Raw genomic sequence first — 247,753 nt, forward strand, 5'->3', positions numbered from 1 at the left:
TGATTTACTCAGTGCAAGACCTCATGAAACTTTTTAAATTCTTCTGAGTAGAAACCAATACAATATTGTAAAGTAATTAACCTCCAATTAAAATAAATTAAAAAAAAAAAAAAGAAATGTCCTTCTCTGTAAAACGGATATTGTCTGTATCAGTTAAGATTGTGTTCATATACATCTGAATACTTGACAATGGCTGAAACAGGTAAAGGATGTATTTGTCTCATAAACAGGAACTTTGAGTTTAGGCTGTCCAGAGCTAGCATGGAGGATTGGTGATGTTATTGGGGAGCTAAGATCATTTGGGAAAGACTAGATATCTCTTCAAGAACATTAGAGATACCAGGGGAACATTTCATGAAAAGATAGACACAATAAAGGACAGAAATGGTATGGACCTAACAAAAGCAGAAGATATTAAGAAGAGGTGGCAAGAATACAGAGAACTACACAAAAAAGGTCAAGAAGCAACAGTTAGAACCAGACATGAAACAACAGACTGGTTCCAAATTGGGAAAGGAGTACGTCAAGGCTGTATATTGTCACCCTGTTTATTTAACTTCTATACAGAATATATCATGCTGGGCTGGATGAAGCCCATACAGAAATGCTGGGCTGGATGAAGCACAAGTTGGAATCAAGATTGCTGGGAGAAATATCAGTAACCTCAGATAGACAGATGACACCACCCTTATGGCAGAAAGTGAAGAAGAACTAAAGAGCCTCTTGAATAAAGTGAAAGAGGAGAGTGAAAAAGTTGGCTTAAAACTCAACATTCAAAAAAACAAAGATCATGGCATCCGGTCTCATCACTTCATGGTAAATAGATGGGGAAACAATGGAAACAGGGACAGATTTTATTTTTTTTGGCTCCAAAATCACTGCAGATGGTGACTGCAGCCATGAAATTAATAGACGCTTACCCCTTGGAAGGAAAGTTATGACCAACCTAGACAGCATATTAAAAAGCAGAGACATTACTTTGCCAACAAAGGTCTATCTAGCCAAAGCTGTAGTTTTTCCAGTGGTCATGTATGGATGTGTGAATTGGACCATAAAGAAAGGTGAGTGCCAAAGAATTGGCACTTTCAGACTGTGGTGTTGGAAAAGACTCTTGAAAGTCCCTTGTGCTACAGGAGATCAAATCCTGAATCACTCCTAAGGAAATCAATCCTGAATATTAATTGAAAGACCTGATGCTGAAGCTGAAGCTCCAATACTTTGGCCACCTGATGCAAAGAACTGACTCACTGGAAAGACCCTGATGCTGGGAAAGATTGAAGGCAGGAGGAGAAGGGGATGACTGAGAATGAGATGGTTGGATGGCATCAGGAACTCAGTGGATATAAGTTTGAGCAAACTCTGGGAGATGATGAAGGACAGGGAAGCCTGGCATGCTGTAATCCATGGGGTCATAAAGAGTCAGACACCACCGAGTGACTGAACAGTAACAACAAAGGTTATTTTACTGTCCTTCATGATGTCTGCCATTTCTCAGGTACCTTGTGTCCTAGCAGGGAGAGGGAAGGGGCAGAGACACCACCTGCTGACTTCCCCACATCTTCATTGGCCACAGTGAGTTGCTTAGCTGTCCTTAGCTGAAAAGGGGCCTGGGAAGGCAACTTTTTATTCTCTAGCCTCTATAGCACAGAAATTAAAGCAATAAGGGTTTGAATTGTGTGTTGAAGGAGACAGACTACAGCATCTAACCCCAGGTACACTACGAGTAACTAGCCCAAATTGTCTGTGAGAAGATTTAAGCATACAAGGATAAAATTGGAGCTAAGACTCCAACTTCCCTGGTGGTTCAGTGGCTAAGATGCCATGCTTCCAATGCAAGGGGGCCTGGGTTAAATTCCTGGTCAGGGAACTAAATCCCACTGGCAGCAACTAAGACTCATGCAGCCAAATAAATTAAAATAAATAAATATTTTAAAATTTTTGTTTGAAAATTATAACATTGCAGAAAAAAATCATGTTGCTATTTGCTTCCTAATATTCTGAAGGCCTAATCTGGCCAGAGTTTGTAATCCTCTCAAATTAATGCCAAGACTATTCATGGCACCATAATAAATCCTTAGCTATGGGATTTTGCTGTGCTAAATTATGCACTGCAGTGAAAAGTGGGTTTATAAACTCTATTGGCTGCCTCAAGTCAATTTCATCTGTTGAACTAATAAGCTTGGAGGCAGATCTCCTACATAGAAATGTTGAACCCCACAGGAAGTATTTCTCACTAGTGATAACTTAATAGCAGGATTCCTAGGAAAACACTTCTCAGATCCCCTGGGAGGTCAAGAAGTCCTCAGATCAGGACATTGGATTAAAATATGATAGTAATACGTATGTAACCACAAGAGGCTCAGTGTCAGTATACAGGCCTTTCTTAACCATCCAATCTAAGGTACCCCTTCACCCTAGCTAGTCATGCTCTTTACCATTAGCACATTTAATTTTCTTAAACACTACTAAAATGATTTGTTTATTGTCTGTCTCTTCCCCTGGCTTTAGAAACTTAATTCCCTATGAGCAAGGACATTTTATGTCTTATTTACATCTACAAATGTAGCATCTTGAACATGATAGATGTTCTAAATGAACCTCTTTGGTACCTTTTTATCCACTTATATATTTTTATTACTTTAATGTCATAGGGATCACATAGTACCCACTTCTTGCTCTGTCTCTCAAATATCTTTGACTAAAAGAGTAATTTTTACCTAGGTCCTGGGGATGGATTTAGGGAGAATTGTTGAAGTCTGGGTAAAAGAAAATTAGATTCTAAAGAAACAATATTCTAGGCATGTTTCAGTCATATCAAAGCTAATATTTTAGATGTAGAATGCATTGTCTTAGCAAGGCTAAGTGACCAAAATGTTGATTTGATTTTAAATTTGCACTTAATGCTATTTAAATCGACATATTTCCCATTGTTGTACAGGTTTTTGTTTTTGTTTTAATATGTTCAGATATTAAACCAAAAAGAGACAGGATTGTGCTGTGTCATTCACGGGAAAGATATGGGTACCTAAAGCTCAACTGGAAACATGAGAACTCTTAAAGCAGTTTTCTGCAACCAACGAACTGTTGCCACACACACCCAGCTTCATTATTACTGGGAAAGTTTTTTTTTTTTTTTTAATCTAAAATATTTTGGCACCTTTTATGCTCAGATAGCTATATTTAGTTATTTTTTGTGATGTGACTCTTCCTGTCATCTGGTATTAGCACACATCAAGGTCATTGTGTTCTGGCATTGGATTGGTTGAAATGGTCCAATAGGAAGAAGACAGACCCACTGCCAGAACACTCGAGGGATCCACTAGAGCACAGCAAAATAGAAACCAAATTTGCCCCTAGAAAGACTGATGTCCTCACAAAAATGAGCTCTAAATAAGATTCCTTAAATGCAAAAAAATTCACATTAGATCAGTCTTAAAATAATTTATGCACAAGTATTTTTCCTTTCTTGGAAACACTGGTCCAAGAGCAAAATGAAGACAGAACTGTGTGAATAGCTCTTTTACTAATTGTATAATATGGGGCAATCGACAATTTGCCTCTCTGGTCCTCTTCTATGATACACAGATTTGTACAAAATGATTCTCAGCATTCTTCTCAGCTCTAACATTACATGGTTTTATGATTAATGATTCTATTTAAGTCATTTAAAATCTTTTTGATTAGGCTATTATATTATTTAATGAACTGTGACTTAACATTAATGGAGATTCTGTTTGGGTATTCCCAAACTGTTATTTCATGGAAAACTTAGGTCCCTGATTTGCACCGATTTACCTTCTTAATAAAATTACACTTCTGTCCCCAAATTGTTACTTGTATATAATCTAGTGTCAATCATGGTTATAGTGTTTTCTGGAATAAATTGTATGATTTGAGCCATCAGTGCAATCTGTTTGTATTTTAAAAAAAATAAAAACATGATGGTATTGTAAATACCCAGGTTGTTCTCAATTTCCATTTATTAATATTTTCCTTTTAAAGTACTGCATATGTGAACTCAGTCACTGTACCAATTCTAAATTCTAATGATTAAATTCTAAATGATTAAGAAGGTTTTATATATATTATACCTGAGTCTCCTTCATTGCAGGTGAATTCTTCACTGTCTGAGCCACCAAGGAAGCCATATATATATATATATATATATATATTTTTTTTTTAAAGCATTGGTTTGAAGACCAAGGAAACAGTGACTGTGAGTAGATAAAAGAACGTGTTAAAGATATGAACTACCATGATGTCATCAATCATTTAGTCAATCAATCACTTTGAACTTCCATATGTGACTGATTTTGACAGTCAATGAATTCACACTCTTCACATTTGTTCAGTGAATTTCATTATAAATATCTATCATAATAACCCATCTTCAGTTTATGCCTGGGCTATTATTAAAACTGAAACTCTTTTCTAAATAGCATTTTTCATGAGCACCAATGGATAAAACTGTCAGCAGCTTAGTAAAAGCAGAAACCATTTCCAAACCCAGACTGATAATGTAGTCATATTTAACAGTACACCACATGTTTAAATATTTTCAGCCCTCATTTAGGATACATTTTCCTCCTATATGCATAAGAAAGGAAGTAATATGGCTGGCTGGCAATGAATTTGAGAGATGAAGGAAAATCATCCTTTAAAAGATAGTAAACCTATTATTGGGCTTCCCTGGTGGCTCAGTGGTAAAGAATCTGCCCATAATGCCAGAGATGTGGGTTCTGTCCCTGGGTTGGGGAGGTCCCTTGGAGAAAGAAGTGGCAATCCACTCCAATATTCTTGCCTGGAAAATTTCATGGACAGAGGAGATTGGTGGGCTACAGTCCATGGGGTTCCAAGAGTCAGACACAACTTAGTGACTTAAAAAAAAAAAGTGAAGTTCTCTCAGTCATGTCCAACTCCTTGTGACCCCATGGCCTACACTATCCATGGAATTCACCAGGCCAAACTACTGGAGTGGGTAACCATTTCCTTCTCTAAGGGATCCTCCCAACTCAGGGATGGAGCCCAGGTCTCCCACATTGCAGGTGGATTCTTTTATCAGCTGAGCCACCAGGGAAGCCCAACTGACTAAACCACCACACAAACCTATTATTACCATCAGAAGCCAGAGGAGGAAGAATACCATTATAGGTACTCTTGACTCTGCCCTAGCACATTAGCTCACCTGGTGCCAATAAGACTGGTACCCCTTTTATCTATGACTCCGAGGTCCTTAGTTTCCACCTCAGTCAATTGTAGACCCAGCTCATCTCAATGCCTGATGTCAGCAGCTTGAGATGATAAATCACTCATTTTAATGTATTTGCTTTTCTACTGGAGGGTGAGAAATGTGAGGAGACCTCAGCCTCAGAGTCAACAATTTCAGATATAAGTTGCAGTTTCACAACGCTAGTAAGATAAGCTTTTCAGACATTGTAGTATTACTTACACAGCTTTATGAGGAAAATACTGATCACTTAGGTGCAAATCCTTCTTGTCTTTATTCTGTACCTCCATACTCTCATCTGTAAAATGGGGATATAGTCATACCAGTTTTTAAGGTTGTTTTAAGAATTAAATAAGTTGATTTTTGTAAAACTATTACAATTATTATTTAAGCTCAGAATATTAAAATGGTTTCAATTCTTCCTACGTTTTTCCAAGATGTAGCCAAGAGTACGAGATTGGAGTTCCTACTAACAGTTCACTGTTGACCTTTAACAAGTCAGTTTCTCTCTCTCCATCTCATTTTCTCGATCAAGGTCTGAAACAATGCTTCAAAAGTAGTTCATGTTCTAAGATGGTTTCAATGCATGTTGTGGAATGAACAAACTTCAAAATGAGGATATTGGAGCAAACAGACCATCAGGAAACCCTCTAACTTTAATACTTCTTATGATTCATTATCTCTCAATAAGACCCTGGGTAACACAGGAAATGCCATTGGTTATCCACATTGGGAAACACCACTGCAAAACTCCATACTGTTTACTGAAAAATAATGTTGACAGTATATACACAAAATATCCACAAAGACAAGTGTGTGTGTGTTAGTCACAGTTGTGTCTGACTCTGCAACCCCTTGGACTGTAGCCTGCAGGCTCTTTGGTCTGTGGAATTCCCCAGGCAAGGATACTGGGGGGTGCCATTGCCTTCTTCAGGCAATGAAGAACTAGTAAGATAAGCTAAGTAAGTAAGATCAGGGGATCTTCCTGATCCATTGCAGGCAGATTCTTTACAGTCTGAGCTACCAGGGAAGCCCCCTCATAGCCAAAGCTATGGTTTTTCCAATAGTCATGTATGGATGTGAGAGTTGGATCATAAAGGCTGAGCGCCAAAAAGTTGAGGCTTTTGAATGGTGGTGCTGGAGAAGACTCTTAAGAGTCCCTTGGACAGCAAGGAGATCAAACCAGTCAATCTCGAAGGAAATCAACCCTGAATATTCATTTAAAGCACCAATGCTGAAGCTGAAACTCTAATACTTTGGCCACTTGATGCAAAGAGCCGACTCAGTGGGAAAGACCCTGGTGTTGTGAAAGATTGAGGGCAGAATGAGAAGGGGCTGACAGAGGATGAAGATGGCTGAATGGCATCATTAACTCAATGGACATGAGTTTGAGCAAACTCCGGAAGATAATGAAGGACAGGGAAGCCTGGAGTGCTACAGTCCGTGAGGTCTCAAAGACTGCGACACTATTTAGCGACTGAATAACGCAAAATATAGCATCCTTTATCATGGTAATTAATCCAACATCATCTCTGCCAATACTGGACCTGAGTAAACAAAGACCTGAGGAGAAGAATGAAAACACATTTATTTTGTACAAAGCGGCTGTCAATGTCCGAGAGGCCCCGCGGCAGAGCGCGCCCTCAGAGGAGCAGGAGAGGGCCCAGCAGCAGTTCGCCCTGGCCCAGCAGGCGGCCCCGCTGCAGCCCGCGGCCCGGGTTCTCCGCCTTGACGCGCACGGCCAGGCGGCGCACCTCGTCCTCCGAGAGCCCGTCCAAGCACAAGTCCTGCTCCAAGACTGCCCTGCGGCTCCGCCGGACCACGGCGCCCCGCGGCTTCAGGATGAAGCTGACTCTGCAGCCTACGGGGGCGCGGGGCTCGGCTGCTCCTCCAGCCGGGCCCTCGGCACGGAGCAACCGGACACGGAGGCGCCCGCTGGCTCTACTGTACTCAGCGGCCAGGCGCAGGGCGCCACCGGCACGGCCCAGAGTTACGGTGCCCTCGGCCTCCAAGCGCTCGGGAAGCGGGCTGGGAGTTGGCGAGGGGGACGCGCCCGGGGCCCGCGCCGAGGATCCGGAGCCGGAGGGGCCCTCGTCCTCGTCCTCGTCGTCTCCGTCCCCGCTGGAAACAGAGCAGGCGCGGGCCAGGTCTCGGTTCCTCTGGGCCCGCAGCACGCGGCGCAGCAGCTCCTCGGAAGCGCGCAGGAAGCGGCGGCAGCGGGGCCCGGGGCCGAGCGCGTCCAGGAGGGAGCCACTGCGGGCCTTGGGGGGCGCAATGGGCGCTCTCGCCCGGGGCGGGAGGGAGTCGTTTCCGCCGCCGCCCCCGTAGGTGTGGGCCCGGGGACGGGGCGCGGGCGGGAGCGCGGCTGCGCCCGTGCCCCCGAGGAAGAGCGACTCCCTGCGGCGGGTGTGCGGGCTTTCGAGCAGCGCGCAGAAGCCGTAGGCAGTGCGCGCCCGGGGCAGGTGCTGCAGCGAGAGTGCGGCCTGCGAGCGCGGGTCCCAGTCCGTGTGGCCAGCGCCGTCGTCAGTCCCTGCTTGTTCGTCCCAGGAGTCTCGGACTGCAGTCAGAGTCGGGCAGGGCACGAGTCGCGGGGGGATGCAGAACTCGGGGATGCGGTCCGGGGTGAGCACGTTTGGGCACCCGGCGGGCGTGAGGGCCGTGGCTCGGCGGGCTCCATCCTGGTAAAGCCGGTTTCTGCCCCGCAGGAGGCGCTCGGGTCCCAAGAGGAGCCGCTCCAGGCACCACATTAGGCAGCAGGTGCCGGTTCCTGAGGAAGCTCTGCTGGAGCTGGTCATCCTGCAACGCACAAGCACACACGGATCTCAGAGTGAGCTCTGCAGGGCACAGGAGCTCCGGTCTCCGGTCTCTTCTACTTACGGGGTGCCTCCTCCTGCCTCCCTTGGAACCAGGCAAACTGCCCCTCACGCTGCTATTGCAGATGTTTCAGTGTTTCTCTGATGTCTTTGGGTTTGTGCCTTAATCTAGACCTGCCCTCGCTGTTCTAAGGCAGAGCTTTTCAACATGTTTGCCTCGCGTTGTCCTTGGTGCCAAGAGGCACTATGCTTGTGCAATGGTTTCCTGAATCCTTGGATTATTGCATTCTAATCCTCAGAGAGATTTAAAATATTTATTATCCTTTCTAGGATATTTGGCTTGTTCCCCGCTTTTAAGCTCAAAGAGCCTCAGACAAGTCCCTGGGAGAGTTAAGCAAGGCTATGGCCTCTTCTAATATACCCGGGGTCCAGCGTCATATAGGTCTCCGCATCGTTGTGCCTGGGGCACCAAACTGTAGAAGTGCACGGCCTCTGGGGAGATCAAAGTTCCTGCTGCAGGGTTCAGTAAAGTTTAAAGGCAGTCGTCCTGAACCTTTATACCTGAGGCCTGGGAAGCCCGCCAATGGGCGGGCCGAATTGGCACTGCTAGGTAACCTGACGCCAAGCCTTCCAACTTTGGCTCTGCCACGTGGCTGGATCCGCAGTGCAAATTCTAGACATTCACTTCTAAATGGGGGGTGCTTTTGTTTACTTATGTGCAAAAGAGGGCTCAGCCTTTACTATATGGCAAAGTCATTGTGAGGATCAATCGGCATACTGAATTGAATCGCAGAAGCTCTCTATACCCACCGTGAAGAGGATACAAACCTCGAGTTTGTTTCATTCTTAGTTAATATCCCCCCCACCCTCCAAATCCAGCCTTTACTCTGCCCAGGTTTCAAAGTTCCCTACCTGCCTTCTGGCTTTCTGCTCTGATTTTAAATCATTTTTCTTTGTTGATTACAAACCACTGTGTGTACAGGGAACCTTATAGGTTGCTGGAAATATTCTGCATCTTGATCTGAGTGGGGTTACTGGGTTGTATTCATATGTAAAAAGATAATCTAGCATGCATTTAAGATTAGATATAAGATTATGTATCTTATACCTCAGTTTAAAAAATAACAACCCACTTCTTAAACCTTGTGTGCTGATTTTTAAATTGGGAAATTATATTCCTGCACACATCTGGGCTGTTGGACCCATCCTTTGGAGGCACCCTAACCACATCTGGCCTTTCTAGACTGTGCTCACCTGAGAGATCTTTTCCTTCCTTTGAAAACTGACCTAAATTTACTTTCTAAGTGACCTTCTTCCAGCTAGCTTAGGTTGAAAGAGATCTGAGGCATTTTGTTTGGGTTATGTTATTTCTGGGCTTCCTTGGTGGCTCAGTGGTAAAGAATCTGCCTGCGAAGCAGGAGATGCATGTACCATCCTTAGGTCAGAAAGGTTTCCCGGAGAAGGAAATGGCAACCCACTCCAGTATTCTTGCCTGGAAATCCCATGGACAGAGAAGTCTGATGAGCTACAGTTCATGGGGTCTCAAAAGAGTCAGACAACTAAACTGAGTTAGTTGTCTAAGACAACTAAGAAAATCAGACAACTCACAAAAGAGTCAGACAAAGCAAAAGAGTCAGACTTAACAACTAAACAGCAACATGCTATTTATGCTTAAGATTGAGTTCAGTCTTTCAGTCATGTCTGACTCTTTGTGACCCCATGGACTGCAGCATGCCAGGCTTCCCTGTCCATCACCAGCTCCCAGAGCTTACTCAAACTCATGTCCATCGAGTCGGTCATGCCATTCAACCATCTCATCCTCTGTCATCCCCTTCTCCTCCCGCCTTCAATCTTTCCCAGCATCAGGGTCTTTTCAAATGAGTTGGTTCTTCACATCAGGTGGCCAAAGTATTGGAGTTTCAGCTTCAGCATAAGTCCTTCCAATGAATATTCAGGACTGATTTCCTTCAGGATTGACTGGTTGGATCTCCTTGCAGTCCAAGGGACTCTCAAGAGTCTTCTCCAACACCACAGTTCAAAAGCATCAATTCTTCAGTGCTCAGTTTTCTTTATAGTCCAACTCTCACATCCATACATGACTACTGGAAAAACCAGAGCTTTGACTAGATGGACCTTTGTTGGTAAAGTAATGTCTCTGCTTTTTAATATGCTCTCTAGGTTGGTCATAACTTTTCTTCCAAAGAGCAAGCATCTTTCAATTTCATGGCTACAGTCACCATCTGCAGTGATTTTGGAGCCCCCCAAATAAAGTCTGTCACTCTTTCCACTGTTTCCCCATCTATTTGCCATGAAGTGATGGGACCAGATGCCATGATCTTAGTTTTATGAATGTTGAATTTTAAGCCAACTTTTTCACACTCTTCTTTCACTTTCATCAAGAGGCTGTTTAGTTCTTCACTTTCTACTCTGAGTGGTGTCATCTGCGTATCTGAGGTTATTGATATTTCTCCCAGCAATCTTGATTCCAGCTTCTGCTTCATCCAGTCCAGCATTTCTCATGATGAACTCTGCATATAAGTTAAATAAGCAGGGTGACAGTATACTCCCTTGATGTACTCCTTTCCCGATTTGCAACCAGTCTGCTGTTCCATGTCCAGTTCTAACTGTTGCTTCCTGACCTGCATACAGATATCTCAGGAGACAGGTCAGGTGGTCTGATATTTCCATTTCTTTAAGAATTTTCCACAGTTTGTTGCGATCCACAAAGTCAAAGGCTTTGGCATAGTCAAAATGCAGAAATAGATGTTTTCCCGGAACTCTCTTGCTTTTTTGATGATACACTGGATGTTGGCAATTTGATTTCTGGTTCCTCTGCCTTTTCTAAATCCAGCTTGAATATCTGGAAGTTCTCAGTTCACATACTATTGAAGCCTGGCTTGGAGAATTTTGAGCATTACTTTGCTAGTGTGTGAGATGAGTGTAATTGTGCAGTAGTTTGAGCATTCTTTGGCCTTGCCTTTCTTTGAGATTGGAATGAAAACTGACCTTTTTCAGTCCTGTGGCCACTGCTGAATTTTCCAAATTTGCTGGCATATTGAATGTAGCATTTTCACAGCATCATCTTTTAGGATTTGAAATAGCTCAACTGGAATTCCATCACCTCCACTAGCTTTGTTCGTAGTGATGCTTCCTAAGGCCCACTTGACTTCACATTCCAGGATGTCTGGCTCTAGGTGAGTGATCACACATCGTGATTATCTGGGTTATGAACATCTTTTTTGTATAGTCCTTCTGTGTATTCTTGCCACCTCTTCTTAATGTCTTCTGCTTCTATTAAGTCCATACCATTTCTGTCATTTAGTATGCCCATCTTTGCAAGAAATTTTCCCTTGGTATCTCTAATTTTCTTGAAGAGATCTCTTCAAGAGAGATCTTTCCCATTCTATTATTTTCTTTTATTTCTTTGCACTGATCACGGAGGAAGGCTTTCTTATGTCTCCTTGCTATTCTTTGGAACTCTGCATTCAAATGGGTATATCTTTCTTTTTCTCCTGCCTTTCACTTCTCTTCTTTTCATAGCTATTTGTAAGCCCTCCTCAGACAACCATTTTGCCTTTTTTTGTTTCTTTTTCTTGCAGATGGTCTTGATCACTGCCTCCTGTACAATATCACAATCTCCATCCATAGTTCTTCAGGCACTCTATCAGATCTAGTCCCTTGAATCTATTTCTCATTTCCATTGTATAATTATAAGGGATTTGATTTAGGTCATACCTGAATGGTCTAGTGGTTTTCCCTAGTTTCTTTTATTTTAAGTCTGAATTTGGCAATAAGGAGTTCATGATCTGAGCCACAGTCAGCTCCTGGTCTTGTTTTTCCTGACTTAGATCTTCTCCATCTTCAGCTGCAAGGAATATAATCAGTCTGATTTCCATATTGAGCATCTGGTGATGACCATGGGTAGAGTCATCTCTTGTGTTGTTGGGAGAGGGTGTTTGCTATGACCAGTGCATTCTGTTGGCAAAACTCTGCCGGTGCCAGCCAGCAAAGCCGATCAGGTCCCGAGAACGTGCACGGCGGGGCTAAGAAAGAAACTAAAGCAAGAGACTACAAAGATGGGGTCGAGAGGTTCAGACACGTCTCCACGAAGGGACGCAGTCTGACACCAACTTTATTCAGCATCTTATATTTATACAAAAAAGCGTGAGAAAGACAAGACAGTTGACATTTTTTCTTGGTTGGCCTATACATCTTACAAACAGTCACAAGAAATCTTGAGAGCATGGGAATGGCTCCCTGTTATTATTTCTTACACCAGATAACATTTCTCTGTGCGTGAGAAGTTTGCACAGAACTTCAGGTGCCTGCAGTAAATAAGCGCCTAATCTCTGGGGTGGCGGGACAGAGAGCTATGTTTGCAAGCAAACCCTCAAGGACTGAGGCAGCTCCCAGAGCTGTGTCCTTTGGACAAAGGACCCTGTTCTCACGGGCAGCTCCCTGCAAAACTCTATTAGCCTTTGCCCTACTTCATGCTGTACTCCAAGGCCAAATTTGCCTGTTACTCCAGGTGTTTCTTGACTTCCTACTTTTGTATTCCAGTCCCCTATAATGAAAAGGACATCTTTTGGGGGTGTTAGTTCTAGAAGGTCTTGTAGGTCTTCATAGAACCATTCAACTTCAACTTCTTCAGCATTACTGGTTGGGGCATAGACTTGGATTATCGTGCTATTGAATGGTTTGCCTTGGAAACAAACAGAGATCATCCTGTCATTTTTGAGATTGCATCCAAGCTTTGCATTTCAGACTCTTTTGTTGATTATAATGGCTACTCCATTTCTTCTAAGGGATTCTTGCCCACAGTAGTAGATATACTGGTCATCTGAGTTAAATTCACCCTTTCCAGTCCATTTTAGTTTGCTGATTCCTAAAATGTTGATGTTCACTCTTGCCATCTCCTGTTTGACCACTTCCAATTTGCCTTGATTCATGGACCTAACATTCCAGGTTCCTATGCAATATTGCTCTTTACAGCATTGGACCTTGCTTCTATCACCAGTCACATCCACAGCTAGGTGTTGTTTTTGCTTTGGCTCCTTCTCTTCATACTTTCTAGAGTTATTTCTCCACTGATCTCCAGTAGCATATTGGGGAGTTCATCTTTCAGTGTCCTTTCTTTTTGCCTTTTCATACTGTTCATGGGGTTCTCAAGGCAAGAATACTGAAGTGGCTTGCCATTCCCTTCTCCAGTGGACCACATTTTTTCAGAATGCTCCACCATGACCTGTCCATCTTGGGTGGCCCTCAACAGCATGGCTCATAGTTTCACTGAGTTAGACAAGGTGGCTGTGTGGCACTGGAGTAACTTTGAGGAGATACCCCACATCCAAGGGCAAAGGAGAAGCCCCAGCAAGACAGTAGGAGGGGCAAAATAGCATTTAGAATCAAACCCCATACCCACCAGAGGCACTCAGAGGGCTCAAACAAACCATGTGTGCACCAGGACCCAGAGACCCTACAGAGACTGAGACAGAACTGTGTTTGAGTGTCTCCTGCAGAGGTATGGGTCAGCATTGGATTGCAGGGGCAGGGACTCTGGGTGCAGTAAACCTTGGTATATCATAAGCCCTCTTGGAAGAGGTCACCAAATACCCTACCATAGAGCCACCAGAACTTACACAGGACTGGAAAACAGACTCTTGGGGGGCACAAATAAAATCTTATGCACACCAGGACCCAGGAGAAAGGAGCAGTGACCCCACAAGAGACTGACCCAGACTTGCCCGTGAGTGTCCAGGAGTCTCCAGTGGAGGTGTGGGTCGGTGGTGGCTTGCTGCAGGGTTGGGTGCACTGAGTGTAGCATGAGACCTTTCAACAGAGGTCACCATTATCTTTATTACTTCCACCATAGATTGGCCTCAGGTCAAATAACAGGGAGGGAATATAGCCCCGCCCATTGACAGAAAATTAAGGATTTACTGAGCATGGTCCCGCCCATCAGAACAAGACCCAGTTTCCCTCTCAGTCAGTCTCTCCCATCAGGAAGCTTCCATAAGCCTCTTATTCTTCTCCATCAGAGGGTAATGGGATTAGTGACCTAAAGACCCAGGAGAACTGCCTCGCCACTATCTATCTATTTTTCTTGTTTATTCGCTAAGTTGTGGCCAACTTTCTGCAACGCCATGGACACTAACCTCCAAGGCTCCTCTGTCCGTGGGATTTCCCAGGCAAGAATACTGGAGTGAGTTGCCATTTCCTTCTCCCAGGGAACTTCCCTACCCAGGGATCAAACCAGCGTCTCCTGTGTCTCCTGCATTGCAGGAGGACTCTTTACCACTGAGCCACCAGGGAAGCCCATACAATAAGATAATGCAGATGAAAAGTTTAGCATACAGCCTGATATACACAATGTCAGATATTTATTGTTAGTACAGAGGAGAGTAAATGTTCATTAGTCCACTTATTCATTCAAAGTGATATTTACTGGATGCATCCTGGCTTCCAGCCACTATGCTAGGCAGGTAGATCCTGCTGTACAAGATCATATTAGCTATGCACTTCTGTCAGAAGAGGAATGAAATAATGAGGATGGCGTATTTGAACTTTGCTTGGCTGAGGCAGAAATGAGAAGAGACTGTTGAACACGGTTTATATATCTAGCCTGGGGGCAGGGTGGGTACGTCCTTGAGTTTGCCATGCCCTTGACTACCTACTTCTTTGTCTTCACTTGAGCTCCACTCCTGGCCAAATTTCTTGTTGTTGTTGTTCAGTTGCTAGGTCATGTCTGACTCTTTGCGACCCCATAGACTGCAGCACGCCAGGCTTCCCTGTCCTTCACTATTTCCCTGAGTTTGCTCAAACTCATATCCACTGAATCAGTGATGCCATCCAACCATCTCATCCTCTGTTGTCCCCTTCTCCTCCTGCCTTCAATCTTTCCCAGCAGCAGGGTCTTATCCAATGAGTTGGGTCTTCACATCATGTGGCCAAAGTAAGGTCACTTGACTTCACACTCCAAGACGTCTGGCTCTAGGTGAGTGACCATACCATCATGGTTATTTGGATCATTAAGACCTTTCTTGTATAATTCTTTTGTGTATTCTTGCCACATCTTCTTAATCTCTTATGCTTCTGTTAGGTCCTTACCATTTCTGTCCTTTATTGTGCTCATCTTTGCACTAAATGTTCCCTTGGTATCTTTAATTTTCTTGAAGAGATCTCTAGTCTTTCCTCCATTTTGTTCCTCTATTTCTTTACATTGTTCACTTAAGAAGGCTTTCTTATCTCTCCTTGCTATTCTTTGGAACTCTGCATTCAAACGGGTGTATCTATCCTTTTCTCCTTTGCTTTTGGCTTCTCTTCTTTTCTCAGCTATTTGTAAGGCCTCCTCAGACAGCCATTCTGCCTTGTTGCATTTCTTTTTCTTGGGAATGATTTTGACCACCACCTCCTATAGGATGTTATGAACCTCCATCCACTGTTGTTGATCACTCACTCAGTAATGTCTGACTCTTTGCGACCCCATGGACTGCAGCATGCCAGGCTTCCCTGTCCTTCACTATCTCCCAGAGCTTGCTCAAACTCATGTTTATTGAGTTGTTGATGCCATCCAACCATCTCATCCTCTGTCATCCCCTTTTGCTCCTGACCTCAATCTTTCCCAGCATCAGGGTCTTTTTTAATGAGTCAGCCCTTCACATCAGGTGGCCAAAGAATTGAAGCTTCAGCTCAGCATCAGTTCTTTCAATGAATATTCAGGACTGATTTCCTTCAGGATTGACTGGTTGGATCTCCTTGCAGTCCAAGGGACTCTCAAGAGTCCTCTCCAACACCACAGTTCAAAAGCATCAATTCTTCAGTGCTCAGCCTTCTTTATGGTCCAACTCTCATATCCATACATGACTACTGGAAAAATCATGGCTTTGACTATATAGACCTTTGTTGGCAAAATAATGTCTCTACTTTTTAATGTGCTGTCTAGGTTTGTCATAGTTTTTCTTCCAAGGAGCAACTGCCTTTTAATTTCATGGCTATAGTCACCATCTGCAGTGATTTTGGAGCCCAAGAAAACAAAGTCTGTCACTGTTTCCATTGTTTCCCCATCTATTTGACATGAAGTGATGGGATCAGATGCCATGATCTTAGTTTTTTGAATGTTGAGTTTTAAGCCAGGTTTTTCATTCTCCTGTTTTACCTTCATCAAGAGACTCTTTAGTTCCTCTTCATTTTCTGCCATAAGGGTGATGTCATCTGCATATCTGACATTATAGATATTTCTCCGAGCAATCTTGATTCCAGCTTCTGCTTCATCCAGCACGGCATTTCTCATGATGTACTCTGCACGTAAGTTAAATAAGCAGGGTGACAATATACTCCCTTGACATATTCTTTTCCGAATTTGAACAGGTCTGTTGTCCCATGTCCAGTTCTGACTTGCTTCTTGACCTGCATACAGGTTTTGCAGGAGGCAGATAAGGTGGTCTGGAATTCCCATCTCTTGAATTTTCTACAGTGGGTTGTGATCCACACAGTCAAAGGCTTTAGCATAGTCAATGAAGCAGAAGTAGATGTTTTTCTGGAATTCTCTTGCTTTTTCTATGATGCAGCAGATGTTGGCAATTTGATTTCTGGTTCCTCTGCCTTTTCTAAATCCAGCTTGAATATCTGGAAGTTCTCAGTTCACGTACTATTGAAGCCTGGCTTGGAGAATTTTGAGCATTACTTTGCTACCGTATGAAATGAGTGCAATTGTGCGGTAGTTTGAACATCCTTTGGCATTGCCCTTCTTAGGAACTGGAATGAAAACTGACCTTTTTCAGTCCTGTGGCCACTGTTGAGTTTTCCAAATTTGCTGGCATATTGAGTGTAGCACTTTCACAGCATCATCTTTGAGGATTTGAAACAGCTCAGCTGGAATTCCATCACCTCCACTAGCTTTGTTCGTAGCAATGCTTGACTTTGCTTGACTTCGCGCTCCAGGATGACAGGCTCTAGGTGAGTGATCACACCATAGTGGTTATCTGGGTCGTTAAGATCTTTTTTTGCATAGTTCTTCTGTTCTTGAATCTATTTGTCACTTCCACTGTTAATTACAAGGGATTTGATGTAGGTCATACCTGAATGGTCTAGTGGTTTTCCCTACTTTCTTCAATTTAAGTCTGAATTTGGCAATAAGAAGCTCATGATCTGAGCCACAGTCTGCTCCCAGTCTTGTTTTTGCTGACTGTATAGAGTTCTCCATATTTGACTTCAAAGACTATAATCAGTCTGATTTCAGTATTGACCATCTGGTGATGTCCATGTGTAGATTCCCTTTTTGTGTTGTTGGAAGTGGGTGTTTGCTATGACCAGTGTTCTCTTGGGAAAAGTCTGTTAGCCTTTGCCCTGCTTCATTTTGTACTCCAAGGCCAAACTTACCCGTTACCCCAGGAATTTCTTGACTTTCTACTTTTGCATTCCAGTGCCCTATAATGAAAAGGACACCTCTTTTGGGTGTTAGTTTTAGAAGGTCTTGTAGTTCTTCATAGAACTGTTGGACTTCAGCTTCTTCAGCATCAGTGGTTGGGGCATAGCCTTGGATTACTGTGATATTGAATAGTTTGCTTTGGAAAAGAACAGAGATCATCCTGTCATTTTTGAGATTGCACTCAAGTACTGCATTTCAGATTCTTTTGTTGAGTATGAGGGCTACTCCATTCCTTCTAAGTGATTCTTGCCCACAGTAGTAGATACAGTGGTCATCTGAGTTAAATTCGCCCATTCCGTCTATTTTAGTTCACTGATTCCTAAAATGTAGGTATTCACTTGTGCCATTTCCTGTTGACCACATCCAATTTACCTTAATTCATGGACCTAACATTCCAGGTTCCTATGCAATATTGTTCTTTACAGCATCAGAATATACTTTCACCACCAGTGAAAGTGAAAGTCTCTCCGTCATGTCTGACTCTTTGCGACCCCATGGACTGTACAGTCCATGGAATTCTCCAGGCTAGAGTATTGGAGTGGGTAGCCTTTCCCTTCTCCAGGGGATCTTCCGAACCCAGGGGTGGAACCCAGGTGTCCTGCACTACAGGCAGATTCTTTACCAACTGAGCTATCAGGGAAGCCCTTCACCACCAGACAAATCCACAACTGGGTGTCCTTTCCACTTTGGCTCAGCCTCTTCTTTCTTTTTGGATCTGTTTCTCCACTCTTTCCCATTACCACACTGGGTACCTACTGACCTGGTGGGCTCATCTTTCAGTTTCATTATCTTTTTGCTTTTTCATACTGTTCATGGGGTTCTCAAGGCAAGAATTCTGAAGTGGTTTGCCATTCCCTTCCAATGGACCACGTTTTGTCAGAACTCTCCACCATGTCCCATCTGTCTTGGGTGACCCTGCACAGTGTGACTCACACTCACAGCTTCACTGAGTTACACAAGGCTGTGATCCATGTGATCATTTTGATTAGTTTTCCTTGATTGTGGTTTTCACTCTGGAGGTCATTCGATTGTAGCTCTTGCTTCTTCTGTCTGCCCTCTGATAAATGAGAATAAGAGGCTAATGCAAGCTTCCTGATGGGAGAGATTGGCTGGGGAAAACTGGATCTTGCTCTGGTAGACAAGGCCATTCTCAGTAAATCTTTAATCCAACTTTCTGCTGATGGGTGGGGTGGCACTGTGCTCCCTCACTGTAGTCTGTCCTGAGGTGGCCCAGAACTTGAGCATGCAGTCTCTGTGTGCTTAGTCGCTCAGTTGTGTCCAACTCTCTTTGACCCCATGGCCAGGCTCCTCTGTCCATGGGTATTATGCAGGCAAGAATATTGGAGTGGGTTACTATGCCCTACTCCAGGGGATCTTCCCAACCCAGGGATTGAACCCAGGTCTCCCACATTGCATGCAGTCTCTATGGTAGGGCTAATGACGACCTCCTCCAAGAGGACTTAGGCCATGCCTCTTAGGCCTTCTGTGCTTCTGGCCCTGTGGCAGGCCATTGTTGACCCACACTTCTGCAGGAGACCCTCCAACACTCAAAATCTCTTGTGGGGGTCACTGCTCCTTTCTCCTGTTTCCTGGTGCACACCAGGTTTTGCTTGTGCACTCCAAGCGTCTCTGGAGGGTATGAGGTTTGATTTTAACATGATTGCTCCCATTCTGGAGAAGGCAATGGCAACCCACTCCAGTGTTCTTGCCTGGAGAATCCCAGGGACGGTGGAGCCTGGTGGGCTGCCGTCTGTGGGGTCGCACAGAGTTGGACACGACTGAAGTGACTTAGCAGCAGCAACAGCTCCCCTTCTAATGTCACGTTACAGCTTTTCCTTTGTCCTTGGATGTGGGGTATCTTTTTTTTTTTTGCCTTGGGTCACTGTTAAACCTGTGGGAGAATGTTTACCAATTATACACTCAAGGGTCACGTGATTGTGTTTTGACTCATCTTTTCTCAGGAGGCAAGATGCTGTTAACTCTGCAAATGAGAGCCCAGAGAGCCCTGGATTACAATAGTGAGGCTCACAATCTGAGAAGCTGTCTGAGAAGTGGTTAAGCAAAGCTGTGCTGTGGAGGGAGAGATGAATTAGTGGTAAAGAAACATAGTTGGAGTTATCCATCCTCGGTTCAAATATTATGCAGCTTTTTAACTATGGAACTGTGGCCAAGGAAATTAACTTCTCTGAGTTGAAGTATAATGGCGGTTACAAGGCCTACCACACATAATCACTGTGAGGGTTGAGGGTTAAATGCATGAAACGCCTGGTACATAGTAAGTGTTGGCTATCACTTAGCAGTTATTATTATATGAGTCTGCTTGATTAAGGATTAGGTGATTCACACATGGATTCCCTTAAAAACATTTCTCTTTCTGGCCAAGCCAAGTAGATTTGCTTTGTTTTTATTAATAAATCACCTTCTTCAATAACACTTTGGAAACATTTCCTATATAAGATGTCTTGAAAACAGCAGAAACATGCCCTTGCATGGCTGGTCCCCTGTGACCACATTAAGCCTAATGTTTTACTTACCTCGGAAGCATGATCCATGCAGTACTCGGATGGTTTGTCTAACAGGATGAGGCTCTGTTCATGGAACACCCAAATCTATTCAGAGGAAGACTGTCATTATCCGAGCTCACAGCTATGGGAACATTCAGTGATGGAGCTGGAAAACAATTCTGCAAAGCAAGCATAAATAGGTCACTCACCATCGAGGTCAGAGGTGCTCTTGGAGTAGAAGAAGACACACCATTTAAAGCAGACCTTGAACTTCCCTGGTGGTCCAGTGACTAAGATTCTGTGCTCCCAGTACAGGGGGCCCAGGTTCAATCCCTGGTCAGGGAACTAGATTCTGCATGCCGCAGCTAAATATCCCACATGTTGCCACGAAAATTAACGATTCTGTTGCCACAGTTAAGACCCGGTTCAGCCAAATACATAAATAAATATTAAAAGATAAAGCAGACCTGCAAGATAACATATAGATGTCAAGGAAAGCAAGAAGAGGAAAGTTTATAACCAAATAAAATACTGGTGTTCTGACTTACTCATCTCGTTCAACAGAATTAGAGTGTGAAGTAATGCAAAGTACACAGACCAGGGAATTGGGACACTTGGATTTTAGCTCTGATAGTAACTTCCTGAGGGACTTTGGCTAGTCCCTTAATTCTCTCTCGCACTCAGTGTCTCCATTTGCCAAAGGAGGGGGTTGGATTAACCAGATATTTGATCTCTTCTCTGACATTCTGCAATCCTCTCACAAGCCTTCTCCCAGTTAAACTTCCAAACTTTTCTGAAAAACCACAGTAGCATTCTTATTCTCTAGCTTTCTCCTCCATTTCCTTTCCGCCAAATCCCTTTGTTTTTCTAAACAAAGTTGAGGACTAGGAGGAATGGGGTGTGGGTAGGAGGTAGTAGTGTGACACTACAATTTCTTATTTTTCAGTCTTAAAGCAAAAGTCATCAATTTCTAAAGTGTCCCTAATTTTGACTTAAAAAAAAAATAGAAAAATATTTTGCTAATCAGTTTTTATTGCTCAATCCCTCCCTAGCTTTTGATCGCCTTTGTTAAACTTCTCATTGTTCTGAAGCCAGAATGAATATAAGAGCTATAATTAATAGAATGCTTATGTTTTTTAGTTAACCTGTATGTCCAAATTCCTTTTGGTGTAGTGTGTTACAGGGCAAATGATGCTTCTTTCATTAGTTATGGTTTGTTTTGGATTAGGATTTTTTCAAGAAGTATATGAAATTTGGAGCATTACTCTGTGCACATAATAACCAATTCCTCAAAATATACTTAAAAAGTAAAATATTAAAACTTAAAAAGCTTTTTATCCTATATGGTAATAGCATTATTTGTACTGACAATTTTGAGCTGAATTTTTCTACTCTGAGATTTTCCATTCTGTCAGTACCCTTTCAAAATAAGATCTCTGAGAATTATTACTAGCCTAGTGGTGATTTGACTCTACTTATTAAAAGAGAAAAAGTGGCAGTGCTCAGGGAGCTAAGGGAAAGAAATACTTGCTGTGTAGTTTTATGTAAATCATTTAATTTTACGTAAATCACTGACTTTAATTTTCTTATAAATGAAGATAGTACTATTATCTGCATTACTTGTCTCGCAGATCTTTTGTGAGGATTACTTGAAAATGTATACCTTGGCATAATACTGAAATGATAGCTCATGAGGTACAGCTGCAGAAGTATTAATAAAATGGAATCATGCTTATGAAGGTAGGCATATGCATTATGTTACATTCCTTCAAAAGTGTAAAGTACCATAAAAGTATAAGAAGTTATTGTTACGCGAGGATTAGTATTTCCCACTTCTCCCAGCAAATTTCCCCTTCTGTTCCATTTCCTTGACCACACTCTTCGGCTTGTGACATCTCTTTTATCCTCTTGTACAGTTATTCATATATCCTTGCATTTTTTGGTTTCTCAACTTTTTCTGGTGCACGCCTATTTCAGTAACAATGTATGGATATCTGTATGGATCTATCTATACATCTTTTTTTTCTTTCTGTCTAGTGCATAGTTGGTGTGTATGTACAAGGGGAGAGGGGTGGTTGGGAGCAGATTAAAAACAAGTTTGGCACAGGTTAGCGGGTGATTGCATAGTTTGGATGATATATAAAGAGAATTTAGGAAATATGCAAAAGCAGAAGAGACATGTTTGGCTGTTAATTGGTTGTGGGTGGTAAAGGAATGAAGTATGAAGTGCTTCAAAATACATCCTAGGTATTTTGTCAGGGTGACTAAGCTAGGAAAAACAAATGGTTAATGTTTTATTTTCTGTGGGCTGGAGTGAGGGATGAAGGTGGTTATTGATAGCATTAGTACTGCTTAGTGTGGATTCTTTTACATCCATTTTATATAACACCAATTCTAGATATTTTGACTTTTTTCTCCAGTGAACTTTGTATTTAAGGAATGATTTTTCTTTTCGATCCTCTTATTAGCCTGTTCAGGCTGCTATTACAGAATACAACAGGCTGAGTGGTTTAAAAATAATACAATTTTCACAGTTCTTGAAGTTAGGAAGTTCAAGATCAAGGTGCCAGTTGATTCAGTCTAGTGAGGCCCTACTTCCTGGTTCATAGATGTCAGTCTTCTTGCTGTATCTTCACATGGCAGAAGGGGTGAGGGAACTCTCTGGGTTCTCTTTCATAGGGGTACTAATCCCATCCATGAGGGCTCTACTTAATTACCTAATGATCTAGTTACCTCCCAAAGGCCCCACTTCCTAATACTCTGACAGTAGAGGTTAGAATTTCAACATTTGCATGTTGACGTCTGACAGAAAACAACAAAATTCTGTAAAGCAATTCTCCTTCAATTAAATAAAAAGAATTTCAACATTTGAATCTGAGGGTTACACAATGTCCATAGAAGTTGTTTAAGAGCAATTCACACACAGTTTTTCAGACATATGCAGCGAAGCATTTAATAAACATGTGACCACAAATAATCTCATTATCCTCAGGTTTATGTTTGCAAACTATCTCAACAGTATTTTCTTTTTCATAAATTTTAAAAAATGTCCTGTTCTCTTAAGAGAATTGGCTTGTCAACGAGTGGCTAAATTTTACTAAAAGTCCTTGAATTATAAAAATCTCACTTTCAAAAAGTCTTGGCACACCAGAAATAGTTCAATGATTAAAAGAGATGAAGTTAACAGCTAACCTACAATTAAAGGGAAAAAAAAGCAAGTACTACGTCGTTTTGTTCTTTATTTCCTTAACTTAGTATGTAATTAAGAAGTGACTCCTGAATTAACTAAGAGCCAATCAGGCACAGAAGGGAGTAAAAGAACGAGTTAACGAAATGCATACTGAGCTCCCATTCTGCCATCTTATGATGCAGTTCTGTTTCCCCTCCTCTCACTTGCAAATTACTGAAGTGTGTTTTGCCTCAGAGAGCTGGTGCCAGGTGCGGCTGATGTGTAGCAGAACTAGGGTGCAGGGTCTCCTATTTTCCCCTCCTGAACGGATGGTTACTTATGAGGCTGCTCAGTGTGGACTGGAGGCCTGGGAAGCGCCGGGTAGCCATTCGGTCGGCTCCGGCGCCGATGCTTCCCACCCGGACGACGGAGCCTTACGGTCCTCAAGGCAAAAGAAAGAGACTCAGAGGAAGCAGAGAGACGGTCAAAGATGTACCCGTGCTCAGCAACTCCTGCCTCCCTTTTCTTTCTCTAACAACTCTTTCCTCTGGTGCTGGCCGCTGAGGCAAGCCACAAAGCAGCTTCTCCGCCGCTCCGCCCGCTGTCAGGTGCCCTGGCGGCCTGCGGCCAGGGGGTCACGAGTTTGCGACGCGCCCCCGAAGCTCCAGCTCCGGGAGGCGGGAGGAGCAGAACCAGCAGCAGCAACAACAGCAGCAGCATCGGCGGCGGCGCTGTGGCGCGCCTGCGCACAGCCCAATCACGCGCGGTGCAGCGCGGCGCGGGGGCGGGTCGGCGCCCGGGGGGGCTGTCATTCGCAGCGCTGGTCGCCGCCCTCAGCTGCGCCGGTCGGTTCCGGCTCCTCCCTCTCCTGTGCCTGGGTCCCACCATGGTGCTGGAGTCGGTGGTCGCGGACCTGCTGAACCGCTTCCTGGGGGACTATGTGGAGAACCTGAACAAGTCCCAGCTGAAGCTGGGGATCTGGGGCGGTAAGCGAGAGGGCGCGGCCGCGGGTTGCTGGGGGTTGCAGACGCTGGCCATGGGGCCCCAGCCGCAGGCTGCTCCCCTCCCGGCTCCAGCCCCGGCCGAGTTCCTTTTGCCGTCTGAGGCTCCGCCTCCGGGGAGGGCACTCGGTGGGGCCCCCTCCCTGGGCCGCAGGTGCAGGGCGTGGGGAGGCCTGTGCCCGCCTCCACCGCCACGGGGTCCTGGGTGCTCGCAGGGTCTGGAGAGGGGCGGTTGGATCAAGCCCGTCCCGCGGAGATTCCCAGCTTTCGTGTCCCTGAGTCCGAAGTCCCTGCCCGGTCACATCTGCCCACCTGGGGGGACCTCTGCCTGCCCTCGGCCTGGCCCCTTCGACTCCACAGAACCCTTCCTGTTCTCACTCCAGGTGGAGCGAGGCTGGCTGCGTGGTCACACACGCCCAAGTGGCATCAAGGAAGGAGAAACAGGAAATTGTGTTTCTCAGTTATCTTTTCTGGCAGTTGATAGCTGTCAGGAACTGGCTTTTCCCTAAAGGGTTTGGGAAACGATTGGCAAGTAGGGGAAGATCATTAGGAAAGGCTCTTCGGTAGAAATTCTTAACTTATAATACTCTCAGCTACTGAGAAAGTGACTACTTCCCTTAGGATTGATTTTCCTCTTAAGAAGAGGAGTTTCAGTTTTGTTTTGGAGCAACAGAGAGAAATTCAAGCCACGAGCTACATCATCATTAATTAGGTGACTCCGGGAGTTGGTGATGGATAGGGAGGCCTGGTGCGCTGCGGTTCCATGGGGTCGCAAAGAGTCGGACACGACTGAGCGACTGAACTGAACTGGTTGCACACTGAAGAATTGACACCAACGCTTCTATCCTAGAGGCTGTGTATAGAAGTAGACCGTAGTGTGCTTCTCCATCTTCAGAAAGCTTATTTGCACCATTTACCTGAAAAGCTCTGGGGACACTGGGGATACTTCCTCACTCTACAGAAGAGTTTTGGGAATTTTGTCAGCTTTGAAGGGAAATCTGTAGTAGTACTCAAATGGATGTTCGGTTCATGGCCACTGTAAGAACATTTCCAGTGTAGTTAGTGCAAAATAAATTGTGCTAGATGTATAAAGTACACAGCAAGTTTTGAAAATACTCAATAGGAGAAAGTGTAATATCTCAGCAGTTTTTTATATTGATCATGTGGTAAAATAATATTTGAATATATTGGGTTAAATAAAATATACCATTAGAATTTATTCCATTTCTTTTTGAGCTTCCATGGTGGCTCAGATGGTAAAGAGTTGGCCTATGATGTGGGAGACCCAGGTTTCATCCCTGGGTGGGAAAGATCCCTTGGAGAAAGGAATGGCTATCCACTCCAGTATTCTTGCCTGGAGAACCCCGTGGACAGAGGAGCCTTGCAGGCTACAGCCCATAGAGTCACACAGAGTCAGACACAACTGAAGTGACTTGGTACTTGTGCGTTATGCCCATGGCCAGCATCAACTTTATAACAGGCCCTGAGCAAATAAACCCATTTCTTTTAGGAAATGCCTCTGATGGAAGTCCATTCAGGTTTATCAGACCACAGCTAAACTCGTATAAAGTTTTGCTGCCTTTTGTTTTTGTGATAAGCATAAAGAAAGCAATAAGTTATGAGCTTTTACAGCTATTGCTTAAATATTTTGTTTATAATACTAATTCTCTCATTAAAATAGGCAAAACTGTGAGCTGGTGATTTCTGTTCTTTGAATAAATTTATCTTACACTTTTTATAGTAAAACAAATGAGATTATTAAGTTATTATTAAGAAAACAGCTGATATTTATGAGATCTTTAACATTGACAAGCTTTATAAAGAATTTAAAATTTTATATAATAATTACTTGAAAACTGGTTTAGCAGATAAGATTTATGAGTCACAGAGTTTGACCTTTTAGTTTTTTTCTTAAATTTTCATATGTTGAGAAAGGGAAGAATTCCATCTGCAAACATTTCGCACAGCTGATCTACTATTCTTTCCAAACAAGGGATAAATTGATACTTCTTTGACTAATCTATGGCAATGGTTTTCAAGCAGGAATGACTTTGCTTCCAAGAGAACATTTGCATATCTGAGACACTTTTGATTGTCCTGCTGTGGGGAGATGTGTGCTTTTGGTATTTCCTGGGTGAACCCCTAAAGACTGTTATGTTCTAAATGCTCAGGACAGCTCCCCACAGCAAAAAGTTGTTGTTGTTTAGTCACTAAGTCATATCCGACACTTTGTGACCCCCATGGACTGTAGTACTCAGCCCAAAATGTTGGTTGAGAAACCCTAGTCTAAGGGGAATATTGAAATTGTATTTTGCATTTATAGTAGACCTTCTGGTGCTGAATAGGTTGTAGTAGAAAATTAAAAGGTACTTAGAGGAATTATATGCTTCATGAAATTTTTAACTTAAGAAAGAAACAGAAGTTTTAAGAAGTGACTTGGTAGCATGTCAGTAAAAATGCATAATCTTTGCTTGGATGGTATCAGGAAGGAGTTTTAGAAATCAAAATGGTGTGTTGATATAATTTGAAAAATTTTCTGTGCAAATATTCATACATATACAGGCATTCCCAATGAAATCCACAAGAAACAAAAAATTAGAGTGAGAAAGATGGGGAGAATTATTGGAAGGCCTAGAATCTGAAAGTTTATTGTGAATATTGCCTTAAATTGCAACACACACACACATAAAGGCTTTGTCATCTCCGTTTTTATTCTTATAAAGATTTTTTTTAAATGCCCAGCAGTTCCTCTGTAATTTTAAAAGTGATTTACACATAATGATTTTTAAAAAATTCTTGCTGTGGTGGAGAAATGAAAACTTATTTACTAGCTGTGGGATATAGGAGAAACATTTAAATTCTTTAAGCCTTAGTTTACTTATCTCCCTTTTAAAATGCGGAAATAACACTATTTGTAAGGTAAATCATGTGAAAAGTTTTTGTGATTCTAATTGGTAAATTGTTAATACTGATAGTAATGGTGATGATACACAAACCTAGTTGAATGATGGAAACCAGCCTGCTTGTTTTATTTTATACGAATACCTTGAGAAATATTGAGAGTTTGGTTCCAGACCACTGCAATAAAGTGAATATCAAAATAAAGCAAATCACATGAACTTTCTGGTTTTCTAGTGCTTATTAACGTTAATTTGGAACATACCTTAGTAGTCTTTCAAGTGTACAATAGCATTATGTCAAAAAATGTACATACTTAATTTAAAATACTTTATTGCTAAAAAATGCTACCCATTATCTGAGCCTTTAGTGAGTCATGATCTTTTTTGCAGTAGGTACATCAAAAATCACTGATCACTATAGCAAATATAATAATAATGAAAAATTTGATAGATTGCAAGAATTACCAAAATGTGACACAGAGACATGAAGTGAGTAAATACTGTTGGAAAAATGGCACCAGTAGGCTTGCTTGACAGGGTTGCCACAGACCTTCAATGTGTAAAAAATTTGTAAAAAAACAGTATCTGTGAAGCTCAGTAAAGTGAAGTGCAGTAAAATGAGCTATGCCTATATTTTCATAAGTATGACCTTTAAGGTTTTCACATTCTTCAGTGTAATAATTTTGTGTAGAGAGCTAATACCACATTTCCAAAGATTGTTCTTAAAAGAAAAAAAACTATTTCCATTTGAGTTTACACTTAGAGAACTTATACCACCTGCCAGGTATTTTGTAAGTCCGATTTTCAAAGGTTCAGAAAAGTGCCTGGTGGGCATGTTGCTGCCTATGTAGGTGGGAAGGTTTGTCTAGGTTTTGTTACCCATAAACTGGTACCAGGAGATAAGTTGCACAGCCTTTAGCTATTTGAGGCATGTCCAGAATTTAATTGTTTTAAGAGTAACATATTTGAAAAGGTATGTTGAAACACCAGATCTTTTGCAATTTGGTTTAGGCGAGATTGTGGCAATGTAGAACCTTTTTCAGTTTGATTTTTCAAGGTGACTTGCCATGAAAAGTCATCAGAAAATCTCCATTCAGAATTCTGCTGCTCTTGCTTCCATTTGATAGGTAGAATATACACAGAGGCTGTGAAGAGTTGGATGTAGGAGATGGCTGTGGTGACCTGCTGGCCACCAGTAGGAGTAGGAGCCAGGTGGAGTACCCTCAGAGTTTTAACTCTGATTACTCTATTGTCCTTCACTCTGCCCTTGACACTTTCCTGTCAGCTGCCAGATGTTCTGAGCTGAGCAGCATAAGGGAGGAGGAAACATGGGATCTAATTACATGTCCAGTACTGCCTGGTTCACTGGTTTTTAGCAAGTCACTGCCCAGTGACTACTAGCTTTGTATCTGTAAATGAGAAGGCAAGGCAAGGTCGTTTCTTCCGGCTTTGAACTTTAGTGACTTGAACAAGGCCAGATCCATGTGTACTCATTCATTAAGTACTCCCACTTGCCCTGCATTCATGGAGAGAAATGATAGTCAAATCATGTTTACCTTTTTGTTCTTCACTCACTACTGGTGAGCAGATTCACAGTCATGAAGTATGACAGGAAGAATGAAGTTCCAGCCTCATGCTGATATTTGCAAATCCAAATCTATATATTACATTGTCTTAACAGGTAGCTGAAAGGCAGCTTGAAAAAACAGGCCTCTTTGCTTCTTTCTAACCTTAATCCATAAAACATAGCAATATTTAAGCATTTCTAAACCTGTTGAGGAATTTTATTTCTCTCCTCCCAGCCAACACTTAGCCTAGTGAAAGCCACACTTCTCATTAGCTTGTCCTGTCACATGTAAACAAAAAAGTTCAATATCGTAACATACTTAGGTATTTAAATATCATTATTTAAAACAATGCTTTAAAATTTTATTAAAAACAACTTTCCACAAATTTGAATAGTATGATAAATTAAAACCACCCCTTTCTACAAATAGAGCTGGAAGTTGGTACTTGGGTAACCATTCTGCAAAGGGGCTCTGCCACACTACTTACTCTTACGAGAGCCCTGAAATGTATTTGAAAAGGAGAAAGTTCAGTGGTGACGTGGCAGCTTTCCAGCTTTCTTTGCTGAGACTTCCTGTTTCCATAGGGAAATGGAAGAGTGAGAGTCAGTTGTTTCTTCTCCTTCCCCCAGCTTCCCCTCCCAAGACAAAGTTACTGTGAACTCCTATTAAAAGGACTCTAGATGAGATAATTTGGGTTAAATAGCTGGATTCAACTGAAATGAGTTGATATAATATTTTATTAAGTATTTTTACTAAAGCAATAGTTATCAAAATAATTTGACTTATTTTAGAAATGTTCATTCATTTACTTTAGCTTAGGGCTTCCCTGGTGGCTCAGATGGTAAAGAATCTACCTGCAATGCAGAAGACCCAAGTTTGATCCCTGGGTTGGGAAGATCTCCTCGAGAAGGGAATGGCTACCCATTCCAGTATTCCTGCCTGGAGAATTCCATGGATAGAGGAGCCATGTGATCGTAAAGAGTTGGACACGAATGAGTGACTAACACTTTCGCTTACTTTAGCTCACGTCCTTGGGAAATGAATGTGTTTGAATATTTATATATACTTTCAAATAAATAATGAGTTTATGTTACAGATAAGCAAAGGAAATCTTAAATAAAAAGTGCATAGCACCACATATTCTTTTTTCACCATTTTATAATATGCAAAGCTAGTTCCCTGGATGAGGGCATTTTTGTTTATTGGTTGATTTTTTGTTTTTAATCCCAGTTTTGTATTTGTCTGTGTGTTTTATATCAAGAACATTGACCAGGGAGTCGGGAGACATAGATTCTATTCTAAGCACTACTGCTGTTGCTGTTTAGTTACTAAGTCATGTGACTCTTTGCCACCCCTTGGACTGTAGCCTGCCAGGCTCCTCTGTCCATGGTATTTCCCAGGCAAGAATATTGGAGTGGGTTGCCATTTCCTTTTCAGGGGATCTTCCTGACCCAGGGATCGAACCTGCAGTTCCTGCTTGGCAGGCATCGCCTGCATTGGTGGGCAGGTTATTTACCTCTGAGCCACCTGGGAAGCTGCTGCTGCTGCTAAGTCGCTTTAGTCGTGTCCGACTCTGTGCGACCCCATAGTGGCAGCCCACTAGGCTCTCCCGTCCCTGGGGTTCTCCAGGCAAGAACACTGGAGTGGGTTGCCATTTCCTTCTCCAATGCATGAAAGTGAAAATTGAAAGTGAAGTCACTCAGTTGTGTCCGACTCTTTGCGACCCCATGGACTGCAGCCTCCCGGGCTCCTCTGTCCATGGGATTTTCCAGGCAAGAGTACTGGAGTGGGGTGCCATTGCCTTCTCCGCCTGGGAAGCTACTACATATTAATTGTATAACCTTGCATAAACCACCCAGTCTCTTTAAAAGATTTCCTCATGTATAAAGTGAAAGCAGATTAGGTTTTAAGGTCTTCATGATCCTAAAACGTTCTAAATCATAACTTATGAGTTTCTTTTGTTTTTAGAAAAATGTAGATTTTTAAAAAGTACTAAAATGACCCTTTGCAATGCTATCTCCTGCTTCTGCGTTTCCCACGGAGACACATTTCTTTTTCTTAACATAAAGCTTGACTTTCCTTTCCTTTCTGGTTATATCTTTGCTAGTAATACTGATTTTAGTTACCCTTTTTGGTTTTGGGTTTCTAAAGAAATTCTTTTAAAAAGCAAAAACCAAAAATGGCTCACCAGCTATCCAGACCTCTCAGTGCGGGGTCCAGTTCTTACATGGCTTTTTTTTTTTTCCCCAAGGAGGACAGAATTATCAGATTCTCTAAGCTATCTGTGCTCTTTGGAAGATCGTGTAATGTTTTTAATACAGCCTGGGGCATCAGGAGATTTGAGCCCTGGCTGCACCACTTACTATGTTCACATAGTGTTCTTAGGCCAATCATTTAACCTCTAAACCCTGATTTGTTTTTACATCCTGCCTCCTTTTACACCCAGGAGGCTGTGAGGATCAAGTAATGTAGTAGATCTGAGAGTGTTTTCTATCAATAACATAGAAAGATTTATGTTCTTAATGTAGTCATTTCTATTTCAGTACAAATGGCAACCCACTCCAGTGTTCTTGCCTGGGAAATCCCATGGACCGAGGAGCCTGGTGGGCTACAGTCCATGGGGTTGCAAAGGTTGGACACAACTGCGCGACTAAAACACACACAGGCATTCTAATTAACTGAGTCAGTGTTTTCTGAGTGCCTTCTATGAGGAGAATCAATGAGTTTGAAGTTAGGTGGGGGATTTATATACCTGAGTGTTAAGTGCCATAAGAATAGTGTAGTGAAACTTCTGTGAAAATTCAGATTATTTCAGACTGGAGGTATTTAGCATCAGCAATGAATTTCTTACATTTATTCTGTAGGCCATTATGTGTTTTAAAAGCTATTCTTGGACTGAGGCAGACTTGCTCCACATTATATCAGTGGCATTTGATTTTTATTCACAAATGTACCAACTTTGTTATTTTGTATAATTTAGCAGTCTTTTCTTTTTCTTTTGAAATTTTTCTGAGCTGGCTCCAACTCTGCCTCCTTGGTTTCATTTGCTAATTTAATGGATTTACTTTCATTTCCCTCCTCTGGTTCATTCATAAAGATTAAATTAAATTTTGATTGAGGATTTACTCTTTTAAGATGCTTCTTTAAAATATCCTTCAAGATTAGCTTTGAAAGTTTATATGTGACACTCTGGTCACATACATTTGTTTCTTCATGATTTACTTTCATTTCTTTCATCATATAGTGCATTGAGAGGCCTGGGTAGCTTGTGGGCCATCATTTACTTTCATCATATAGGATCAAAATCAGAAACCTTGTCTTCTGAAGCCAGACTAACTTTTGCTGTCATCCTTCAGACTTGGCAGTCCATCATAGAAGGCAATCACTTCACAGAGCCTCTTTTCTTCTTTCTCACCTTGGTCTCCTTAGAAATTTGTGGGCTTAGACACACTTGATTGTGGGATTGGCTTTAGTGCCTTCCTCGCTGGCAGAGTTAAGTTTATCCATCTCCAATTATTAGTCTTTCTTTCCTCCCTTTTTTTTGGGGGGGGGGTTGTTAAAGATTAGACACAAATATTTATCCTTCCTCTAGGTTTTCAGGAACTTCCTATGACCTCTGTGCTCTTAGCCCTGGGTGATCTGATTATAGCTATTAAAGTTCCTTGCATGTATATAGAATTATATTATCTTGAATAGAGATGGAAAACTAAATCTTAACTTTTGCCTCAGCAGTCAGTTAAGTACAAAGAGGCTGATATTCTGTATCTGCAGAAAAGCATGCATTTTAGTGGGAGAGTACACTAAGAGCACAGTGCCTTACTTAGATAAGGCACTCATCTACCGGTTGAATAAATGAATGCACTTTCACCCTGGTGTTAATCAGAAATACGCTGCTGTTCCTCCCCTTTTCTTTGTGTTAGGAGTAGTGACTCCTCCTTCAGTGCAAATAATTTATAGAATATATCATTCTTATTATCACTGTTATGGTTACTATTTGTTAGATAACATTTACATTTTTTCCAGAGAGGAAATATGCATTTGATTGCTAGACTCTTAAGTAGTAGAAATAGATCTTTTTTTTTAATGTTTCTGTAGATAGTAAATAGTAAATATAGGAGGAATTTAGATAAAACATATTAAGGTCATATTGACATTGACATTAGAGTTTACCTTGTTTCCCCATTTCATATTATAATTTAATAATATTAACATAAAAGTAATATCTGTTTATTGAAAAAACTAGAAAATACTGAGGAACATGAATTAATAAATCCTTAATTCTGCCTCCCAGAAATAAACACTATTACCTTTCTCTCATATGCCTTTCTAAATGTACTTGTTTAGCTCTGTTAGCCATGTTGGTAGCTTTACTATTTCACATCTTAAATAGCATCTATCACTTCATTAAAGAACCACAGTGCCACTGTGGTAGAAAGTGTGCTTTTTATGAGAGCACTTATATTTTTACATATGTTAGTGCTTTAACAATTGTTAGAAAATGCTTCATATCTACTGCAGGTTACTTGAGAACATTCCTGGTGACCCTTGACCCTCTAGTTGAAAATCAAGGGGAAGAACAAGCAAAATTCATGAGCAAGTTTACAAGCCTCCCTAGAGGTGTTGCTGCTGCTGCTAAGTCACTTCGGTCGTGTCCAACTCTGTGCGACCCCATAGACAGCAGCCCACCAGGCTCCCCCGTCCCTGGGATTCTCCAGGCAAGAACACTGGAGTGGGTTGCCATTTCCTTCTCCAATGCATGAAAGTGAAAAGTGAAAGTGGAGTCGCTCAGTCGTGTCCGACTTTGTGCGACCCCATGGTGTTAGGTCTTGTTAAACTGGTGTGTATGGCTTCACATGTGCACTGGCTTCTGTGCGCATTACTTCTTTTGACTCACATAGAATTCCCAATTGTAATTTTTTGTAATTCGTCATCTGACAGAATTAAGTCCAGGAATGTTCTCCCACTTTATGTAATTTTTATTCATATAATACTTTTTTTAAAGATTTTTTTTTCTTAATTCTCAAAATACATGTCAGTTTTCCATGACTACTATATTATTCATATGTTTGGTCAGTGATGACATCTTGTCAGTTCTAGCCCCAGAATAACTTTTTCATCTGTCTCTTTGACCCTGAAGTTATTGCCTACTTCAGGTTTTAATTTTTCTTCAGTATATTGTAGAAATTTTCCTCCTGTTATTATGCTGTAGTATTTTCTTCCCATTTGCGAGGCTTCTACCTCCTACTTTCCTTTTCTTGCAGCTTTTAAGTTTTATTATAGGAAATTTACAATATGCATATATAAAGAAGATGAACTTTATTATATGGTAATAACAGCTGTGATTATTATGGTGTCTAGTGTTAGAGTTGTTTGTTATCTATGTATATGTGCATATATGTAATTTTAATATATAGATCAAGCTGGGCATTCCTTACCATTGTTTTAAACCTCACTGCTTTATGAGTGTGTTTCCCATGTCTGTCTATATTTTGTTGCTCTGTTATAGGTTATTATGATGTTTGCTGTCTTTTTGGACTTGGAGTTCTTTAGGTCTTCCCCCCCCCCCCCCCCCCCCCCATCAGTCCTTTCTGCTTTGTAACCAATATTGCTGTATCTTTAGGTAAATTATTTGGACAGATCCATTTCTTAGAACAATAGAATAATGGTTCTAGCTCAGATTTTGTCATCCTCGTTGTACATATTTCATCTCTCTCTTGTAACCAGTCTGAACTTTTCAGTCCGAAGACTCTTGGTTAGCCTAACTCCTGTCAACCTTTCTGGCTTTATCTCCCATCCTCACATCCACCTGCAAAAAACCACATGTGCATTCTAAAATACATTGTACTCCGAGATGTCTGTTGCCTTCTTTTCTTGGTGGTGGTGGTTTAGTTTTAAGTCGTGTCTGTCTGACTCATGCGGCCTGGTGGACTGTAGCCCACCAGGCTTCTCTGTCCATGGTATTTCCCAGGCAAGTATACTGGAATGGATTGCTCTTTCCTACTCTGGGGGATCTTCCTGACCCAGGAATCAAACCTGTGTCTCCTGCATTGGCAGGCAGATTCTTTACTGCGGAGCCACCAGGGAAGCCCTTTGCTCTCTTTTCTTATCCACCCAATAAATATTCCTTCAGTCTTCTAGCTTGAACTTTTGTGTGAAGTTCTTAGTCTCCCTTGGCAGAACTAGGTGGTTCCTCCCTTGCGTCTTATGTACTATTCTGTTGGCATGTCAATAGAGTATTAACCAAATTTTAGAAATTTGCTTTCCTCAACCAGCAGGCTTGTTCTCTCTCTTTCCAGTACATGACTTGGAGTAAGTGCTTAATAAATGTTTGCTTGAATAAATCTGAGATCTGGGGAAAAGCGAATCTCTTAACAGTGGCATAATAGAGGAATATACTTTTTAGAATACCACCAGAAAGAAACTGCTTGATTGAGAAATGTTTTGAGAGAGCATAGGAAGCATAGTATTTTTTGAAAAAGCAAAACAAAAACAGAAATGTGTCATGAGTGATTAAGAAAATGCATGATTGAATAATTTATACTTGTATTTCATGTTGGAACTTGCATTTTAGTAATCTTTAGAGAATTTACATGAAATGAAAACTTTTTTTGGTTTATATTTTTATGTAAACAATATTTACTTATTCTGTATGAACATATAGGTGCAGTGTTTAAAATTTGAGTCATGCAATAGTGTCATTATGGCTTTTGTTTTTATAACTTAATATCTGAATAAACTTTTAAAAAGTTGGACTAATGAGAGAATAGTAGAAGCATAAACAATTACTGGGGAATAGGATCTTTGAAGTTTTAAAAGACCAGCACTGTATTCTTATAGAAATTATTCACTGACCCTATGATTAAGGAAAAGATTCTGGGTTACAGGATAATTGATCTGTTCTAATAGTAACCTCTTTATTTCCTTCTTTTAAGATTTTGGCTTCATCATTCAAAATGATGGATATATAGATATTTTCAGTTCTAGAGTTCTTTAGTCTGAAAGGCATCAGTTTCTTTCTCATTGTCTATTTAAATGTTAGCCAGTTTAAATATTTTATGATTTCTTTTGCATTGGGCTCACCTAAAGTATGCCATAACTAATACTTCTTGTGTATATAGAACAACTCTTTTGTGCCTTAGCTTCTTAAATTCTTGAAGTTTGCTTTGCTTACTTCTTAGCATTCAGCATAGTGTTGGTGCTGCATTAAGATGGGGTATACTAATACTAATTGGTGTATTAACTTTATAATTTTTGTCTTTTTTTTTTAAAGGTAATGTGGCCTTGGATAATCTACAGATCAAAGAAAATGCTCTGGTAAGTTTTTTTTTTTTTTTTTTTAATATAAACTATGTTGAAAGTAAAAATGTTAGTTGCTCAGTCCTGTCTGACTCTTTGCAACACCATGAACTGTAGCCCACCAGGCTCTTCTGTCCATGGAATTCTCCAGGCCAGGATACTGGAATGGGTAGCCATTCCCTTCTCCAGGGGATCTTCCCAAACCAGGGATTGAACCCGGAATCTCCTGTATTCCAGGCAGATTCTTTACTATGTTGACTACCCAGTTAATTTGATAAGCTCTTTGAAACCCTGGTTGCTGGGTACTTGGTACCAGGTACCAGATGAAGTGATTATTTGTTTAATGATTTATTCTAGGAAAATCTGAGATTGAAGATTTAGAAAAAGAATTTTTTTCCTTATGATGGAAATAGTATCTTTTGGAAAATGAAATGTTCTTTAACTATAAACTCTTTTTCTATCATCCTTGTTTATATTTTGCTTCTCTTATGAATTCTTTCTTAAAAGTCAATTGTAAGTTAATAAAAACATTTTTTCACCTATGAAACATATCCTTTATGAGTTGCTCAGATGTAAAAATTTTATTTTTCCTTAGAGATGATCGTGTATTTAAATAATTACTACAGAGATGATTTGGGGGCACTTAATAGTTTAAGATGTTGTTTAATTTTTTTTTTCTTTCTTCTGAAGAGTGAATTGGATGTTCCTTTTAAAGTCAAGGCTGGCCAAATTGGTAAGTACTTCACTCTTCATTTGAATTATTCTTCATCCTTTTAGTTTTTTATTTTTCCTGTTGTTTAATCTCAGACATCTTTCTTAGCTTGAACAAAATGTGATAGGTTTTTGGCTTATGTTGATTAGAGCTTTCGGAGTTCTGAGCCTAATGTATACTGTACCTAGTATATGTATGGAAGTTTTTGAGCAAAGTGTAGAAAATTACCTTTTAAATTAGAAGGATATTTGAACTGCAGTGATATTTTTCAGGCTTTGGTTCCACCACAGAAAAGTATCTTCATTTTCAAAGTTGATATGCAGATTTTTTTTTAAAATTTCAAAGCAGTATAATTTGCAGACTCTAGTAAAGAGAATTTGTTGTTGTTCAGTTGCTGAAAGTGAAAAGTGAAAGTGAACGGTCAGTCGTGTCCTACTCTTTGTGACCTGTGGACTGTAGCCTACCAGGCTCCTCTGTCCATGGGATTCTCCAGGCAAGAATACTGGAGTGGGTTGCCATTTCCTTCTCCAGGGGATCTTCCCGACCCAGGAATCAAACCCAGGTCTCCGGTATTGGTGGCAGACACTTTAACCTCTGAGCCACCAGGGAAGCCTTACTCAGAACTCAGTTGCTGAGTTGTGTCCAATTCTTTGCAACCCCATGGACTGCAGGACCCCAAACTTCCCTTGCTTCATTATCTGTTAGAGTGTGCTCAGATTCATGGCTGTTGAGTTGGTGATGCTGTCTAACCATCTCATCCTCTGCCGCCCTCTTCTCCTTTTGCCTTCAATTTTTCCCAGGATCAGGGTCTTTTCTAACAAGTCGGCTCTTTGCATCAGGTGGCCAAAGTATCGGAGCTTCAGCTTCAGCATCAGTCCTTTCAGTGAATAGTCAGGGTTGATTTTCTTTAGGATTGACTAAAGAGAATTTAAGTATAGCTAATTTCCCTTATGTTTTATTCAGCCATTTCACTTGATATATTGTGCAGCAATGTGGTATAAAAGATATGTTCTGTTAAGTTGAAAGTCTGTGTAGCTAAACTCTCACACTAAGATCATCCATAACTAAGCATACATCTTTGTTGGAGAAATTTTTCAATAGGAATTTTAATATTGCTGCTGCTGCTAAGTCGCTTCAGTCATGTCTGACTCTGTGCGACCCGGTAGATGGCAGCCCAACAGGCTCCCCCGTCCCTGGTATTCTCCAGGCAAGAACGCTGGAGTGGGTTGCCATTTCCTTCTCCAATTCATTAAAGTGAAAAGTGAAAGTGAAGTCGCTGAGTCGTGTCCGACTCTTAGTGACCCCATGGACTGCAGCCTACAAGGCTCCTCCGTCCATGGGATTTTCCAGGCAAGAATACTGGAGTGGGGTGCCATTGCCTTCTCCATTTAATATAGCAGGTCTTTTCAACTCTCCATGCTGCCTGGTTTTTACTTTTTAAAAGCTATAAATTACAACCCTAGATGAGTTACTCTTACTTTAGAATTTTCACTTATGCCACCAATCCTTCCTTTCATCCCTGTCACCCTGCTACTTCACCACATCGCTTTCCTTCTTCATTCATTATTTTGTATTCAGGGAAGGCTTTGTCTTTTACTGTCGTAGCATCTTTTTAGTAATTACTTGAATACTTCTGTGAATCTGCATTACTTCATAAATATGTGTTCCTTTTATATAAGTTAAAACATTTTAATGTAAATTCTTTTTTTTTTTCCTCTTGAAACAGGAGATACTCCTTTAGATTGAAAATATTGCTAGGGCAAAAAATTATATTTTTTGTTTGTCTATTACACAGAGCCTTGTTTAGCAGTGTTGTGGATGTATTGTAGCCCTGCATGCTTAATTGAAATCCTCCAGTGAAGTTATAGTTATTAACTCAATCTTTTACCTTTAAGATACATAGCTGTGGGAGAAGCAAGGGTAACTATGGTATCTTTGTCCTCAAAGATACTAGGGAGATCTATAATTAGGACAAAATATTGCAGCTTCATATCCAGGTTAATGGGTGAGTTATATTTGCCTAAATAACTTATATGTTATTCATTGTATTATTACAAGAAAATTTATATTTTGGAAGAGGTTTTCTATGGTTCTGAATTTATTTTCTTTGCTTTTAAAGTATTATAAGAATTTAATGGCTTTCTTCCAGGTTACTCACTGAGTTAGGAGAGACACTTTGCATGTAAGGATGCAAAGCATATTTTCTTTATACTTATCTCTGTTTTGAGGTTTATCAGGCACTTACATTACTGTTAGCTTAAAATTAACAGTTTTTAAATTACTGTTAGCTTAAATATTATACCTAACCTGTCGAGTTAGTGTGGCTAAGTACACCAAGGATGTTTTGATTTTCTAAGAGCTAGATATGTTTGTGGATACTGCTTTTACTTAAAAATTTAAAAAATTTTCCTGATTTATAAAAGGAAGGCAGTGGAACTTAATTTCAGTGGAATACAGAATAGTCAAGGACGGGAGGATAATGAGTTATGGTAAAAGGAGAGAAAAAAGGCTTAGAGAACAGATAATTTATTTTTGGTATATTAAAGAAGCATTTCCCACTTTTTCAATCTCATGCTCACCAAGAAGGCAATTAAATCTATTTTTAGGAGTTGATGAGATAATTACAAATAAAACACTATCTGTTATAAATATAGGTGGTGCTCACTATAAAATCAACAGACTTAGAAATGACCCAGAAGTGTACTGCCCTTACCTCTAGGCTCCTCTGATGTAGGAACCATTTAAGGATCTCATCAGGGTTACAAGCTAGAGAAAAGTAAAAATCTAGATGGAGAAATAATTCTGGATTTTAACCTCGGTAAGAGATTCCCAGCCAAAACTGGCTTGCCTCCATAGCCATCCAGGTGAAGCAAAATATCCTCCCTTACATTACATTATTTTATTTCTTCTTCAGCTTTTTATCCAGGTCAACAATTCTTTGAGCTTTCAGCATCTTGATTTAAAAGTGCCAGTGATTCTGATGGTGTAAGTAGTTTAGTCACTCACATATTAGCATGACTTAGTTGAATCAGATTCTTTTGTCTTAAGAATCTGATCGGCAGTACTGAGAGAACTATAGCTTTTATAGGGTCATTATTTTTTAAATTGTGATGAGAGAAGGTATCTAATTTTGGAACATGGAAAACTGTAGGGGTGAAAAGGTTTGGGTAGAATTGCTCTGATACAGTTGAGGGCAGATTGGGACATTGTGCTGCCTGGAGACCTGAAAAGAGGGCATACTAGTGATTGGGAAGAGCATAAAGAAATAATAGTGTGGAAAGATACCAAAGACAGATTTTTGCCCATTTCAAAATTTAGCTGAAAATATGCCCTTTTTATCTTCTCTCTCCTGCTTTGCATAGCTTTTTCCCATAAAACTCCAAACTTGGCTTAGTGACACTTAGGGTAGTTCATCTACATTATGGGTGAGAAAGTTTCTGTAGGCCAGTCTCTGAAGGACTTGATATTAATACCATTATTTCTAACAGAGAAGATGTGTTCTTCCTTTCATGTAATATTTGGAATATAACTAGTCTGACCTGCCTGTCACTTTATAATACTGGTAATCATAAAACAGTATACCTTGCCTTCAGGGTTGGCCTCTTCTAGTTGTAGCAATTTAGCATACTGTCAAAGGTCTTTTCCTTTGGTGCTCTAATCTGTGTTGCTGGTTCAATTCCTGGGATCTTGAACAGATACTCTTTTACACTGATGCTGTAGAGATGAGGTTGCAGGTGTGACTAGAACAGCATGTACCATATTTAGATCATCAGTTCTGGTTCCATTGATGACTTGAGTGGACTTAAGCAAATAATTAAACCTGCCTGGGACCGAGTTTTCTTTTTTTCCAAACCAAAGCAATAGTTGCCTCATTTTTCTTATAGTTTGGGAATATTAAATGAAATAATAGTTATCAAAAAGTTTAAAAAATATAAAGCACAATGTGAATAGTTATTTCTAATAGTAATATAAAAAGATGTTTTAAACTGTGTTAGTTTCTTTTTTTCTGAGCAATGTTCATACTCTATATCTGAAGGGTTTTGTATACTTTTTCTCTTAATGGAAAGCGAGAAATGTATATCTTCTTGAGCATCCAAATAAGAAAGTTGAAATCATGTTTGTTTAGATAAATTAACTTTGAAGATTCCTTGGAAGAACCTTTATGGCGAAGCTGTTGTTGCAACTCTAGAGGGATTATACCTGCTTGTTGTCCCAGGAGCAAGTAAGTTATTTTAGGTTATAACCATTCAGTAAAGTCATAGTAAAATTAAATTGTTACTTTGGTTAAATATTTTAATATGTTTAGTAAAACAGAACATAATTTAAATAAACTAATCATACTCATATATATACACACATACATGCATTTTACATATACATACATAGCCACATTTTATATAAAGTATTTTATATTGTTGTTGGAAAGAGTAATTTCAACCATTTGTGAAATTTATTATATTCTCTGTGAATAATTATTTTACAACTAAGTCTTCTGTTGAGATGCATTAGACAGATTTACTTTTGAGAATGAAAGTAAATAAATTTTAAAAAATGTACTGTCATGTTAATCTACAGATTGGAAATTTTTTTCCCATTTTGTTGCTTCTGATTTTGAGTGAATGTTCTTTCAAAAGCATGTATAAAGTAGGTAATTTTCTCATTATACATTATAGTATTTTAATTTTCAATGAATGTTTTAAAGTAGTGATGTTTTTCAAAGTAATATCTTTCACTATTAATTTTATTAATTTTTTTTCAGTTTGAGATCAATATAATGTTAAGAAAAGTTCAGATATTTTAGGGAAAAGTTACTTGTTTTATAAACCATAAAAGACAGTTTGTATTTTTATAACTTGTTTTCCAGTCTTTACTGTATACATGCTTGATTTAACATAGCATTTATCACATTATATATGTAACATGGATCCAGCTTCTTTGCTTAGTATGTGTATATATATTTTTTCCAAACTTAACTTATTTTTAATTGAAGGAAAATTGCTTCACAATGTTGTGTTGGCCACTGCCATACATCAGCATGAGTCAGCCATAGGTATACATGTGTCCCCTTCCTTTTTAACCTCTCTCCTACCTCCCACCCCTCTAGGTTACAGAGTGCTGGTTTGAGTTCCCTGAGTCACACAGCAAATTCCCACTGGTTATCTATTTTGCACATGGTAGTGTATCTGCTTCCATGTTGCTCTCTCTGTTCATCCCACCCTCTGCTTTCCCCCACCCATGTCTGTAGGTCTGTTTTCTATGTTGGCATGTCCACTGTTGCTCCGAATAGGTTCATCAGTACCATCTTTCTAGATTCCATGTACATGTATTAATATAAGGTATTTGTTTTTCTCTTTCTGACTTAAGTTCCCTCTGTATAATAGGCTCTAGGTTCATCCATCTCATTAGAACTAACTCAAATGTGTTCCTTTTTATGGCTGGGTAATATTCCACTGTATTTATATACCATGACTTCTTTATCCATTCATCTGATGATGGACATCTAGGTTGCTTCCCTGTCCTAGCTAAATAGGGCTGTAGTGAACATTGGGGTACGTGTGCCTTTTTCAATTTTGGTTTCCTCAGGGTGTATGCCAAGCAGTGGGGTTTGCTGGGTTATGTTGTAGTTCTACTCCCAGTTTTTTTGAGGCATCTCCATAGTGTCTTCCATAGTGCCTGCATCAGTTTACATTCCCACCAACAGTGCAAAAGGGCTATTTTTGATGAAATATGAAAACCACAGTTTCCATGGTGATAGTGACAATTTTGAAAGGCTATATGATATTTTATTATGGACTGCCAACTGGTTTTTGCTGTTACAGTGAACATTATAACTCATCCTCCTTATAGATATCTTTCTCATTTTGTGTTTTTTCCTTAGGTACGTGATCAGAAATGAGATTACTAAATTAAAAGGATATGATTTTGTGTATTTTATGATTGTTGATACATGTTCTTGAATTACTTTCTCAAAGTCTTTTTTTAAATCAATCTTACACTGATACCAGCTGATATTGGATTTTACATGTTTTTGTAGTTACTCAAAATTTTACCACTCAGATCTAATAACTGGAAATTTTTGGATGTTTTTTCTGCCTTCTCTTTGTTTTTCCCTTTTACCTTCCTACTCACCCTTTCCCCCAATCATCCTTTTTCCTGTATTCTTTCTCCCTTTAATTCCTTTCCTTCCTTCCTTTTCCTTTTGATGTGAACTTTGTAAGTAGATAGGAATCATTTATGTAAACTTTTTGTAAAGCCAATCTAAAGAATATAAATGTTTTTTGCTTACAAAGATTACCTGTTACACATACACACAATATTATAATGAGGCTGAACTTTGCTTATTTATTTATTATTGCCTTTCTTGATATGTGAATTAACTATATACATATTTTAGGTATTAAATATGATGCTGAAAAGGAAGAAAAATCCTTGCAAGATATTAAACAGAGAGAGTTATCCCGAATTGAAGAAGCCCTTCAAAAAGCAGCAGAGAAAGGTACAATATGTTTATGTTTTAGAAAAATGTACATATACCTATGTTTTAGATACATTTAATATTCTGTAAAGAGGATTCTTTCATAAGCCTTCATAAGCTATTGTTCCAAAGAATCTTTTAATATCATATCTCATAATATTGATTGTAAAGATTTTAATGACACATTTAGGAATCATTGCCTTTGTGATTATTTTATCTCACTGCCAGTTAAATTTTCTTACTTTTCTTAACCAGTCATATCTACTATGCTACTTTATGGAGACTTCCCAAATTCTTTGAGTTCTTGTAGTCCTGTTTGTTTTTGCCAAAGGTTAATGGTTTCTTTGTCTATATTTTCACCTGTGTTGTTGAAAGATAATAAAGTTCAGCATATTAATATAGTGAAGTAATGTTTAGAGGAAATGGTGCTGTAATTCTTTTCCTTGCTATATCTTTTCATATTATACAGGATAATTGTTAAAAATTGGTTTTTCAGATTTCAACATTTTAACATCTTAAGTTTTAATATTTTGTTTTTATCTAAAAATAAATCTGGTGACTGTTTTAATTTGGTTTATGGAGCAAGAATAAGGATAGGATAAAACCGAGTAGTCTGTAGGATGGTGAGTTGAAGGCATTTCCAAGCCTTTCCAAGTTTGTTTTTCTCTTTCAAGGCAAATCATACTCTGATTGCTGGTTGGCGTATGAAAATTAATGGCATTTTACATCATTTTTGCATCATTTGGTAGCATGTTTATATATTTCTATGATGGAAGAAGATGGTACTAGAAATGCCTAAGGCATTTCTCTTTGGTCTCTCTTTAAAGATATGGCCAATGTTAGAAATGATAGAAATTATTTTTAGATACTATAATAAGATGCTTAAGCTGCTGATGTTTAATTAAATCAAGAGAAATCTCTCTTAAAAATAGCTTGTTTATTAAAATTCTTTGTCAAAGATTCTAATTCTTTTTTCCCTGGCTGTTTTTCCCTTATTCAGAATTACTGATTCTTTTACAGAAAAGTACTAAAATATTTCAGATACAGAGGCTGTTTTTAATGGTAGAAAAATTTAAAAGTCTAAACATTTTTTTCCTTTCTCTTTTCATATTTAACTGTATCTTATATTTCCGCTGAAACTTAAGGATCTGTATTTCCATGAAAATGGTTTTGTTAATTTCTGTCACTTTTATCTGCCAAACAAAGCAAAGTGGTCATGGTTTTGTTTTATGCCAATTCAGTGTGAATATTTCTTTTTACTTAATATTGGTTAATTAGAAATAGTTTTATTAATTTTAATATGAGGAAAAAGGCTTAGAGAGCACTAGAATTTAATTTCTTCCTTAAATCAGTTCAGATTAAATCTGTTTGTTAATACACATACATATAATTGTATGTAGTCATCAATTGGTATATGTATGGTTGGATATATTGCTGTTACATGTAATTATATACTTTTAATTTATAATATATATAATTTATATTTTCCCTCTTGAGAAACAAACCCCAAACTCATTTTTTTCTTTTTTTTGGAATAGAAATAACTGTGATTGCTTTCAAAATATTTTAGTGTTTCCAGTGAACTATAAGAGAAAGCATGGTATATACTCTCTCCGTTTTAGTAGTTGACAGCTTAATCAGCAAAATGATAGTTTGCTATACATTTTGTATTAAGTGCTTGTGAATTTTGACTACTGCTACTGCTAAGTCACTGGGTTGTTAATACTTTGGAAACTTATTTTTGGGTCTGGCAGAGAGATTGTTAAGGATGATTTGATAAATCTATAGAGCATCAACATCTGTAGTACTAAGCTTGTGTAAATGGGGCTGTTAAGCTTATAAATAATCATTATATTGTAGCTTCTTGGATGATAAGTTTAATTTTTGTTAGTATAGAACTAAGATTCAGAAATTGAAACTCAGTTTCATTAACATTATTAGATTTGTCAACAAAATGCTCCAAGTATAAAAGAGATAAATTCAGAAGTTGGGAAATATGTTGATAGAGATTTTTTTTCTCAATTATTAAGAAATACATTTAGTCATTTTGACTGCATTTAAGTACTTTCTCTAGTTTATATGAATATAGACCCTATCTTCATATAATGTTGTTCATGTGAATGATTAAAGACAACCCTGGCCTTTATATGCTTTCCATTTCATCATTTTTAATTAACAGTTTTGACTTGATTACTATACTTTATTTTTTTTTACTTATTATTTTCCCACTTATTTCTTGAGTTTGAAAGCACAAAAGTACTATTGCTTATATATGGAGACTCAGAGATAAGGAGAGAAAATGATTTAACTATAAGCAGCAGTTGATAAAAATGAAAATAGAGTTTTTAGTCTGATCTGCTTTAAAGATGTACTTTTACTCAGTTTGTTTCATTTGATAAAATAGAGTGCCTGCCCACTATTATGTGGGAAAAAAAGAAAATTGAAATACAAGTTCATTTCTAGAGAGCTTGCTTAACTGTCAAAATAAATTTCTTGATATTTTTCTTCTTTTATTTCATTGTACTAAATTTATTTTTTTGGAAAGGCTATTGTAAAGTAAAGGGTAATATTAAATTCCTAGTAAAATCAAAAGATTTTCAAATGCTATATAGATTCTATATTTTAAAATATTAATTTATCAAAACTCTTAAAATTTTAGAGTTAACGTTAACTCTGAAATCAAATAGTTTTTCCAAAAAGATTTATGAAAAATGTCAGTTTCTTGTTTCACCCTTCTCTACCCTTTCAACTCACTCCTTAGAGGGAGCCATCATTTTAGAAATAGTAACATTCTGTGGTTATCTAATTTATTAATGTAAGGCACTATCTTGTATTTCCTTCCACAGTAGTCAAGGAATTTACCTCTCTTACCATCTTCCTTCATCCTCAGTTCCTCTTTCTATCTTCTCATAATATGGTCGTATCATAATTTTTGGCCAATTATGAGTCAAAATTTATATTACTGTGACAAAATAATTACTGTTCACTGGATGGGTCAGATAATATACTGTGATTATATTTCCTCTGCACCAGCCTTTTGTTTTTCTTTCTTAAATTTGTAAATGCTTCTTTCCTTCTGTTTAAATTTACCTTAAATTCTTTTGTGTGCTACATGAAATCTATCAATCATATGGCTCTCAGTGTTATTTTGCAGTTGTCCAAACACATCTGTTGTCCTCTCCCTGTCCCCCTTGCCCTCTTGAAGAGCAGTTTTTTTGGTTGTGTTTTGTTTGTTTGTTTTAGTTCTGCTATATAATTGTCATCCTAGAACTGATCTTCACTGCTCTTCTGTTTTTAATTCATTGAGTCCCTTGCCTTTTGTTCTTAGTTTTGTTCCTTTGTTTAGCTGAAGCATTTCTGATAGCTTTTAAGAAAGGATGCACTGGATATAATTTTTAAGATCCTTTCAAGTCTGAAAGTTTTGTAATTTATTTCCACACTTGTTTGATTTGGCTGGGGATAGAATATTGAGTTTAACATTAGAATTTTAAGGGTAAAAATCTTTTAACTTCCAGGTACTTTTGAGAAGTCTGCTGCCAGTCTGTTGAACACATTGTTGTAAACACAAAAATTAGAAAATTCCTGTAGCCTACTGTCAGAGACCTCATGTATGGTAATAGACAGGAGAGGGTGTTGAGTCTCATTAATGAGATGCAGTTAGAGTATTACAGAAGTTCCTAAAGGGCTTATCATGTTCAGCCAGAGATCGGGGTGGACACTCTGAAGGTCTGTATTTCAGCTGAGTATGCAGAAGGGAGAGAGGGCGTTCTAGGTTAAGGCGATAGTGAAATGAAAAAGTGTAGAGCATGTATGGGGAACTGCTAAGAATTTGGGACTTTGATAGTGTAGCTGGAGGGGAGTTGGAAAACTAAGTTTATATCGGTTTTGAGAAATTTGAATACCATGATGGTGATGATGATAATGATAGCAGCTAACATTTATTGAGAATTTACTGTTTGCGGGTCACTCTTCAAAGTGGTTAATATCAGCTGACTCATTTAATAGTCATAATTCTATGCTTTAATGGCTTTTATTGTTCCCATTTTATAGTTGAGGAAGCTGGAAGTTAAATAGCTTGTTCTAGGTTATGCTGTTAGAAAATGATAGAGCTAGAATTTGAACTCAGTCTGGCTCTTGACTGCGTTATAATGGACTTTGATCGATAGTCAGTGAGACAGTCAGGAAGTTACTTTTTCTTTAAAAATCTGGAGAGTGATTTGATCATGGCTGTGTTTGGGTAGTGGTATATAAGCTGGATTTGGGGAGCAAAATGGAAGATGGTGTTACCTAACCATCACTAACAAGAATGAATAGAAAGGATTCAGATAGTGTGTCTTTGAAGGGAACATGATACTAAAGTAAGATGAATTCATTTCAGTTAACCCTAAAATTAGCATAAATATTGCAGCAGTGTTTCCTTCTGAAAATGAACAAATGGTGGGCAGAAAGGGAACCAAATTAGCAGATTTTTACTCTCTTTGAAAATTGGGTAAATCAATGAGACATTAGCCATAATTGATATTTGTCTGTTTTGGTTAACTTGAAATTATTAATTGTTATAATTTTAATTATTAAGAGTTTTTGTTTTAATATATGAAAACAGAGCCTGTCTGTTGAAAGAATGGAAATGGTGTCACTTGAGAATATTTCCGTAGAAGTAAGTTGTTTTAGTGTCACTGGATTTTACTTGTTCTGTTATCTGATGTCTAATTCTTTGAACTGAGTTCAGATGTATTTTACATGTGAAATTAAAGATGTCTTAAAATGCTTTGCATTTTGGTTATTGCTGCCGTGCGGATGCAGGCGCACATTCAGGGGAGTTCATATATGGCTTGGAAAACTTTGTTTACAAGGACATAAAGCCTGGTGGGTATGCACGGTTAATTATACTGAGCTACATACAAAATTATATTCTTATCCATGCTTGTGCTTTTAATGGAGTTTATATGGCATGTCATCCTTTTAGAAAATATGGAAATGTAATTCATGTTTTTCCCCTTCACTGTCATTTCGTTTCTCCATCTTCTGCAGCCATTTATTCACTCACCAAATGCTTAATGTCTTCTAGTAGGAAGACTATGCTGGATGCTCAGTGTTCGTGGGGTGAAACAGACCCAGCCCACTGCCTTATGCAGTTTACAGTTTGATCTGTGGATAACTTCCAAATCTGGACTGCCTTTTTGACTTCGTTCAATAGTATAGTAGTTTTTCAATTAAACGATTTCTCTTCTGTAGCAGTGGTTCTCAAACTTGTAAAAAGCAGTAAAATGGAACCTTTATTTTTTGGAGTGAGACTTTATTTAGGACCTTGATAAAAGATGTTTCCCTGACTTTCTTCTCCTGTCCTCCCTGATTTGCTTCATCTGTGTAGCAGCTTTGCAGCACATGTAGACTACTGTCCTGGACAGTCTCACAAAAAAGGCAGATTTGAAGGCTGACTGTTTTAGGATTTACAGTAGGATTTTTTTGTATCTTAGGAAGTTTACCAAGCACATTAAAATAATAATTTCTAATATTTTAAACAATATTTAAATACTAAAATATTTTAAATATATTTATCTATAACTTCTCAGGAACTTGTTATATTAACTTAGTCACACTTAAAATTTGTTTCGATTAAGTGGCAGGCAATTGGCATCTCTATTTCAAGATATAAACCACAATAAGCATTATGATAGAATTACTTTTGCTGCTAGAAACTTCTTTCATTTTTAGGTTCATTATGACAAATGGAAGGATGAGTTGCATGGCAAATTTCATAGCATGAATGAAATTATCCTGAAAGGAGTTTCTCTTTGAACAAATCTGCCCCTTGAGTAAGAGTGACTGACTCTTGTCTTAGAGTCACTTTGTTTAATATAAAAGATAACTCATGGTTCACTGTCCAATTTTGTGGGTTATAATGGAACCAACTTCTGTAGACTGCCAGGGGCAATGTTTTCTGATCTTACTAAGTGCAGCCTGCCTCCAGGATACAAATGAGTTCTAGTGGCCTATTTAAATATGTAAAAAAAATCACTGGGCAGCAAGCAGTGCTTAAAAAACAAAACAAAACAGACAGAGGTCACTCTAAAGTAAAACTTCATGATTCAGAGTTTCTTTTTATTCCAAAAATGTGTATTAGCCTGGATTAAAAAAACAAAACCAAAAAACTAAACTTGGCCTAGAATTTGATGATTCTGAAATGAGAACAGTTAATTTTGTTGAAGATGTCTTTTGTTTAGTTGCCCTGGACTTCATGTGTTCTTTACAATGCTTTCATTTTTTCAGTTCCTGAGTGTATATTTGTTGTTGTTCAGTCGCTCAGTTGTGTCTGATTCTTTGAGAGTGTATATTTACTCATTAAAAATTTTTTTTCTGGAGCAATGATTTTCAAAAAGTCAAAACTATTTTCATAATAATTCTAAGACGTTATTTTTTTTCCCCACTGTATTGACATTGGTACTGATGGTGCAAAAGCAATGTTGTGTAAGATTGCTGGCTGCCTTCCCATGATTTAAGGCAGTGGCACCAAACTCTACTGCCAGGAGCTATTGTATTGTTCCCTGCCAGTCACGCACAGTAAAAACCAAAATAGAATGGAAGAAGCAGCAATTTTGCTTAAGAAAACCATTGATGAAATAGAAACCATTTAATTTTAATAGATTACAGCTCTTGAGTATATGTGTCTTTGTCATTTTGTGACAAAAGAGGAAGCATACATGTTGCACTTCTGTAGACTGAAGGAGGATAATTGTCTCAAGGGAACATACTTGTGCAGTTGTTTGGGTTTTCTGATCTTACTAGTTGAACTAGTGGAACTAGTTGCTTTTTTCATGGAAAGCCATTTTACTTCAAAGAATGGCTGACAGACGATTATTACTCAGATTTGGGTGTTTGGTAGACATTTCAACAACACAGCTTTAAGAAAAAAGAACTGACACTGTTTGTTACCAGCAATAAGATTTGAGCTTTTGAACAAAAATTAGAATTTTGGGGAATTTGTATTTGCTACTTTGAGCTTCACAGCTTCCCATACTCAAAAACTTTTCTGATGAGATTTTTGGTGGTATTAACAATGTGATTTTTCATATTAAAAAATAAAATGACTCCGCATTTATAAGATCTGTATAATTCAATGAAGCAGTATTTCTGTATTATAAAAGTGTGGTAAAAGATTATGAATGTATTAAAGTGCACAGTAGACCGGCTTTAATTTAGACGAAAAATTGACGGATAGTTTCAGATTCCAAGGTACAGCTTTAAGAAGCTATCACTGGTTGAGTTTGATGTAGTATCCATAATTACATGAAAAGATGGTCATATGCAAAAGATGAAGATGTTCCTCCTGTTTCCTATTACATTTCTGTAATTAGGTCAGATTTTCCTCACATACTCCAACCTAAACAATAGATCCTAAAAGAGCAAAGGCAAAAGCAGGTATTTGTATCCAGCAGTCTCCTACTAAACCAGACATTAAGGAGATTTGTGACTGTAAAACCGTATCAGTCTTCTCATTACAAGTTTTTGTTCAGAAAACATAGTTATTTTTTATAAATACACGTTACCTGTGCTATTGCATAATGGGTTATTTAATAAGTTAATAACTATTAAAAAGCTTTTCAGTGTTGATTTCCAACGTGGTAAATATCAGTATCTGTAACCCACCCTAATGAAAAGCTGGTTAAGGTTCTTAAATTTTAAGTGTATTAAAGGGACCCTAAGACCAAAACATTTGAGAACTGCTTTAGAAAGTGACTATCCATCAGATTAAATGAAGACTCTGTAGTACTCAGATTAGAGTTTGAAACCATTTGGAACATGGTGCATCTAACATTGAGATCAAAGACAGAACAAGGTTCTAGGACAAATGTGAACCCAGAAGGATAATAGGAGGTCAGATGAGAAGGGTGAGTTACTCCAGACTCTACACCCAGGCAGCTGAATCCTGTCTCCGAAAACTTTCTCCCTAAGTGGGATGGTTTTCAGGGCTTCTCTGGCTTTCTTAGCTATTTCTTTTCAAATAGTATTTCTCTGAGAACGTCGCTGAATGTTTTATTTGTAAATGAAAAAGATTTAGGGGACCATCACTGTGACAAGAACTCCTGGTAATAGCAAAGTCCTGTTTGTTACAGGTTTAGTAAATATTTTCTTCTTGAAACTTAGGGTCTTATGCTTAAAATCCAGGACTTGATAATTTGATTCTTAGTTCTTGTAGTGGCAGGATAATTTGCTTTAAAATATCAAGGAAGAACAAATTTAAAATTTCGAGCTAAATATCAATGTATTCTCTATAACATTAATTGAGCTTATATATTTTATTTTAATATCCAAATGTAGATAACTTTGATTCAGTTGAATAGATACATATCATGTGCTTTGTGCCTAGATATTATAATTCTTGTCCTAATGAAGGACTCCTCCTGACTAGAAACAAACCAGTTGTGCAGATACTTCAAATACAGTGTATTCATTGCTTAGTGGAAGTCTGCATAAGGTACTAGAGTGGATGGCCTTGGAGATCCTTGGAAAAGTTGAAGAAGGCATTGCACATGCAGTTGTGCTGGACCTGAGATTTGAAAGCCTCCTAGGAATTTGCCTGAAGAACTTGAGGGAGAGCAAACTAAGTTCAGGGAATCTACTATGTGTAGAGGCAGTAAGGCATTAGAAAGTTATAGCTTGTACTCATGGAACTCTGCTCAGTGTTATGTGGCATCCAGGATGGGAGGGGAATTTAGGGGAGAATGGACACATGTGCATATATGGCTGAGTCCCTTCTCTGTTCACCTGAAACAGTCACAACATTGTTAATCAGCTATACACTAGGACAAAATAAAAAGTGTTTTTTTTTTTTTTTTTTTAAAGTTATAGCTTGTTTTGGAAAGTAGCAGTAGTCTTCTTGAAGTGTCCAGTGCAAGGATGAGTGGCAGAAGATAGAACAGGACAGAGAGATAGGGACTGGATCATAAAAGGACCTCTGTGTCATGCAAACACTTTCTCATTTTATTTGGCAGGCTACAAAGAGCCTTTAAAATAATTTTGAGCAGGGATTAACAGGCTGTGAATAGTATTTTGGAAGACGTGAATCTGGTCGTATTAGGTCAGAGGAGGTTAGATCAGAGAAAAGAGTGGAGATTGGAGACAGGGGAGACCATACAGAGGCTGCCCCAAGAGTGAGGACTGGATTTGATGTGTAGCAGGCAGTTGAATGTAAAGATTTATAAGTTGGGTAAGATAGGTTTGGGTTAATGCCATGAAACAAGGCAGTGCCAAATAAAAGAGATACTAAAGGAATTATTAAGCTAAATGTAAAATTCTGTGTGCAGTTTTTTTCCCTTTTTGTATTCTTTATATCCTCGAGACTGCAAAGGATCCTGTTTTTGTGAGGTGTATCATTCAGAGGAAGTCATCTGTCAGCAACCTACCCATTCATTTCGTTTGTGCTCCTACCATACATATTCTGTCATTATTACATTTCCAATATTTTGGCAATGTTGAAATTAAAAATTAAAGTTTATATTATAAGCAGTTGTAAATATTCTAATGGGCACTGTGTACAGATATTTTACTCAATTTTTGTGTAATTGCATCTGCCAAGTTACTTTCTTTATTACAGAAGGTTATTCTAGACTAAAAAAGGTTTGTGAATTTCTGCCTGTATTGAAGTAACAGGTCAGTTTAGAATATAATACGGTGAATTGTACTAAATTTGCTGTCAGGAAGAAGTCTCTTGTTGTTCTCTTCTGTCCTCTAGTCTGCTAACTTGAATTTTATCCTTTTCTCACTAAAATGCTTCCACTGAGAAGGACGTAAACGTAAAAAGCACAAAAAACATTTTAAGAAACCTTTTAAAGGTCTTGATCGCTCAAAAGGTAGGTAAAAGTGGTTTTTATGCCATGTGTTATTTATACACATTGCCACTTGATTTCTGTCTTCAAAGGTAAAATAAATGTTAGATTATGATGTAACTTCAAAATAAGTTTTAGGGATTTCCCTGTTGATATAGTGGCTGAAAAATAAGTTTTAAGTTGGAAATGCATATTAAAATCTAAAATAAAGCAAGGAATAGGTTGTAATTCCCGTTGAGTAGTACTTTAGCTATCCTTGATCATTGATTATGAATTATGTGATAATTTCAGCTCTTGAACTTGTATTTTTGTATTTTTTATAGATAAAGCAAAAGAAGCCAAAAAGGATACATTTTTGGAAAAATTGGCAACTCAAGTAATTAAAAATGTACAAGTAAAAATCACAGACATTCACATTAAATATGAAGATGATGTAAGTAGTTTACTTGGTGTAAGTAATTGTGTGTTTTATGACATTAATTATTGATTAATTATTATTATTAATTATTGATTATTGATTTGCCCATACATGGCAGTTTTAAATCCAAGATTAAGTTTTTCCTGATTAGTACACTACCGTATCTCCTTATTAGCATTAAGCTTTTTACATTAAATGTGTAAATATATCATAAACCACCATATGTTTCTTTCTAAAGCTAATTTAAGAGATTTTTGGATTTCCTTTATTATTTATTTTGAATTTTGTTTAAAGACTTAGACTAATAAAGCTTTAAGGAACTAATTTTTTTATTTTTTACAAAGACAAAAAATTTGGTTCCCAGAGGTAATGAAGTAATTGGTTACAATGGTGGTTGTTAGAAAGGGGACTAAAACCTAGGTCACTTGGCTGGTAGTCTCATGTACTTTACATTCTACCACACAGGATTTTAGCACACACAGCTACTCACATACATGTGGAGCAATGTTTAGAAACCACTTTACTGATAACTAAAAGCTTAACGTTAGTTGATTAAGAACTATTTGATTAATTTCAATTAAAACATAATCAATATTTTAAACTTAATGTGCATTGCTTTGTCTTAAAGTTTGAAGCATAATTGAAAAGCCTTGAATTTTTTCATTTATGTAACCAATTGGAAATGCTTTTTCATCTTTTCCAAAAATGAGTTGCTTTCTTTTTTGTTTTTAGTTTGCTCTAAGTTTAGATTACATTTAAAGTCATACTGCCATATAGAGAATTTATTTTACTTTCCTGATAAGTCCCTTTTTTCAGTTCATATTCAGTAAGATACACTTGTAGTTTTTCAAGATATACCATCTCCGTCTTATACCAACTTTATGTTTTGGTTTTCTATAGTCATTAGACTGAATTTTGCTAACAAATGTCTGAAAAACCTAGCTCATCATTAGACTGAAATGTTTTTTTTTGGCTCTGCTGAGTCTTCATTGCTGTGGGCTTTTCTCTAGGTGTGGTGAGCAGAGCCTGCCCTCTAGTTGCGGGCCTGGGCTTCTCACTGCAGTGGCGTCTGTTGTTGTGGAGCGTGGGCTCTGCGTGTCCCGGCTTCAGTAGTTGCAGCACATGAGCTCAGTACTTACGGCTCCTGGCTCTAGACCACAGGCTCAGTAGTTGTGGCTTAGTTGCTCCGTAGCACGTGGGATCTTCCTGGGTCAGGGATCGAACTCACGTCTCCTGCATTGGCAGGTGGATTCTTTACTGCTGAGGCACCTGGAAAGTCCAGTAGACAGAATTTTACAAACAAATGTCTAAAAAGCCTAATTCATAAATTGCCTTGTTTAAAACAAACTTAGAACTCAACTTGTCATGGAAGTAAAAGAATTATTCTTAAAGCCAGTGTGGTATGTTGATGAATAATAATCTCAGCTTTTAAAACTTTTTTTACTTTTAATTGAAGGATAATTGCTTTACAGTATTGTGTTAGCTTCTGCCAAACATAAACTTGAATCAGCCATAGGTATACCTATGTCCCTTCTCTCTTGACCGTCCCTCCCACTTTCAGTTTAAACTTGAACTAAGCTTTTCTACTGAGCAAGTACAGTTTGAAAGGTACGTTATTTCTTTCTCTTTAATGAAAAAATACAGAGATGCACAGGAGTGGGACAAGTAACATCAATTACAGTTAAGTTGGTGTCAGTGACAAAATATATTAAAATAATCTACAGAAAAAATTAAAAGCGCAAAGGGATCTTCCTTGTATCTTGCCTCTTTCAGTGTGATTACCTTAATTATTGTGTGTGGAAGGATAGTTAAAAATATAGAAATGAGGGTAGGGGGAGTATAATTTATCATAAAGATGCTCTTTGTATGACAGCAGTAATTTATGGGTAGTGCATTAGCAGCTGAGGAGTTGTGCTTTATTAAAGTTCCTACTGAAATAGCTGCAAGCTATTTTGAGCTCGATATCCATAGGCCTAAAAAGATGAATATGAGAATGAAGCAAATATATTTTGCCACAAACCATAATATATCTGATATTAAAAACAAAGCTCACAAAGCTCCTTCTTTACAGCTATACCAGATCATGGTTTTCCTGTTTGAGAAGGGTGTATGTGACTCAAGTCCCTGATGGATGATTTAGAACATTATATGATTTTTCTCTTGTCTCTAGTTTCCCTATTTTCTTTCATGACCAAAAAACACTAATTTTTGTACATCTCTGAGATGTCAAAAACAAAGTCATCATACACACAATAGCACAGTTTAAGCACTGTGTATAAATATTATTAGATATTGAAGATGAGAACTAGATCAGTTTAATAATGGCAGATTTTGGGTTAAGGGATTGAGGAAATTAAATATTAGGGATCTTGAGCATCTTCTAACAAACATTCTTTTTTAAGTGTCATTGGAAATTAAAGGTGTAGAGAGACAGTTCACGTTTCTAAATGTGAAAATCTTTGTAAATAATTTAGTGGCACTGTTTTATCTGCAACTCCTTGTTTTATTTATCTATGAAGAACATCTTTAGTGGTATACATAAAGAAACTATCTCTTTTAAACTATCTGGGCAAGAATCTGTTTAGTGAGTGTTCTCACTTCTAGTAAAAAAAATAGTTCCACTGGGAAAGTATCATGTTAGTGTCATGCCTACAAAATATGGAAAATCTCAGCCATGTTAGTGTCTTCCTTCCCTTTCTTCTCCACAAATCCATTTCTGTTGTGTAACTTCCTTGTAAATTCTTTGTCCTGTGTTGCCTGTTGTAGAGTGTAAAGTGGATTTATCCTCACTATGAGTGTATTTTAATGTCACTTTTTTTCTTTGACAGGTATCAGATCCAACGCGGCCTCTTTCATTTGGTGTCACACTGGGAGAACTTAGTCTATTGGTAAAGTTGACCTTATTTAAAATTTCTGTGGAATCTGTAAAATATTATTCTCAGGGTGAATTTCCTAAAATCAGCTATTGCTGCAAATAGCTATTTTATTTTTTTGTGTAACCTTTCTACAGCTTTTCTAGAAATTTTATTATTTTTAGTGATACTTTTATTATATTCTGTAATTATTTTATCTTTGAGTTTAACAAATATAGAAATATTAAGAACAAGTGTTTTGAAGGTCTTAAAAGCTGTATCTTAAATGTGTAGTAAATTAGGGGAAGATAGATTTCCAGAGTCAAGTTCTTTCTTATCCACAGTATAATTTCCAAATAGCTTGTACATGTGTATCTGTTTATATGTATGTATATGTGTGTTTATTATATTGAAATATACATAATTTATTTTGATTAAGTATTTTACAATGCAGTTTGTTTTTTCTTTTAAAATATAGAGTGGGTATATCCTGATTGGACTTTTTTTTTTTTTTTCTATTATGGACAACTAAGTGGTAGGAACATGTTTTAAAGTTAAGGACAGTGAGTGGTAAATCACATTGGGTATATTTTTGCCTTTTGATTAGTTATGTGAAGAGGGCCTTAGGAAGGAAAGAAGACGAAGGAAAAGGAAAGAGAAGTAGTCTATTAAACAGAAAAAGGTCTTTGTTCCATGGATTCCTTAAGAATGATACATACATACAGAGAAGTAGAGATATACATCAGTTGAAGATCAAAGCAAAAAAAAAAAATTAACAGGTATTGGAGAAATAAAGGAAAGGGAGTCAAGGAAGCTAGTGTTTAATACACCGTTTATCCTTTGCTTGTCTCCAAAATAAATTTGAAATAGCTTTCAATAAAAAAGAAATAATCCTATAATACTTTCGAAGAACCAGAATCTGTGTTCTGAAAGGTAGAGACATAATCGTTTCAGAAAAATGAGACTAACAATATTAGTCATAAGAAAGGTCAGTATTTAATATTGAGCTTCTAGCAGACCAAATGAAAAACACAACATAGTCATGTGACTTAGTTTGCATTGACTGATGGCAGGAGTACTAGGGTGTAAGGATGATGTAGTTTCTTGTTGTTTGATCCTCTGTATCTTTCCTCAGATTTTTCATATGGTTTTCTTTGCCTGTGTTACTCTTTTCCCTTAAACTTCCTGGTGATTTATTCAGGTTTTAATATTTCCTTGAGATATTACTGTTTCTCATTTTTTTTTTTTTTTTTTACTTCACTCTTAGAATTTACTATTTCTTTTTTAAAAATACTCCCCTTCACATTTTATCAAAGCACCTGTGACACCTTACTGTATGGTTACCATGTTGGTTTCCTTCTATCCAACCTCCATTCATTACTACAGTATTAGCTGTATTTTAGTGTTTTTGTGATGATTTATTAAATAGTTTGAATAAAGTATTTGCCACATTGGCTCAATTTCTGCTTCAACTACTACATTGACTATTATAACAACAATAATAGCAGACTCACCTCTTTCTGTATCTGTACCATTCCTTTTTTCCATCTTTTCAAATGCAGACTAACTCTTAAATCTTAGATAATCTCCCCACCTCTGATTGGATCCCATCCTCGCCCATGTCCTTAGGAGCCTTTCCCCGACTTTCTCTCATTCTCTTCTACCTTTTGTCCTTTCTTCCTTATTTCTGTCAATTTCCTTTTCTTTCCTAAATCTTCAACTCTTCTTCCCTGCCCACCTCTGTCTTCTAACCATTTAAGCACATTTAAGTCTCTCCTTTATATTAAAATTGAAAAGCCTCTCCTTAACCTCCTCTGACTCCACTCAGCCACATCTAACTACTGCCTAGCTAGCTCTTTGTTTTTTTTTTTTATTCATACCCACTCTCAGACACACAATAGCTCAGTAATTATTTTCTGGATGAATGAACTCAATTAAATTAGAACCTCCTCAATTCTCTTTTTCACTGTTCCTTTGATTTTGTAATATGAAAAACAGGTAACTCACATTAGCCAGTGTTAACTGGATGTCTTGTTATTTCTAAGTTATTTTGTTACAGTTATTAGAGCACTGTTTTGTGATACATATACTTCATTTCACAGTTACTCTTTTTTTCTGTTTTAGACTGCAAACAAACACTGGACACCATGCATATTAAATGAAGCAGAAAAAATTATATACAAGGTATTAGACTAGACTTTTAAATCTAGTTATTTTCCTAAGTACAAACATTTAATGTATTTTCTTCAAGAAATCTTGATAGAACAGAATATTCCATTGAATGGGAGTTGAAAGTTTAGGGTTTAGTTTTGGCTCAGCTAGTTACTATGTTACCTTCTAAAATCACTTACCTTTCTTCACCTAGAATATAAAGAAGCTGGATAAAATTAATATTTCCCAAATTGTATTTGATGGGGCATTAGATAATTGAGATAATATTAGATTTGTTGAAAAAATATTCTCTGGTCAAATAAGATTACTGACTAAAACAGAAAGGTGTTCATAGTTAGACAGGTATATTTTGTTTTGTTTTAAACTCCAGGATTTCACAATACTTTAAATATGCTAATAAACACTTTGAATCTTCCAAAGGGATATTTTGTATGTACTTTTCTCCACCTTGTTGATCATAGAATCCTCTTCCCTTCACCCTTCCTTTGAAACAGCCATTTGTATTCATTGGAGAAATCATGTCTTTCTTATTCATTGAAATACAGAGTCTGTTATATACTGAATTCGCAATAAATATTTGATTATTGAATGAGTAAATCCCCTGGGGAACACTGTTCCTGCAAGCACAATTCAGCAAATGCTAGATTAATAAGTGTTAGTTACTCAGTCATATCCGACTCTCTAGGATGCTATGGATTGTAGCCCGCCAGGCTCCTCTGTCCATGGAATTCTCCAGGCAAGAATACTGGAGTGGATAGCCATTTTCTTCTCCAGGGGATCTTCCTGACCCTCAGATTGAACCCAGGTCTCCTGTGTTGCAGTTAGTTTTTTTCACCATCTGAGCCACTAAGGAAGCCCAGATTAATAATAAAGTCTCTGAAGAACATACATACATTTTCCTCCACTTTTGCATTATCTTCTTCCCTTTAAAAGTTCAAAATGACAGTTGGATGATTTTGGTATAGTGAACATGAGAATATTCTTTTAATATTGATACATAACTTCGGTTTGTTAGTTGCCTGATCTTTTCCAACTTTTCTTTTATAGCTGATACGACTTGATAGTCTCAGTGCCTACTGGAATGTGAACTGCAGCATGTCTTACCAGGGGTCAAGGGAACAGATCTTGGTAATTTCAGTTTGTCCCCTGAATAGCTGACTATACTCCTGGGATTTACTTTACATACGCGGTCTCTCTCTAATGAGGACAAGATACTGGTCTTTTGCTTAAGTTGTAACTAAGTCAGAAGTGTGCAACACAGTTTTTGAATTGACTCCGTGTTAAAAATAGCACTTTTGTTTTTGAAGATCTTTGTGACATCTTTCACTTGACAGTGAGATGAGAACCTATACTATCAAATTAAAACTGGATTTATGGTTTTTCACACTCTCATTTTGATGGCATTCTGGTTGCATTGTGGAGTTTCATATGAGAATGATTACTTGAAAAGGATTGTAAAGAAAGATGATACCTGTCAGATTTTTAAAAAATGTATCCGTAGCATATATTTTAAGCATTTACAGTGATGCATCACAGTGAATGATTGATTCAAAACTAAGCATGCTAAGTCATGTCTTAAAGCTAAGCAGTCTTAGTCATATTTACCTAGAAAAGAACAGTTGAATTTTCTGAACTGAATTAATTCCAAGATTCTGTCTTTTATTTCTCAGAAAGATATTGTAATGATTAATTTGCCTTTGTCTAGAAAGTGATTGAGATCCTAATTTATGAATGTGTGTGTGTGTACACATTATATACCTTTTAAGTCAGAGTGGAACAGTCTTATGTTGTTTCTAGGTATTTAGAATTTATAAAAATTACCTACTGAAGTAATATTCTAAAGAAATATATCTGTAAATAGTGCTCAGTGTGTTTTTCTTATGGACTAATAATTACAAAGTTGGGAATAAAGATACTGATTTAGAACCAAATTTCATGTGTGTGTGTGTGTGTGTGTGTCAGGGGTGCTGAGAATATATGCATTTTCTTTTTCATTCTCATATCATTCAAATTTTTTTTATAGGATCAGCTGAAAAGTGAAATTCTTACAAGTAACAATATACCCCCAAACCATCAATACAGTAAGTAATGGTAAAAGTTTATTTTATGTTATAGGAAGCGTGGAATTAAATACTGTATTTTAATATACTTTTTCTGATAAAGTTATTTTGACAAAGAGAAAGTATTAATTTTATATGTTAGTGTCATGATAACAGCATATTCAGTATATATTTTAGTATTTAGAAATTGATTGTAACACTTACACCACTGGAGAGTGAGAGAGAAGGGCTCTGTGGGTATAGTTCACTCCCAACAGCTAACCCCCTTGACCTCCATGTTTTTTCCCTATCTTGTTAATGTCTACTTTCTTTTAAGAATTAGATTTTCTTTTTTTTTCTTTGTTTAATAATGAAATCTCTGGGGTCTTGATATTCAGGTTACTTTGAACATGTCAGTATTGTAGTGTTAAGACAAAGTACTCCAGAGATTTTAAAAAAAAGAAGTATAGATGATTATAGCATAGCCTCCCAGGTGGCACAGTAGTAAAAAATCTGCCTGCCAATGCAAGAGATGCAGGAGTTGCACGCATGCACATAGTTGATTTATAGTATTATGTGAATTTCAGGTATACAAAGTACAGATAATGTGTTTTTACAGATTATACTTCATTATGGATTATTATAAGATACTGGGTCCAATTCCCTGTGCTATACAGTAAATCCTTATTGCTTATCTGTTTTATGTGTTGTAGGTTGTACATGGTAATCACATACCCTAATTTGTCCCTTCTCCTTCCCTCTCCTCTTTGGTAGCTACATGTTTCTTTTCTACATCTGTGAGTCTGTGTCTGTTTTGCATATTCAGTCATTTGTGTTTTCTTTAGATTCCATATATAAATGATATAATGTAATATTTGTCTTTGTCTTATTTCACTAAGCATAATATTCTCTAAGTTCATCCATATTGCTACATATAGCAGTATTTAATTCTTTTTTATCGCTGAGTAATATTCCATTGTATATACGTACCATATTTTAATCTGTTCCTCTTTTGATGGGCATATGGGTAGCTGAAATAGCTTGGCTGTTGTAAATAGTGCTGCTGTGAACATTTGGGTGCACCTGTCTTTTCAAATTAGTGTTTTTATTTTTTCAGGATATATGCCCAGAAGTGGAATTGCTGGGTCATACGGTAGTTCTATTTTTAGTTTTTTGAGGAACCTCCATACTGTTTTCAGTAGTGACTGCACCAGTTTACATTTCCCACTGACAATGCACAGAGGTTCCCTTTTCTTCATATTCTCTCCCAGCATTGGTTATTTGTAAACTTTTTGATGGTAGCCATTCTGACAGATGTAGGGGGTAAACTCACTGTTGTTTTGATTTGAATTTCTCCAGATCTCTTTTCTGTTTCTTGGCAGCCTTACCTTTATTTATTTTTGAGTAGATCTCTAACAAAGCTGCCTGTATATTATTTATCCCATACATTTTCTCTGCTATTCTTTTTTTTAGTATAAATTTATTTATTTTAATTGGAGGCTAGTTACTGTACAATATTGTATTGGTTTTACCGTACATCAACATGAATCCGCCATGTGTGTACACGTGTTCCCCGTCCTGAACCCCCCTCCCACCTCTCTCCCCATACCATCCCTCTGGGTCATCCCAGTGCACCAGTCCCGAGCATCCTGTATCATGCATCGAACCTGGACTGGCAATTCGTTTCATGTATGATATTATACATGTTTCAATGCCATTCTCCCAAATCATCCCCCTCTCCCTCTCCCACAGAGTCCATAAGACTATTCTATACCTCTGTGTTTCTTTTGCTGTCTCGCATACAGTGTTATCGTTACCATCTTTCTAAATTCCATATATATGTGTTAGTATACTGTATTAGTGTTTTTCTTTCTGGCTTACTTCACTCTGTATAATAGGCTCCAGATTCATCCACCTCGTTAGAACTGATTCAAACGTATTCTTTTTAATGGCTGAGTAATACTCCATTGTGTATATGTACCACAGCTTTCTTATCCATTCATCTGCTGATGGATGTCTAGGTTGGTTCCATGTCCTGGCTATTATAAACAGTGCTGTGATGAACATTGGTGTACACGTGTTTCTTTCAATTCTGGTTTCCTCAGTGTGTATGCCCAGCAGTGGGATTGCTGGGTCGTATGGCAGTTCTATTTCCAGTTTTTTAAGGAATCTCCACACTGTTCTCCATAGTGGCTGTACTAGTTTGCATTCCCACCAACAGTGTAAGAGGGTTCCCTTTTCTGCACACCCTCTCCAGCATTTATTGCTTGTAGACTTTTAGATAGCAGCCATTCTGACTGGTGTGAAATGGTACCTCATTGTGGTTTTGATTTGCATTTCTCTGATAATGAGTGATGTTGAGCATCTTTTCATGTGTTTGTTAGCCATCTGTATGTCTTCTTTGGAGAAATGTCTGTTTAGTTCTTTGGCCCATTTTTTTTTGATTGGGTTGTTTATTTTTCTGGAATTGAGCTGCAGGAGTTACTTGTATATTTTTGAGAGTAATTCTTCGTCAGTTGCTTCATTTGCTATTATTTTCTCCCATTCTGAAGGCTGTCTTTTCACCTTGCTTATAGTTTCCTTTGTTGTGCAGAAGCTTTCAATTTTAATTAGGTCCCATTTGTTTATTTTTGCTTTTATTTCCAGTATTCTGGGAGGTGGGTCATAGAGGATCCTGCTGTGATTTATGTTGGAGAGTGTTTTGCCTACATTCTCTTCTAGGAGTTTTATGTTTCTGGTCTTAGGTTTAGATCTTTGATCCATTTTGAGTTTATTTTTGTGTATGGTGTTAGAAAGTGTTCTAGTTTCATTTTTTACAAGTGGTTGACCAGTTTACCCAGCACCACTTGTTAAAGAGATTGCCTTTTCTCCATTGTATATTCTTGCCTCCTTTGTCAAAGATAAGATATCCATGAAAGAAAGAAAGAAAGAAAGAAAGAAAGTGAAGTCGCTCAGTCGTGTCCGACTCTTTGTGACCCCATAGACTGTAGCCTACCAGGCTCCTCCGTCCATGGGATTTTCCAGGCGAGTACTGGAGTGGTTTGCCATTTCCTTCTCCAGAGGATCTTCCTGACTCAGGGATCGAACCCGGGTCTCCTGCATTGTAGGCAGACGCTTTACTGTCTGAGCCATCAGGGAAACCTATCTCTGGCTTTATCTCTGGGCTTTCTATCTTCTTCCATTGATTTATATTTCTGTCTTTGTACCAGTACCCTACTGTCTTGATGACTGTGGCTTTGTAGTAGAGCCTGAAGTCAGGCAGGTTGATTCCTCCAGTTCCCTTCTTCTTTCCCAAGATTGCTTTGGCTATTTGAGGTTTTTTGTATTTCCATACAAATTGTGAAATTATTTATTGTAGCTCTGTGAAAAATACCATTGGTAGCTTGATAGGGATTGCATTGAATCTATAGTTTGCTTTGGGTAGTATACTCATTTTCACTATATTGATTCTTCTGATCCATGAACACGGTATATTTCTCCATCTATTAGTGTCCTCTTTGGTTTCTTTCACCAGTGTTTTATAGTTTTCTATATATAGGTCTTTAGTTTCTTTAGGTAGATATATTCCTGAGTATTTTATTCTTTTCAGTGCAATGGTGAATGGAATTGTTCCCTTAATTTCTCTTTATATTTTCTCATTATTAGTGTATAGGAATGCAAGGGATTTCTGTGTGTTGATTTTATATCCTGCCACTTTACTATATTCACTGATTAGCTCCAGTAATTTTCTGGTGGAGTCTTTAGGGTTTTCTATGTAGAGGATCATGTCATCTGCAAACAGTGAGAGTTTTACTTCTTTTCCAATTTGGATTCCTTTTATTTCTTTCTCTGCTCTGACTGCTGTAGCCAAAACTTCCAAAACTATGTTGAATAGTAGTGGTGAAAGTGGGCACCCTTGTCTTGTTCCTGACTTTAGGGGAAATGCTTTCAATTTTTCACCATTGAGGATAATGTTTGCTGTGGGTTTGTCATATATAGCTTTTATTATGTTGAGGTATGTTCCTTCTATCCCTGCTTTCTGGAGAGTTTTTGTCATAAATGGATGTTGAATTTTGTCAAAGGCTTTCTCTGCATCTATTGAGATAATCATTTGGCTTTTATTTTTCAATTTGTTTATGTGGTGTATTACATTGATTAATTTGCGGATATTGAAGAATCCTTGCATCCCTGGGATAAAGCCCACTTGGTCATGATGTATGATCTTTTTAATGTGTTGTTGGATTGTGTTTGCTAGAATTTTGTTAAGGATTTTTGGATCTATGTTCATCAGTGATATTGTCCTGTAGTTTTCTTTTTTTGTGGCATCTTTGTCTGGTTTTGGTATTAGGGTGATGGTTGCCTCATAGAATAAGTTTGCAAGTTTACCTTCCTCTGGAGTTTTCTGGAAGAGTTTGAGTAGGATAGGTGTTCGCTCTTCTCTAAATTTTTGGTAGAATTCAGCTGTGAAGCCGTCTGGTCCTGGGCTTTTGTTTGCTGGAAGATTTCTGGTTAGTTTCAATTTCCGTGCTTGTGATGGGTCTGTTAAGATTTTCTATTTCTTTCTGATTCAGTTTTGGAAAGTTGTACTTTTCTAAGCATTTGTCCATTTCTTCCATGTTGTCCATTTTATTGGCATATAATTGCTGATAGTAGTCTCTTATGAACCTTTGTATTTCTCTGTTGTCTGTTGTGGTCTCTCCATTTTCATTTCTAATTTTATTGATTTGATTTTTCTCCCTTTGTTTCTTGATGAGTCTGGCTAATGGTTTGTCAATTTTATTTATCTTCTCAAAGAACCAGCTTTTGGCTTTGTTGATTTTTGCTATGGTCTCTTTTGTTTCTTTTGCATTTATTTCTGCCCTAATTTTTAAGATTTTTTTCCTTCTACTAACCCTGGGGTTCTTCATTTCTTCCTTTTCTAGTTGCTTTAGGTGTAGAGTTAGGTTATTTATTTGACTTTTTTCTTGTTTCTTGAGGTATGCCTGTATTGCTATGAACCTTCCCCTTAGCACTGCTTTTACAGTGTCCCACAGGTTTGGGGTTGTTGTGTTTTCATTTTCATTTGTTTCTATGCATATTTTGATTTCTTCTGTGATTTGTTGGTTATTCAGCAGCATGTTGTTCAGCCTCCATATGTTGGAATTTTTAATAGTTTTTCTCCTGTAACTGAGATCTAATCTTACTGCATTGTGGTCAGAAAAGATGCTTGGAATGATTTCAATTTTTTTGAATTTACCAAGGCTAGATTTATGGCCCAGTATGTGATCTATCCTGGAGAAAGTTCTGTGCACTTGAGAAAAAGGTGAAATTCATTGTTTTGGGGTGAAATGTCCTATAGATATCAATTAGGACTAACTGGTCTATTGTATCGTTTAAAGTTTGTATTTCCTTGTTAATTTTCTGTTTAGTTGATCTATCCATAGGTGTGAGTGTGGTATTAAAGTCTCCCACTTATTGTGTTATTGTTAATTTCTCCTTTCATACTTGTTAGCATTTGTCTTACATATTGCGGTTCTCCTATGTTGGGTGCATATATATTTATAATTGTTATATCTTCTTCTTGGATTGATCCTTTGATCATTATGTAGTGTCCTTCTTTGTGTCTTTTCACAGGCTTTGTTTTATTTATTTTTTTAATTTAATTTTATTTTTAAACTTTACAATATTGTATTAGTTTTTTTGTCTGATATGAGTATTGCTACTCTTGCTTTCTTTTGGTCTCTATTTGTGTGGAATATCTTTTTCTAGCCCTTCACTTTCAGTCTGTATGTATCCCCTGTTTTGAGGCAGGTCTCTTGTAGACAACGTATATAGGGGTCTTGTTTTTGTATCCATTCAGCCAGTCTTTGTCTTTTGGTTGGGGCATTCAACCCATTACATTTAAGGTAATTATCGATAAGTATGACCCCATTGCCATTTACTTTATTGTTTTGGGTTCGAGTTTATACACCCTTTCTGTGTTTCCTGCCTAGAGAATATCCTTTACATTTGTTGGAGAGCTGGTTTGGTGGTGCTGAATTCTCTCAGCTTTTGCTTGTCTGTAAAGCTTTTGATGTCTCCTTCATATTTGAATGAGATCCTTGCTGGGTCCAGTAATCTGGGCTGTAGGTTATTTTGTTTCATCACTTTAAGTATGTCCTGGCGTTCCCTCCTGGCCTGAAGAGTTTCTATTGAAAGATAACTGTTATCCTTATGGGAATCCCCTTGTGTGTTATTTATTGTTTTTCCCTTGTTGCTTTTAATATTTGTTCTTTGTTAATTTGATTAATATGTGTCTTGGGGTGTTTCGCCTTGGGTTTATCCTGTTTGGGACTCTCTGGGTTCTTGGACTTGGGTGATTATTTCCTTCCCCATTTTAGGGAAGTTTTCAAGTATTATCTCCTCAAGTATTTTCTTATGGTCTTTCTTTTTGTCTTCTTCTTCTGGGACTCCTATGATTCAAATGTTGGGGCGCTTAACATTGTCCCAGAAGTCTCTGAGATTGTCCTCATTTCTGTTAATTCACTTTTCTTTTTTCCTCTCTGTTTCATTTATTTCTACCATTCTATCTTCTACCTCCCTTATCCTGTCTTCTGCCTCCCTTATTCTACTGTTGGTTCCCTCCAAAGTGTTTTTTTAATTTCATTTATTGCATTATTCCTTATATATTGTCTCTTTTTTATTTCTTCTAGGTCCTTGTTAAACCTTTCTTGCATCTTCTCAATCCTTGTCTTCAGGCTATTTATCTGTGATTCCACATTGTTTTCAAGATTTTGGATCATTTTCTCTATCATTATTCAGAATTCTTTATCAGGTAGATTCCCTATCTCTTCCTCTCTTGTTTGGTTTGGTGGGCATTTATCTTGTTCCTTTACCTGCTGGTTATTCCTCTTTCTCATCTTCTCGTTTATATTGCTGTGTTTGGGGTAGCCTTTCTGTATTCTGGCAGTTTGTGGAGTTTTCTTTTTTTTTTTTTATGGTTTTACACACTTTATGAGAACTATTAACATGTGTTTTCTTTTTTTTTTTTTACTTTACAATATTGCATTGGTTTTGCCATACATCAACATAAATCCACCACGGGTGTACACGTATTCCCCATCCTGAACCCCTCTCCCACCTCCCTCCCCATACCATCCCTCTGGGTCATCCCAGTGCACTAACCCCAAGCTTCCTGTATCCTGCATCAAACCTGGACTGGCAATTCGTTTCTTATATGATATTATACATGTTTTAATGCCAGTCTCCCAAATCATCCCCCCCCCTCCCTCTCCCACAGAGTCCAAAAGACTGTTCTATACATCTGTGTCTCTTTTGCTGTCTCGCATACAGGGTTGTTGTTACCATCTTTCTAAATTCCATTGTGGAGTTTCCTCGTTGTGGGTGGGGTTGTAAGGGTGGCTTTTCAAGGTGTCCTGGTTAGGAAAGCTTGTGTTCTGGTGGGTGAGGCTGGACTTCTCTCTGGCGTGTAATGAATTGTCCAGTAATGAGTTATGAGATGTCAGTAGGTTTTGAGTGACTTTGGGCAGCCTGCATATTGAAGCTCAGGGCTATGTTCCTGTGTTGCTGGAGAATTTGTGTGGTATGTCTTGCTCTGGAACTTGTTGGCTTTTGGGTGGTGCTTGGTTTCATTGTAGGTATGGAGGCATTTAATGAGCTCCTGTCGATTAAATGTTCCCTGGAGTCAGGATTTCTCTGGTGTTCTTAGGATTTGGACTTATGCCTCCTGCTTCTGGTTTTCAGTCTTATTTTTACAGTAGCCTCAAGACATCTCCATCTATACAGCACCATCGATAAAACATCTAGGTTAAAGATGAAAAGTTTCTCCACAGTGAGGGCCACCCAGAGAGGTTCACAGAGTTACATAGACAAGAAAAGAGGGAGGAGGGAGATAGAGGTGACCAGGAGGAGAAGAGGGGAAATCAAAAGAGGAGAGAGCAAGCTAGCTAGTAATCACTTCCTTGTGTGTGCTCCACAGTCTGGACTGCTCAGAGATGTTCACGGAGTTATACAGAGAAGAGAAGAGGGAGGAAGGAGAGAGAGGTGGCCAGGGGGATGAAGGGGGGAATCAAAAGGAGAGAGACAGATCCAGCCAGTAATTAGTTCCCTAAGTGTTCTCCACCGTCCAGAACACACAAAGAGATTCATAGGGTTGGGTAGAGAAGAGAAGGGCGAGGGAGGAGATAGAGGCAACTTGGTGGAGAAAAAGGAGAGTCCAATGGGGGAGAGAGCAGTCAAGCCAGCAATTTCGCTCCCAAGTAAAAATGGGTATTGAAGATTGGGTCCTTAAAGGTACAAAATTGATAACAAATACCAAAAAGCAAAGATTAAAAATCTAGAGTAGAGGTTGGATTTTCAAAAACACAATATTAAAGAAAAGGAGAAAAAAAAAAGTCACAAAAATTATAAAATATATATATATGAAGTTTGCTTTAAAAATAGGGTCTCTTTTTTTTGGGGGGGGCAAAGTAGTGGTAGGTTATAAAAATGAAAATTAGAGGAGTAATAGAGGACTTAAAAATAAAAAATAAAAAAAATTGAATGATAGTAAAAATAGTAAAAATATATCTAGGACTTTCTGTGGTGGTGTTGTGGGCAGTGTGGGTTCAGTTCATTTTTGGATAGTTCCTTGATCCGGCTTATATTTCTCAAGATCTATAGGCCTCTTCCTATGTAGTCGGTACTATCTACAGGGTTTTAATCTACTGCACCTGTCACTTCCAAGGAGGTTCCTTCTGTTTTAGCTTCTTCTGTTTGCTGGTCTCTTTAATGTCTAATTTCCGCCCTGGCACCAGGGGACGGTGGTAGGCACTTTTTAGGCTCACTTGTTCAGTCGTGCTATGAGGAGGGAGGGACATGGCAAACAAATAACACTGGCGTGTGCTCGCAGTGTCTCAGCCACACTGGCTTGCTCCCGCTCACGACATGTGTGCTTTCCCTGTCTACACTGCTTAGGCTCTAGGTTGCTGTGTCGGGAACTGTCTGAGGCCAGCCCTGGGCTGTGTGCACTTCCCAGGTCTAAGCCGCTCAGGTTCAGGTACACGGTAGTTCTCAGAGGCGCAGACTTGGTTGGGCCTGTGTTTTGTGCCCTTCCCAGGTTGGAGCAGCTCAGGTGACCAGGTGTTGGGCGAGCGTGGTGGCTGCAACTTATCGCCTCCCCCGTCCCTGCTGCTCAGTTTTCTGGGTGTACAACTGGCGCACCTTCTGCGGCAGATGTTGACTATCCAGAATCCCAAGAAGTCTTGGTTAGCATGAAGCCTGCTTGCAGTTCGGTAGATAATGCCTCTCTGGGGCTGCGATTGCCTCCTTCCGGCTCTGGCTGCCCTCGCCTGCCTGTTTCCGGAGGGGGATGGGCCGGCCTGCAGCCAGCTAGCTTTGCTCAGTCCTTTGTTCTGTGAGTGAGCCTGGTGGTGTCTTAGCTTAGGGCTTTTTGAGTGGTAGCTATCCCATAATCTGGTTTGCTATCTCAAGTTAGTTCCCTCAGATTGCCCTCGGGGCATTCAGGCCTGGTCCTTACTCTAAGCAATGCAAACCACGGGGCCTCCCTGCCCAGCCCCTGCTTGCTAGTGGCAGATGCGGGTGTCTGCGCTGCTTATCCGCTCGGGGAGTTATAGTTGGGCTCATAATCTGTGGGTTTTAATTATTTATTTATTTTTCCTCCGGGTTATGTTGCCCTCTGTGGTTCCAAGGCTCGCCACAGACTTGGCAGTGAGAGTATTTCCTGGTGTTTGGAAACTTCTCTCTTTTTAAAGACTCCCTTCCTGGGATGGAGCTCCGTCCTTACCTCTTTTGTCTCTGTTTTTATCTTTTATATTTTTTCCTACTTCCTTTCGAAGACAATGGGCTGCTTTTCTGGGTGCCTGATGTCCTCTGCCAGCATTCAGAAGTTGTTTTGTGGAATTTACTCAGCGTTCAAATGTTCTTTTGATGAATTTGTGAGGGAGAAATTGGTCTCCCTGTCCTATTCCTCCACCATTTTAGGACCGCCTCTAATATTCTTTTGTATATATTTAGTGTACCTCGTTATGTTTCAGTTTTTATGCCCATGTTCTTCTGTATTCCATACTACTATGGTTCACTGTTGTTTTCTTTTTATTCTTTTATAGCCAACTGCCTTTATATGAGAGTTGGCACTTTTTCTTTATGTCCACAAGCATGCCTGTTTAATGATGGTAAAGCTTTCAGATGCTGTTAGTTTGTGAGAGCATTTAGTTTCATTCATGAAATAACTTGTTTAGAAAAATCTGCAACTTTATTCTTGGGCATGTTTCAATTATAAATAACCTCTAAATAAGTTAAAAAATTTTATATGATCTTTCGTATATTATAAATACTATAAGATATCACAATTTATATAATTTTAATACTATTCACAATTATAATTTAATACATTACTTTTTGTTCTGTCATATTCCCTGATACTCTTTTTTTATACTACTTAACTTCAAGAATATTGTCTTCTTTTGAGTCTAAAACTATATATGTAATAGTCATTTGAAAATTATAAAGTAGTAGGTAATTTTTTCTGGGTAATATGAATTTCATTCATGATTCTGTTCCTAAATTCTAACTATGATTAAATAAGATGAAAATTAATCAAGTTTTATTTCCTGTCTTGTATTGTTATTTTTTGTGGGGGCATCTCAGGCAATAATGACTATTTAAAAAAAAAATTTTATTGGAGTATAGTTGATTTACAGTGTTTTGTTAGTTTCATGTGTGCACCAAAGTAAATCAGTTATCTATCTATCTATCTATCTATATATATATATATATCCACTTTTTTTAGATTCTTTTCCCATATAAGCCATTACAGAGTATTGAGCAGAGCTCCCTGTGCTATACAGTAGGTCCTTATTAGTTATCTGTTTTATATATTATAGTAATGTGTATATGTCAGTCCCAATGTCCCAATTTATCCATACCCCTGTATTAGTACTTTTAATGAATAATAAAATCATTAAATATCTTGCAGCAAGGAAGAGAAACATAGTTTTACATAGACTGTAAATAATCAAGATTAGATTGTGTATATTTTGTGCATTTCTTACTTAGAGGCATAGAACACAATCTTCCTCCTTGGAGATTCTACTTTTACCATTGAGTTGGGAATTCTTATTATGTAGATATGCTATGCTATGCTAAGTCACTTCAGTCGTGTCCGACTCTGTGTGACTCCATAGACAGCAGCCTACCAGGCTCCCCTGTCCCTGGGATTCTCTAGGCAAGAACACTGGGGTGGGTTGCCATTTCCTTCTTCAATGCATGAAAGTGAAAAGTGAAAGGGAAGTCGCTCAGTCACGTCCGACTCTTAGCGACCCCATGGACTGCAGCCTACCAGGCTCCTCCATCCATGGGATTTTCCAGGTAAGAGTACTGGAGTGGGGTGCCACTGCCTTCTCCGATTATGTAGATAAATAGGTGCTTAAGTAGTTTTTGGTGATGATTTTTTTTTAATATTTTTAAAAATATATTTTTGATGATTTTTCTTTACTTTCAAGGTAACAGTGTTCTCATAATTATTTACAGTTTTTCATAGGTAAGGGCATATAAACATATCTTATGTCTTCCCATCTTGTGTAAGTTTTTCAGCCAATATCAGCCTCTGCAAAACTTTACATGAATCCTTATGCAGAAACAGAGCTCAAAACACCTAAACTTGATTGGAACATAGAAGTACAAAATATTGCAATTGAACTGACCAAACCTCAGGTAAGATTCATTTAAGGACTTCCAGCTTTGAGTAGCCTTGAATCTCAACAGCTTTTGTCCTCTGTGACTGTTCTTTCTTCACTGCTCTGGTGGTTCTTTTGGTTTGTTATTGTTGAGTTTTGATTCCTCAAAATAGATTGTATGTATTATTTTAAAATAAATACCAAATATAAGAAATAGTTTTCTTTCATTTTTTATGATTTTCATCTTATTGGTAGAGAATCCTGCCAAATTATAGTATATGGCATGGTTCCATTTAATTCCCAGTTCTTGATGAAAAATTTTAATGGTTTTATTTTCCTTCCTCAGATTTTAATAGCAGACACTCTTACATTAAATATTGTTTACTTAATTTTTAGAACAGCTGTGTTGGCAGTTTTTTTTCCTTTACTTGTTTCTCAAGTTTGGTTATGTACCTAAGGAGTTTCAATAACTAATTTGGAGAACTGGAAGTGAAAGGAGGATGAGGGCTTTATAGTTAATTGAACTTTTGGCTCAGTGCAGTCCAGTACACATATAATGCAAGTTATATGTGGAATTTTAAATTTTCTAGTAACTACATTAGCAAAGTAAGAAAAGAGGAAATTAATTACTAAAATTAATAACATTTTATTTAACTTAACCTACCCAAATATTATCATTTCAACATGTGAAAAGTGAAGTCACTCAGTTGTGTCCAGCTCTTTGCATCCCCACGGACTGTAGTCTACCAGGCTCCTCTGTCCATGGGATTTTCCAGGCAAGAGAACTGGAGTTGGGTGCCATTTCCTTCTCCATAGGATCTTCCTGACCCATGAATCAAACCCGTGTCTCCTGCATCGTAGGCTTTACCATCTGAGCCACCAGGGAAGTGGTGATTACATTTCAACATGTAATCAAAATTAGAAATTGTTACAATATTTTATATCCTTTTATCTTTTAAGTCTTCAAAATTTGGAGTATGTTTTACACTTACAAATACATTTAAGTTCATGCTATCCACATGATAATTACTGGTTACTCTTAGGTTAGACCTCTCCTTTCTTTATCTTCTCATTGTGTGTGTGTGTGTTTTCCTCCATGTGAGTTGTTTGTATTGGTGGTTAAATAATTTTATCTTGCTTTAGTTATGCAATAATTCCCTGGAGCAATTTGGAAACTTAGCTTATAGGTTGCCACTACTTGAAATGATGGTCCAGAGGAAAGTATGTTTGGTTTTAGCACTAAGCGAGTTTCATGTCAGTAGTAACAGATACCGTATTTCATTGGTTCTAAGATTTACATTTATATCACACTTTAATATATCTGAAAATGGCATGTATATTATTATTAGTGGTATGATGTTTAATCAGCAGTGCTTAATATTATCTTACAATTGGTGGTTTCTTAACTTTGATGAAATATATTATTGAATTACCAAGCAGCTATGGTATTCATTGTTCAGATAATTTGAAATCTCACTAGGCAGAAAATATAATAAAATTTGGTATTTATCCATGTTGTGATGTAACAGATGTAACTTGGTTTTTGTTTTTATAGTACTTAAGTATGATCGACCTTTTGGAGTCAGTGGATTACATGGTTAGAAATGCTCCTTACAGAAAATATAAGCCTTATTTACCACTTCATACCAATGGTCGACAATGGTAAGTTAGAATTTTTAAAAAAATATTTTATGTAATCATATGATTAGGAACTCTCAGAGCTAACAGACCTTGAAAGACATGTAACAAAGCCACTTTTTTTTTTAATAGACATTAGAGGGCTTTTATATTATGTCCTTGTTACTTTTTTTATAAACACATTCTCCTGTACTCTTGCTCCTAGATTAAATTCTTAACTCAGCATTCAAGACTTTCAACATTTTTTTGATCATATTGCCCTTCAGTCATGCATGTGAACTCAGTGTCACAAATATATTGGGATATTATTAATTTCACACAGCATGTCATTTTGTGTCTCTATTATTTTGCTTTGACACACCCTCTTCCTCGAATGGTTTGCTTATTTCATAATGTATTTAAGTCAGAGAATTGAAGTATTGGGGAACTGAAATATTATGGCTGAACCTTTGTAAGAATACAGTTAATAAGAACAAAATAAGTAACAGTGTAGCTGTAAAATGTCAGTGCTGTTTTCCTGCTTTTTAAACCTTCATATTCCAATGTGCATTAACAAAATTTGGTTTACAGGTGGAAATATGCAATCGATTCTGTTCTTGAAGTTCATATAAGAAGGTATACACGGATGTGGTCATGGAGTAACATAAAAAAACACAGGCAATTGCTCAAGAATTATAAAAGTGCCTATAAAAATAAGCTAACCCAGACTAAAGTCCCAGAAGAAATACAGAAACAAATTCAGGTATATCTTGCATGTATTGGGAAGGTGTTATTTGTTAAATCATCCTTAAGTATTAATTTTTCTAGATATAAATTTAAAGACAATTTTAGGAAGAACAATACTGAGTTCTTTTTGAGAGAACTGTATGGAAAATGCAAAGTGTTTTTACCTGTTTTTTCCCTTTAAAAATACCTTGCTAATATCAGCCTACTATAAACTATTTGGAGAAACGTGTTTAGTTTTTATAATAATAATATTTAAAAAATCAGTATCAGAGCTGTTTGAGTATGTAATTATTATTAGCTAAATATGTATTGTTTGTTTTGTTAGTGGCTTTTTTTTAAGAGTTCAGAGTATTTGTAAAAAAATAGTTCTTATTCCTTAAGATAGGAGTCTTATTTACCCTCTTTTGAAATACAGAAAAACACTGTACTAAATATATAATTTATTTGTAAAAAAAATAGTTCTTATTCCTTAAGATAGGGGTCTTATTTACCCGCTTTTGAAATACAGAAAAACACTGTACTAAATATTTAATTTGCTGAATATCATCTGGTCTTGATTATATCACTATTTTTGCCATAAATTCATAATGTAAAGAATTAATTGTTATTCTGAAATATATGACAATCACTAGTATTATATATTAGGAAAAGCATCAATTTTCTCAACATCTTAGATCTGTTATTTTCATGTATAAAATGGAGATAGTATGTATCTTACACTCTTGTGGGAATTGCATGAAATAACAGATAGAACATCTGACAAATAGGTCATCCAGTACATGTTAGATTCCCCTTACATAAATTCCCCAAGTCAGTTTCTGCTTTGGCATACTTGACTTGAAGAATTTTACATTCTTAAATTTTGTATTTTATTAAGGTGACTTTAGTATAATGATTGTAAAATAGCATGGAGAAGAGGGAGTCCAAAGTAACAACCATAAGGCCAATACCTAAAACAGGTCCCCCTCTTAAATATTTTTGTTTCCATTTGCATGTATGGCTGTCTCTATATTGTTTTGGTTTCATTAAAATTCTTACTTTCATATTTAATGAGGATTTACTTTTTTGCAAAACTATTTTCACATTGCAAAATGTAAAAATGTAAAAGCCAAATATCTGTTCAAATTTATACTTACACTTTCATTAGATCACAGATACTGTTTGTTCATGGACTGGAATAAGCCTAGAAATATATATGAAAAAAATTTAATGACCATTTTCTTTGTTTACAAATTTGTTTACAAATGTCCCTTTGTTTTATAGGACTTGGAGAAGATACTAGATGTTTTTAACATAATTTTAGCAAGGCAACAAGCACAAGTTGAGGTAATCATTTTTATTAGCTGATTTTATGTTTTAAATGGGTTAATACTACTCCTTTAAACCTGGAATCAAGAATTTAAGTTGCTTAGAAAGTTGTTTAAATTTACTCAATTGATAATAAAGGTTGAATTTTCATGGCTCAGTCTCAGAAAAAATAAAATTGGAATATTGTGGGGGAAAAAACCTCAGTAGTATGAAGGGGGAAAATTCCTAATTTTATAACAAAATTTTTGCTGGTCCCCCAAAAGAAAGTAAGTAAAAGTCAAACAGTTCTAGCAACACAGAATGCAGGTGTTACCATTTTGATATGTAGGCTTCCAGTTGTTCTCTCATGCATATGTCCCTAGTTACTTATGCTTCGTAGCCCCTATTTCTTTCCCTTTATTTCCTCTTCCTTCCCTTCCTTCACCCATCTTCTTTTTTCCCTCCTTCTCTCTTCTCTTCCTTCCTTCCTTTTCTTTTTTTCTAAAATTGAATTCAGTCTCTTTGTAATACTTTCAGTACTTACAATCTTTTTGTAGTAATAATTACTGACTTACCTTACTTGGTAACTTCTCCTCTTTGTTTCTTGTCATTTCTATTATTCTGTAACATAACTTTTCTGGTAATTAAGATACAGTTAGGGAGATGGTGATGAACATGCACACACTACTGTATTTAACGTGGATCACCCATAAGGACCCACTGTATAGCAGATGGAATTCTGCTCAGTGTTATGTAGCAGCCTGGATGCGAGGCGAGTTTGGGGGAGAATGTATACATATGTATGTGTGGCTGAGTCCCTTGCTGTTCACCTGAAACTGTCACAGCATTGTTCATCGGCTTTGTTGTTGTTCAGTCGCCCAGTCGTGTTTGGCTCTTTGCGACCCCATGTACTGCAGCATACCAGGGCTCCCTTTCCCTCACCACCTCCCAGAGTTTGTCCAGTCCATGTCTGATTTTCACTGGTGATGCCATCCAACCATCTCACCCTCTGTCACCGCCTTCTCCTCCTGCCTTCAATCTTTCTCAGCATCAGGGGCTTTTCCAATGAGTTTGGCTCTCTTAAGGTGCATTTCAGCAGAGCACTGAAGAACATGAGGGAGTCAACCAGAAAGATACCTGAGGAAAAAGTATACCAGGAATAAGTAGTAGAGCAAGCTGAAAGGTTTTGGGCTAGGAGCACATCTGACTCATTCAGGGTTCTAAGTAGAGTGGTGAAAGAGAGGAGACACCGGTGGCTGTGGTTAGTGAGGTCAGAGAAGTGAGGTGCTAGAGGAGGGGAGAGGTGCTTGTCAGTATTGAGGAGGATGTCAGATTGTGGAAAGTGTTATAAGCAGTTGTGTGGATTTGGGCTTATATTCTGAGTTGAGGAGCTATTTTGAGAACAGAATGATATAATCCAATGTAGATTTTTAAACATTACTCTGGCTGCTCCTTTGAAAACAAAAGCCCATAGAGGGACAACAAGGATGAAAGCAGGGAGGACAATTAGGATGCTATTGAAATATTTGAGGTGAGAGATAATAGAAGTTTGGCTGAGAGTAGTGGCAGTGGAGGTGATGAGAAAGGCTCAAACCCTGGAAATATTTTGAAGATAGAGCCAATATTTCCCATCTAATTAGATATGGGTTTTATGAAAGAGAGGTTGAAAGTGACTATAGGGATTTAGGCTTGGAGCAGTTGGGAAGGATGGAGTTGCCGTGAAATGGGATGGGGAAGACTAGATGGAACATGCTTGGGTGAGATGGGAGAAGATCAGGAGTTCTTTCTGGGACTGATGATTTAAGCTATCATATATTAACTTGGAGATAGGGAGTATGCAGTTGGATGCATGAATGTGGAGTTTGGAAGAGAGGTCTGTGCTGGATATATATGCACATTTAGAAGGGGTCAGAACATAGATGTTATTTAAAAAGCCATGGCATTGGATGAGATCACCTAAGTTAGAGTACCTGGAGCTTAGAGTACCTGGAGTCCAAAGACCCAAAGTCTATGTATTGTTTATAGGTCAAAGAAGTGAGAGCCGTGGTTACCATGGAGGAGTTGCCAGAGAGGTAGGCTGAAAGCGCTATGACTGTAATAACCTCAAAGTCAAGTGAAGAAAAGATGTCAGGGAACAGGAAGTGATCAGCTGTGACAGATGCATCTCATTGGGCAACTGAAATAAGGACTGAGGATTTATCAAATTTGGGATGTTTCAGCCATTATTTCTTCAAATAATTTTTTAGTTCCTATTTCTTCCTTCTTTCCTTCTTGGTCGCCAAATTTCAAATGTGTATATGTGTGTATATATATATATATATAATATACACACATACACACATATATGTGTGTGTGTATATATGTATATATACACACAACACAAACATGTATGTGACCATAGGTTCTTGAGGTCTTGTTCATTTTTTTCCTTTAATCTTTTTTTCCTCTCTGTTCTTTTGATTGGATAGTTTCTCTTAATCTCTTTTCAAGCTTACTTTTCCCTCTGTTATCTCCATTTTACCATTGAACCCATCTTCATTTTTTTATTTCAGATATTGTATCTTCCAGGTCTAGAATTCTTACTGAATTCCTTTTTATAGTTTCCATTTCTCTACCGAAAATTTCAGTCTTTTTAGTAATTTCTAAAAGCAGAGACATTACTTTGCCAACAAAGGTCCATCTAGTCAAGGCTATGGTTTTTCCTGTGGTCATGTATGGATGTGAAAGTTGGACTGTGGAGAAAGCTGAGCACGGAAGAATTGATGCTTTTGAACTGTGGTGTTGGAGAAGACTCTTGAGAGTCCCTTAGACTGCAAGGAGATCCAACCAGTCCATTTTAAAGGAGATCAGTCCTGGGTGTTCTTTGGAAGGACTGATGCTAAAGCTGAAACTCCAGTACTTTGGCCACCTCATGCGAAGAGTTGACTCATTGGAAAAGACTGATGCTGGGAGGGATTGGGGGCAGGAGGAGAAGGGGACGACAGAGGATGAGATGGCTGGATTGCATCACCGACTTGATGGACATGAGTTTGGGTGAACTCTGGGAGTTGGTGATGGACAGGGAGGCCTGGTGTGCTGCAATTCATGAGGTTGCAAAGAGTCGGACACCACTGAGCGACTGAACTGAATGTATTTCTGTTTATCTCATGTAACATGGATACAGTGACCCTGTGATAGTTTAAACATCTTGATTATATGAGTATTGGCATCTGTAGACTTTTCCCCTTGAGAAATGGTCACATTTTTCTTTTTTTCTTTGTCTGTTTTGTTTTTGTATGTCAGGTAATTTTGGATTGTATTCTGGATGATGTGACTGTTATATTATGTGTCCTTTGGAAAATGTTTGATATTTTGTATTAACACACAGTCTGGTTTGGTTTTGATTTTAAGTTGGGTTTTGCCTTCTGTGGATAGTGGTTTAAATCTCAGTTCAGTTCTTTCAGCCTTTGGTGTGATGGTTTGAGTCTGTTTTGCACATGAGTAATACAGGAGTTTGAGACTTGTGCAGATGATTTATATCCTGCTTCAGGTCTCTAAACTTTCGCTGCTTTCATTTAGATCAGTTTCATACTGAACTGAAAGTTCATCATTGGAGTTAGCCATGAAGAAATCATTTAAAGAGCAAATTTTATGGGATATTATAGGTAGAAATTTGATAGGAATGAGAGAAGGTGGAAGATGAGGAATTGGAGAGAGTAAGCACAGGCAGTCCTGATACTTCATTGTAAGTGGAAAACAAGATAAAGGGTGGCAACTGGTGGGCATTGTGAAGTCAAGGAAAGGTTTTCTAAGTTACTTTTGTGGCTCAGACGGTAAAGAAACTGTCTGCAATGCAGGAGACCCGGGTTCAATCCCTGGGTAGGGAAGATCCCTTGAAGAAGGGAATGGCAACCCACTCCAGTATTCTTGCCTAGAGAATTTCATGGACAGAGGAGCCTGATGAGCTACAGTCTATGGAATTGCAGAGAATCGGACATGACTGAGTAACTAACACTTTTGTTTCTTTAAAAAAAAATACTGTGTTCTGTTTTATGTAGTATTCCATAGAATTGTTTATCCAACATAATTTTGAATAACTGACTCATATTCCATTCTGTTCGTGCACTGGAATTTGCTTCACAATTTCCTCCTGGTTATATTTAATTATAAATGACACTACAGTGAATAGCCTTGTCGTCACATTTTCCGAAGCATTTCTAATTTTTTTAAGGACAAATTCCCCAAGGTGGGTCGGAGAGTGTCTGAGTATTTTAAAAGGTATTTGCTACTGCTGTGGATTGTTCCTATGAATTAGAGGAGTAGTTTTCCAGAAGAAACAGTTAATTCCAATCCTCCTTAAATTAAGTGGCTTCAATTTAATTGGTATTCTTAATAACACTTACCAGTTGCTTGAAAATTGAAGGAAGAAGATAAATTAGTTGTTGTAGCTAAAGAAGGGCGGGATGTAGATAAAGAGATGACAATTAGATTCATCCCAAATTGATGCTTTTTCATTATAATAGAAAATCTGCAGGGCCAGAGAGTTTAGAATGTGGGCTGAGGATTGGCTAAAGTTATTTACCTTGGCCCCTTAGCTAGATAAGGAAGGGAAGTGAAGGCAACAGAGGTGGTATTTAGGAAAAAGTGAAAGGGATCTGCATCCCTCTTCATATTAGGTTTTATACACATTGTAAAAGTTCTTTTTGGTCTCATATAGATATATTTTACTGTGGAAAATAAAAATGCATACTAATCTATGCTAGGAGAACAAAGAAATTAATTATTATTTCATATAGAATACAAACCAGCCAGCTATATATTTTTTTTACCCATTGCATTTCTAACTCTTGAAGATGGATAAAGCTTGACAAAAGATAGTTACAACTGAGATATAATGGAAAACATTAATGATTTTGTGGACAGATACAAACCTGTTTCCCTATATAATATCTACTTGTCAAAGATAGCTTAGTTTAAATTGAGTTGTTAATCAAACTATTCTCTTTACTATATAATTCAGCTCTTTTCTTTAACTTTGCTTTTGGATTATTTCACTTTTTGGTATACACTGAAGCTTGCAGTATGTTACCAATTCACTACCAATTTAAAATATTTTAAATTTAAAGTGGCAAAATTATTTACTTATTCAGGGAATGAGAAGAGTCTAAATTACTTAACCCCTTCATTCTTTTTATCCTTTCGTTTTCCACTCTTGAGTTATTCATCTGTATTTTACTAAAAAGGGGTGAAGACAAGGAGCAGCAGATAAGCCAAGATTTGTTGAGAAAGAGGATGAAATGAGATTTGAGCACTTTTTAATTTTATTTATATTCTGTCCCCAAACTATGTTCATAGTTAGCAAGTCAACAGTGTGTATGGATTATGAAATGGGATTGTTAAATTTTATTTTTGAGATCACGTATCTTCCTTTCAGGGAACTTTTCATTTTAAAAACCTGCTTTCCTCTTGACTTCTTACCTTATAAATTTAGAAAACACATTGCTCAGAAGAATTTTACTTGAAACTTTATCTGAATCACTCACAAAATGCAGCTTCATCAGAAAGCTGTCAGTACGTGTGGAAAGTAATTAATAGTGAGATTGTATTAACCAGATAATGCTGAGAATCAGTTCAGAAGGAACTAGCTGTATTGACTGCTTTTAACTTTATGTAGTGTTAAAAAAAATGTAACCACTGTTCTTACCTGCCTGGACCTGAAAGTGAAGAGGGCATTTATTCTTTAATTAAATTTTTTGATTTTTAATTTTTAGGTGATTCGATCAGGGCAAAAATTGAAGAAAAAGTCTACTGACACAGCTGAGAAACGTGGAGGCTGGTTTAGTGGGTTTTGGAGTAAGAAGGAATCTAAGAAAAAAGATGAAGAATCTTTGATTCCTGAAAGTAAGTTCCAAGTCTTATGACTTATTGCACACTGGTAAGGAAAAAATATATAAATTCTGCTTTAGCTAGTTAGTTGAATTTTATTCTGTAATAATTTTGAAGTAAAAGTAGCTCAGTATAGTAAACATATAAGCAGATATATCAGGATGAAACGTTTCCATGTTTATTTAAAAGGAAGCTTTGAATTTTTGAGAAAAGTCATTTGTGTAAAAATTTGAAAATTGAAATTCAAAAATCTCACATGTGGCATTCTTTATTGTTACTTTTTACATGGATATTTAATTAGATATTTCACTTAATTTTTAAAATACTTAGGAAATTGTAAAATTTCTATGTGACACATGAATTGCCTTAATGTTATGTCTGCATTTTCTTGACCTAAATAAGCAAAATACATGATCTTTAACAAGTCAACATAGTATACTAGAGGAAATTACTTTGCTGCTTTTGCTTCAGCATTTGTGTCTATAAATTTAGGCCACCTGTTAATTTGTTTTGATTTTATTCACAGTCTCTGTAAAACTGAAGCAGTTGATTTCTTAAAATATTGTCTTTTTATAGCTATTGATGACCTTATGACACCAGAGGAAAAAGATAAGCTCTTCACGGCTATTGGTTATAGTGAGAGCACCCACAACCTAACTTTACCCAAGCAGGTAATTATTTAGGTGGTAATTATTCAGGTGGTTTCATTTTTCTGTACTATCTTGAATTGGATTAAACAAGTATTGATTTTTAGAGTAGCTAATAAAAACATGTTGCAATTTGTTTCTGCTTTGTTCTTGTTCAGTCGCTAAGTCATGTCCGACTCTTTGCCACCTCATGGTCTGCAGCACACCAGGCTCCTCTGCCCTCCTCGACTTCCCAGAATTTGCTCAAATTCATGTCCATTGAGTTGGTGATGCTAATCCAGGACCACAGTGTGAAAGTTTTGCTTTACTGTTTGTTAAATGTTTCAGTCAGACCTTACCATTTAAAACTGTCTCCAACTTTCGGTATACTTGCTTTAATGAGTGTGAGAATAACCTGATAAAAAGTACTTATTGCAGAGGTAATTAAGTCTTTTAAAATTTTATCTTTCTTGTGTATGTGAAATAGAACTCCTGTATGAAAGAGTGAGCAAAATCAAAATGTGTTGCTCATTGGATTTGTCATAAAGCACAACTGTGTAATTACCATCAAGGTTAATTTATGGACCTTGGCAATAGATAGGGCATTATTTTGAGATCCATCTCTGTTCTTTGACTAGTTGTATTTTGCTCATTTTCATTGCTGTGTAGGTATTTTCATTTGGAAATACCACTTTATTCATACTTTTGTTGATTGGTATTTGGGTTGTTCCTGTTTTTTGGTTGTTATGCTATTAACAGCTTGTAAATGTCTTTTACTGGGTATATGAGGTTTTCTGCTCATTAAATCCTTTGTAATGGAATTGCTGTATCGTAGGATATGAGTATATTTAACTTTAATAGATTCTGCTAAATACTTTTCCAATGTGGAAAACATTTCTATCAATAGTATATGAGGATTCTCATTATTCCATGTCTTTACCAACTCTTATCATTATCAGTCCTTTAAATTTATCCATTCTAAATGGTGAGTATGTAGTATTTCATTGTGGTTTTAATTTGTATTTCTTGGATAACTGAAGAGGTTTTTCACTTTTTTGTATATCTTCTTTTGTGAAGTGACTTTTGAGTCTCTTGTTTCTTATTGGGTTGTCTTTTTCTTGATGATTTGTAGAAGCCTTTTATGTATTTGTTACATTAAATTACATGACATCCCTAGAAATTATTCATCTGATAACTGGAAGTTTGTAGCTTTGACTGCCTCCATGTATTTCCCCCAAACCCTGCTCCCTGTTCCTAGTAACCAACAGCCTATTCTCTGTTTTTGTGAGTCTTTTCTTTTTAGGTTCCACATGTAAATGACTTACTTCACTTAGCATAATGTCCTCAAGCTACATGCATGTTGTTGCAGGATTTCCTTCCTTTTTATGGCTAAATAATATACCATCATGTATATCCATACCACATTTTCTTTATTTTTTCATCTGTCCTTGGAAAGTTAGGCTGTTGCAGTGTCTTGGCTGTTGTGAATAATGCTGCGGTGAACGTGGGGGTGCACATATCTCTTTGGGATATTGATTTTATTTCCTTCAGGTAAATATCCAGATGTGGAATTGCTGGATCATATAGTATGTCTCTATTTAATTTTTGAGAAACCTCCTCATTGGTTTTTATACTGATGATACTAATTTGTGGGCTTCCCAGGTGGCTCAGTGGTAAGGAATCCTCCTACCAGTGCAGGAGACTCAGATTTAATCCTTGGGTTGGGAAGATCCCTTGGAGAGGGAAATGGCAACCCACTCTAGTGCTCTTGCCTGGGAAATTCCATGGACAGAGGAGCCTGGTGGGCTACCTTTTGTGAGGTCACAAAAGAGTTGGACAGGACTTAGTGACTAAACAACAACAGTACCAGTTTACATTCCCACCCACAGTGTACAAGGGTGGGAATGTAAATTGGCATAGAATGATAGCCATTCTAAGAGGTATGAAGGGATACCTCATTGTGTTTTTTTTTCCTAAAGTACATTGACTGTATTTTCCTCCATATAAAGCTATTGCTTAATCTTTTTAAGTTGAAGTATAGTTGATTTACACTATTATGTTAGTTTCAGGTGTACATCATAGTGATTTAATATTTTTATAGATTAGCCTCCATTTAAAGTTCTTAGGAAATAATGACTATATTTCCCTGTGACATATAATGTATCTCTGTTGCTTATTATTTTATATATAATAATTTGTACCTTTAACTGGATTATTTGTTCTTTTGCTGTTGAGTTATATGAGTTTCTTTTGTATTTTTCTTATTAACCCCTTATCAGGTATGTGGTATACAAATATTTTCTCCCATTCTGTTGATTGCATTTTCATTTTGTGATTTTTTTTTTTTCTGTGCAGAAGCTTTTTAGTTTGATGTTGTCCTGCTTGTTTATTTTTGCTTCTCTTCCTTCTGCTCAGTGTCATATCCATTGAATCATTGTCAAGATTGCCACCAAGGAGCTTTTTCTCTATGTTTTCTTCTAAGAGTTATAGTTTCAGGTCTTATATTTAAGTCATTAATCCGTTTCTAGTTATTTTTTTGTGAGCGGTGTAAGACAGGTGACCAATTTCATTCTTTTGCACATGAATATCCAGGTTTTTTAAGCACCATTTAATAAAGAATATCTTTGGCCTGTTGAATATTCTTGATTATTTTGTCAAATATTAATAGACCATATGTGTATGAATTTATGTCTGTGCTCTTGATTAAGTACTATTGGTCTGTGTGCCTATTCTAATGCTAGCACCATACTGTTCTGATTTCTGTAGCTTTGTAATATAGTTTGAAATTAGGACATGTTGTGCCTCTAGCTTTGGTTTTCTTTCCCCTCAAGATTGCTTTTGCTATTCATGGTCTCTTGTAGTTCCATGCAAAATGCCATTGAAGTCTCGTAGGGATTTCATTGAATCTATAGATTACTTTGGGTAGTATGTACATTTTAAGAATCCATAAATAAGACATAGCTTTTCTGTTTATGTTTTCTTTAGTTTCGTTCATGACTATCTTTTAGTTTTCAGTGTAGAGATCTTTCAGCTCTTTGGTTAAGTTTATTCCTAAGTATTTTATTGTTTTGTTTTTTTTTTGCTGTTATAAATGGGATCACTTAAATTTTTTTTCTCAAATAACTCAAGAAACACAACTGACTTTCATTTGTTAATTTTGTATCCTGCAACTTTACTGAATTTTTTCATTAGTTCTTTTTTTGATGGAATCAAGGGTTTTCTCTATGTAAGAGGATACCATGTGCAAAGACAGGAATTTTTCCTTCTTTCTTTCTAATTTGGATACATTTTGTTTCTTTTTCTTGCCTGATTGCTCTTGCTATCATATCAGATACTATGTTTAATAGTAGTAGTGAGAGTGGGCACCCTTGTTTTGTTCATAATCTTAGAGCAAGAACTTTTTTACCTTTCAACATTGAGTATGATATTAGCTGTGGGCTTGTCATGCTGAGGTTGATTCTTTCTATACCATATTCCTCGAGAGTTGTTATTTTGAATGGGTGTAGACTTGTGTCAAATGGTGTTTTTTTTTTTTTTTAACCTATTGAAATAGTCATGTGATTTTTATCCTTTTATTCATGTGATGTGTTACATAAGTTATTTTCATTTGTTGAACCAACCTCACATCCTTGAGAGGAATCCTAATTGATTATGGTGTATGGTCTTTTTATCCACTCCTGCACTCTTGCCTGGAAAATTTCATGGACAGAGGAGCCTGGTAGGCTACAGTCCATGGGGTCGCAAAGTCAGACATGACTGAGCGACTTCACTTCCTTTCTTTCTTTGATTATTCATTCAATCTCCTTCATCATTGGTTTATTCAGATTTTCTGTTTCTTCATGATTCATTCTTGGTAGATTATATGTTTCTCAGTATTTATCAATTTCTTCTAGATTTTCCAATTTGTTGGTGGATAGCTGTTCATAGTAATCACTTATGATCTTTGGTATTTTTATGGTATCAGTTGTTATGTCTCTTCTTTAATTTATCATTTTATTTATGTGTTGTCTTTTTTTGTTGTTAGTCTATCTAAAGTTTGTCAGTTCTGTTTTTCTTTCCAAAGAACAAATTCTTAGTTTTGTTAATCTCCATCGTGTTTTTATTTTTCTATTGTATCCTCTATTTCATTTATTTCTGCTGTAATCTTTATGATTTCCTTTATTCTTCTAACTTTGGGCCTAGTTTGTTCTTTCATAATTCTTTAAGGTGTGAAGCTAGGTTGTTTACTTGAGATCTTTCTTTTTTCTTGATGTAGGCATTCATCACTATAAATTTTCCTCTTAAAACTGCTTTTGCTGCACCCAGTAAGTTTGGTATGTTGTATTCCCATTTTTGTTGTCTCATAATAGTTTTTGTTTTCCATTTTGATTTCTTTCTTGATCCAGGAGTATATCCAGGAGTGTGTTGTTTAATTTCCATGTATTTGTGAGTTTTGTACTGTTCTTATTATTGATTTTTAGTTTCATTTCATTGTGGTTGAAAGATACTTGATATAATGTGTACTTTCTTGAATATTTTGAATTTTTTTTTTTTTTTTTATGGTTGAGTGTATGATCTATCCTAGAAAATATTCTGTGTATTCCAGAAGAATATTCTGTTGCTATTCGGTGGAACATTCTATGTATGTCTGAGAAATCCACTTGGCTTGTAGTGTTATTCATATCCACTGTTTCCTCATTGTTTCTGTCTGGATGGTCTCTCCCTTGTTGAGAATGGAGTATTGAAGTCCCCAGTTAATATTATATTGCTGTCTATTTCTTTTGGTTCTGTTAGTATATGATTTATATATTTAGGTGCTCCAGTGGATACATGATATATTTATAATTGTTATCTCTTCTTGATAGTTTGACCCCTTTATCTTTATATAATGACCTTCTTTGTCTTTTCTGACCATTTTTAATTTAAAGTGTTTTTTATGGTGTAGGTATAGCTATCCTGTTTTTTGGTTAATGTTTGCTTGAAATATCTTTCTCCATCTCTTCACTCTTAGTCTGTGTGTGGCTTTAAAGCTAAAGTGAGTCTCTTGTAGGCAGCATACCATTGTATCTTTTTTTTAAATTCATTTTGCCAGTTTCTGTCTTTTGATTGGAAAATTTAATTCATTTACTTTTAAAGTAACTACTGATAGATAAAGATTTATTATTTACATTTTGTCAGTTGCTTTCTGACTTTTTTATAGATTCTGTGTTCCTCCTTTTCTTCTTGTGTTGTTTGATGAGAATCATCTTTCTGGTTATCTGTCCTACCTTTAGTCTTGACCTGTCAATTTTGGGAGCAGGATTTATTTTTCTCCATGTCTTATTAACTCTCCAAAGTCATTAAGCAGATGTTCTTTGAATGTTGTTCAGTTTTTGAGCTAGATGATTGATCTGAATTAATTTACTTTATTGAAAGCTACTGAATTGAATATTTAGGCCACAAAATATTTTATCATTTCATTTTTTATTACCTTAAAAACTAAGAGAAGTTAATTTTGAATCTTTTGCAATTTTGTATTATTGGGTTTTCTAATGTCCTTTTTTTTTTTTATGGTGAACATAGTGATGCAAAGACCAACCATGTTGTTTTTTAGATCATTTTATAATTTAACAATTTTAAATATGAAGAAATTATTAAAGTAATTTCTTAAAATTTAACCATTTTCATTCATTTTTTTCATTTAGTATGTTGCTTATATAGTGGCACTGAAGTTAGTAAGCACCTCAATTACAATAAGAGAAAATAGAAATATTCCAGAAATACTGAAAATTCAGATAATTGGTCTTGGAACTCAAGTATCTCAGCGACCAGGAGCACAAGCACTTAAGTAAGTTTTAAAAACATATTATTTCAATTTTTATTTCTAGGTGTGACTTCAAGCCAAAAAAATATAGTATAGTTAGCATAAAAAATTGATTAATAGTAATTCCTCTCTGTTTTTTTTCGTTTAGCATGTGAGTATGGTCATTTTATTTGAGTTTGTTTTGTTATGAAACTATGTGAGAAGCTCATTATTTGTTCTCTTGCTTCTTTCCTTCACAAATATTTCTTGTATACTATTCAGTTCATGGATTTGTTACTATGAAGGCTATGCATAAGAATAGTAACTTTTTGTTTTCAAGGTGTTTATGGTATAGATGATAAGAGAAGGAATACAGAAAGTTAACGTAAAATCTGTATAATAATTGGATTGGCCAAAAAGTTTGTTTGGGTTTTTCCTTAAGATATTTTGTGCTTCCCAGGTGGTGCTGGGAAAAGTGGTAAAGAGCCTGCCTGCCAGTGCAGCAGACATAAGAGATATGGGTTTGATCCCTGGGTGGGGAAGATCCCCTGGAAGAGGGCAAGGCAACCCAGTCCAGTATTCTTGCCTGGAGAATCCCATGGACAGAGGAGCCTGTCAGGCTGCTGTCCACAGGGTTGCATAGAGTTGGACATGACTGAAGTGACTTAGCATGCATGCATTATGGAAAACTCCAAATGAACTTTTTGGCCAGCTCGGTATTTCAGAGCTCAGAAGTAATAAGGAGCTGCAGTTTTAAATACCTTAGGATTAATGCTGTACAAACTCAGCTGTGGAAGGGAATAACTGGTCTCAAAGAACGGGGACTTAGCTTAACTGATTGGAAGGGCCAGCAGGAGCAGGGATGAGGGAGAACAGCTTTAGGGTCATGTGAAACCGGGAGAAACCGGGAGATGAATCCCATGAATTAAGTGCAGCATGTATTCGTGTGACAGTTCTGCAGTGTTTTGAAGCTAGCCAAAGCGGGTTTTCATGAGGATTAGGAGAACAAAAAAATAAACCAAATCAGGGAAAAAAAAAAATCCCAGACTCCGTGGGTAGTTAAATGCCAGGCTAAGGAGTTTGGACTTCAACTCTGGATGATAGACATGGTCCTGATTCTCAAAGGAGTTTTTTTTAAAGGGAAATTTGTACTTCAAACTGTTATATTGCAAAGGATCTTATTTGTAATACTTCTTTTTTCCTCATTGGATTGTAGAGTGGAAGCAAAATTAGAACACTGGTATATAACAGGTCTGAGACAACAAGATATTATACCATCACTTGTGGCTTCAATTGGCGATACTGCATCATCCTTGCTTAAAATTGAATTTGAAACCAATCCAGAGAGTAGTACTGCTGACCAGACTCTGGTTGTTCAGTCTCAGCCTGTGGAGGTCATCTACGATGCTGTGAGTACAAGGAGAAAGTGAATCTTAATCAAACACATCTTAAGCTTCTGACATACGGTTTCTTGTTTTTCCATTTTCATATTTAATCTTTATTTACCTAGCAGCTCCGTTTAGTGATACTTTTTTCTTGTTTAAAGGGCAGTACGTATTTAGTTTTTTATATTTATTTATTTGGCTGCATTGGGTCTTAGTTGCGGCATGTGGAATCTTGGTTGTGACGTGTGAGCCTGTCTGCTCCGTGGCATGTAGGACCTTAGTTCCCTGACCAGGGATCAAACCAGAGTCCCTGCTATGGAAGGTGGAGTCTTAACCTCTGGACCACCAGGGAAGTCCCAGCAGTTAATTTTGATTTTTAATATACTACAGATTTTTTTTTTTCCCTACTGTAAGGTATACTACCTATGCTTGTGTTACATTTTTAAAAAATGGTAATATATTCTTAAAGAAGTCTATGCTTTTATACCAACTAACTACTCACAAATAATTATATACTGACTTTCTACTCCAGTTTCTTTTGGCTTATTCTCCCTTTCTCCTCAGTGTTTGTAACCAATTTAAGGAACTTTAGGAGCAAATAAAAGAATTTTAGATACTGATCATGTGAGAAAAAAGTGTTGTCATTTCTGTGTTATTGAAACAGCTGGCTCCAGTTCTGTATCTGTAGCTCCGTCTTTATCCAGACTCTCTTAATTCATCCTGAGCTAGCCAAGACGTGGAAGGCTGTGGTTCATTATTCCATCACTGGTTGGTTGGCCCACTTTGTGTTTTAAGGTCTCTGACTTATTTTTACTGTACAGTTATGGAAATAATTTCACAGTGTGGGTCAGAGGCAGAACTTACTGTTTTCTCTGATTTTTAAAAAAAATTTAAATTGTGGTAAAATACATATAATTTACCATCTTAGTCATTTTTTAAGTGTATAGTTCAGAAGTGTTAAGTACATTTGCACTGTTGTACATCCAGTCCCCAGTACTCATTCTTTCTTGCAAAATGTCTGATTTTTAAGTTGAAGTTTTAGATGTAGGTAAGGGCAGAACAGTTTTCTTATTTCCTTTCTAAACTTTAGAGCACAGGGGAATCCAATTGCGGTATACATTCTGCTGGCTAAGACTAGAAGTAATACCCCATTGCTACATGGACATGATACCACCAAACATAGTCAAGGTCACCTTAATGATATGCACACCTTTGTTGCCTTCTCAATAAGCTTAACTGGCCTATTACCTTTTTTCAGGTTCTCTTTCCCTCCAGAAGAAGATGTAGGAGGGTAGCTTATCTTTGGAAGTGCCGTCTCAGTTCAGAGCCAGATTTGATTAGAATTAAACTGTAACTTTAAAATTTATAATATGGAAAATACTGTGTATAACTTGCTTATATTTTCAATGATTTTACAGAAAACCATCAATGCAGTGGTTGAATTCTTTCAGTCAAATAGGGGATTGGATCTTGAGCAAATAACATCAGCTACATTAATGAAGCTGGAGGAAATTAAAGAGAGAACTGCTACAGGTAAAGAATTTGATGCAGAAGCAACATCTCAACTCTCAAAAATTTTTTTCTCTTCTAATGTAAACACTACATTTGAAATAGTGTAGGTAGCTTTTTCTTGAATATACCTGCCAGACTGGGTGAGAAAGAGAATGATGTGGGGCATAGGTGATTCTGTCAGCTGTTCAATTTAGGAACCTGTGCTGCAGAGTAAATTTGAAATGTAAAAGTTCCCTGTCTCAGTTCTTAAGGGACTGTTCACCATGCTGTGTGTGAATCGAGTTTTAAAGATAACATACTTTTGTGCATCATGGCCTCTAAGTTCAAGTTACCCACTATATCTGGTTACTTAACTAAAGTGAAAAGTGAAAGTTGCTTAGTCGTATCTCACTCTTTGTGACCCTGTGAACTATACAGTCCATGGAATTCTCCAGTCCAGAATACTGCACTGGGTAGCCTTTTCCTTCTCCAAGAGATCCTCCCAACCTAGGGATTGAACCCAGGTCTCTTGCATTGCAGGCAGATTCTTTACCAGCTGAGCCACAAGGGAAGCCCAAGAATACTGGAGTGGGTAGCCTATCCCTTCTCCAGGAGTGGGTAGCCTATCCCTTCTCCAGCGGATCTTCCCGATCCAGCAATTGAACCCGGGTCTCCTGCATTGCAGTCGGATTCTTTACCAAGTGAGCTATCAGGGAAGCCCACTTAACTAAAGAAATAATGAATTTTTCAATCTCTGACTGAAATACTAGGTGTGTCAGGTTTATTGTATTATGCAGTGTGATTGTTTCCCATTGATCACATGTAATTTAAACTTACATGCCCAGTGGAGGACCTAATCTGTGAAAAGAACGTCACCAACATACTATTCAAGTGATATTCTTTTTCTCATTAATGATACGATTATATTAATGTATTTAAATTTGGCTGTTTTTCATCATTTCCTTTTCTTCTTGTAGGACTTACACATATTATTGAAACCCGAAAAGTTCTTGATTTAAGGATAAATCTGAAGCCTTCTTATCTAATAGTTCCACAGACCGGTTTCCACCATGAAAAGTCAGATCTTCTCATCTTAGATTTTGGTACCTTTCGGGTAGGTGTGTATACATTTCTGCCTGCCCGTGTTTGCTCAGCTTAGTAGCTAGCTGTCTGACAGTTCGCTGTTTTTCTCTCAAAGTTCACTTAAACTAAACCCAGACTTATTTCTTGTTAAGCATTTTGTCATGCTTAACACAGATTGTGTAGTTTCTATGTATTTTGTGGCTATTCAAAAAAAAAATACCTTACATTTTCTGAAATGGTGGATGATTTGATATTGAAGGCTGGATTAGTGCTGTCTTTTCCTAATTAGAAAGATGCACTTCTAGTTTTCAAGCGTTCCTAGGTTTCTAAAATCCAATTACATAGTTTTCTTTGTTCATTTATATATCTTGAGAATAGAAAATTATGCAAACATGATTATATATTTGTTAAATCACTGACAACAACTATTAGAATAAGAGAACTCCAAGGGCGTGCATGTTGAACCTCCCAGCATTCCAATCTTCTGAGAAAAAGTGAAGATTTCAAAAACTGTTGTCCTGAATTGATCCTTGATTCCTTTCGGCAGAGGGAAAAGGAAGTTGAGATTGGAGCTGAATTCTAATGGCCTAATTATGCATTTATGTAGTGGGGAAAGGAAGGAATAAAACCTTCTTTTTTATGGTGGAGAGTTTAAGATGAATTGTAGGGGAACTTGATCCACAAGTAGTGACGATTCCTGAGAGCCAGGATTTGTTGCATGTTTAGACAGATTGAGAGAGAGTTCTTGTAACTCATCTTGTAATTAATGTCAGCATGCTGAGTCCCTGTTATCCAAACATAATAGAGACGTATGCTCATATGGTATATTCCAAATAAAGTATTTGCTAATAACTATCAGAAACTGGAGCAAAATGTGAATTCATTAAGAGCAATATTTTAATTTTATTTAGGCTTCAAGAAAACAACTTATGTTGATATATAGATTTTTCTGTTAAAAAATTAAGCTTTCTCTCCATTTTAGCTTAACAGTAAAGATCAAGGTTTGCAGAAGACCAGTAATTCATCTCTGGAAGAAATAATGGATAAGGCATATGACAAGTTTGATGTTGAAATAAAAAGTGTGCAGCTACTCTTTGCAAGAGCAGGTAAACTGTTGCTCAGTTTTCAGGACCTTGAAATTATGTTGAATAGCTTTGGTAAATGGATATGTATGTTCGCATGTATATCATCCCTGATGACGTTTTGAACATGTATGCTGCTGGTCACTTAAGAGAACCAAATAGGAGCCCCTCAGTGAAAATCTTTGTCACAATTCCAAATAGAGATGGTGGCTGTTCATCTTCAGGTACTTAGTACTGTTGGTATCTAAGTCCAGTCACTGCCTATTTTTTTTTTAAATATGACGTAAAACTCCCGTAAAACACAAAATAGAAGTTGCATTTAGCTCACGTTCCTCTATCCCAGTGTGTTTGGGATGTCTCAGTGTTGTTTCTCCTTGCTGCCTTCATTTTTAAAATATTTTACTATCAGCCTAGTTTTTATTTTGAGTAGTATTACATTTGATACTTGAGAAGTATGGATATAATCTTTAAAGGTAGTGAACTTATTTTCCAAAAGCTTTGGTGTTTTCTGCTTAAATGAAGATCACTGGTTCTCTATACTTCTTTAGTATCTAGAAGCAATAAATATTTGCAAAATATCCTTGAGTATATATCACTCTGTGGAAGGTCATTGGAGGAAAGGACGTGGCTTCTATGTGCAGAGTATATACAATAGTGGGAGTGCTGAGATTTATTAAAATATAAATACATAATGCTGTACTTAGTCTTATAGATAGAGCCTGAATATTAATTTCTTGAAGAGAAGTACCTGTACAGACCATTAAAGCTGCCTTTTCTTTTGTATATACTTAATAGTAATTGTTTGAATTATAAGCAATAAAAGAAGTTTATTTATTGCCATCAATTAAGATATGTGTAGGGTTCTGTTAATCATTGGAAGTTTGTCTTTACAACCTTCTTATTTGGAAGAGAAGTGACTATTGTTCTTTTCTTGTCGTAAAATCTTGCTTGATAAAACTCATTTTTCCTTTAGAATAATTGCCAGAAACTTCTTTGTTCTTCCCCCTACCCCATTTTCTCCTTTTTCTTTTCCTGCAGCTCCCCAGCCTTGATCTCTAATTCTGGAATCAAAGGCAGTAAATTCCTAGATTGTTTTCTCTGTTAGCTTTAAAATGTAAGATGTTATAAAAAAAATTCTTCAAATAAATATTTAGAATTATTTGTATATCATAGTCTTTGACTTTTGTCAATTAAAAAATATAGGTCATTTAGCTTGTATGTTGAAAGAAGTAAAAGTCAGTATTATTGAATATATTTCTAAATTATTTCTGATCAGTTTTCCATAGAACATCTGATAATCTAAAATAATTATTTAATAAATAAAAATAGTGATTTAAGTAAACATTTTTTTAAGATGAAAACTGGAAGGAGTGTCGATTTCAGCATCCATCTACTATGCATATATTGCAACCCATGGATATTCACGTTGAGTTGGCCAAAGCAATGGTGGAAAAAGACATTAGAATGGCAAGGTAATGTATGAGTTTCCTTTATATTATAAAATCAACAAGGTGAAATAATTCTGCATCAGTTACTGAATTTTAAGAAACCACAGCTAGGTTTCTAAAGGGCACAAAAAATAATGATTATCTTATAGCAGAAATACATTTTTAAGAAAATGTTTATTGGAATTATATATCACCTCTCTTGTTTCAGAAGCATTTGGACTTTCACATCCTGTAAAAGTTGGTTATCCATTTTTTATTTTATTAATTTTTATTGGAGTATGGTTGCTTTACAATGTTGTGTTAGTTTCTACTGTGCAGCAAAGTGAATCAACAGTATGTATACCATGTGTTTTTGGATGGATCAAATTCAAGGTTCTATATTAAAAAAGAATATCTTTAAAAATTACAAGCTGTTTTGATTATGAAGCCATAGAAATCTTGAGAATAAGGGAATGGAAAGTAGAAACTGAATTTTGAATTTAAGTAAATAATTATGATATATTTTTGTTGCGTTTTTAAGAACGGTCTTATTGAAGTCTCATCGACATTCAATAAGCTGCATCTGTTTGAAACGTACTTTTTGATAAGTTTTGATGTAAGTATTTTTCTATGGAACCGTCTCCATGGTCAAGATCATGAACACGCCCATCATCCTCAGAAGTCTTTGTGCTGCTTTGAATTCGCTCCCTCACATCCCTTCCTGCTAGCTTCTCTCCCCTCGGTCTCCAGGAAACATTGATCTGCTTTCTGACACTCCCAGTTTGTTGGAGTTTTCTAGACTTTTATATAAATAAAATCATACAATTTCAGTTCTTTTTTTGACTTCTTTCATTATAATTGATTTGAGATTTATTTGTGTTGGGTGTATCAGTAGTTCATTGGTACTCTTTATCAGTTGGATGTTAAACCAGCCATTCATTACTAGATAAACCTGTTTTAGTAATGTATTATTCTTTTAAAATGTTGGAATTGCTTGCTAAAATTTTGTCATGAAGTTTTAAAACCTTACATCTCTGTTTATGAGGGCTGTTGACCTGTGCCTTAGTTTCTTGTTTTGGCATCAGTGTATCAGGCCTCAGGGAGGGAAGTTGTGTAGAATTGGTGTTTTTTTCCTCCTTAAACATTTGGTAGAATTTGCCAGTGAAACCTCTTGGGCCTGGAGTTTTCTTTCTGGGGGAAGTTTAATACTATGTCAGGTGCTGACAAATGCTATAAAATTAATTAAAGGGAGGTAAGAAGGTAGAGAATGATGGGGTGGGTACTCTTTGATGTTTAGAATGACATATCTTTAACACCAGCAAATAAGTTATATACAGTGTTTTAGGTTTTAAAACATAGACAATTTGTGTTTACAATATCTTCCTAAAAAATAAGTTTTGCTTAAGATAGTTTAGCTGCTTAAGAAGGATACAAAACTTGGCTTACATAGAACTTCCTATTCCCTGACAGTGTTGAGACATTAATGTAATTATATTAAAACATATCCAAGGTAACTTTGACCCCACAAGGTAATCTCCTCTCCACTCCCTTCCCTCTTCCATAGTATAGAGAAGCTGGACCTTGAAACCTTAGAGTTTAATTATGTTTTTAGATTTAAAGTATCCGGAGGGCTTCCTTTGATGCATGTGAGAATTTCTGACCAGAAGATGAAAGATGTGCTATGTTTGATTAACAGTATACCCTTGCCACAGAAATCATCTGCACAGTCTCCAGAGAAACAGGTAAATAGAGATAATAAAAATTCTAAATATCTTTACATCTTTATATATGGTGAGTTTTTTTCATCTTTTTGTGAGCTGTTTTGTTTTTCAGTATTGTTTACAGCCAGTTTCATTTATGTGATATTTTTGGGGGGTTTATTGTAGTTGATTCTGTACACTGAGTAAATAAATAAAGACTAGCCTTTGGTTGCTACTGTTTTGGAGTGATGGTATAAAGTCTCTTGTAGGGAATAACGGAAACAAAGATACATAGATGAAAAGAAAAATGTTCTTCACTTTTAGGAAATGTGTTTTAAGTAAAAGTAGACGTAGAAACCAGACATGGTTGTCTGAGGCCTTACAAATTGCTGAGAAAAGAAAAGACGTGAAAGGCAAAGGAGAAAAGGAAAGATATACCCATTTGAATGCAGCGTTCCAAAGAATAGCAAGAAAGATAAGAAAGCCTTCCTCAGTGATCAGTGCAAAGAAATAGAGGAAACCAATAGAATGGGAAAGACTAGAGATCACTTCAGGAAAATTAGAGATATCAAGGGAAAATTTCATGCAAAATTGGGTGCAATAAAGCACAGAAATGGTATGGACCTAAGAGAAGCAGATCATAAGAAGAAGTGGCAACAATACATAGAAGAACAATATAAAAAAGATCTTCATGACCCAGATAACCACGATGGTGTGATCACTCACCTAGAGCCAGACATCTTGGAAGGTGAAGTCAAGTGGGCCTTAGGAAGCATCACTAGGAACAAAGCTGGTGGAGGTGATGAAATTCCTGTTCAGCTATTTTAAATTGTAAAAGATGATGTTGTGAAAGTGCTGCACTCAGCATGCCAGCAAATTTGGAAAACTCCGCACTGGCCACAGGACTGGAAAAGGTCAGTTTTCATTTCAATCCCAAAGAAAGGTAATGCCAAAGAATGCTCAGACTACTGCACAATTGCACTCATCTCACACTCTAGCAAAGTAATGCTCAAAATTCTCCAAGCCACGCTTCAACAGTACGTGAACCATGAACTTCCAGATGTTCAAGCTAGATTTAGAAAAGGCAGAGGAGCCAGAGATCAAATTGCCAGCATCCATTGGGTCATCAAAAAAGCAAGAGAATTCCAGAAAAACATCTACTTCTGCTTTATTGACTATGCCAGCCTTTGACCGTGCAGATCACAACAAACTGGAAAATTCTGAAAGAGATGGGAATACCATACCACCTGACCTGCCTCCTGAGAAATCTGTATGTAGGTCAAGAAGCAACAGTTAGAACTGGACATGGAACAACAGACTGTTTCCAAATTGGGAAAGGAGTACGTCGAGGCTGTATATTGTCACCCTGCTTGTTTAACTTATATGCAGAGCACATCATGAGAAATGCTAGGCTGGATGAAGCAGAAGCTGGAATCAAGATTTCTGGGAGAAATATCAATAACCTCAGATATGCAGATGACACCACCTTTATGGCAGAAAGTGAAGAAAAACTAAAGAGCCTCTTGATGAAAGTGAAAGAGGAGAGTGAAGAAGTTGGCTTAAAACTCAACATTCAGAAAACTAATATCGTGGCATCTGGTCCCATCACTTCATGGCAAATAGATGAGGAAACAGTGGAAACAGTGACAGACTTTATCTTTTTGCGCTCCAAAATCACTGCAGATGATTGATTGCAGCCATAAAATTAAAAAAAGCTTGCTCCTTGGAAGAAAAGTTACGACCAACCTAGACAGCATATTAAAAAGCAGAGACATTAGTTTACCAACAAAGGTCCAGCTAGTCAAAGCTGTGGTTTTTACAGTAGTCATGAATGTATGTGAGAGTTGGACTATAAAGAAAGCTGAGCACTGAAGAATTGATGCTTTTGAACTGTGGTGTTGGAGAAGACTCTTGAGAGTCCCTTGGACAGCAAGGCGATCCAACCAGTCAATCCTAAAGGAAATGAGTCCTGAATATTCAGTGGAAGGACTGATGGTGAAGCTGAAACTCCAATACTTTGACCACCTGATGAGAACTGACTCATTTGAATAGACCCTGATTCTGGGAAAGATTGAAGGCAGGAGGAGAAGGGGATGACAGAGGATAAGATGGTTGGATGGCATCACCGACTCGATGGACATGAGTTTGAATAAGCTCCAGGAGTTGGTGATGGATAGGGAAGCCTGGTGTACTGCAGTCCACGGGGTCACAAAGAGTTGGACACAACTGAAAGACTGAAGTGAACTGGAGACATAGAAATCTTTAAAATATTGCCAAACATAATGATCATTATAAAGTGTTCATATGTGTTAGACTTAAAAGTCCTAGATCACTTTACTTGGAATTGATCTTTATAACATAAAATATATGTTGGGCTTCCATGTATTTTGAAATGAAGTTTGAGATAGCCAACTAATATTGATACTATTTTCCAGAAACCTTGGAGAAGATGTAGGGTTACTATTGTAACAGACAGCAACTGAATGACACAATAATAAGCAAACTTACCTACTAGTTATACATGATTTTGCCCTTTTAAATGCAAGTGATAGTCTTAATAATAAGTAAACTCCAGCCAACCATTAGTTAGTTGATTGTGAAGTGTGCTTTGTTGGAAGATTTGTGTGCTGTATATGTGTCTTTGCAGCTCTCACTCACTATTACTTTTTAAGTATTTATCTCATTTATGTACATTGGCAAATTAGTATGTTTAGAAAACTTTTTGTATTATTTTCTAGGTATCCTCAATTCCTATTATATCAACTAGAACAAAAGGCCTACTTGGTACGCCTTTGTTGCTGGATGGCATTGAATCAGGTAAGGAGAGTAAAATGTTCTTTATTAAACAAAACCTATCAATTAGTATATTGAAATACAGTTTTGACAAAAGAATTGTGAAAGTGTTGTAGTATTTGACTGGTTTTATTTCTAGTTGTGCTACTAACCAACAGTGAGACTTTAAATCATTTATTTTTATTTATGGCTGAGTTTCTTTGTTTGTATGAAAGTGTTTTTGTGATTGACAGTGTTTAAGATTCTAAATAAGCTCCTTTTTTTTGGCCCTGATCTCTACTTGAGTCTTTTCTTTATCTCTGGTCTAACTGATCTTTTTTGATTTAGAACTGGAATGTAAACTTGATGAAGGCAAGGATAATGTCTGTCCTGGTCACTCTAGTATCCTTAGTGGCTAGAACAGACTGATATGTGATAGATGATATCCAATAAATATTTTATTGAAAAGTGAATGAATAAGCTGAAGTGAAAAGCAATCAGAAATGTTGAAGAAGGAAATAGAAAGGCAATTTGATTTTATATATGATTATCTCATGCCAGGTTGAGTTACTTTGTGGGACTTAGAAAGAAGCTGTATTATGATTCTGAATATGAAGGCTTTGTCTAATAAATGAAGTTTACTTCTGAGCTATTTCGGTTTGAGTGTTTTACGCAGTTTTCGATGGACATTCTCTCAAGTCAGTTTTCTTCCTTTAGAATCTGATGATGAGTATTTTGATGCTGAGGATGGAGACATACAGCCTAGTAAAAGTACGAAAGCGTCAGATGTGAAAAAAGCTCCTGAGGCCCCAAATGAGGAGCTCATTAATCTTCTACTAAAGTTTGAAGTTAAAGAGGTATGTGTATTTGTTTGTCCATAAATATATTCTTGTTACTGCTGTCCTTATAAACAAGTCTCTTGCTAGACCCAAACATTAAATATATTTAAAATATGGTATTCTATCTTCCCTACTGCCACAAACGCATGCATGTGTGTATACACACACATAGACACATAGTTCTAAGGAAATAAAATGTTATTTTGTAAAAACTGATATGTGTGATCTACAGTATATCTGATCTAGGAAAAGCTTGAGACTCTCAATTAGGATTTTCTTTTCTGTAGAAAATTTCTGTGACATATTTACTTCAGTTTTTTCAATTTTTAATCTAAAGAATATAGTTTATTTTCATGCTTATAATTTAGAAAAATGCAAGCAACCTAAAATTGCAGCTGGCTCAGACAGTAAAGCATCTGCCTACAATGCGGGAGACCTGGGTTCAATCCCTGGGTCAGGAAGATCTCCTGGAGAAGGAAATGGCAACCCACTCCGGTATTCTTGCCTGGAAAATTCCATGGATGGAGGAGCCTGGTAGGCTACAGTTCACGGGGTCGCAAAGAGTCAGACATGACTGAGCGACTTCACTCACTCTAAATTTGCAGCATTGTCTTTACAGTCATTAAGTCATGTAATGATAAAAGGAAACATTGACATGGAGCGATGTTCACAGCATATTTTTATTTGGGGGAAAAAAAAGAGGTTACAGTTCCAAGGATATAATTCCATTTAGAAATTAAACACGTGCAAACACACCTTTTTAAAATAAATGATAGTGTTCCTCTTTGCATGGTGAGATTATAGTTTTTCATTTTCGTTTTTGCCTCTTTGCTTTTTATGTACTAAGGAATTTTAAATGAAAATCTGTTGCTTTGGAATAAAACAGAAAAGGTATAAAAAGGAGGTGTTTCTTAGTGACTGTTGTATACCTATTATTGGGATTTGTTTAAAGAAAGATGTATTCTCCATGTTCAGCCTTTGAATTACCTGTCTCTCATATTTCCATCTAACATATTAGAAAACCCCTTGACTTTACCTTCATAAGATTCTCAAATGATTTCCCTTCTGTTCCATTGGACTATTGCAGAAGGCTCTTAACTGTCTCCCTGCTTCTATCGTGTACTCTGTTCTCTGCACAGTACCTGGAGTGATCCTTTGATAGGGAAAGTCAGATCATGCTTTGCTTATACCCCGATAGAGGCTTTCCATCTCACTCACAGTAAAGGGCTAAATTCTTCCCATGGCTACAGTGTTTTACATGATCTACAATCACACCATGTGACTTCTTTGGCTTCATCTGCAGTTTTCTTCTGCCTTGTTCATTCTGCTCCAGCCACATTTCATTCATTCCTTCAATAAATATTTATCAATGTCAACAAATACCAGGCATCATTTTAAATAATAGAGCTACAGCAGTGAGCAGATTTCTTGCCATGTGGAGCTTATGTGTGCTTTTTTTGTTTCTTATATGCACCAGCACATATTCTTTGTGCTTGCTGTTTCCTTTGCCTGGAAAACTCTTCCTGTATGACTTGATTCTTTACTTCCTTCAGAAATGGTAACTTACTAGAAAGGCCTGACCACCCAACATAGGAGAGTAACCTTTGCTTTCCCCTAACGTCCCTAGCAGAGAAGGCAGTGGACCCCACTCCAGTACTCTTGCCTGGAAAATCCCATGAATGGAGGAGCCTGGTAGGCTCCAGTCCATGGGGTCGCTAAGAGTTGGACACGACTGAGCGACTTCACTTTCACTTTCATGCATTGGAGAAGGAAATGGCAACAACCCACTCCAGTGTTCTTGCCTAGAGAATCCCAGGGACTGGGGAGCCTGGTGGGCTGCCATCTGTGTGGTCGCACAGAGTCGGACATGACTGAAGTGACTTAGCAGCAGCAATGTCCCTAGAGTGTAAGCTTCATGAAGACAAGGACCTTGTCTCTCCTGGTTATTTTGATGTTCTAATTGGCTGACACTCTTATACATGGAAGATGAAGCTCAATAAATATTTTTTAAAGTATTAAATTAATGAACTAAAGTGATAAACAATCAAAATCATCTAAGAAAAAATAGTAGTGTCATTTGAAATATTTTTCCCAGTTTGACCTTTTTTTTATGCCATTCCAAATTTTTAAATATTTATATAGTGAAATTTATATAATTTTTTTCTTTATATTCTAGTTCTAGGGTGTGTTTAGCATTTTAGTCCCAAAGAAGGGCAATGCCAAAGAATGTCCAAACTACCGCACAGTTGTGCTTGTTTCACATGCTAGTAGGGTAATGCTCAAAACCCTTCAAGCTAGGCTTCAATAGTGTGTGAACCAAGAACTTCCAGATGTACAAGCTAGATATAGAAAAGGCAGAGGAACCAGAGATCAAATTGCCAAAATTTGTTGGATCATAGAAAAAGCAAGGGAATTCCATAAAAATATCTGTTTCTGCTTCATTGACTATGCTAAAGCCTTTGACTGTGTGGATCACAACAAACTGGAAAATTCTTCAGGAGATGGGAATACCAGACCACCTTACCTGGTTCCTGAGAAACCTGTATTCAGGTCAAGAAGCAACATGAACATGGAACAATGGACTGGTTCCAAATCGGGAAAGGAGTACGTCAAGGCTATATATTGTCACCCTGCTTATTTAACTTATATGCAGAGTACATCATGAGAAATGCTGGGCTGGATGAAGCACAAGCTGGAATCAAGATTGCTGGGAGAAATATTAATAACCTCAGACATGCAGATGACATCACCCTAATGACAGAAAGTAAAGACGAACTAAAGACCTTCTTGATGAAGGTGAAAGAAGAAAGTTAAACACCTGGCTTAAAACTCAGCATTCAGAAAGCTAAGATCATGGCATCTGGTCCCATCACTTCATGGCAAATGGATGGTGGAACAATGGAATCAGCCCATGTTCCTAGGCTCCAAAATCAGTGTGGACAGTAAATGTAGCTATGAAATTAAAAGACGCTTGCTTCTTGGAAGAAAAGCTATGACAAACCTTAACAGTGTATTAAACAAGCAGAAATATCACTTTGCTGACAAAGGTCCATCTAGTCAAAGCTGTGGTTTTTCCAGTAGCCATGTATGGGTGTGAGAGTTGGACCATAAGGAAGGCTAAGCGCCACAGAATTGATGCTTTTGAACTGTGGTGCTGGAGAAGACTCTTGAGAGTCCTTTGGACAGCAAGGAGAACAAACCAGTGAATCCTAAAAGGAATACTCATTTCCTGAATATTCACTGGAATATTCATTTGAAGGACTGATGCTGAAACTGGAGCTCCAGTACTTTGGCCACTTGTTGTGAAGAGCTGACTCATTGGAAAAGACCCTGATGCTGTAAAAATTTAGTGCAGAAGGAAAAGGGGGAGACAGGATGAGATGGTTGGATGGCATCATTGCCTCAATAGACATGAGTTTGAGCAAACTCTGGGAGGTAGTGTAGGAAGGGGAAGCCTGGTGTGTTGCAGTCCATGGAGTACAAAGAATTGGATACTACTGAGCAGCTGAACAATAACAAAAATATTTACCCATGATTTTATTTATTATTATATGATTTGAATGCTTTCATTTATTTTTTTATTTTAATTTTATTTCTTTTTTTTTCTTTTATTTTTTAACTTTACAATATTGTATTGGTTTTGCCATATATCAAAATGAATCCACCACAATGCTTTCATTTAAATTACTGATTTATTTGACATTTTTGGATCTCAGTTGTGTATTGAATTATCTTACAGGACTGTTTTACTGTTTCTGTTTTTCAGTTGACACTCTGATTTTCTTAGATATATTAGCTTTTGCTTTTTCCCTGGCATTTGTATTATTCTAGTTACTATGGCTGGCTTATAGGTTTTCCCAACATGTAGTAGTCCAAAACAATTATTTTATCTTGCTAATAGTTTTGTGGGTTGGGAATTCTGGAAGAGCCCATTTAGTAATTTTTGCATGTGGTCTTTCATGTGCTCTTGGTCAGATTTGACTGGAGTAGCAGTGACCCGAATGAACACTCAGAGGGCTTCCAGAGACGGCTCAGTCATGAGGCTGGCAGTGGGTACTGGACCTTGACTGGGGCTCAGCTGGGATTGTTGACCACAGCGCCAACTCTTGGCCTCCTGAGCATGGCAGCTTCAGGGTAGTTGAACTTTTTATCTGGCAACTAGCTTCCCCCAGAATGAGAAAGCCTAGGTTGACGTTTCATGGCCCTTTGACTTTGGAAATCCTTATGGAACTCTGTACTCTATTGATTGAAGCAGTTATAACCCTGCCCAAATTCTAAGGGAGGGGACAAAGACCTCCATCTTTTGATGGATATCAAAGAGCTTGCATGTTTTTAAAAACATACATGTTTTATTTTGTTGGCTAAATATACTGACTGTCATTTCTGCAGTAAATCTGAATAGTAGTGTAATAGTAAACATCCTTGTCTTACTTTTTACATTAATGGTGATGATTCTTTTATCACCAAACATGACTTTTAGTTTTGAGGTATAGGTTTTAGAAAATCGTATTAAGGAAGAATTCATGTAGTTCCATGTTTACTAAATTAAAAGAGTAAATCAATAAGGTTATAAAATTTCATCACAATTTCTAGATAGATGTAGTTATATTCTCATAGAGTTTAAGATGATAACATGCAATCATGGTAAATAGCTTGATTGTAATAGAAGAGTATAAGCAAAATTTCTATTATTGTCTTGATGATATATATGAAGAAGGATTTTGTGTTTTTAAGTATGATTCAGAGTACTCTCTTTGGCTATCCTGATTGTTTTAGGTGATTCTGGAATTTACCAAACAACAGAAGGAAGAAGATACAATTCTAGTGTTTAATGTTACTCAGTTAGGAACAGAGGCTACAATGAGAACATTTGATTTAACTGCAGTGTCTTATTTAAAGAAAATCAGCTTGGATTACCATGAAATTCAAGGTAATAACCATGAAAGTAGAAATAATAGACAATAACAGCTTTATTATCACTTTTGAGTATATGAAACACTTATATTTATTTAGTAATAATTTATAATAAATAATAGCTAGAAGTGTTCTAAGCATCTTATAAATAGTAACTCATTTAACTCTTATAACAATGCTATGAGATAGGCAATGGTATTATCTCTAGCTTTCACAAGAGGAAATGAAGTTGTAAATTGGTTACATAATTTACCCAAGATCACACTGCTAGGTAGTGGCTGAACCATGATTAAAACCCTAGAAATCTGGCCCTAGGGTCTATATTCTTAACTACTACTATGATCTTCTGCCTCAGAGAGTCTGTATAAATCCCCATTATATAGGGCGTATTACTCCCATTTAACAAAGGAAGGTTAAATAGAGAGAGATTAAGTGGCTTATTTAAGATTATGCATTTTATGAATGGCAAAATTTAGAATTTATCTCTGGTCTTATAATATTGAAATCCTTTTTCTTTCAATTCAGTAGTGTTTGTATATCAGAAACAGCATCAGGTTATAAAAATTAAAACAATGGGACATAAAATTAATTCTCTCAGTAGCTTTTATGGTTTATTCATTCCAGGGTACATCTTGTGTACTCACTGGATGTTTGAGGAATGAAGGAATGAATCCACAGTAATTTCCTAGGCTATTATTTCCCTTAGAGAAGATTATTCCAGTGGAAAATTCTAAGCTATCTCATAAACAGGAGTTATAAGACTGCAAATAATAAAAGGTGGATAAAACAGTGGATAAATCACGTCTCCCTCCCTGGCTTCCGGAGGCAGTGACTGGTATATCTTCATGAGGTTATAGAGGATATCTGGTAGTACCTGTTAGCAGTTTATTTGAAATACTTTTTTTTTTCTTTTTCTTTAATCCAGGATCTAAAAAGAAGCCACTTCACTTGATTAGCTCTTCTGACAAACCTGGGTTAGATCTTTTAAAAGTGGAGTACATTAAGGTAAGGGTCATAGAATGTTTATGTATTTATTTTAATACTCTAAGCTGTCCTCTGGGAGGGAAAAGATGAGAGTAGATTATTAAAGGCAGTTGTTTTGTGCCATGGCTTTGAATCACAGGGATATCTACTGTTTCTCTTTCCATTTGTACACCTTCTTTCTCTTTCACTCAAGTACAGGACTAGGATTTTACAAAGCCAGACTTCTTGTCTACAAAGATGGAAGCCTGGATGAAATAAATCCTCCTGTCTTCTGGGGGACATTCGTCCACCTGCGTTCATTGCTTGTGTAGGTGATATTTGGCTGGGTATCCTACCTCAGAAGGGATGCAGTCAAATTGGATTTGATTGAGTAGAGAACTGCCAGGGTTTGGAAGTGACTCAAAAGTATGTTATATGAAGAATGCTGCAGGAACTGATGGCATTTGGTTTCATTCAAGATTAGTTGATTTGTTTGATCATTCAATAACTATTTATTGAATGTCTTTTGTGTCAGATTCTGTTACGCATTTGGGATACAGAGATGAAAACATTCTCTATTCTTAAGGAATATGTAGACCAGTAGGGAGATAGGTAAGCAATAATTAAAATATAATGTGTTTGATTCTTTAATAAGGAAGAACACAAAGTGCTGTGGGAGTGGGGAGGCAGAGATACTGATCTAGCCAGAAGGCTTCTCACGGGAGGTAAAACTTTGAACTTATGTATTCCTGAGGGACAGAACTTGAAGCAGTTGGTAATTATGATGGGAGATGGGTTTTTGATTCAGTGTGAAGACCTCATTAAATCAAAGTTCTCTAAAGTTTGGAGTTCTAAGGAAATGAGATTTCTTTTCCTGGAGATATCCTAAAATTGAAGACTTTCTAATGGGATTTAAACATTAGGTAATAGATGTGCTGGGCTTCCCTTGTGACTCAGCTGGTAAAGAATCCTCCTGCAATGCAGGAGACCTCGGTTCAGTCCCTGGGTTGGGGATATCCCCTGGAGAAGAGAGAGGCTACACACTCCAGTATTCTTGGGCTTCCCTTGTGGCTTAACTGGTAAAGAATCCACCTGCAATGCGGGAGACCTGGGTTCAATCCCTGGGTTGGGAGGATCCCCTGGAGAAGGGAAAGGCTACCCACTCCAGTATTCTGTCCTGGAGAATTCAGTGGACTGTATAGACCATAGGGTTGCAAAGAGTCGGACACCACTGAGTGACTTTCCCTTTCTTTCACCTTCTAATAGATGGGCTAGACCACCTTGAAACCTTCTAGCCTTCATAGTTTATCCTTCTGATCCCTAGCCATTTCCCAAAAGTGAGTGATGCCATGCTCTCCTCTGTTTAAAGGAGGAGGACAAATTTGTACTCTTCTAATAAATGGATTTGGATGTAACTTTAAAATAATGATAAAATTAAATATATAATGTATTTAAAAATACAGTTGTAACTGAATATAAATAAATTAATGACTATAAGTAAATGATTTGTTTACTTTGGTCTTAATTCCTTCCTTAGAACATTTTTTTTTTTTTAGGCTGATAAGAATGGACCCAGTTTTCAAACTACCTTTGAAAAAACTGAACAAACATTTAAGGTAAGAAATTCTATCAAAAGACTACATCCTATTTGGAAATAACCTACTCTGGAAGTCTAAGTATCCTTTGAGGAACCATTACAAGTTATAAATTAACCTCATAAATGTCTTTTCATACTCAGTGTTTATGATTCAGGATAATAATGCTCTTATTTTAACTTACTGTATCACATCCAGATTATTTCTAAAGGAGGGAATGCTGTAGATGAGGGAACTTTAATTGACGAAGAACCAACAGGATTCTGAACAAACCAGACAATATCATTTAATGCAGGGCTCAGAAAGAATGTGAAATATAAGGAGAGATGCTGAGTACTCTGAAGCCACACTAAGGTAGTCAAATAGAGGAAGAATTTTGTTTTAGGAAACAATAAAAAGAAAATGAGAGAAATGAGTTTCAGATTTTATCTTGGAGACGTGGGAGAATCTATTAAATATTGATTCTTCCTTTTAATAATTTTTATGTCCACTTAGTGTTTTGAAGGAGAAGGCAATGGCAACCCACTCCAGTACTCTTGCCTGGGAAATCCCATGGACGGAGGAGCCTGGTAGGCTGTAGTTCATGGGGTCGCTAAGAGTCGGACACGACTGAGCGACTTCACTTTCACTTTTCACTTTCATGCATTGGAGAAGGAAATGGCAACCCACTCCAGTGTTCTTGCCTGGAGAATCCCAAGGGCGGTGGAGCCTGGTAGGCTGCCGTCTATGGGGTCACACAGAGTCGGGCACGACTAAAGTGACTTAGCAGCAGTAGCAGTGTTTTGAAGCAATGAAAACAAATTCTTTTGAATAAAAAGTGAGTTTTTTTAAAAAAATTTCACTTTGGGATTTCCCTGATGGTCCAGTGGTTAAGACTCCCTGCTCCCAATGCAGGGGGTTGGGTTTGATCCCTGGTCAGGGAGCTAGATATCCTGCATGCTGCAACTAAGACCTGGTAGAGCCAAATAGATTAAAAAACAATCAATTTGCTTTTAGAAAATCATATATTCTTTAAAGCAGTTTGTTTTCTATTTTAGCTTTTTGGAGTTACTGTTTTAAAAAATATATTTTTTCCTATGAGTTATGTATTCTTTTTTTAATGATAAGATCATAATTGTGGTAGAAGATCAGTGACTGAGTCACTCTTAATTGCATTTTTTATATTTAAATCTCATGCATATCACATTTGAAATAATTTATTGACATAAGGGTAACACATGATGATTCTGGAGTTTCATGCTCTAATATATATTTTATATAATCATAATAGTCAGTCATTGAAGATTGAGAAAAGCCATGTATATGTGGAATGTTAGAATGACCATTACTGGCAGATTATATACTCTATGATAATTAGGCTTGGGGAGTGGAGTAATTAGGTTATCTTGATCCCCAAAATATACTAAGTGTAATTTATTCTGCATATAGTCCCTATTTAAGGATTGTGGGTTATAAGTCTTCCTTTCCTCTTCCTTCCTTCCAAGCAGTATAAGGCAGTGATGCAAACCTAGTTAGGAGCCTTTTGCATTCATCATATGGAGACTACTGGTACAGCTGGCCTGGGAAAGTAATTTTCTTTCTAAAATATTTCTAGGTGGCTTTTTCATCTTTAAACCTGTTGCTGCATACACAAGCTCTTCTCTCTTCTATTAACTACCTGACAACCATTATTCCATCAGATGGCCAAAACATGAGTGATACCAAGGACATACAGGTTTCTACTGAAAAACAGCAAAAAAATTCAGCTCTGCAGAAGGGTATGAAAAACATGGTTGTTTCTTGTTAGAAAGGGTTTTAGAATTGTAGAGCCAAATGGGGAATCTTAGAGACCATCTAGTTAGTCATTTACATGCCATTTCCCCTCCTTTTGTTCTTTTCTTCAAACTAAGTCATACGTGGGTGCCTGATATCTTAGATAAATGTGATTAATACTGTTTTTTTTTTTTTTTTAATGTCTGTTTTTGTTCTTATTTTGTTGTTGATGGGCGATTCCTTTATCAAGGTACTAAGGGAAGAAGACCTGTATTGATTTTGAGCTCTTCCTCCTTTCTTAGTGGCTCCTGAATGGGCTCCATAGAAGACTAATCATATCTAACATTTTGCAGATAAGGAAATCAAGACCCACAGACATGAGGGCCAGGATGCAAGGTTATCATTGAATTGGAAAAGAGCCCAGCTTTTGAACCAGAAAGAACTCAGTTTAGATCCTGACTCTGCTACTTAAACTGTGGGACCATTGGCACATTATTTAGCTTCCTTGAGTTTCAGTGTCCTTATATTTATTTAAATGTTTTCTTGCTTTTACATTATAAAAGTAACACCTCACTATTGCAAATGCAAACTACAGAATATATAAAGCAAAAAAGTGTTTGAAATCTTTAAGAACTTGAGACTTCTGTAATTATTTTAAGCCGAACACTTAATATAGGGAAGAAACCTTCATAGAATATGTAACCCTAGAATCCCACTGTGATAGAATTGCTTTGTTTATTTGCAGTGGTTGTATCCTCTAAAGACAGTGACATGATTCACTTCAGGCTGTTTGCCAAATTGAATGCTTTCTGTGTTGTTGTTTGCGATGAGAAGAACAATATTGCTGAAATCAAGATTCAAGGTAAAAGTTCTCATGATCTTAAAATTCATTGAAAAGATAAGGTTTCTTTTGCAATGCTAAAGCATATTCACAAATGGAAGCCTCTGAGCTTTGAAAACTGGCTTATTTTATGACATAATTGGACTACATACTTTCTTTTTAACTCTTCAAGAGCTGAACCACATATACTGGTGAATTGGACCTTTTTGAGAGTTGTCTCTGGAGAAGGAAATGGCAGCCCTCTCCAGTATTCTAGCCTGGAGAATCTCATGGACAGAGGAGCCTGATGCACTGCAGTCCATGGGGTCACAAAGAGTCAGACACTGCTGAGTAACTGAGCACGCACACACAAGTGTCTCAGAGGTGAAAGGAATACTAATGTCTTTGTAGGGATGCTCCTGATGAGCTGAGCTAAGTGTCAACCCAGAATTCAGTTTAAGGTCTGTGAATATGCTTTAGCTTGGTACAAATACAAAGCAACCTTATGAAGAACAAATCCTAAGAGCCCATTATGTTCTTTTAGGCAAAAGCTGCTAAAATGAGTCTAGATTTTTTCTCTGACTCTATAAGTTCATTGTGATCTGGTAAAGGTAAAGAATGTGTGTAATACAATTCTTGTAGAACTTAAAACCCAGAAAACCAGGCTTTTTCTGTGTTCTTTCTGAACTGGAGTGTATCTACTAATCTGAAGTTGATTCATGAAACTTTTATAGTCTCCATGTAAATGACTGGATATAAGTATAAAGAATTTACTAAAATTCTAAGATAATCTGTTTGTACTAGATGTAGTTTCTTCACAAGGTTGAAAGTTCAAATAATTATTTTTTAATGAATTTATATGCTTCATTGTTTACAAAACCAAAAATATCTAATATTGCACTTATCAATTGGGAGTTCAGACATTGCTAAATTTATGAAAATATCACCTACAAAATAAAGTTATGCAATAGAAGAAAAATCTTAAGATCCTATTATGGTATCTATAGAAATTAAAATAATATGCTTCTTTTCAGGACTTGATTCTTCCCTTTCTCTTCAGTCAAGAAAGCAGTCACTATTTGCCAGATTGGAAAATATTATTGTCACAGATGTTGATCCTAAGACAGTTCATAAAAAAGTAGGTGACAGTAAATCATTAATATTTTTTGGTGAATGAGAGATTTTATTTTAATATATATTTTATTTTTTAAAATGGTAATGAAATATATTTTGATAGAAGATGTTTCTATAATGATTATAAACACTTTTCAATAGGGATTTTATTTTGTCATTGTCATTGTTCATCCACATTTCTGCTTTTCAGGCTGTGTCAATAATGGGAAATGAAGTCTTTCATTTTAACTTGGATTTGTATCCAGATGCTACTGAGGGGGATTCCTATACTGACATGTCCAAGGTGGATGGTGTGGTATCACTCAATGTTGGCTGTATTCAGATTGTCTATCTCCATAAATTCCTCATGTCACTTCTGGTAAAATCACCATTTATATATAGATTTTTTTGACTTAGAAGTACTTAAGCAAGTCTGATAATTATGATTGCAATCTTAAAACTTTGAATTTAGGATGTGCATTGATTTGATTATTGATATTATTTATGGATTAATGTAGAGGTCAAAACCTCTCTTTAACAGTTGAAATCATTTAATGATTTTTGTCTAGCATTGTCTACAATGGAATTGTTTTTTCTGGAACATAGTGAATCTAAATTCTCAAGTGTAAAAACTATTATAATTTTTTTTCTCTGTTTCTCAGCCATATAACTCTATTTATAATTAGCCATTGTCAGGTAGCTCATGCATATGGATGGATAGTCAGTAATTCTTTCCTAACTTTAGAAAAATAGAACTCAACTGAAAGTTACTTATTGGGAAAACATTAGCACATAAATAAAAAGAAGATGGTGTTAGAAATGATGTGCTTATCCTCCTGTTTGAATTTGTCCTTTTACTTTGTGTCTCCAGAACTTCCTGAACAATTTCCAGACAGCGAAAGAGGCTCTGAGTGCAGCTACTGCTCAGGCTGCAGAAAAGGCCGCCACAAGTGTGAAAGATTTTGCCCAGAGGAGCTTTCGTGTTTCCATCAATATTGATTTGAAAGCACCAGTTATAGTCATCCCACAGTCTTCCATTTCCACCAATGCAGTAGTGGTTGATCTTGGGTTAATCAGAGTTCAGAATCAGTTCAGTCTGGTATCTGGTGAAAACTACTCAGACCCTCCAGTGATTGATAGAATGGATGTGCAACTAACAGAACTGAAGCTTTCTAGGTAATGCTCTTTCAATAATTACGTATTCAAGTGTTGTTTAATATTGTCTATGAAGTTTTATGACTGTTGAAATTCACACTCAACATATTTCTGTTGCACAGAACAGTATCTTAAATCAGTTATCTTAAAATATTTATTAATTTTTTTGGCTGTGTTGGGTCTTGGTTGCATCATGCGGGTTCTTTGTTACGTCATGCGGGATTTTCTTTGGAGTGCGTAGGCTCTCTGATTACGGTGCATGGGCTTAGTTGCTCCAAGGCCTGTGGGATCCTGGTTCCCTGACCAGGGATTGACCCGTGTCCCATTGCATGGGTTCATGCAGTGAATCTGTGTTCTTAACCACTGGACCACGAGGGAAGTCCTTTAAATCAACTTTTTATTTTGAAAAATCTCAAGCCTGCAGACAAATTGCAAAAATAGTAGTACTGTGAGTTCACATATAATCCTTCACCTGGATTCACCAATTGTTTGCCTTTGCTTTAATTCTGTATATATACTTAATATTTTAAATTAAAAATTTTATTTTTATTGAGATATAATTGACAGATTATACTAGTTTCAGATATGCAGCTTAGCAATTTGATATTTGTATGTATTGCAAAATGGTCACCACAGTAAGTCTAGTTAACATTTGTCAACACACATATTCCAGAAATTTTTTGTTGTTATTATGAGAACTTTCAAGATCTACTCTCTTAGCAACTTTCAAATATACGATATAGTGATATTAACTATAGTCACCATCCTATACATTACGTCCCCAAGGTTTATTTCATAACTGGAAGTTAAAACATTTTTTGCTAAACTATTTGAGAATAGATATCTTATCCTTTGCCCCTATATGCTTTAGCATGTGTCTCCAAAGAGCAAGGACTTTAATCCTCTTACATAATCACCACAGTTACCAAATTTAACATTGGTATAATATATTATCCAGTATGGGTTCTATAGGGCTTCCCCGCTGTCTCAGTGGTAAAGAATCCGCCTGCCATGCAGGAGTTGCAGATTCAATCCCTGGGTCAGGAAGATCCCCTGGAGGAGGGCATGACAGCCCACTCCAGTATTCTTGCCTGGGAAATCCCATGGGCAGAGCACATAGCACATGCAATCAATATTCAGATTTTACCAGTTGGTCCAAGAATTTCCCCTTTAGTCCATGGTAACATGTGGCATTAAATTGTATTTTGTACTAGGGAGGGGGATTTCTATACTGATAGACTATTCTGTAATAGTTCTTTAGCCCTCTTTGTTTTTCATGATGATGACAGTTTTGAAGAGTGTAGTCTAGTTGTTTCATGGAATGAGTCTCAGTTTTGTCTGAGTGATTCCTCATGATTTAATTGAGCTTATACATTTTTGGCAGGAGTGCTGTGTAAGTTATGATGTGTCTCTTGGGCTCACACCAGAGGACATTTGAAAGTGTGTCCATTCATTTTAAAATCATTTTCTACCCCATCCAAGGATATTTAATTATCTTGAGTAAAAAAGGAATGATTATAAGGCATGTCAAGAAAAGAATCCTGGTGAAGAGCTTTATAAACTTAGAGCTTGCTTTTCAAATGCCGCTTTTTTCTCTAATCTCTGTACCAGCGTATGTATGAATCCTTGAACAACTGTACAGATAATTCCTCCATATTGTCAGTGATATCAGTTTCTTTTTAAAAATTGTTGTCATCTATCTTCTGTTTAAAGAAAAAAATTTTTTAAAGGTTAATTGTGTATCATATACAGTTGACCCTTGAACAACATGGGTTTGAACTGCATGATTCTGCTTATAAGCAGATTTTTTCCCATTGGTAAATAATGCAGTGTTAACAGCCCATGGTTGTTTGGAGCCATAGTTGTGGAGGAACTGCATATACAGAGGAACCAAAATATGGAGGGCAAAGTAAAAGTTACATGATTGAGTGGAAGGTTGTCACCACTAGCGCCCACCCCCCCCCCACCCCCGCCCCATGAAGTTCAAAGATCAGCTGTATTTTAATCTGTTCATGCTGGTGCATTGTAGATTAAATTAACTATAAATCAAGTTTAGAAAACACTAAAACAGCATTGTGTTTCAAATCAGCATTTAGAGCAACAACTTTGGACTTTCTGTTTTTTTTTCAATGATATATTGCATTTACCCCTATGTTTATGCGTATATATCAATTATATTTCCCATAAGGACAGTGATCCAGCCAGGAATCTCCCATCCTGATATTCAGCTGTTGCACCCAATTAACTTGGAGTTTTTTGTAAATCGGAATCTAGCTGCATCTTGGTACCACAAGGTGCCTGTTGTGGAAATTAAAGGACATCTTGAGTCAATGAATGTGAGTAGATGAGTGGAGAAAACCTTGTTATTGAAAGTTGAGACTCTGAAGATTTTCTCATTATAAATCCAAATGAAATGTGGACTTTTTTTTTCACTGATTGTTGTAAGAAAAATTTCAGTGTGATATTGTCCAACAGTATCTTCATTGTTTTTAGTAGAATTTAATCTTTAGTTAAGTGTTCTTTAGCTTTTAAATTTGTTATATGTACACATTAGCAAAGATCTACTTGTAAATTATTAGTATCAGTATATTATAATTCTATTTCTTCTATATATTATATATACAACCTTTTATTTTAGGGATATCTAAGTACCCATAAGATAATTATAGCATTGAATGAACCCTATTTTTTATATTGAAGATGGCCTTTCTATTACATTGAAATTGTTATTATTTAAAAAATAGCACTTATATGTGCATAGTAGCACTTCTGTTCCAAAATTAATTTCTTTAAAAAAAGGTGATCTGATTTCTTTAATCATTATTAACTTTCACTGAGAATCATATTGATTAAGTAGATGAAACTAATACTGACTCATAAATCATACTGTTTTTCTCAGACACTGTCTTCACTTTGACATGAAATAAGTAGTGAAATACTTGAGTGTATAGTGATTATATAATTTTTTAGTCATCATTAAGATTATTCGGTCCTTAGTGTTTTGTTACTAAGGATTTATTTTCTGTGTTAGAATTGTTTCATTAAAAATGAAATTATCTTTTCTTGGAACATTGTATTTCACAGGTTAATCTAAATCAAGAAGATCTTAATCTTTTATTTAGAATACTAGCAGAAAATCTTGGTGAGGCTCCTGAAGATTTGAATAAAGTAAAACCGAGAATACAGGAGACAGGTAAGAGGCTAACAATAGGCGGCATAATATAAGTTATTTACAATTTAGTAGGAGAAGGCAATGGCACCCCACTCCAGTACTTTTGCCTGGAAAATCCCATGGGTGGAGGAGCCTGGTGGGCTGCAGTCCATGGGGTCGCAAAGAGTCGGACACGACTGAGCGACTTCACTTTCACTTTTCACTTTCATGCATTGGAGACGGAAATGGCAACCCACTCCAGTGTTCTTGCCTGGAGAATCCCAGGGATCGGGGAGCCTGGTGGGCTGCCTTCCATGGGGTCACACAGAATCGGACACGACTGAAGCGACTTAGCAGCAGCAGCAGCAGCACAATTTAGTAGGGGTGATAGACAATAAAAATGAAATAAATGAATACATATTTACAACTGTGATTTGTATTACCGAGAAAGTAAATAAGATACTATTGAATAAAACGACAGTTTGCTTTTAAGTTAAGCAAACTGTCAGTTATTTCTAAGTTGCATGAGTTAGGAGGAAGCCAGAAAGAAGGGTTTCAGATCAGTGGTGAATTCCTGGAATAAGTTTTAAATTTGCACATATAGGAAAGAAGAAAATTTAAGTTGACAGTATGCTATGTAGCCTACTCAATCTGACTTTAAAATAAGATTTAGTAGTAATATACCTGGGGCTTCCCTGGAGGCTCAGTGATAAAGAATCCACCTGACAATGCAGGAGATGTAGGTTTGATCCCTGGGTTGGGAAGATCCCCTGGAGAAGGAAATGGCAACCCAATCCAGTATTCATGCCTGGAAAATCCCATGGACAGAGGAACCTCATAGGCTGTAGTCCATGGAGTCTCAAAGAGTCGAACATAACTGAGCATGCACACACTAGTAATATAGATGTAAAAACTGAGGTGGTTGATAAACAAAGATACGGAACTAAACAAAGATACGGAAAAAATTGTACTGCAATATAAATGCAAGAGGATTTAAATTATTAGATACATTGGCCCTTTAACTTGAGGCAAAGTAACTACCAGACTTATTTTCTAAGCTGTTTTATATGTATGTATATACACATAGCCTAAAAGAGGGCATGGTAACCCACTCCAATATTCATGCCTTGAGAATCCCATGGACAGAGGAGCCTGACAGGCTACAGTTCATGGGGGTGCAAAGAGTAGGACACAACTGACATGACTTAGCAGCATGTACACATACACAGTGTATCTTGGTGTTCATTCCATATCTGTATATATGCTGTGTATAGATCTAACTCATTCTTTTTAATGGATGCTTGGTATTCTATTGAAGTATCATAATTTATAAAGTCCCTATTAATGGACATGTCAGGTTTATTTCAGTCTTTCACTTTTATTATGTTGCATTAATTATTCTAGTGCATACACTTTTACAAGTACATGTTTATCTGTTGGAAAAATACCAGGACTACTGGATAAAAGAGTATTTAGTTTTTGTTAAAATAATAATTTAATTAGTACATGTAATAAAATTTAATTTCACTTATTGTTTTGACAGTTGAACCTCATAGAGCTTATACGCAAAATGAGCATGAGTGTTTTGTACTCCCATCAGGTTGTTTTTCTGTGCCTTTTCTAACACAGCATATTATCAGATTTAAAAATTTTTGCCAATTTGCTGAGTGAAAAAATGGTATACCACTGTATTTTTTTTCGATTTTAAAGAGCTGTTCTTTTTTTTTTTTTTTTTACCTAAAACTAATACAATATTTTAAAATTTTAATTGGAGGATAGTTACTTTACAATATTGTGATGGTTATTGCCATACATCAACATGAATTGGCCGTAGGCATACATGTGTCCCCTCCCTCCTGCACCCCCTCCCACCTTCCTTCCCACCCTGTCCCCTCCAGGTTGTCAGGGAGCACCAGCTTTGGATTTGCGTTCAATAATTTAAGTCAGTTGTATCTCAAAAACAACAATAACAACAACACAGACACACACACACACACCAAAAAAACTAGGGAGGGGTGTCTTATTTTTTTACAATATGTTAACACATATAGTAAAGTGTAAATTCAGTGAACTTATTTATATATGGCTACACTGGTGTAATCACCAAGATTAAGATATAAAACATTTCCAGCACTGCACACTAGAGCCCTCCCTATGCCCTTTCCTGGTCAGTACCAAACTCCCACCCTCCCCTAAGATCTACCCAGAATTTACTGCCATTCTAGTTTGTAATACCGTAGATAGAGTAGTTTTCCCTGTTTTTGAATTTCATATAAATGGAATCATACAAAAATTTTTTCTTGTTTGGCTTCTTTCATTAAACATTTTGTTTGTGGGATTCATCCGTTGGAGTATCTAGTACTAGTTTGTTCCTTTTATTCCTGTTTCCAGTTTTTGACTATCATGAGTAAAGTTTTTATGAAAGTTATTGCACAATCTTTTGGTACAGTTATATTACTTTTTTTGTTCTGAACATACAACTCAGAGTAGAATTACTGGCTTATATGTTAGCTTACATTTAGCTTCAGTAACTTACGCCAGGTTATACTGATCAGTTTTCCACGTGGTTGAATCAATTTACTTTGCTACCAGCTGGGTATGAGAGTTCCAGTTTTTTCACATTCTCACCAAGAAGACCATTGTCAGTCTTTGGTTTTTATTTATTCCTTGGTAACTAATGAAATTGAGGATCTTTTCATATGCTTATTGGTTATTTGGATATTCTCTTTTTCGACATGGTCATTCAAGTTTTCTCAGCCTTTTGACTAAGATCAAGTGTAGTATGGGGCTTCCTAGGTGCTCAGTGGTAAAGAATCCACCTGCGAGTGCAGGAGACGAAAGAGATGCAGGTTCGATCCCTGGGTCGGGAAGATTCCTCTAGAGAAGGAAATGGCAAACCCACTCCAGAATTGTTGCCTGGAAAATTCTGTGGACAGGGGAGCCTGGCAGGCTGCAGTCCATGGGGTTGCAAAGAGTCAAATACGACTGAGCAACTACTCACACATTCGAGTCTATTGACCATTTTTATTAAGGTGTGGTCTTTTTTTATAATTGGTGTATGGGAATTATTTATTCATTCTGGATAGGAGCCCTTTGCTGGTTACGTTTGCTATATGTATACATGTTAGTATGTGTGTAGAAATGTCTTCTCTCTATCTGTGGTTTACCTTTTCACTCTTAATGGGCCTTCTGTTTATAGAATTAGTTACTTTTAATGAACTCTAATACATATTTTTTAAATGATGAGGGCTTTTTATTTTCTATTTAAGAAATCTTTGCCTATTCTAGGAATTGTTTCCTAAAAGCAAAACATTTGCTAGAATTATTTCCCCTGGATCACAGTATGCCTGAAACAGTGCTAAAATAAGGGGATAGTTAAGAAGCCTTGCCCTGTTTATCGCTTTCTCAAAGGTAGTAATTAACAGCAGTGGTTTTCCACATGGAAAACACTAAGCAAGGCACTGAGTCTGTTGGGACCTCAGTTTGCTCATCTGGGAAGTGAGAACAATAAAGTTTTTACATCAAAGTATTGTTAGGAGAGTTAACTGAGCTAGTCCATGTACATCTGTTACCACACATCCTACACAGAGGTGAGTACTTAGCAAGTGATAGCTGTTATTAGTGTTGTGTATTACAGTTTGGAAAGCAAATTTTGTTGTGTTTCAGGGTATGAATTTCAGGACACCAAGCCCATAGTCATTTGGTTTTACTTTTGGTTTTTGGTATGGCATAAGAAGCTTCAACTTTCCCCTGCTTTTTTTCTTATCAAACCTTCGTTCTTGTTATTCTCCTCATGATTTAACCATTTCAAACTCCTTTCTGTTTGCAAAACCTGTCCTGATGTGTTCTTTCTCTGTGATTTTCTGCTGCCTCTTATTTTATTCCTATCTGTCTCTTCTGAGGAGATCCTCCAGTTCCACTTGAAGATAACTGTCCTGTTAAGACTTTCTTGATCTCCTTATGGCAGTGTCTTGCCTAGTTACGTGGTTTCTATCCACTTACATAGAGTCTGTCAACGTTTGTCTATTTAATAAGCAGTTGAAGCCTGATTATTTTGTCTGTACTATATATGATGTGTGTGTGTGTCTATGTATCTTCTACTAAACTGAGCTCTCTAAGGGCTGGGGCTGTATAATTCTGATGTGTAGATTTTGAATGCTTGCACCAAGTCTGGAGTACTTGTCTAAGTCCTCATTGAGTATTCATGTAGGAAATGTGTGAATAGAGGTAAATCAATTTCTTTTAAACCTCTTTAGGTGAAATTAAAGAGCCACTTGAAATCTCTACATTAAAACAAGATGTGCATGTTTCTCAAGATACTTCAACAGCTGGAGTAGAAGAAATAAAATCTGTAGACATCATTAATATGCTGTTGAATTTTGAAATTAAAGAGGTGTGTAATTTTCATCTGTTTTTATAAAATGAGGTGAATAGATAATGGATATTTGGAATTACTAAAAAAATCTTACATAGGCTATTTGTAATTTGTATGTAGATGTAATATTTATAAATTTGAGCATTAAAGATGAGTTATTTTTTGAGGTTATAATATTTCATAGAAAAAATGGTAGTATGCCCTCTAACACACTTTTCACATGATTTTAGGACAAATGGAATGTGGCTTGCTTTGGATTTTGTATAGGAAAGACAGGAAAAGGACTGAGAAAATTCTTTGAAAATGATAGTAACCATTAATACAATAGAATAAAATGTGTATAAATTTAAAAGATGTTATCTTATTTTTAGTCTGCTGTCCAGCTTCAGATTCTTAAGGAAAGAGTAAATGAGTTTTCCTCTTCTGTATTCACACATGTAACAAATACTCATTGCATGTGCTGAGTGCTAAGGAAACAAAGGTAAAAGGCATAGACTCAACTCAAACAAGAAAACTATTAACATTTTTGTAATATTCCCATTAAATTACATTCTGTCATGTGGTTCCCAGTCTGTGGTTCATGGTAATGGGGTTGGTTGCCAGGTTATCTCTGGCCAGTCATCTTGCTCACCAAATACGTTTGGTGACTCAGGGTCTTCCTGATGGTGCACGTGTGACTCGGCCAATGTCGATAGCAGTGTGAGGGCTTCTGGGAGGTTGGCTGGACATATTGTCTCCTCCCTCCTCCTTTTGGCCCTGTCTGAATTCTTCTGGGTTTGTTCGCTGGCATCTCCTCCCTCCTATTATCCGCTTTTATCCCGAATTCTGTCCATTAGTTTTCAGGGGAAGCTCTGTTTTCCTTATGGACCTTCTGCTGTGAGACAGTTCAGGCAAGCGGTTATCATCATGCCCGGCCAAGGCAGGTGGTTTCCGTCCTTGGTGCCCTCACAGTAGGAAGAGGGCATCTAAGCAGTCTGAGAGGATCAGGGAAGATTTCCTGGAGGAAGTGAGATTTGGGTTGCATTTTTAAAGAGTAATAAAATGGAGTCTGAGAAACAGGATTCAGGAAGGGGACTGGGACAGGGTAGAGAGAGGAACCAGACATAAACATGTTTATATGAGGGAAAGCGTCACACAGAGGGACTTGGAAGAAAAAAATTTCCCCTAAAAATCCCTTCATCGTTAAATAGTTGTGTAGAGGTTATATTCTGTCTCTGAGTTAAGCATAATAAATTTTTAAACAATTGAATGCTACTTTTAAAATCTGAAATATATGCTTTGAAACAAACTTCCTTAATGTTAAACCTCTGCTGTTTTTCTGGTGATATTAAGAGTTATTGAAGATTTTTAAGCTTTGATAATTGAAACGTTGATAGATGAATCATTCTATTTGCACATGGGCTTCATTAACATATGTACATAGAAAAACCCATAAGTCCTTTTTAATATCATTTGTGATACATGTAATTACAGTTGTCTTTGTGAGGACAGTGATTAGGGTGGGAGGAAGCAGTTTGCTGATAATAGGCATCATCTGGAGAGAGTTTTGGTTTTTGCCATCCAGAGAGAGGGTCTACTGGCAGCCAATGGGTAGAGGCCGGTGATGCCACTGAACAGCCTGTAGTGCTTGGGACTGCTCCTCCCTGGAAAGGATGACCCAGCCCCAGATGTCATTGGTGCCAAGGTTGAGAAACCTTGCCTTAAGTGTAGTTGAAAAATTGACTGTATATCTCAGACTTTGAGATTTAGTCTGACACCATCCATCAGACTAGGACTTCTGAGAATTAGGTAGAACCACTTTTTTTTTTTTTCCTAGCTGTCTTGAAATCCACTAGAATATATTGGCTGTGCTTTAAAAATCTGAACAGGTAAGTGTGCCTCCAAAGTAAATAACCCTAGGCAATTTCCAGACACAAATAGAAGTGCACATCTTTACATTGGGTGAATTTTTTATTATATCACTCTGGATGGTTATTAAATTGTTAACATATCTTCATTGTTTATTAGTGAAATAGTTTGTGGTAATACTGGTATCTTTTTCTAGGTTGTGATTACTTTGATGGAAAAAGCAGAAAAGAAAGGAAGGCCTTTACATGAACTAAATGTCCTGCAGCTTGGACTGGAAGCTAGAGTTAAAGCCTATGACCTGACTGCTGAAGCTTATCTAAAAAAGATTAGTATGCGATGCTTTGAGTTCACTGGTAAGTATGAAGTGTAGTCTTTGTAAATTGTGCATGTAATAGGCAGAAGTCCCTACCTTTTTATAAACTTTAAGCATATCTTTTAGTGTCACTGTAATTATTTAATTAGTTTAAATTTATTACATTTAGTAGAAAGTAATTTGATATTTAAAAATTAAAAATTCATTATCTATGTAGTAATTGATCATAAAGTAATCTATATCTAAATATTTAGCACAAAGTAGAATATATCTAAAAGAAGAATGAGGCCTATGTCTCATTCACTTCAGAACTTGTAAAAGGCAACATTATAACTATTCTCTGTGAACTGACATATTAGGAAATCACAACCCAAGTACAATACTCAGGTAGAGAGCCCAGGGACCCTTTTTGAAAGGTGAGTTAGTTTACTAGAAAGTAAATTTTTTGTTTGATTTTTAAATTTATTTTTAAATTACAGCAGTGTTTTTTTGTTATATTAATATATTAATAATATTAATATATACTTGTAAAAAATAACAAGCAATATGAAAATATATAGAGGAAAAAGTTTAGCATTCTTCTGTAGTCTCTTCAACCTTTCAAATTCACTTTCTAAATTGCACCAAAGTAACTTTTAAAGTTAATACGGGTATTTAAAGTTCATTGGAATTCTATGGGGTCACTTTAAGTAAAGCAGACTTGTATTGAGAATAATCCCCAGTTTAAGTATTTTTTAGCTTTGTCCTTTAATATATTCTTATTTGTTGAAATAAGTAATACCAGTAGTACCAAATATTATATCATTTGTAATTGGCTAGTGCTGGTTTTTTGTCTTTGTGGAGTATCTTGGATTTTATTTCAAAGCCAGTTTTACTGAGATATGATACATATAGTAAAAGTCACCATTTTTAGCATACAACTCTTGAATTCTTTAAAAATGTATTTTCATGGTTTATTTTTGCCTGTGCTGGGTCTGCGTTGCTTTGCATGTGCTTTCTCTAGTTGGGGTGAGTTTGGGTGGCTCTTTGTTCTGGTGCAGGGGACTTCTTGCTGTGGTGGCTTCTCTTGTTGCAGAGCACTGCCTCTAGGTTCAAGGGCTTCAGTAACTACAGCCTGCAGGCTCCGTAGTTGTGGAATGCGGGCTCTTGGGCACTCAGGCTTTAGTAGTTGCAGCACATAGGCTCAGTAGTTGTAGCTCAAGTGCCCTAGGGCACACAGGCTTTAGTTGCTCCACAGCATTATGAAATCTTCCCGGACCAGGGATGGAACCTGTTTCCTCTACACTGGCAGGTGGATTCTTATCCACTGCACCACCCAACTGTTGAGGTTTGGGAAATGTATATGTTGTGTATCTGGCTGATCTGTTTTTAATATATTTGAAATATCTGAAAGACTTCATGATCTCTCTTTCTCTTTTAGACTTTAAAGGAGGACCTCTTCACATTATTAACTCTTCCAATGTAACAGATGAACCCCTTCTGAAAATGTTATTGACAAAGGTACCTAGTTTTAGTTCTAAAATTCTTTAATATTTGAATGTATGAAGTTACGTAGTTCCCCCATATTCAATGTCTCAGTTTTTTCCCCTAAAATTTTTTATTCTAAAACTGGTTGATTATAGTGCATTATGCAAGCATCTGACAGTCCTGGATCATTTCAGTAACCTTCAGAGTTAATTGTATGTTTTTGAATAAGTGGAAATATGCAAAGTTCCATTGTAACTTGAAGCAAAATATAATCTACATGCACTAGCATTTTCCCTACCTTTAGCATTTCCTCCTAGTTTGGGATTTTGCTTTTACAGAATGTGAGAATTACTTATGTGGTTGTGTTTTTGGCATATTCTTCTTTGCTTTAAAAAATATATTTATAGTGTTTTCATAGCATGCTTTGAAAAGTAAAGACTATATGTATATATATTTTGCACTGTGTGAATTTTTATTGTTTCCAACCTGGTGATTTAATCCTCCATTATTTGTAGGCAGACACTGATGGACCAGAATTTAAAACCACTCATGACAATACCAAAAAAACACTTGAGGTATGTCTTTTCTAACTCACTGTAAGGCTAGGGTATATGTTAATGATTAAATATAGCTTCAAAGCCATCTTTAGCTGTGAGATTGTGAGTTCTAAAATTAGAGTAAGAGTGGTAATGATAATAGATCTAATCTTGTAGATGGAAGAAATGAATATAGAGCTGAGATAAAATTATTACAAAAGTTTATTTGATTTCCTAAAAGACTATTTGTTTCCCACGTACAAATTAATGATTCCTTGTTGAGGACAAAATAATACATTTTTAAGGGAATTTTATTTACAACTCTTATTTGACATCCTATTAATGGAAGCATTAAGCACTTGAATTGTTAACTGACTTTAGGATTAGAAAAAAAATCAGGCAGAAAGTATGGCTCAGTACAGACATTGCCTGGAACCTTCTATAAGGGGACTGAGCTAAGGCTGATAATACTTCTAAATCTTTACTTAAAAGCTATCAAGTTCTGTTGAAGTTAGAAGTATGGTCATGTGTGGAAGTTGGCAGTGTTAGTTTATTGTCTGATAAAGGATTAACAGAGTAATAGTGAATTCTTTCTCAAATAAAAAAGGTCCTTGGTTGAACTATTCTTGGGCTACTTGTATATGTTGAAGTTTGACATAAAAATGTTTCCATATCTGAAATTTGCCTCTCTAATTGTTCATTATCTTAGGTTTCATTTTCATCTTTAGACTTAGTTCTTCATTTGGAAGCTTTACTGTCCTTCATGGATTTTTTGTCCTCTGCTGTTCCATCCTCTGAACCTTCTAAGAAGGACTCGGAGCTGAAACCACTTATGGGGGAGTCCAGAAGTATCATTGCCAAAACTGGTATTAACTTTTGAGTCATGGTCTCATACTTTCTACCTGAACTTTAATAATCATATGTAATAACTGAACTGAACAGAATAACTTGTATTTTTAAGCTAAGATAACCATTTAGCACCTTAATGTTTCCAGTGCTTTAACAGATTATGTTGGTTTCAAAAGAAAGCGGATTTTACTCTTATGGTATTGATATAAATTTAGTGAGAGATTTTAAATATGTGTTTAATATTAACCATGTATTTATATTTGATTCCACTGCCTTGCTTTTTCATGAAATAAAGTCGTATATACTTTGCATTGATGTGCCCATAGCCTTCACTCTAGTGAAAGTGAGAAAGGAAGAAATTAAAGTATGATCACAGTCATGCATAGTAACAAAGGCCCATTTCAGTCAGTTAAAACTACCTGGTACTCAACAGATTTAAGCTTTGCAAGACACAAAAGGAATAATCTCATGGAAGAGACAGACTCACTTTGATTTCAAACCAAAACTGGATTTAAGTCACATAGAGATATGGGCACATGCCATGACTTGTGCCCTGAAAATATTAGATGTAGTATAGCCTGAGTGAATATGTGCCTATTTTTAAGTCAAATATTACTTTAATTATTTTTCTTTCATATCATATGGTGTGAGTATCTAAATATCTGGTCATTTAATTTTCAGACCATAATTGGTTGCAGTATCTATATTACTGGCATCTTTAAAGTATAAAGCTGTTAGTAATATTAGATCTGATACAGGGAGTATTTAAGCTCACAATAAACTATAAAAAAATCCTAATCCAAAGAAGCAATATTCTAGTTATGCTGTGTAGCTGTTCTTTTATGGTTTGATTATGCTACTTTAAATTTTAAGGGAAAACAAACAAACTCTTTTATCATCTTGGTGATTAAGGACTGATGTCCCCATACTTTTACAGTTTTATAAGAAACATTGTTTCCTTCAGTCAAGACACATCTCTAGGAAATTATATCTTATATTTATCAATCCAGACTTGAACTAAAATAGATTAAGGGAATCCATTTGATTGTGATTCTTAGACATGTACACAGACACAAATACATATTATAAAGTAGCTTTTTGTTCCTTAACTTTAGCTCTTTATGTTCATTTCTTATAGACTTTATCTTAGGATTCTTCATGGAGAAACAGAATACAGTCTAGAGAAATTGGCTGTATAGTTATTAACATGTATTGTATGTGTCATAGTTAATAATACATATTTTTACTAATTTACCATTTCAGTTTTTCATGAAATACTTTTCTTTGATCTAATATATGATGTGAAAAGAAGTTCCAAATCAAAATTTATCTCTATTAGAACCCTAGAATTCTATTATAGGGATTTTTCTTTTTTTTCTAGGAGAAAAGTTATAGTAAAGTTTTCCATCTAACAAAATTGTACTTACCAGGTGCTAATAAAGGTTGCCTTTATTTTTAATTTGGATGGAAAAATACTAGTTTTTGTCTGATTGGCATTTGAAAATTGATTTAAAAATAATATTATGTATAATCTTAATGGAGACCTTTTTGGTTCTTCACAGTTCATATTGTACTTCTAGTGAATTTGAGATTATTTTATGTGCTATATCTTCTTTACATTTTGCTGATCACAAGGATTTTGTTACTTTTCAGTATCCAGCAACTCTTCTCAAGACGATGTGTTTGATTTAAAGGTCACCGCTAAATTAAATGCATTTAATGTTTTTGTCTGTGATCAGAAGTGTAACATTGCAGATATTAGAATACATGGTAAGTACTTATTCCTTGGTGTAGGTACTTTTGGTTTTACATAGACCTTCAGGAAGAATGAGCTTGTTGCATGGTAGATTTCTCATGGCTTGTCTTTTTTTTTCCCCCAAGATTTCAGTAACAGTTAGTAAAATTATATTTTTTCCCTCATCTGATTGGCTATTCCACATTCTTTGCATTTCCGTGTAAATTTTACCATTAGCTTTCCAACTTCACAGTTGTGAGAGTTGGACCATGAAGAAAGCTGAATACCGAAGAATTGATGCTTTTGAATTGTGGTGTTGAAGAAGACTCTTGGTTCCTTGGATTGCAAGATCAAACCAGTCCATTCTAAAGGAAATCAACCTTGAATATTCATTGGAAGGAACAATGCTGAAACTGAAGCTCCAATATTTTGACAACCTGATGTGAAGCGCCGACTCTTGGAAAAGACCCTGATGCTGGGAAAGATTGAAGGCAGAAAGAATAGGAGACGGGAGAGGATGAGATGGTTAGATAGCATCACAGACTCAATGGACATGAATTTGAGCAAACTCCAGGAGATAGTGTAGGACAGAGGAGTCTGGTGTGCAATGGTCTGTGGGGTCACAAAGAGTTGAACATGACTTAGCGACTTCAAGGACAACAGCCAATTTCAACAAAAAGCTTTGTAGCATTTTTTTTTTCTTAGCCTTGTAGTATTTTAATTGGAATTGCATTGCATCTGTAGACCAATTTAGGGAGAATTGATATCTTAATGATATTGAGTTTTCTCATTCATTAACAAGATACAACTTTCCATTTTTTAATTTTCTAAATGGTAAACTTTATTATGTATTTGTTGTTTAGTTGCTAAGTTGCATCTGACTCTTTAGGGACCTCATGGACTGTAGCCCGCCAGGCTCCTCTGTCCATGGGATTACCCAGGCAAGAATACTAGAGTGGGTTGCCATTTCTTTCTCTAGGAGATCTTCCCGAACCAGGGATCAAACCCGTGTTTCTTGGACGCATCTCCTGCATTGCAGGCAGATTCTTTACTGCTGAACCACCAGGGAAGCCCTATTTATTTATTTTTGAAATATTTTATTGGAGTATAGTTGCTTTATAATGTTATGTTAGTTTCTGCTGTATAAAAAAGTGAATCGGTAGGCTTCCCTGGTGACTCAGTGGTAAAGAATTAGCCTGCTAGTGCAAGAGACATGGGTTCAACCCCTGTTCCAGGAAGATACCACAGGCTGTGGAGTGACTAAGCCATGCACCACAACTGTTGAGCCTGTACTCTGGAGCCCGGGAACCACAACTACGGAGCCCTTGCACCAGAACTACTGAAGCCTACGCACGTCCATGCTTCACAACAAGAGAAGCCACCACAATGAGAAGCCCTAGCATTGCAAAGAAGGGTAGCCCCTGGTCAACGTAACTAGGAAAAAGCCTGGGTGCAGCAGTGAAGACCCAGCACAGTCATTAAAAAAAAAAAAAAGTGAATGAGCTATAAAAAGTGAGTGTGTTAGTTGCTTAGTTACATCAGACTCTTTGCGACCTTCTGGACTGTAGCCTGCCAGGCTCCTGTGTCCATGGGATTTCCCAGGCAAGAATACTGGAGTGGGTTGCCATTTCCTTCTCCAGAGAATCTTTCCAACTCATGGATTGAACCTGGGTCTCTTGCATTGGCAGGCAGATTCTTTACCATCTGAGCCATATGTGTACATATATCCCCTCCCTCTGGAACCTCCCCCCCCACCATCCCACCCCTTTAGATCATCATGAGTCATCTTTGGGTTTATTTATATTGAAGACTCCTGCAAACTTTTCAGAGATATGCTTTGAAATGTTAGAAGTAAATTTGTTATGATTCATGACTGATATAAGACATTTGTTATATTTTAAAATTTTTTTCAGAATAAGTCTAAGATTTAGTCTCATGTTCTGTTTGCATTTTCAAAATAATATGAGTTTAAACTGAGAAATGAATAGCAGAGCATCTCACTGAGTAAAGAAAATGTCATTGTCCTATGGCCCTTGCCTTTTGTGCGTATATAACATCAGTAAAAGAGGTTTCTAAAAGAAATTTTATAAGCTTTACTTATCATCAGCCTGATAGAAAGATGAGTTCAGATTATACCATGGATTCTGGAACAGCCTGTCAAGGTTCAAATTTTGGCTCTAAAACTTACTGGTTGACCTTGAGCACGTTAATTTATGTTTCCATGCCTGAGTTTCCTCATCTATAAAATGGACATTGTTATAATAATTATTCATGGGATTGTTGTGAGGATTAAGTTTGCATATTTGCATATATTAAGAAAAATGCCTGTCATGTACATAATAAGCAGTTAACAGGGGTTAGAAAATCAGTTCCATTCAGCAGATACTACTAAGGATCTGTTTATGGGTAACGTGGTAATGATCTAGGTTCATTTTTGGGGTTGAGCTATAGCCATTCTCCGATTCACTCTGAGAAGTGTTTTTAAAAATCATGCCTTTAGAAATCATGAAAATGACAAACATTTTTTGGAGAGAAATTGTGTTTTGGATAAAGTTTATTGTAGAAAGAATAGTATTTATTCATCAAATTATATTTATTCATAGTTTTCAGATTAATAGTTTTCATTATATAATGTTTATAAAATGACTGTTCAACGTATGTTAGGTGTTGTCCTAAATGACTGATTTTGATCATGCTAATGCCCAGGATACTTGTTTTTGGAGACCTGTGATTAATTGTCTTTGAAATTTGATTACTTTTGTTTTGAAATTTCCACAGATTTTATGGGTGAGATGCTTCTAGCACTTGAAGATATTGTAATATTTAATAAGTATCTCATACATAGTAGTTGCTACCTTTGGAGCTTCCCTGGCGGTCCAGTGGTTAAGATTCTGTGCTTCTAGTGCAGGGGGAGCTGGTTTGATCCCTGGCTGGGGAACTGAGATCTGACATGCCACATGGCACAGCCAAAACATTTTTAAAAAACTATTAAAAACTAAGTTGTTACTTCACATATGTCTAATAGTAATTTTATCTGTTCTCTATCTTGGTAGTATATTATTGAATTTAAATAACACTGAATTAGTTCACTTGGATTAGATTAAAAGTGTTGTATTTCCCACAGGAATGGATGCCTCTGTCTCTGTGCGGCCAAAGCAGACCGACATGTTTGCCAGACTTAAGGATATCATAGTTACGAATGTTGATTTAACATCCATTCACAAAAAGGTAATTAAAAAAATGTGTTTCAGTATTGAAATTTATTTTTGTTTTTTTGTGTCTGGAGATGTCTTTAATCATTTGTTCAGTGTATATGTAGTATCTGTCATGTGTCAGGCAGTTTGTTGGGAATTGGCCGTGAATATGGTCATTGTCTGCTTTCACATTGTATATGGACTGCTGCTGCTGCTAAGTCGCTTCAGTCACGTCTGAATCTGTGCGACCCCATAGAAGGCAGCCCACCAGGCTGCCCCGTCCCTGGGATTCTCCAGGCAAGAACACTGGAGTGGGTTGCCATTTCCTTTTCCAATGCATGAAAGTGAAAAGTGAAAGTGAAGTTGCTCAGTCGTGCCTGACTCTTAGCGACCCCATGGACTGCAGCCTCCCAGGCTCCTCTGTCCATGGGATTTTCCAGGCAAGAACTACTGGAGTGGGGTGCCATTGCCTTCTCCAGTATGTAGACTAGATGATGTGTTAAAGTAATTTTTGACCAATTAAGTGATTGATATCTCCATTGATAAACCTTTTTCTTAGAGATTTAGGAAAATGTTATTGTCAAGTTAAATGCTTTTAACTAGTATTTTGTTGAAGCTTGGATATAAATGATGCTTCTTTGTATGTCAAGGACTCTGTAATAAGAAACTGTGTAATACAATGATACAATTCTTTTGATGTAATAACGAGTTAATTTAATACTTTTAGGCTGTCTCTATTTTGGGAGATGAAGTCTTTAGGTTTGAAATGACTCTTTATCCAGATGCCACAGAAGGAAAGGCCTATTCTGATATGTCTAAAGTAGATGGCAAACTTAGTCTCAAAGTGGGTTGTATTCAGATTGTGTATGTTCATAAATTCTTCATGTCTCTTTTGGTAAGTTTATTTTAAAAATATATTTATTTCTCATTGAAGCCTAAATATCTTTGTCTGTGTATCTGAATCTAGATAGTCAAAATCTTTACTAAATAGGGTTGTGTGATAAACTCCTAAATGCTAAATAGATTATTACAGTTATTATTGGTTTGAACCAACTATGAAGGATCATTCTTTAACATAGTTACATAGTTTGAAAATACTTTCTGATGTTTGTTATGGCTTTTCAGTTTTAGTTGTTTTGAGAGATACCCTTAAAATATGGTTAGCTAAAAGAATCCTTTAAGGAGACCATTAGGCATTGGAAGGGCTAATACTGGAACTTACAGCTTTGATTATAATTATAATAAAGAAAGCCATAAAATTCTTTTAATTATTTATTTCCATGTAAGTTTCATGGAGTAATGAGTTTAATTTGCCTATACCTTTCTTTTAGCAGGACTGTTAATCAAAGCTTTCAAATCACACATTTCTATGTAAACCATGATGTTTTATTTTTCTGAAAAGTAATTTATTTGGAGGGGGGTTAGTTAAATAAACAACTGAATAAGCCATCTGTGTTATTAATGGATGTGCATCAAGAATATCGCTTCTAGTTCTTTTCTCTTTTGGGAAAAGACTTTCTGTGTTTAGTTGAATTTGAGATGAATGGTATCTTACTCTAAATAAATAATTTTTGACTCTTGTTAGTGATAGCAAGATTGTAAAACTTAAGCACCTTTGCTCATGTTGAAGTACACTTAAGAAAAGAATCTTCAGAAATAAGCAGGCAAAACCTTAGTTTCTAAAACTAGACTTTATTACTATGACCTAGAGGTACAGATTCAAAGCTACTTTGGGAGCCGTAAAGCTTTCTCCTCCACCTCTTTATGTAAATTTGGGTTAAAATGGCCAACATTCATGAGTAAAAGGGAGGTTTTAAATGAGTGAAAGGGAGGTTTCATGTCCATGTATGGCAGAAACCACCACAATTGTGTAAAGTAATTAGCCTCCAATTTAAATAAATAAACTTAAAAAATATGAAACAAAGAAAAACATGTAAAGCATTTAGCAAGTCGTCAATAAACATTGTGATTTTCATACACACAAAAAAGAATTGCTACCAAAATTTGTCAATAAACAAATAATTCTGAAATACATAAAGTGAAGGGACTCTTGTTCATGTTAATATATCAGAGTGTATCTTTCTAAATTTTATTTCATGTACACAGTCATAAATAACATCTCTTTTATATCACCTCTTTTATTTAGCTTCACTTTTTAAAAGTTTTTCCTTTAAAAAATAAATCCCTGTTTTGGGGGGAACTCTAAATACCAGTATTTTCCCACAGAACTTCCTCAACAATTTTCAAACTGCCAAAGAAGCTTTGAGCTCAGCTACGGCCCAGGCTGCAGAAAGAGCTGCTTCCAGCATGAAAGACTTGGCCGAAAAGAGTTTCCGCCTTTTGATGGATATCAACTTGAAAGCACCAGTTATTATCATTCCTCAGTCTTCAGTATCACCTAATGCTATTATAGCAGATCTGGGTTTAATCACAGTTGAAAACCGGTTTAATGTAGTTTCTAGGGGACATCATTCTCTACCCCCCATCATTGATAAAATGGACATCCAACTCACTCAGCTAAAGCTGTCCAGGTATAAATATATAATCCAATTGCATACTGTTTAGTTGCTAAGTTGTGTCTGACTCTTTTTCCATCCTGTGGCTATAGCCCGCCAGGCTCCTCTCTCCATGGGATTTCCCAGGCAAGAATACTGGAGTGGGTTGCCATTTCTTTCTCCAGGGAATCTTCCCTACCCAGGAGTTACCTGCATCTCCTGCATTTTAGGTGGATTCTTTACCACTGAGCCACCAGGGAAGCCCCAACTATGTATTACTTACTAGAAATAGAATTTTTATAGAATCATTGCCAGGGTAAAACACTCTAGTGGTTCATGGTTCATATTCCTTATTTCTTCTAATCATGAAACTTTGACCATTGATTTTTGGTTAGTGGTTGATAGTGATGGACCTCATAGAATCTATACTTTGTCTTACTAAATTTATGATGTGTTTTTTTACTCTATAAAAATTTCCTATTATAAGATTATTGTTAATACTCAATTTAGATATTTATTTATTTGCTTTGCACAGAGCTATACATGGACAAAGCCTTCTTAAAAATATAATAAAATTTAAGATTTATTTCTCGTTTCCAAAGCATGTCACATCTAGGAATTCTCAGTAAGCTATCTAATGGATTATCAAATCAAAATGGGAAGGTGTTGGCTCTGTTGGATGACAAGAGCAAATTATTTGGTGGTTCAAATATGTGTTAGATGGCAGGCTAGAAATGACTATTACAATATGCTTGTTTAACTTCTAGGTTTGGTGAGCTTTTCCCTTTGAGTTTGGAGAAGTACTAATAGCATAAACCTAAGGGCCTAGTACAGCACCACTTTCTTTGTCCTTCAGAGATGTTTTAGGAGGATGTAACATTTGTTTGTATGACATTGGTTAGTAGCTATTATTAGTCTTTGGGAAAGATAGTAAATAGCGCAATAGTCATACTCATGCAGTTTGTTTCTTTGAAATCAGCATTGCATGGGCTTTGTTTTATGTAGCTCTGTTTTCTAAACTTACTCTGATTGATTTTTGAAAAGACGCATGTTCTAAAAGAATTCTGATAGCAGTCTTTAGTGTTTGGAAAAATGCTGTGTGGAAACTGGTACACATATGATGATAGTCTTCATTTTAAAATGTACATTTTAGAAATATAAAATAAATTTTTAATTATCTTTCAGAACAATTTTGCAGGCTGACTTACCACAACATGACATTGAAATTTTAAAACCAGTCAACATGCTTTTATACATACAGCGAAATTTAGCAGCATCATGGTATGTGCAAATTCCAGGAGTGGAGGTAAAAGGAAGACTAAAACCTATGCAGGTAAGTATATGTATAAAATAATTGCTCGCTAGCTAGTCTTTTGTCATTGATCACAGTGTAGTTCTAGTGTACATCGGAAAGTAATAAAACATTTAAAAGGGAATGCTTTGTTAACTGAAAATGAAGGTGTCGTAGTTTTTCACACTTTTCTTTATTTCTTATTAGTTGGATATTTGGTGAAGCCAGCAAGAACTCTGAGGTTGAAAGCTAGGGAGTCTACTGAGATTATTATTAGTAATTTTAGAAGATTCTGTTCAAGTTTTAAGACAAATAATAAAAGAAAAGTGATATTTTAAATTTTATGTAAAAAATTTTTTTGACCATGCTATATGGTGTGCGGGATCCTAGTTCCCCAGCCAAGGACTGCATCTGTGCCCCCTGCATTGGAAGGATAGAATCTTAAGTATAGACCCTCCAGGCAAGTCCCTGTAAAGTGATACTTAGATACCACATCCAAAGCACCTTAAATAGTGTTTTTAATGTATAGAAACACGCTTTTAATTAGAAGAGCATTTTCAGTAGGTGAATATGTTTCATTGGTAAGCATATAAGCAGCAGTATTTTTAGTATTGTAGTTAGCAGGTCGTAGGTAGGCTCACAGGAAGAGATGATACTGGTCAAAGATGGTCACCCTAGTGTAGGAACCTTGGGATTCTTGTGTGCCTGTGTGTGAAACTGCTGAAGCCAAGCAGTAGGGGATAGGGAAGGAGGGAGTGACTAAACAGAATGTGTGGAAGATGAGTGAAAATTCGGCAGTGTAATGGGTTTTGATATCTGTGACTATTTCAGAGTTAGTTCTAAGATATATCAAGAAGGGTCAAAGGAGCCGAGTTCTACTAGTGAGGATATTAAAATTGAGGCTTGTTATAGGAATGAGAGATCCCTGTCTGTGGTATGGATAAATATATAAAGAAGAGCATGTGTTTATTCAGAGTATTGACTTTTCTATTCTAGGATATAGTACTGTTCTCTTAAATTCTCCCTTGCTCAGATTAGATCACAGAACTAACATTGGATCCTTTTCAGATACTAGGAGGTGGTGAAGTTAGCTGTTCTTCGGGAGGCTATGCTATCTCAGTTGGTAGCACAAGTGGGAATGAATATAGAAAGAAGTTCTGGGAAGTTAAAGTGATGTCTATTTTCTAAGGACTGGGACTTGGAGCAAATAAGAAATCCCTGGTCATCATCTCATGCTAAAATATGTCCACACTTTCATTTAGGCTGGGAATCAGGTGTTGTCCTTGGGGATAGGGGCACAATTTGAGGGGCTCAGGGTACTGCAGGGTTCAGAAGAAAAGGTGCTGTGAATGCACCTGTTTGGATTTGGGTTGGAAGGAATGATGCTAAAGCTGAAGCTCCAGTACTTTGGCCACCTCATGCGAAGAGTTGACTCATGGAAAAGACTCTGATGCTGGGAGGGATTGGGGGCAGGAGGAGAAGGGGACCACAGAGGATGAGATGGCTGGATGGCATCACTGACTCGATGGACGTGAGTCTGAGTGACTCCAGGAGTTGTGATGGACAGGGAGGCCTGGTGTGCTGTGATTCATGGGGTCGCAAAGAGTCGGACACGACTGAATGACTGAACTGAACTCAACTGAACTTCAAAAAGACCTTTTGGATCACTATTACTAGGTGTAGGTTATTACTGTTATTTAGTTGCTAAGTCGTGTTTGACTCCTGCAACCCTATGGATTGTAGCCCACCTGGCTCCTCTGTCCATGGGATTTCCCAGGCAAGAATACTGGATTGGGTTGCCATTTCCTTCTCCAGGGGATCTTCCTGACCCAGGGATCGAACCTGAATCTCCTGTATTGGCAGGCAAATTCTTTATCTCTGAGCCACTAGGGATGCCTCAGTATGTGTAGGGGAAATGCACAAACGATGGAAGGATGAAAAGGTTTAATGGGTCTTAGCAGCCAGTAGCATCTTTCTTTATTCTAGCAGCTTCATGTTGTTCTGCAGCCACTGATGAGGAAGATATTATTTCTCATGAGTTAAGGAGGCTAAGAAACTTAGCCAACAGCACAGCTTGAGAGTGGTATAGTTGACACATATCTACTTGACTCAAAATCTCTTGCCTTTTTTTTTTCTTTTCGTCACATATCCCCTTTTTATAAAGGTTGGAGATTAGCAAGATGCTCATCTTGGCCTGTGTTTTGGCTTTTAACAGTTCTGTGCAGATGGATTTATTACTGTTCTAGGAGGCATCATCTTGATAGGTTAAATGATTTAAGTATATGCAGACACGCATGTACTGAGAATAAGACTACATTGCAGGAGCGCATCTTTTTCCTTCTTGATGGAGACTGGAAACTGAACAGCATTCTTCCTATTTTGAGTTTAGGGGAGAGCAGACAATGTGGAGGAGGATGCCGGTACTGGATGAGAAGAGAGAGAAGCAGAATGGAGATGAGCTAGGAAGAGGGGAGAGGAACACAGGTCCAGACAGAATGAGTTACAGTAACAGTAACAGTTAAGGCAGCAGGAGGGGCGTACCGGAAGCAGGGGCTTGGATATGAGTGGAGGCAAAAATCTGTCTACACACAGGAGTAATGTCTAATACTATACAAGATAAAATACTTTTCATCCTGCTATTTATGGTCTCAACTCGCTTATTTTTTTTAGTTAGATGAACAGTTTATTTGACAGACCATAAGTTAAGACATAGATATTTTGCATCATTTATTGTTTTGTATTAACAGTAACCTATTGTGGTTTCTAGGTTGCTCTCAGTAGAGATGACTTAACAGTTTTAATGAAAATTTTGCTAGAGAATCTTGGAGAAGCTTCTTCACAGCCAAGCCCTACACAGTCTACCCAGGAGGCTGTGAGAGTCAGACAAGACGTTTCCAGTAGACCTGAGCACTTCATAGGTATAAATTGATGGAGATTTTTGCTTTGATTGTTGAAAAGAATTAGATGTTAATGTCATATTTACATTTAGTGGGTTTTTTAATTGTCCAGTGTAATGTGGTGTGAACTGATCCAATGCTGTATTATTTACTGTGGAAGATCAGAAGGGGCTGAGACTGCCTTGAAGTTCCCAGGGGAAAGAACTGGGCTCATTGCTCTAAAGGGAGGGCCCACCTCTTGTTGCCTGCATGATGCATGCTTGCCCTTTATTTGTGAAAGTTGAATTTGCCCAATTCAAGGGGCATTGAGGTAGTATTATTACGAACAAAGCTAGTGGAGGTAATGGAATTCCATTTGAGCTATTTCAAATCCTAAAAATGATGCTGTGAAAGTGCTGCACTCAATATGTCAGCAAATTTGGAAAACTCAGTAGTGGCCACAGGACTGGAAAAGGTCAGCTTTCATTCCAATCCCAAAGAATGGCAATGCCAAAGAATGCTCAAACTACCACACAGTTACACTCATCTTACAGGCTAGTAAAGTAATGCTCAAAATTTTCCAAGCCAGTCTTCAGCAATACGTGAACCACGAACTCCCAGATGTTCAAGCTGATTTTAGAAAAGGCAGAGGAACCAGAGATCAAATTGCCAACATCCACTGGGTCATCGAAAAAGCAAGAGAGTTCCAGAAAAACATCTATTTCTGCTTTATTGACTATGCCAAAGCCTTTGACTGTGTGGATCACGATAAACTGTGGAAAATTCTGAAAGAGATAGAAATACCAGACCACCTGACCTGCCTCTTGAGAAACCTGTATGCAGGTCAGGAAACAACAGTTAGAACTGGACATGGAACAACAGACTGGTTCCAAGTAGGAAAAGGAGTACGTCAAGGCTGTATATTGTCACCCTGCTTATTTAACTTATATGCAGAGTACATCATGAGAAATGCTGTGCTGGAAGAAGCACAGGCTGGAATCAAGATTGCTGGGAGAAATATCAATAACCTCAGATATGCAGATGACACCACCCTTAGGGCAGAAACTGAAGAACTAAAGAGCCTCTTGATGAAAGTGAAAGAGGAGAGTGGAAAAGTTGGCTTAAAGCTCAACATTCAGAAAACGAAGATCATGGCATCCGGTCCCATCACTTCATGGCAAATAGATGGGGAAACAGTGGCTGACTTTAATTTTTTGGGCTCCAGAATCACTGCAGATGGTGATTGCAGCCAGGAAATTAAAAAACGCTTACTCCTTGAAAGGAAAATTATGACCAACCTAGATAGCATGTTAAAAAGCAGAGACATTACTTTATCAACAAAGATATTGTCCATCTAGTCAAGGCTATAGTTTTTCCAGTGATCATGTATGGATGTGAGAGTTGGGCTATAAAGAAAGCTGAGTGCAGAAGAATTGATGCTTTTGAACCGTGGTGTTGGAGAAGACACTTGAAAGTCCCTTGGACTGCAAGGAGATCCAACCAGTCCATCCTAAAGGAAATCAGTCCTGGGTGTTCATTGGAAGGACTGATGTTGAAGCGGAAACTCCAGTACTTTGGCCATGCTGGGAAAGATTGAGGGCAGGGCACGACAGAGGATGAGATAGTTGGATGGCATCATGGACTCGATGGAGATGGGTTTGGGTGGACTCTGGGAGTTGGTGATGGACGGGGAGGCCTGGTGTGCTGCGGTTCATCAGGTCACAAAGAGTCGGACACAACTGAGTGACTGCACTGAACTGCACTGAACTGAAGTAGTATACTTTGAGAGAAAAAGCAAAGTAGGGATGCAGTAACAGCTTTGCTTATCTGTCTTCACTGGGGAGTGATACAGTCAGATACAGAAGGGAATTTTCCAGATTATTAAAATTGTTATCTTTCAAAGGCACTGAACCTTTTAAATTCAGCTATTTTTAAAAGACAATCTTTCTAACATACAAGGTTCCTTTCTGCTGTCTTGGCCAAGTATATAGAATAGTTTTATAATTTCACTGTTTTTCATCACTTAAAATTGTTATGTGAATATCATGTTTTGTTTTAGACTGTGAATAAGTTAGTATTTTCATGGCTAAAGTGAGATGGAGTGTTCCTTGTCCATTTAATAAATGACCCCAGACTGTTGTGCTTTTATCACATTTAAGTCATTGACTGTTAGTTATGGCAGCAGTCAGTCAAGCTGCCAGTAACTATACTAAGCCAGCAGTGCTTCTCCTATAGTTAGGTCTGGTGTGTTTTGAAGTCATAAAACAAATGCCTGGAGCAGTGAGCAAAATAAGGTTTTTGGTTGAGGATAGTTATGAGCACTATATGAATTTAGTGAGGCCTCCCTGCATCTCTCCCCAGGCTGAGTTCATGCTGCCGTGCGGACAAGTGATAGATACGTAGGCTGTTGCTGTAGTCAGACAGGAATAGTGTACTGTATGGACGAATAAACTGCAGCAGGCAAGCTTTATGTGGTTAACAATCTCACTATATTCACCTGTGGTCAGTCTGTGTCCCTGGTTCAAGCTGTATAGTTAATGTGGCACTTGGGAAAACAAAACAAGTTCTGATGGAAAAACTACGTGGGAATGTAGCTTATTTTTGGGAAAGGTAAAGGGAAAAAGCCTGGCGTTTTCCAACTTGGAGAAGCCTTAATGTAGTTAAAGCTATGCTGTGCTTGCTCTTGCAGTAACATGTAAGAATAGACTTTCCTATAAATGACCAAAATAATAGAATCCATCTCCAAAAGAGACTGCAGAATCACTTTGTAAGCAGGATTGAAAGCATTATGTATTCTTTGTCTAAAAAGTTTCTGTCTAAAGATGAGGGATAAGACTGCATTACTTCTTGAAGTCTCTTTCACCTCAGAATTCCAGAGACTCCCTGTGCCACATTATATTTGAGGTCTCTTCAACTCTGCTTTTGAGTTATCAAAGGTAACTCTGCTTTTATCTATCAAAGGTAATGGATTGGATGTCATAGGTAATTAAAGATAGTGAGACATGAACTACACTAGCAGAGGATCTTTTACTGACTAGCTGTCTGCTCTTGGACAAATTATTTTACTTTTCTCTGCCTCCAATTTCATAATCTCTTGAGAATAGCCTGTAACCAGTTAAGTGAAATGCTTTAATAATTATAAACTACAATTAAGTAGACTTGCGTTTGTAGGGCTTTTTAAAAAAAGTTGTCTTAATAGTCTTTGCCAGGCCGTCTTTTTATTTTTAATATAGATAGTCTGTGTACATTTTGCCCAGTACTAAATATTTATGAAATATATTGCTATTTTTGTTCATTGTTTCATCATGATTTAAATAATTCTTGAAAGTATCATATAAATTTAGAATCATACATTATTATCCTAGCTTTATGTATACAAAATATGTATAAAGTCATATACATACTTAAAAGCTTACTAATTTTCATATTTATGTTTGAACCATTAGAACAAGAAGATGTGACAGACCCCAAGCTTGCTTTGGACCAGAGTGTCACTCTCCAGTTTGATTTTCACTTTGAATCTCTTTCTATTGTACTGTATAACAATGATACCAGCCAGGTATGTAGTTAATGTCTATATCTAGGAGAAAGTCCTTAGCTCTTGATATTCAGTTTTAGAATATTGTCATTTTTTTGATGTGATTCTTCTTCTCAAGGTTGATCTCTGTTAAATTCTATTTGGCCTACAGAGTATGCATTGGTCTTGCTCTCTGTTTGCACTTTGTTAGTGTTTTTAATCTTTCTAGGCTTAGGAAAACTTTTTACTTTTTTCCAAGTAATATCAGTGCTAAAATATTTAGACCTAGCTCTAGGAGAAATATTTTATATGTGGATAATTAGCTATATGTACAGTTTTACTACAGAGCTATATATACATGCATATTTAACTATTTAAGGAAAATAATTTAGTGGCTTTGGAACCTTAGAGGGTTATTTTAAAATTTATGATTATCTATGATATATAAGCATTAATTATGTTTTCCTTGAATAAACTTTTTATTTATTAGATGATATGTTAAGGATACTGATGAGTGAATTGAAGAACCAAGGTCTAGTGTCATTATGATTTGAACCACATAATATGTCATTGATTTTTTTTAGGAAGCTTTTTTATATAGTGTCTTCTAATAAATGTTTTTTATTATATCAGTTGATTAGTATCATCATAATACTCATGCATATAATATAATAATACCCATAATAAGCACTTATTGTAAGTATTATATCTATTGTTTATGTCCATGTATATGTTTTGTTATGTTTCATATTATAAGAGTTATACAGTATTCATATATTATTACCGTTGGACCTTGAGCCAGGTATCTGTCATTTGTGCAGTTCAGTTCAGTTCAGTTCAGTCGCTGAGTCGTGTCCGATTCTTTGCGACCCCATGAATCGCAGCACGCCAGGCCTCCCTGTCCATCACCACCAACTCTCAGAGTTCACTCAGACTCACGTCCATCGAGTCAGTGATGCCATCCAGACATCTCATCCTCTATCGTCCCCTTCTCCTCCTGCCCCCAATCCCTCCCAGCATCAGAGTCTTTTCCAATGAGTCAACTCTTCTCATGAGGTGGCCAAAGTACTGGAGTTTCAGCTTCAGGACCATTCCCTCCAAAGAAATCCCAGGCTGATCTCCTTCAGAATGGACTGGTTGGATCTCCTTGCAGTCCAAGGGACTCTCAAGAGTCTTTTCCAACACCACAGCTCAAAAGCATCAATTCTTCGGCACTCAGCCTTCTTCACAGTCCAACTCTCACATCTATACATGACCACAGGAAAAACCATAGCCTTGACTAGACGGACCTTTGTTGGCAAAGTAATGTCTCTGCTTTTCAATATGCTATCTAGGTTGGACATAACTTTCCTTCCAAGGAGTAAGTGTCTTTTAATTTCATGGCTGCAGTCACCATCTGCAGTGATTTTGGAGCCCAAAAAAATAAAGTCTGACACTGTTTCCACTGTTTCCCCATCTATTTCCCATGAAGTGATGGGACCGGATGCCATGATCTTCGTTTTCTGAATGTTGAGCTTTAAGCCAACTTTTTCACTCTCCACTTTCACTTTCATCAAGAGGCTCTTTAGTTCCCCTTCACTTTCTGCCATAAGGGTGGTGTCATCTGCATATCTGAGGTGATTGATATTTCTCCCGGCAATCTTGATTCCAGCTTGTGCTTCTTCCAGTCCAGCGTTTCTCATGATGTACTCTGCATATAAGTTAAATAAGCAGGGTGATAATATACAGCCTTGATGTACTCCTTTTCCTATTTGGAACCAGTCTGTTGTTCCATGTCCTTTACCGTGTTGTATTCATTTCTGCTATATAGCATAGTGATTCAGTTATACATATATATATATATATTCATTTTTTACATTCTTTTCCTTTATGGTGTATTATAAGATATTGAATATGGTTCCCTGTGATAGACAGTAGGACCTTGTTGTTTATCCATCCTATGTATAACAGTTTGCATCTACTCCTCCCATACTCCCCATCCTTGGCAGCTACAAGTCTGCTCTCTATGTCTGTGAGTCTGTTTTTGTTTTGTAGATACGTTCATTTGTGTCACATTTTAAGATTCCACATATAAGTGATATTATACGGTATTTGTCTTTCTGACTTACTTCACTTAGTATGATAACCTCTAGTTCCATCCATGTTGCTGCAGATGGCATTGTTTCATCCTTTTTGTGGCTGAATCATATTCCGTTGTATTTATGTACCATGTCTTCTTTATCCATTCAATGGTTGTTTCCTTATCTTGGCTATTGTGAATAGTGCTATATGAATATAGGGGTGCTTGTATCTTTTCAAATGTATTTCTGTCTGGCTATATGGGCATGTGATTGCTAGATCATGTGGTAACTCTATTTTTAAATTTCTAAGGAACTTCCACACTATTTTCCATAGTGGTTGCGCCAGTTTATATTCCCACAAACAGTGCAGAAGGGTTTCCTTTTCTCCGTACCCTCTCCAGCAGTTTGTTATTTGTAGACATTTTAATGATGGCCATTCTGACTGGTATGAGGTGACAGCCTTAATTTCTAATGTTTAACGTTAATGTTAATAAAAGGTCAGAAAATGATGTAATGCAAAATGAACAGTTAAATATATTCTTCATTTCGATTAAGGTACTATTATTCTACTGGCTGCCCAGCCTTACAATCCTGTTGTTTTCTTTTACTTCCTTCTTTGTTGACATTCTTTATTCATTTGGACACCAAGTACTGTCAGTTTCAGTGAATTTCTGTTCTTTCCTGGAAGTTCTCACTGCTGCATCATTTGACGCTTCTTAGCTCACACAGTACTGCAGTGGCTTCCTTGTTTGTTGTCATTCAACTTACACATTGGCACAAGTTCAGGTTCCTCAATGTCATGTAGCCATTTACAGATTCCCATTTTATTTTTTTTTTATTTTTAAATTTTATTTTATTTTTAAACTTTAAGATTCCCATTTTACTTAGAAAACAGTCAGTGTTACATTATGTGAATTTTAACTTATTAAAAAAGAACATTCAGTTCAGTTCAGTTCAGTCACTCAGTCCTGTCCGACTCTTTGCGACCCCATGAACCGCAACACGCCAGGCCTCCCTGTCCATCACCAACTCCCGGAGTCCACCCAAACCCATCTCCATTGAGTTGGTGATGCCATCCAACCATCTCATCCTCTGTCGTCCCCTTCTCCTCCTGCCCTCAATCTTTCCCAGCATCAGGGTCTTTTCAAATGAGTCATCTCTTCACATCAGGTGGCCAAAAGTATTGGTTTCAGCTTCAACATCAGTCCTTCCAATGAATACCCAGGACTGACTTCCTTTAGGATGGACTGGTTGGATCTTCTTGCAGCCCAAGGGACTCTCAAGAGTCTTCTCCAACACCACAGTTCAAAAGCATCAATTCTGCACGTAGCTTTCTTTATAGTCCAACTCTCACATCCATACATGATCACTGGAAAAACCATTGCCTTGACTAGACAGACCTTTGTTGACAAAGTAATGTCTCTGCTTTTTAACATGCTGTCTAGGTTGGTCATAACTTTCCTTCCAAGGAGTAAGCGTCTTTTAATTTCATGGCTGCGATCACCATCTGCAGTGATTTTGGAGCCCCAAAAAATAAATCCAGCCACTGTTTCCACTGTTTCCCCATTGTTTGCCATGAAATGATGGGACCAGATGCCATGATCTTTGCTTTCTGAATGTTGAGCTTTAAGCCTACTTTTCCACTCTCCTCTTTCACTTTCATCAAGAGGCTCTTTAGTTCTTCACTTTCTGCCATAAGGGTGGTGTCTTCTGCATATCTGAGGTTATTGATATTTCTCCGGGCAATCTTGATTCCAGCTTGTGCTTCCTCCAGGCCAGCGTTTCTCATGGTATACTCTGCGTATAAATAAGCAGGGTGACAATATATAGCATTGATGTACTCAGTGCCTCCAAATCGTCTACATCAGTAACCATACCAGAAACCCTATTATATTGTGATTAGTAGATGTGTCATTGGTTATTTCTATTAAAAGTTACAAATCACAAGTTTGTGAATTATCTGTATTTTTGTAAATTAAAGACATTGCAAGTTTCCAATAATAATTTCGTTCTGTCCCATTTACATGCATTGTACTCTTTTGAGTAAGAGAAGATAGACAGTTACAACCATGGTGCCAAGAATTGCCCATCAGCAGCACCTTTATATCAATACACTCACTGGTCTGTAGTGAGCAATTACTGCTAAACTGAAAATCCTACTTCCCCAAAGATTTTCTCTCTCTGTGGTTTATTTATTTATTTATTTTTTTGCTTGGTTGGTTAGGTTTTGTTCTTTTAGTGTCTCATCATACCTATAGAAATTTGAGCTATGTGTTATGGTGTGGAATACATATTGAGTCGTTTTTCCTTAAAGTTTAAATCTTGAGGGTTTGAGACCACAGTTAGGCCTCCACATTTCTTTCTAGACTCTTTTCCCTACTTTTCTTTTATTGAAATATTCAAGCCTAAGATGCCAGCCTGTACCTTGTGCCCCCAGAGCATCTTGAATTGTTTGCTCATGTTCTTTCTCCATCTGGAATGCCTTCTACCCCTCTTAGCTTGATTCCAATCACTCTCTGAAGTTCAGTTAGTTCTCACATTCTTCATGAATTTTTCCCAGCCCACAATTATCTCTTTGACCCTATGAGCTTTTGCTGTTTTTATTCTTTACCTAATCTCTTAATATTCTTTGTGGAATATAGGAAGATGTAAGTATGAGTAGATAAGTGACAATGTATCATTTTTTATTTATTTACAAATTATAGCATCTCCTTGTGATGTTCTTTGTAATAAATTTCCATTTTTTTTTTTCAATTAGAGTATAAGCTTACTAAGATCGTGTACCATGCTTTATCCTTTCTCATAAAGCCTTTAGTTCCTATCACAGAGTGATTTACAGAAGAGCCCATTAAATATTTATAAGTTAGAGTGATTGATTGACAGTTTCCCGATTTTCTTTTTGCATTGAACTGTAAATCAGAAAATTTTATGTATTAACCCTTGTTGAATATGAGCACACACACTTAGGTATGTATTTGCATGTGCATATACAGTCACAAACATGCATATTTTTCTTTGTTCCAGTTTTAATACCCATACTTTAAAAATTTGCTTTTAATCTCTGAGTTAAGAAATATATTTAAAACTAATTACATACACCTGAAGATAATTGATTCTTTTGCTTGAAAAATGTACCCCAGGAATCCAAACTTGCATTTCATAATGATAGTTTCCGGCTCGGTGAACTCAGGCTACATCTTATGGCCTCTTCAGGGAAGATGTTTAAGGATGGCTCAATGAATGTCAGTATTAAACTTAAGACCTGCACTCTTGATGATCTCAGAGAAGGAATTGAGAGAGCAACATCAAGGTTTGTCATTTCTCAATTTGCTGCACATATAAAAGGTTGATGCGCTTGGCATTGTTACCAGGCATTGATTGCTTGGCTTCAGATTGTCAGAAGGGATCTTTTGATCATCATTTTTGGGATTCTGTTCCTTGGGATTATCCACGTAGGTCTTTGGTCATATTTCAGTTTGAAGTGCTTCAAGAAATAGTGCTAATTTCAGGTTCAGTTGCTTTTATGTTTGAATTAAAGGGAAGTTTAATAATATTGTCTTAAAAGTGGGAACTAAGAAAATGTAAGAATTTTAATAGTGAAATTCATGTGTGTGGTTCATTAGTGGTACATTTTTGTAAATTGTTTTCAGTAGGCAGAATCTTTTTTCAAAAAAGCCTTCAATTTATGGATCTTTTGTCTTATTTATTTTGTATATATATTTTAAAACAGTTCTGTAAAATTTCTTTAAAAGTTTTAGTAGATCAACTATACTTAAATTTAAAGAAAAGACTCTACAGGATTAAAAAAAGTTTTAGCAGAAATGGAATCCCTAATTTTCACATTTATCAACTCATTTTTGAAAGAGTAATTCATATCACCCTATTGCAAAGTGAGAGACACGCAACTTTAGTGGCCTAATAATATTTTTATTCCTTTCACAAATAATGAGATACATAATATTTTTGTTCTTGATTATTTTTGGAGAAAAACTGTTCTGCTGCTTGAGCCCTTTGTCTTTCTAAGAGATGAATAAATGAGGGAAGAGTGCTTTCATGCATCCAGCTTTTCTAGTTTGCAAACTTTGTGTCTTGGCAAGGGTGCCTAGCCTAGCAGTCTAGGCGAGGGTGATAAAGACCATGCTTCTGTTTCATAGCCTGCTTTTTGCAGCATGCTTGAGGCTGTGTGGAAACTGTCATTGCAGACCCTTGATGAACACTGCCAGATTTGAATTACATGGACTAACTTGGGAGTCAGTTGTATCGAATGATCTTTGGAGATAATTCCTTCAAGGAGGTTTTATTTTATAAAATAAAGAGGTTGTCTTTTAAATTTTGTGGGGCTACAATAATGTGTTTTGCCAAACTTCCTTTCAGTGGTCATTGATTTGTTTTTCTAGTATTGCGTTATAATTATAAAATGCTCTTATGATTACTTATTACCATGAACCTTGGCTGTGGAGGTTAGGAGACCCTGTCTTGGTTGCTGATTAGCTAATTAGATTGCAGTTAACACTGATCTGTTTTCTATACAGGTTGGAAACTGAAAGGTGAAAGAAAAGCTATTACAAGACACTTAGAAAATTTTTCATCTTTTTAAGTGTTTTAGCAGGAATAAAATATTGAATGTACATAAATTTTTTTCAGAATGATTGATAAGAAGAATGGTCAAGAGAACAACAGTTCTATGATTGACATAAGTTACCAACAAGGCAAAAATGAAAGTCATATTGATGCTGTTCTTGACAAGCTGTATGTATGTGCCAGTGTGGAATTTCTGATGACTGTGGCCGATTTCTTTATCAAGGCTGTACCTCAGAGTCCAGAAAATATGACTAAAGAATCACAGATTCCACTGAAACAAACTGCCTTAGCAAAAATCAAGATGGAGAAAGGTTAGCAGAATTTATTTGTCACAGATGATAACTTGTCTTATATTATACCAGAATTGCAAACAGGAAAAAAGAGAAATGGAGCATTTAAGAATGTAAAATTACTCTTTCAAATTTAAATATATTCAGAAGAAAAACCTTAGTAAGTGTCAATTTTTGAGAGAGAGGTAGACCCCTAGAGAAGGAAATGGTAACCCACTCCAGTATTTTGCCTGGGAAATTGTATGGACAGAGAAGCCTGGTGGGCTACTCTGTCAAAGAGAGTCAAACACAACTTAGCGACTAAACAACAGGAATAGAAATGTGTATTGGATCAGGGGCCAAGAAGCCTCTGCTCTGGTTCCAGCTCTGCCATTAACATTTCTTTTCTCTGTTAAATTGTAATTGTCTAAGGTCATGCATTTTTCTCTCTAATGTGCAATTGAGCAGTATTGGAAAACTGCTGTTCACTGGCAAGGTCAGAATTTTATTTTTCCATTTACCTTTCTTAAACAGTAGGCATATGATATCTCTGTATTCATATATACATGTAATGTATTTATACTATAGATTGTATGACACTGACTATATACGTTAGGGTAAAATCAAAATAAATAAGTAAAGTGGTCTGTGTGCTTTTAGCAGGTCTCTTGTCTTCTTCCTGATGTTCCCCTCACCTGTTTTCCCTTCCCTGCTCTTGCAGCATAGTACACACTCCGATGTATATACATGCATTGCATATACGCATTAATTCTGACAAAAAGAACTTCAAAACAAGATTATTTCTGTTAGGCCAAAGTCTTATAACAGGGATCAAGATTGCATTATCCCACATAATCAGCATTAGTTAATAATTATTTATGGTTAGTCCTAACCAATCAGTTATTTATATTGTTACTTTCACCATATCCCTAACAGCAGGATATTAGAAGCAGTGTAGAAACTTACAGATAACATATACACAAGTGACAAGATTAACTTTACTAGAACTTTTATGGTTCCCATTTATGTTTCTTCAGATGACTCTCTAAGACCAAATATGATTTTAAATGCCAAGATCACGGATCCAGAAGTGGTTTTTGTTGCCAACCTGACAAAGGCTGATGCTCCTGCTCTAACAGCTTCATTCCAGTGTGACTTCTTTCTATCAACATCCAAACTTGAACAGATAATGACAGCTTCTCTGGGAGATCTTAAAGTGCTTGCTTGCCCTTTTCTCAGAGAAAAGAGAGGAAAAAATATTACCACAGTAAGAATGACTTTATATCCTAAGCTTGAATTGAAGGATGGCAGAAATGGTTGATTCATAGAATCCTAAAATATGAGGGCTCTATATTTACTCCAGCTTGAGATGATACAGATAAAGATGTTGAATTCCAAAGATGTTAAATGATTTACCCATGTTTGTAGTGACAGAACTATAGACTATTTCCAGACTTATTTTCATTATACCATCTTTTGCTGAACAGTATTTGAATTTTAGTACATACAAATCAATATTCTGTTTCAACTGTTGCTTTTTTTCACCACTATATATCCAATGAATGACTGAGTGGATGAATGAACCAAACATTCAGTGGAGTCACATGCCCAAAAGAGATTGTTTTTCTTTATTACAAATTAACTTCAATGGTGCTTTCACATTACTGTCAAAAAATGTGATTTTGGTTAAATGAATTAACTATCACACCATTTGGTTTTTAATATTAAATTGATTATTTTATGTTAAAGAGCATCATTATATAATGTGACTTATTTGCAGTGTTATTTTAAGTTTACAAAAAAATGGATGGATAAAGTGACTTGTGTAAAGAAATACAGTGCTGAGCTTAATCTGTACGTTATCATGAAACATTCTTAAGTGGGATCGTCTTGACATGTCACAGAAAGTTTATATTAATCATTTCTATTTAAAGCTCATCCTAATTTTTTAAAAATGAAAGCTGTTTAGTATTAATTCCCTCATTCAGTTCAGATGCATTTTATTTGTTTCTTTAATGATATTTAACAATATAGGCCTCATAGTTTTAATAAATCATTGAATTTGAAGATTTGCAATCTGTTCTAATAAGGACTTACAGGAAATTCAAGACTGACCTGTTGTTAATCATTGGGAAACTGTTCATTTACCTACCTTACCAAATAGTCTTTTTTTAATAAAAATGTTAACAGAACTATTTATTTAGAATAACAATTTCTAGTAATTTTGTGATCATAAAAATTATAATGAAATACCTTTTTCATTTACCTCTTTGCAAATGTAAGACCTTGCTTAGCTCATTTTTATAAATATCTTTAAAGTATATTTTACACAGGACATCATTTAAAAGATATTTTGGGCTTCCCTGGTGGCTCATATGGTAAAGAATCTGCCTGCAATGCAGGACATCTGGGTTCGATTCCTGGGTTGGGAAGATCCCCTGGAGAAGGGAACAGCTGTCTACTCCAGTATTCTAGCCTGGAGAATGCCATAGACAGAGGAGCCTGGTGGCTACAGTCCATGGGGTTGCAGAGAGTTAGACACAACTGAATGAGTTTCATTTAAAAGATATTTTAGACTTCTGCTAGTAAATGTGCATTACTACCTAAGAATTTGGCATAAAGGAATTCGTCACAACTGCTGAAAGTCCTTTACTGTGATCGTAGACTTGCCATAGTTTGGAACAGCCCTCATGAGAGGTTTTCAGATAATTTAATTTGCTTTTCCTTTTAGTAATAGGCGATAGTTAAAGATCTCAAATTAAGTAAGACATGTCCTTAAGTAAATTTCACTTATCTGTTTGTAGGTCTTACAGCCCTGTTCTCTATTTATGAAAAAATATACACAGACATCAGGAAAAGAAAATATAGATATTAAAGTTGAAGAATTTATAATTAAGGTTAGTGCCTATCATATTATTTGGGTGAAAATCAATTTTTCTTTTTCTTATCTTTTGATTTGTCTCATGTTTAGAGCATTATGCTAGTCACATATTTAGTAATCAGTAAATACCCCTAATCCGTTTTTCTTTAATGCAAATGTTTGTTTCTGTTTTCTTTGAAAGACTGCAGTTGACCCTTGAGCAATGTGGGGATTAGGAGTGCTTAACTTTATAGTCAAAGACCCTGATATTGGAAAGATTGAAGGTGGGAGGAGAAGGGGACGACAGAGGATGAGATGGTTGGATGGCATCACCGACTCGATGGACATGAATTTGAGTAAACTCCCAGAGCTGGTGATGGACAGTGAGGCTTGGCGTGCTGCGGTCCACGGGATCGCAAACAGTCAGATATGACTGAGCGACTGAACTGAACTGAACTTTATAGTCAGGCCTCAGTACATGCAGTTCCTCAGATTTTCCATGTCTGAGGTTCTAAATCTGTAGATGCAAATAGTGTAGTCCATAGTATTTGCTATTGAAAATTGGCATATTTAAGTGGACCCTCATGGTTCAGATTCATGTTGTTCAGGGTGAGCTATACTTTTAAATGTATACAGATGGTCAGGATAATTTTTATCTAGTATATTTGCTTGTGTGTTGGAGATTGGGTTTAGGTGGGAAGAACAGAGATGAAGGGGAAAGAGAAGGAAAGGATGGAAAAATGAAGTTGCTGTTATTTTATTTACAGTGTTATTTTTAGGCTTTTATTTGGGGTGCTGTTTGGTTGAATTTAATATTTATGTAATTAAATGTTTTATATGTCTTATAAAATATTTTAATGACATGTATGCTAGAAATAAAGTATTAGAATTTTTTTATCTCTTACATTTGAAGTATTGAAAAAGCAATCTGTTCTCCAATGCCTTTCACATTCTCTAAGTATGACCTCTTGGTCAATTACAAATGAAAAGTACAGAATACTTTATAAAATCTGTTTCTCTCTCTGTTCAAGGGACACAAAATTGAGGTGGTTAATAGCAATTCTGATAGTAGCTTTATTATTTAGGTAAATAGTGAATAGTGAATAAACCAAGGTTCAAAATAATGTCATTTGAATTACCATGTAAATAACAATTCAGTTTTCTCTCAGTGTAGTTGGTCTTGGGTGGTATTTTGTTGAGACTACACTACTAAATGGGGAGAAAACTTGAATTTGTATGCACTTTGTCTGAGACACTGGGTTAAGATGCTGAGGGACTGTTTTTCCATGTATATCACTTTACTTATATATATATATATGTATATAGGTCCAGGTTTGAAAAATCCTTTAAGGTCTTGAAGGGGTGATCCCATATGTCTGGGGAGAATGGTGTAGTGGAGTTGGGACTAAGAGGACTAGTTATAGGTTACATTAACAAGGCAAGGCAAAAAAGGATTTGGTTGACAGATAAGTTTGGGAAGCACTACATACTGGATCCTTCTTTTGGTGATGTAATCATATTTCTTTAGCATATTAAATAAGTAAGGATTGTAAGAAGTGAACATTGAAACGATCCACTTAACTTATTGCTCAAACTTTGGAAAGTCATGGGTAACTAATTGATGAGGCGTCAGGTCACAAAGAGGTTTGTGTCCTTAAAGAGAGATCTAATCTTATCCTGAAAGCGAGGGGGAGTTGTTGAAGATTTTATTAAGCATAGGAATGACATGTTCAGATTTGGGTTTTAGAAAAATCATGTGGAGGGTGGGCTGAGATGGTGTTCACCAGGCATGGAAGACATCATCATGGAAGATGTAAGAACTAAGGCACAGTGATTCGAATGAAGAGGTGAGCAAAGAAACTGTCCAAAGATGGTAGGAGGTGGACTCTTCATGTCTTCTTGTGAAAGGGGTTCCATGGTGAGTCTCAGGTTTCCTGTTTCAGTGAGACCAGTGAAAACCATGTGTGTATATCTTGGTGAGGATCACGCAGTTGGTTTAGTTAATGCAGCTGGTTGAAAAATTCAGTTACCCTTCTGCATTTTTCTCTTCACATAATACTATTTGCCTCTGAATTAATTGATTTAACTTTAGGTTTTGACAGTTGACATGCATGTTAGTTACTTAATTCTAGAACAAGTTGAGCAGAAATCACTGGTTTGAGGTCAGTTAACTGGACGTGTGATTTTGTGTGTGCTCTCTTTTGTATTCCTTAGTTATACAGTTGATATATTCAAATTTTAATTAGTTACTTAAATTTTTTTTTGTATTATGTATTCATTCTTCTCATCTGGGAAAGAATTTACTCTGAATTTTTTTCTGCTTTTTTTTTTTTTAAAGATTTCACCCATAATTCTTAATACCGTGATGACAATAATGGCTGCTATGTCCCCAAAGACAAAAGAAGATGAATCCAAAGATACATCTAAGGAAATGGAAAATCTCTGGGGCATCAAGTCTATTAGTGATTGCAACTCTTGGTTTCTTGGTGTTGACATGGGCACAGAATTAACAGAAAGTTTCAGAGACGTTGAAAATCAGTCGATAGAGGAAAATTGTGCTGTTGTTGTCGAGTCAGTTCAAGTTACCTTAGAATGTGGCCTTGGGCATCGAACTGTACCTTTATTATTGGCAGAGTCTAAGTTTTCAGGAAATATTAAAAATTGGACTTCCCTAATGGCTGCTTCTGCTGACATGACATTAGAGGTATGACCACATTAATTATTACCTTCCTGCAGAGGCAACTTCTTAAAAGTACAACTGATGAATTAAGAAGAGAGCTTTTTGTGTGTGCATGATCATAGCAAGTATACATATGAATAGATAATACAGTCTAATATTTAATTTGTTGATGTATAATACTGTTTATTTGGCCATCATTTTTAAAGGGTTCTTTTGCTAAATAATTTGTTTGTGAAGCCAAGAGAGTAGAATAAAATGCACCCTTTTTTATGTATATTCTTTTTGTCTTTAGGTATGTTTTTAAAATGGTTATTGACATATTACATTACTTAGTATTTTTATACTGATTATGGAAATATGTAGTTAAAGTTTAAAGATTCTCATTATAATTCTGTGCCTTTCCAGGTTCATTATTACAATGAGACCCATGCTGTTTGGGAGCCACTGATTGAGAGAGTGGAGGAGAAAAGACCGTGGAATTTAAGCCTTGCTGTAAGGAAATCATAAAATACCATTGTGCACATTAATTTATATATATTCTTTTAAAAGGTTCAGAGATTCTTAAGATGTAGTCCAGGATCCTTGAGACCCTTTTAGAGGATACTGGGATCAAAATTCTTTTCATAATAACATCCAGTCATTGTATATCATTTTCATTCTCATTCTCTCATAAGCAAACAGTGGAATTTCCCAAAGAACATGTAATTTTGCAACAGATTGTATACAGAATTAGAAATGAGAGACCACCTGTCTTCTATTTTTTTTTAACTTTTTATTTTGTATTGGGGTATAGCCAATTAACAATGTTGTGATAATTTCAGGTGAATAGCAAAGGGACTCAGCCATACGCATGCATGTATTCATTCTCCCTCAAACTCCCCTCCCATCCAAGCTGCCACATAACATTGAGTACAGTTCCATGTGGTAGGTACAGTAGGTCCTTGTTGATTATCCATTTTGACTATCCACCTGTCTTCTCCTAAGGTTTGCACTAAAGAGATTTGTAAATGCCCTTCTCACTATGTATTTTTAACAGTTATTTTTCATTAAAATATTATTAACATGTAATTGTTAGTTTTAAATGAATATTTAAAAATTTCTCAGCTTTTAGTTTTTTTAGAATCAATTGACATGAGTGTGAGCAAACTCCAGGAGATAGTGAAGGGCAGGGAAGACTGGTGTACTACAGCCCATGGGGTCACAAAGAGTCAGACATGACTGAGTGACTGAGTAGCAACAACAGCTTTAGTTTCTCATAGAGTACATACCGATAGATAATAACCCACATAAATGAATCTCTTTAGGATCCTCAATCATTTTAAGACACTGAAAGACTCAAGAACTGCTCTTCTGGCTCATGAATTCTTTATGTTACCTCTTTATGGTACTTCTTGAAAACCCTTCAGAGTCCTAGATACTGAAGCTCGTCTTTCTAGATTAACAGGAACATACTTTTATACCCTTCACAAATGATCCCATCACATCTCTCTGGGGCAGCCTGACTCAAGTGTGAGGCATTGAAATTGGTTCAGCAATTTCTTATTTTAAAGATGAGCAGTCACTTAACCTATGTCCCGATTTCCTCTCAGTAAAGTAGAAATAATACTTCTGACCTAGCCTTCTTTGGTGTAGGTGGGCTAACGAAGAAAGTTTGATAGGATATTTGAAATGCCTTTAGAATAAAAGCTATGATGGAGTCTGATGACTGATTGGAAGCTTATTGTATTACTTATTTATAGGTATTACTGGTAAAAAGTAGAAAAAATTCCAGGTGTTACTTCCAGTGCCGATAAGTTTAGATTTCAGTGTCCTCTTAGAGTGTTCAGTAGCATAAAATGAGCAATTAGTCAGATGACTCTAGGTAAATAGCTTTCTGTAGAGAATAGACTGGAGACAACTATCATAACTTCCTTGGAGTGCTTCCATGGCGCAGTTGTAAACATTTCCCTACGTGTGGATTACACACTGAAAGAAAGAATGTTGATCTGTGCTAAGTCAAGGTGAAGCACTGAATATGTTTGAGAATTTTGAGGAGCCTTGATATTAAGTGACAAAGTTAGAAGAATTTAACTCTATCAAGAGTATTTTAATTTTATTATTCATTGGCTGATAAATTTGTTATGTATTTACCCTCATAGGTAAAGAAGAATCCAGTCCAAGATAAAACTTTGATGCCAGGAGATGATTTTATTGCAGTTCCTGAGCCACAGACAGAAATTGATATTTCTTCAGGAGATACAATGAATATAACAATATCCAAAAGCTGTCTTAATGTTTTCAACAATTTAGCAAAAGTATGTTTAATTCTTGGTTGCAGTATGTCAAATGGAATTTAAATTGAAACATGCGTGTTATTTTTGTGTGTCATCCGCATTAGTTTCTAAAAAACATGTAGCCATAATTTAGTTTTTTAAAAAAACTTGCAGTTTGCAAATATTTAACTGTGATGTTGTGTTCCTTTTCAGGGTTTTTCAGAGGGCACTGCTTCTACTTTTGACTACTCTTTAAAAGACAGGGCTCCTTTTACAGTAACGAATTCTGTAGGTGTTCCCATTAAGGTGCAGCCCAATCATAATCTCAGAGTGATGGGCTGCCCTGAGAAAAGTGATGTGTGTGATGTTGATGCTGGTCAGATTCTGGAATTGGAATACGCCACTATGGAACCTTCACGTCAAGGGAAACTGTCTATACTCAGCCGTCAAGAGAGCTCCCTCTTCTCTTTGACCTTTGGTATGCTGTATTATTTTATTTTTAAGGGAATCTTTAGAAGTACTGATATCAGCTTATTTTTGGTAAAATATGGAAAAATATTTTGCTGCAGATTTCGAAAGGCTTGAAACAGTTGACAAACTTTTGTTTTCTTTCTCTAAACTTGAGAAAATTAAACTTGATTAATTTAAAAATTACCTTAAAGAGCTAAATTGTCTCTATACGCTTAAATAGTGCAGTATGCCATATGCTTCAGAAAGGACGGGAGTTCACTGAGGAGTGAAAGTAACTACATTCAGATGTCTCAGAATGTTGACAGTAATTATCACCATTTCAGAAAACAAGATGATTTTTATTGTTTTATAGAGTTGGGAAAGTAAGGAACGAACTGGGTCTTGTTTGTTTTAATACATACAAAACCTCCACCTCAAGAGAAATCGTTTTGGGTCAGAAAATGTTATAACAATAAATAGTTTCCTTTCTTTGTTAGCTCCTGTGTCTTAGACAAGAATTTTGTGTAGTCATCATTTCTAGTCATGAGGAAGGATACGCTTGTTGTTATTTTGCGGTGCTGCTGTTGATTCTGTCTTATAAAAGTTTGCGTAAATTAGTATTTGGAACGCTCTGCCTTAGCACCTCATGGATATACAGAAGTAACCAAAGTCCCAATTGCCAGACCTGGACGGCGGCTGCATAACGTATGGAATCCTAATACCAGTCATTTTGACTCACTCGTGGTACAAATTGACGCAACTGAAGGGAATAAAGTAATTACTGTTCGTTCTCCTCTCCAGGTAATGCATTAAGTGAATTGTATTCCTTTTAGTATATCAAGAAATACTAAACCACTTGGCTGACCATGGGAATATAATAAAACTTCATTTTATTATAGATCATTACTGATTTTCAGAAATAAATAATAGTTTAAATTGGCTGCTGTTTCCTGTCCAACTTACTTTTGTAACATTCTTCATTTTAAATATCTCATAAAATGCTCTTGTTAGTTTAAAGTCGATTATTGTTGTCTCCTGGGTTTGAAATTAATGAAACGTTTTATCTGTTCCTTGGAAGATTCAAAACTGAGGAGTATGGTAGTAATAGCTGGTGGTCAAATAAGATTACATCCCGTTCTCTTTGTATTGCAGTTTTCAAGTATGTGTGAAGGAATATTGGAATGATCTCCCCCCAAAAAATAATTTAGCATGTTAACCTGTATAAATATTTTTTTCACTTTTAAGACTATTAATTTTTCTTTTTCTGTGTGTTATAACAGATTTCAGCATATGATCAGCAAAAGAACATTTCTTCTTACCTAGAAAATTAGGTGAAAATGAAAGGATTTCAAGTTCTGGTCCTTGTTGTCTCTCAGTTTGCTATTAGGTCCTACCTATATTACATTATGGAGAAGGCAGGGGCACCCCACTCCAATACTCTTGCCTGAAAAATCCCATGGATGGAGGAGCCTAGTAGGCTGCAGTCCACGGGGTCGCTAAGTTGGACACGACTAAGCGACTTCACTTTCACTTCTCACTTTCATGCATTGGAGAAGGAAATGACAACCCACTCCAGTGTTCTTGCCTGGAGAATCCCAGGGACGGGGGAGCCTGGTGGGCTGCCATCTATGGGGTTGCACAGAGTCAGACATGACTGAAGTGACTTAGCAGCAGCAGCATATTACACTGAAGTTAAGGAAGAACTATACCATGTTTATTTACCTCATTTTTCCTTTGCTATCCTTTTGTGTTTAGTCATATAGTACTTTGAGAAAAGGTTATAATGAAGAAAATATTATGGCTGAAGTCTTCAAAGATTAATACATATTTGAAAGATTATAAGGTATACTAAAATTCAGCATGTAATACGTGAACATGTGAATATCGTAATAATTCTTAGCTTCCATTTAACAGCAAGTTTCAGATATATAGCACTTAAATAAATAAAAGTTTTCAATTACCATAAAAATATCTTCCAATTTTGGGCTTGCAGTTTTTTAGATCTAAATGTAATTGTGTGCGGCTCACAGTTTTCTTTTTGAATGTCTACATCTTTTTAAACAACTTGTATGTTTTTTGTCCAACAGATTAAAAACCATTTTTCTATTGCTTTCATCATCTATAAATATGTTAAGAATGTGAAGCTGTTGGAGCGCATTGGAATAGCCAGACCTGAAGAGGAGTTCCATGTTCCTTTAGATTCATATAGGTAGATACTTCCTTGAATATATTAAACTATGAAAGATTCATTATGTATATTTTTAATTCTGTGAATTAGCAACTATATTCTGGGAAAAAAATAAAACATCTGTATTCTACAATAACAATAATTCTTACTATCTAAAGATCTATAAAATCCAATTTTAAGACATATGGAGAAATATATTTAATTATTATTGAATTTGCCAAATGAAACTTTTTCATTTGTGTATTTGATGTTTCAGAATTTTATAAGACTTATTAGATTGTCTTTGTATTTGATATTAACTTTTTTTTTAGTTGTCATTTTTTACAGAGTAGTTTTTCTCAGAAGGTGCCTCCATGAGTCAGCTGTGTGACTTTGGGCAAGTTTCTTAACTTTTCTTAGCTTTGTTTTTCTTATCTATAGAAATAGGGATAAGAGTATTTGTCTTGTAGAGTCATCAAGAAGAGTTAGTTGAATTCTTTTTCTTAAGTTCTCAATAAAAAATTTTTTCCCTCTCTGTTTTTTCCTTTAGATGTCAGTTGTTCATTCAGCCAGCTGGTATCTTAGAGAATCAGTACAAAGAATCCACCACTTATATTTCCTGGAAGGAAGAGCTTCATCGGAGCAAAGAAGTCAGATGCATGCTGCAGTGTCCATCAACAGAAATGAACTTCTTACCTCTCATAGTCAACACAGTTGCTGTGCCTGATGAATTGAGCTATATAAGTGCACAGGGGAAAGACTGGGATCCCGCTTACATCATTCACCTTTACCCTACTGTCACCTTGCGAAATTTTCTCCCATATTCTCTAAGATACTTACTTGAGGTATGTCTTTTGCATTTTTTAAAAATTCTATTTGCTTTACAATATTGTATTGGTTTCTGCCATACATCAACATGCATCAGCCACAAGTATACATATATGCCCCCTGTTTTGCATTTTGTTTGACTTTTATTATTGCATGGAGTGAATTCTTTTTTTTTTTTAATGGTATTTTTGTTGAGTATTTATGTGATTTATGTGATTATGTATTTATGTGATTACATCACATACTTGTAATGCATTAATAGTAATAATAATAGCAAAAATTGGCATGGCATCTACTTTGTGCCAGCCACTAGTTCATGTGTTTTACATGCATTATTTAGTCCAAACAATAACTTACCAAAGAAGTTGCTATTATTTGACCCATTTTACACATAAGGAAACTGAGTCACAGCGGGGTTAAGTGCCAGGCTCAGAATCCCGCATCTAATAAATGGTAGAACTGAGATTTGAACCGAAGCAATGTGATTCCTTGTTCTTCACCACTGAACTCTGCTGCATCTGCTATAAATTAATACTTGTATTTATCTCTTTATTATCTAAGTGTAGTTCTCTTAGCTAAAGTACAGGAAAGCACCAGTGAGAAAATACTTCATCTTAATTTATTATGAAGTTAATCTTAAAGTTTTTTAAAGTGATGATTATTTAGTTCAGATTTATTTTAAAGTGATGATTATTTGGTTCAAGATGAACCAAAAAATAATTACTGTCTGTCCTAAGAAGTATTAGGGAACATTTTCTAGTAATGAAGTATAGTATATGCTTTTATTTTATTTTATTTTTTTCAAAGGCTTAAAATTATTTTAATAAGTTCATGTTGCATTATTCATTTCTCAGAAAAACTTCAAAGGTATTAGGGACAAATCAAACATGGTACACCAATAAAAAATGCACAGCATAACTACCTAAGATAGGCAAAGCTAAGAGCTACCATCTGACATTCAGCATACAGCAACCCTGTTCTCAAGATTGTACTAGGCCTATCAAGAAAGCTGTGAATGGCAACATCACAGACACAAAAGGGCCATTTCTGGGTTGTCCTTACCCAAGAAAAAGATGGAGGCAAGTTTAACACAAGATTTTTTAAAGATACACTAAATGAAAATCTCTAAGAGAAAATGTCTTCCTTGGGACATGAAAGGGTAATATATGGGACATAACAGAACCGTATGTATGTTGTCTGTGACTTCTGTGGACATGTGCCTGAATTCCCACCTGGGAGTGATTGGAACAGTGGGGCCAAGGTCACTGGGGGATGTTTGGTTTTTGTGGTATATGTGGCAGGATCTCTGGGGTGAGACAGTGCACTAAGTCGTGTCCGACTCTTGCAACCCCATGGACTGTAGCCTGCCAGGCTCCTCTGTCTATGGGATTCTCCAGGCAAGAATACTGGAGTGGGTTGCCATTTCCTTCTCCATAGTATATGCTTTTAAATTTGTTCATGCCACAACATTTCAAAATACAAAAATCTGAAAAGTGTTTGGAACCTAAATTAATTTTCTTTATGTGACAGGAAGCCACCCTTGACTTGTGGAGACTAAAATTAATTAGATGACCTAGGTAGTATTTATTTAGTAAGCTCTTGCTCAGACAGTAAAGAGTCTGCCTGCAGCACAGCAGACCCAGGTTTGATCCCTGGGTCAGGAAGATCCCTTGGAGAAGGGAATGGCAACCCACTCCAGTATTCTTGCCTGAAAAAAAATCCCACGGGCAGAGGAGCCTGGCAGGCTATAGTCCATGGGGTTGCAAAGAGTTGGACACAACTGAGCTACTTCACTTTCATTTTCAAGTAATATTTATACAAGAGAAGCTGTTGGTAAGGAAGCCTAGTTTATTATATTGCCATTACTCATTTTTAAAGTAGTTCTACCTTAGATAGCTTGTCAGAATAGTTTGACATCACTTTCCTTGTTTTATTTGAATGAGAACCATTAAGTGTAGAATATGAATAAAGGATGAAGCTGAAGCACAGGCTGTTATGTGGCTCGTGTAAGGACATATCTCTTAATGGAAATAGCCAGTGTTCTTGAATCCAGCCTTAGATTCTTGACATGGGTCTGAGTTTTTCTCAAAACTAACAGCCATTGGCCGATGATAGCTGAATGACAACTTCTGCCTTTGGCTATGTTAGTGTTTTCTTTTTAGTCCTTAGTAATTGTTGGATATTCATAATATGTAAAGATGGTACCTTGAAGACTTCTCAGTTAATGTGAATCTGGTAGGTAATTTAGTATTTGTATAAGATGGGGAAGTTATTTCAGAGATTTTTTTTAAATTGGTAAGCAAATTTAGTTTTTGTTTGTTTTTAGGGAACAGCAGAAACTCATGAGCTGACCGAAGGCAGTACAGCCAATGTTCTACATTCGCGAATCAGTGGAGAAATAATGGAATTAGTTCTGGTGAAATATCAGGGCAAAAACTGGAATGGACATTTCCGTATATGCAGTACACTTCCCGAATTCTTCCTTGTGTGTTTTTCTTCTGACTCCGAAGAAACGTTGACAGTTGACCTGTCAATACATGTCAAGCGAATTGGCAGCCAGATGGAGCTCTCCATTTTCAGTCCCTACTGGCTAATCAACAAGACTTCTCGGGTTCTCCAGTATCGTGCAGAAGATACGCATGTGAAACATCCAGCTGATTTTAGGGATATTGTTTTATTCTCTTTCAAGAAGAAGAACATTTTTAGTAAAAATAAGGTACGTTTTTATCAATAAAACAAATTGTTCAGTGTCACTGGTATGCATTAGATCCAAGACTACTTTTAAGGAATACATGATTAAGTGGGGTATGAAGAACTAACAACAATAGTGTCCCAAGGCTGAGGTGTCTTTTTCTCCAGTGCCCCTAGAATTACTTCTGTTCTTGACATAGTGTCGAGTGGAAAGCTTGACTTTATGTAGGTTACCGGTGATGCAATGGCATTTCAAAAGAGAGAGCAGTTGAATTTGGTTTATTTTAACTGAGCCTCATATGTATGAAGGATTAAGGCGGGCCTTCAAGAGAAAAACAAAGCCTAAGGCCTGATCTGATCCTTTTTGCTCTGGTTGCTTCTTTCCTGTGCAAACTCACATCGTGATATTGCTTTTGTGTAGCTGCACCTGCTTAGAATGTCTTTTGCCCTATGCTTTCCCTGCCTGCTTCTTGTTTTCTCATTATCGCTGTTCATGCTTTGACATGCTGCTCCAGCCTGACATGTGTGAAAGATTTTCTGATCATCTAAAGCAGAGCTAGATATCCCATGCATGTTCTGTTAGAGCAGTGCTTCTCAGTCTCAATCTCAGTGTGTAACAGAGTCACCTAGAGGGCTTTGAAAACAGACTGCTGAGCCAGGCCCCCGTAGTGCAGTTCAGTAGGTCTGAGTAGGGCCTGAGACCATACTTTGAGAACCTCTGTCATAAAGTGTTGATTAATGCTTGATATTATACCTGTTTATGTGTCTGACCTTTGGTTGTACTCAGGTTTTTATCATCTGCTGGGTAGATGGAGGTTAATACAGGAGCAGAATTAGATCTCTTCTGTAAAACTTTACCTTTTCCTATAGCCATAAGTAAGCTTTTTATCCTGTCAGTTTGATAGGATTTTATCCCTCTTATGTGGCTGTTATCACATTGTCTTGCATTATAATTATTAGTGTGTATTTCCTGTTTCTGTTTAGTTGGAAACTTATTGAGGACAGGTATTGTGTCTTCCATTCTGCTTATCAAAACACTTTTCATTGTCTGCTGAATAATAAAAGCATAAATTTCCTGTGTGTGCTAAAAGTTTAAGAATTCATTATCTCTGTATAAAAAACCTAACACTGGAAAATATCACTTTACATTTTAATTCCTTCCTAAGTAACAGAAGGTCTCATTGGTACACATCTTTAAATTCATCATACTCATCACAGAGGTGAATGCAAAGGGAACTTTAGAGCTCTGCTTTTATTGTATTGTCTCCTAGAGTTCCTGTGGTTCTCTTACCCATTTGCAGCATGCCTTTGATAATACTTTTCTTTGTCTCATGTTATTAAATAAATTTCAGGTGGTCTAGCACCTATCCATCAAATAAAATTAGTACAGTGTTTTAGATTTCTTATATAATTGTCTGTGTTCTCTGGTGTAGGTACAGTTAAAAATTTCAACTAGTTCGTGGTCCAATGGTTTTTCATTGGATACAGTGGGAAGTTACGGATGTGTGAAGTGTCCCGCCAACAACATGGAATACCTGGTAGGTTTTGCTTGCTTATTTACCTCTGATTTCATTCACATTTTCTTCACTAAATAAGCTGGAAATCCTCAGGGGTATAGAAATGTGAATTCAGGGTATTACATGGAGGATGTCTACTATTACATTGTGTCTGTCTACTTAATTTCTAGTACAGTTAGTAGCAAAGCAAAGCCTAAATTTGTCAAAGTTTAAGACAGTGATTTGAATACATTTAAGGAAGGAATTTGGTAAATATTCAGAATTACTAGAATCCACATCCATACCACTCCCTGCCAAAAAGTCTTAAATCTTAAATTTCACTGCAACAATTTGAATAATCTGATACTAGTTCACTTGTTTTATTACTTCTTTAAAATTTTTATTTCATTTTATTGATAGCAGAGAGAATAAAGTAGCAAAGGAAACTGTACACTGATTTTAAAACAATTTATTTTGGAATGTGTAAAAGTAAAGGATTTCTAAAAATTAAGTTTGTTATTACAAGTCATCGTTTGTTAAATTACTGATTGATATTTCTTGAATTGGTTTCTGCTGGTCCCAGACTAAGGAACTGAAATTTTTCTTCTTAGTGAGAAGATAGTCATGAAATATGGTTCTTTTTAGTTACTTTATTTTTTTAAGAAATCCTATTTTAAAATACTTGAAGAAGACTGTGAGTGAATAGCTGTGTGTGTTTCAAGGTATGTAAAGTGGTGGGAAATGATAAACTTGTTTGTTTCCTTTCCACAGGTTGGTGTCAGCATCAAAATGAGCACTTTTAATCTTACACGAATAGTTACTTTGACTCCCTTTTATACCATTGAGAACAAGTCATCATTAGAACTAGAAGTTGGTGAAATTGCATCTGATGGCTCACTCCCAACTAGTAAATGGAACTATATTGCTTCTTCAGAGGTAATAATTTTCCTTTGATATAATTGGTTCCTAAAATGTACAAGTAAATATCGACATGTAAATAATTATATATCTCTCTGTCATAATCACTTTGCTACCATATTTGTGTGTTAAACTATGACAGCCAGCTTAGAAAGACTTCCCTTTCATACTATAAGCATATGTTAAAAAGAAGAAAGAATTGTTGATAATATTTATCACTAGTCTAGACTGTTAACACTCATTTTATGGTTCTTCCTATGTGTATAAATGTGGATATGTACTGTAAAATGTACATATAAATAATGTACTATTCTGTCAGTAGTCAAGATAATGTCTTTATATTCAAGAAGCATCCAATCTTGGAAGGCTTAAGACTCTCTTAATACATAGAAGAAGATAATATATGGCAAGCTACTGGAGGCAGGTTACCTGGTCTTGTACTCCCACCTCTTAAAGAATTTTCCACAGTTTGTTGTGATCCGCAGAGACAAAGGCTTTGGCATAGTCAATGAAGCAGAAGTAGATGTTTTTCTGGAACTCTCTTGCTTTTTTGATGATCCAGCGGATGTTGGCAATTTGATCTCTGGTTCCTATGCCTTTTCTAAATCAACCTTGAACGTCTGGAAGTTCATGGTTCATGTACTGTTGAAGCTTGGCTTGGAGAATTTTTAGCATTACTTTGCTAGCGTGTGAGATGAGTGCAATTGTATGGTAGTTTGAACATTCTTTGGCATGGCCTTTCTTTGGGGTTGGAATGAAAACTGACCTATTATAGTCCTGTGGCCCCTGCTGAGTTTTCCAAATTTGCTGGCATATTGAGTGCAGCACTTTCACAGCATCATCTTTTAGGATTTGAAATAGCTCAAGTAGAATTCCATCACCTCCGCTAGCTTTGTTCCTAGTGATGCTTCCTAAGGCCCACTTGACGAAGCAACAGTTAGAACCGGACATGGAACTACAGACTGTTTCCAGATTGGGAGGCTGTATATTGTCACCCTGCTTATTTAACTTATTTGCAGAGTACATCATGAAAAACGCTGGGCTGGAAGAAGCACAAGCTGGAATCAAGATTGCCAGGAAAAATATCAATATCCTCAGATACACAGATGATACCACCCTTATGGCAGAAAGCGAAGAAAAACTAAAGAGCCTCTTGATGAAAGTGAAAGAGGAGAGTGAAAAAGTTGGCTTAAAACTCAGCATTCCAAAAACTAAGATCATGGCATCTGGTCCAATCACTTCATGGCAAATAGATGGGGAAACAATGGAAACAGTGACAAACTTTATTTTTGGGGGGTACAGAGTCACTGCAGATGGTTACTGCAGCCATGAAATTAAGACGCTTGCTCCTTGGAGGAAAAGCTGTGACCAACCTAGACACCATATTAAAAAGCAGAGACATTACTTTGCTAACAAAGGTTGATCTAGTCAAAGCTATGGTTTTCCACTAGTCATGTATGGATGTGAGTTGGACTGTAAAGGAAGCTGAATGCCGAAGAATTGATGCTTTTGAACTGTGGAGTTGGAGAAGACTCTTGAGAGTCCCTTGGACTGCAAGGAAATCCAACCAGTCAGTCCTAAAGGAAATCAGTCCTGAATATTCATTGGAAGGACTGATGCTGAAGCTGAAGCTCCAATACTTTGGCTACCTGATGTGAAGAATTGACTCATTGGAAAAGACCCTGATGCTGGGAACTATTGAAGACAGGAGGTGTAAGGGACGACAGAGGATGAGATGATTGGATAGCATCACCAGCTCAATGGACATGAGTTGAGCAAGCTGCAGGAGTTGGTGATGGACAGGGAAGCCTGGTGTTCTGCAGTCCATGGAGTCTACAAAGAGTCTAACACAATTGAACGACTGAACTGAACTGACTGATAGGTGGTTATAGGATCTCTGAATAGATGAACTGGAAGTTTCCTTGGAAAAAATCCCCCAAATTCGACCACCTTACTTTACAGAGAAGGAAATTGAATCTGTTTTTTTTTTTTAGGTCAGTAAGGTTATTGGAGATTGAGATCATTGTGGCCTAGATCAAAAGAAAATGTTTCATAGAAGGGCTGGTATTTGAACAAAACTTTGCAGACTCAACAAGAGGTGAAGTGAAGAGAATAAGGAAAGTGGGGGAGGGGGCAGGTGCACCAGCAAGCATTACTGCTTGAATTTGCCTGAGTTTTCAACCAAACCAGCTGACTTAAGGATAGGACTGTTTTTCTGTACATCTAAAAAGAATTCTAAAATTATCTTTAAAATTGCTTGGCAAAAAGTTTAAGAGGAGGGACTCCACTTACAATACAAAGTTAGACCTCTAAGAGGCATGGGCTTTCCAAGGCACTTAGAATGATCTCCATAGACTTGGCAGCAAATACGTGTTCCTTATCTTTTTATCTTTGATGTGAGTTTGATAGTAGTAGTATTCTTTTCCGAAATAGCTTTTACCCAGTATTCTGTCATGGGTGAGGAACTTTTGTTTTATGAACTAAAATCTCAGTTTTACAGATAGGAAACTGAGGCTCAAAAAGGTCAAGATTAAGATCAAACAGCTATAGGGGGATAGTGTCAGGAGTGCCAGCAAGGTCCTCTGCCTTCAGTTGCCTTGTGGTTTATCTAGGACAAGATACTCTGAAAGAATTCATAGTACAATTCATAAAAGCAAATATTAAGATTATAATTTTTAAATATTTAAGATATTTGAGATGTTCTTAATAGCACTTCAGTTCCTCATACTGTAATTATTCTGTAAGTATGAAAAGACTAATACATCTATTCTTCTGATGGAGTTTCTTAGGCTTCATAAATAATCATTATATTGTCAATAATCTCAATATGAAATGTAAAGGAGCTATTTTAAGAAACAGTGATAATTGAGTTATGATCTGAATTAGAATTTAAAACTTTATTAGCCACTGTTTTACTTACCATAGTATTAAGACTGATATTTGACTTCCATATTTTCAGAACCTTCCATTTTGGCCTGAGAAATTTTCAGGCAAACTTTGTGTGAGAGTGGTGAGCTGTGAGGGATCATCCAGGCCATTCTTTTATAACCAACAGGATAATGGCACTTTATTGAGCTTGGAAGATCTGGTATGTTTTCCTGTTTTTAAAATAAAATATTTTTGATTTTTAAAGTTTGCTTTACAATATTTTATTAAGACGTGCTGTAAAATATCCTGATAATTAATTGAAGGTATGCTAACTCTAACAATATATAATGCTGTACATATGTTTGTAAGAGATCAGAGCCAATGTGATTTTCTGTAGGAATTTAAGAAAACAGACTTTTTAATATCTATATGAATGATTGAAATTCTAAATGTAATGTGCAGTTTAAACCAATGCTTCAGACATACTCCTTTTTTCTGCAATAGAATGGGGGTATCTTGGTGGATGTAGATACTGCTCCACATTCAACTGTCATCAGCTTTTCTGACTACCATGAGGGATGTGCACCTGCCCTAATAATAAACCACACACCATGGAACATCCTCACATATAAACAGAGGTATGAAATAAAAAGGGTTCTTAGAAAATATGATTTGTTTTCGATGGTTTAGTTGCTAAGTTGTGTTCAACTCTTGGAACCCCATGGACTGTAGCCTGCCAGCTCCTCTGTCCTTGGGATTTCTGAGACAAGAATACTTGAGTGGGTAGCCATTTCTTTCTGTAGGGGATCTTCCTGACTCAGCGATCAAACCTGGGTCTTGTGTGTCTCCTGCATTGGCAGGCAGATTCTTTACCAGCTGAGCCACCAGGGAAGCCCACTGGTCCACAGTTCCTTCTAGGAAATACTTGGATCTAAATGTGTTTCACCTTCCATGTGTTTTCAGATTTTAGAAAGGTAATAGGGATGCGTATTGCTAATAGCCCTAGCAAGTTCTGAAGCAGTATTCTGTAACCAACACATTAGTATTCCTGCAGCAAAACATGTAAACATTTATAATAAGTGAGATAAATGAAAGTATTAATAGTTTCCCATCAGTTCAGATAAGGTTTTGCTGCCACATGAGTTTGGACACCAAACTTAAGAGAAGAATATTTGGAATTTTGAAGCTTTTTACATTTCAGAATTGGATACAAGGAACTGTGAACTTGTTTAAGCAGTACCGTTCTTTTTTGGTCTCGTGATGCTCAGTGAACTTCTCTCTATAAATTGTATTTTTTTGGTTGGATAGTAGAATATTAAACAGGAGGGTAGAGGGCTGACGACAGATTTAAGTGGAAGATTAAATAGTGATATTGAATGTATTGTAGTACAGACTGACAGGAATTTTGTTGTCCTTGTGTGTGCTGTTGTTTAGCTTGGGTGATGCCATTAAACAGGGGGCTTTAGATTCTTAAAATATGTAATAATATATTTGCAAAGAATTATTATTATAAATCTTCAGGGCATTATTTTTATGTATGTATATATAATATAAAATAATAATACCCATTATATATATGTATACACACACACATGCATATAAATATATAAAAAATAATGCCTTGCTGGGACTTCCCTGGTCATCCAGAGGTTAAGAGTCTGCCTGCCTATGCAGGAGACATGGGTTCGATCCCTGGTCTGGAAAGATCCCTCATGCCTCAGAGCAACAGAGCCCATGTTCCGCAACTGGTGAGACCACGGGCCACCACTACTGAAGCCCAAGCGCTCTAGAGCCTGAACTCCACAACAAGAGAAGCCACCACAATAAGGCCGCATGCTACAGTAGAGTATCCGCTGCTGCTGTTGCTGCTGCTAAGTCGCTTCAGTCGTGTCTGACTCTGTGCGACCCCATAGATGGCAGCCCACCAGGCTCCCCCGTCCCTGGGATTCTCCAGGCAAGAACACTGGAGCGGGTTGCCATTTCCTTCTCCAATGCATGAAAGTGAAAATTGAAAGTGAAGTCACTCAGTCGTGTCCAACTCTTCGCGACCCCATGGACTGCAGCCCACCAGGCCCCTCCGTCCACGGGATCCTCCAGGCAAGAGCACTGGAGTGGGGTGCCATGGCCTTCTCCTGAGTATCCGCTACTCACTGCAACTGGAGAAAGCCCTCAGACAGCAGTGAAGACCCAGCACGGCCAAAGATAGATAAATAAATTTTTAAAAATTAATGCTTTCCGGATCTAACGTATTCTTAACTCTCATGGCTTGAATCTGCTGAGAGATTTGAAAGTATAGATTAAACCCTAAATGGGTTACTTTTTGTTTTATTTTAGTTCTCTGCAAAGTTTCTTGTATTATCTAGACCAGTACTCCTTAAACTTAAATATCAGTATTAAGAACACCTAGAAATCCTGTAAAAATGCAGGTTCTGAGTTAGTTGGTTTTAGGTGGGCCCCAGAATATTGCACTTTCCAGCAAGGCTCGAGGTGATGCTAGTGCTGCTGGCCCAGAGACCACACTTGGAGTAGCAGTGGAACAGACCTGTTGTTTTCTCTTCTGAGACTCTTACTTCTTATGCATTGCTTTTGATTAAAATCTCAAATTTGAGTACCAAGTACAGTTCTCTGCTCCTAAAACGTTTACTATTCACAACCTTTTCTGTAGATGAATTCTGAGGTACCAGTCTGTTTCCCTTCATGAATTTTGTTAGTGCCATCTTACCTGGATCAGTTCAGAATATACTGCAGCTTCAGAAAGAGCAATATTCTTTTCCCTCAAGCCTCAAAATCATTAGTTATTTGGACATTTTAGGGTACTCATTTTTAGGCACAGTTGTGTTTTATTAACAAAGGCAGTTTTATACCATGTTTGTGCCAGTCCCCTCCTCGATAAACCACAGGTCTACGTTTCTCAAGGCCAGGGTGTTTTAACCTTCCCTCTGTCGCTTGTGTTTCAGCGGGTCAAAGGAAGAAATGGTATTGCTGCCAAGACAAGTTCGACTCTTTGCCTGGGAAGATCCCACTGGTACCAGAAAGCTTAAATGGAGTTATGCAGAAAATGTTGGGGAACATGATCTGTTAAAGGTATCATCTGATGTGAATGGGTATCATATGAAGTGTGCTGTGCTTAGTCGCTCAGTCGTGTTCGACTCTTTGCGACCCTATTGACTGTAACCTGCCAGGCTCCTCTGTCCATGGGGATTCTCCAGGGAAGAAGACTGGAGTGGGTTGTCATGCCTTCCTCCAGGGGATCTTCCCAACCCAGGGATCGAACCCAGGCCTCCTGCAGTGTAGCAGATTCTTTATCGTTTGAGCCACCAGGAAAGTGCCTGATAACAAAGGAAGTAGACAAGTTAGCTTCACACTGTCAGCTTTTTCTTTATTGAACTAAAAATGAATTGCAAGTATTTTCAAAATAAGTTGCTTTGGGGCTTTAGTTGGTAAATAGTTCACACCAATATTTTGTCCTAGATCAGTCAAAATACTTTATTTGCATCTGTTTCAGCTTGCCTAAGACCAGTACTTTTTTATTTACTTTTTTTTATAAGGAAGGAGTTTTGAGGCTAAGTAAAAAACAGGTTTATTTTGTATACCACTGTTAGCTGTAAGATTTTTTAAGGCAAGTTTTCCCTATCAAAGCCATATGGTTTTTTAATTAAAGGAGTATGACAGTAGTAAATTATCCATATAAGAAATATAATGAATTACTTATGGAAATACTATTTAGGTAGCTAAATTAATTAAACATGTTATTTCCTAGACACTTAGACTTTGAGAAGGGCTTAAGAATTCATCTGCCAGGAACTTCCCTGGTGGTCTAGTGGCTAAGACTCCATGGTCTCAATGCAGGGTGCTCGGGTTTGATCCCTGGTCAGAGAACTAGATCCCACATGCTACAGTAAGAGTTCACATGCCTTAACTAAAGATCTCGCATGCCACAACAAAGATTGAGATCTCACATGCCACAACTAAGAACCAGTGGAGCCAAATAAATAAATACTTATAAAAGTAAAAGAATTCATTTGCCACCCTCCCTCCAATATAGACACTGGTCCTCCGCGAGTGGTACCTAGTTTCTGTAGGATTATATTCTATGCTGAAAAGTTCTTACAGTGTCATATTCCACTGTCTGATAATGCCAGTTGTCATAAAAGCTTTCTTGGTTATTTAAAATAGTAATTGGCCAAGAGCGACTGAATTATCCTCTCCTATATTCTCTCTGAAATACCCATAAAAGAGAGAGACTTTTGAAAAATCAGACTGATGGTTATGAGATTCTTGGAGTGATTTTTGCCATGAAAATTTGATGGAGCTCTGTTGCCTGCTTTACTTTTTACAACAGAGAAACCCTCAAGTGGTAAGTGGTAGAGAGGAGCTTAAGTTCCCTGTTACAATGAGGTCTCTGGCTCAGAGACATGCTAGCTTGACCAGGGATCCCTGTACTATGCTGGTGTTATTTTCTTTCTCCTCACATTTCATGCTCCTCGGCAACCACAACTCCCATAAGGCAGTACACAGATACTGGAGAAAGAACGGTATCGCCATCCTGAAAGACTATGTCAAGGTCTATAAATTCAGGCAAAATCATAAAGAATCCTGGCAGTAGTGTATTCACAGGCTTGTGGTTTTAAATGTTTCTGTTCTATTCGGTGTTAGAAAACCAGACAGTAAGAAATAGATTATTGTGCCTTAGTCAACTGGTGATCTGCCAGGTTATGAAAATTAAGCTAGAAACAAGACAGTTAGCCATTTCCTGGCTGATCTGAGAAGGGAATTCTTCTGAGGCTCAGGTGTACATGAAAAGGGAATTCAAAGAAAATCCACACAGTACTGTAAAGCACTTTCCTCATTCAATTCAGTTCAGTTCAGTCGCTCAGTCGTGTCCAGCTCTTTGCGACCCCATGAATCGCAGCACACCAGGCCGCCCTGTCCATCACCAACTCCCGGAGTTTTCTCAAACTCATGTCCATTGAGTTGGTGATGCCATCCAGCCATCTCATTCTCTGTCATCCCCTTCTCCTCCTGCCCCCAATCCCTCCCAGCATCAGGGTCTTTTCCAGTGAGTCAGCTTTTTGCATGAGGTGGCCAGAGGATTGGAGTTTCACCTTCAGCATCAGTCCTTCCAATGAACACCCAGGACTGGTCTCCTTTAGGATGGACTCCTTGCAGTCCAAGGGACTCTCAAGAGTCTTCTCCAACACCACAGTTCAAAAGCATCAATTTTTCGGTGCTCAGCTTTCTTCACAGTCCAACTCTCACATCCATACATGACCATGGGAAAAACCGTAGCCTTGACTAGACAGACCTTTGTTGGCAAAGTAATGTCTCTGCTTTTTAATATGCTGTCTAGGTTGGTCATAACTTTCCTTTCAAGGAGTAAGCGTCTTTTAATTTCATGGCTGCAACCACCATCTGGAGTGATTTTGGAGCTCAAAAAAATAGTCTGTCACTGTTTCCAGTGTTTCCCCATCTATTTCCCATGAAGTGATGGCACCAGATGCCATGATCTTAGTTTTCTGAATGTTGAGCTTTAAGCCAGCTTTTTCACTCTCCACTTTCACTTTCAACAAGAGGCTTTTTAGTTCCTCTTCACTTTCTGCCATAAGGGTGGTGTCATCTGCATATCTGAGGTTATTGATATTTCTCCTGGCAATCTTGATTCCAGCTTGTGCTTCCTGCAGCCCAGTGTTTCTCATGATGTACTCTGCATATAAGTTAAATAAGCAGGGTGACAATATACAGCCTCCTTTTCCTATTTGGAACCAGTCTGTTGTTCCATGTCCAGTTCTAGCTGTTGCTTCCTGACCTGCATATAGGTTTCTTAAGAGGCAGGTCAGGTGGTCTGGTATTCCCATCTCTTTCAGAATTTTCCACAGTTTTGTGATCCACATAGTCAAAGGCTTTGGCATAGTCAATAAAGCAGAAATAGATGTTTTTCTGGAACTCTTGCTTTTTCAGTGATCCAGCGGATGTTTAAGTGTGAATAAACAGGAAAAAAACAAACAAACATGGGGTTTACGAAAAAATAGTTCAGGAGAAAACTGTAGCCTGATCCTAAAGATTCAGAAGCTGATCACACTTCTGAAAATTTTTTTTTACCACAGAAGGACCAGAGAAAATTTTCAGCATGTTTGCCTGAGATTCCCAAAGTTATAAACATATGACAACTGTGATAGGAGAAAGTTGGTGAAACAAAAGACAAAGACAACAAAATAAAATGAAAGGGAGAGCAAGGAAATAGTATGTTATGAACAGAATATATTAACAGCATTTAATCCTAAATTTTAATTACAGAAATATAGATCAAAGATGACTTTTTTTAAAAAGGATACCAATTAATAGAAGCAAAGTGAGTAATAAAAGAATTCTAAAACAATTGAGAAAATGAAAATAAAGAAAAATTTGCTCTTACAGTAAAAGAAGGAAGCCTAAGGAAGTATATAGTAAGTGGCAAATGTCAGTACATTTTGTTGAATATATCATATGTTAATGCTTATTATATAGTATCATAAATTCTTATGTTTATAACTTAGAACTGCTGGTTAGAATTCAAAACCAGATCTTCTTGACTTCATAGTCCCTGGACTTTTCCCACTAAACCATGCTTCCCATCAAGTATGTCAGTAAATGAAAATGGTTTAAATTCTCCTATTAAAAGATCACATTCAGATTAAGTTAAAAAGTAGTTTCTAACAGATGCTATTTACATGAGATCTGCTTTAACTGCACAGAAAGTTAAAAGCATGAAGAAATGATAAAGATTTAACAAGTAAACAAAAGTAAAAAAACAATTTATGATTCAAAGCAAAAATCATTAAATAGAATATGATAATGTGACAAAGAAGTCATGATAGCCATAAACCTTCATGCAGTGAATAATATTGCATCAAAATGTGTAACTGAAAATGTTGGAAGTCAACTGAAACATTGTTGCCTGGGGATATTTTAAAATATACCTTATTTAATTTTTAACAGATCCAATAGATTGAAAACGAATGGAGAGCATTTGAATAATAACTAAGATTGAACCAGGAAGCATATCAAATTTTGTAGTTTACAAGGAGAAAATTCACCTTCTTTAGTAGGTATCTCTGAAACATTTATAAAATTTAATCATGTTAGAGTAAAAAATTGGGCCATCTACTTTGATATATGTTAAAAGCTGTAGATCAGTTTCAGAGAACAGCAAATACCAACCATTTCTGTGCTTTTGGTGACATCCTTTGTTTTTGGCTTTTGTGTCCCAAGAAAGCATGAAATGAAAATCACATATTAGGTTCTTATACTTCGTGTTGAAATGAACTGTTGTTTTATTTGTTAAGTCCAGAATGAAAAAAATCATTATTTAAATCTCTGAAGACATGCACCAAATCAAGCCTAATATTTTTAAATGCTATAAAAGACTGTCAGCCAAGAAGGCTCTTCTTAGTGAAAGTTAATACAAACTGATCACCATAGTTTGACTGTTTAACAGTGTGATTTATATAAATACTTGCAGCATTATAAAGTATTAAAACCTAATTTTATCTGATATTACATTTCCAGTAAAGTTTTAAACCATTCTGTTCTCTATCTGGGAGACAAGTAAGCATCTTATGCCATTGGTGCCTTTGAAGGAGATTCTTATTCCTCCTGAGTACCCTTTGAGCCTAACTAGGTAACTTAAACTAAGGTTTTAAAAAAATAAGCACTATTGATCTGTTACAGTTTGAAAAAATTGGTGAGGATGTTTCAAAACACATAACTTTAATTAATTTATATTATTTTGATGGTTTTCTGATTTATAGTCATGCTTTCCTAGCTACTGCAGTTCAACTTTATGTAATAAAAGCTTACTGTTTGTGGTTTTAATATGAAATCTTTCTTTCCCACAGGATGAATGTGGACAGTTTGCCTATGATGCAAACATCCAGATACACTGGGTATCATTTCTCGATGGGCGCCAGAGAGTCTTGCTTTTCACTGATGATGTTGCCTTGGTTTCCAAAGCTCTGCAGGCAGAAGAAATGGAGCAGGCCAATCACGAAATAACTTTTTCTCTCCATAGTCTTGGGCTTTCACTGGTCAACAATGAAACCAAGCAGGAAGTTTCATATATTGGGATAACCAGGTATGGGAGAAGAAAGATAAGGTATCAGAAATCTTTAAAAGGCATTAAGTTCATAATATCAAGTTTGATGAGAGTAGACAAATACCTATTTTGAATTTGATGTACTTGTACATACCTTTCAGCAAAGCTTACTGAACAGCTGCTTTCACTGCTAGTTGAAAAGCCCCTAAGATAAAATCATGTCTTGGCCCTTACGACAACATTCATTAGTTGGTGGGAGAAGAGGTTTTTTCTTCCCTTGTTGTTTGTATGTATTTTTTAAATGAATTACAAAAACACTAAAAAAAAAGCTACAAAGAAGTATGAACATGTTCTGTGGTGCTGTAGAGGCTGGAGACACTGGTGTGGGTTGGGGAAGCCAAGAACACTGAATCACATAAACTGGAAAAAAGTTTCACGGAGGCAGTAGTTTAACCTGCGTACATGATCTTATTGGATGGTTGTTTAGAACATTTTAATAATGATGGAACCAGTTCTTTTCTCTGATTCTGCTTATACTTATATAAGGAAAATATTTGAATTTATCTATTTTGGTTTTCAATCACACTGACTGTGGTAAAAGACTCATTCTTCTTTGGAGGCTATTGAGGGAAATAATTATCAGGTATAACCAGTATAGGGTCTACGGATAATAATGTGTTTGATGAAGTTCAAAAATGCTCTTTGTGCAGCACCTGGCAGTTTAATTTTGTGAGAAGCGGCTCACCATTTGGTAACCATGCCATGAATGAATGAGAGATTCCTGGTGTTCCACATCCTTGCCAGCATTTAGTATTGTCAGATCACCTATTGTCAGATCATCTATTAGATTTGTAGTGATCTCTGTTTGTTTTAATTTGCAGTTACCTAATTACATATGATGGTGAACATCTTTTCATATGCTTTTTTGTCATTGAACCTCATTTGATGAAGTTTTGATCTTTTGCCCAATTTAATATTTTTTTGCTATTGTTGTGTTTTAAGAGTTCTTTGCATGCTTTGGGTACAGTAAGTCCCCTGCATACAAACAAGTTCTGTTCCAAGAGCATGTTCATAAATCCAATTTGTTCTTAAGTCCAACAAAGTTAGCTTAGGTACCCAACTAACACAGTTAGCTATATAGTACTGTACTGCTGCTAAGTCGCTTCAGTCATGTCCGACTCTGTGCGACCACATAGACGGCAGCCCACCAGGCTCCCCCGTCCCTGGGATTCTCCAGGCAAGAACACGGAAGTGGGTTGCCATTTCCTTCTCCAATGCATGAAGGTGAACAGTGAAAGTGAAGTCGCTCAGTCGTGTCCGACTCTATGCGACCCCTAGGTTTATAATACTTCACACAAATAATACATACAAAAACAAAAAATAAAATATCTTTAATCTTACAGTATAGTACCTTGAGAAGTACAGTAGTACAGTGCGGCGTCTGGCATTTCTTGGGCACCAGCTGCATCACCACTGCTTTTATGTTTGCTTCTGGGCATCCTGGGCTTGACATAGAGATACTGTAGTCTATGCAGTACTACAGAGTAAAGTACTGAAAAGCACAGCCGCTTGTATGCACACATGTGACAGTGTACACCGGACATGTAAACTAACTTATGGGACTGGACATGTGGACACCTGTTCTGTTCTTTGCAAGTTTGAAACTTAAAGGTTTGTATGTAGGGGACTTACCATATCAGTCTTTTATCAGATGTATGTTTTACAAATATTTTCTCCCAGCCTTTCCATTCTTTTAACAAGGTCTTTCACAGAGCAGAAATTTTCAATTTCAGGAAAGTCCCACATCTATTTTTCTTTCATGGATTGTGCTTTTAGTGATGTATTGTAAAAGTCACTGCCAAACCCAAAGTCACTTAGATTTTCTCCTATGTTATATCTAGGAATGTTATAGTTTTATGTTTGATATTTAGGTCTTCCATCTTGATGGGTTTTTGCCTAAAATATCCCCATATGAAAAAATTTTGCCAGTTCCATAGTTCATTGACGTCAGTGTGTGATACAAAAACGTATCTCCTGCCTCTTTTCCTTATGTACTTTTATATAAAACGTAGATATATTTTGGTGTTTAAAATCTCTTGCATAAATGTGATTTTCATAGGAGTTGACAGTTGCGACAATTTGGAGTTGAGTGAAAATTCCACAACCTAAATTATGCATTTAATTTAATTAATTTTCTTTGTGAATTATTTTAGTTCTGGTGTTGTTTGGGAGATGAAACGAAAACAGAAGTGGAAGCCATTTAGTCGAAAGCAAATAATTTTATTGGAAAAGTCCTATAAGAAATATCTAGAATCAAGAGACCTTGGCTGGATTAAACTAGATGATAATTTTGAGGTATACCAAATTTGTGTTTTTTCTTATTTATGTATTATGTTGCCAGTGGTGGTAGTAAATAAAATTTTGCTATCCAAGTAAATATATGTATGCAGAAGCTAATTTGTTAGTAGCATTAGTATGACTAAAAATTTATTAGCACATTTTAAATTAAAATATACTGTTCATCATATACTGTAAAACATTATTTAAATATGTTTCTTATCTGCATTTTTATAATTTCCTCTATTTGCAAAGCAGATAGTTTCATGTAACTTGTTTTTAGGAAAATTATGGAGAAATCAACGTTACTTATTGAAACTTCTGTTCTGAATGATATCAATATATTGCTATAGGCTGTGCAGAAATGTGTATCTCAGTGATGAAAACCCTATAAAAAAACTTGCCCAATTAAATTCATTAAATGTAAATTATTTTAGGACATGAGTAGATGTCCACAAATAAACATATGCTCTACACAGGGCCCTACATTATTAAAATTGAAAGTCACTTTTGCTTCAGGAAGAGCCCAGAAGCTTGACTGAAGTTGCAGTCATGCAGTGTGTGTTACTCTTTGTCTCTGGTGGTTGCATTTGCATTATCACCATACCTGCTTCCCACCCCCACCCTCATCCTTATAAATGTTGGTCATGCTAAAATGAAAGAACACTATTCAGTTAGTGTCAGACATAACTAAGCTATTGACTATTCACTGTTTAACTTTGTTAAAACAAAGCATAAGTGTTATCTGGAATTATTCATTACTGTTGACGTTTTTTGGAGAAGGAAATGGTAACCCACTCCAGTATTCCTTCCTGGAGAATTCCATGGACAGAGGAGCCTGGCAGGCTACAGTCCATGGGGTTGCAGAGAGTTGTATTCAACTGAGTGACTATCACACACTCACTCTTTGAGGTTTTTAAAAAAATGAAAAACATGGTTTATGTTCTTTAAGTACAGTTCATATCACTGAAAATATATTTTCCACATAACCTTAGTTATGTGATGATTCTGCTTCAAACATCTCAGCTCTAGATCATCTTAAGGTAGATCTTTTGATTAGATGTAGAAATGAATATTTTTCTTTTTCAGTTTGTGAGTAAGTGGATATTTAAAATGGTCTACACTGCTAATACCAGTTCATCACAAGCACATCTGCTTTTTTTCCAGGTGAATTTTGGCAAGGACCCAATGGAAATGCGCCTCCCTTCTCGGTGCTTTATAAGGCGACATTTTTTATCAGGAATTCAAGTTGAATATAAGCAATCCCCTCACCAAAGAAGTTTAAGGGCCAGATTGTATTGGCTTCAGGTAACATTGTCATCCTATTCAATCAGTTTTGGAATCTTGGGTCTGAATTTTATTTTTTCACAAGGTTCTGTCAAGGGATTAGATCTGATAGACAGAGTGCCTGAAGAATGATGGATGGAGGTTCATAATATTGTATAGGAGGCGGTGATCAAAACCATACCCAAGAAAAAGAAATGCAAAAAGGCCAAATGGTTGTCTGAGGAACCCTTACAAATAGCTGAGAAGTGAAGCAAAAGGCAAAGGAGAAAAGGAAAGATATACCCAGCTGAATGTAGAATTCCAAAGAATAGCAAGGAGAGATAAGAAAGCTTTCCTAAATGAACAATGGAAAAATACAGAGGAAAACAACAGAATGGGAAAGACTAGAGATCTCTTCAAGAAAATTAGAGATATCAAGGGAACAAAGATCCATCTAGTCAAAGCTATGGTTTTTCCAGTAGTCATGTATGGATGTGAGAGTTGGACTATAAAGAAAGCTGAGCACCGAAGAATGGATGCCTTTGAACTGTGGTGTTGGAGAAGACTCTTGAGAGTCCCTTGGACTGCAAGGAGAGACAACCAGTTAATCCTAAAGGAGATCAGTACTGAATAGTCATTGGAAGGACTGATGCTGAAGCTGAAACTCCAATACTTTGTCCACCTGATGTGAAGAACTGACTAATTTGAAAAGACCCTGATGCTGAGAAAGATTGGAGGTGGGAGGAGAAGGGGATGACAGAGGATGAGATGGTTGGATGGCATCACTGACTCAATGGACATGAGTTTGAGTAAGTGCTGGGAGTTGCTGATGGACAGGGAGGCTTGGCTTGCTGCAGTCCATGGAGTCGCAAAGAGTTGGACAGGACTGAGCTACTGAACTGAACTGAACTGAAGGGAACATTTCATGCAAAGATGGGCACAGTAAAGGACAGAAATGGTATGGACCCAACAGAAGCAGAAGATATTAAGAAAAGGTGGAATACAAGAATACACAGAACTATACAAAAAAGATCTCCATGACCCAGATAACCATGATGGTGTGATCACTCACCTAGAGCCAGACATCCTGGATTCCAAAGTCACCTGGATCTTAGGGAGCATCACTACGAACAAAACTAGTGGAGGTGATGGAATTCCAGTTGAGCTCTTTCAAGTCCTGAAAGATGATGCTGTGAAAGTGCTCCACTCAGTATGCCAGCAAATTTAGAAAACTCAGCAGTGGCCACAGGACTGGAAAAGGTCAGTTTTCATTCCAATCCCAAAGAAGGGAAATGCCAAAGAATGCTCAAACTACTGCACTAATTTCACATGCTAGCAGAATAATGCTCAAAATTCTCCAAGCCAGGCTTCAACAGTACATGAACCCAGAACTCCCAGATGTTCAAGCTGGATTTAGAAAAGGCAGAGGAACCAGAGATTAAATTGCCAACATCCGTTCGATCATGGAAAAAGCAAGAGAATTCTAGAAAAACATCTACTTCTGCTTTATTGACTATGCCAAAGCCTTTGACTGTGTGGATAACAACAAAATGTGGAAAATTCTGAAAGAGATGGGAATACCAGACCATCTGACCTGCCTCCTGAGAAATCTGTATGCAGGTCAAGAAGCAACAGTTTGACCCAGACATGGTACAATGGACTGGTTCCAAATTGGGAAAGGAGTATGTCAAGGCTATATATTGTCACCCTGCTTATTTAAGTTATATGCAGAGTACGTCATGTGAAGTGCCGAGCTGGATGAAGCACAAGCTGGAATCCAGATTGCCAGGAGAAATGTCAATAACCTCAGATATGCAGATGGCACAACTCTTATGGCAGAAAGCAAAGAGAAACTAAGGAGCCTCTTGACAATGGTGAAAGAGGAGAGTATAAAAGCTGGCTTAAAAGTCAGCATTCAGAAAACTGACATCATGGCATCTGGTCCCATCACTTCATGGCAAATAGATGGGGAAACAATGGAAACAGTAACAGCCTTTATTTTCTTGGGCTCCAAAATCACTGTAGATGGTGACAACAGCCCTGAAATTAAAAGATGCTTGCTCCTTGGAAGAAAATCTATGACAAACTGAGACAGCATATTAAAAAGCAGAGACATTACTTTACTGACAAAGGTCCATATAGTCAAAGCTATGGTTTTTCCAGTAATCATGTATGGATGTGACAGTTGGACTATAAAGGAAGCAGAGCGCTAAAGAACTGATGGTACTGAACTGTGGTGTTGGAGAAGACTCTTGAGAGACTGCAAGGAGATCAAACCAGTCAATCCTAAAGGAAATCAACCCTGAATATTCATTGGAAGGACTGATGGTGAAGCTGAAGATCCAGGACTTTGGCCACCTGATGCAAAGAGCTGACTCATTGGAAAAGACCGTGATACTGGGAAAGATTGAAGACAGGAGGAGAAGGGGGTGACAGAGAACGAGATGGTTGGATGGCATCACTGCCTTGATGGACATGAGTTTGAGCAAGCTCTGGGAGATGGTGAAGGACAGGGAAGTCTGGTGTGCTACAGTCTATGGCATCGAAAAGAGTTGGACGTAACTTAGCAACTGAACAACAACAAAAATCATACATCAGAATTGATATCTTTCTTTTTGTTTATGTTATTCTCCTTCTTTCACATATCCTGTGATTCACCATACTAATTATCCAAGGCTAAATGACCACTGAGACTTTTAATTTTGTCATATGTTTTCTTACACAAATTGTTATTTTTAATATTGCTTTAAATTTGTCATCAAATCCCAAATTAAGATTTTCTTTTATTCTTCTATATGGGAATGATTAGGGCTTTATTGGAGGCTGTTTTTATCAAACGGTTCATTTGCTTTCTCCCTTCCTGCCTGCCTCCATCTCTTGTTTTTAACTACGGATTACTACTTTTTAGGACATTTTTGTTCTCTTTTTCTTAATACCTAACCTGTAATTTCATACGCAGTCTTCACTTACATTTTTATTTAAATTATATATAGTTGAAATCTCACATGATCCATTGATACAAATATTTCCATGAGTGGTGTTCATGCTCCACAGGTCTAGTGCAATTATGAGAGTGTTTATGTATTCCTGTATGTGGAAACTTGCCCTTGGTGAGATATATAAGAAATTTAGATTTAAAGTGAAACTTTTAATAGCAGCACATACAAAAAAAAATACAGATATTATTTATGATGTAATTAGTGGCATCTTCTGTAATACATCTCTGAAACAAAAGTTTAAATTAAGTACGGCTGAATCAGTTTTCTTTTCTTTAGGTTGATAGTCAGTTACCAGGTACAGTGTTCCCTGTTGTATTTCATCCTGTGGCCCCTCCAAAATCTATTGCTTTGGATTCAGGTAAGAAAAAATTAAGTTGAGATATACCCTATATATAAAAGTTGAATAGATATCATTTTGACCTACTAGAAAGCTTGATTGCCTTTTTCCTGTTTTCTTTCTTCCTTTTAGAGCCCAAACCTTTCATTGATGTGAGTGTCATCACAAGATTTAATGAGTACAGTAAAGTCTTACAGTTCAAGTAAGTAAAGATACCCTTGATCATCTAAAGGAACTTAAAATGAGACTCTGCTTTGAAAATACATTATGTTTTAGAAGTGACTTTTGTATGAAAATTATTTCCACCTGAACGTATCAATCTACTTTATGGTCAAGTGATTTTATATGTTGAAATTTATTTTAATAATAGCCTCTATATATTTTAAAGTGTGAAATTCCTTCAACCACTTCTCCCCTTTGTAACTTCCATTAGAATATAAAATAGTGAAATATAAATGATGTGTTTCTGAGGTGTGTTCTTTAATTCCTGCGGACTTTAAAAATTAGATAATATATGCTACATCATCATTGTTCTTATATCTTCCATAACATGGTAAATAGAGCATTTGGAACTTTAAATGCTAAGTGTTAATATAGCAGTATTACCCCTAGTGAAACTTTTACTTTAATTAAAAAAAAAAGATCTCAGTCTAAATAAACTTCGATCTTGCTAACATAACCCTTGTTTTAGAGATCACGGAACAAGATCTTGCTGTGGTTTTTGGCCAAAATCAAAGTTTTAACGTGGAAAATTACAAGCTTTGATAAAATGCCTTTTTCATCCTTAAAAAAGCTTTTTCTATTAAAAAAATGTTTTTTTCCTTAGGTATTTTATGGTTCTCATTCAGGAAATGGCCTTGAAAGTTGATCAGGGATTTCTAGGAGCTATCACTGCGCTGTTTACCCCAACAGCTGACCCTGAAGCTGAAAGAAAATGGGTAATTTTTATTTTTGGGGAATATTATGAAAGATCAACCATTCTTTTCAATAATTGTTGTAGAAAAATATTAAGATAGAAAATCTTGGTTAATTCTTTTTCAGACAGAGTTGATCCGGGAAGACTTAGATGCTATAAACACAGAACTAGTGGGGACCTCAGTGACTGATACATCCATGCTTAGTTTCTTTGAAGATTTCCATATTTCTCCTATAAAGGTTTGTTGTAATTATTACTTTGAAAATTTGACAGAAGTCTTGTAGAACTTTTAAAGGATCTGTATACAAATGTGGGTTTTAATTTGTTGTATCTAATATTTGGAGGGGAGTTTTGTTTGATTAATTGAAATAATTAAGACAGTTCTCTGTAACATATGTACAGCCACAGTTCCCATAGAGAAACCACCAGAGCATGATCTCTAGTCTTGAATTAATAACCCCTTTCTTCAAGGAAGAAGCTGACAAAAGCATTTCTTAATTAAGCAAAGAAGTGCTCACCAACATTTAATGTTGTGGTTGTGCTTTGTAACTCCTCCCTGTCTGAATAGAAAGCTATAATGGGTGTCCTAACCAGCCTGTGAAAACGCTGAAGTTGCTGTTACACTGTTGATGTGGTATTTTCCACCCTTCCAAAATTCAATTGTAACTAGGGGAGTGGAAAATTGGATACCTTTCACTTGCCTGATTTTGTCCTTTATGAACCCATTTCCTTGTCTCCTTTTGTTATTCCTTTTAGCTTTTCTAGGGAAAGGTGACTGCTTAGAGAATCCACAAATGCTATCAACCATAAAGCTCTAAACTTGTGTAATGGGCCAGATTTACAATTAAGTAACTCTTTAAAAATATTGATGATCCTTTACATTCTCAAAAACTGTTAACAGCACATTATTGTCAGTTGCATTCACCAATCCATTCAGCTAAGTGAATGGAAGTATAAAATGAAGTTATTGTTATAAATTGATATATTAGTTTGGTGATATCAAGCATTGATAGTGTTAGGTTCAGAATTGATATTGTTTTATGTGGTGAGTTGTACACAATTTCTTTTTCATTATTAAATGAAAATCAGTTCTTTATGAGATTGGACAATACCTTCAACAAATTGTTAACTGAAGACCTGCTGTTGAAGTTGCTGTTGAAGATATAAAATGACTTCATGGGGTTTATAATCTCCATGGGGTATTACAGCTTTGTAATTTACCTATACATATTGTGACTCAGTTAAAAATCCTCCTGCCAAGCAGGAGACACGGATTCAATCCCTGTGTTGGGAAGGTCCCCTGGAGAAGCAAATGGCATTCCACTCCAGTATTCTTGCTTGGGGAATCCCATGGACTGAGGCAGGTTACAGTCCATTCAGTCACAAAGAGTCGGACTTGACTGAGCGACTGTGTAACAACATTTTTAGGTGCACTGGGAATTGTCCCATAAAGTTGAATAACTAAAATTATGACTATCATGGTCATTTTCTTACTCTGTAGGAAAAGGCTGGATCTCTTTTCACCTAAGATTGCCTTTCATGAATCCCAGCCCTCTCTAAGTCTGCAGATGGACAAAAGTCCACATGTGAGAAGAAATTCAACAACCAGGCTTTCCTAGCTTTTCCACAAGTTCCCTCTATTGAGCTCTCTGTTGATGAGGGAGAATGCCTAGAGAATTGGCAGAATGAGAAGGCAGAGTTATCTGCTTTACTTAACACATTGAATTACCTTCTGCCTGTATCTTCTGGCACTGTCACACTAATGTTGATGCAGCACAAAGTAGAAGAAGCTAAATGGGAATGTGAAAATCTCATGGTTAAGTCTGAGTTGAAGGGGTTGTGGAAGCTGAAAACCTTATTATTCTTTTAACCATTTATTTGGAACTTGCTAAAGTGTTGCCATAATTGTCATGCTGTTGTTATGGTGTTATCATATAATTATACTGCAGTTATTCTTATTAATTGTTACTAAAAGTTATTTATCTTGTAGAAATGATTATCCATTATTTTGAGTTAAACTGCTGGTAGGCCAGTTGACGTTTTTCCTCTTAAAATGATTATGCTGCTTTTGCAAAGTGTTTTTTTTTTTTTTTTTGGTTTTCTCCATATAAACACAATGTTATATATAAAGTTTGAATAAAATTATAGTTCCATTTTGGAACTATATTGGAAAAATTGATTTGTATTTTATTAGAAAGTAAATATGAGGATCAGAGCTGTTCTGTGTAATATATAGAGTAACATAATAGTTTTCTTTAGGATTCTAATTGAAAGATACATTTGTTTGTGTCTGGACAATTTGGTGTCCATGTATGTAAATATTTTTGTTTTTAGTTTTCATTTATTGAACATTATTTTCCTTTTAGTTGCACTTGAGTTTGTCTTTGGGTTCTGGTGGTGAGGAATCAAACCAAGAGAAACGGGAATTGATTCCAATTCATTCTGTCAACCTGCTGTTGAAAAGCATTGGTGCAACTCTGACTGATGTGGATGACCTTATATTCAAGTAAGAGTTGTGATGAAGTGTGTTAGGAGGTTTTATACCAGGATGCTGTTTCTGGATATTCATTCTTTTCATTTGTGCTAGAAGTTACCTTAGAAAAGTGGTAATTCTTACTACTTACACTGTTAATAGTTTGGACTTTAGGTATATTTATTTTACTTATAATGACAAGGTAAAGAGTCTAACATTTTTTTCAGTTATCAGCATCTAGATAATACCTGAATATAGTATAAACATTGAATTATTTTAGTAGTATGTTATAAATGGACCATGTTTTAAGTGAAATTATATTTAGAAATATATAGCAGTAGGATTAGATTTCAGTATAATTTGTGGCAAAGTATAGATAATAGCTCCTTGCTACCTTTAATATAAGAATATTTGTGTGTGCCAGATACATATAAATTCAATGAATATTTATTGAATTGAATGTTCAACAGTGGTATTAGAGAAAAAATTCATTAATACTATTTTTACCTTGTACACTATCAAATTTTATAGGACTCAAAGGCTTAAATATTAAATTCAAATGAAAAGAGAAAGACTAAGGAAAAACAAGTTAATTGCTATCAAATCTCTAAATAAAAGGAAACCTTCCTATGTTTAAAAGCAATGGCAAAAATCCTGATGGAAAAATAAAAATTAATTTGACTACATAAAAATTAGACTCTTAAAACAAAATCAATGAAAATAATTAAAAAACAAAGAACTGGGATGATATGACAAGTATAGCAAAAGATTAATAATTTAATTTTTAACCTAAAAATTCGAATGCTGTAGGTACTAGAGAACAATGTTAACTAATTCATAAAAGGGAAGATACAGTGGCTAATAGATATTAGAAATGTTTAGCTTTATTATTTATCAAAGAATATATGCAAATTAAAGCAAATTATCAAAGATTTTCAAAATATGAGAAATCCTAGTACTAGAGAGAAGTGCATCTAAGAAATGGACTTTTTTTTTATCATATGTACGAGTGGAGAGGGATATATCTCAAGAGTCTTAAACGTTTTTGTAGTCTTTCACTCAGTAATTATTTTGGGTAGGAATTCGGTCAGAAAATAATCTTGAAATGCAGCCAAAGTTATATTCAGAATACACATGGCAACTCTGATTATTATGTCAAAATTTATAAATATCTGATCATGAAAGAATTGTTTGACCCATCCACATGATGGAATGCTATGTTATTAAAAATGGTTACATCAAAATTTGAAAACCTAAAAGTATATTTATCTAAAATGTTGAGTATAAAAATGCATACAGAGTGTTTTAATATTTTTCAGTTGCATAGAAAAGAAAAGAAAGAATCTGAAGTGGAAAATGAGGAAAAGAAAAAGTTTAAGAAAAAATTCACTGTGTAGTGGGATTATGGTCAACTTTTTACTCTTTATGTGTTTATGAAAGATTTGCATGACAATGTACTATTTTTATCATAGTTTTGGCATCCTAATATTTAACATCTCAAACTATATGTACAAACCTAGTTGTGATTTAGAAATGATTAATTTATCACTGAAATTTTAAGTCTTTTTTTTTTTTCCCAAAAAATAATCTTAGTACTTTTGACTCTTTCTCCTCCCAGACTTGCTTATTACGAAATTCGGTATCAGTTTTACAACAGAGATCAGCTCATGTGGAGTGTTGTTAGACATTACAGTGAACAGGTAACTTCCTGTCATATTAACAGTAGCTCATACGGAAGATACTTCATAAAATATCAAAGCAAAGCATTTATGACTGTAGTGGGTGACATTTACCTAACTTACTGCAATTCACAATCTCATTACTTAGTAGTTTTCTGGAATGATTAACTTCTATTTCTTTAATTCCACCTACCTGCCTTTGCCCCTCACCAACTATGTAAACCTTTTTAAAAGTTTCCTTTAGTGTGTTTTCCCTTTGCAATTATACATTTACCACTTTGGGGAAGAATAGTGATTTAAGGGTCATTACATTTTATTCCCTCAGTGACTATAGTTTCTAAGCATAGTGTAGTAGAATTGCCGGGAAACCCAGCTCCTCTTACTGATGCCTGTCACTCCAGGTTTGAAGTCTGTGCACAGAGACACAGTAGCTGTTTAGGGGCACTAGAGTACCGTTGGCTTCCCAGGTGGCACTAGGGGTAAGGAACACACCTGCCAATGCCGTAGATATCAGAGACGCAGGCTCTATCCCCGAGTTGGGAAGATTCCCTGGAGGAGGGCGTGGCAACTCACTCCAGTATTCTTGGCTGGAAAATTCCACGGGCAGAGGAACCTGGCAGGCTACAGTCCATGGGGTTGCAAAGAAGCGGACATGACTCAAGCGACTGAGCACGCACGCACGAGTACCATTGCTATGGGGGACATTCCTCTTGCCTTCCTCTGCTGAAAGGTCTTTTCTCTTAAGGTGTTTAAACTTGATTTTTACATGTCCAAATAAGGATATTTTTTCATTTGGCTTTTTGTTTTGGTTATCAACCCATTTAGTTCATAGCAATGCTGATAATAATGTAACAAAAATGAGTACCAATTATTGAAATATATATTCATTTAATATGCATACTCAGCCATGCCTCCCAGTTTACAGATTAAAAGAGCAGGGCCTATAGAGACTGCGCGACTTGTCCAAGGTTATGTAACTGATAAAGGGCCGACTTTGCCTCAAACCTGAGTTCTATCCCATTTGAAAGTCCCATGTAAAGTACAAGCATAATGCCTGGAACATAGTAAAACGTCACTGCAGAGTTTTCCTTTAACAACCTAATTTAGTCAGTATCCCACTTTTTCCACATTGGTTCATGATGTATTTTCTTACAATGGTTGCAAAGAACTTCATTTATTTATTTATTTTCCTGTAGTTCTTGAAACAGATGTATGTCCTTGTATTCGGCTTAGATGTACTTGGAAACCCGTTTGGATTAATTAGAGGTCTATCTGAAGGCTTTGAAGCTCTTTTCTATGAACCCTTCCAGGTATTGGTCTTTTATTTATTTTAAGTGTAGTATAGAAAAACGGATGTTCTACTTTTTATGACAGATAATTCATATTTTAATTGTATCTTGGAACTGAATAATGTTCAAATACCAAGTACATCAATTTTATATATTTTTAAAATTACTAGAGATAACAGTAAAAGATTGTTTTAGAACTAACTGAGCACTTCTAGTATCTGGGTAATAAAGCATGCCTACATTTTCTAGGATTTAATGTAGTTGTTAGGAAGAGTGCTAAGTAGACTGAGAACATTTCAAAACTGTGTCACCACTGTGTAAAGAACTAATGGGCATTGAAAGCTGACTTTGTTTCATAGTCAAGCTTTCCTCTAACCTGTTCTCCTCCATTTAAAGGATGCAGGATCTCAGTGTGGTGAGGGTTTCAGAAGGACAAAGCAAAAAGAATAAATGGAAAAACAGGAGAGCCCAAACTGTGTGGACTTTAGTCTTGCTGTCAGTGTGGCTTGCTTTAACAGTCTGATGGCACTTGGTCCTGGAAGGCCAATTTCCAGTTTTGGTTGAAGCCAATGATTTATTCCTCTCCAATTTTTGTCCTCTTAAAGGGTTTGCTAAGATCATGTGGGTTAAAAGTATCTTCAGACACAATAGGTGTTCTATCAGTTTTGGGATTAGAAGGTGAAAACTGTCAGCACAATGTTGACGTATCTTTGGGATTCTGTATCTTCATGAAAATTCTGAAATACTAGATTCAAAATCTTAAACGTATTTAAATTTTAAGTAGCAAACTTTTTTTAAATTTTCGACCAGGGTGCTGTTCAAGGCCCTGAAGAATTTGCTGAGGGGTTAGTAATTGGAGTAAAAAGTCTCTTTGGACACACAGTAGGTATGTATTACATATTTGTGTGTGTGTGTGTGTAAATATAATTATATTATTATAAGTTATTATTAAATTCATTCTTTATAAAAAATAAATGACTATGTTTAAGAAAAGAGGGTTTTGCTGTACAATAATCCTTCTAAAAGACGTGTTCATTTGTTCTTAAATGGAAAATAATTTGACACTGATCTGAGGGTTTTTTTTTAATATGTTAATTTGTTTATTTAATATGTTGATTTGTTAATCAGTGTACTTGAAATAGTTTTATTCCTCTTCTTGCTAAGTGGAAACTGAATACAATCAATATCCGCCTTTTTGTATAAGGGACAGAATTTTAAGCACCTGTTAGTTTCAAGCAGCCACATGCTCTCTATTGCGATAATGCTCTTCAAAGAAACAGTGTGATTTACTTCTCTGGGCCTTTTGATAGGTGGTGCAGCAGGAGTTGTATCTCGAATCACCGGCTCTGTTGGAAAAGGTTTGGCAGCAATTACAATGGACAAAGAATATCAGCAAAAAAGAAGAGAAGAGATGGGTCGGCAGCCTAAAGATTTTGGTGACAGCCTGGCCAGAGGGGGAAAGGGCTTGCTGCTTGTAAGTCTCCTGCTGAATCTTCAAGAAATACTAACTTACAGATACACTTTAGCATATGTACTGGTTGTGTGGCACGTGGAACACTGCTTGTAAGTAAAAGTCTGTCAGAGTAACAGTAGTGATAAATTGCACACTTTCTGTTTCCTTTTTTGTTGTCCTTTCCCTTTATCAGCATCAGTCTACCCTCCCCCCCAGCCCATTCCTAGACTTTGGTACTTGGGCTGGAGTGAAAACTATAATGATGGCAGATTAGCACTAGTGTGGAAGGTGGGGAAGTGGAGCAGAGGAATGGTGGAGGTAACTGGAAGGAGAGAGTCATCGTCTTCAGGTCATCATCAGTCAACTGTTTCTATAGAAGGCAGGTGCACAGGTTACGTGTTATAAAGCAGGAACTACCTTTCATTACTTTTCAGGACTATACCATTCAATTATACAGGTAATACATGACTATCTTCCTTATGAGTAATTATAAGAACTTCTAAGTTATTTTTTTAAGTGGGTAATGGGAACCTAGGTAAGGCTATAAAGTACTCTTCGATTATCCCTCTCCTCTTCCTAGAGGTATCTAATCTTTTCAGTATAGTATACATCCGTCAGTTCTTTTTCTGTGTGATATACAGCCGTTTTTAGTTACTAACACTACTTGAAAGCTATGTAAAGAATGCACAAATATTACTTTTTAAATTTTGAAATTAATCCAGTAGACTGTTAACTGCTGTGTTTGTGCCTGTGATTTGTAACGTGTATTGTCTCCTCAAAGCACTTTATTTGTCAGGTTATTTGCTGTCCATGAGAGGTCCCTTCATTTTTGGTTTTCCACACTTGGCACTAAATTATGGAGTAACTTCATTGGAATTTGGACTTCCCTGGTGGCTCAGACAGTAAAGCGTCTGCCTGCAATGTGAGAGACCCGGGTTCAATTCCTGGGTCGGGAAGATCCCCTGGAGAAGGAAATGGCAATCCACTCCAGCACTCTTGCCTGGAAAATCCCATGGACGGAGGAGCCTGATAGGCTACAGTCCATGGGGTCGCAAAGAGTCGGATACGACTGAGCGACTTCACTTTCCTTTTCCCTTTTCATTGGAATTTATAATTAGATCTCTAATTTTCTCAAGTCATTCATTTTACTGATATGGAAACTGAGGCTTAAAGAGATTGCATCAACTAGAGAATCCCATGGACAGAGGAGCTTAGTGGGCTAATGTCCACTGGGTCACAGTGAGTTGGACATGACTGAAGCGGCTTAGCACGCATGCACACAAATCAGCTAGTGATTGGTGTCAGAGTCAGATGTAAAAAATGTTCACCTTCTCTACTCTTCTGACTGTTAAAAAGTTCTGCTTCTGTAAAGTGCTTCATTTAATATGTGCTATGAGGTCATATTTTAAAAATCAGAGATCTCACTTATACGTGCATATTCTCTGTCAAGTCCTTGTTTTTTTTTTTTTAAAAGTTATTCCTGTAATAATATGTCTGTAGAGACCTCTAGTGGTTGGTTTAAAATTAAGCACCTTCCATTCAGGCTTGACTTGATCTATAATTTCTCTCTCAGGGAGTTGTTGGTGGAGTGACTGGAATAATAACAAAGCCGGTGGAAGGTAGGTAGAGAATGTTTCCTTTCTGTACAAAGTCTGAAGAGTTGATACATGGTAAAAGTAATAGATGTTATTGTTAGACTAGATTCTCTTGGACTCTCAATAGCAATTGACTTTTTTTTAATCCTAGTTAAAACACATTCTTTATTCAGTACAATCCCTATCAAAATCCCAATAGTTTCTTTTTTCAAAGATTGATGAACTGATTCTAAAATCTATATGGGAATTCAGGGGAACTCTAAATAGCCAAAAACATCTGGGGAAAAAAAGAATGAAGTTGGAGGACTTATACGATTCAATTTTAAAACTTACTGTAAAGTTAAAGTAGCTATGACAGGTGTTTCTGGCATACAGATACACATATAGATCAATGGAGTAGAATTCAGATTTCAGAAATACATGTTTATTGTTATGGTCAATTGCGTTTTGACAGGGGTGCCAAGATAATTCCATAGAAAAAGAATAGTCTTTTCAACAAACGGTACTGGGACAGCTGGATATAAAGATAGAGCTTATATATGTGACCCAGCAATTCCGCTCTTAGGTATATACCCAAGGGAATTGAAAGCCTCTGTTTGCTCAAAAACTTGTACAGAAATGTTTATAAAAATATTACTGATAATAACCAGAATGTAGTAGCAATCCAAATGTCCATCAACTAATGCATGGATAAACAAAATGTGGTATAAGCCATACAAATGGGTTAACATCCATTTATAAAAAGAAGTCAGGTATTGATACAAGTACAAGATGAATGAACCTTGAAAACGTGATTCTAAGTGAAGAAAAGCCAGTCACAAAAGGCCACATATTGTATGATTCTGTTTGACCAGAATAGGCAAATCCATACAGATAAAAATTAGGTCAGTGATTGCCTAGATCTGCAGGGTAGGGAGGAAGGAGGTAAACTACACAGAATTGGGAAGAGGGTTTGGGGAAAAATAGGAAATAATTGCTAATAGGCATGGGCTTCCTTTTTGAAATAATGCAAATTTTCTAAAATTGATTATGCTGATAGTTGCAGAGCTGTGAATATACTATAAAAACGTTTTATTTGTATACTTTAATGGGTGAATTATATGGAATGTGAATTATATTTTTATAAAGTTCTTATATTTTTTAAAAAGTACACTTCTTTAAAAATCTCCTGATGGTTGGCAGTAATAATAAGAATAATATTTTCTGGTCAGTTCTCAGATCCTCCAGTCATAGTTACTAACTAAACTCCTAGATCACTAGTTGTAAAACTTGAGTATGCCTTAGGATTACCTTGGGGGTTTGTAAAAATGCAGATTACTGGCTGGGAGTGGGGCCTCATAATTTTGCATTTTTAATATACTTTGAAAACCACTCTTTTATCACAGGTTAGGATTAAATTTAACCTCTTTAGAACGTCAAATTCTAGGAGCTTCCTGGGTAAAACCATTCAGTATTTGACTTAGATGTTCGTTGAGTTCAAATTTGCTGATTTTAAAATCTTTATACTTTCATTGTCTGGTTTTATGAAGGTGCCAAAAAGGAAGGAGCTGCTGGATTCTTCAAAGGGATTGGAAAAGGGCTTGTGGGTGCTGTGGCTCGTCCAACTGGTGGAATCATAGACATGGCCAGTAGCACCTTCCAGGGGATTCAGAGGTAATTAAATATGTGCACCATGTACAGGCCACGTGTCTATGTGCTGATTGTTGCTAGGAGTACATAAGTATGCTAAATACTCTGCCTGCCCTTAAGAACCTTAAAGTCTGATGGAGAGCTCTTACTGGTCCACAAGGTTAGAGCTCCCCCAAAGAGGTGTAAGAAGAGACTTTTTTTTTAATGGCTCATTTTCTCTTTTATTTGACAAATGGTTATTGGTCCTTACTATATGCCAGGCACTGTGCTAGACACCATGGAATAAAAGAGTGGATGGCCTACTCCCCGCCTTTATTATTAAGAAAAGGTGGGGGAGCATGAAGTCAAACTGACCTGGTTTTAATATTAGTCACATTATTTTGGCAAGTTATTTAAAATTACTGTTTATCAAATACTGATATATTGTGTTACATAGTGGAGCTTCCCTGGTAGCTCAGTTGGTAAAGAATCTGCCTGCAATGCAGGAGACGCAGGTTCGATCCCTGGATTTGGAAGATCCCCTAGAGAAGGAAATGGCAACCCACTCCAGTATTCTTGCCTGGGAAATCCCATGGCAAAGGAGCCTGGCTGGCTATAGTCCCTGGGTCACAAGAGTCTGACAAGACTCAGCACAGTATTCATGGTTCATGTGTTACATAGGATAGTGGTTGAATCAATACAATAATACATTTATGTTATTTTGAGAGATTCTCATGTGTTTTCTTATATGTACTTACACAGGGTTGCAGAATCAACAGAGGATGTGTCCAGGCTCCGTTCCCCTCGCCTGATCCATGAAGATGGCATCATTCGGCCTTATGACCGACAGGAGTCTGAGGGCTATGACATATTTGAGGTATAAATTCTGTTCTTTACGATCATGAGTGAAATTGAATTTTAAAGATTTCTACGGTCAGAGCTTCATGGCTGGTTCCTAAAGTTCCTGATTCATGAACTTCTTTAAAGATTACACAGGAAACAATGGTATGCAGGGTAGAATTTGATTATTTTATTTTATTAGCATAGCGTATCAAATAGGAGTAACTCATCATTTTTTTCTTTTCTGCCCAGGATCAAAGCTTTTTAGTGCAGAAAGGATAATGTTGAAAGTAGTCATAGGCTTTATTACTGTTTGTACTGAGCGCCTTATGTTGTTAAACTTTGGTCCTCTACTTTTAGCTAATTATTGGAATTTTGCTGCTTCCTTTTCTCTCCTTTTCTCTCAACCAAATTAATTTATTTGTCCTGTATTGTAAATCTAGATTTATTCAGGTAAACAGAAGCTGGAAGAGAGAAAAAAAGATTATGTACAATTATAATCTTTTGTTAAAACCTTGAAACTTTTTTGGAATTTCTTTTGGTTTATATTTTAGTTTTAATTTTGTAACGTAAACAATATACACATACGTAAAATGCTATTCTCTCATGACTAGCTTTCCTCCAAAATAAAATTTTTAATATTTTTCTACTTTGACTTTAAAATAAAATGACTCTTCATTGTTCTTAGCCTTTGGTTTTTATAGTATGTGATTACATTTTACCTTTCTGCATGCTTCTAACTTTATTTTCTTTCTTTTTTCTGCCTACACAGCAAGAACTGGAAATACAGGAGTAAATGTTTTGTATACTACTACTTGATTTCATCCTTAAAAATCAAAACAAACTGTGATATTAATTGACTGTCCTGATCTATTTAGAGTGAGAGTCCATTTTGATGAAATTATCTTTACATTTCTTACCTCTCTCTGAACTTTTTATTGTAGTGGCTTGGCTACAGATAAAAACTGTGATATTCCTAGTAATATTGTACAGGAATAAGAGGTCAATATAAAAGATGAAAAGATGCAGGAAATCAACTTTGTTTTATATTTAGTTGGAGGGATACTTTATTGAACTTTTACTGTCATCCTGAGAATTTCTCCTTTTCTTATGGTATTCATATGCGTTTCTGGTAAAGTTGAAAAAAAAAAAAGAAGAATTCTTATGTCCAATCTGTGTGTTCTTTATGTATATGAGTCCTGCTGATAGAATTACATACCTGTGTTTCATAAATCACCATAAATTTACTCAAGTTATGAAACTGTTGATTGGGGCATATATTTTAAGAAATGAAGTATCACGTGCTCTGGGCTTCCTTGATGGCTCTGTGGTAAAGAATTTGCCTGCCAGTGTGGGAGACTTAGGTTCAGTCCCTGGGTTGGGAGGATCCCCTGGAGAAGGAATTGGCAACCCACTCCAGTATTCTTGTCTGGGAAAATCCTGTGGACAGAGGAACTTGGCGGGCCACAGTTTGTGGGGTCACAAAGAGTCAGACACAACTGAATGACTAAACAACAGTCAGTTGCTCTGGATCAGTCCCTCAACCTCAAATAAGTATTGGCACATCATTTTGAGAATTTATTCCCTTACCTCTTTTTCTATTTTAACTTCTCTATACTCCTGCTAGATAAATTGCAATCATTTTCTAATTATGTTATGTACAGTCTTAGCCCTTCGTATTTATACTTTTTAAAAATTAAGTCTCCTTATTGGTTATGCTTATTTCACAATTATTAGATGTAAAAATAGAAATTGAACATGTAATTAAGCAGATTACTTATGTGGCTTTTGAATTGATGGATGTCTTTATATTTAAAAACCAATCTCTTTTGCTTTTAAATCCTTCAAGAGGATGCATAATCCTAATGGAAATTTAAAAAAATATAAACTATGATTTTGAAATTAGCGACCCCAGAATAAATTTTCAACATGTTATATTTTGATTTCTCTTTTTTCTATAATTGATAAAAATGTTAGATTTAGCAGTATCTTATCTAGCAACTTTCATGTTTCCTCCCAAAATTGGAAACAAATTATGAATTTAGATTTATTGTGTTTTACATTTAAAGAGAATGAAGCTGTTAACATACAACTGTTCAGTTGCATTATATATTTTTAAACTATAGTTATCAAAATAATAAATTGAATGCTTCATATTTGAAGCAAGCACTTTATAGAAGAATTTGCAGCCCCATGAACTGTAGCCCACCAGGCTCCTCTGTCCATGGAATTCTCCAGGCAAGAATACTGGACTGGGTTGCCATTTCCTTCTCCAGGGGATCTTCCTGACCCAGGGATCGAACCCAGGTTTTCTGCATTGCAGGCGGATTCTTTACCATCTGAACCACCAGGGAAGCTTCCTATTTGAAACAAGCACTTTAAAATAGAAGAATGACATCCAAAGACTAGCCTGCCTAAAATTGTAGCTGAAAAACTTTTCTTGCGCCTGGATAATTGAGGGTTGGCAGAAATGGCGCCTCATATACAGTTTCTATGAGAATCAAGCACAGTAACTAATTCAAGATTCTATCTTAAATCATCACTAATAATTATTCTTTCTTCTTAGGTAAAAGTAATATTTTTTCAATTTTCCTGGAAATATTATTAATACAATTTTATGAGACTTCTGGGAAAAATTTTTTCTTCACTGTTTACTTTTTGATCGTGTAGCTCTTTAGTGTTCTTTTCCTCATGATTTCTGTTTCTTCCAACTGCATGTCAGTAAGCACAAAACTTCAAGAAACTTTATTATTTTAGCTAAATATAGTCATTGTGTGTGATTCAGTAGTTTTCGTTAAGATATGAGAACTGGAAGAAGTAGAATGATTGTACATTAACAAAAGAGCTTGGTAACTTTTTTCCATGGGTAGCAAGGGTAGGCATGGATAGTTAAGAAGTTTAGGCTGTTTCATCCCTTACTATCTTGTTGTAATCAGTTAGTTAGGAACAAAGTATTTGATTATCTACACTGTGCTGGATATCCAAATGAAATGAGACTTCTGTCCTTAACGGACCAAGTATAACATAAATGTGTAAACATTGAAGATCACTAGAGGGTAAAATTATATCCTCCTTAGTGCTTGCTATAATATGGGTACATTCTAAATAATTTGGAATAATTTGGGAATCTGGATTTACCCCCTTTTCTTTTCTCCTGAGTATTGTTCTGCATTCTTTACGAGTGAGCTTTGAAAGTTACTGAATTATATTCTGTGTTTTCATAGGATATACTCTTCTACTTATCCTCTCTTCTCCCAGGATAATTACCATCTACACACACACACACACATTCATATAAATACTTACACAGAGACATATATGAAATATATATATATGTATAGCCAGTTTTTGTTTAATATTCATCTTGCTTCCCATAGTTAATGATTGTATAATATTTAAAATGGCATTCCTTGCTTTTTTGTCTTAATTATATTTTTCCTGGTTCTTAGAAATGCTTCATTTTTAATTCTTGCTTTATCTATTGAGCTAACTTTACCTCATATATTTGACTATTCCCAATTCTTGACATTAGAGCTGTTACCATTATTTTACATTAATGACACTATGATACTATATATATGTTTAATATATTTTACATTAATGATACTATGATAATATAATGATGTAATAAACATCATTATACACATTGCTTTTTCATATCTTGTATTATTTCCTTCGAATTTACTTGAAAAAATTGAATGCTTTTGCTAAATATTATAAATTCTTCCAGTTGCCTTTTTGGGAAGGAAGAGTGAATATTTTATAAACTCATCTGCCATAGAGACTGAATCTCAGAGTGTAGTGGGTTTCAGAAGTGCTGAAAACTAGGTTTCTGTAATGTGTTATGGTGGTAAAATATACTTTAAAAGCTTTAGTTTTGTAAAATGCAAAGCTTATAACTAATGAAAATGCATACAAGATGGTAGAAGATGGAAAGCGAGTAGTATTGTATATTTCATCTCAGATCTAAATGTTTTAACATATTTAAATTTCAAGGCTGAAAATAAATATACTAAATTGTTATTTTCATTTATATTCACTTTAAAGGAATTAAGGTATAAATATTAAAAGATATTAGTTAATTCACACAAGAAGATATGAAACAAGTAACTGTTAAACTTCACTTCTCTCTGAGATTCATTCTGAAGTTGAGACATCCATTCTGAGGTTGAGACCCCCATTCTTTAGGGATTCATCTTTGTTGTTCATGGCTTTTCGTAATTGGTCAAAGAATGACGGAACCAAGGATCTTTAAAAAAAAAAGTGTATTTTACTATTGAAATAATAAACAAGTGTGCTTTCTCTGCTTGTGATTATTATTGATTATATTATCCTTTTGATAATATTGATGTATTCTTGGTTATAAATTGTTATTATCTTATTTGTTGGGTATGTTTATGTTTTATATTTTCATATATTTTCTCTAATTTTTAATTATGCATTATATATAATGTCAATAATATTTCATTAGCATTAATTGTAAATGTAACTTTATTGATATTTAATGTTTGTTGATTGAGGTCACAATAGTTTTGAGATAGTTAAAAAATGTATTTTAATGTGCTACTATTTATACTTGAATTATTTTATGCTTGTAATTGTATTCAGTAATAAATTGTGCCAGCTGTTTGAAATCTTAGAAATTCTTCATGTTTGTATTAAGATTGCCATTAAGTTTTCTTTTCTACCAGGAATATAATTCTAGTACATATTTGTACTCCTCATGCATGTTTAATATATAAGACCAAATATTCAACAATATTAGTTATCTTGAAATTTTATTATTTTTATTATTGTAGATCAGTGGTTCTTAACATTTGAGAAGGATAACAGACCCCTTTTAAAGATCTGATGAAAAATATGAACTGTCCTCTGGAAACAAGTTCAGAAACACATATTCAAAATTTTGTATTGTTTTTATGGTATTTCATAGGCCTTCCAAAGTCCTTCCAAGGACCCTAGTTTAAGGACCTCTGGAATGTTAATGTCCAGTTTTATACTAGTGTTGGTTCATATAAATAAAATTTGTGATTATTTCTGGTAAAACTATTTAAAAGTTTTGGAATTATCACACAACAAAGTGTATTTTATTAGAAGATTGCTTAGTAAGCATTTAATAGTTACTTGACTTTTAAGGCTCAGTGAAAGTCTATTTATAAAAATGCTGTGAACATTTTTCTAGCTTCATGTGCCAATCTGTAGAATTGTGCTTTTGGTTTTAATAATTTTTTCCTAACTGGCACTAATATAGGGTATTGGAAATACTGTTCAGATGCATATTACAACACAAATCTTGAGTCTTCTTTTCTTTTCAGAATCACGTCAAAAAGTTAGAAGGAGAGACTTACCGATACCACTGTGCTATTCCTGGGAACAAGAAGGCAAGCTTTATGGTTACAAATAGGTATTGACTTCAAGTGACATCTTTTCAAATGCTAACTGTATATATTATAAGAATTTTGGAGATGAAAATGACATTGGATTTAGATAACTATGCTTCAGCTGCAAAATGTTCATTGTCATTGTTGTTCTTTAGTCACTAAGTCGTGTCTGATTCTTTGAGACCCCATGGACTGTATCCTGCAAGGCTCCTCTGTCCATGTGATTTCCTAGGCAAGAACACTGGAGTGGGTTACCATTTCCTTCTCCAGGAGATCTTCTTGATCCAGGGATCAAACCCGCATCTTCTGCATTGGCAGGTGGATCCTTTACCCCTGAGCCACCTGGGAAGCCCTGTTCATTGTCATAGAATCACAGAAATTCAGGTCTGAATGGTTCCTTCAAGATCATCTGTTCTGACCTTCTCGTTTTAGAGATGCTGAAACTGAGACTAAGCGTGGTTTAGAGGCTTAACCAAGTTACACAACGTCTGAGAGACAGAATCGATTAGAGTTTATAAGTACAATAGTATACCTTTATATGTGAACTGTATGTCCAGTTATGGAGGATGAATTTACTTTTTCTCACTAGGTTTTATTTTGGAGGTTGAGCATACCTTTGTAAAAGTATGTTATTATATCTTTGCGTCCCATTTTCTTTCTAAATATTTTGGGAGTAGTGGATAATTTTTCCCAATAAAAGAACTTGGACTAAACTACTAAGTTTATTTTCCTAAGATCTACCCTAATTATTCTAATTACAGATAAACAATTTTCAAAACATTCCAAGTTATGTGTTTCTTAGGACTAAAGCAAAGCTTTTCAAAACATTCCAAGTTATGTGTTTCTTAGGACTAAAGCAAAGCACTTAGAGTAGGTAACATTTATATATTAGATTTCTTACTACTGCATTTAAATGTATTTAGGTGGGAAGGAGAGAAAGGAAAACTTGAGAATTCAGGCTTAAATCTACAAACTGTTTCTAAGAGAGAGTTAGCTAGTCCTCTGATTTGGCCATTAATTAAATCAAAATATTCACAAAACAATCTAAAGAGTAGTTTTTATACTTTTTATGTAATTCCATACTAAGCAGTGGAAACCCATATTTTGGGGATTGAATGTAATATTTTAGTAGTTGTTTGATTTAGGCATTTGGTAGGAATATTAACGTGTACATTATACATCTATTTTTCTTCAAGTAAGTTGAAAAATCATAGTAATTTAAAATCATAGTAATTTCAAATCGGATCACTTGTAGAGATTTTCAGAAGACAATTAGTAAAATAACATTCCTGACCAGCTCAGTGAGTTACTCTGCCTTAGGTATGAAGGGGCAGCGTTTAGAGACGAGGGTTGGATGACTGAATATGAAAGAAAAGGGAATACCAGATGACTTCGCTGGTTTTTGGCTTGAGTACCATTTACAGTAGTTTGGCGGAAAAGATGATGACTTGTTTCCATTTTGAACTTAATGAGTTTGACATAGCTTTGAGATATTAAAGTAAAGGTCAAGGAGATGTGTAGAAATAAGTATAGGTGTAGATACGTGGAGTTTGGATAAAGATATGGAGTTGAGATCCAAGAGACCATCCTGAGAGAATGTGTTATTCAGAAGACCAAGATTTGAACTCCGGGAAACATGGTGCAGGAGGGAAAAAGTGAAGGAGGTTGAGGGCAGCAGGAGGACAATTGTATTGTCGAAATGGTCAACAGTAGAGTTTTAAGACAATCAAAACGGTGAATTGCGTTTGATGCAATGATTTGTATTAGTTATCTTTAACTCTTATCTCTATCTTCTGATTCTCTACTAGGCAGGAGGCTGGGGGTAGGGGAGCTGGAGTCCACTTCCTAAAGACTGTTTGAAATGGGTAGGGGTGTTGGAGGTTGTCATAGTCATTGGAGGCACTGCAGGCACTTGGTAGGCTGGGGCCCTGAATGCTGCACTTCCTACAGTGCTCGACACAGTCCCAAATATACCCACAATTTCAGGAGCACCTGTGCAGAAAGATGCAGTGCCTGGGGTCTGTATCAGTCCTTACCCCATCAGTCACTGAGTTCATTCACCCCTACCTTCTAAACATCTAAAATCTATCTCTTTCTTCTCCTCACAAGCCACCACCTTAAATGAGGGTCTCGCTGTTTCCTAATTGGACTATTACGGTCACTTCCCACCTTCACTGTCTACCCAATCTCTCCTGCTTTGGCCATGACTCTTCAATAAGAAAATTTATCATATCATTTCCATCATCTGTAGATTAAAGTCAAAATTTCTTAACAACCTCCACTACCCCCTCAACCCCACCCGCCAACAAAGAAAAAAACCTTCAAGAGCTGGCACCAAGCTAATTTTCTCACCGCTGTATATGTCTGGTACTCCAGCTGCAGACCTCCACCTTCCTCAGATAAATCTTTCCTTTTTTGTACCACCATATATGTTACTGCACTCTTCCCTTTGTCTAGAATATAATTTCCTTAGAAGACTTCCTCCTTTCAAGAATCAGCTCTTACCCTACCTAGTTTATCAACAGTCAGTTCCTCGCTCCTGTGTGCCAAGAGAATTTTCCACACACTCCATTAGTATTCTTGGGCTTCCTTTGTGGCTCAGCTGGTAAAGAATCTGCCTGCAATGCAGGAGACCTGGGTTCAATCCCTGGGTTGGGAAGATCCCCTGGAGAAGGGAAGGGCTACCCACTTTAGTATTCTGGCCTGGAGAATCCCAAGGGGGTCACAAAGAGTCAGACCTGACTGAGTGAATTTCACTTCCCCTTTTAGCCTATAAATACCTCTCAAGTAGAAAGCCGGGTCTTTGTTTCTCCAGCACCGTGCGCATTCATAGATTCAACAGCTCTCCTTTCCTAGTTTTACTTTCTGTTACAGAAACTTTGGAATCAAGTATAGTTATATCAGTACCCAATCTGAATCACACACTGGGAAATCAATGTGGATGCCCTTTAAAGATTCTGTGATTTTTTTTTTTTTTTAATTGCTGTTGAGTAAAATGAGCTGCTCACTCTGTGATATAGTACATCAGTATTAAAATGTTCAAACCTGGTATTTATTAGTAGGCCTAACATGAATCTTTGCTGATGTTTGAAGTTTGTGACATTTCTTTCCTGATTAGAAGGCATACATGATTGACAGTAAAAAGCAATTAATAATTTTCCAAGTAAAACATTTTCAGGGGCTTCTGCCTTTATTACTTCCTGGATGAAAGTACAGCCTGTTCCTTATGTGTTTTAAAGAGAATGATTTCAGTTTTCTGCTCAGTTTTTTTAAAATGACACTGTCCTGAATTTTCCGAGATTGGCAGAAGGGGGATTTTTGAAGTTCTGCTGTGTTAGTTGTGCTATGTTCGCTCTTTATTTGACAGTTATCTTTTTTTTTTTTTAATGTGAAGCATACTTTTTTTTAGTGCTCCAGGTTATATTGCTTACTAAGCAAGTAATATCTATGGCATCTAGTCAAGGGAAATATTAGAACAACTAACTGTTTTTATCAATACCTATATATTTCTGTTTCCTTTTGCAAAATAGGCGAGTTTTGTGTGTAAAGGAAGTTGAAATCCTAGGCCATATGTCCACAGACTGGCAATATCTATTTGAAGATTTTGTACAGCCTCCCACTGTCGATGGAAATCTGCTCAAAATATCAGTTGTGGTAAGAAAACATGAATCACACACCTTTAGAGTAAAAAATCTGTTAAATGAGTAGAAACCAGGAGTGCTTTCTGACTCTTGTTTTACAGTTAACTGCATAAAGTATTTGAAGAATTATTATTATTATCATATGCTGAAGAGTAAAGGAAAATGTAATTTGTGTTCTGTACTTCGTTTTCTGGCAGTCCTTGATGCGCTGAGTGAAATATTAAATCTGTTCACTGAAAGAGTTAGGTTCCTTTTTGGTAGAAGAATGGAAGTGAATAGAAGTGGGGTTTTTGTTGTTGTTGTTTGTTTTACTTCAAATGGATATGATTTTGCTATAATATAAAATACTCTTGGAAAGATTCCCCATTTTAGGATTTAAGGAGATTATTATAAACATTATGTCCAGAACACTCACATTTAGTAATGTTTGGCATTTATAGAAGACTAATGCATTTTAAGTATGTAATAATGCTATCATGTCTTTTCCTCTCCATTTTCTGTGGAAAAACTTTTTAACTGTATAGCAAGTAATTGGCAAAAATGATACCCTATCTTTTGCTTACTTCTCAAACTCATTTTACTTTGTAATGTATAATTTTTCTTATATATGTTGTAATTCTATTTTCACCCTTAAAAAAAAAGTAGAAACTGTTATTCCAAAGATGGTAATTTCTATATTTTTTCCTAAGCAATAATTATGTTATCTCTATTACTGAAACTATTTAAAAAATGCTTACTGAATTATAAAATTCAATAGTTAGAGATGTAAGTACTATTATCCTTTATGTTTCCTTTCTTTTCAAAGAAGTTTACAAGTAAAAGAAACCACTTATGAAACCATGCCATTTTGTATTTCAGCCTTACCTCATTGTAGAGTTTCAAAACTGAAAGAGTGCCTTGGTATATGAAACATAGTTTTCAGACCACTGAAAGACTGTGTCTTTCCTGTCAGTATGCATGTATATTACAGTTCTCTCAGTTATCACTTTCCTTTCACATCAGAGGTGAGAATTGACTCAGTGTATTTTACATTATGTACAAATTTTATCTATCAGCCAAGGAAATAAAGGGAGGGTTTTTGATTTGTCAGATGTGATGAGTTATCAAGTGGTATCTCTGTACGTGATTTATCATCGCCTGCAGAAAGCCATCATTTTATGCAGATAGATGTATACTGATCCAATTTCACAAATTCTAACAACTCACAAATATGGAGTCACTATACTTGTACCAAAAATGATTTATTTCTTATCAGACCTGAATATGTGTATTTGGTTAGTCTGCTGATTATAAAATAGAGTTGACATTTAAGCACTCAATTAAAGGTTATAGGTTTTTTTCCTTCCCCATAATAATTTCTTTTCTGTTATTATTTGTTTTGAAACAGAGACAAGGTCTGTTCCAAAAAAAAGATAGTGCCAATCAAGGCTACATTCAGAAAATTTACCTGCGGGATACCACCACGGCAGAGGTAAATGATTTATTTTAAAGAATGCTCCCTCCTTTTTTTAGCTGAAAGACAAAAAAAAAAAAAAATCTGTTATTATTAGCAACAGTCACCACTTTTCCCAAAAGATCTTCAAGTTGAAGCTTTGGATGGATATAAACTTGGAATAATATGTTGCGGGCAGACCAGTCTTAGCATGACATGTACTGACCGTGTATTCTTCCTTTTGGACCTGTGCGGGCAGCTCGTACCCTTGAGCGCTCTACCATGTGAGCCTGTACTTGTTTTTGCCATTTGTGATAAATATTTTGTTTTCCAGAGAGCATGTCGTGCCATTGAGGAAGGACAGTCAGTGAGACAGCAGCAGAAATTGATGAAGCAACCATCACTGAGAATTCTCAGGCCCCAAGTACTGTCTTAATCACAGATCCTAGGGGCTGCTGCTGGGAGAAAAACCAATCACCGTCTTGTCTGTAAACCACTCGTCGTTGTCTTGCTAAAGAGAATTTTTCAAGGAATCCTTTAATTTTGGAATTTTTTTCTAGAGTAATTCATTTTCCATTTCCCCCCCAATTTTGGCTCCCAATTTGGCTGTGTGTTTGATAGCAGTCCATGTCCACACTGCCACCCGATGGTCCCATTAAAGAAATACCACTTTAAATTCAGAGTGAAATTTCCATGAATGTTAAAATTGTGGAACAAGGGTAGTAAACTTGTTTTTAATTACAATCCCTACTGAAAAATAAGAAAGGAGCTTAGAATGACTAGTGTTCTCTGAGAGCCTTTTAGACAATTGTGTCTTTGGACAAAATATGGTATATTTTGTTCAGTAATTGAACTGATGTAACATTTTTGGTAAACTGAGTGGTTGACTTAAGAAAGACCATTGAAAGGAGAAATGACGTGTTTCTTTCTTTTTTTTTCCTCCAGAAAAACATTATTTTCTCTTAATAAAAACATGTCTTGCTCTGGTGCTTATTTTTCTTCCTTTCACTATAATGTAAAGACAAATGAAAATCAAACCTTAAAATATCTATACTCTGTTCTCTGGAAGTTTTGGGTATTATTTACATGAACTTATGTGGCACAATTGTAATGTGCTGATGCATGAAAATATTGCACTTTAAGTTTTTCAAGTCAGGCATGAAAAATTAAATATTTTTATATACTTAGAACTTGTTTTTTATAAGTTGAAAGATTTTTAAGGGCATCATAACACTTAATTTTAACACATACCTAGAAATGTATTTTAAATACTTCTGTAGGAAGAATGAAAAATCTCTAGTTGCTTTATATGTGAATAAAATAAGGCATCTAGCCACACTGTGGAAGAATCATTGGTTGATGTGTCCTTTGAGCGAGCAGGCTCAGTTCATTTTTGTTCTTTCTGCATCTTGTTTATGCTGGTTAGAGATGCACTGCCTATTAAAGCTTTTTTAAAAATGCTCAAAAGTTTTTCATTTCCGTGGATGAACCCTACAATTTACTCATGTTTTTTAACATGACATTTACTTAAAGGCACTGAAATTAAATGAAGCTGTGCACAAACTCGGTTTGCTCTGTTTTGTTGATATGTGTGGTAATATTTTTACTATCCTTATTCATGTTTTTTAAGACTGGCCTTAAGACTTTAAAAAATGTTCCTAGTTATAAACTTACTGTAGGCTCAAAAAAAGGGGTATAATAACTAATGCCCTAAATATTTGATTCAGTATTGTTGTCTTTGCCTTTTCAACATCACTTTTTTTCTGTCAAGAAACATTTAACTTTAAGTAGAATTTCTGTATCAGTGATTAATTGCAGTTTATTCAAGTGTACTTATATTTTGTATTTATATTTTTGCAGGAATTTGAGATATCTAGTTATATTTTTCATAAATCACAGCTATTGACAGTGTCCTGAATATTAAAGTAATTAAATTGTATTGATGGCATGTACAAAACATTGAACTAAGAAAAATTAATTTACAGAAACCCAGAAATTCATCATCTCGTCGGCTTAGAAATAAACTTCCAAATATTTGTACTGTTTTTGTTTGATTTAATCCCCTAGGTGAGAAGTAATTCATTAGTGAAGTGTAATAATGTCTTTTGTGTTTTTTAAAATGCTTTGGGAGTCAACTGCTTGCATATGAACTATTGAGAGAAATTAAACATTTGGTGCATTATTTGCAGGTGTGAAAACCTTGTGGGTTTGTGTTTCATATTCAATAATATTTGCTTTTACTTTTTGTGACATGTTAGATTAATAGTTATGGAAAGCTTTTTAAAAATTTTTATTGAAGTATAGTTGAATTATAATGTCATGTTAATTTCTGCTGTACGGCGAAGTGACTCAGCTTGTATATGTACATATATATTCTTTTTCATCTTCTTTTCCATTATGGTTTGTCATAGGATATTGAATATAGTTCTCAAGAGCTTTCAAAGATGCTAAGCAGGACAAGGTTTTTCCTGGGGGTATGGATTTTCAGTGCTGAGAGAATACAGAGACCTGATGTGACCATGGACCTGGCTGCCACATTGTGAATTTATAGCTTCATTTGCCCTGTCCATGCTTTCTATCAGTCACCAACTGGGGATGGCAAGGATATTGGGGCTCACCCACTCCTGGGAGACAGGGAGGTCCTCTGATAGCCAACTTTGGCTTGAAGACTCCTCAGTGGCTTTACAGAACCTTTCTCAGACCGCTCGGCAGTCTGGGAGGCTTCCACACAGCCTGTCTCTGTCTCTCTGTTTTTTCTTTTTTATCTCCCACCCTCCACCCCATCCCGCTGGGAGCTCAGACTACAGGTCTGAAGGCTATCACCGTACATGGTTATCCACTATGAAGAACAGGTGCTGGCTGAGGAATGGAGCAAAACTGGGGCCATCAAAATGAAAACAAGGACAGAAGGTTCAAGATTCATAAGAAAAATGTGATCTAGGATATTAACACATATATATGAAATCTAGAAAGATGGTACTGATGATCCTAGGGTGGACTTCTTTACATGTGTTTCATGATTTAGTATTGTTTTTATTTTGATTTATGTGTAAGGGAGGGGACTGTCCCCTTTTTGGTGCTGTGGGTCTCTAAGTGCATTGATATGGTGCTGCCTGGACATCTGTATTTTCAACAGGGCTCCATGTGTATTTCTAAGATACGACTGGGACTAAAAAAATTAATACTGTGGATTTAAAGTAATCAAACTCTTGAAGAACTCTGCAGGTATCAATGCCAGTTAAATTACAGAATTGCAGTTACTGCCAGAGCTAGAAGAATCATCTCTTTACTGGGGAGAAAACCAAAGTTGGTTTTAATATATAACATTTTATTTATCTTTATTTTTGGTTGTGCTGGGTCTTTGTTTGTTGCTGCTTGGGCTTTTCTCTAGTTGCAGCATGCAGGCTTCTCATTGTGGTGGCTTCTCTTGTTGCAGAGCACAGGCTCCAGGGAGCATGGGCTTCCATGGTTGTGACACATATGCTCAGTAGCTGCAATTCCCAGGCTCCAGAGTACAGGCTCAGTAGTTGAGGCCCGCAGGCTTAGTTGCGTGATGGCATGTGGAATATACCCAGATCAGGGATCGTACCCATGTCTCCTGCACTGGCAGGTGAATTCTTTACTAGTGGGCACCAAGGAAGCCCAAAACCAAAGGCTTTTAAGGGGTAGGAGATTATTCTAGAAATTTATAAGGATTTGGAGTTTATTCTAGAAAGCTAAGCACTGAAGAATTGATGTTTTTGAACTATGGTGTTGGAGAAGACACTTGAGAGTCCCTTGGACTGCAGGGAGATCCAACCAGTCAATACTAAAGGAAATCAGTCCTGAATTTTCATTGGAAGGACTGATACTGAACCTGAAACTCCAATACTTTAGCCACCAGATGCAAAGAACTGACTTGTTGGAAAAGACCTTGATGCTAGGAAAGATTGAAAGTGGGAGTAGAAGGAGACGACAGAGGATGAGATGGTTGAGTAGTAGCACCGACTCGATGAACATGAGTTTGAGTAAGCTCCGGGAGTTGATGATGGACAGGGAAGCCTGGCGTGCTGCAGTGCATAGGGCTGCAAAGAGTCGGACACAACTGAGTGACTAAACTGAGGAGATTATTCATATTAAAATGATACATCCTTGAGGGGCAAGCCCTTGTGGTTGAGAATCACTGCAAGGATGACGATTAATACTGATGAAAGTGGGTTCTGTGTTGTGTGTGTATGTTGGCTCTGAAAAGAAATTTGAGACTTCCTGGGCCAGAGGGAGCCCATTTATCTTAGTAATTGTGCATATAGCAGAACTTATGCTTACTGTTTTTGAATTTAATACTCAACACTGAGTTTCTTTTTGAACTGAGAAAGCCTTTGGAAACACATTTTGTTTGTTTTTTACATATTGCAGAACTTCAGTCCCTTACCTAGATTCACAAAGCTCTGAAAGCCAAAAAGTTTTTTTATGAGTTTATAGTGGAGACATTTTACAGCAAAATCTGAGCTGAACTGATATGAGACTATTGTGGTCTTAATTCTATTTATGTCAATGAGTTTGGCTGTAGCAAAGTTAATGTATTTGACTATGGGATCCCACTCCAGACTTCCTTGGAGGTGTACCAGCTTTACAATATATGAAACATATTGCCTTTCTAAAATTTGAAAAATTCTGTATTTTGAGATACATCTGGTCCCAAGGGTTTCAGATAGATTATAGGTCTGTATAACCTCAAAATTATCTGTTTATTAAAGTTCCATCCTGAATTTTGGAAACATCATAAAACAATAGGAGAAGCTACAAAGAACCATAGAATTTTCTTCCCTCTTCAGACCATGTCAATGTTTCATTTCAGTTTTGCTGGCAAATTGTTTTGGTGAAGAATTCAAAGTAATTGGTGTTGTCATATAGGAGATTGAAACATTACTATGGTTTCTGTCCCCTTCTCTGTTAATTAAGTAAAAATCTGGTGAACAAACTGTTTTTAGGATTGACCCCTATTGCAAAAATAATTAGAATGGTAATAAAACAAGCCAACATGATCCTTTAGGGTGATAAAGGAGATAGGGCAAGAGGAGAAGGGGGCAACAGAAGATGAGATGGTTGGATGGCATCACTGACTCAATGGACACGAGTTTGAGCAAACTCTGGGAGATAGTGAAGGACGGGGAAGCCTGGTGTGCTGTGGTCCATAGGGTCGCCAAGAGTCCGATACGACTGGGCAACTAAACGGCAAGGGTGATAGCATACACTAAGATAGTAGTGAACACATACTTCATGCTTCACCAGAGACTGCTGCTGTAAATCAGTGAAGCATGCACTTACTGAGGGTTTAAATTAAGAGGCCACACGTGCACAGGACACATCTCCCCTCTCTATGGAGCTCTTTTAGAGATTCTTAACCCACTTTGACACTTCTGATCAAATCTTACTTCATTCAATTCAGGGTGATTCACACTTGCAAAAGTAGTGGGGAAGGAAAGGGACAGGGGCATGAATTAGAGTATTAACAGAGTTAAATTTTTCATTAAAGATTTCCTGGACTCTGCAGTCATTCAAGTATCAGCAGCTGTGTAATGTAAGTAGTAGATTTTTTTTTTTCTTTAAGCCAAGATAAGGGGGTCATACTTAGTTGTAAGGTCTGTATGACATTTTAATGTATCTGGAATTATTGACTGTGCAGGAAATAACTGCTTGCCTGTGTAAAGATTCCTTTGTTTAAAGCTTAGAGACCTAGAAAATGCTCCTTTGGAACTGACCCCAAATGAACAGAGCGGAAATTTTGCATGATGATTATTACAATCCAGATGGTGAATGGTTACTATTAAAAACACTGTTTTGTAGAGGTCATGAAGACTGATTACCCATGACTCAGACTGGTGAATAAGAATATATCGCCCCTTCTATTTAAAATTAATGACTCAAATCAATTAATGTTGAATTATAATGCAGCTCTTTTAGAAGCACCAATAATGCTTCCTTTTATGTCAAATGGATTAATTTTTAATTAGTATTATCATTCACTTTTTGGAAAAAGTAATTCCCTTGGCAGTCTTTGTTTTAGTTGTACTTAAATGCACACAATTATAATAATCTGTGGTTGTAAGGTCCTTACATTAAGCATAACTCTGCTTTCCTGTGGCTTCCGTCTGTTGAACTCAGTCCCAATCCTTGGGGCCATGAGAGTAAGAATGACTTTTTATATAGACAAAGCCCAGTTAATAACTAATCTTTCCTCTCCTGGCTGGTGTCCTTCTCATGGGATGCATTCCCCCCAGCAGTACATATGTATTAATATTTCAGAGAGAAGAAACACAGGTTTGTTTTCTGTGAAAGAATGTTCCTTAAACTCTGAGAACTTTCATTTTTACAATAGAAGACTTGGAAACCATTTACTGTCTGTCTGCTGTGTGCTAAATCACTTCAGTTGTGTCCGACTATTTGTATCCTTATGGACTGTAGCCTGCCAGGATCCTCTGTCCATGGGATTCTCCAGGCAAGAATACTGGAGTGGGTTTCCATGCCCTCCTCCAGGGGATCTTCCAGCCCAGGGACTGAACCCGCTCCTCTTATGTCTCCTGCATTGGCAGATGGATTCTTTATCACTGAGCTACCTGTAAAGCCTGCTAGTTCCCTGACCAGGGTTCAAACCCAGGCCCTCTGCATTGGGAGCATGGAATCTTAGCCACCCATTTATTGGGACCACCAGGGAAGTCCCAATAAGTGATTGTTTAAAACAATGACTGTTTATAAATGGAAGCCTGTATATGGAGGCACTGAGTAATAGAATTGAAGGCTGATCTCAGTCCATTCATTCAGCAAGTCATGTAAGTCTTCAAGTTCTCATCTCTTTCTACCTAAACCATCCCCGATTAGACATAAATTCGGGTCATCCCATCATCTTGATGGCCCTCGCCTAAATACAACAGTTAATCCATGTCTCTCTCAGATATTGTACCTGATCTGAATGAGTGTTGCCAGAGACAACTTAGGCAGAGTGGTACCTGGGCAATCGTATTCTCTTCTACCTTTCTAATAATAAGTATCCCAACCTATTAGAGTAATAACTTACATAAAGTAAAATGTCCCCATTATTGTACTACTTTTCCTCATGATTATAATTTATGAATCTCATAACTTTTACTTGAGAATATTGTTGTTTTACCTTTTATCTTTTACTAAGCATAACAGTGAATTTGTGTGGTACTATAAATTTAAAATCAAAAGATCCCCACCCCTACCCAATCGCTTTACCTTTCTCAGCCTCAGTTTCTTCATTTGAAAGTAAGACCTCTGGACCAGATCTGCCTTTTTGTGCTCTGTGTGGATTTTATAGATATGGAAAAAGTGATGGGTTTTATCATTGTTCATTCAAAGTGTGAGATGTGTGACTTGAAAGTATTCTTATTTCCTCTTTCCCACAGTATCCCCATAGAACTTAAATATATGTATTTTTAATGGTCAATGAGTTCTTTAAACCACAAAGCCTTTAATAGAAAAGGAAGAGGAAGTGTGTAGTGGTGTTGCTAATTGTTGTGTGTGAGAATGGTCTGGTAACTGAGAGCTGAAAGAGAGCCCCCTGGTTGGTCGGTGAAGAGGAATGGCTTAGTCTAGAGCCTGCCTATTGCTCTGCAAACAGAGTCTTGATTGTATCTCTCAGAGCCTTACCCTTAATGGTGCCCTTTAGTTGTCTGACCATTCAGGGTGTGTAATATAGGCATTATATGACACCAGGCCAGCCTAGGCCCTCCAGGAGGTAATACTGTAATGGACTGAATGTGTTATTTTCATATCCAAAATTCAGTTGTTGAGACTGTAGCCCACAAGGTAATAGTATTAGAAGTTGGGGCCTTTGGAAGGTAACTAGGTCATGAGGATGGGGCTCTCACAAATGAGATTAGTGCCCTTATGAAAGAGCCCCTAAGAGATCCTCGCCCACTTCCTGCATGTGAGGACACCACAAGAAGCCACCACTTGCCTATGAGGAAGTGGGCTTTCACTGGACAGATCAGACTACAGAACTATGAGAAATAGTTTATTGCTTATAAGGCACCGTGTTTATGGTATTTCTGTTACAGCAATCCACATGGACCAAGACAGTCATCCACTCAGAAGATTTCCTTGCTGCCCATCCCTGTCATCTGAAATTTTGTTGGAGTCCTTCCTTTGGAGAATGGATTGCAAGTATTACGTGCGGATAAATTTGCACAAGTTAATTTACCAAATCAGCAAAATGATAGGGTTGAATTACTGAGAAATTAGAAATATCCAGTAAAAAATGCTACATAGATATAAAGGATTAAAAACAAGATGTTATTTTGAAAAAGGAAGAGGCAAATTAGAATGAGAACCAAATCTTCCAGACATAAAAATAATCAGTGGGCAGCCATAATACAGCTAAAGGAAATATTAGTGAATTTGTAGATAGAACTGACTCACTGTATTCCCTGGAGTGCAGCAGAGAAAAAGAGATGGAAAATATAAAACAGAAGTTAAGCAACACGGAGGACTGAGAATATCTAACATAGTTCTAATCTAAATCCTAGCAGGAAAGTATAAAGAAACAGTTGATACATTCCAGAATATAAGAAAGATTTGATTTGATAATTGTAGGAAATAAGGTGAGTCCAGGGCTGGATAAATAAAAATAAATCCAAACCTAACACACATTGGGTTGAGACTGTAGCTGTGCAAATACAAAGAGAAAAAATTGAAAAAAAAGTAGATGACCTACACAGGACCAGCAATTAGCAGAATTCTCAATGATGGTTCCCTGGAGGCAATGATGTATCTACAAATTGTTGAGAGAAAACCAACTCAACTGTGTGCCTATTTGTCTTTTTTTTTTTTTTAATCTTTTGGCCACACTGTACAGCATGTGGGTCCTTAGTTCTCTAACCAGGGATCAAACCCATGCCACCTGCCTTGGCAGCACAATCTTAACCACTGGACCACCAGGGAAGTCCCAGTGCCTAAGTTGTCTTTAATCTGCTAAATTATCATTCAAGAATGAGGGTTAAATGATCCCATTTTTCAGGGGAAAAAAAATGGAATCCTTTCTTTAAAAATCACTAAGGGATGACGTTCAGGAAAAAGGAAGTTGAACTGAGACAGGTGTATCTGCAATGATTTGTTCCATCACAAATAAAAGATTGTTAGCAAAAAATGGCAAAATGCTGATATCTGTTCAATCCAGGTGATAAGGACATGAATGTTTATAAGATTATTTTTCACACTTCATGTACACAAAACATTTCACATTTTAAAAGAAGTGAGGGAGGAAGGAAAGAGAGGGAGAGAAGAAAAACGTGGCTTGGTGGCCATGATATTATTTGGACTGGAGGACCGTTAGCACAGCTGGAGAAGTTGGATACCCTCATCCCTGGATGAAGGGAGCCCAGAACACAGGAGAGCTTTCTCTCTTTTGGGAGCCCCATGCACTCTAGAGAAAAGATAGACCTGCAAGGGTGGGGCGGCTCCTGGTGAGACTGGGGGCTGTGAGCAGATATTGAGTGACTCTGGGTCTTGGCAAATGTCAAGGAGGGAAAGCAGGGAAGAGGGGGTATGACCAAATACACCGTGGACACCATGCTTAGGATGTCTTAAACAAAGCAAGATGAAATCTGCATGGAGGTTCTCTCCTTACTGTCCCACCCAGGTAACTAACTGGCAATGGAGAGAAAAAGGAACAGACCTACCAGGGGAGGACAGTGATGGAGACGTGACAGATTGGACTGTGACTGGTTTAGCAAACTAGATAGAGCTGCCACTTAGATGGTTTCAGGAGGGTTTGGAGGATGCCAAAGAGGAGTGAGTAGCTGGCACTGAGGAGCACTGGAAGCCTCAGATGATAAAGAAGGCCATGCTTGGGGTGGAACGGAACAGAGGAGACTGCATCAGAAGTCTTAAAATGAGTGATTCCGTCCCCATCTCATCTCTAGGCTCCCAGAGCTGGCTGATCTCCTTTCTCTGGACGTTGAAGGAGGCAGGTGTGCAGGGCTGTGATGCTTGAGGCAGTTAGTGCTCTGGAGAACTTGACCTCAGCTTGTGCTACAATGAAAAAGGGGAGCTGTTAGGGGGGAATTAACAATTTAATGAAGCAGACCCACATCTGCTTCCCCTTCTTTGCTCAGGCTCCCCAGATGCTGAATGGACGTTCTTTTCCTCTGGAGAAACTGATTTTTCCAAGAGGTTTCTAACATTTGGAGGTGTCAGCATTAGAAATTTCTGACATTGGAGGGTCTCCCAGCAAAAGTGGCTGGGTCTGATTTGGACACGGGACAGCAGCTGCAACAAAGGGGACCCATGAACTTGGGAGATGAGGCCCCTCGTTTTCCAGAGCAAGGAATGCAGTCCCAGGGAAGGCAGGCCTGCCCAGGAGAACACGCAAAGAAGTCAGACATCTGCTGCTACACATAATCCAGGTGCTTGCTCTCTTGAAAATTGAAAGGCTGTAAAATAAAAATGCGCAAAGTCAGACCACACTGAAGGCAGCATCTGAGCAAAGTCAATTCTTTTACTTTCAGGTACAAATGGTTCAGTCATTTAAACTAGGCTATCAAGGTATGGTCTAGCCAAGGCTCTGGGGAACCCACTTTAATGAATTAGATAAAAGTTGATTCATATCTCATATAGCAATTGGTTGTCAATTGCTGCTTCCAAAGTAATTGAAAATGCTTGAAAGGTAATTTAAATGATACTTTATCCTCTTAATTAGCTCTACCTAACTTTTTAATTTCATTGATAGAGCCCAGGCCTGGCTTGAATCACTTCAGTGATCCATGCTAAGAAGGTTTTCTGGGTAAGAAATTTTTTCTGGATCTAGTATGGTCTGACTGGAATTGGATTCAAATCCAGAAAACTTCTGGCCTTCTGTGGACCTTCATTAGTATTTCCATTGGCAGCCCAGCCCCAAGCTTATCTCAGTTTAGCCACTGATTAAAACATTTCCACCAGAAATATCTACCTCTTTCAAGCAGAACCCACATATTGGAAACAGACATGTCTTTGGGCTGAGCTGATTAATTAATTAAGAAACCAAGGCTTTGGGTAGTTAGCTTGTTGCTTCTAGAAACATTTGCTTTTGATTCAACTTCTTTGTCAAAACAGAGATAAACACGGATAATGTGGCTTCCTGTAGAAAGATAATCTTCCCCTCATTTGCTCTATGAGGAAGCTTGCCGTGTCTTTTATTCTTCCTGGGACAAAAGACATAGGGTGCAAAGAAATGCTGCACGTCTGCTTCCACAGTGGTCCTTGCCTTCATGGGCTGATCATCCAAATGGGAGTCCCAGTCCCGAGACCCAACCCAACACAAGGCCTTTGTGGAGGGTATGATTAGGGGTGACGCTGACAAATCTCCATGACCTGCATTCAATTGCCCTTAAAAAAAAAGACATTCACTATTATTTTTATTTTATGTTTTGACCATACCACACGGCATGCAGGATCTTAGCTCCCCAATCAGGGATCACACCTCTGCCCCCGACAGTGGAAGCCTGGAGTCTTACCACTGGACCACTGGGAAAGTCACTGTACGTGTTGATTTTCACTTCTGTTCCCTGAAATGCCCCCTTTTAAAATCTGCCCCCTTTCCCAGTTGCCAGCCACTAAAGAGAAGACACTCTGCACTCACCTACCTGGACATGAAGCAAGGCCCATCACACTGCTGGTTGTGTTTGCCTGGACTGCCCCACTCAGAGGACGTGGCAGCTGATTAGCCATTGTAGAAGAGAAGAGCTGCTGGGATTTACCTTGAAAATGCTGCTTTTCTGGGAGGTGGGCATGCCTCAAGGCCCCAGCTGCACAGGCCTAAGAGGGAAGCACCAGTGTGCAGTGGGAAGGCCTGGGTAGGGCACTCGGGGCTGCCCTCACCTCTCTGAGCCTGTCCACCTGATGGGGACCAAACAGTTTGGTTCTGAAAGCCCTTATTTATTGCCAGATCGCAATAAGCTTGGAGGTATGTCTGTCCTTGGTGATATTTAGAGGCCTTGCTAGGGATCAGACCTGCACCCCAGAAGTTGTTATTACAGGTGCATTAAAGAAACTGAGCCCCAACCATTGGTCAAATCCTGTGCTGGGTGGGGATGCAGGGGTAACCAGTCTCTGCTTATAAGGGCCATTTGGCCAAGAGAAGCACCAAGGTAAGGAAGAAACAGATCTAATGACATTATTTTCATTGCTCTTGAAGTTTTGAGAATAGTTTCTCTTTTGTTGCCATAAACATATATTAATATATGCATAATTATCATTAGTCTAAAGAATTGTACACTTCAGAATTAAATTAGGAAGCACAGTCTTACTAATACAAAAAGAAAATGGATGGGCATACTGACAGTTACCTTTTATAAATGCTGAATTGGCTTCTTGAATTAAAATAATCCTAAGTGTCTCTTGAAGAGATAGTTACACTGACAGTTTATAAATGCTAACGAAATTCCTCCCAGATCAAGCAGCCAGGCCCTTAGATTGGAGGCATTTAATTTTAGGAAAGGTGAAGTTTAATTAATTATTTTAAGTTATTTTTACATTATTTATAATGTTTTAGTAAGTGCTCCAAAGAAAAGCCAAAGCTGTCTTTCTGCAAAGAGCATTTGTTGATGTTTTCAAATCTGTTATTTAAAAGTTGGGCTTTTGGTGAATTTGGATGTTGTGTCCTCTTGGGAATACGTACCGGTGTTTTGTGTACTGTTTGATTTTGGTCTTCAAGTTTCCGAGTGTGTTTGTGTAATTTGGGTTGGAGATACTATTTAGGACATTTCTAAAGACACCTTTGTATGAGAACATTTTGCTGAATGTAATTACTGCAATCTTTTCCTTCTAAGCATTTACTTTATATTTCTGCAGTATTGTTTATTCTTTCTCCTTTGTTTCTTATTTTGTTTATTTGGGTCCTCTCTCTCTTTTCTTCTTGGTGAGCCTGGCCAGAGGTTTGTCAACTTTTTTTATCCTTTCAAAGCACCAGCTCTTGGTTTTTTTATTTTTTTCTAGTTTCTTTAATCTCTATTTTATTTATTTCTTATCTGATCTTTAACATTTTCTTCCTTCTGTTGACTTTAGTTTTGCTTTTTCTTCTTTTTCTTTCAGGCCGAGTTAGTTATTTGAGATTTATCATGTTTTATGAGGAAGGCCTATATTGCTATGAACTCCCCTCTAAGAATTGCTTTTGCTGCATCCTGTAGGTTCTGTATATTTGTATTTTGTCATTTTTCTCAAGGTAAATATTTTTAAATTTCCTCTTTGATTTCATTGTTGACCCATTGGTTTCTTAGTAGCTTGTAGTTTAGTCTCCATGTAATTTTTTTTTTCTCATTTCGTTTTCAGTGGTTGATTTCTAGTTTCATGCCGTTGTGGTCAGATTAAGCATTACTTTAATCTGACTTTTCTGAGTTGAAATTCTATTTGTCTTTAAAAATATTTTTTATTCAGTCGGCTTCCTCTGGTTTAGGGTACTTTGGAAGTAGGCTGTCCTTACCAGCAGTGATAATACTTACAAAGGAGGCAGTAAAGCAGGGTGGAAAGATCCCAGGCTTTTCCACCAGACGGGTGTGGTGTGAATCCCTGCACGATCATTTTGTGGCTCTGTTTAGTGTCCTTAACAATAAAATGGAAATAATAATCCTGCTTCATGGAGGTGTTGGGAAGTTTAAACAAGATTATGTATGTAAGGAGTCTGACAAGGTGCTTAAATGCTCAGAGGAACCAAGTATAAGATGACTAATAATGAAATCCCAGTGGTCTTTGATCTTATCTGATCCAATATTCCTGTTAACTATCCATATTCAAATACTGTTATTACATTTAATTGGTTGTATCAGTATTGAAAAACCATGAAAAAAGTAATTGTAAAAATATAAACAAAGATTAATAACACATATAAATAATTCCATTTTGATGACAATTTTAAACTTCCATGAAAATGTAGGCTTACCTCCGTGCATGCCCACAAAATAGGAAGAGTGCGTCTGCCTGAAGCATTATTGGAATCTATTTCACAGGAATGGGTGTGCGCGGCAGAGTGGATTTTATGCTTTAAAGGGACTAATAAAAAGACCAAAACGCTTTGCAAATGAAGTGATGTGTTTTAAAAAGAACAGCCACTATTTGTCTCGGTTTTCAGACCTCCTATTTGAAAGAGTTGTGCCTGGATTAAATGCCCAGACTTGAAAGTTCCCTAAACCAGGAGAACCATGTGAGAAACACATCAAGGGAGCCAGCCTTCCCCAAACCCAACTTCATTGTTTTTCTTGGAGGTGGAGAGAGCTGCCGTTCAGAAAAATTTCCAAGATTTCTGTGATTTGTTATGAATTGAAGGTCGTTCCCTGGACTGGATCGTAGGCGGGACCGGAATCTGCTTGCCAGTCAACGTGGAAGCAGATGTGTGCTGGCAATTTTGTAGCGGAGGAAAGAAAATCTGGGAGAAAAAAACTCAACTTGGCTTGTGGGGGGTTAGGTTTCATTTTGCATCTCTCCAGACGGTCTTCCCATCATCATCCACTAGAGGGCGCCCAGCTATCAGCTGTGCCCGTGCTCCAAGGAGGGGTCTTTACTCGTCCTGGTCCAAAGAGACAGCTGGGGTCAGCTACAGACTTGAGAGGATTCTGGGTCCAGCCTGGGGTCCATTGCTTCCTCAAGAGGTCACCCTCAGACTCCTTAGTGAGGGTGGAGACCGTGAGAGCCCTGCACTTCAGGACTGGGATTTCAGAAACCCCAGTGAGGGTTTTTCATTTTTAGTTGTCTCTCTTTGTTTCAGAAGGGCACTGCAGGGGTGAATTATGACAGATTCCAGGGCTTCGAGGACTATATTTCCTGCACCCCAATTGCCAGACCCCTCCAAACACATATGTCCTTATGGGAGCAATAGACTGGAATATTTGAAACCAGAACTCCAGAAAATCAAGAACAGATGTTTTCCCTGATCAGGGCAAGCCCTCTGTCACGGAGCCCCTGGGTCTCCCTGCCCCCTGCCAGTGTTGCTGTGGGTGAGGGTGATTACTCTTGACTTAGAATTCTAATTAACAGGTCACTGTTTCATAAGTGGGCTCCCACTCTGCATGCTTTATAAACAGAAGGGTATGTGATAAATGTCTCTCCACTTCTTTGTTTCTCCTGGCTCTGTGTTTGAGGACCTAATTTTGAGCCACCTGCCCCTGTGTGAAATACTTCTTCCACTTTGCAACATTTGATTAGAATGACCGGGAGCCTAGTTTCCACTGCACTTACTGCTTTACAACATAATTTTGCACGCATGTTGTTTGATACCACCGTTAGGCATGACTCTGGAGCCCTCCTACTTCACAGATGAAAAAAACAAGGCTCAGAGCAAGTAAGTGCTGACACTCCAACCTGAACTCACATAATCTGATTTGAAAGGGATTACTCTTGTTTGGGGTTGACTTCAGAGAAAACCTCTGCCTCTCTGACCTTCACATGTGCATTAGCAGGAGATTGTGACATCCCTCCAGATCCTCTTCAGAAATGGCAGCAATATCTTTTTCCTGGAAAGGTTGAAGGATATCCTTCCTTGAGGCAAGAGAGTTAATTGGACAAACCCTGGAGGTAGTTTCTAACCATCCTGATAGGAATCAGTCCCTTTTAACGCAAGAACATTTATGGATAATTGTATGAAAACAGGCAATTTCTGGTCCAATTAATAACTACCGTGGACCCTTTTATGAGGTGCTCATCCCTATGATAGATTAAAAAATTGTTTTCAGCTCTGAGACGTCATTGTTTTGGAACCAGCTTCTGACCCATGTGGAAAGTGCAGTTCTCTCAGTGGCCACGGGGTAGCGGAGTGACTTAAGCTTCTTCCTCGCTTTTCAGTGTCAGGACATAAAGCTAGGCTCTCATCACAGGGAGCAAAATGGAGCAACTAGGCGTTTGTTTACAGTAACCTGGACTTTTATAAACCTCTTAAAAAGGGAGCAGAAAGATCTCTGTTTCCAGAACATCAGTGTCCGGAAGGAGTGAGATCAATCTACTGCTTGATTCTGAAGCCATAGAAGAGGACCTTGGAAGGAGCTCCAAGTAGCCAAGTCAGACACACCTGATGACCCTTGACCTGGAGGGTGCTGAGCAAGTTCTGTCCTGGAGAATTCTGGGATCTCTTCCATCTGAGCTTTTTTAGATTGTTGGCTCAGACAGTAAAGAATCCGCCTGCAATGCAGGAGACCCAGATTCAATCCCTGGGTTGGGAAGATCCCCTGGAGAAGGAAATGGCAACTCACTCCAGTATGCTTGCCTGGAGAATCCCATGGACAGAGGATCCTGGTGGGCTACAGTCCATGGGATGGCAGAGTCAGACACAACTGAGAGACTAACACTTGGATATTTTTAGAATTTTTACTTTTATTTTTGGCTGTGCTAGGTCTTCATTGGAGAAGGCAATGGCACCCCACTCCAGTGTTCCTGCCTGGAGAATCCCATGGACGGAGGAGCCTGGTGGGCTGCAGTCCATGGGGTCGCAAAGAGTCGGACACAACTGAATGACTTCACTTTCACTTTTCCCTTTCATGTGTTGGAGAAGGAAATGGCAACCCACTCCAGGGTTCTTGCCTGGAGAATCCCAGGGACAGGGGAGCCTGGTGGGCTGCCGTCTATGGGGTTGCACAGAGTCGGACACGACTGAAGCGACTTAGCAGCAGCAGCAGGTCTTCATTGCTGCTTGGGGCTTTTCTCTAGTTTTGGTTCTCAGGCTTCTCATTTCAGTGGCTTCTCTGTGGCAGAGCACAGGCTCTAGGGAGCACAGGCTTCAGCAGGTGCGGCCCCCACGATCTACAGCCCTGGCCCAACAATTGTGGCCATGGACTTAGTTGCTCCACGGCGTGTGGGATCTTCCCAGACTAGGAATGGAATCTGTGTCTCCTGCATTGACAGGTGTATTCTTTTACCACTGAACCACCAGGGAAGCCCTGTCCCCATTTTAAAACTCATTATTTATTAAAGGCTAAAGTGTGTATAAAGTAAGGAGGGAGGACAGCGCACAGTCCAGCCGAGATAGAGCAACAATCCATCTCTGAATCCCAAATTTGGATGTATGTTTCTAACATGCATGGCTGTATTTAACGGAATAATGAGAGAATCTTTAAATGTGGGACTGCTTTAGACTCCCTGGAACATGCAGGCACTGTGCATGCATGCACGCACACACACAATCGGAGCATAGAAGCCCCTTCCACGTGCGTGCCTGCTGTGAGCTGTGCAGTGCAGGTGGGCGCCATTGTCCCTGGACGCTTCAGGCCCTACTGGGCTCCCACAGGTAGATGAAGAGGACAGGAGCCAGACAGATCCCACGGAGGCCTGCGGAGAAGCCCTGAGCTCTCAGCTCCTGCAGCTTCACCAAGCCCGGGTGCCACTGTATAAAGACAGCAGAGGTTCAGTGCCATTAGCTCTAGTCCTCTCAGCAAGATTAGCAGAAGCAATGTTGAAATTCACCGTGGGAACATTTTTCAAGCACAACTTGAAGGATGGAGGAGTCTCAAACATTTTTTGTAGAAGTGATTAATAGTCATCTTCTCAACTTTGAGATCATAGACTTGTGTGTGCGCCTGCGTTTGTGTATGAGACACACACGTCTGTAACACACACACAGAACGGGGGAGGTGTTGCTGCTGAAGTCTCAGAACAGAGACTGTGTATATTTAGCTTCTTCCTCCTCCAGTATTTGCTGTTGTGTCCATGTTTATGTCATTTGTTTATTAATCTTTTATAGATATTCAGAGAACACCTACTGTGTGCCACACAAATTAAAATGAATCAGAGCCATGCTTATTTTTAGAAAAAGACCCGTGGGAATTGGTCCTTTATTTGGTAGGAAAAGCAGGGCTGTGCCGTGCGGCTGAGCATGTGAGGCTGGGGCGAGGCTGCCTGGCTGTGAATCCGGCCTAGACTCTTCTTGTCTGTGTCATTCCCTTAGTTCTCTGATCCCCGTACGTGGATGAGAGCAGTCCCCACATCAGTGAACTGTTGTCAGGACAAATCAATGAGCATAAAGGGCTTTTCATCGCGTTCCTACAAAGAACTCAATGAATACATAGCCTTACTAGTCTTCCCTCTCTTTGTCACCTGAAATTTTCTGGGATTCTTTTAAAAAAAATTATGTATTTATTTATTTCCCCTGGAAAAGGGAATAGCTACCCACTCCAGTATTCTTGCTCGGAGAATTCCATGGACAGAGGAGTCTGGTGGGCTACAGTCCATGGGGTTGCAAAGAATCGAACATGACTGAGTGACTAACACTTTCACTTTTTATTTATTTGGTTGTGCTGGGTCTTAGCTGCAGCATGTGGGATCTAGTTCCCTGACCAGGGATCAAACTTGGGCTCCCTGCATTGGGAACATGGAGTCTTAGCCACTAGACCACCAGGAAGTCCCCCGGGATCCTCTTTAACAGACATCCTCCATGTGCTTATGGTCCAGTTAAGGGGGACTGCAGATGAACTGGGCACAGGATCTCCTGGGAGCTGGGAGAGCTAAGGTGACCCATCTTGGTGGCCATCAGGGAGGGGTAGGTGGTGACAGAGTGAGCTCAGAGATGACCCCGTCGCTCTAGCCAACTAGGTGAGGGGTGAGGGAGGGGGCTGTGGCCCTGGGTGTGATTGGGTGGCCTGGTTGGGAGCCTGCATTCTCCTGAGGCATCGCTTCTGTGTCAGAAACTGAAGTTCCCTATGGAGAGTGTGACCTTCAGATACACAGAGGGCCCCTTCTCCCGCCACCAGGATGGTAGGGCGTCAGGGGCTGTCCTTGAGAGCTGGGCTGAGCTCACGTTTCTGGGAGAGCCCCAGGTCGGGGAGTCCCGTGTGGCCTTCCAGGGTCTGGTAATGGGGACACAGGCCTATGCTGGCACCCGTGGGGTGAAGGCACCCCCGATAGGGTGCTGTGTGCATGTGTGAGCTGGAGCTTCCCGGGGCCACACCTGCCCCAGGGGCTGAAGGTGTGTGTGTGTGGGAGCTGTGTCCTGAGTTCCCTGGTTCAAGAATGGGGGACCCAAGCTCTGGGCAGAGGATGGGCCAGTTCCCCAGGACTCTGAGCTGAGGCCCACAGGACTTTCCTCTGGCCTAAGCCCAGGACCACAGCGGCTGATGGGAAGTGAGTGACTCTGTGGGCAGGGAGTGCCAGGCACCAGGGGTGCACCCCAAAAGTATCTGTTGGACAGAGGTGGAGACAGGATGAAGGGGACAAGGCCCAGAGGGATGGGAAGAACCCCTCCAGAAGGGCAGGGACCAGGCCTGAATGTCCAGTTACTCTTTGCTGGCCAGGAGGCCTCAAACAGCTTCTCTCACCCTTTGGGGCCTCAGTTTTCAAATCCATAAAATAGGGAGAAAAATTTCCATGCTGCCTCCCTCACTGGGTCTGACCAATGTCAATGTGTCCAGCTGTTGTGTCTGGGCAGTGTGATCCCTGAAGAGAGGATCTACCCTTTGGGGCTGGCTGCCAGCAGTGTCCAGCCAGGCCTTCCCACTGTATCCCCAGCCTGCCTCCAACTCCCTGCCTCCCTGGGTGAGAGCACCTGGCGTGTCCCCAGGTTGTCCATTCTCATTATGCAGCCAAGGCACAACTTCCAGGAGGCAAGTTCTGGTGGGTTTTGAACTTGGCTGGCTCTGATCTCAGCAAACTTCTCAGCCCGCTCCCCGACCATGTCCTGCTGCCTTACAGAGGGCTTTCTGGGGCCTCATGTTCTGTGACACCCTTTCCTTCAGCCAAATACATAGACTCCTCAGTTTCCTGTGCTGGCCATCTAGTTGACTGGGCATGCTGACATCCTGGGTAGAATCCCTTAAGCCTGGGGCCTCTCCCACCCATGCCCAGCCCAAAGCACATTTTCTCCAGTGCCTGGAGCTTAAAGTCTGCATAAAGGGAGATCTGTGGTGCTCATGGGCTCCCCTTGTGGCTCAGCTGGTAAAGAATCCACCTGTAATGCAGGAAACCTGGGTTTGATCCCTGGGTCGAGAAGATCCCCTTGGAGAAGGGAAAGACTACCCACTCCAGTATTCTTGCCTGGGAAATCCCATGGACAAGAGGAGCCTGGTGGGCTACATACAGCCTATGGGGTCGCAAAGAGTGAGACACGACTGAACCAGTAAGCACACAGGTACGGTGGGGCTCATGGCAGGGCCAAGGGGACCCTCCACTCCTCAGGAGGCTCTTCCCTGGCATTGGTCATGCTGCCTGTGTTTGCATCAGTCACCTCCTTCCAAGCTCACGGTGACAACCCTGGCTGTGTCCCTCTCCCTGGATTTCTCTCTGGAACCCCATGTGCTAAAGGCCCTCTGACACAGGCAGATGTCAGGTCCCGGTGGGTCTAGAGGACGCAGCCGTGACCAAGATGTGTGGCCATCTACCAGGCGCTCATTGGCTGGTTGGTGGAGAAGGGTAGAGACTGCTTTACCTCTGGCCTCATTCTTGCATCTGTAAAATGGGTTTTCCTCTGGGTCCCTCAGCGGAGTCACCCCAGACATCCTAGTGTTCCTCAGGTCTGCTGATGCCGGACCACTGCTTATCTCTGTTGATGAGCTTTACTTAGTACTTCCTGTGTTCTCCCATGCTGGGCTGGTGCTGGGGGAACCTGCAGTGAGCAAGGCCATTTCCCCATGGAGTTTCTGGTCTAGAAGAAACCCAAAACAACATAAATATTCATCAGAGTGGGGGCAGCTCCATCATCGTTATATTTGCTTCTGTCCCGTGGCCCCGCTGCTTCTTGGGAAAGTCTGGGTCTGTGCGTGGATGAGCCCCTTTTGCTTACTTGAATGGTCTCGTGTAGCCCCTCTCCACTGGGTCCCTCCTGGGAACCACAGAACACAGATAATAATCTGAGGGACACTTTTCTCAGCTCTGCCCGGGATGGCCCCTAACGAGGACTGTCCGGGTGCACAGGAGAGCAGTGAATTCCCCACATGCAGCTGATGCCTTAGGGCACTAGGCTTTTTCTTTTTTTCTTCTTCTTTGCTCCTTTGTGACACATTCTTCCGTTTTCTAAACTCTGAACGTTGGTTTCCCTTGTTTCCTGCCTCTTCTGAACCTTTTCTTTTTTAATCTCCCTGCTTGGATTATTTCTTCTATCCTTTATTCCCCTGAGCACAGAGGGAGAAAGCAGAAACACAGGGCTGAGGTGGGGTACTTTCATTAGTGATGGGTGATGATTCTGCTTGATTTGAAAGTCTGCACATGGAGGGGGTGGGATCTAAGACAAACACACGTTGCCATCTGTAACTCAACCAGGATGTTTTTTTTTTTTTCTGGTTAACCATGAAGAAGAACCTAAAATTCAGCAAATCTGTCTTATGCCCCTCCCTCCACAGTGGCTGACTTTGTAACAGAACACAGTTCTCTGTCCCTTTTCTCTTAAAGGGAACTTCTCCATCCTGCCTTTAAAGCATTTGAATTTTAGCTTCTTTTAAAAAAAAAAATAGATAATATATGCCCATAACCCAAACCTCAGCAAGATGCAAAAGTGCAGGCAGACCAGAAGCAAGATGCTCATCTTCAAGCAAGATGCCTTCCTTGAAGCTGAGTCTGGCCTCTGAACCCTACACTGAATTAATTCTCAGAAACAGAGGTTTAATTTTGGGTGAAGTATTAATAGAAAAGAATAGCTTTATTATTCTACCAGGCAAAGGGGACCACAGTGGGTTAATACCCTCAAAACCGTGTGTCCCAGCTGGTGTGGGTAATGAGGAGTTCCATAGTAACTGTCCGAAGAGGGCGTGACCAGCTCATGGACATTCTTCTGATTGGTTGGTGGTGAGCTAATTGGGAATCAGCAGCATCAACCTTCTGGTTCTAACATTCTGGGGTCTACATGCTTGTGGGCTGCATACCCATCTTTAACTGCTAACTTCTCACACCTGGAGAGGGTCTCAGTCTCAGCAAAACAGCTCAAAGATATTGTTGTGTGTATCCCTTGATGGGGAACCAGGACTTTGCTCCATGGCTACACAGTTGTTTTTCTTGATTATTTCTCCCTTGTCTCGAACCCCCTCCCTTCCATAATTAGCATTTGTTTGAACCCACCTGTCGGAACTCAGGGACGGTCATGGAGGCTGAACGAAGCCTGTTTCCTATAATCAAAGAGATGGGGGACACAGGAAGGTTTTTGTGCCCAGGAGCCCCACAGGGTCCTTCTCTGTATCATCTTGACTTCCCAAGCCACCTCACTCCCTTCTCCCAGGAAATCACCACCCACCACCAACTTCCTTCTTGGTTCAGTTCTCCAGACAAGTATGAGTGATGGATCAGAAGTGACAGGTGATATGAAATGAACTGGCCATCCTGGGTGGAAGGGAAGCCAGGGCAAAATAGTGGCTGGGCAGATGGAGGCCTTCTGGCTGATGGTGGGGTTCATGGACTGACTGTGGGACTAAGAGTCTCTGGTCATGGGTGGCAATCCTTGGGGCCATTGCTGTGCTTTTTTCTCATTCCTCTCCGGGTGTCTGCCCACTTCTGCAGGGGCTGGACCCAGTGTGGGCCAAGGCCATGGTCCATAATCACTGTAGCCCAGCAGCTCTCTGGCCCTGGGTAGAGTGTTGGGAGGACAAGGAGCTAAGCAGAATTTCCTTCCAAAAATACTTGACCGAGCTCTGGTTTTGGAGCTGAGAGGGGGCTCTGCAGGTGGAAGACAGTGATTTGTTATTGTTATTGTTTAATATTCATCAAGTGCCTGTAATATGTTGGACGACATTGAAAAAGATTCGTGGCTCGTCAAATTAAACTGAGCTCAGAACTGGCCTGGTGCCTCTGGCAGGCCAAGTTCTGGTTTCTTCTCTTTGTCCACAAGAATGACCTCACAAGCAAGAAATGAGAAGCGCCCATCAACAGAGCCCTGCTGATAATTCTCCTTAGAAAATACATTGTTTCTCATTATTTTCTCTACATCAGGAATACTTTTACCCTCAAGAATGAGAGAACCTGGGACTTTCCCTGGTGGTCCAGTGGTTAAGACGCCACACTTCCACTGCAGAGGGTCCAGGTTCAGTCCCTGGTTGGGAAATTAAGATCCTGCATGCAACAGGGTCAAAGAAAAAAAAAATCATAAAAAAAAGAGAGAACCAGAGAGGGAAGGTGACCTGAAAAAGCAACAAAGCAAATCAGTGCAAATGACATCCTTGAGCCAAACCTGTGACATCAGCAAAGCTGGCCTGCAGCCCTTCCCTCACCTTCTTCCTGATTGGGGTGTTCCCTCCTTAAGACACACAGGCTCCTCATTCTCCCTCCCGTTTCAAGACCATCTGTCAGAAAAGGGTTACACACACATTCATACTAAAGAGTAAAGGACTGAGGCATTATGCTAGGTATTTTTACCTCCATTATTTTGTTTAAAACTCCCAATCACCCTTCGTGGAAAATGCTGGCATTCACCACATTTTTACAGGTGAGAAGACACAGCATTCAAAGTCATCTAGTCCACAGGTAGGAGGAGCCAAGATGCATCACCACTGCCCTCTAGGTACCACACCTGGGCGGTTTACCCTTCAACAAAGCAGAAGAGTGTTAGGCCTAGCTGAACATTAAAATCACCTGGGGGGGCTTTCAATCATACCTATGCCTGCGTCCCTTTCCTGTGACTCTGATTTAATTGGTGGGGACAGGGAGGATGCCTAGAGCTGAACATGCCTGCTAATGAGTGGGGGAAGGGGCGGGCATGCTCAGTAGCTCAGTCGTGGCCAACTCTTCACAACCCCATGGACTGTGGCTCACCAGGCTCCTTTATCCATGGACTTTTCCAGGCAAGAATACTGCAGTGGGGTGCCATTTCTTTCTCCAGGGGATCTTCCTGACCCAGGGATCCAACCCAAGTCTCCTGCTCCTCCTGCACTGCAGGTGGATTCTTTATCTCTGAACCACCAGGGAAGCCCTGGAAAGAGGGAGGGGCAACCAACACAGGGAGGAGGCAAGGGCTGCGTTTGGGAAGATTGTCTCCAAGAGAGGAGGCAGTGTCTGTTAAAGAAAGTCAGTCTTGAGCCCTGGGGGATCATGCAAACGAATTAATTGCACTTCCAGGGAGAGGATAAGGACCCAGGAGCTGAGCCAGCAGGAGAAAGAGGCAATGGTGGAAGGAGGACAAGAACATGGGGAAGATCAGATCTCAGAAGGCAGAGCTCGCCTCCTCCCTGTGGCTCCTCTCCAGGGCATGTCACGTGTGCCTCCACCAGGGGAATGCTGTCTAGAAGGGGCTGGTTGCTCAGGGCAGTTTGAGACTGTTCATCTTTGTAGCCATCTCCCATGCTGAGCACAGAGCCAGACATAATGGGTGTTCAAAAAGACAACTCACTGGCCAGGGTTGCATGGGACTGAAGAGGTAGCCGTGTTGTGGAACTTTGAGTGCTAAAATGGGGAAAGCCTTGGGCAAACTGGAATGTGCTAGTCACTCCAGTGCCCTAGGAAGCCTCAGAAGCAAGAGCCCAAAAGTAGCTGCTCCAAGACTCCTTGTGTTAGAGCTTGTGTTAATGGAGAGTATTGGTGTCACCTGGAGCTCAGCTGTTTTCCTAAATGACGTTGTCGATGCGGCATGAAGTATTTACCAAAGTCATTGATCCAACCAATTGTCCCCCCTCCCTTTCTTTTTGATACATGGGAAAAAATGCACCAATTCTGTGGGTGGTGCAGAAGGGGAATGGAGAAGGGGAAGCAAAGCCTTAAGTCAGAGACTGAGCATCTTCAGGGAGAAACTGACACTTGCCGCTTACTAAGAAGACAGTAGTGTTGGGAATACAGCAGCTGACCAGGTGAATGGTGTAGGAGAGTGAAATTGTGCTGGTATGAGACACAATAATGGTCAAAAGAATGGCTACTCTCTTTTGAACACCTGTGTTATGCCAGGTACTGTGGCAAGATTTTTTAATAATTTGAAAAATAGAGAAAAACACCCTAAATTAAAAGGTCCTGTAATCCCCAGCTCTTCCGGGGTGGTGGGTACGATTCTGTGACGTTAGATAGGAGAGCCCCCTACCTTCATCTGGCCGTCCAGTATCATGGTCCAAAAGGATCTCAGGCAGCAGTCCGGGATTTGAACTTCCTGACTTTCCCCAACATAACACAGATATATTTATGTCAATAACAGATACGTCTTTCAAACATATGTTTGGTCTGCAACTATTTTTGTCTCGTTTTGTTTTTAGCATATATAGACATCCTACTTTCCAGATCGTTGAATATTGATCTTGATACTTTCAACTTCTGCTTAGCCTTCCAGGGTGCAAATGCAACATAATTTGTCTACCTCTCGCTTATTGGTAATTTACTTGTTTCAGGTATTCTTATTACCATTTTGCTATTACAATGCCTTATTAAATCTTTTTTACATATGTAAAAAAATCTTTACATATCCTTCTGCTCAGTAAATTCTTATACATGGGGGTGTCTGGACCAGAATTTAGCTACAGTTTGATCTTCATAAATACTGCAAAGTTAATGTGCAAAAAGATGCTACCAGTTTCTATTTGCGATTCTATTTCTCTAAGACCATGACATTATTGGATGTTATCATTTTCAAAAAGAGCTGCTGAGCTTGTGAGTGAACACTGGTATTTTGTTGAATATGCACTTCAATGATCTTTTTAAAAATGGAAGTAGAGTTGATGAACAATATGTGCTAGTTTCAGATGTACAGCAAAGTGATTGAGATGCATGTGTGTATTTTCCGCTTCTTCCCACCGTAGGTTATTAGAAGATATCCAGGATAGTTCCCTGTGCGACATAGTAAGTTTGTGTTGCTTATCTATTTTTATGTGTACTTGCTTGTATCTGTTAACCCCATATTCTTAATTTATCCCTTCTCCCCTTCCCTCTTTGGTAACCATCAGTTTGTTTTCAATGTCTGTAAGTGTGTTTCTGTTTTGTGTATAGATTCACTTGTATTATTTTTTAGACTTCATATGTAAGTTATATAATAATTGTCTGTCTTTGGTTTACTTAGTATGATCATCTCTAGGTCTATCTATGTTGCTACAAATGGCAATATTTGATTTTTTTATGGTTAAGTAATATGACACATGATATGATAGTAATATGATACATACATGTATATCTCACCTCTTCTTAAGCCAGTCATCCAGTGATGGCACTTGGGTTGCTTCCATGTCCTGGCTGTTGTACACAGTGCTCCTGTGAACACTACAGGGCACGTATCTTTTGGAAGTAAGAGTTTGCACCTTTTCCAAATATATACCCAGGAGTGGGATTGCTAGATCATATGGTAGCTCTATTTTTAGTTTTTTAAGGAACCTCCATATTGTTTTTTCCTGGTGGCTCAGTCGGTAAAGAGTCGGTAAAGAGCAGTGTGGGAGAGCCAGGTTCGATGCTTGGGTTGGGAAGATCCCCTGGAGAAGGAAATGACAACACACCAGTATTCTTGCCTGGAAAATCCCGTGGATGGAGGAGCTTAGCAGGCTACAGTCCATGGGGTCACAGAGTTGGACACAACTGAACAACTTCACTTTCACTATATTGTTTTTGGTTACCTTTTTGACATGAATTAGAGCATCTTCTTATGTGTCTACTGGCCATTTAAATTTCCTCTTCTGTTCATATCCTCTACCTAGTTTTTCTATAAAGTACTTTTATTATACACGTGTTACAGATCTTTTCGTGCAAGATATATAAACAACTTTGAGCATTATAATCTATTTTACTATATTTTTTACTTTTCAAATAAGCTTTTCATTTTGATCTGGCAAAATCTGTTAAGTCATTTCAGTTTTCTCTATTCCTGAGTTTTTATATAATGTACCATCCTTGCTGAATTCTTTGCCCATATTCTTGTATTTAAATTAATGCTGCAGAAAGCTAGGAAAAATCTGTAGGACCTCAGAGATACCAGTAAATAGAGATTGAGTGACAAAGTGGAAAAAAAAATGTAACAAAGTAGAAACATACATTTCATAGGTGTTGCCAAGTGGAAGTCTGGCCAGATTTTGTTATGGGGGAAGTTAATGCAAAAAGCCCTCCAGTCTTTTCTTACCTTCTCTATTCATCTTTAGGGTTGAAAAGATTAATTTTGGAAACCTTGGCTCGACTCTTCCAACTGTGAGCACCCTATCTGTCCTCCCCTAGGCTGTGCCACTGTTGTCAAGCCCTAGTTAGAAAAAGTCATTTTGGAAAAAAAAAAAAGGAAGGGGCCACAACAGGATGGCAGAAAGTGAATTTCTAGTCACGGAAGTGCTCAAACCTCTTAATGTGTTGTTTTTTAAAGTTGAGTTTTTATTGGCTTTGATCGACATGTCTTGGCTGATGGTAGAACCTTACTTCCAGTGGAAGACAGCTCTTTATTTTTATATATTTATCTTTGGCCACACCACATGACGTGTGATACTCGTTCCCCAACTTGGGATGGAGGTATTGGAAGCACGGTGGTAGCTTTGGAAGTGGCACTGGAAGCACGGAATCTTAACCACTGGACTGTAAGGGAAGTCTCTCCTATTTTTTTAAGGTTGTTCTTTACTTTTAAAAAATATTACTATTTATCTATTTATTTTGGCTGCACTGAGTCTTCATTGCTGCGCTTGGGCTGTCTCTAGTTGCGGTGAACGGGCTTCATTGCTACGCTTGGGCTTCTCGTTGCAATGGCTGCTCTTGTTTTGGAGCGTGGGTTCTAGGGGCGCAGACTTCAGGAGTGGTAGCATGCAGGCTCAGTAGCTGTGGTGCATGGCTTTGTTGCCCCGTGGCATGTGAAATCTTCCCGGACTAGGGATTGAACCCTTGTTCCCTGCTTTGGAAGGGGAATTCGTAACCACTGGCCTACCAGGTAAGTCCCGGAAGTCCCTCTTGATGGGGTTTTAACAAAGGAGATGGAATCCCAGGATCTGATGACTGTAAAACACCTACTAACCTTGGGGTCCTCTGATTCCGGGACTCAGCAATGGAATACTGGGAAAGAATATCATATAATGTGTTTAACAGTGATAGAATCAGAACTCAAAGAAGGGGAGTGGGAATCTAGCAAATTTTCACTGGAGTGCACATCCCAACCTGGAGGGAGGGTGCTGGTGGAGAGCAACAGGAGTCCTATTTTCGGAGTCTATGGATCATACTTTTTAAAGGCCTAACACAAAGCTGGCATGGAGGCAGGATCCAGGAGTGAAGGAAGACTTAAGCCATCTGGGCATCAGCCGGAGTCTCAGGCAGCTAAAAACAGATAACGTCTTGTCTTGCCTTGCTGACAATTTCATCTCCAAAGGGAGAGAAAGCAAAGAGAAAAACTGGTAATTGGGACAAGAAGGAGTCTATTTGGGGTAGGAGAAGACAAGAACCTTGAGGACTGTGGCCCCAGCCTTGGGGTCCATCTAGGAGGGAAGAGAGGCTGAGAAGGGAGTGGCATGTTAGTCATATGTGAGCAGGTCCTGGTGCAAAGGTGTCAGAGAGAAGAGGGGTGATTCTTCTCCCTAAACTATAAAAGGTGATCTGGTTGCAAGGGCAGGAGACACTCGACGGCCATTCTGCTTATGTAGTCATAAGTGACCTAGAAAGAAAGAGGAGAAGGCTCGCAAAGAAGCCAGTACAGCCGCATGGAAAAGGAAAGCAGGAGTGTCTTAGTCAGAGTTCTCCAAATAGGATAGACACGTGTGCACGCAAACCTGCTCACACTCCTATATACACACATCCATGTAATTCTTTTAAGGAATTGACTCCTGTGATTGCGGGATTGGAAAGTCCAAAATCCATAGAACAAGCCAGATTGGAAGTTCAGATGAGAGTTGATTTTGCAGGCCGGAGTCCAAATTCTTCAGGGCAGCAGGTTGGAAATTCAGGCAAAGTTCCTACATGGCAGCCTGGGGGAGAATTCCTTCTACTTTAGGGAACCTCAGTCTGTGCCCTTAAAGCCTTCAACCTATTGGATGAGGCCCATGTACAATATTGGGGGGGTGGAATCTCCTTTCCTCAAGTGTATTGATTTAAATGTTACTTTCATCTAAAAACCAGGCAACATCAAGATTGGTGTTTGACCCAAAAATGGGGCACCGTACCTTAGCCCTATTGACAGGTAAGTAACCCTCACCAGAAACATGTAGCCAAGGACCAATTCAAGAACACTGCCTGGCCACAGGATGAACCCCAGGAAGGCTATGGTGGGATGTGGCTGAAAGGACACGGTGGGGACACTGAGAATTAGTGTGCAGTGGATAGAGGGGGCACTGATAACAAGATGCAGATCGCTTTCTTCTTGGTTGAGGAGGAATCTCTGTAACCTGGATAGGGAACGCGAGAGATCGGATACCACATAAGATGGTGAAAGTTACTGACCTATTCCCGATGCGCTGTCAGAGTTGAAAACCATCAGCTTCAGCTTGTATGTAAGAATGACTGAAGATCTGGGAAACAGAGCGTTTTTTGTTTAAATTACATTTTACTAATATTACACAGTCCTGAATTTCTCCTGAGGGAGTCATCATGGATATGTCCAAAGATTTTGTTGCAAAGCCTTGTGCATAACAGTAAGACAGGCAGAGAACCTAAACATCTTAATAAAAGGATATTACGTGAATAATTATGGGATATTGTCACAGTGCAATACTATACTGTGCAACCATTAAACATGACAGGAAGATTTCTTAATGGATGTTGTCTACAGCATTTGGTCAAATAAACAAAGCAGGTTATAAAAAATGAGAAAGATCTGAGGCTGAAGATAAGAAGAGAGACCTGCACACCTTGAAGTCTACCAGCCCCTTGGCTAAGACCCATTTTGACTCAGGCTGCTGCAACTTTCTGGGGATGTGCTTGGTGAACTCCTATCGAGAATTCAGAGAGATCACAGAGAGCCCAGAGGGGATGAGAGGGATGCAGGGTAGCATTCAGCTTTTCATGCAGGGAACATAACTGGATATAAATCGTTAGCCAATTTCTAAAATAAATTACAAGCCAAATTGCTCAGAAACTAAATTCTGAGCATTTAGAAATACAAGTTGCAGAGGGAGGAGGTAGCCTGGGGTAACAGGTTTGAGATGGATCACCCACTTGTGCATAGGGACTCCTCACCCCGTCCTCCCAGCCCTGGGCACGGGGCTGCCTTTCTTTATTCTCCTTGGTATCCCTTCTGAGAGCCAAGCACAGTCAGAGGGCATGGACCCAGTCAGCCTGAGATCCCGCAGCTGGACATTTAGGACCCAGGACATCAGTAGGGCTTATGTTCCTTTTTCTTACTCTCCACCAGGGCTGGCAAACTATGGCCATGGGCTGAATCCAGGCCCCTGGCTATTTCTGTATGTTCTGTGAGCTAAGAATGGATTTAAAATGGTTGCGAAAAAAATATTTTGCGACATGTGAAAATGATATGAAATTCAAATTTTGGTGCCCATAAATAAAGTTTTGTTGGAACACAGCCATGCCCTTTGTTTATATATCGTCCATGGTTGCTTTGGGGCAAGAAAAATGGAGTTGAGTAGTTGTGATAGAGACGGTCTAACCTGCAAACTTGAAATATTTACTCTCTGGCCCTTCACAGAAAGAATATGCTGACCCCTGTTCTCTAGCCTTGTGGTCAGTTCTTTTAGGGCTCCTATGTTAACGATGACTGTCCTACCAGAGAACATTTATGAAACCATGTCAGAACCTGGGAAATAAAATATAGAAAGCACTTTTGATATTGGCATAGCTGGTGGGGGGTGACACCATGCAGCATGGGAAGACGAGGGGAGACAGGACACGTGGCATGGTGGAGCTTTCCGGGATTTATTCTAGCTTTAATTTGTTTGTTGTTAGATTTTTTACCTATGGAGGACATGAGTAAAAATCAAGCTTTTATATTTTTGCAGATCAGATCAGATCAGTCGCTCAGTTGTGTCTGACTCTTTGTGACCCCATGAATCGTAGCACTCCAGGCCTCCTTGTCCATCACCAACTCCCGGAGTTCACTCAGACTCATGTCCATCGAGTCAGTGATGCCATCCAGCCATCTCATCCTCTGTCGTCCCCTTCTCCTCTTGCCCCCAGTCCCTCCCAGTCTTTTCCAATGAGTCAACACTTCGCATGAGGTGGCCAAAGTACTGGAGTTTCAGCTTTAGCATCATTCCTTCCAAAGAAATCCGAGGGCTGATCTCCTTCAGAATGGACTGGTTGGATCTCCTTGCAGTCCAAGGGACTCTCAAGAGTCTTCTCCAACACCACAGTTCAAAAGCATCAATTCTTTGGCACTCAGCCTTCTTCACAGTCCAACTCTCACATCCATACATGACCACAGGAAAAATAAAAGGCTTGCAAAAAAAAAATACATAAATATATATGATTTTTGCAAGCCTTTTATTTTGTATTGGGGTATAGCTGATTAATAACGTGTGATGGTTTCAGATGCACGGCAGAGTGACTCAGTCACACACTTACGTGTCTCCATTCTCGCCCAAGCTCTCCTCTCATCCAGGCTGCCACATAACATTGAGCAGAATTCCCTGCGCTCTACAGTAGGCCCTTCTTGGCTATCCATTTTAAACATAGCAGTGACATGTCCATCCCAAACTCCCTACCTTGGCAATCATTGCTTCTTTCTCTAAGTCTGAGTCTGTTTCTGTTTTGTAAATAAATATATTTGTATCATTTCTTTTCAGACTCCACACATAAGGGGTATCATATGATATTTCTCTTTGTCTAGTCTTTTAGAGATTATGATCCGGGCTTTCAGTAGGGCCTTTGCAAAGTCTCTTGTGATATCCTGTGTATCCAGTAGTGAAAATGTGGATTTGATGATAAAAAATTAGTTACAGGTGTTAGAGGCTGATGAACTGTTCCCACAGGATGTGGTTAATGAATTGCTGCCATCCTAAGAATCTAGTACTGTGCTGTGGGGTCAAGTCTTGGAGCCTGTCTTAGCTAGCATTTACATCAAATCTTTGAATAAAGACAGAGAACATGGCCATCCAGTCCAGTGTAAAATAAGGCTGGGCATTTTAGCAGTTCAAGGCAGAAAGCTGGGAGTGTCACATCAAGCAGGGGATGATTATAAACCCTGAGTGTGATATCATGAAAGACTAGGAAGAGAAGTGTGTGCTCAGAGCATGAGACACCCCAGGACTTGCACTGTACTAGAGAGATGTCCTGGGAACATCATGTTCCGTCCCAGCTCCACATTGTAGGAGAGAAATTTGCAAGTGAAATGGTCAGCAAGAAGCTTGGCCAGGGTAGTTACAGGTCTGTGAACAGAATCACATGTGGAACAGGAGAAGGTATGAGGGCTCTTCAGCCTGAGGAAGAGCACTTAAATAGAGCATCATTTTAGTTGGGTTCCCCGGGAATGGACCATGAGACAAGTACTGGGTGTGTGTGCTATATTTGAGAAGTACAGAAACCCCGGAGGGGAGTGAGGCAGCCAGTGATGGATGTCAGCCAGCCAGCTCCCACTGTGGGTACTGGGGCTTAATTCTGCAGAGAAACTGGGAAATGGCATAGAACGTACATCTCAGTGATCCCATCTAGTAGGTGAGTTCTCTGGGGCATGTGTCATTGACTGGGGGCTATGCTCAGGGTCAAGCCAAGGCTTCAGAGAGAGCCCCAGGCCCACAATTGGGACACCGATAGTGGGAAGGCTCTACAGACGTGGTACCAACACATGTGCCGTACAGACATCCAATCATCCTTGGATGTTTGAAGGGCTGTGATGTGGGTGAGAATAACAGAAAGCAAATTTGAGGTGAAAGGAACAAGGCCTTTGCTGGCAGCCGGAGTGCCATGAATTGGTGACGTCACAAGTTTGTGTGGCTCCCAGCATAAGGACCTGAGGGACTCGATCTGGGAAATGCTGTGGAGACATTCTAGCTTTGATCAGGGTGTTGGAAAGAATGACACACTATTCCTTTCCAGGTCCAAGAGCTCTCATTTTATGAATGAAACCCTAATGGATGTTGGAGCACCCAGTACTGGGTGATGGGCCTGGTGGTGATGGAGAAGGGTTGGGGGTCTGTGAGATGGTGCTGTGCACACAGTCCCCCAGGCTCCCTGGGCTGGGGCCAGCCTAGATAAGAGGGTGGGGAACTGCAGGCCATTCTCATCTAGGGCTTTGATCCTCTGATTCCCAACATCAGCCCTGGTGAGCAAAATTGAAGCACAATTGAAGAGTTCAAAATCAGCCCCTTGGGCAAAAAAATTAGCACAGACGACAGTGTGCGGTCCTGCCTGCCTGCCAGCCCAGTGGCCCCAGCTTTGTTTCAGAGGTCTTGGAGCCCTGGGGCTTGGTCCCCCTTCCTACCTTCCCTCCCAGGCCCTCTGAGCTGGAGCTCAGCCGCCAGGGCAGAGGCAGCTCATTATTTTGCTGCAGTTGACTTGCAATCTGAAATCAATTGGGTATCAAATATGCAGGCCTCAGTTTGATACCATTTTTCAAAGGTGCAATAACGTTGGGAAATGACACTGCATTTCCTAATTATGAAATTCTGTCGTTGCCGCTCAGTCTAGGGTGACTTGGCTGCAGGGTTTTCTCTTTCTTTCTTCTACTTTTTTTTTTTTTTTTTTGTTAAGGGTTTAGCACACACTACGATTATTAAAATTGCTTTGGAAGAATATATTTCATCAGCGAACTACCAGCGTGCTTATTACCGAAGTTTGGAGGCAATTGAGAGGAAGGATAAATTAGCACAGACTCTGCAGGCCCAGGAAAGCAGTGCCCTCCCTGGCCCCCACCACTGGCTTCTCATCACAGCTAATAAAACCTTTCACCATCAGCACCTCCACATTCTTCCCCTCCTTGCTCATGGCACATTCATCAAGATCCTGAACTACTTGGGGACCGCAAGAGGCTGCTTGGGAAACCCCTGCTCTGCATCGGAACTGGGGAGCTGCCGTGGGGAAGGATGGAGAAGAGGCAGGGAGTTAATGACTCACAGAAAGCCAAGGTCCTTCACATCCCCATGAACTCCACAACTAGAAGAATTGCTGCTTTGGTGCTCGGAGCTCCTGGGATGTCAAGGCTTTGTTTGCTCAGGAACCCAAGTGCCTCTGTGGGCAGTGGGATTGTCTAGTGAGCTCCCAACATTTACCAAGTGGTCCAGAGCCAATGGCTGACAGATACCAAGGCACGGTGATTCTGCAGACGTCATGTTGATTGAGAGAAGCAGAGACACCAAGAGCACAGGCGGCATGATTCTATTGACGTCACTGTTCTAGAACGGGCATAATGCATCCATGGGGACAGATATCAGAATGGTAGGGCCAGTGGAGAGGGGGAGATTGACCGAAAAACAGCACGAGGGAACATGCCGAGCTGATGGGAACATTCTCATGTTGTTCTATGAACAAATAGACTTGCCCAAATTCACTGAACTGTGTGCTTAAAAAAAATCTTGGGTTGACTTAATGCTACTTAGGTGATGTAGCTGGGGGCTTTCAGAACAGTTGTGGCCCATCCCATATGGGTACTGATGACTCCTCGCTCTCAAGAGAGCATGGCCTCAGGGGTTTATGCTTTCTGCTATGAAATAGAATCACAGTGGCTATCCATCCTTGCCTGGGGCTCTGCCCTGTTATCCTAGCCATGAGCTAAATATGCAAATACTGCCCCAGTCTCTGGGGAAGCAGCCTTGGTTTCTGAGAAATATATGCCCCTTGCAGCCCACACCATCCCTGTCTTGACAAAGAAGTGACTGCCAGGGGTATAGCACAAAGTCAAATGCTGATAACACATGGGAACCTCCGGGGTTGGGGTGAAGGGGATCGTATGAGATGATACTTCCCAAGGAACTTTGTTTCATTCTTTCTTCTTTTTTTTTAGTAACAAAGACCTCTTCACATTGGTGAATTATGAATATGCAGAAAAGATGGTATGAGACCACTCTGTGTCTCTGAACTGAGGCCAGTTTAATTCCTAGGGCTCTAGTCCCTGGTACTTTTCCTGCATTTTCAGCAGCACCTGAAATAGATTTCACTTCATATGAAATGCAAAACACTGCAGAGTAGAAAGCTCACCCTGGTCTGTGATCCAGGCGAGTGTTCTCAAGCCTGGTGTTCATATTTTTTTTTTCCTCCCTTTCTTCAAAATACTGTCTTGCTAAAGCCCACAGATGGGGATCATAGGATAAGTAGATGCATAATATATTACCCAAAATATTCCACCAGGCATCTTCTTTTACAGGTCAGGAGGACTTGCAAATGGAGTCTTCTAGGTCACCACATTTCCATCTGAGAGAAATTCTCTCTCATAATTAAGATTAGGTCAGCATTTCCATTACAGAACCCGGTGGTAAAATCCATTCTGAAGTGGGGCTTGGTTTGAAAGCTCTTGGAGAAAACTCTGAAAATGGTCATATAGCACTTTTCCCTTTAGAAACTAGAGAAACAAAAATGCACCGCGAGTCAGAAGCAGCAGGGTCAAGGGGCTGGGGGAGGTTGCCGCGGCCCCTCGGTCCAGCAACATACGACATGGGAGGAGTTTTCAAGTCCCAGCCAGGGTTCCCCAGGCTTTTCTCTGTCAATCCTCTCTAACAGAATCACCTAGGCTCTACCTGTCCTCAGTGAATGCAGAGTCTTGCCCTCCTATGGCACAGGCTACCTGCTCACCAGATCCACCCACACAGAAGGGCCAGGGTGGGGCCTGGGAATCTGTATCTCATAACTAGGTTCCCAGATGTTTTCCAGGAAAAGGCAAAGCCTCCTAATCTAGGTTTTACTACTTTGTTGCTGGTGGCCTTGGCGAAATATCTCTACCTTCTGATGCCTTGTATCCTTATTTACAAATAACAGCTAAAAGTAAATAACATTTACTGAGTGTTTACCATGTGTGAAGCATGTTCTTAGAGTGTCTCATGACTTAGCTCATCTAATTTTCACAGCAGGTTTATAAGATTGGTACTATAATTATCTCTATTTTTAGGATGAGGAGTAGGAGACCCAGAGTAGTTAAGTAAGTTACCCAATAACACAGCTCAGTTGAGTGGCAGAGCTGGGCTTTGAGATCCAGTCTGGGGCGTCTCTGGTGGCTCAGACAGTAAAGAATCTGCTGGTAATGTAGGACACCTGGTTCGATGCCTGGGTTGGGATGATCCCCCGGAGAAGGGAATGGCTACCCACTCCAGTATTCTTTCCTGGAGAATCCCCGTGAACAGAGGAGCCTGGTGGGCTTCAGTCCATGGGGTCGCAAAGAATTGAACACGTCTGAGTGACTAGCACTTTCTGGGTCTGCCATGTTATGCTACTCCTTGGAGGATAATATAATTCTTACCATCCTGGATTGAGAGGGGCAAATGAAGTAGAGAATATCAAACTACTTTGTGGATATTTTTTTTAGGACTCAAAAAAAAAAAAAAAAAAACGTATTTGGCTGAGCTGGGTCTTAGTCATGGCACACGGGATCTTTTACTTACAGCACGCGTGAACTAGCTCCCTGACCAGGGCTTGAACCTGGGGCCCCTGCACTGGGAGTGTGGAGTCTTAGCCACTGGACCACCAGGGAAGTCCCTATTTTTTGAATATTTCTCTGAACCCTGGGTCCACATCTCCTGGTTTCCTATCTGGAATTGTCTGGGTTCTTCCCGCTCTCCAGTCATCTTCCTCTCCCTTTCTGGTACTACTTGAATCTTTGATTTGTGAACAGCCAATCTCACTGGCTAATCTACAATCCAGTGTTGATAAATGATGATAGCCTAATGCGTTTGCTTTTCTCAGATTACACACTTCCATTTTAGCTGAAGTTTTAACTACGATTTCCTAGTCTGCTGACACTAGGGGTCCCCCCTCCTTCTCCTCAACAGCCCCATGTTCTATGAGATGTTTCTGAAAGAAGCAAACTTTGTAGGAATTGGTTCCACACATGCGAGCATCTTTATACTTTATAAGACAAAAGAGAATTTGTGGGCCTTATTTCTGTGTCTTATTTGAAAGCTTGAAAAGTTCAGAAGAAATCCTCCTCACTGCCATCTGAATGGGTCACCCTTGTAAGAACCATTGTCTTGGGACTTCCCTGGTGGTCCAGTGGTTAAGACTTCACCTTCCAACGCAGGAGGTGCGTGTTCTATCCCTGGTGGGGAGCTAAGACCCCACATGCCTCGTGGCCGGAAAACCAAAACACGAAAGAGAAGCAATGCTGTAACAAATTCAACAAAGACTTTAAAAATGGTCCACATCAAAAAATCTTAAGAAAAAGAACCATTGTCTCTCCCCAAGGGCCACACAGCTGTGGAGGCTGTCAGAGTGGGGTACAGAGGGTACTGTGTGTGATAGGTGACGTCCCACTCTGTCTCTGGGTCAGGCTGGCCCTGCTGCTCAGCACGTTTCCCCCAAGAGCTGATGAGAAGGTGGACAGCAGACTCACTAAGAGGGTGGAACGTGGAGCCCATGGGGATGGGATGGGGCTGCTGCCCAGAGAGGGGAAAACATGCCTGCAAGTTGCTGAGAAAGGTGAGTGTGTTTGCCTGAGGTTCATCACAGCCCTTCATCCTGTGTGCTGCTTGTATCCCCCCTGTTTCTGTTAATGGATGTATTCTCGGGGCTCTGTATACATACCTGACACATACAGGGGCTTCATTGCTCTGGGGCCATGAGTGGCTCCAGGGCCTGTGGAGCATCTGTGCTGCCTCTTGCCCCACCACCAACCCCACTCCCTCTCCTCCAGCCACACTGGCCTCCTTGGACACATGACCCATACTCCTGCCTTGGCCCTTTAGCTGGTCTCTTTCTTGGGCTTTTGGTTCTAACAGTCTTACATCCTGGGCAAACTGAGGTCATTGATCCTCCTACATTTCTCTGGAATGTTCTCCAACATTCCAACCAGGCAAACAAATTCCTTTGTTCCCATCAGGTCTTTGCTTAAATCTTGCTTTCTCAACGAGGCCCACTGCTTCCTACTCTCATGGTAAAATGGAAATTCTACCATTTCCCTAGAATTAAGCGCCCTGAGGGGCAGTCTGTCTTGTTGGTTTCTGACTTAGCCTGAGTGCCTAGAACAGTGCCTGGCATATAGTAGACGCTCAATAAATAAAGAAGGAATGAATGAGCACTCATATTTTCTCTGCAGATGTTACTAGATATCATAGGAAGGGGGGTTAAAAAAAGCACTGCTGTCCTCGCTTTCAAAGAATTTATAATGTAGTGAGAGAAATACAGCAAGAAGTCAAGTTCTTTTCATCTGAAAAAGATTTATCCTTTATCCTGAGGTCCACTCTTGATATAATCTAATTCCTTCCACCTCTGGCCATGTAAACTCTGTGAGAGGAGGTGCTCTTTGAATGATAGCCATTTCTTCATTGTCCATCAAATCACACACTATTTGACTTTCTCTTCTCCTGCTCCATTGAAATCCTTCTCCTTAAAGCCATTGATAACCTCTGTACTGGCAAATCAGTGACTAGCTCTTAGCCTCCTGAAGCCTCAGTCTCATCAGTCTGGGTTGGATGCTTCCTCCTCCGTCAAGTGCTTCTTTCCTTAGCTTCCGTTGTATCCCCTGTGGAAATTCTTTCTTTTACAGGTCCCTTTAAAAGAAAGTGCAGAGAGTGCCCCTCTCTGCACTTCCCAGATGCTGGTTCTTTCGGAAGGTTCTGTCCTTGGACTGCTCCCTATTCCTTTTACAGTGTCCCTGTGTGAACTCACTCACTCTCAGGGCTTCAGTGGTTTTATATTCCTGATCTCCACCTCTCTGTCCCCAGCTCAAAACTCACTACCAAACCGCCTCATGGACACTGCCTACTTTGTATCTCCCTTTGGAGGACACCCAGGCCCCCCCTGCAGGCCACATCCCAACAGAACCAAATGCCAGCCACTCTTAACACACTGCTTCCTGTTTCCTTGATTTCTGTTAGTGGCACCACCATTAGTTAGGCTTTCAAGCTGGACAAGCGGGAGTCATCCTTGACTTCTCCTTCACCGCCTGCCCTGCCTCCCCCGACCATATTCATTAAATTATTGGGTCCTATTAATTTTACTTCCAAAACTTATTTTCAAATATGTCATTTTTACTCTATACTAACAACCATCCTCTCTCGCTTGCCCCTCTCAGCAGCCAGCAGCCTCCTAACAGATTTCATGCATCTGGTCCTTGTCCTCAAGCCCATCGTCCATGATGTTGTCGTTCTTTCCCTATTGACCGCTTATCGTGCGCCAAGCGTGGCGATAGGTACTAGGAATACAACAGTGAAAAAGACATAGACCCCGTTTTCATAAATCAACAAGATCCACATAAATAATAAATCTCACCCTGGCCCTTTCTGGTTTACAACCTTCCAACATGTTTCAACCCTTGTCCCAATTAGCCTTCGCATGCTTTAGTCATGAATCCCTTTTGAAATCTGATAAAAGCTGAATTCCTGCATAAAACTTTATAACAGCTTCAGGGGGAAGGACCCTGACCCTGAAGGCCAGACTTCAAGAATCCTTGACCTTTGGGATGAGCAGATGCAAACCATTATACACAGGATGGATAAACAGCAAGGTCCCACTGTATATCACAGGGAACCATATTCAATATCCTGTGATAATGGAAAGAATATGAAGAAGAATGTACATATCATTTTGCTGTACGGCAGAAATTAACACAACATTGTAGATTAACTGTATGTATTTAAAAAATTTAAAAAAATGCTTGACCTGAATGATCAAGTGTAAGCCTTTCTGAATATACACCTAGCCCTCCATAGCCTCACCCGCAGCCTGCTGCTTGCCTCGCCCATAGTCATGTCCACCTGTCTCACTCTTTGGTGTCACAACAGCTTCGACCTTCCTGAAACTCCTCACATGCCTCATCCACTTACCTGGTGACCGTTCATGAAGAAGCGAATTTCTTAGATTCTGAGTCACAAAAGCACGGAGGTGAAAAAGAACGTGACGTGGGCTTTACGTTCCCCATGGCTTTCTTTTGCTTCGGCTATGCCCTCTCGTGGTGCCTCTCGGGTCCTTCCTTCATAACTGGTCATTGCCCACTTTGAAATTCAACTCAGGCATCTTTATTCCTGGAAGATTCTCCTAGATATAACCTCCTCCTTCAGATTGATTTCCTTCTCTGGGTTCATGGGTCTGCAAGTATCTGTCTCTGAGTCTTAATACATTATACTGGTACTTTTTTGTTACTTTGAAGGGGCTTCCCAGCTGGCACTAGTAACGGCACTAGTTCTTTCCAGATGGTAAAGAAACATAAGAGATGTGGGTTCAGTCCCTGAGTCAGGATGATCCCCTGGATGAGGGCGTGGCAACCAGCTTCAGGATTCTTGCCTGGGAAATCCCATGGACAGAGGAGCCTGACAGGCTACAGTCAATAGGGTCGCATAGAGTCAGACACGACTAAAGTGACTTAGCACACACACAGGAGCTTTACAAGGGCAGAAAGAGTTTTGTTCTTGAGTGCTTTATCCTTTGGTGCATGCTTCGATTTACTGCTCAATAAATATTTGTGAAATGGATGAATGACGAGGAAGAATGAATAAGGCTAGAAATACTGTATCAAGCTGCACCAAAGGAGACCCCTGAATGCTGGCCTAGGCGTTTTGTTCTTTACTGAGTAGCTCATGGGAGAGTCATTGGACATGTTGGGCAGAGGATGGTAGGGTATAAGTGAGCCATAAGTGCATCTTTGTGATGGCAAATCCAGCAATGGCTTCCAAGTGGAGGAATAGCTTCTGCCAAGGGCAGAATCTGAGTACCAAAGAGGCGAGGTGGAGGAGGGAAGAGCCCTGCTGGAAAAGCTGGGTTGGGGGCTCTGGCTTTAGCTGCACCACAGTTTAAGCTGTGCTTTATTTTTACTTCCCTCTCCCAGCCCTGGTTTCATCACCTGTTAACTTAGGGAGTTTAATTGGATGAGCTCTGGGCTCCTGTTCTATGTCTCTGGGTCTTTCCTGCTTGATGGCACCTCTCTGTTACAGACCCAAGCCCGCAGCTTCTCTAGGAGCTCAGGAATTACAGGGTGCTTGCTAGAAAATGGCTCTTGGAGTCCACCGTAGTGACCTCGTTCATGTCTTGCTTAATTTGGGTGCCTGGAGAGATAACTCAGACTTGGAAGGCAGTGGAGGGTATTTCAGGGTTGATAGGGATCTCGGAAGTCACCAGGGCTTTGACTGCTGGATAATTAGACCCCAAGTGCCGGCTGGCTACATCTCCAGCCCCCGTGTCCCATGTCAGCCTGGCTCTGGCTCCCTCGTTTTCTCTTCTTGGTTACAAAGATGGCCCCTGACTGGGATATTCTTGCAAGGAGAGGCCCGTTGTCAGAGCTGGATGAGGTCCCTCAGAAGAAACTCCGTGCAGGTGAGAGGGGCCAGTTTGTGCCCACTCTTCCCTCTAACAGGCTGAGGCTTCCCATCTGGTTGCTGCTTTAAACACACCCCAGGTCCCTACAGGAGGCAGGCATCTGACAGGGATGTGTGAGCACCCCACCATCTGTGCCTGTGCATGGCCTTGCTGGGGTGTCAGGAGTGTCACCCAAGGGCTTTGCAACAGCCTGGGCAGGTGGCGTTTCTGCTTTTCTTGAGGAATGAGGGACTCAGACCCAGAGAGGCTGAGCAACTTGCCCTGGTCTCGAGCCAGTATTTGCCCCTGGGCTTTTAACTCCAGAGCCAGTAGTCTGTCTAACCATACAGGTGTGGAGAAGAAGCCGTTCCAGCACAGCGACTTTTTACTATTGCGCAAAAATGGAGGAAACTTGGAATCCCCAAGGCGGGTTTGAGTCCTGACTCTGACATTTGCATGTGGCCTCTTGTGGCTCAGTTGGTAAGGAATCCACCTGCAATGCAGGAGACCTGGGTTCGATTCCTGGGTTGGAAAGATCCCCTGGAGAAGGGAAAGGCTACCCACTCCAGTATTCTGGCCTGGAGAATTCCATGGGCTGTATACTCCATGGGGTTGTGACGAGTCAGACATGACTGAGCGACTTTCACTTTGGGAAGTGACTCCACACACCTGTGAGCTTCGTTTGCCGTATACAAATCAGGGGCCTCTGATCCCACTTACTATAGAAAGTTGTTGTGAGGAAGAACTGGGCTATCAGGCATGGGCCCCAGGTTTTCTGGGAAGTGGCAGGATCCCTGTGGGAGAAAGAGGCAAGGGGCAACTCTAGGGCCCCTCTAGCGTTCCTTCAGGTGGGACCGAGAGGTCTCAGAGGCTCGGATGCAGGAGGAGGTGAGGAAGAGGGAGCCCCTTGCTTGGAGACAGTCACTGAGGAATGGAAGCCGAGCTTCAGCACCTGCTGGCTATGAGACTTCCTGTAATTAACTTGACCCCTCTGCACCCCAGTACCTGCATCTGTGACTCTCAGTGTACCCCAAAGGTTGTTATACAACTTTTAAAAGGAGAGGAAGCCAGCCAAAGGGTGAATAAAAATATGGAGGCCGTATAGTTCTTTAAAAACTAGCTTATCGTGATGTTTTTTCTAATCTGTGAATATAATTCTGTGAAATGTCTTACGAAAGGACAGAATTAAACTGTATTTTGGTATAATTTAATGAATAATCTTTGTTTCAAAGACTCAAAGCATTTTGGAATATTGTGCAAAAAAAAAAAAAAAACGAAAAACAAAAAAAACAAAAACCTCTAGACTGTTTGATCACTGTTGATAAGGAATCCTTTTAATTCTTTTTTACTGATGTCAGTTGCAAGAGGCTGTAGATAGAGATCATGACAAAAGCAGCCGGGAAAACAGAACCTTCTCTGTCCCTTATGAATATTTTGAACACGTCCATAGAAAATATTTTTACCTGTTGACTCTTATTTCCCAACAAGGACAAACACTCACCCTCTCATGAATGCCTTTTTCTTTCCATTTTCAATGTTAATTCTCCCTATGATGTCCTTTTCTAGAGACCAAAGTAAGAGTTTGCTTGATATAAATAATGACACAGTGCATGGTCCTGGACTAACACAGAACACCAATTCAGGCCTGACGTTCCCCTATTATTTATTGTGCTATCAGCACAGCTTCTCAATTGGATCCTGGTCTTAAATCAGGGATCCCATCACGGAACCTAATGTGAGAAAAAAACCAGATGCCCTAGGAGCCTGTTTTATTTATCCTCCCTGGCTTGTCAAGCAGTCAGAAAACAGAGACTTGGCATTAAAAGGTATGAGCTGAATAACTCTGTCTGGTTGCTAATGATACTGTGATGTGTGAAACACCAGGTATTGCTGATGCTACTCCGAGCAGATCTGTATTCTAGCGGAGTCAGACCCAAACTCCTTTGTCTAATAAGACATTTAGCATTTAGAACATACAGCTAGAGCGTTCTCAAGGCATTTAAAATTTCATTTGAGTCTTATGGGAAATGCAAAAGGGTCGAGGAATTAAGAGAGTTGTTTGAGCTTCGAGGTGGACTCAGTAGGTTGAATTCCACTGGAGCATTGCTTGGACTACCTGGATTAAGTATGGGACAGTCCCCCGATGAGCTGCGTCCGGGTCAGGTGGGTGTTGTTCAACACACACAGGCACTCAGTGCCAACTCTGTAACAGCTGTTTCTAGAGATGAATGCAGAGGTCAAAAACTGTTGGTTCCTGCCCTAAAGAACCTACACTGTCAAGAGAGGTGGGAAAAAGAAAATATGATTGCAGTCCCTAGGTGAAGCTTCTGCAGTGCTCTCCATGAGGGTGACTGCCAGGCCTGTTGGACTTTGGCTTTGGGGCATCAATAATGGAAAAGAGTTCCAGAACTCTCCCATCTTCTGATCTCTGCCTCCTAGAAAGTGGTGGTGACCCCATGTTTTCAGAAGGGCAATTTTCAAGGGTCCTTGTTCATTCCCTCACAATAATTAACTAAAAGGAAAGGAAAGGCGTTTCAGTGAAAGACAAGAGGTATCAGGTGAGATCCTGGATGAAGTCCTATGATGCAAAGATGGAGATTTCTCTTTGACCACCCACTCTCAACTGAGAGGCCGGCCACATGTTACAATGGAAAAACTCTGCTCTCTCCAGGAGACCTCTGGCCAGGCATGGAACCTAGTAAACTAGGTCTCAAAGGGGAAAGAAATAGCCTTGATTTATAATGTTTGCCAGTTTCCATGGTGTAATACTTCATCATGGTTGATTTCAAGCTGTCAGTGGTTTAAAAATGGGCTTGAAATTTTTTTGAAAATTTAGTAGGTTCTGGTGAGCCACAGGGACTGGGTTCTGTTTACTGCTGCACGGAATACTGTTTAATCTTCATTTCCACAGAGCTAATAATTTCTGCCTTGGAATCTCCAAGGTTATGGTAAATATGGGCATGAGGTAGACTGTGCCATGGATTATCATGGAGGGTCTTAATAAATGTTGGTTCCCTTGACTCCTCTTTTCTGTATCTTCAGAACAGCAAAGTGATATAGGAATTGTCACTCACTCATTGATTCATTTGTTCAATATTTATTGATCAGCTACTATGTAGGCTATGCTTCTAGGCCCTAAAGGTTTAAAATTGACCCTGATGCTGGGAAAGATTGAGGGCGGGAGGAGAAGGGGACGACAGAGGATGAGCTGGTTGGATAGCATCACCGACTCAATGGACATGGGTTTGGGTAAACTCCGGGAGTTGGTGATGGACAGGGAGGCCTGGCATGCTGCGGTTCATGGGGTCGCAGAGTCAGACATGACTGAGCAACTGAACTGAAGATAAGAGTCTTGTCTGAGTGCATTCTCTAGATCGGTGTGGGAGATGGAGCCATGGGTCAGAGTCATAGTTGGGTGCACAGAGGTTAATGCTGTGAACTAGCAGCATGAAGATCGTGAGCAGAGCAAAGAGGAAGGCCAAAAAGGAGTGGGGGATCAATTGGGAAAAGTTTCTTGGAGGCAGACACATTTATTAGTCCTGATGCGT

General features: G+C 38.1%; 2 protein-coding genes and 1 long non-coding RNA gene across 4 annotated transcripts; 1 reads left to right on the plus strand and 2 right to left on the minus strand.

Moving 5' to 3' along the window:
* Positions 1-6,795: 6,795 nt before the first annotated feature.
* On the minus strand, positions 6,796-8,567 carry LOC529823 (C2 calcium-dependent domain-containing protein 4A). Its single transcript, XM_024998004.2, has one exon. The coding sequence runs from the start codon at positions 8,020-8,022 to the stop codon at positions 6,871-6,873; it is 1,152 nt and encodes a 383-aa protein (XP_024853772.2). The 5' UTR covers positions 8,023-8,567; the 3' UTR covers positions 6,796-6,870.
* Positions 8,568-23,951: 15,384 nt separating this feature from the next.
* Positions 23,952-205,290, plus strand: VPS13C (vacuolar protein sorting 13 homolog C). 2 transcript variants are annotated; one of them, XM_003586568.6, is made up of 83 exons: positions 23,952-24,123; positions 35,877-35,920; positions 36,593-36,635; positions 40,741-40,836; positions 43,009-43,110; positions 53,240-53,349; positions 56,163-56,222; positions 58,311-58,370; positions 59,406-59,486; positions 60,382-60,439; positions 71,940-72,067; positions 73,586-73,692; positions 74,239-74,410; positions 75,658-75,720; positions 81,432-81,561; positions 82,123-82,217; positions 87,836-87,978; positions 89,150-89,342; positions 90,737-90,851; positions 91,787-91,923; positions 92,875-92,998; positions 94,329-94,446; positions 96,014-96,143; positions 98,840-98,918; positions 99,591-99,730; positions 104,489-104,642; positions 105,552-105,631; positions 107,146-107,205; positions 108,779-108,941; positions 109,682-109,798; positions 110,791-110,894; positions 111,081-111,248; positions 111,741-112,045; positions 114,213-114,360; positions 115,109-115,217; positions 119,432-119,568; positions 121,595-121,751; positions 123,132-123,211; positions 123,694-123,753; positions 124,424-124,580; positions 126,217-126,333; positions 129,423-129,526; positions 130,220-130,387; positions 131,719-132,023; positions 133,173-133,320; positions 136,046-136,196; positions 139,601-139,713; positions 144,872-145,041; positions 146,376-146,623; positions 147,619-147,848; positions 149,386-149,478; positions 151,780-152,145; positions 152,527-152,613; positions 154,260-154,415; positions 154,587-154,851; positions 155,464-155,624; positions 156,911-157,032; positions 157,541-157,835; positions 160,145-160,534; positions 161,943-162,047; positions 162,777-162,941; positions 165,883-166,011; positions 166,296-166,429; positions 168,749-168,875; positions 173,666-173,901; positions 176,076-176,217; positions 177,367-177,507; positions 180,741-180,822; positions 180,934-181,003; positions 181,628-181,739; positions 181,843-181,956; positions 184,084-184,223; positions 185,809-185,890; positions 187,066-187,179; positions 187,969-188,044; positions 188,469-188,632; positions 190,185-190,230; positions 191,736-191,859; positions 192,577-192,691; positions 197,970-198,058; positions 201,566-201,689; positions 203,064-203,147; positions 203,443-205,290. In XM_003586568.6, exons 1-83 carry the CDS (start codon positions 24,024-24,026, stop codon positions 203,542-203,544), a joined length of 11,133 nt encoding a protein of 3,710 aa, XP_003586616.2. In that variant the 5' UTR covers positions 23,952-24,023; the 3' UTR covers positions 203,545-205,290. The 2 variants fall into 2 exon arrangements, with proteins under 2 accessions (XP_003586616.2, XP_002690893.2); XM_002690847.6 differs by lacking the exons at positions 197,970-198,058; positions 201,566-201,689; positions 203,064-203,147; positions 203,443-205,290 and adding an exon at positions 193,427-196,956.
* A 15,518-nt stretch (positions 205,291-220,808) lies between these two features.
* LOC132346369 (uncharacterized) lies at positions 220,809-225,733 on the minus strand. Its single transcript, XR_009496191.1, has 3 exons — positions 225,102-225,733; positions 223,480-223,695; positions 220,809-221,054 (listed from the first exon to the last, which is right to left on the minus strand). It is a non-coding gene; the product is annotated as an uncharacterized lncRNA (long non-coding RNA).
* Between the last annotated feature and the right edge of the window lie 22,020 nt (positions 225,734-247,753).

The sequence above is a fragment of the Bos taurus genome, chromosome 10, assembly GCF_002263795.3.
Source record: "Bos taurus isolate L1 Dominette 01449 registration number 42190680 breed Hereford chromosome 10, ARS-UCD2.0, whole genome shotgun sequence".
NCBI lineage: Eukaryota > Metazoa > Chordata > Mammalia > Artiodactyla > Bovidae > Bos > Bos taurus.

What these genes read in the sequence shown, in the direction of transcription:
- LOC529823 (XM_024998004.2), bottom strand. Translation starts at nt 8,022, where the DNA reads ATGACCAGCTCCAGCAGAGCTTCCTCAGGAACCGGCACCTGCTGCCTA.
- VPS13C (XM_003586568.6), top strand. Translation starts at nt 24,024, where the DNA reads ATGGTGCTGGAGTCGGTGGTCGCGGACCTGCTGAACCGCTTCCTGGGG. An exon ending in ACCGAGAATACAGGAGACAG is followed by an intron (nt 115,218 to 119,431) that starts GTAAGAGGCTAA and finishes AAACCTCTTTAG; the next exon opens with GTGAAATTAAAGAGCCACTT. An exon ending in ATCCTCACATATAAACAGAG is followed by an intron (nt 166,430 to 168,748) that starts GTATGAAATAAA and finishes CTTGTGTTTCAG; the next exon opens with CGGGTCAAAGGAAGAAATGG.